General features: G+C 31.7%; 26 protein-coding genes and 2 long non-coding RNA genes across 38 annotated transcripts; 11 read left to right on the forward strand and 17 right to left on the reverse strand.

Annotated features, from left to right (window-relative positions):
* The first annotated feature begins 2,381 nt into the window (after positions 1-2,381).
* Positions 2,382-4,569, forward strand: LOC111414299 (sodium-coupled monocarboxylate transporter 2-like). The gene is made up of 8 exons (XM_071200128.1): positions 2,382-2,594; positions 2,643-2,923; positions 2,970-3,189; positions 3,245-3,385; positions 3,509-3,727; positions 3,785-4,055; positions 4,106-4,266; positions 4,313-4,569. The coding sequence occupies exons 1-8, from the start codon at positions 2,422-2,424 to the stop codon at positions 4,548-4,550; spliced, it is 1,704 nt and encodes a 567-aa protein (XP_071056229.1). The 5' UTR covers positions 2,382-2,421; the 3' UTR covers positions 4,551-4,569.
* A 1,917-nt stretch (positions 4,570-6,486) lies between these two features.
* Positions 6,487-9,155, forward strand: LOC111414298 (sodium-coupled monocarboxylate transporter 2-like). The gene is made up of 8 exons (XM_023045604.2): positions 6,487-6,687; positions 6,736-7,016; positions 7,062-7,281; positions 7,351-7,491; positions 7,554-7,772; positions 7,825-8,095; positions 8,146-8,306; positions 8,354-9,155. The coding sequence occupies exons 1-8, from the start codon at positions 6,521-6,523 to the stop codon at positions 8,589-8,591; spliced, it is 1,698 nt and encodes a 565-aa protein (XP_022901372.1). The 5' UTR covers positions 6,487-6,520; the 3' UTR covers positions 8,592-9,155.
* On the reverse strand, positions 8,605-10,711 carry LOC139431878 (probable serine/threonine-protein kinase kinX). The gene is made up of 2 exons (XM_071200117.1): positions 10,642-10,711; positions 8,605-10,585 (listed from the first exon to the last, which is right to left on the reverse strand). Exons 1-2 carry the CDS (start codon positions 10,690-10,692, stop codon positions 9,302-9,304), a joined length of 1,335 nt encoding a protein of 444 aa, XP_071056218.1. The 5' UTR covers positions 10,693-10,711; the 3' UTR covers positions 8,605-9,301.
* An 806-nt stretch (positions 10,712-11,517) lies between these two features.
* On the reverse strand, positions 11,518-14,793 carry LOC111414306 (cationic amino acid transporter 2-like). The gene is made up of 12 exons (XM_023045613.2): positions 14,417-14,793; positions 14,237-14,365; positions 14,028-14,183; positions 13,864-13,968; positions 13,066-13,218; positions 12,888-13,012; positions 12,602-12,699; positions 12,408-12,547; positions 12,111-12,359; positions 11,897-12,054; positions 11,734-11,842; positions 11,518-11,669 (listed from the first exon to the last, which is right to left on the reverse strand). Exons 1-12 carry the CDS (start codon positions 14,649-14,651, stop codon positions 11,614-11,616), a joined length of 1,713 nt encoding a protein of 570 aa, XP_022901381.2. The 5' UTR covers positions 14,652-14,793; the 3' UTR covers positions 11,518-11,613.
* Positions 14,794-14,857: 64 nt separating this feature from the next.
* On the reverse strand, positions 14,858-18,666 carry LOC111414297 (cationic amino acid transporter 2-like). Its single transcript, XM_071200120.1, has 8 exons — positions 17,485-18,666; positions 17,150-17,434; positions 16,712-17,097; positions 16,417-16,654; positions 16,264-16,366; positions 15,395-15,561; positions 15,179-15,342; positions 14,858-15,130 (listed from the first exon to the last, which is right to left on the reverse strand). Exons 1-8 carry the CDS (start codon positions 17,705-17,707, stop codon positions 14,912-14,914), a joined length of 1,785 nt encoding a protein of 594 aa, XP_071056221.1. The 5' UTR covers positions 17,708-18,666; the 3' UTR covers positions 14,858-14,911.
* A 2,080-nt stretch (positions 18,667-20,746) lies between these two features.
* On the reverse strand, positions 20,747-25,617 carry LOC111414305 (high affinity cationic amino acid transporter 1-like). The gene is made up of 9 exons (XM_023045612.2): positions 25,508-25,617; positions 24,868-25,100; positions 24,524-24,808; positions 24,086-24,471; positions 23,791-24,028; positions 23,626-23,728; positions 21,298-21,461; positions 21,081-21,244; positions 20,747-21,023 (listed from the first exon to the last, which is right to left on the reverse strand). Exons 2-9 carry the CDS (start codon positions 25,088-25,090, stop codon positions 20,805-20,807), a joined length of 1,782 nt encoding a protein of 593 aa, XP_022901380.2. The 5' UTR covers positions 25,091-25,100; positions 25,508-25,617; the 3' UTR covers positions 20,747-20,804.
* A 6,278-nt stretch (positions 25,618-31,895) lies between these two features.
* LOC139432592 (CD63 antigen-like) lies at positions 31,896-36,223 on the reverse strand. Its single transcript, XM_071201244.1, has 5 exons — positions 36,107-36,223; positions 32,672-32,851; positions 32,450-32,620; positions 32,143-32,391; positions 31,896-32,091 (listed from the first exon to the last, which is right to left on the reverse strand). The coding sequence occupies exons 1-5, from the start codon at positions 36,161-36,163 to the stop codon at positions 32,005-32,007; spliced, it is 744 nt and encodes a 247-aa protein (XP_071057345.1). The 5' UTR covers positions 36,164-36,223; the 3' UTR covers positions 31,896-32,004.
* A 535-nt stretch (positions 36,224-36,758) lies between these two features.
* LOC111414308 (23 kDa integral membrane protein-like) lies at positions 36,759-37,894 on the reverse strand. The gene is made up of 5 exons (XM_023045619.2): positions 37,657-37,894; positions 37,429-37,599; positions 37,202-37,372; positions 36,900-37,142; positions 36,759-36,839 (listed from the first exon to the last, which is right to left on the reverse strand). The coding sequence occupies exons 1-5, from the start codon at positions 37,717-37,719 to the stop codon at positions 36,783-36,785; spliced, it is 705 nt and encodes a 234-aa protein (XP_022901387.1). The 5' UTR covers positions 37,720-37,894; the 3' UTR covers positions 36,759-36,782.
* Positions 37,895-40,509: 2,615 nt separating this feature from the next.
* Positions 40,510-93,819, reverse strand: LOC111414307 (Rho GTPase activating protein at 100F). Of its 5 annotated transcripts, none has more exons than XM_023045616.2 (19): positions 93,564-93,819; positions 93,289-93,471; positions 86,026-86,137; positions 79,292-79,321; positions 63,221-63,334; positions 63,083-63,166; positions 62,318-62,575; positions 61,276-62,252; positions 61,088-61,213; positions 60,089-60,192; positions 59,487-59,629; positions 59,303-59,432; positions 58,935-59,081; positions 58,651-58,866; positions 58,214-58,599; positions 57,741-58,154; positions 57,460-57,685; positions 56,810-57,027; positions 40,510-53,555 (listed from the first exon to the last, which is right to left on the reverse strand). In XM_023045616.2, the coding sequence occupies exons 3-19, from the start codon at positions 86,110-86,112 to the stop codon at positions 52,605-52,607; spliced, it is 4,611 nt and encodes a 1,536-aa protein (XP_022901384.2). In that variant the 5' UTR covers positions 86,113-86,137; positions 93,289-93,471; positions 93,564-93,819; the 3' UTR covers positions 40,510-52,604. The 5 variants fall into 5 exon arrangements, with proteins under 5 accessions (XP_022901384.2, XP_022901382.2, XP_022901383.2 ...); XM_023045614.2 differs by having other exon boundaries at positions 59,487-59,665; XM_023045618.2 differs by having other exon boundaries at positions 53,303-53,555; positions 56,810-57,031; positions 59,487-59,665.
* Positions 93,820-97,539: 3,720 nt separating this feature from the next.
* LOC111414312 (uncharacterized) lies at positions 97,540-98,468 on the forward strand. The gene is made up of 3 exons (XM_023045624.2): positions 97,540-97,644; positions 97,729-97,908; positions 98,010-98,468. The coding sequence occupies exons 1-3, from the start codon at positions 97,599-97,601 to the stop codon at positions 98,249-98,251; spliced, it is 468 nt and encodes a 155-aa protein (XP_022901392.1). The 5' UTR covers positions 97,540-97,598; the 3' UTR covers positions 98,252-98,468.
* A 1,440-nt stretch (positions 98,469-99,908) lies between these two features.
* LOC139431903 (uncharacterized) lies at positions 99,909-103,302 on the forward strand. Its single transcript, XR_011641937.1, has 3 exons — positions 99,909-100,627; positions 102,559-102,601; positions 103,207-103,302. It is a non-coding gene; the product is annotated as an uncharacterized lncRNA (long non-coding RNA).
* LOC111421871 (uncharacterized) lies at positions 102,876-104,414 on the reverse strand. Of its 2 annotated transcripts, none has more exons than XR_002707248.2 (3): positions 103,961-104,414; positions 103,678-103,893; positions 102,876-103,528 (listed from the first exon to the last, which is right to left on the reverse strand). It is a non-coding gene; the product is annotated as an uncharacterized lncRNA (long non-coding RNA). The 2 variants fall into 2 exon arrangements; XR_002707247.2 differs by having other exon boundaries at positions 102,877-103,525.
* A 4,144-nt stretch (positions 104,415-108,558) lies between these two features.
* LOC111417248 (uncharacterized) lies at positions 108,559-109,524 on the reverse strand. Its single transcript, XM_023049470.2, has 2 exons — positions 109,446-109,524; positions 108,559-109,366 (listed from the first exon to the last, which is right to left on the reverse strand). Exons 1-2 carry the CDS (start codon positions 109,460-109,462, stop codon positions 108,817-108,819), a joined length of 567 nt encoding a protein of 188 aa, XP_022905238.2. The 5' UTR covers positions 109,463-109,524; the 3' UTR covers positions 108,559-108,816.
* Positions 109,525-109,885: 361 nt separating this feature from the next.
* On the forward strand, positions 109,886-110,495 carry LOC111417254 (Cytochrome c oxidase subunit 5A). The gene has a single exon (XM_023049476.2). The coding sequence runs from the start codon at positions 109,965-109,967 to the stop codon at positions 110,421-110,423; it is 459 nt and encodes a 152-aa protein (XP_022905244.1). The 5' UTR covers positions 109,886-109,964; the 3' UTR covers positions 110,424-110,495.
* A 359-nt stretch (positions 110,496-110,854) lies between these two features.
* LOC111417253 (Tetraspanin 29Fa) lies at positions 110,855-112,417 on the reverse strand. Its single transcript, XM_023049475.2, has 5 exons — positions 112,130-112,417; positions 111,652-111,840; positions 111,417-111,593; positions 111,110-111,361; positions 110,855-111,042 (listed from the first exon to the last, which is right to left on the reverse strand). The coding sequence occupies exons 1-5, from the start codon at positions 112,199-112,201 to the stop codon at positions 110,977-110,979; spliced, it is 756 nt and encodes a 251-aa protein (XP_022905243.2). The 5' UTR covers positions 112,202-112,417; the 3' UTR covers positions 110,855-110,976.
* A 9,025-nt stretch (positions 112,418-121,442) lies between these two features.
* Positions 121,443-128,242, forward strand: LOC111417251 (SEC61 translocon subunit alpha). Its single transcript, XM_023049472.2, has 5 exons — positions 121,443-121,600; positions 121,778-121,845; positions 126,476-126,541; positions 126,608-126,818; positions 126,874-128,242. The coding sequence occupies exons 1-5, from the start codon at positions 121,594-121,596 to the stop codon at positions 127,950-127,952; spliced, it is 1,431 nt and encodes a 476-aa protein (XP_022905240.1). The 5' UTR covers positions 121,443-121,593; the 3' UTR covers positions 127,953-128,242.
* Positions 128,243-136,709: 8,467 nt separating this feature from the next.
* Positions 136,710-171,162, reverse strand: LOC111417252 (Mitogen-activated protein kinase phosphatase 3). Its single transcript, XM_023049473.2, has 5 exons — positions 170,501-171,162; positions 138,136-138,378; positions 137,974-138,080; positions 137,781-137,916; positions 136,710-137,295 (listed from the first exon to the last, which is right to left on the reverse strand). The coding sequence occupies exons 1-5, from the start codon at positions 170,871-170,873 to the stop codon at positions 136,796-136,798; spliced, it is 1,359 nt and encodes a 452-aa protein (XP_022905241.1). The 5' UTR covers positions 170,874-171,162; the 3' UTR covers positions 136,710-136,795.
* Positions 171,163-171,210: 48 nt separating this feature from the next.
* LOC111417255 (kelch like ECH associated protein 1) lies at positions 171,211-194,830 on the forward strand. 4 transcript variants are annotated; one of them, XM_071200165.1, is made up of 7 exons: positions 171,211-171,233; positions 185,206-185,374; positions 189,957-190,235; positions 190,332-190,481; positions 190,580-191,050; positions 193,779-193,990; positions 194,051-194,830. In XM_071200165.1, exons 2-7 carry the CDS (start codon positions 185,213-185,215, stop codon positions 194,676-194,678), a joined length of 1,902 nt encoding a protein of 633 aa, XP_071056266.1. In that variant the 5' UTR covers positions 171,211-171,233; positions 185,206-185,212; the 3' UTR covers positions 194,679-194,830. The 4 variants fall into 4 exon arrangements, with proteins under 4 accessions (XP_071056266.1, XP_022905247.1, XP_022905245.1 ...); XM_023049479.2 differs by lacking the exon at positions 171,211-171,233 and adding an exon at positions 177,137-177,303; XM_023049477.2 differs by lacking the exon at positions 171,211-171,233 and adding an exon at positions 178,115-178,346.
* Positions 175,992-176,974, reverse strand: LOC111417250 (vacuolar protein sorting 24). Its single transcript, XM_023049471.2, has 4 exons — positions 176,869-176,974; positions 176,749-176,809; positions 176,511-176,690; positions 175,992-176,449 (listed from the first exon to the last, which is right to left on the reverse strand). The coding sequence occupies exons 1-4, from the start codon at positions 176,911-176,913 to the stop codon at positions 176,085-176,087; spliced, it is 651 nt and encodes a 216-aa protein (XP_022905239.1). The 5' UTR covers positions 176,914-176,974; the 3' UTR covers positions 175,992-176,084.
* Positions 194,831-195,163: 333 nt separating the features above from the next.
* Positions 195,164-195,643, reverse strand: LOC111417256 (protein anon-73B1). The gene is made up of 2 exons (XM_023049480.2): positions 195,414-195,643; positions 195,164-195,346 (listed from the first exon to the last, which is right to left on the reverse strand). Exons 1-2 carry the CDS (start codon positions 195,564-195,566, stop codon positions 195,245-195,247), a joined length of 255 nt encoding a protein of 84 aa, XP_022905248.1. The 5' UTR covers positions 195,567-195,643; the 3' UTR covers positions 195,164-195,244.
* Positions 195,644-196,055: 412 nt separating this feature from the next.
* LOC111417247 (dnaJ homolog subfamily C member 16 l(3)80Fg) lies at positions 196,056-202,683 on the forward strand. Its single transcript, XM_023049469.2, has 9 exons — positions 196,056-196,315; positions 196,374-196,622; positions 196,676-197,137; positions 197,191-197,377; positions 197,441-197,651; positions 201,457-201,650; positions 201,713-202,125; positions 202,181-202,382; positions 202,450-202,683. The coding sequence occupies exons 1-9, from the start codon at positions 196,149-196,151 to the stop codon at positions 202,666-202,668; spliced, it is 2,304 nt and encodes a 767-aa protein (XP_022905237.1). The 5' UTR covers positions 196,056-196,148; the 3' UTR covers positions 202,669-202,683.
* A 6,070-nt stretch (positions 202,684-208,753) lies between these two features.
* On the forward strand, positions 208,754-213,478 carry LOC111421362 (uncharacterized). Its single transcript, XM_023054505.2, has 7 exons — positions 208,754-208,883; positions 208,934-209,117; positions 209,177-209,346; positions 209,397-209,569; positions 209,621-209,746; positions 209,801-210,280; positions 213,276-213,478. Exons 1-7 carry the CDS (start codon positions 208,836-208,838, stop codon positions 213,400-213,402), a joined length of 1,308 nt encoding a protein of 435 aa, XP_022910273.1. The 5' UTR covers positions 208,754-208,835; the 3' UTR covers positions 213,403-213,478.
* Positions 213,479-213,772: 294 nt separating this feature from the next.
* Positions 213,773-226,113, reverse strand: LOC111421361 (ATP-binding cassette sub-family F member 3). Its single transcript, XM_023054504.2, has 9 exons — positions 225,953-226,113; positions 225,741-225,849; positions 225,505-225,679; positions 225,233-225,453; positions 218,903-219,550; positions 218,495-218,843; positions 218,253-218,433; positions 214,072-214,292; positions 213,773-214,011 (listed from the first exon to the last, which is right to left on the reverse strand). The coding sequence occupies exons 1-9, from the start codon at positions 226,023-226,025 to the stop codon at positions 213,853-213,855; spliced, it is 2,136 nt and encodes a 711-aa protein (XP_022910272.1). The 5' UTR covers positions 226,026-226,113; the 3' UTR covers positions 213,773-213,852.
* Positions 226,114-229,547: 3,434 nt separating this feature from the next.
* On the reverse strand, positions 229,548-231,226 carry LOC111420380 (Guanine nucleotide-binding protein subunit alpha cta). The gene is made up of 2 exons (XM_023053354.2): positions 230,571-231,226; positions 229,548-230,511 (listed from the first exon to the last, which is right to left on the reverse strand). Exons 1-2 carry the CDS (start codon positions 231,057-231,059, stop codon positions 229,885-229,887), a joined length of 1,116 nt encoding a protein of 371 aa, XP_022909122.1. The 5' UTR covers positions 231,060-231,226; the 3' UTR covers positions 229,548-229,884.
* A 4,498-nt stretch (positions 231,227-235,724) lies between these two features.
* Positions 235,725-257,452, forward strand: LOC111420377 (inositol-trisphosphate 3-kinase-like protein). 2 transcript variants are annotated; one of them, XM_023053351.2, is made up of 6 exons: positions 235,725-236,088; positions 237,703-237,786; positions 250,410-250,598; positions 256,285-256,563; positions 256,621-257,196; positions 257,258-257,452. In XM_023053351.2, exons 1-6 carry the CDS (start codon positions 236,017-236,019, stop codon positions 257,336-257,338), a joined length of 1,281 nt encoding a protein of 426 aa, XP_022909119.2. In that variant the 5' UTR covers positions 235,725-236,016; the 3' UTR covers positions 257,339-257,452. The 2 variants fall into 2 exon arrangements, with proteins under 2 accessions (XP_022909119.2, XP_022909120.2); XM_023053352.2 differs by lacking the exons at positions 235,725-236,088; positions 237,703-237,786 and adding an exon at positions 249,529-249,789.
* A 445-nt stretch (positions 257,453-257,897) lies between these two features.
* Positions 257,898-270,189, forward strand: LOC111429246 (uncharacterized). Its single transcript, XM_023065109.2, has 7 exons — positions 257,898-258,088; positions 258,183-258,292; positions 258,348-258,617; positions 258,692-258,768; positions 263,263-264,339; positions 269,575-269,780; positions 269,839-270,189. Exons 1-7 carry the CDS (start codon positions 257,915-257,917, stop codon positions 270,187-270,189), a joined length of 2,265 nt encoding a protein of 754 aa, XP_022920877.1. The 5' UTR covers positions 257,898-257,914.
* A 351-nt stretch (positions 270,190-270,540) lies between these two features.
* On the reverse strand, positions 270,541-274,168 carry LOC111429248 (tyrosine decarboxylase-like). Of its 2 annotated transcripts, none has more exons than XM_023065111.2 (2): positions 273,854-274,168; positions 270,541-271,845 (listed from the first exon to the last, which is right to left on the reverse strand). In XM_023065111.2, exons 1-2 carry the CDS (start codon positions 274,166-274,168, stop codon positions 270,568-270,570), a joined length of 1,593 nt encoding a protein of 530 aa, XP_022920879.1. In that variant the 3' UTR covers positions 270,541-270,567. The 2 variants fall into 2 exon arrangements, 1 of the variants encoding a protein (XP_022920879.1); XR_011641950.1 differs by lacking the exon at positions 273,854-274,168 and adding an exon at positions 273,246-273,329 and having other exon boundaries at positions 271,784-271,845.
* Positions 274,169-278,907: 4,739 nt separating this feature from the next.
* LOC111429256 (aromatic-L-amino-acid decarboxylase-like) lies at positions 278,908-281,115 on the reverse strand. The gene is made up of 2 exons (XM_023065125.2): positions 280,718-281,115; positions 278,908-280,630 (listed from the first exon to the last, which is right to left on the reverse strand). Exons 1-2 carry the CDS (start codon positions 281,030-281,032, stop codon positions 279,176-279,178), a joined length of 1,770 nt encoding a protein of 589 aa, XP_022920893.1. The 5' UTR covers positions 281,033-281,115; the 3' UTR covers positions 278,908-279,175.
* Positions 281,116-288,358: the final 7,243 nt, after the last annotated feature.

Here is a 288,358-nt window from a genome sequence, read left to right on the forward strand (position 1 = left end):
TCAGAACTGTTTTTTTCAGGAAGGACCACAACGTTTAGTGGAACTGGAGTAGTGGAATATGCATGTAAATCATTCAATTGGAAAGAAGTCTGCATATCGACTGGTAAAGGTTAACAAATTTAAAGTTCGCAGACGATACAGTTTTGTTCTTCCACAATCTTAAGGAGAATGGTGCGTGATCTCCTTCATGTATGTGCTAGTAGAAATGACGAAGAACTAGCAGAAAACCACATATACCATGGGCAGAAAATAAAGATTTCGAAAGGCTATCAGACATGAATTGTAAAAAAGAATAAATGTCGCATGCCAATCTGAAGGATCTTCAAAAGTAACTTGCCACTGTCTAAACCGCTAAACATTTGATCAACGGGTATTACCAATGATGACCTACAGTGCTGAAACGTTGACCCTGACGACAACAACTTCTAAAAAACTTCAAATAATAAAGAAAATTGAAGAAGTCATTTCGATTTGGCGATTTCTGACCGAATGATAAACAGGGACCAAGAAATAATGACCTGAGTTACTGATCTCATTATGCGAATTGCAAAATACAAATGGAATTGGGTAGAGCATTTGGCCAGTTTGAGGGATGGAAGTTGGACAAAGAGAAGTAAAGGAAGACCAGCCTCACGCAGGACTGACGATCTCAAAACAATAACGAAAAATTGGAAACAATGGCCGCGCGATAGAGAGAAGTGGGCAAAAATGATTATAAACATTATAATTTAAATATACAGCATATAACAATTACTAAAATTGTACATACCGTTCAATGTATTAATAGTAATTATATAATTTTGCACTGCCTTTACCTTAGAAGAAATCACATCTTATAATATTTAATCAAGCAAAATTATTAGATTCATCCCGTTAGTTACTTATCAACTATTTCTCTGTTCGATGAACCCCGATTTTTTAGCTAAAAAAAGATGCTCAGATAAACATGTGTTTTTTTTATTTAAAATTGTAAAATAAACAATTTGTGAAAAATGATCCTATTATACATATTTAACTTATGCGAGGTTCAGCAGTACTTTCGTGTTCCATAAATTAGTCTTAAACACCCATTTTGGACTTACTCACCCGTCTTCGATTGTCCTTAGTTATGCAGGCAACATAGATCGAGTCACAGTGATTTTCTACTTCATTAGTAAAGCATGATTGCATGATGATGTTAACAGATATGATAGACGACGTTTAACAATATCAAGAATTGATGTTTATAGATAATGGGCATCATACTGAGGGAGTCCAAAACAGTATTGAGGGATGTTTTATTGAAATATGTAAAGAACAATTTCGAATTTGTGAAAAACTGGGATAGATATTCGGGAATGTTGAGAGATCAAAGAGGGCGTTGTTGATTGTTGGGGTAGACGGACTACTCCGGTATCACATACTTGTCCCAATGCGCCTGGAAGTACTACTTTCGCCATATGATCTTGATGTCGTCCCTGTTAGTCAATCCTAGCACCAAGATTCTCTGGCAATTGATTAAAGTGATTGTATTGTTTTCATTAAGCCGTACTGCTCCACATATAAGTCAGAAGCGAAAATTTTGTTCCTCGAAAATCTCTGTAAATAGTTTCATTATCGAGCTTAGAAGGCTTATTCCACCATAGTTCTCAGGATCTTTCTCTATTCATCCTTCTTGAATATTGGTATCCATTGCGTTGGTATACATTTTGTTTGTATTATTTTGTCGGACAACTATCCATATATGCTCCAGCTCGTGAAGTAATGCGCCCCATCGTATTTTAACATCTCATTCTACATCCCATCGTCCCGGTGATTTTTTATTCTTTGTTTGGATATGGACTACAATATGCTTTGTGTTTTCCGCTCGCTAGTGTTTCGGCATCGTTCTCGTTCAGTGCAATTTTTATAAGATTCACATGTTCATTGACTGACTTTTTTCTAATTCTTAGCATATTCAAAATTTTTCTTTGCTTAACATAAAGATCATACCACAACTCTTTCGATGCATTGGATTTTGTTATTGATCTAATTTCTCATGAATTTATAATCCTCGAATATTATCGACTGAGTATAAATAAAATCTTTAAAAACCATGAAACAATAACATTAAAATTTCTAATCGCTATTTTACACGCATAATGTGTCTCTATGGTTTATGTAATTGAACATTTAAGGATTATTTTTTAAAGCAACATTGTTATCCAATATAAATGCAACGTCAAAAAAAATATATTATGCACTGTTGTTAACATTAATGTTTATTTTTGTGTTGAAATATCCTTCCTTAATTTATGTTGTAATTTAATAATAATTCATTAAAGGAAAAACATTTAACCTTGAATAGTAGTTTCAGAATATTCGCGTTGTTTTTGTATGTAGTTTAACACTGTTACTACTTAACAGAAAAGAATAAAGAATAACAACATATATTAAGAAAATATGGATTACACTTTCCAAATAGTAGATTATGTCATGTTGTGTTTAACATTTTTGTTGAGTATCGGAATTGGATTATATTATGCAATTTTTAAAAAACAAAATACCCCAGACGAGTACTTACATGGTGGAAAAACTCTGAACCCGTATGCTGTGGCTTTTTCAATCGTATCGGGGTAATAAACGATTATTTACTAATCAATTTTATTAAGTTATTCTTTTAGTATTTTATCTGGAATTGTTATGACATCCTTACCAACAGACATTTACTATTTCGGTTCTCAATATGGATTTTTACAAACACCAACAACATTAATAATATATTCAATAAGCTATTTTTGGGTTATCCCCGTTTTCCATAAACTTCAAGTAACCAGTATCTATCATTATTTTGAGTTAAGATTTAATTCTAAAGTTAGAAAATTATCATCTTTTATGTTTACGTTACAAGTAATACTTCAAATGCCACTTGTTCTTTATGTAACTGTTTTAGTTATTGCACAAGGTAAGTTACTTAAAATTACAAAACGATTTCAAAACATAATTTTTAGTTTCTAGAGTAAATTTATCCTATGTGACATTAATAATTTGTTTTATTTGTACTACTTACACGATCTTTGGTGGTATTAAAGCAGTAGTTTGGACTGATGCCCTTCAATTTCTCGTTATGTTGGGAGCGATGATTACTGTATTGATTATTGGAACAATTTCTGTAGGAGGAATTGAAAATTTATTTCGAGTACCATACGAAAATGGGCGAATTAAATTCGAGTATGTTGAATTACAAAGTGATGAATTAATAATTAAATAATTTTAATAATTTTAGTTTCGATTATGACATGACTAAAAGAGATACTGTATGGGGAGTTATGTTGGGTTTGACTTTTCAATCTTTATCAATAAGTGGTATTGCTCAAGGAACGATACAAAAAATGTTATCGCTGAAGAATTTTAGTGATATTAAACGGTAGTCTTAAATCTATTTTCCATAATTTTCTACTAAAATGAAAGTATTTGTTCGAACACATTTTTCTAGAAAACAAAATTATAAAACATTATTAAATTTTAAATTAAAGCTATTTGTTTTTAGAGCCTATTTATTTACAATAATTAGTTGGATTTTGTTATTAACAATAGTGACCTTAAATGGACTAATGCTTGTAGCTCGATATGTAATGTGTGATCCTTTAGTCATTAAACAAATTACTAAGCCTGATCAATTAATGCCTTATGCTATCTTGAAGATGTCCAGGACGCTTCCAGGTCTACTAGGGGTTTATGTTGCGGGGATCGTCAGTGGTGGATTAAGGTGTATTAATTAAAACAATTATAGAAAAAATAAAAATTAAATGTGTTGTTGTTTCAGTACATTGTCGGCTAATTTAAATAGTTTATCAGCAACGATTTTTAATGATTTTCTAAGAAATTGCTTACCACAATCTGTAATAAGAAAACATGAAATGTTAATATTAAAACTTATAGTTTTATTAGCAGGAGTTACTTGCACGGTTTTAACATATGCCGTAGAACATTTAGGAAATGTACTCCCGTTGCTTGTTAATCTTTTAGCTCTTACAGGAAGCCCTATTGTTGGATTATTTTTTGCCGGATTATTTTTTCCCAGTGTAAACTCAAAAGTAAATTACAAAATTGTTAAAATAACCAATTTTTAAGTTATTATTTTTAGGGTGCTTTAATCGGAGGAATATCATCGTTCCTAATATTAACTTGGTTAATAATAAGCACATTTTGGTATAAAATAAATAATCGTGTGGAATATCCAACATTACCCATATTTACCACTTCATGTAATGTTTCTGAAATCGCCAATATTTCAAAATCCTCAACGTAAGTTTTTTATTATTATTTCAATTATATCTATTAATACTTGCAGGGATAAAATATTTAATAACGATCCAACTGTGCCAATAATGTACCAAATATCTCATTATTATTACCACCCAATTGGAGCTATCTCAGTGGTTATAATCAGCGTTTTAATAAGTTACTTAACCAAGAAGAAAAATCATTATGTTAAAGATGATTATTTAAGTCCGTTAGTACTCTATTTTAGAAAGAAAATAAGTTATTCAAAGTATAGGAGTGTAGAGCTTCGTGATATAAATTCATAAGAAATTCTTTTTAATAAAAATATTTAAAATTACAATATTAACTTCTTTTTTTAATTTTTAAATGTAACAATTTGTACTTCCTGATAGAGTAATTCAGCAATGAAATCGGTATAAGCGCTAAAACAAAAAAATTTATGATAATTAATCCAGCGAACGATAACAGACCTGAAATGAGGAAGATGGGTTCATTAATCTTCAACGAAGGAGACTCCAGCGGAGAGCTTAATAGGAGAAGTGCGAAAACTTACCAGAATATGGTTGACACTTTTTAAGGGCTGCTTTAATTGTCGGAACTGTTTTAGTTGTTTCAGGAAGGACCACAACGTTTAGTGGTACTGGACTACTGGAATATGCATGTAAATCATTCGATTGAAAAGAAAGAAACCTACAGATGGACTAGTAAAAGTTAACAAATTTAAAATTTGTAGACGATATAGTTTTGTTCTCCGACAATCTTAAGGAGAATGGTGCGTAATCTCAAAAAGTATTCGATTCATCTCGTCAGTTACTTTCTCAATTCGATGAGTCCCAGATTTTAGCTAGAAGTTTCTAGATATTGTAGCATATCATATTTAATTCCAGCTATGCAATTAAAATATAATTTAAAAAAATAATAGGGGCTAATGCAGGACTTTACAACTATGTCGCCGATAGAAAAAAAACAAACACCAGCCTTTAACGATCAGTTTAAAAACATTACTTCAACAGCAAGTGCAACCTTTAGATTAATTTCATGGATAATTGAAAAATCGATGTAAAGGTTTTTATTAAAAAATTTAATTGTGACTATTAATCTTAAAATTTTCATTTTTAATACAGATATATTATTATTAATCCAATTTTTCTAAGACAGGATGTATTTTGTAAAAATAAAACTTTAATTTTATTTATTTCCATTTATTTCACCTTAATATGTTACGATGCGATAAAACTCCAAGATTTTCTTGATGTCGTTCTTTTAAGTTCTCCTTCGTATCAACGGTCCATAATGATGGCCATAATGACCATTGTCGGGAAGTAGTATTTGGGATGATGAACATGTATCAAAAGTCTATGAATCATTAAAAATTATATTATTTATGATAACCTAAAAAATATAAAAAAAAACAAAATACTTACTGATATTAAAAAATAAATCACAATTACTATAAACTCTCTTAACTTCAGCATAGTAGTTAGGTTTAATATCATAAAATGAAATGTTTCAACCATGGTAATTAATGAACAAGAAGGAAAAGTCGTAATTTTTTTATTTCTTTCTACTTCATTAGTAAAGCATGATTGTATGCTCACATATTCACAAAATAACATGAAATAAGTCCACTAAAGTCTACGAAATAACTGCATTTCAAGCGATTGTCGACCTAAATACAATGAATAACTTTATCCAATGCATAAATATGTATTCTTATTTAATTCTCCGCTATCAAAGTTGCCAATTCCAGTTTTGGCCTAGATCATTTATGAGACACAGCTAGAGTTTGGTAAAGTGTCCGACTTTTTTCAGCACTCATCATCATTTAATGACATTTATGTAATTTATTACCAAATAAAATCGTTAAAAACCATGAAGCAACAACATTAAAATTTAAATTTAATCACTATTGGCTAATACGTGTTTAATGTGTCTCTAAGGTTGGTGACATGAGGAAAACTTTTCGTGGATTTACAATTGGCCCGGTTGTAGAATTATTTTTTACAGAAATGTTATTATTCAAAATAAACGCAACGTCAAATTAAAAAATATATTATGGACAATTAAATAGTTATGTATACACTTTTTTAATTTGTAATTAAAAATGTTAAACAAATTTGTAATTATTATGTTTTTGTTTGTTTTGTAATTTAATACAAATTCATTAAAGGAAAAACGTTTAACCTTGAAAAGAACATTTTCTTTGAAATTCCCAGAATATTCGAGTCGTTTTTGTACGTAGTTTAACATTAAACGTACAAAGTTTGAAGAAAATATGGATTTTCAAATAATCGATTATGTTACGTTGTGTTTAACATTTTTGTTGAGTATCGGAATTGGATTATATTATGCAATTTTTAAAAAACAAAATACCCCAGAAGAGTATTTACATGGTGGAAAAACTCTGAACCCGTATGCTGTGGCTTTTTCAATCGTATCTGGGTAACAAACAATTATTTATTAATTAGTTTTATTAAGTTATTCTTTTAGTATTTTATCTGGAATAGTTATGACATCATTACCAACTGATATTTACTATTTCGGTTCTCAATATGGATTTTTACAAACACCAACAACTTTAATAATATATTCAATAAGCTATTTTTGGGTTATCCCCGTTTTCCATAAACTTCAAGTAACCAGTATCTATCATTATTTCGAATTAAGATTTAATTCTAAAGTTAGAAAATTATCATCTTTTATGTTTACGTTTCAAGTTGTACTTCAGATGCCACTCGTTCTTTTTGTAACTGTTTTAGTTGTTGCACAAGGTGAGTTTTTCAAAATTACAAAACAATTAAAAAAATAATTTTTAGTTTCTAGAGTAAATTTATCCCATGTTACATTAATAATTTGTTTTATTTGTACTACATATACAATTTTTGGTGGTATTAAAGCAGTAGTTTGGACGGATGCTCTTCAATTTTGCGTTATGTTTGGAGCGATGATTACTGTTTTGATTATTGGAACAATTTCTGTTGGAGGAATTGAAAATTTATTTCGAATACCATACGAAAATGGGCGAATTAAATTCGAGTATGTTTAATTTGTTATTTAAACTGTTCAAGTGATGAATTAATAATTAAATAATTTTAATAATTTCAGTTTCGACTATGACATGACTAAAAGAGATACTGTATGGGGAGTTATGCTGGGTTTGACTTTCCAATCTTTATCGTTGAGTGGTATCGCTCAAGGAACGATACAAAAAATGTTATCACTGAAGAATTTTAGTGATATTAAAAGGTAAAAGTCTTAAAAATATTACTTACACTATTAAATTTTAAACTAAAACTATTTGTTTTTAGCGCTTATTTATTTACAGCAATTAGTTGGATTTTATTATTAACAATAGCCACCCTAAATGGAATAATGCTCGTAGCTCGATATGTAATGTGTGATCCTTTAACCACTAAACAAATTAGTAAACCTGACCAATTAATGTCTTATGCCATCTTGAACATGTCCACAACACTTCCAGGTTTATTAGGAGTTTTTGTTGCCGGAATTGTCAGTGCTGGATTAAGGTGTGATTAATTAAACAATTCTAGAAAACAAAAATTAAATATGTTGTTTTAGTACATTATCGGCTAATTTAAATAGTTTATCAGCAACTATTTTTAATGATTTTCTAAGAAATTGTTTACCACAATCTATAATAAGAAAACATGAAATGTTAATATTAAAACTTATAGTTTTATTGGCAGGAGTTACTTGCACGGTTTTAACATATGCCGTAGAACATTTAGGAAATATACTCCCGTTGCTTGTTAATCTTTTAGCTCTTACAGGAAGCCCTATTGTTGGATTGTTTTTTGCCGGATTATTTTTTCCCAGTGTAAACTCAAAAGTAAATTACAAAATTGTTAAAATAACCAATTCTTAAGTTATTATTTTTAGGGTGCTTTAATCGGAGGAATATCATCGTTCCTAATATTAGCTTGGTTAATAATAAGCACATTTTGGTATAAAATAAATAATCGTGTTGAATATCCAACGTTACCGATATTTACCACTTCATGTAATGTTTCTGAAATCGCCAATATTTCAATATCCTCAACGTAAGTTTTTTTATTATTATTTCAAATATATCTATTAATACTTGCAGGAATAAAATATTTAATAACGATCCAACTGTGCCAATAATGTACCAAATCTCTCATTATTATTATCACCCAATTGGAGCTATCTCAGTTGTTGTAATCGGTGTTTTAATAAGTTTCATAACCAAGAAGAAAAATCATTATGTAAAAGATGATTATTTAAGTCCGTTAGTACTCTATTTTAGAAAGAAAATAAGTTATTCAAAGTATAAGAGTGTAGAGCTTCGTGATATAAATTCATAAGAACTTCCTTTTAATAAAAATATTTAAAATTACAGGGTTAACCTTTTTTTAACATTCTGAAATATAACAATTTGGACTTCCAGATAGTAGAGCAATGCAGCAATGAAATCGGTCTAAGTGACAATGTCTCAGTAGTTCATAAGCACACGTGAGTCGTTTGCTTGCTTCGAGACTGACTGCTTCGCATACCAATTCATCAGTAATAAAGTATTTATCTTAATTTTCAGCTTGGTACGGTTTTTCCTTTCTTCTTTTTCTTGCAAGGGCTTTCCACTTTATAAAATTTTTCCAAAATACAAGGTGTTTGCATCTTACAAGGTGATGAATTTGATGTTTTTTCCGTCTTGTAAGGAATTTCGACTTTATTTGATTATGCATTAGGTGATTCGACCTTACGAGACGGATCCAACGATTTGGTGGTCTCCACCTTTTAAGATATTTCCTTCTATGTTTTCACTTGATTACATGTACCACTTTCCCGAATACTATAATTGATGGTGAGACGTTGCTTTTAGTTAATCGAATTGAGCATATTTTATGCTCTGTAACTCACGGTTGATAGACTCCCGTTATTGAAATTTTGAACAATGTTAATTAATTGTCTTTTGTTAATTTAACAATATTAAATGATTTTAAACATAGATTCTATTTTTTTATTAAATTATACAATTTCATAACAAACTATTCCCATTTTATCCCTCTTTTTTTTTCTAATAGCATACGCCACACCCATTGCCTTTTCCCCCGCTTTTGCTACTCGAATAACCGCCATAGCCATAGTCGTAGCCATAGTAGCCAAAAGAGCCAAAAGAGCCAAGTAACCCAAGGAGGCCAGAGTAGTAAGACCCATAATCATAATCATAATCTTTGCTACCTTTTCTTTTCATACTACAACGTGATTTTTTTCCCTTCTTCTTCTTTTTCTTCTTACAAGGACTTTCTACCTTATAAGATTTTTCCAAAATACAAGGTGATTTTCCTTCAGTCGTTTGCATCTTACAAGGTGATGCCGTTGATGTTGTTACCGTCTTGTAAGGAACTTCGACTTTATAAGGTTGCTGAATATTATTATGATTATGTATTTCTACCTTATAAGGTGATTCGATTTTACGAGACGGATCCAACGTTTTGGTGGTCTCCACCTTATAAGGTGTTTCCATCTGTGTTTTCACTTGATTATGTATTTCCACCTTATAAGGTTTTTCCACAACACAAGTTGGTTTTCCATCAATTATTTGCATATTACATGGTGATACCGTTGATATTGTTTCCGTCTTGTAAGGACCTTCGACTTTATAAGGTACCTGAATATGATTGTTTATTTGTACCTTATAAGGTGGTTCGGCCTTAGGAGGCGGATCCCACGTATTGGTGGTCCCCACTTTATAAGGTATTTCGACCTTGTAAGGTGTTTCGACCTTATAAGGTATTTCGACATTATAAGGTGTTTCCATATGTGTTTTTACTTGATTATGTATTTCCACCTTATAAGGATTTTCTAAAATACAAGGTATATTTCCTTGAGGTGTTTGCATCTTACAAGGTGATGCTGGTGGTATTGTTTCCGTCTTGTAAGGTACTTCGACCCTATAAGGTCCCTGAATATGATTTTGGATGTGTACCTTATAAGGTGATTGGGCCTTAGGAGATGGATCCCACGTATTTGTGTTCCTCACCTTATAAGGTATTTCCGTATTCATAGATTTGTCGATCTTATAAGGTATTTCGACATTATAAGGTGGTGTTTGCAACTCTGTTTTCACTTGATTATGTATGTCCACATTATAAGGTCTTTGGACGATGGTAGGAGTTTCCGTTTCTAAACTGAGACCTCCATTTTGTTGAATAATAGTTTGAGATCCGAATGGTACATGGTTATGTTTAGGATCATAACCATTGTAATGATAGTGATGATGCTGCTGAGGACTATTGCCATTAGAAGGGCGTTGACAATTACAATCATCGAGAGGCACACTAGTACATGTATTAAATACCTAAGAATAACAACAAAATGAGATACTTTAGGTGAATCAAATCATAAATTACTTACTAATACTATAAGGTAAATTAATATTTTTATAAAGTTACATAATTTCAACATGATTGTTACGTTTTATGAAATGAAATGGTGGATTTTAATTCAGGTTCTTAATTTATTAGAAAGGAAAATCGTAAAATTTTTATACTTTCCAATTATTGCTAAATTATGATTGATGTATGCATACACATAAAAATGATTAATTTTTATCCATGCATTCTAGGTTACATGAAATCCGTTCTTATTTTTCACAAATATCTTAATACTGATTTTATATTGTAATGTTTTTTTATTAATTTAACGATCATTACTAATAATCACTTTACTTTTGAAAAATTTTACGATGTAATTATCGAAATCGATTTTGATCTACGTGACTGTCATCAGCAAAATATAAAAAGAAAAACTTACTATTCTAGTTGCGATTTTCATTAAAGCCTTACCAAGCACTTTCTATTAGAAAGTATCGTCAATAATTAGATCTATGAATTTAATATTGTAGGGACCATGGCCACTTATGACCAGATCAGCTTTAAGTTTTTCCTCAATCAATGCAATCTTGTTTTTAAACTATCTTATATAAAAAGTGTTGACGCAATCTGATTCTTCCTCAGTGCTCTAAATGTGATAGTCACGAAATTCAGGTAAGTTTCCGTAATGGTCGCAATGGCTGTATCATACACTAGTGTAGCCTATATTCTACAAATACATATTACTCAGATTAACCCCATCTTCTAGTGGAACACACGTTTTAACAAACGAGGCTTTGATGAACTGGGTAAGAGGCGGGTTATGCTTGAGATGTGTGGTGAGTGTTTTTCCAAGTCTCACTGGCCCACAGGAATTGTGACGCCATTATACAAATTAATTATCAACAAAGAAACGAAATTTTGGAGAAATGATGATAGTTTAATAAGAAAATTGTTACAATAAAAAATTTATTTTGCATAAGAAGAAAACCAAGAACAACGATGATCTCACGATTTAATTTGAAATTGCTTTACTATGCCATATTCCATAAGAAAAATAGATGATTGTACCTAAAATTTAATATATACAAAACAATATCATGCAAATCCTCATATTAAGTTATTATTTACTTACCAATACCCATCCAAACAAAATATCTTAACCAAGTTGAAATATCTAAAAGTACCATTAAATATATATTCATCATAATGCTTAAACCTGGCAACCAAGGTATTAAAGGAACCTAAAAAATAATAATATTAAAATAGATAATAAGTTTTGCGGTCAAGAAAAATACCCCAAATACTGGATCAATTCCTTTTGGTTGTTTTGAAATTATCCACAAAGATATAAATATTATTAAAGATAAAATAATTACAGATATCACAAAAGGAGTTGAGAAATACTCATGATTTAATTTAGATAATATGACAGCCAGAATAAAAGTGGTAATCACTAAAAACTTTGTGTTATTATTCAAGTTTAAATTAAAATATTTTTTAAGCTAATACAAAATGTACACAACCCAAACGAAACTATACGAAAAGTTAATTTATTCGGCGTTTGAAAGCGTATTCCTAAAACTTGAGTACAAATTTGATAACACGATAATTTTCGTTTTGAAATAACATCATTATTTTCTAACGTCGGCTCATAACGAAGAATAATAACACAAATAGCAACTACGGAATAAGAAACCAACGTAGCTATAGCCATTAACGTGAAAAGATCTCCTAATTCAAAAAGAGTAGCAAATAAACCTGCAAATTGAAGGGTGAAAAAATGTTAATTATTTAGAACGAAGAAACCTGTTATAAATCCAGCAATTAATGTTCCAGTGAAAGGTGTACGAAATTTTGGGTGAACTTCACCTAAAAATGAAAAAAGTAATCCATCGCAAGCCATGGAATAAATTATTCTTGGTAAAGGAAACATAGATCCAATTAAACTAAAAGTAAAAAATTTGATTGATAATTTAATAAATTATCTTAATTAATTTTACGCTGAGAGTAATCCGCATATAGCTCCTATGCTTACAAGATACTTCGAAATTGTCCATCCTATTTTATCGTAAATATATGGTAATGGGGCAAAACGATCCTAAAAATTGCAATTAACAAAACAGTTAAATAATAGAAAAGTTAATCTTTTTTTTTTAAATATTAGTGTTGTTAATGTAGTTTTTTAATATAGTATTGTTAATAGAAAAAGAAAACTGCAAGAGAAAGTCTGAAACTTTCACAAATGTTACGAAATTATTATCAATTAGACAAGTTTTTTATTCCTACTTGTTCGTAATACGGAAGAATCATAGTTAAAATCGTTGATACACCAAAATAAGCCATAAAAATTATTAATAATGATACTATTATGGCAATTGGAATTGATTTTCGGGGGAATCTTGCTTCTTCGCCTAAAATTTGATAAAAAAGAATAAATAATTAGTCATAAAGTATTTTTTTAAACCAGCTGTGGCAATTGAGTCAAATCCAATGAATCCATAAAAACATGTTGGTGCTCCTTTTAAAACTCCCGATATCCCATATGGAAGAAATCCACCTACTCCGTATTTTACATCAGGGACTTTTTCTTGGGGAATTTCCCAATTATCAGAATTAACTAAAAAAACAAATCACAAGAACAGAAACTTAAATAAAGTATCGTTTAAGTTTTACGCACAGAATTTATAATTTCTGATGTATTTTTAAAATAAATGTCTATAAAAAAAATATGAAAAGTTGCGCAAAGGAACAAAGCAAAACTTTGTGTCAAGACGTGTCTAGAAATCGCTGCTTTTGACAACCTTCTATATAGCTTTTTTGATCTCTGAGATGGTTTCGGAATCATTTTCATAAACTTTGTTATCAACATTGTCTCAGAAAAATAAGAAAATTTCTAAATTTGTGGTTTCACAGTACCTCAAACCAAACATATGCTCTCCAAAGTGGTTCATTTTTCTTATTACGTCGTTTACCGCACTTCTCACGTTGATTCAACCATTCTCTGTTATAATCGTACCTACTCTATCAATTCTAACGATTATAAAAATTGTATAGCAACTAGTAGAGCAAAAATGTAGATCCATTCTTAATACTTGGACACTTCCTTAATAGACAAAACTTTGAAACCAAAAATCAATTTGCGGTTACAAATTAAATATGATTGAAATTCCCAAAATTATTAAACATTTACTCTTATTATTATTGTTACTCATTGGTTATATTATTAATTAAAATATATTAATAAGAAAACAAATAAAATTACCTTTCCATAATCCTGAAATTATAACAAATAAAACGACGATTATATTTAAACCAGTAAATATGTTGTTTGCCATAAAAGATTCCTTGGCACCAAGAGCCAAAGATACTGAAAACAAAAATAACATTTTAAAACATTTCTTAATAAAAAAATTTAAGATACTTTACATGAAAATAAACATGTTATAGCAAAAGAAAATAAATCCGGATACTTAGAAAGTGATTGTAGATTAATAGGCATGTGATGTTCAAAAAAATTAGACATAACGTGATGAAATAAAGCGTCTAAATATGTAAATAAACCTTTTACAACACTTGCTGAACCTACAAAAATAAAACAAAATAAAGAAATCTTAAACCATCATTTTTTATATAACCTATGATATATTCTAATATTAAATTCCACCCAAGTAAAAATCCAATTAATTCCCCCATACAAACATAACTATATTCATAAACTGATCCAGCTCTGGGCATCCGAACTCCAACTTCAGCAAAACATAAACCTAAAAATATATTTTAAAATTTCAAAATAAATTTAAATAAATAAATATTACCTGCAAATATAGAAGCAATAGCTGCGATAAGAAATGAAATAACAACAGCTGGACCAGCGTATTTTTTAGCAACTTCCCCAGCTAAAACATAAACTCCAACACCTAAAGTACTTCCAACTCCCAACACTGTTAAATCAAAAGTACTAAGCATTTTTGATAGTTTTGTAGATTCTTGATTTGAATGGGATTTTTTACGAAAAATTACTCGTAGGAATTTATTAAAATTTTCTTTCATTTTATTTAATTCTTTTGAGAAATTGTATAAAGAACAAATGATTCTTGTCTAACGTTTCGACTAAAACTAAACGTTGAACTCGACCGGAATTTAGAGCAATTTAATCAATCGAATTGGATATTAAATTGACTGGCTTAAATTTGTGGTCGTCGCAGTTTAATTAATGGCTCAATGCCAAAATATCAAACTAAAAAATAAAATATAAATAAAAGATTTAAAATAATTTATTTTTTATTTTCGTATCACAACAAAGAAATTAATTATAATCTGGTAACATCAACACCATTCTCTATTATAAGTTCTAAATTTGTGTTATTACTTTTTCGTTCTTTACTATGCCATATACCATATCCAAAATAAATTAAAAGCCCAATTCCTAACCAAGCTGCTATTCGAAGGAATGTTTGAAGTTTAGGCATAGACATTAACAATATGTTAACAAAAATACTTGCAAACGGGATTAATGGAACAAACGGAACCTATAAAAAAAATATTCGGTGATTTTTTAATGCAATAATTTAACTTACCTTAAATGAAAGATTAATATCTTGCTCTGGTTGACGAGCAACAACCACAACTGTTGATAATAATAAAATTATTAATAGTACGAAAATTGTTAAGAAATATGGTTGTTCCACTGATAAAAAAATTGGAAATTTTAAACCAACAGCAATTGCAATTGAAAGTAAACCTAAAAAGATATTATTAAATTCGAATTAAATAAAGAGTTTTTCTTTACATACAAAAAATCATAATTGCCCAATTTTTAATGGAATTCGTCAATTTATTGGGATATTTATTTCCATTCAAATTAAAAGCAATTTTGAAAGCATAAAATCCAGCATGGAAAACTGATTCATTATGCTCAATACATACATTTTGTGATTTATCGTTGTTGATTGGTGTATATCTAAAGAAATGATTTTAAATTTGTTATTACTTATTTAGTTAATATCAACTTTAACATTATTATAAATTTATTTTATTCCAGATAGAATGTAGATAAATGATAACAATTTAAAAAGGGCTTCAATTTTGCAAAAAAAGTCGATAGTAATGGTTGGCTTGAAGGTTTAAAAAAAAATCTGCTGTGAGGCAGAGTTGTTAACAAAATGGCAAAACTCAAAGAAACTAAGAAAGCAACTTTCAAGCATGGTTACTGGTATTAGAAAATGAAATGAGTCTTCAAAAAATAAACATTATAGTGTCGATAATAATTGTTTAGCTCATAACGACATTCCTAAGTTAAAGCTTGATACGTTTTTAGTTTAGCTAATTTTGTATCTTCCTGCAAATATAATAAGTAACTTATAACCACTTGATCATGGCTTTAAAGTAAATGTAAAAATGGTTTCTAATTATTTCAAGAAGGCGGGATTTTAAAAATGCCACGTTGATGAAGAAATTGATATTGATGAGTTACATGAAGATCTTGAACAATGGAAACTATGGAATTATATGGGATTTTATAAATTTTGACCACATGTTGATCTCACTAAAGTGTCTGAGGAGATCAAAGAGAGTGAAGACATGAAAAATACACTGGAACTATCAGAATTTTAGAATCTATAAATTGCAATAAATGATTAGATAACAAGAAATGAAACAGTACCTTAACATTAAGACACAAATAGATACAATTGTGTAAGCAATCAATGTCCCTATAGATAGCATCTCAACTAACTGATTAATATCAAAAATTGTGGCCATAATTCCTGAAAATATTTCAATAATAATTTTTATATTTAACGCATTTTTTACTTACCAGCAAATAAACCAGTTGCAATAGTGGCAATAACGGGAGTTTTAGTTCTTTTGCTAATATACGATAACTGTTTAAATAACAATCCATCTTTAGCCATTGAATACAAGATACGAGGTAAAGTAAACAAATTACCAACTAAAGTTGATGTCATAGCTATAATAGCACCCACTGAAGATATCCATTTAATAGCGGGCCATTTAGCGTAATCAAATGCAGCAGGAAATGGAGCTTTTTCATCCTAAAAAATAATCATATAAAAATATTCGAAACTTACACCTAATTTTTCTTTATTTACTTGTTCGTAATAAGGGCACATTAACGTTAAAACGGTGGATACACCAAAATATGCCAAAAAGCTTATAAATAGGCACAAAAGAATAGCAAGTGGGATCATTTTTTGTGGATTTCTAGCTTCATCTGCTGTCGTTGCGATAGCGTCAAATCCAACGAAAGCAAAGAAGCATTGAGCAGCACCAGTTAAAATTCCTTGAAAACCAAAAGGAGCAAAGCCTCCTTCCCCACCTGTTACATCTAGAGGAATATTTTCTTTTGAAATACTCCAAAAATCAAAATTAATAACAGCAGCTCCAAATCCAATAACAATTGAAACAACTATTAAAGTTAATACCGTTAAAATACTATTTAACATCGACGATTCTTTTGCCCCGTTAGACATAACAACTTAAAAAAAAATTGATGCTTAAATAATAATTAAATCAAGAATTATTATTACCTATTAGAATAATCATCATGGCTAAAGAAAAAAAATCGGGATAACTCGATAAAAATTCAATATTAATAGGCATCGCATCACGAAACGCTGTACTAATAGTATTATTTGTTAAAGCATCTATGTAATCGCTTAATCCTCTTGCTAATCCAGCAGTTCCTATTACATACTCAAGAACTAAATTCCAACCGATTATAAAAGCTAGAAGTTCACCTACTGTAACGTAAGTATAAATGTAAGCCGAACCAGCTTTCGGAACTCTACACGCAAATTCGGCGTAACATAAACCTAAAAATATGTATTAAAAATTTTATAAAATGAGTAGAACAAATTTATACCTGCTAAAGCCGAAGCCACAGCGGCAATGAGAAAAGATATACAAACGGCGGGTCCTGCGTGTAATTTAGCCACCGATCCAGCTAAGACGTAAGTTCCCAATCCTAAAGTAACACCAAGTCCGAGAAATGTTAGATCCCATAATCCCAAAACACGATTTAATTCGCTTGTTTCTTCTAAATCTATTGGCTTTTTCCGGAATAATACCCTAATTATTTTGCTCATAATTTCTTTTTGCTAAAATGATTAATTTTATTTTGAATACGCTTGTAGTATTAAGATACCGTCTCTATGAATGGTATTCAGCGAAAACTTTATTAGAATGAACGAAGTGTGAATAACACCACGATTTTTATAGTAAAAAATTTTTATTTTGCATAATTTAATTCACTTCTAATGTGAAATGACTTTTGTTGAAAAATGACCGTGAAAACATTTCTTGGAACATAGTCATTTTGTTTTGTATATTTAAAGATATTTAAAATATATCATTTTACCTTCAAAACTTTTCACAATTTCTTCTTATTCAATGTAAGATTAATAAGTTAAATTGCTTCATCAATTAATTTCACAATAATCAGGTAGTTTATTTTTTCATTGGATGGGGGTTTTTACAAAGTTGTTGTGAGGATTACAAGTTTCTGATTCGATAACTAGAATGAGTCAACTTGTGTAAAAAACATCGGTTATATCCTTAGTCCGGTATTCGTTAATCTACAATTCGTAGTCTAACAACTTAACGTAACTTTTTTTGGAATTATTCAATCTACATATACAGGATGTCTCAGCGAGACCGGTCATTAGACGTTTCTAGGGTTCTAGCCAAAATAAAAATTTGAGAATTCAGACTCAAGTATTATCAATTACGATCTCTTCGACTAAAATATTTTCAGATTTCTTGCACTTCCGGTTATACCGGAAGTCGCCACCTACTTTATTTTTTTAAATGGAACACCCTGTATATTTTTACATATTTGGATTTGTCTGTTTTCAAGGTTTATAAATAACTTTACTTTTTGCAATTTGATTCGGCCGTTCTCGAGTCATTCGAAGTTTTCTAGAAAAATCTGCTCCAGCAGACATTTGTTCAAAAAATCAGAGAACACTCGATTTTTGGGATATCAATTTAGGATTCAGAACATGCTTAAGCAACATGATGGAGTATATTTTGGTGCCGAGAACGGCTCTATAGAACGTTTGGTAACTTTACTATGGCACGTTAACTTTTCAAAATTTGGAAGTACCATAACTTCATTTTTTTAAATGGCACCCCTCATATTTTATTACTTAGTCGTCTTCGGTGTCTCATTCTACATCTTTTATATCCCATATGTCCCATACCTAACATTAATAGTTTGGGAGATAATTAGGGTTTTTTGAAAAATGCACACATATCATATGGATATTTAGCCTAGTGTGCCATGGAAAACAAGCCTTCTCAATGAGTTCTTGTCAAAGACTCATTTGTTTACGTCACTTGATGCATGTGAGCTAATAATTATCTGTTAGGTCCCTTAATATTAGTACTGAAAAGAGTTAAAATCGATAACAATAACGAAAGTAATATTTACACAAATCAAGAAATTCTTATATATGGGACATATGGGATATAAAAGATGTAAAATGAGACGCCGAAGACGACTAAGTAATAAAATATGGGGGGTGCCATTTAAAAAAATGAAGTTATGGTGCTTCGAAATTTCGAAAAGTTAACGTCTCATAGTAAAGTGAACAAACGATCTAGACAGCCGTTCTCGGCACCAAAACATACTCCATAATATTGTTTAAGCATGTTCTGAATCTTAAATTGATATCTCAAAAAACCAGTGTTCTATGATTTTTTGAACAAATGTCCGCTGGAGCAGATTTTTCTAGAAAACTTCGAATGACTCGAGAACGGCCGAATCAAATTGCAAAAAGTAAAGTTATTTATAAACCTTGAAAACAGACAAATCCAAATATGTAAAAATATACAGGGTGTTCCATTTAAAAAAATAAAGTAGGTGGCTACTTCCGGTATAACCGGAAGTGCTAGAAATCTGAAAATATTTTAGACGAAGAGAATTTAATTGATAATACTTAAGTCTGAATTCTCAAATTTTTATTTTGGCCAGAACCTCAGAAACGTCTAATGACCGGTCTCGCTGAGACACCCTGTATTTGAAAGGACAGTGGCGGAGGTTTCGATAACTTATTAAACTTGTAATAAGCAAATATACTATTTATTTCCTTTTTTGTACTACAACGTTTAACGTTTATGACTTTTTCATAAACTTTTGAATAAACATTCACTTTATTCCTTTATCTTTGCTACAACGTTCCGAATTCCGTGCTCTACCAACAAGATGTAAACCCACGATTTCATCTAATCTTCACACTTTCAAACTTTTCTCGATATTTATGCATCGGAAAGCAAATATGTAAAAGAGCAATGTTGTGAAGAACAAAGTTTGCTACAACTTTTATACTAAAACTTTTTTTTTAAACGTTCCGAATCCGGTGCTCTACCAACAAGATGTAAAACCACGATTTCATCTAATTTTTATCTTTTCAAACTTATATGGATATTTATGCATCTGAGAGCAGAAGTGTAAAAGAGCAAGATTATTAAGAATAAAGTTTGCTACAACTTTTATACTAAAACTTTTTGACAAAAATGTACAGAATCCCGTGTTTAGTAAAACTAAATTATTTTTTTCTTGATGTGGGTTAGATTTTCGGGTGTCCATACAAGTGTCATTCTGTGGATTGTGCAAGGTATTTTATGATTTCCATAGAAGAAACTATGGCGAATCGAATGACGTATAGATCTTGATAATTAAATACATCATTTACGAGTTATAACCACCTAAAGAAGATAATTTTTGTGTTATTTTCGCAATATTTTGTGTTTTAGTGGAATTGAAGCAGCATTTTGAATTGGGCATTTCCGCCAAGGATTAAGCTTTCCAACGATATATATATTCGTCAAAATCGGTTATTATAATCAAAATACTATACATCTAAAATCCTGCCCGATTGGGGTTAGAAGAGTTAGGGCCAGTCTGAATTCTACTACTACATTACTATCTAGATATTGTAGAACTATTGATGATTGTAGAAATATTGATGATTGTAGAAATATTGATGATTGTGAAATCATCGAATCAAATCAGTTAACAGACTACGATATGTTTACTTGAAATTTAGATCAATTTAATCAATCAAATTGGATATTAAATTCACCTAGCCTATAAAATAAAATAAAAATATTAAAAATGCAAATTTAAAACTTAAATAAATTAATTTATTTTTCATTTTCGTATCACAACAAAAAAATTAATTATAATCTCGTAACATCAACACCGTTTGCAGTTGTAACTTGCTGATTCCTTTTAATACTTTCTCGTTCTTTACTGTGCCATATACCATATCCAAAATAAATTAAAAGACCAATTCCTAACCACGCGGCTATTCGAACGAATGTTTGAAGTTTAGACATAGACATTAATAGTATGTTAATGAAAATACTTGTAAATGGGATTAATGGAACTAAAGGAACCTTTAACAAAAAAATACTTCGGTGATTTAAGCTTTAAAGAAACACTTTTTAAGTTACCTTAAATGAAAGTTCAATTTCTTGTTCTGGTTGACGAGCAACTACTACAACTGTTGCTAATAACAAAATTAATAATATAACGAAAATAGCTAAAAAGTGTGGATGACTTATTGATGTAAACATTGGAAATTTCATGCAAACACAAATTGCAATTGAAAGTAAACCTAAAAGAAGAATTATTAAATTATAATTAAACAAAGAATTATTTGTTACGTACAAAAAATTATAATGGACCAATTTTTAAAAGAATTTGTTAATTTATTGGGATATTTATTTCCATTTAAATTAAAAGCAATTTTAAAAGCGTGAAATCCCGCATGGAAAGCTGATTTATGTTCCATACATCCATTTTGTGGTATTTCATTGTTGATTGGTGTATATCTAAAAATTCAAAAGAATTTATTATTACTATTATTTACTATATCTTGTACGATAGTCCCGATAGTCGAGAAGATGACGTTAAGAGGAAGTCTTAAATTGCATAGAATAACTTTTTGAAAATGATGGCAGATAGAGTACTTTACTGAAGTATAATTAAGAAAAAAAGCTTATTGGTAACACAAATAGAAGATGTTGTTGTATTGAAAGAATTCGATATTCCAACTTGATATTGGCTAATTGAGCGTATTGAAAAACTGATATTGAATAGTGATTATATTCTTAGAATGCCATAAATAAAAATTAAATCAATCATATTTAAAAGAGCTATCAAACTGTGAAGTTTATTATAAATTGGCGAATAAATTGTTGTGAACATTATTTATGTAATATTTTACGTCTTTGAGCATCTATTTCGTAGATTCGGCTTATAGGTGATTATATTGTCATATTTCAGACAATGGTCTCAAAGAGTATTTAAGGGATATGTTAAGAGAGAGTTTTGCACAACTAATGTCACAACGTTTTACGGCTTAAAAATAAAATTAATTTCGAAGTTGTTACTTTAAAAATTAACATACGAGATGTAAGATAACTCCATTTTAAAAAGAAATTTGTGATATTTATATTGAAAGCAACTTAATAAAAATGCGTGGTGAAAGTGTTGTTTTCTATATAATGAAAAACATTGCAATTATATATGTAAATATAACGCTCGATTACCAACGGCTTCATGCAATAAAACGATTTCATAATATGTGAAATTTATGCATTCATGTGCACTTTTACACCTGTTTTTTCACTTATTTTATTTACGATAACAGGTTTATGCTGTCTTAAACTGTAATAAAGCTTGTGGTGAGCTAGGTCGGCCTCAGGCCTTGTTCTGTACGTTGTTAAACCTGATTCTAGAAAGGGTCATCGAACAACGTAATATCTGGCGTACGCGGGCGATGTGGACTTGTTACGCAGAGGACAAATGGAACTGGGAATTGATTCAGGAGATGGCACTGAAATCGACGACGAGAATAAGACAAACTGTATGGTCATGTGTAGAGGAAAGGCTGGGATACTCGTTTGAACACGTGGCATCGTTTAAATATCTGGGATCCCTCTTAACAAATAACAATAAGAATGGGCTGGTTGAATATCGAGGAAAGAATCAAAGCTGGAAACAGAGCATAGTTTATCCTCCAGCACAAATATTGCATAGAAATACAATGAAGCATAATTATAGCACACTCTTCCTTACAATGATTATGTACGTCTGCGAGACATGGTACGAACTAAGAAGGACGAACGACTACTGGACACGAAGGAGAGAAAATTTTTAAGGCGAATTTATGGCCCCATTCGGTATGGTGATTTTGGCAGATGCGCAAAAATGAAGTATACCAATAATATGATGAGCCACTCCTTACAACCGAAATAAGCAAGGTCAGACTTAAATGGCTTGACCATATGGAGAGGATGTCGGAGGAGAGGGCGATGAGAAGAGCATACACACAGAAACGCGAGGCTCGACGATTTCCCTGATGATCGCGCAGACGATGACTGGACGACGTGAAAGCTGACCTGAGACTTACAGGGAGGACTAGAGAGGCGTGGTAAGGAAGGCCGTAACTCTTTGGGGTAAACTGTAACAATATTACTTTGCACCTAGATACTACTGCAGTGCAGTAAGAAAGCCTATTTCATCCAGCCAGCGCATTTTGTACTATGCAGGTGTAATATCACCTTGTACTTATGTACATAATAATATGAAGTAATTAGTTAATATATGTTACAAAGCCAAACACACTAAGTTATTTTTAAAACAAATTCTAAATTTGCACATTTAACCTTTTCACCTAGTAAAACTGAGAAAACAAAGTCTGCATTATTCTATTTGAGTGAAATGATGAAGAAAAGATCTGCAAGTAGATGATGTTTAACCAAACCCAACCCAGGTTAGATGAAACTGGCTTACAAACAAAGCTGATGGTTATCCAATCTGCACTCTTAACACGTTCACGGACGTGAATTCGTTGCATTCATTTTCATAATGATGCAGAATGACATGAAACTTTTACTTTTACTTTTTAAGCGAACGTGTTAAGTTTCGGAGTTGATATTGTAGAATGTGTAAATTTACTATTAAATCGCCAATAAAAAAATGTAACTGTACCTTAGCATTAAGACACAAAGAGATACAATTGTATAAGCAATCAACGTTCCTATCGAAAGCATCTCAACTAATTGATTTATATCAAAAATAGTAGCCATAATTCCTAAAAGATTTTGATACAATAATTTTCATATTAAGCGTATTTTCTTATAATAATTTACTTACCAGCAAATAAACCAGTTGCAATAGTAGCTATGACGGGAGTTTTGGTTCTTTCGCTAATATACGATAATTGTTTGAACAACAATCCATCTTTAGCCATAGAATACAAAATACGAGGTAATGTAAATAAATTAGCAACTAAAGTTGATGCCATAGCTATAATAGCACCTACCGAAGCTACCCATTTAATACTGGGCCACTTAGCGTAATCAAAGGCAGCAGGAAATGGAGCTTTATCATCCTAAAAAATAATCACATACAAATATTCAAAACTTACACCTAATTTTTCTTTATTTACTTGTTCGTAATAAGGGCACATTAACGTTAAAACGGTGGATACACCAAAATATGCCAAAAAACTTATAAATAGGCACAAAATAATAGCAAGTGGGATCATTCTTTGTGGATTTCTAGCTTCATCTGCTGTCGTTGCAACAGCGTCGAATCCAACGAAAGCAAAGAAACATTGAGCAGCACCAGTTAAAATTCCTTGTAGACCGAAAGGAGCAAAGCCTCCTTCCCCACCTCTTACATCTGGAGGAATATTTTCTTTTGAAATACTCCAAAAATCAAAATTAATAACAGCAGCTCCAAATCCAACAACAATTAATACAACTATTATATTTAACACTGTTAAAATACTATTTAACATCGACGATTCTTTTGCCCCGTTAGACATAACAACTTAAAAAAAAATTGATGCTTAAATAATAATTAAGTAAAGAATTATTATTACCTATTAGAATAATCATCATGGCTAAAGAAAAAAAATCGGGATAACTCGATAAAAATTCAACATCAATAGGCATCGCATCACGAAACGCTGTACTAATAGTATTATTTGTTAAAGCATCTATGTAGTCGCTTAATCCTCTTGCTAATCCAGCAGTTCCGATTACATACTCAAGAACTAAATTCCAACCGATTATATACGCTATAAATTCCCCCATTGTAACGTAACTATAAATGTAAGCTGAACCTGCTTTTGGAACTCTACACGCAAATTCGGCATAACACAAACCTACAAATAAAAAATAAGAAAAGTTTCTTTTGGAAAATGTAACATAGGTATAAAATTACCTGCTAAAGCCGAAGCAACAGCCGCAATGAAAAAAGAAATACAAACAGCGGGTCCTGCGTGTATTTTAGCCACCGATCCGGCTAAGACGTAAGTTCCCAGTCCTAAAGTAACTCCAAGTCCGAGAAATGTTAAATCCCATAGTCCCAAAACCCGTTTTAACTCACTTTTTTCTTTTAAATCAATTGGTTTTTTTCGAAATAATGCTTTAATTATTTTGTTCATATTTTTTTTACTGGAAAGATTAATTTTAATTATAATCAAAATTTACTAAAACGTAATTATTTAAAAACAGGTAACACAGAATATGTTAAAACTTTCCGACTGTAAATAACCTAATTTAATGTTGCATCATTGATACTTAAAACACTGGTAATATTAAGAAACTCTCTCTCTACGTACGACTCACAACGAAATGTTTATAAAAATAAACAAAGTGTGAATGTCGTCACGATTCTTATAGTAAAACGTTTTTTACGGTGTGTCATTTCCAATTCATTTCTAATTATAAACTTTGTAAATCCGTTTTTAAATTATATGCGTAAACGTGCGATGAAAAGTGACCGTGAAATTTAATCGATTCTTGGAGAAGACTCATTTTTGTTTTGTATATTTAAATATATTTAAAATATTTCAACTTACCTCCGTTATTTAAATCCTTCGTTTTCTTTATTTTTTTTATAAAGAAGATTCAAAAATTAGCACAGTATCAATCTCACCACGAGCATAACCGCTTTAAGCCGGTGCCGAACGACTTTCTACTCGCATCACGAACAGGTAGTTTATATTTTCGTTCTTGAGGTGATGGTAAAATTCGTATTGGCACCGATGGACTTCGATGTATGGTGGGAAAGAAATTTTTAAAACGTTGTGGGGATTACCAGTTTCCGTTTCAAAAACCATTATGAGTCAATTTATCTCAAACAAAATCATTATAGACTTTTTTTAATCTCGATCAGATAAATTTTCATGTTGTCTAGATTGTTAACTACTTAAGTTTATTTGATGCTGATATTTATAAAAAAATTAATTGCCAATTTAAATCAATTTTATTTAATCTAATTTTATACCAGGAATGAAATCTCAAGTACTTAAAATAGCGAATGATGTTATTTTTTTGAAAATTGTGTAAATTATATAAATAACAAAATTAATTAATTTGATTTAGTTAATTTCTTACAATTTTTTGCTTATGTAAAAATATGTAGAGCGCTTGAAATGTTGGTGTTTCATGGTTGTTTTTTATTCCAAGGAAACATGTTAATCCAGTTTTTCAATTTCAAGTTCAGCATCATTTCAGTTCTGCTAAAGGTGTAAATAAAATATCTTACAGAATATTAATGCGTTCTAGAAATGCGCGAGAGCTTTCGAAAGTTGTGACCATGATTCAACGTTGAACGAAACGGTAATAATATCTATAGTAAAATTCACGAATCTAATTGCCCGAGATTAACTTAAATAGGTTAGGTTGTACCTAAATGTTTGATATATTCGGTCAGGTTATAAACGTAAATATCAGTTCAGGTAATATATCTAAAGCGATTTGCACAACTTTTCACGTTCTTTAAACGATTTGTCTCAATAACACGATCAGCGGATGGTACACATTGATAAGGTATATCCCAGGAGTTATCGGAGTTGTATATCCCATTACCAAGAATGTATTTATTCTCCTGAAAAAAAGCTACATCATCTGAAGAATAGGGTGATTTATACACAACGTTATTGTAGGAATAGAAAGAATCTTCGTTGATGTTAATGATTCTCTCAATGTTAGATTACAAGTTGCTATCGGTCTCTCTGGAAACTGTTAGTATCAAGATACTTTAAGAACATCTTGCCAATAACATTTGCCTTTACTCGGTTAATAGCTCAAGTTTCCATGCACTTTTCAGTTTTATATAACCCCGTTAACTTTGGATAAGCTGAATTTTGGGAGTTTTAGTTGGCAGTCCATAGCATTGATCATCATCTTAAAAATCAACTACAAATATTAGAAACATGTCAGGTCTCCATGTATTCCTATAGCGAGTAATACGCCTCATTTATTAAAAAAACCTTAACCTCCTTTTTAAAACTTTCATATTTAGTAGCTTCTTTAATGCGGGTAGGAATGCTTGAAAATAAATAATTTATTATTTCTCGTTTCATACTCATGACCAGGAAGCGAAAAGCGGTGTAGGTGACTACGCACAAAACATCGCTTTAAAAATGAAAATACTAAGAAAAATTAAAATCTCCCCTGTACGAAAATAGGATTGACAAGACTTCATTGGTTAGCGACCGTATATGGCCCAAATGAGACTGTTATATGCCAAAATTGAGAGAACAAGGGCATAATATGCACTCAAGACACCACTGATATCCAAAGAGCCTTTTAACTTTAGAAGTGCAAGATATGCAGAATTTAACTTTTTCGAAACGTAGTCAATATGGTCGTTAAAGACTTATTATCAATTGTTGTACCCAAAAATTTGGCAGTGGTTTCCAATTTAATATCACTAAATTTAAATCAAAAGCTCTACGCTGCTGAAATCGAACACAAATTGTTTTGTTTAAATTCATGATTAATCGATTGCTGTCACACCACTTTACAAAAGCATTAACCGTATCCGTAGATAATATCTAAACTGATTCCGGAGTATCCGCGTCCAGCGCAATGGTATCATCAGCATACATTACAATATGCACATCATTCAACGAAAAAGGCAAATCATTAATGAAAAGTAGAAAAATCCTAATATGGACCTTTGGGGAATACCCAACTCAACAGATTCCCAGTTTGAAGCGATATTAGACAAACCACCCGCATTCTACGTCCTATGAGAAATGAGTATATGGTTATTAACGATTAAATTAAATTTATTCAGATAAGTTAAAGGACATCTTCAATAACTAATTCAAAAATCTTAGAAAAGACACTATTTATAGATATAGACCAATAGTTGCTAATATCAGTGCCCCTTCTTATGAACTGCAATGACTTTACTATTTTTAAGACAAGTAGGAAATATTCCATTGAGAACGCTAAAATTAAAAATTTCTGACAAAGGGCTCGTAATCTCATAACGCATATATAATTGCAATAACACAATTGCAAAAATTGTAATAACACATGTTAAAAACAACTGTAATGTACACTATATTTACTATTAATATAGAGTTCACTTAATAGAGTAGTTTTTATTGTTCTCTAAAGGGTGTCATTAATTAAGTTTCTTTGTTACTCATGTTAGTGAACTTATATAATATATAAAACATTAAATTTTACACTACGACATGTACTTTGATTTCGAAATACTTTGTAGGCATCGCACAATTTTGTTCGGGATTCTTCGTCGGTACCACGTGATCAGCATGTGAACTTCCGGAAGATTTTATATACGAGTTCCTTGTGAAGATTGGTAAGTATGTGCAACTATGCAACTATAGATGCAGTTTTCATGGTAAATCAGTGGAAACTTTCAAATGGATTACGTATATACAGGATGTTCAGATATTGGCGGATAATCTACACGTAGCGACATTCTTCGTTCGATTCTAAAGCGAAAATCTTAATTGTAAAATGTTGTACCATACTTCTTCATGAAGTTCTCAACGGTTAGATAATTTGTCCATAAATAATAATCATTAATATTCAATATCTGTTGATAAATAAGCTGTAATTTAGAATAAAAAGAATTTTGAAAACTAGTTTTTTTGTTAAAGTTATTTTCTTTAGCTTTAAAGTTGGTTTTTAATATTTTTTCAGTATCATATCTTCATGAAAAACACATTTGGCAACATATTAGAACAACATTTTAACATTAAGATTTTCGATTCAGAGTCAGCCGTAGAATGTCGTTACATGTAGATTATCCCTCAATTTCTGAACATCCTGTATAATAGTTTATTTATATTACAAGTAAAAATAAAAACAAATATTTTATAATTTTGATTTTTATTACAAACGTAAAACTTCCCTAAAAATACTCTACTTCCTATTAAAAATTAACAGTAATAAGTGAAAGATACACACTATTTAGTGACATTTCGTCAATTAATAGAGCAAATTTAGAGCGAATCTATTATAATTTAAAGTGCTAATTTGACACGAATTAGATTAGAAATGTATCTAATTAGAGTCACGACAACATCTAATTAGATTACATATAATACACTGTTATAGAGTAACGATTTTACACTATTTAATGAACACCATCTTCTCACTATTCAGTGTAAAATTTTAATCCATTCACCTGCACTATATGCAGGCAAAAAAACTGCAAAAAAAAACAACTGTAGATATATTGGACCGATCTAGAACATGATTAGAGTTGTTTTAGAGCTGATTTTTACTCTGTATTTTTTTCTGTGCACCATGGCCAACGCTACCAGTATTTTTCAGGATCATAATAGCAAGTAGCACCTCAGACTCCGAAATTGGACAAAAGAAGGATGACAAAACTCGGGGTCCTAGAGTCGATTCCCCCATCTCAGACCCGATCTTCTTTGAACTATACGCTTGGGTTCATTCGCAAAGAAACCAAAAAAGTCATTTACAACTTGATTAGTGTCGTTTACCACAATATCAACAAGAACAACACTATCACCCACAGTCGCTGCGCGCCCCAGGCGAGCATTAACAAATTTCCACAATTCTTTAGAACTACTGTTCGAGTTAGCCACCCTATTTTTTACATACTTTTATTTAGTTTGCTTAACAAGTTATTTGTAGTTCTTCTTTTCACACACCTTACACATACCTTGTTATACCCACTTCACATACCTTTCCATTATTACTGGAGATGGAGTTACGTGAACAAGCCAAAAAGTATTGTTTAATTCATTTCTGCTCTGCTTAATTTTTGGCGTGACCCAGCCCTTACAGGCCATACCACACACTGTAGCCCTGACATACTTATACGCACAGCGCAAATTATAATACAGTATCATAACTTATCAATGAACATTTGGAAATTATCGTCTACATACACACGATTAAGAGCACATGACCAATTTATCCCAACAAGGTGAGTTCTCAAATCATTCAAAGCACGATAGGAAAGTATACGACTTTGAAGTAACTTAATTGATTTGTTTTCGTGTTCATACACTGAACTGAATATAACCGCGAGATGATCCGCAATATGAGCATTAAACAAAGTTGCATTCATTTGTCAATACTTTGGACAACAAATTAAAATATTCAAAAAAATAAATTAAACTAATAAAAGAAATTTGCAATTGGTGAATGTCCAAAGAATGAGTACAGCGTTGAAAGGGTTGCAACAGGAGATTGACTGACATGTTCCAATAAAGATGCTTGTTATAAAGTAACTCGATCCAAATTTTTCGAGATCAGTAACTCTAATCGAGATTGGGTAACTCGATTCAAGATTGCCGGCAGAAGACTCGGAGACACTCTTCATTTTCTTCGTTTATGAGCTGCTATGTTTAGTCTCCGATTCGATGATACTCTTATTTTTTTTTTCGTTTTTAGCTGCTAGCTTAGGTGACCAGTTAAAACGCCAAAAGATACTCCTTGTTCCTTCAACCCCATGACAGGAGAAGTTGTGTTTCTCTATGTAGGATCACAAATGTGTGCCATTACAATTGAATTGGTATCCATCCCGTGTTAAATTTCATTTTCAGCGACACTATCGGGCAACTGTTTTGAAAAATTGAACAGGTAGCGCACATTTAAAGTAATAATTCAATTCATTATTTCTAAAATGGCACTACCTCCTTCATTAAACAGGCTAGTCGCAATAAAAGCAGAAATTTCGACTATTTTCAAGCCAGAATATAGGTGTTTTGGGGTCAATCTCCAAACCGTCGAGTTGAAGCTTTCGTTAGCATTCTGGGTGTGACCTCCCAAATATCTGACTAGCAAATTATCTTGCGATAGACTTTTATAAATCGCCAGTACATGTTTTTGTACATTTGGATGAAGTGATAAAGGATGTTTCACTAAATACTCCGAGCCAATTACTTTAGCTTTTTGCCACTCACACCAACTTTCAGCTCTTAACGGCCAGTGTGATGAATGTGTGATAATAAGTGGCTGTTATCGGTGTATTCATATTCTCTGCACTGTCTATGTTTCTGCGAATAGGCCATGATATGAAGTCAGTTTTCTTATTATAGCATCTGTCAATTTTCTTTTCCTCCAAGATTGTGTATTTTTCTTATGTTTGAGAGTCGAGAGCACATTCTCTTTTCATCATGTCCAATACATTTATTTTTAGTTACTTGTAGAAATTATATTTTTAAGAATGAAAGAAAGAAACCCTTTTTTAAAGAATTAGCGAAGAATGGCTTCAAGGAAAAAAGCTATTAGGTAAAGCTACTTTGAGCATGTTGCAGTGTTGACAAGTGACGAGTTTTGAAGGCTGTGATGTCATTCAAACAAAACCTTAATTAGATTTTATATAGCCATTACTTTGTCTATCATCACATATTAACTTGAAAGTTGTGTAGCATATGACGTTATAAGGTCATTTGTATATTTAAAATATAACATTTTTATTTTGGATTTAGTTTGATTGTAAGAAAAACACAACCACACGAACCAATCAAACAACAACAATAAAATATGCAACAACAAAATTCTAAGTATTTTAAAATGCACATAAATCAGTTTCACTAATAAATTTACATGATTATTTCATTTCTATAATTCTTGCAAACAACCTGTTGAGTGCAAGATGACACTTCAGGATATACATAAAATATATAATGTGTGACATAATACATTTTTTTGCATTCGTGTGTTCAAACACTAAATAATGTAAGATTTATTTAAATTTGATTGGGTTTCTTCTCAACTTTGGTTGCTTTGAAATAATACAAAAATAGAAGAAAATAAAAAAGACTTTTTATTATTTTGTTCCCACTTCAACCATCTTACCTTCTTCTTACTTCAATGTCTATACTAAAATAAAACTTATTATTATTTTAATCATCTAAAACAAAAAATATATCATTAATTTGTCCAAAAATATATTTAAAAACATATTATATAAATGTATTAAAAACATTTAAAAAGTTGAATAAAAACTTTTACTTATTATTGGTACGAAAAAAAAGAGTCTTAAACAATTAGAATTGTCAATAAAATGATTAATGTAAGAATTCGATTATTTTCGAAAAAAGATTTAATAATCATCCGAAGTTTGACTTCGCACTTCTTCTTCAACGTGCAGTTTACGTGCTAATATAAAACCAACTACAGCCGTAAAAATCTAAAAATACGATTTAATTTTTATTAATACCAAATTGAAATTAATCCGTACTGAAACAGCCCATAAAATCATTCCAGCAATCATTAACTCCTCGGAATTTAAACGAAAACTGGCGCTAAATATTTCAAAACAGCCATCGCCGGTTAATTCAACTGGAATTCCACTCGTTTCACTAACATTTTGCATACATATGTATCTCGTTTCGGGATGATTCAAAATTATACTATAACAACAACTTAATGGAACATTACCTCGGTGTTTTATCCAATCTTCATAACCATCAACACCACAACATTTATTCTAGAAAGAAAGATTTGTTTATAATAATATTAAAAAAAACAGTTTATTTTTATATTACCCTAACTTGCAGAGTATCCCAACACGCTTTATCACGCGGCTCAATATCATAATATTCTAACATCCGGTACATTTCATCGCGAAGATTTAACCACAATTGTTCTCGAAAAATATAGGATAACGTTGTACTTACAGCGAGGGTTACACTCAAAACTATTAGGGATGATGAAAACTATAATTGCATTTTTTTAATGAAAAGAATTAAATCAATGGTAAATATTACAATTAAAATTGATATTCGAGACTCCATTGCTATTCCATAAACACCAATCACACAAATAATAGCTAAAAGTATTCCAGCTGAAATCAAAACCGCCGACATTGGAGATTTGTAAGTTGGTTTTGCTGTACAACCAACTCCCAATGCAACACCACCGAGAACAATCAAAAGTAACGCTGCTATCTATTATCAAACAAATAAGTGTTTTTAATATTTTATTGAATTTGTATGTTGTCGTAAATTGAGAATTAAAAGTAAAAGGGAACAATAAAAAAGTACAACGTTTATACAGCTAAGAAACACAAATGTATGGAAAGAGTTAAAATGAGACAACACATTCTGTTAATAAATAGCTTAATCAAAAACATTATATTTAGCCCAGATAACTGTTAAAGCTTCCTTCAATTATGAAATAGATTTGATGATTTCTTTAAATTGGATTCCAAATAATTGGAAAGAATTATGAGGATCTAGATGTTCATTGAAGGTTAGTAAACTATGTTTCTTATTGCACAAATAGCCAGCAATCTTTCACCAAATCAGACTGTATCAAATGCAAAGGAAAAACATTCCCATTTTACAAACGGTCATTAATAGAACAATAAATGTGGTTGGGTTGGACGCAGAATTGACCTTAGTTGTAAATTGATGGCTTCTCTCCAGACTTATTTATATGTATCTGTTGATTTTTGATCTACCCTTTGATACGATAAACATGGATTGAACATAACCTGCAATAAATAAAAAGAAAGAGAATTGGAGGAGAACTGGACGAGAGATCACAAAGATGTCGCATTAATTCATAAAAAAGAACACTTTTGCTGATATAAATCCACTTCAACGAGTCATAAACTCAAGGAATTCATCGCTTTGTTCGGAACTGCTTCTCAATTGCCACCAAAGTTCTTGACAGAAGTTTCAAATATTGCTAAAATATCAATATTAATTTAATTTCTGACAACATGTAGTGTACCCTTTTTTGTAAATAAGATGATTTGCGTTTTATTAGAATTAATCAGTACAAACACAATGCTAATTAACCAACATTAATGTTGGTTTTTATGAACATCTAGTTGTTGTATCTGTACAACTACTTTACTGCACACTTCCGATAACTTAGTAGCTTGTAGTGACAGAAAGCTATAATAGCTACAAGCTACAACAAAATCTTGATTTAATATGTTGGTAAAGTTGAAGATAACTTAGATCGTTGACCTTCCGTCCACAAGAGATTTAAAGATATCATCAGTTACATCAAACAGTGTTCAATAATAACTCTCTGATATACAAATTAAGACCTTGTATGTCTAAGCACTATACTAGAATCATATATTTCAGAAAGATACTTCACAGTCAAGCAGGAAGAAGTTTACACAGATCTAAGTGAGATCAAAGCTGAAGTACCACAAGGGAGCGTATTAGATCCGGTCTTGTACCTTTTATATACTTTGTTAGAACAAGACTGTGTTGCCACGTTTGCAGATAACACAGCCATTTTAGCGTAAATAAAATACATTCATTGGCCAAAGAATGGTGAATAAATTTAACAATAAGCCTACGGTAACTTTATAAATGAAAGAATAGAAAATTAGCGAGTCATAATAAATGGCGCCCATGTTCCTTATGTAACATCAGCAAAGTACGCGAAAATGCGATGGATAGTCTAAAGAAAGCTGGTTTAGATATAAAAAATTGTATTGATTGGTTGGAAGAAATTCTACATTAACCATTAACAATAAACCATTAATCAACAAACAAATACTGTGACTAGTATGGCTATATAGGTACTAACTCTGGGACTGTGCCAAAATTACAAATAGAAACATCATTCAGAGATTCCAAAACAAAGTATTGAGAAACATCGTCAATGCTTCATGGTGCATACGCAGCAGCAACCTCTATCACGACCTGGTTATGGAAACTATAATTGAAATAATTAAGAAGACAGCAGCAAGTCATGAATAGAGACTGCATAGCCATGTGAACATTGAGGCAATCTAGTTTTCGATAACACTCGATTAAAGAGAATACTCAAAAGGACAAAACTATTTGAATTAGTGTAAATGTGTAACAGTCGGTAGCAAGGCCATCCCAAGCAAGTCTCATAACAGATCACTAAATGTAGCATACAACGCCCCAACATACCAGCTAGTTTAACAAATCGGAAAATCGTCGATTCCGTTGCTATGAAATGTAACAAGTTCCTAACCTAGAAACTCTGCTCCACTGAGAATGCCATCCCAAAGAACAATAATAGAAGAAACGCCGACAAGACAACATAAACTAAGCCTTTGCACTCAACACAAACTAACCGATCTTAATAAAACACAATGATTCCTATTAGTAACGTCTTTAAATAAATCTGTTGACAGCGTGCAGCGCAAAGATAGGCGACACCGACGCTTCATCCCAAACAATCACCGTGAGTCAAATATCAATGGCAAATCTTGATATGGAATCTTCGTTTATGGAGCGGTTTTCGTTTTCTAAAAGTACCGCCGCTAAGACGGGTACACAAAGTAGATATTGCATATTAGTATAATACATTAATTGTTAGACAAAATAAGAGGATGCCATTGGGTAGGCTCTTAGAGTTACATGTGACCAGATTAAATGTTCAGTAATTAATCTACAAACTTTAAAATCTAGAACTACTCTTCGGTTGATTGATATGAGGAGTCGGCCGGAAACCAACTCATGTATTTTTTGTTCATAGTCTCTTTGATAGGAGGCTGATAGGAAAATATGTATAGAGATTGTTAGATAGATACAATTTGGATTATCTGCCCTGCATCTCCAAAGTTTGTTTTTGCTATTTAAGTGTTCTATCAGCATTTTTGAGACCTTGTTATCGAATAAACAACTATTTCTGAAATTCTGTATCTGTTTCTCACTTGCATATAACACGCCTTTTCACTCGTATCATCTTCAATTTGTACATTGGCAGCACGTGCTTTGCAAACAAGTATATCATGTTTAACTAAAACTGTCTTACATCTTGCTCCAGATCTAAACGGTCACTATTTATATGTTCTAATCAGTTCTAATAGTCACGTAATGCCAACCTAACGGTGATATTTCATTTAAAGTATCCAAAAACCATTATTGCCACCAACTCAATACATCAATCTACAATACAGTTGCTAATTTATAAGAAAATTAGAAGGAAAGTTTGGAAATCTTGTAAACACCATTTGTTAGTTAAAGTAAGAAACGGATATTACTACATCACAATTAAGGTATGATAAACCTTATGCTTACTTACTTTAACTCTAACTGACTTGTCAAAATGGTTGCATATACACAAATTTGTCTCAGTCATTGTAGATACTGAATTAAAATTAAATTATTGTTCTCTTTTACATTTACAGGATACTTTTTGTACGCATTCATGAATCTATAATAACATTAAGACCATTAAAAATATTTATAACTTACCATATTAAACGTATTTAATCCGTTTAACGTTCTAAATAAACAAATGTTTGATGGCATAAATATTTAAAATTGTAATTGATTACTTGTAATCTTTTTAAATAATTTTAAAAATTTTAAATGACGCTGCCAAAAAAAATGAATTGTCATTTTATTTGATTGATGTTTCATATTTGAGGCATGGGGACCCTCCAAGTTTGATAATATTCTTAATCAATTAATAACATATACATATTCATATGTTATCTGATTCGTGAATATATCATTTATTTAAATATAATTGAACATCTTCAAAGGCATCTGCAGTAATATTAACAATAACCCAAGTATTATTTATAGCTTGTTTAGGTTGTGTTGGATTTTATAGATTACCCAAAAAGATTGGACCAAGAATGCGTATAAAGTTCAAGAAAGATATTATTTACTACACGGAAATACGGGCAGTAACATATTGTGCGAAGCGTTTCAAAACGATAATAAATTCCTGCACGATTCCGGTTTTTTTCATGAAATCTTTAAACTTGTTGAATTAGAAAGAAATGTTATATTTTATTACGCATTCGTTTTAACAGCAATTAAAGTATTTTGCTAAAACAATAGTGTTTTATATTCGCTATGAGAATTTGAAATAAAAATCTTTATTTATTGGTTATCTGGTTTATTTTATTGTTAAGTTTATTCATTCTGCATCTTTTACATAAAAAGCTATACAACATCCAATTGCTATTGAAATTATCTAAAATGATGAAATTTATTATTAAAAAAACTTAAAAGGGCTTAATAAATTTCTTTTTACCTTTAAACAACACATTATAAGTCCTGTAGCAATAATAAAAACACTAGCCTTTTCAACACTGCGGTGATACGTATAAAAACAACCACTTTCGTGTAAATATGTCCGATTATTAGGCGCGTTTTGACACAAATCATTTTCTTTAGCTATTTCATTAGGATTCGTTAGTTCATAACAACAAGATACAGGAACTGGTAATCCTTTCTTTTGCCAATCATCATAACCATCGATACCACAACATTTATGCTATAGAAATGATTAAAAAAATGATTAATTTTTATTATAAGTTAAAAAAAGCTTTTTACTCGTTTATGCAATGAGTCCCAAAGTCTTCTATACTTCTCACTAGAAGCATAATCAGCGATTCCTTTATCCAGATGTTCCCTCACGGTCGGATCTGAATGCAATTTCAGACAAATAGCTACAACTACAGCCCCGATATCTAAAAGAGCTGATAACAACACACCCACAGAAAACTAAAAAGAAATAAATTGTAAGAAGACAGTAAGTTTGATTTTTTAAGAAAACTTACAAGCATTAAAAGTAGAAATGAATCACGGATTGAACCGCAACATCCCAATATAACAATAACAATTAATATCGATCCGGACACAATGACGATAATCGAAGCGGTGTAATCTTGCCAATCAAAGCCTACAGCTATGGTATAAGAACCAATTACAATTAAAACAACTCCAAAAACCTAAAAAGAAGTGATTGAGAATTTTGTTCTATAAATTGAAGAGTAATCTGTTTTTACCACGTTTACAATATTTAAAACGCACAATATAAGTTTTAATAAGTTTGCAGTTTTGGGACCCATTTTTTGATTGATTTGACTTTTTCTTTTCTGTCAATATCAGTCAATGTACAGTTTGCATCAACAATACTGTTGATCAATGACACGGAATAATTACAGATTTCACTGTTACTTTTTTAAATTTAAATGTAATATCTGTCGCTGGCATTAATCTCATATTTTGTAAATTATAAGTTAACATAGAGTTAGAACCAAATTGGAATTAGCACAAACTAACTGGATAATTCAATATTTTTAATGCATATTGGAAGTTAAACAACTCACAAACCTTGTAATTGCAATAAATTCGTTCAGATACTTTTATTCACTGTTGATAAATTTATTTTCTAAAGCATTCCACTTCTTCCTGAGAATACAAATTAACGTTTTATACGCTTTGTTATAAAAATCTCTGATTCTTTCCCACTTTCAATATCAACTAATCTACAATTCCACTATCATAAAATAAAGCTTCTACTTTGTCATAAAAGTAACTTTCTACAGCTAACTTTTCTTTTCGTGCTTTCCTATCATCTCTAGACAGAGACTTATTGCATCGCCACTGTAGATTAGATGTTCGTTCAGTTTCTCACTGTATAATTGCAGTATCATATAATGAAAAGACTAAATATTACTACTATGAAAGACTACACAGTAATCGAGAGATAAAAACGACTTATAGAAGACTAAATAGTGCTTGCGGACGACTACCAATTGTTTGCAAAAGACCGTATACTGCTCGCAGAAGTCTAGATATTGTTGACAGAAGACTGGACACTATCAATCAAGGAGTAGGTCTTTCTTTGAGAAGACTAGTCACTACTGGCAGAATATTAAATGCTACTGGTAGCATACTAAATACTGCTAATGGGATACTAGGTTATCTTTATAGAAGAGTAGATGCCGCTCCCAGAAGACTGTCTGTAGAAGATTAAATATTGCAATAACAATATTTATAATATTATATTTATTACTTCTTTGCCCCAAAGAAATAAAGCCCCAATACCAGACATGAAGTGAAATCACAGGCAACCAAAGCTGCAGTAATATCTGGTTCCTTACAGAACATCACATGGCGCAACAAACACATGACAGTAAAAAGCAAAGTAAGGGTCTATAAAACCTGTGTAAAACCACTGAGACCACCAAACAAGTCATGAGAGCTACTGAGATGAGAACTCTAAGAACGGTTACAGGTTTAACCCTGCGTGACAGAGTAAGAAGTGAGAGAATCCGCAAGATATGTGAAGTACAGGATGTGGTCAGATGAACAAAATCGAGGAGAAGATACTGGAGGGATCATGTTGAAACGATGGATGATGAAATATTGGCGAAGAAAATCCAAACGCAGCAACCAGACACCAGGCGACTCCCCGGAAGGCCACATAAACTCTGGCATGAGAGTTAGACGTCGCCATCACAAGATAATCCATAGGAACGGGAGAGAGAAATGGAAAAAATAAGAAGAGAGAAGAAAAAACTAGTCCTTAATGTAATAAGAAGACTTCTTTGTCAATAACAATATCTAATGAATTCATTGGTTCTAAAATTCCACTATGTTCTTCTGACTTCAAAAAGAGAAACTATTGCGAATCAAACGGGCATTTCCACTTAACTATATCGTATTGACCAAGATTTAAGCTTTTGAATGAGACATTCGTCATCAAAATCGGTTGAGTGACAAAATTTAATCAGATCCAAATTTGTGCATGATTATGTTGACACATTGTATGATTTCACAAGTTGTTGAATTTTCAAAATATCGGAAAATTAGTATCACATGTATAGCTTTGTTGAAAGATCTCGTTTTTTAGTTAGCACAAAAGATAGAACAGAAGTAGTGTGAAATCAAAAATAGTACTATCCATACCATCCACCTCCATTAAATGTGACCACGTGCAAAGTATTTTTGGTATGCTGCAATTTCACTTAGAGCTTCACAGTTTCAATCGAGGTTCTGTTAATTGCTGCCGTTATCATAAAGAATGACTGCTTTTTGTTGCATAATCTTCTCTTTGTCATCAATACACAATTATGGATTCATCTAAGATTAAGTTCTCTTCTAATTCAAGCAAATCAAGAAATGTAATACTGTAAACTGCTAGTTTTGATTTGTACCTATAATAATAATAATACATGGTAGATACATTATTATTTGGTGATATGAACCTTAATCCTTTGCTTTTTCATCTCTCGCTTCCTCCATTTTCTCTAAGTGTAGTCTGTGGTATTTTTTTTATATCACATGTTCTTAAATTCTCTTCCTTTATCTCCAGTAAGCAATGATCCAAACCACAGCGCAGATCTAACTTCCAATAACTTTGTCATCAGTCTCAGCACTTCAGAACAGTAACAGTTAGTAGGAAATGAATCATAAATGAAATTTGTAGCTGGAGCAGTTCAAAACTTGTGATAAATGTTTTTGGTGTAACAACTAAGATCTAGGGACTAGAACCAAAATAAAAACGCAAGTTAAAACCCAAGTTTTTGATCTCTACTCTCTTCACATTCAATATTACAGAAACAGTAGTTCTCCATAACAATTCCAGAACGGTCTCGGGCTGTTGGGAGATACAAATAATTTGTAAAGCGAAATTAGTAGCAATACAATTTTTGTAGAGTTATGAGAATTGTTGTAGGCAAAGTTTTTTACAATTACCTAATGATGACATTGACTTTAAGAAAATAGTGGAATTTGGAGTTCATTTTGTGCAACTAATGATATAATATTAATTAGAATAGGATATTTGAAGATTGAACCCCAAAGGTAAATAAATAATAAACTTAAAAAATAAATAAAAAAAGTCATTAATGTACGAGGTATAACTGAAATTTTTTTATTCGTTTACCTTGTTTTTTTAAAGTACATAATAGGAGGGTGTAGCCGACATTTTTTGACAAGCTATCGTAAATACTGATAATTCATTGATCCATTTTATTTTATTATTTTCATTCTTCATCAGAGAATTAGTTTCAACATCTATAGTTTTTCCGGAAAGGCCTCAACGGGAGGATTTCGCTTAAAACTACAACATACATTTTTTTGTGGTTATCTATTTATTTTTTGTAACCTAAAGCCAAAGATTAAAAACGCACTATCCAATAATAAGATTTATAATTTTTTATAGCGAAATTCCCGCCCAAGCCCGTACAAATAACAATTTTTTACGTTTTTTTTTTCATATTTTTTTAATTTAATTAGTCCTTAATTCATGTTTGTAAAATCTACTTAAATACAGGGTGAAATTGATCTGTGTCTTTTATGTGAGTGATGATTCTTAAAAAATAATCCGAAGAAAACGAAAAAATGACGTAAAACATATTAGCGATTTTTACATTATTTTTTTTAATAATAATTATTGTTACACAAAAATTATTTACTATTTTTTTTTTAATAAATAGTTTTGTAGCGCTCGAATGTACACTCCCACACTTTCTAAATACATATTATTACTTTTTTTTTAATTTCACGTAGGAAAGTATAAATAGATTGATATGTGCACACATTCTAGCTAAAATAATAAATAGACACTCTCAAAAATTAATAAGAAAAATTTTATTCTGAAATTAGGCCGGGATATTAATAAATAAAGAAATCATTCCATCTATTTATATTAATTAAAAGAAATCAATAAATAAAGTTCACGAAGTTGTTCCACAAATACATATTATTTTTCTTTTTTTTTTTTATTTTATTTTTTATAATGTTTTTATTTCGTTCGTGGTGCGAAGATATAATTCCGAAAAATCGATAACAGTCTAAAAAATTTAACTATGATAATACCATATTTTTCTCTCATCTTTCTCTCGATATCTACAAATTGACAAAACAGAAAATTGACTAGTTCGCAAGTGATTCTCTATTTTTTTTATAAATAACGACTCGCTCTTTCTTTCTCTCATTTTGCTTCCTCATGTTTCAACGTTTAATCAGCCCGTTTATTTATTATTATTCTTGCTTTTTTTTATTAATTATTATTAATTTCTTTTCTCCCTTTTCATCAATAATATCAATCGCCCTATCTATCTAAACATAGACGCAATAATATCAATGATAATACCGATAAATCGTACATATGTTTCGTAATATACAATACTTAGCCACAGAAATCTTTCTAAATCGTACGATATTTATTTTAATATATAATATATATATTTATTAGGCGTTCCTAGTTCTTTTTTAATTATAAATTATTATTTTATAATTATTAAATGATACAGTATTATGAAAGAAATCGTCGGTTTACAGTCTGTTTCATATTTAATGATTAAAAATAATAATTAAAAAAATGATTACAATAAAATAATATTAATTTAGGTGTTAATCTAACGTGATTTTTTTTTGTTCAAGATTTATTTCGTTTAAATTTACAACTCACAAATATTGCTACCAAAGCTTTTTTTATTTCTTCAAATTTCACCATTATTTTGAAAGCAATCGTACGGCGTTTTTTAAAGATTTTTACGAATAATTCAATAATTATATTAATTTTATGCGAGTTAAGAGACATTCGTGTTTATGTTTTGCAATATTCAGAATGTTTTATTTATCAGATTCAGAAAAATTTAATAAAGAAACATAAATTATTGGCACCATTTCTATTTTTTCTTTCAATAATTATACAGGGCGATTTAGTTTTCTTATGGATCTTAGTATTCGATAAAAAAATTTTCGGAATTTTAAAGATTTTGAGTGTCTTACAAAAAAATATAAACTCACCATTCTCTTCTACATCTCACATTATTTATTTAGATCAAGAGGTTGAACTCTTTATTAAAAACATATAGTAGTCAGCTTGCGAAAAAACTCCTGAAAATAGATGCCATAATAAAAAATAGACTACCAAAGATTGCAAACCAGCACATAGTCGTCTGCATCACAAGAAATGCCGGCAGAACAGAATTGGTAAAACAATGCTCATTGCCTTCCGCAAAGAAGAAGAAGAAAGTATAGAAAGTTACAAATACTTTAGTGACAGCAAAATTAACACTCATGTTACACAACGCTTCTAACATAAGGAAGGAGGTTTTAAGAAATATAATAGGGAAACAATCCTGGTACTGCAGCATTTTCATAGGGACCTTAACCTACAAAATATTGATAAGAAAATATCTAATTTTGCTAGCAGCCTTGAAGAATGGTTATTCCAATATAGAATCCTCGTGGCAATCCAGCTCCTTGACAATTCCAAATTCGAAGACTTAAGAGAATCGAAAGATAAGCTAATTCGAAGAGATGGAAAATAGTGTACAATGTCTAGTACCTACTTCATTTGTTATATACTATTAACACTCCAAAATTGGAACATGAGTCAATGGCAAGTTGATAATATATACTCATCAAAACCAACAATGAAACCACATAAGCTAACGTGACAAAATTACGAGAGTTCACTTCATCCTGTTCTTTTCCATATCAGATAACATTTATGTCTTAAAATTATACATTTACTTGGATCTAGAATCCATCTCGTGTAGTTGAGGTTCCACGTTCCAATATCTTGACTTCGGATGTTTTATTCTGGTTTTCTTGCCACTCTTAGGATGTTATAGTCAAATGTGATGCGAGATCTCCATCTTTTCGTTTGTCCTTATAATCTCATTTCAAATACATACTTTAAGTTTGTGTAAAGGTCTGAATTGCTCATTATCGACTTTCTCTACCATTGCTTGTGTATTAGTTCTTACCTGTCAATTCTGTTTCTGATTCTATCTCTTCTAGTCCCACCGACCACTTTCTCTAGTACTTCATTTCAGATGCCCTTATTTTTGTTGTAACCTTATCCACCATTGCCTATGATTCTAATCCATACAGTACCTTAAGTATATTGAAGTGATCTTGTCTATTGATTCATTATTTATTTTATTTAGTAAATTTGATTTGCTTTATTAATTCTCTGTCTGACATCTTCCCCAATTCTTCGCTCTTTGTTTCTAAGAATTCAATTTGGTTTACAAACTCCATCATTTCTATGAATGTTGAACTTCATCACTTTTTGTTTTAGATTTCTTTTCCAGATATTTTCATTATTCTGAAGTTGACGAGCTATGTTTACTTTTTAAATCTTTTGATATGATATTCATGTATATTATGAAAAGCAAAGTACTAGTAGGGTAAAGCTTAGTCATAACATTTAACTGTAAAAACGATAACCTCATGTGAATCACATGGTCACAATTTGCAAAAAAATCATTGCCTGAATTCAATATGTAAAATTTTTTCTGGATTTTTCTTTTTTATCTACATCTTTTTATACTGCTCTATTTCTTTGGGTGACAAACCAAGTACTTGTGTCAAATCAAGTACTTATTAGTTGTTTTACTTATCTATTGGTTTTCTAGTTTGTCAAATTGTTATGATTTCTCGGCGAAATCTGAGTGCAGACAACAAACCTTTTTTAGAATTGACGATTTTGATTTCGGGAACGACATTCAATGAGTCGATAATCTTCAGTATCTCACTGATTCCAACTCATAAGTGCTTGTTTTAGGATCGAAAACTAACCAAAAAATTAACACTTTTATTATTATTACTATATGCGCATAAGGATATACCATTTTCTCGATTAGTTTGATAAATATTGATAACAAAACGATTTATGTTCCTGTAAGCAAGTATAGAGTACATCATCCAAGGTCAATTCAAGGTCATTCCCAAGTCCGGACAGATATTTACTTCACATATATATTTTGAAAAATACAATTTTACCAAGTCTGTTTTTACGATCATCGTCCACAACAACTATATGGTATGACTTCTTTGGACTTCTTGGTTTAGTTATAATTGTTGTTAACCTTCTTGATAAATCATCTTGATGACATAATGTTTGTTGTTTAATAGAACGGGGTACAGATGAAACTTCTGCTTATAAGAAGAGGTAGATTCGTATGTAGTATTAACAAATATCGTGTAATCTCCATTTATCTCCACTTCATTCGGTGTCCTTTTGTAGAAATTGCTTTCTTTTTCAATTATCTTGCTGTAATAAAGTTACGCTACTATAAGTGTGAAGCACAATGGTGTAAATACCAACGATTGAGCTAACAAATGGCCAAAAATAGCTTGAAAAAAGCATAGATAGACCACAATCATTGCGAGAGACAGAATGTGTTAGTAACAAATGCTGGTCTAGGGAGGCTAGTTTTGAAATAATAGCATTTGAAATAAAATATCCAACACTAATTCATTTTTTTTTAAATATTGCATTCATCTTTAAATGAAGCCACAAAAACTGGGGTTGTACGAAATTACGCCCATCTAGTTTATTCTAAGCCGCTCAAGTTGGAAACAATATCTTCACTCAAAACCCATCAAGCATGGAACCAAGATACCGAAACGACCCAAACAGAGGTTAATATCTATTACTTGATTAAATCTGCCAGAAGAAGCTATACTGAAGAACAAATCTATACTATCTTAGAAAAAAGGATAAAAGTTTCCATAGGTATCCAAGGATTTTCTGAGAATTTTCCATGAGAACATGAAATATCTGATAATTTAGAAGATAAATCCTGGGATGTTCAGGAATATTTATGGATTTGGGTTTCAAACAGAATTTCAAAAGATGTTCAAAAAATGTATATGGATTTCCAAATATAATTAGAGAATTTCAAAAGGAGTTTCTAGAAGACCACGAGAATTTGTCACGATTTCTATGAATATCTGGGAATTTCCAGTTATATTTGTAGATACCCAGAAAATGTTTTCGATGATTTTTGAAGTTGTTAAAATATCTTTTAAAGATGCTAAATAGATTGGTAGATATTCATGTTTTTAAAAGATTTTATAAATATATAATCGGAAGATTTTGTAACGATTTTTAAATATTTACATAGACACTCAGAAAATTCAGACAATTTCAATGGACTTTCAGGAATATCCTGGAATTTCTGAGTATATGCAAAATATTTGAAAGATTTTCAGAAAATTTATAAGAATATACAGAGATTACTAGAATATCCAAGCCTCACAAAGAAATATTTAAGGAATGCAAAATATTTATAGAGGATTTCTATAGGATTATTATCAATTCTTGTGTAATACTATGCAAGAATGTAAGAACTTCAACTTGAAAACAAAGAGATAGTTTAAAAATGGAAGAGGATGTCCACAAGAAATTGTGCTCTATAATGAAATATTGGATGATAAAATCAAAAGTGAGTTATTACAGCTGATAGAAAGTCGGAGATGTTGTAGAAGAAGGTATTTGAAGAAGAACTTTGTTGTAAACGCTTTCATTTTATTCATTGCTTTTGGCAGAGAATGATAAGTAACTATTTTTCCTCTTGCAGAAAAATTGATCGCTATAAACAAATAAGCAAGTACAATTAAGTTTTACAAATTCATGGGATTTAAATTAAAAAAGTAAGGAAACTGATAGTTATCTTAAACTCCTACTTCAAGACTACTCAAGACAAAATGATGCAGCCAGAGTAAAAAACATGAACTAAAATCTTATCTTATCTATCATTTGTAAATAGTTTATGAGCCGTTTACAAGAACCTCAATTTTGTGCAAATTGTGTTGGGGTAAAATAGAATAAATTTATAACCTAATTTTATCATTTACTTAATCTTAGATTAGATTATCCAGATTAAGAATTTAATTTATAAATATTATATTCAAACACTAAAAAATTGTACCAAATACATTTCCATCGATTATTAAAACCATACAACAAGAAAAACTAACAAAACACCTTGTTAATTATCAAAACATTTTTATGGAGTGAACAAATTTTTTGTTGTATCATGAAATACTGAGCATTTTCAATTAATACATTATTGAGTTAGGAGATTTTCGATTTTTTTACTATTTGTATTATTTATTTCTTGGCACCGTTTTTCCTTTTCATTTCAAAATTCATACTGAATATTACAAACAATTCGAAACAAATTTATCTTTATTTTTTCTTTATGCGTATGATAATGTCATGACGATTCTTTGTGTTTTATGTTAACGTTGAATACGGATTATTTACAAAGTGACATCTAAAATCGTAGAAAAATTCCAACGATCTAAAAAAGAAAATTAACTTCGTTTCACATTTAACTCTTCGAAATTCGAAATTCAAGTAATTCTCGAATCGAATTTGAAGGTGAAAATTAAAAACACCATTTAAAGATGATTAAAGATGACATGTTTAGATCCTAAAAAATGTTTTTTTTTTAATGTTTATGTAAATGTTATGTATACATGTATAAATACTTTTTTTTATTTACGTTTATATTTTAATTATAATTAGATCTCCGATTTGTATTGAGTGTTATTCTTTTTTAACTTTATAGGCTAAGATCACATCGTAATGATGATGTTTTTGATGGATTTTCTCTCAATTCTCGTTTTTTTTTTAATTTTCTAGCGCGATGATAGACAATGACGCGTTTTATTTATACATCTAGGTACAAAGGATACACGAGATTACAAGTTAATTTTTTTGTAATTTTTCAATTTTTTTTCTTTGTTTTGGCAGTGAAATTTCCTCACAAAGACCATTATCGTCGTAATTTCCATCGTTTCATTCAAAATTGTGCCTACTTAAGATATTAAATTTTTTTATTTTTATTATCAAGGGCGTATTTGTCACTTTCCTTTCGGTTATTAATTATTTTATTAATTATTATTAGTTTTCCTTTTCTTTTCTCTCTTTATTAATACTAAAAATTGTAAATACAGTTTTACGATTTTTATCAACTTAATACAAGTAGTTGTGCTTCATATTTCTTTCGTAATAGTATTTCGTATTTAGTAAATTACTAAATATATATTATTATATAAATCTAGTCATTTTTTGTTAAATTATTCATTAATTTATATTCATATAAATCGCTTCTTTTTTCAATTGTCTCGTAATATTAATTAATTACGAATTATTTAAGTCGTTTCTTTTTTTTTCAAAGTGGGATTAGAATTGTGCTTGCCCTTAACAATTATTAGGTCATTCAATATGTTTTTTTGGTTTATTTCCATATAATTCATCTACGAAATCATAATAAGAGGAAGATTTTTTGTAATAAAGAAATCATTTTTAATTTAATTAATTTAAAATTAAAAAGCGAAGCTCTTTTACAAATAAACACGCTCCTATTTTCTAAATTTAAATAAAATTTTGACATTTTAATCATAACAATAAAATTATTACATATACAGGTATCCCATGGATGTTCTAGAGATTTAATATTTTCACAATGATATACGGCAAAAAGAAACCATTTTTATTCTTAGAGTCGTTTGGTATCACCATTTTTGAGGAATATATAAAATTTATTTAATAATTATATTATTCAAAATGTTTTCTGGGTTTTCTAATTAAACATATTATTTTAGTCTTATCTAAATTTGATTAAATTAGTGGTCAATTAGTCTTTCAGAAAAATATTGTTAAAAATAACATTAAAAAATGTCCAATTTACATTAATTTACAACAAAGCTTACAAAGTTAACAAAATCACAATTAACAGAAGTCTGTGTATAGACGCAACCCCTACACAACAATCGAATATCATAATAAGCACCGTATAATGTCCAGTACATTTTACAAAATAATCAAACATTTTCAAATCATTAGCGTAAGCATAACTTCACAGTTTCGATGTCTAGGCATGTTTATTTTAAATCCAGTGTGGCTTGCTCTAAAGGAATGTAAGCATATTTTATTGATTTTTTTGATTTCATGTCTTATTCTCCTTTTTCTTAGTGGAATTTCTAGTTAGCTTTTAGAAAGTAGTTGAGATATTTTCTTGATTAATTTTCTTAATTATGCTAACTCTAAATTCATTGTCATGGATTTGCTTCTGTATAATGTTTAATCTCCTTGAGTCAAGAATAGGTTTCCATCAAGAAGATATTCGAGATGCAGTGTGATGCGATGTGGAAGAAACTACATGTATTCACCTTAAAATCTGTTCTTTGGTGTTATTTATACTGTGTAGTGTAAGTCTTTCAGGCATTTATGGCAAAACCCTTTCGGCCAATTAAAAATCACTGATTATTCACTGTGTATGTCATCATACCACAGCAATCACAGGCTAATTCCTCTCCTTGTATTTCTCTTGCCTTGTTAATATCTTCATATTTTTAAAGCAGCAGAAATTCTTAAACACTATTTCTTGAATACGAGCTGTTTATTGCGAACATCAGATTCTTAAGTAATTTCACAGGAGGCGTTTCTTATTTCTAAGGTGCAACATAAATTTTATACTATGTGTGTGGTACTATGTGTACTATAAGTGTATTATTGAACTTGAACCAAGTTAGCGTCTCTCAAGCTGCTATCCTAGCATAGCTAACACAGCAAACAAAAAGATTTGCAAGGTAACCTGACGACCATAAAGTGTCACAAAGAATAGCTAAGCATTTATGGATCTGATAATTGTAGAAATGCTGCTATATTTATGGGTGACAGATCTAGCCATATTTATTGGTGAAAGATTTCACCAATGTCAATAAATATAGTTTAAAGTCGAAAACGTATTTTCTGACAACATTTACATCTAAAGAGTTACGAAATAGTCAAATCTGCGGTTGTTTTTGTAACCTGTTTATAACGAATATTTGAACAAACCCTTCGAAATCTACATCAATATTAAGTTTTGCAGCATATTTTATCATGGATTACTTTAAAAGGTTGAAAGTGATGCTAGGATTTAAAATGGTTTTATAGTATCACGAATAAACTATCGTTAGATGCTGCCTGAATGTCTATAGTTATGCCACTTGTGATTCTTATAAATACAATCCTTGAACCAATTAAGGATGGTAAGTAGAAATGAAAACGAAGTTAGATGATTGTTAGATCTAAGATTTAAGACAAAATATCTAACACCTGATGAGGTAGATGTGGGAAAATGAGAAATCTTAGATTTTTTATACAAACCCAGTAACATTTTTTATCGCAAATAGTGATCAAAAAAAAAAGTCAATGGATTTGAATCTAATAATTATGAACTAAATGAGGTAGAGAAAGCCACATTAAATGAAATATAATTTTAATCAAATTGAAGAAAATTAGAGGATTAATGAACACACAAAAGCATATTAAATCATTACCGTTTTAAAAAAGTGATGTTCTTGCCCGAAAATATACTTCTACCATTAAAACTAGAAAGAAGGAAAAAGTTCTATTTAAAATAATAAAATTATTACAAGAATATCACTTAAAAAAAAGTTAGGTGAACAAAAGAGCTATAGATATCTCCTATCCATGTACGAATAATTACAAACCCTAAAAACCAAAACCTTTTTGCCAAAAAGTGTCAATAACTAATGCTTTTTAAATATATTCTTTCTTATCTTATCTTCTTATCTTTCTTTTCAATTTATCAGCTACAACACCAAGTGCGCCATGTAGGGAAATTCTGATATTTGATTGAACCTAAAGACAGCCTATAATCATACTACAATCAAATGTTTGAAAGATAACACCGGATATAAGCATATTTAGACTCAGATAGATAAGCAATAACAGTTGTTTACAGCTCCTAAACATGTCAAAAAATGATTGAGTCTTTTTATTTATATTCGTATCAGATATTATTGCTGAATCCAGGCAGTAATTCTATAATCTATCAGGCTATGTACTCCAGAAAAAGCAGTGAACGTGATTGTCTTCGATCTATTTTCATAAATCCTTCACCTTTGTTGTTCTGCGTCAATATGAGCCTGTTTATTTCATCGTGTAGCCTCTTTTTGTATAATTTCCATAAACGTGTTTCCTTATACAGTGCTATTATTCAGTGCTACCAACTTGTTCATACTTATTACTTTCTCTGAGTCCAGCTTCTTCTTCATTTACACATTTCTTTGATTTTTTTCATTCAAATATGTTCTTGCTAGAAATTGTCTTTTCTTAAGGGATGCTGTCTGATCACATGATGTCTACTCACATCGTCCTCTTCGAAGAATGTTAGCCTGTCGTGGTTAACCTTGGTAATCCGATTGGCTGTAGATTTGGGATATAGGCAACTTATTCAGAATAATATCGTTGATTAAAATCTTTCCTCATCTATTTCCACGAAACATTTCCTCAATATTTGGCTTTCTCGTATTCCAACTATGGGATATAATAGCATCTTTCCACTTTTCTCCAAATATTTACTATTAATTTTTGTCTTTATGTCCTGATCTCGAGGTTTTGCCAAAATCCAACCAGAATCTAATCATAATCTTTAACATCTGAAATAAGTTGACTCTAAAAATGTCTTGGTCCAAATAGTTTACCTTTTAAGCTCAAAGTCATGTCTGAGAAACTGACTACATCTTTAGTTTAATCGTTCTATAGAATTATTATCAATCTGTACAATGAAATTAATTTATTTGGACCTGAGAGAAGCGGGTTTGGTGAATTTTGTATGTTATAGCAGTTTCAAATCACTTCTCCGAGTCATCTAAGTATTGTTAATGTTCATTTGAATATCGTTATTATCAAATTTGTTAATCCATCTGCGATTTGCGTATTTGGACGATCTGTGCTGTGTCACAGCGGTCATGTTAATATTTAACACTTTTTAGTTACTATAGCGAACATTTTTTTAGTAATTTTACGTCGAGATCGCGTGATAGGAACGGTAGCAACTTTCCCCGGTTCGAAAGCAGTAAGTCAAGTTACTGCTTTTAGCTACCTACTTTTAGAGCAATTATGACAGGAGGAGATCTCAATTGGATCTCAAGTAGATCTTACCAAATCTAGAGCAGTAAATCGAAGACGATATTATAACCAAAAGACTTTAAATGGAGATAATTACTATATTAATTGATTATTTTAAATACCGTCCTCAGGATCTTTTTGATTTCAAACGGCTACTTGGTAATCAATGTGATTATCAGGTAGTCCTTTAAAAAGTTAGTGAAGGTAGTGGGGATTATATACAATTAGACTTTTATTCATTAAAATAAACGTCTAATGAGGTCTGATACTTTAGTTAAATTTATTGTTGTAGATCAATCCGTTATAAACATCTTCGAGGAATTACTAAAAATAAAAATTCTCCAATTTGTATGGTTTTTCTGATAGACCAAGAGACATTGTACCTTTAAATTAAACATACATTCAACCTCAATACGATTTCTTAACTTCACCTTATGCTGCTTTCGATTATATCTTTTAATACGTCATGACGAAAAACATCAAGATCCAGTCTTAGATTTTTAAAGTGCAAGTTAAGGTGTTCATTAAGTTGATATTTCACTTCTTAGGTGGAACTCCTATTCTTTTCGTACTCCTTTAGCGTTAAAATCAAATGTTCAAAATCATATGTTTAGGACATTTTGAAAAGTAAGTTAATGTTTGGACCTAAAATAATGATTTAATATTTATCTTAAATTGTAAAAATAAAAATAAAAATATTCAAGTAGTTATTCTCTAATTTATCAAAAATTATTAAATAAACAATTTAATTCCTTTAATAGTGAGTTTTCGTCCTATATCAATTTGCAAAATATCAAATCAACAGTTGCAATAATTATCCAAAGATATCTATAACAACTTACAAACATACATTCTATACCTGTATTTTGCTTAAAAAATGTATCCCCAAAGAAAATTTGATAATAATTTTCAAAATAAAAAAATAATTTTAATTTCTAAATAACAATAACCACAATTCATTTAATAAATATATAACAACAATTCTATTCATCTAGAATATGTAATATAATAATAATCATATAATATATATTTTTTATTTTTCTGTTAATATTTATGTATATATATAATTTTTGTCTTCGAGTTTGATTTCTAATAAAGCAGACATATACAATAATCTCCATATATGTATATAAATTCTATTACATTTAAATTTTTCCTCGATAAATACCTCGTGTGTGTGTATAATGTATGTGTTTTTTTATTTAATTCTTTTTTATTAGAGACGATTTACTAATTTTTTCTTGTAAATAAGTTACTAACCGCTCAGTCGCTTTGTTCCCCGTCTCCTTCAACATCTTTTTCCCCTACTTCCCTTGTATTACTGTCCTCCGTTTCTATGCTACTCGTTGGTGTCGGTGTATCTTCAACTGCCAAAAGATTCCCCGGTTGTTGACTAGGACTAGTTTCTTGCAACATAGTCGTCGTCGTTTTGACACCGTATTTATTTAAATCGCTTAAATACGATGATTTTTCCGGGTATTTCCATCCGATTGTGTTATATCGAGATTGTTGATCACTTCCCGTATCATAAGACGACGTCGATGATTTTGAATTAAGCGTTGCGTATTTTTGTTGTTCTGTTACGAAGACATCGGAAAACGGAAATTGTTGTTTTTGATGATAATGATCACCACCACCTGGTGTATACTGAAGATAAGCCCCGGTTAAAAACGGATTAGTGCTAGCATAAGTAGTCGGTTGTTGCGTTGTGTAACTATACAAATTATTAGCGGTGGTGCTAATATTAGAAATGGTCGAATGAAGACCAGTGAGGGTAGTGAAAGTTGGTGCTGTCGTAGCCATCGTAACAGCTAATCCTGCAGAACTCGCCTGCATCGCTGGACTTCCCGATCTGGAAGCTGCCGCAAGAATCGAAGGTGAAGCGCGACTTAAACTGGATATCGATGGGGAATTTTTTGGCGAGCATTTAACGGAGGAAGAGGAGGGCGACGGTCGAATGGCCGGGGAAGCACCGCGACTTGGCGGAAGGCAGTGCTGCTGCTGCTGCTTCACCGAGTCAGAACCGGATTGACTGTCCCCGCTACTACTGCTTGGGGATCCTGGCGATGAGACAATCACCTGGCGTGGCCGAAGAACGGACGAGACCGACGCCGCTGCCACCGACGACGACGATGTTCCCACCACTCCCGACACCGCTGGGCCGACCCGAGGCGAAAGCGGACGGTAAGGACCTCTGCTTACTGATGATGGGCCCTAAACAAATCATATATTATGTATAATGTCTACAAAATTACTAAATAAATAATGCAATAATAATAGAGCTAAACTCATAACTTTCTAATATTATTTCTTATAGCAGCAGCCATGAAACCTTTTCAACTCTTATTTCCAACCTTTATGAAGGTATCCATAAAGTGTACTAAGAATTTGGACAATCTACAAATTAAAAGACACTCTACTCTGCATTATTAGAGATACAGAGGAAAGAATACAAGCCATCTTTTCCAAAAGTGATACAGAACACCAAAATAGTAGGTTGTTTCATAGAATGTTGATCAAGATTAGCAAAATCTAGGAAGAATTCTTACGATTACACTTAAAAATGTCGAGTTCCATATCCAACCAGATTAAAACAAAATGGCCTTACAAATCAACCAATTATTAGTGCTTAGAACAAAAGAATAGTTGTTTTAACAGTAGAACTACTAGTGGTGATTAATAGATCTAAACTGGGGACCAAAAGAAAAAATTGAATTCGATGTTCAAATGGAGTTATGAAGTGAATATACGGTACCGTATGCTGAGAGCACCTCCTAACCTCTCCTACTCAATTCTGAACAACCCTGTGGGAGGCTGCGGTAATCAATCCCAATGGGAGACAGGTCCAGGACTGACAAGAACCAAGAAAGAAGGAGAAGAAATGGCCCAAAAACCCAATCTGATAAAAAAGTATGGTTACCTAACATAAAGTTTCGGAGTAGACGAGACGATTCACGACGGAAATGTAAACGAAAGAGGATTATGAGAAAGGTATATGGAATGTAAGAATACTAAACAAATCGCAAGCTCAAACCGAGTAGTCCTTGCTGGATGAAATAAAAAAGTATAAGTTAGCAATAACGGCAATACAGGAATCCCGATGGCTGGGTGATGGAATCGGAGATATTAACGCTTAAGCCGGATATATATTTGTCTGACGTGTCGTGTTGTGACGCGTCAGAACGGTATCGGTTGAATACATTTACTATGGTGAGATTTATATTTTTGTGTCGCAATGTGTTGTGGTGCCTTGTGTTGTGTCGCATCCTGATGTCCGTCAAAGCAGTGAAGTGGAAAGTGACGCATAACGACAGATCAGACAAGTGTACACCTGTCTTATGACTCGTCAGATTTGCATTTCTTCTTTCTTTCAATATTATGTATTTAATTACATTTAACATTATCGGCATCGCTCTCAAGCTCTTTAACCAGGCCGTGAAATTCTCCTTTAGCCTCTCTTTTTCTGTTCACTGGATGAACCCAATATCTTCTCTCTTTTTCTTTTTTTAGAAGAGTTGCCAGTACCATAAAATGAATATCTTTTTCATAATTTGAATCAGAAGATTCATGGGAAAACATTATAAACCCACGTATGAACTCTCTGAGTGCTACGATTGTATTGATTCAAAATATCGCCAGAGTGCGTCAGAATACAACATATAAATGTGAACACTAACCATTACGTCAGAGCGCATCACGACACAACACGTCAGACAAATATAAATCCGGCTTTACACTGTGCTATACAGAAACAAGTAGACCCGAAGGAATTGAGAATGGCGTTCATAGTGGACAACAGAATAAGATCAACACCTAAGCCTTTCAACACATAAGTGAAAGAATGTTCAAACTGAGAAACCAGTCGCGTAGCTGTAACATCGTAATCAACTAGAAATCGACTCATCCCCAAAAAATGACACCAAGATAATAATCGAGGATATGAACGCAACGTGGAAACTAACAAAAAAGAAACTGAAGGAATAACTTGTGCTGATGGAGGAAACAGAAAGACGAAAATGAAGGAGTCTGTAATAGCAGCAAAAACACGAAGAAACCTTCAGTGGACTCCCAATTACAACACCACGTATTGTTGAAATAAAGGATGTCATTTAGGCTCTCGCAATGGATGGCGCCAGGGATTAACAACATATACTCGATAGTTATAAAAAACAGAATTTTTGGTCAATAGGCTATATGACCTAATCCAAAGAATGTATGAGGATATGATAAGAGTGTAATATGTCTATAATATGTCCTATTTACCAGAAGGGTGAAAAATTATAAGAGATACAAAATATTTACATTCATACTGAACCAGCGACTACAGGAGTATACAGAAAAAATAATAGGGGACGAGGAATTCGGAAAGAAAAATCCACCATAGATCAATTATTCACGACTAAGTAAATACTGCAGACCGCATCCGGTGTGAGTTGACCAATCATGATCGTAAGACTGATACGAAAAACATTAAGTAATACACAAGCTTGTACACATACAAGAACAGCTGACAAAAGTTTTCAATATTACACAAGGACTAAAAGAAGGGGATGAGCTGGCACCAACATTATTTAATATGGCACGAGAACATGCCATACGAAACATGAAAATAGGAAGATCGAATCTACTGACAAACAAATCAGTACAGCTGGTGGCCTATGCGGACAACATCTTAGGCCATAGGGATACAGAACAAACTTATAGATGAATGAAGGACGTGGTTAAGCCGGTGGAGCCGAGAACAAATATAGAAAAAGCGAATATAATGATGCAGACTAGGCCAGGCAGAGTCGTGGGTGGTTACACGGAAGTGGTCTCACAATTCGTATATCTTGGAATGAAGCTAGCGATGGATGGCAGCCAGGCTGCAGAAATACGTAGAAGAATACTGCTACCCAACAAAGCTTACAATGAAATAGCCTATACAATAAAGTCTAAGGATATATATAGGAACATAAAGACCATGACGCTAACTCAGAAACTGCCAAACAGCATAGACGTCTTCGAAAGATAGATATTGAGAAGGATTGTAGGCCAATGCTCTCAGAGTACATAAAGATCCAGAAATATCAATTGAAGTGCTGGATAGACCAAATAACCAGATCATTTTGGCGTATGTTCATGCCGATGCCGGTTTGATCTATAACTTACCTACAATAGTTTTAATACTGAACTTTATGATTATAAAATTGAAGAGATGCTAAGAATTTTTAATAAACATTCCAACTTTCATATTGGCTGACAGCCAATTACGTCTAATTTAGTATTTAAATTGTAATAGTGAAATCATGTTCGTTGTTAAGATTTAAATACACTTTTAGATAGGCTGTGCTAAAACAATATGTAAATCATTCAATAATTCGTTCACTAGGTTCTTTTTGATCACACAAAATCTGAACGTAATTAGCATAATCAAAGCAAAATTATACTAAATCCTACTTTTTAACGCGAAAAGTTTTGTAACTTACTAGTGTCTGCTGTAATAGGACCTGTGGCGCAGGGCCTCGTTGGCCCAATGCTGCTGAGCGAGGAGGAGGAACTAACGGACCCGCTAAGGCCCGAGACTGCTCGCGCTGCTGCTGCTGCTGAACCTGATGTTGCTGATGGGGCACCCCCGGTTGCATGCTGCCCACTTGCGACGCACTGCGACTGTCTCCACGCGGCCCTAGTGGCTTGGCGCGACGACCTATCTGAAAAGTACGACCTCTCAATACCAAAACGACAAGAACAAAAATCGAGTTAAGAAAATTTCCGGAATTTTAAGAAGAAATTAAACAAAACACAATAAATTAAAATCGTAAAAAAACGCATAGAAGAAGGATTTTGTGTAAATTTGTATGATGATGAACATGATAACGGAAAGAAGAAGAAGATGAAAGGACTTTTAAGGGATATTTTTGCTTGCCTAACTAAGAAATGAACGACTTGTGTTATTCGCCTCTTTCTAACACTAAGGTTTTCTTTAAATATTTTTTTAGTACTCTACCCGTGCATGCCAAATAAATAATAAAAAAATTAACGTATCAAGCAGAAGAGCATGCAGATGCGTATCTTTTCATTTGGGAATTACTATCAGTAATGAATACGTACGTTATCCGGTCGGTAAACGAAACAGTACCTGAGTGATGCTTTGGAACTGGCCAAATCTGAAGCAAATACTTGAGAACGCTTATCGGTTGTGTATAATCCAAATCACTCTTCAAACCCGACGTGATAGCATCCATCGCAGAATGTAACATTAAAGGAGGAGCTAAAGCAGTTGCCAAATTTTGAGCCGACATCTTATTACGATCTGATGCTGATACAACCAAAGCCAAATGGTCCATAAGAAAAATTAATGTCGCCTTTAAATTAAGAAAAATTTATTAAAAAGTTATTGATTAAAAATTATTTACATACTCTATTTATTCTTGGTAAACAATCCAAAATTGAAAACATTAATTTAGCGTTTCCTTCTGGATCATCTGGCAAACAAACTCCTAAAGCATCCACCATCATTTGATACAAACACTTTGTAAAAAGTGGTTCTGGAAGTTCTCTTAAATAATCCTTTAAAACTCCCGTTATAACATTAATATCCGGAACATTATCCGGAGTTAAATCAACCGATCTACTATTTCTTTCGAATGCTTCTCGAAGTATTCTCTTTTTCGTTGCTGATCCGCATAATCGATACAAACCAATTATATCCAAGCCTCGCCTTTCAACTTCTTCAACACATCTTCTTACTATAATAGGAATTTGTTGACCTGCAGAAACTAATCCGGTTGGAACTCCTCCAGGAACACCACCGGTTTTATTTTCACGACTAACCTTTAAATCAAAAAAAAAATGTTGATTGATCAACATATATTTAATGTTTTAATATTTACCACAGATTCTAAATCAACTCCAAATAACGGTGTAGTTCTTGATAATGTTAAATTGGATAGACCTCGTCTTTTGTACAAACTCTGTGAGTCAGTGTGTCGAAGTCTCAAATATAAAGTTCCCCTAGGTTCGATTTTCAATGCTAACTGATGCAAAGGACCCGATTTCAATAAAGAAGGTAAATGTACGGATCCTTTATAACATAACTTGTGCCTATACTGAGGATCCCACGAGTATATCAACAAATCCAATTCGCGGTTATTTACTAGGTCAAGTTCGAAACTTTCATCCCAATCAAAAATTAAATCCCCAGTACGAACCACTGTTCGTGCTTTATGGACTCGATCGCATTCAAGAACACAATATAAATCGCGAAGACCAGTAGAACCTATATAAAAATAAAAATGTTTGAAGAAAACTTTAAAAATAATGAACTAACCTGGTATTGTTGGAGCTCCACCACTTGGCGTAACAGGAGTTGTAGCTGTTGAAGTCCCAGTTGAAGCTCTTAATCCTCGACCAGCGAGAAGATGAACCCATAACATACCACTAACTGGTTCTTCAAGCACCGAAGATGTTAATTGTCCACCTGGTCCTAAAGTTAAACTTGATAACCCACCTCCACCAGTTTTATCAACTTTGTATTTGAGGAACTCTAAAAAAAAACATTTTTATGATGAATTTGAAAAAATTAATAATAAAAATATTAAAATAATCTCCAACCAGCAGGATTTATATCCAATTGTCTTTGACCTCTCGGCAAAGTTCCACTTGGTGTTGGAACTGGACTTGGAGCGCCAGTCCGAACGGAATCTAATTCCAAAAGTTGCCGCATTCTTCTCATTGATGGCGATCTCGATGAAGCCAAAGCTAAATAAGATAAAATATTAATTGGAAAAGTTAGATAAAAGTATGAATTAATTTGGATAACAGTTGGATTGATAACAGTTGATTTTTTATGGTATGAAATGGAAATGACCACAGTGCACTTTGCAAAGTCCAAAAGAATATAAGAAAAGAGACAACAGCAAAAAGCAATTATAACAATTATAATAAATTTAGAATATAATAAATTCTTTATTGGTGTCTACCTGATGTCGACCCAGTGATATGTTGAGATGATAAAGACCTCGCAGGAACCTGTTGATGAGTCCTTGTAAAATGTCTATCCAAAGTAGATGTCGCCCCAGTTCTATACGAACTATAATATCCACCATCACTCTAAAAAAATCACAAATATTTGTTTCTGAAAACCATTTTTCTTTCCTCACTTACATCTTTAAGTGCAGCATGAATATTTTCTGCGCTATAAGTAAATCTTGCCGCTCTCTGTTGATTAAGAACGTCCCTAGAGGCCCTGATTTGTTCGTAAATAGCGGAAGTTGAAGGTGTTCGGCTCAGCCATTGTCTGTATTCATCTGAAGTGAAGATAGTAGGTGACGAAGGTACCCGTCCTTCGGATTATATGAAAGAAACGAAGACGCAAAAGTCGATGCAAAAAACAGAAAAAAAAAAAAGAACCAGAACAAAACGAAGAAGAATGAAACGAATGGAAATGAAAAACAAAAGTTATTTTAATAAAAGCTAAAGCTAAAGCCCCTAAGAGGAAAAGCGCAAGCCGTAATCAACTCCAAAAACCGATTAAATTGGAAACTGGCTAAAGCTAGTGCCGGTTATGTGAAAATGTGTTTATGGCTGTGTTATTTATAATAAATATTTTTTACAACAGTGTGGTGGTGGTGGTGATGGAGGCGTTTTTGTATTATTTTTTCTTTTTTAGTGTAAATGGTTTTGATCTTTTTTTTTGGTATTATCTTTTCTTTTGGGTGTACTTATCGGTTTAGAGAGGAAATGCAGGAAACGTCACGCGAAGATACCTCTTTGCCTTATCGAAGGCATCTCAGGTGCCGATAAATTCCCATCTGCATCATCTTGCAGAAGACCCATTGTTCTATCACCAAAACGTTTCGTCATACCAAGTCTGAAAAAAATTAGAGAATAATTATTTTAACCTTCTACTTCGTGATTTTCTAAAATACACTCGTTATCCGTCAATGAAAGTGTTTTACTTCTTTCCTAGTTTCTTTTCAAGTTTCCGTGAGTTTTTAAAGTATTTCTTAAAGAAGTTTTTCTCGACAAGAGTAAAATATTTCTAGAAAGTAGTTTTTCATTCTGGTATAAGTTCGATTTTTGCTATTAGATTTCGGGTGCATTCATATGTTCATATTAACTAGTAGTATTAGCAAAATTTAAAAATATATCGTGAAATTGGTACAACGCTTAAAGATGTCAACTTATAAAGTTGAAATTGCTGTATCATTGAACACGATGTAACTGTGTTGAAGAAAGTGATCCCACAGAATTCTTGTATCATATAGTCCTTATTAGAAAACTCAAATAATCAGATAAAAGTTTACTTATATTCAAAGAACCAGAACACAACATCAAAAAGGCGTTTGCAAATAGTCTGCAAAAATTTCTAGAATTGCCATTTGATATGAATGGGGAGCCAAGATTTTTTTCCACATTGGTCGCAGACATAACTGATTGCTTGTAGCAAAAAGGAATGCAATAGTAAGTGTATATCGAAACTTAATAAGACTATGTAGAAGTAGAAAACTAGTAGCAAAAACCGGTTCGATTCGTTGACGGTCTACCCTTGTGCGATTCAATTATCATAAAGTAAACTAACCTAATGTCAATTGTAATAGAAAATATTAACAATTTCATTATTTAACAATTCAACCTATGCATTTAAATCAGTAGTAAAGTCTTGCAAATAACGTTTCTAAGATCGTTCATTTACTATACGGTTGTAACAAAAATTGTTCAAATCTACGTCCATGTATATAAGTTTTTTATAAACATCAACTTACCTTGAAGTGCCTCTTGTATCCCTTGGCAAAGAATTAAATTTGGTGCTTAAATCAGTCGATGTCATCGAGTTATTCCTACCTAATGTTGGTATGGTACTATGTGGAACAGGTGCCGCTGTTTGATTTCTATCGCCAAAAAAAAATAAAAACATAAACCTTAACACCTCAAAGAAAAACCTGTTTATTACCTATAATAGTAATAACTACTTGATCTAGGTCCAACAGTCGCTTCAGTATCGCTAGAATAATCCAAACTGCTTCTATTTCGTCTTGTTAACGTCGAAGGAGCACCATATTTCGATTGAGACATTTGACTGGATATCGCCGAAGATGGATCCACAACGTATCTTTGGTTATATCTACTAAGTGTAGAACCAGATTTTAAACTGGATCTTAACAGGCTATGACGTCCGGCTTGGGTGATGCTCGTATAATCACCGGAGTATTCAGTGTGCGGAAGGTGTTGATCCGAACCGGATCTCGGCATAATCCTCCTAGACCCGGTACCGGAATGTTGGATGTAATAATGTGAGGAAGGACTTTGTTGCGAGGATATTCTGGAAGGAAGCGGTTGCCCACCGGCAGACATTCGACGATTTGGTGGCAAACCAAATGAATGCACTTTTTCTGCAAGACTTTCCAAAGTGTTTGGGTAATTTTTTTCGTACGGTTGAAAATGTTGGATATTCGATTTCGGTTGCTCAGTAATAACTGGAGGTGGAGGTTGGTAACCCCAGGTGTTACTCGAATCAGGCGGTCTGGAGTTGTAGTATAAATCGAGTCCGTTTGAGGTATCTTGCGATGAAGAACCACCTCGACTTGAATCCATCGTTGATGATGGCCCAAGACCTAATCCCAAACCAAGTCTCGACCTGGATTCACTCATTTCACGACCATCCCCAGTGTGTCTTTGCCGCATTGAATCTTTTCCATGATCAACTTCATCAGCTTCATCATCGCGAAGATCTCGTTTTATTACAACAACAGGTGGAGGTTTATGTTCCGCTCTTGGTTGGACACTCGGCGATCCTTGACCACCTTTACCACCTTTACGTTGCCGAGTAGCCAAAACAAGTCTTCTTGGAATCGACATTATTATTACCACGTCATCTAAACTCATTCGAGTTACATCTACGAGATTTACAGCTAAAATTTCATCTCCAACCTAAATAAAAATAAATTAAAATAATTTAAATAAATTGAAAGAATAAAAGTTAAATTTAGGCTTACTTTAAGACATCCACTGTTATAAACTGCTGATTCTAAAGCAATTCTGGATATAAAAACACCATCACTTCGATCGATTCCATTTCCTTCTCTTATGTATAATCCGAGAGTTTGTCCTGGTCTTTTAACAATCTCAACAAATTGTACAGTGTGTTTTGCATCTTGCATCGCAGTGAATCTTTTTGCCGCATCTGTTGCCGATCTTCCTAAATGCCTCGAATCCAAAATCCTTACTATCATCTCACCACGTCTTTCCACGTGCTATAAATAATTTTAAAAAAAATTTGTCTGTAAAATCTGTAACACTAATTAAAATAGTTCAATAGAATCGTATTCGATAGAATAGTTTTTGTTCGCTTTGCGTTGAAACCATTAATTAGTACCTTAATAAAGGAAAAGATAGAGAGAAAGGGGGAAACTGGCTGGTAACTAAAATTTCCAACTAATGCCGTTATAGCACTGTTCGTGGTGGTTGTTTTTCCGGTAAAGTTAGAGGGGAAACGGTATCCCGGTAATTGAACGGACGCTCAACGGAGGGTATTAATAACTATACGTCTTTTCCAGTGTCTTCGCCAACTTTTCCGGTCAAGTGATAAAGTTTTCTTACCAAATAAACCGAAAAAGCTAAGTCTTGTATACGAAACAAGATTCGCGTAATATCTCCGGCGCATCCACCACTTTTTAATAACGGTTTTATTTCGTTAAAATGAAATTAATTAGTGATGATAGTAATTTTATAGTAATTGAGTGGTAATAATAATAATTTACCTCCAAGGCGGCCGCCGTGGACGCATCATGATCGTTTTCTACAGTCTCTATCTGCTTAAAAATTTCCGAGCTAATTCCAGACACCTTTAAAAAAAATATTTTAAAAATATGCTCAAAAATGTAATAAATATTTTTTACCTTACGAAAATCGCCTTGTATAACCATTGGCGGTGGATGATTATTTCTTGTTTGTTGTCCAGCCGGAACTCGCATCGGCGAAGCTGTGAGATCCAAAGCTTCTCTTCCATTATCCTGAAACGAAATAGACGAAACGTTAATTGTTTATTTATTTACCACAATAATCGAATTCAGTTTCGCGTAAAGTGATAACTACTCTGCCAACGTTGAGTTTTCATTAGGGAACTTTTCAATTTAATCCCCAACATCCTTAACGAAAAACGACAAATGAACGTTTTTGCACCCTTCACCATGTCATTAAAACTTTTTAATTAAGTTTTACTGTTTTACGTTAACAATTTAAAACCATAAAATTTATATGATAAGTTAAAACGGGAACATTATTCAAAGTGTCTAATATTAAACAAACAAAAACGTTTTGAAAAATCTCTTATAGTTTTTAAGAAATATGTTTGTGTTCAACGAATAATTTAAAAATCTGCATAAAATTTATTCCGTTGAATGTGAAATGGAACTTCTGGTTCTCCTTTTCTTGTTTCATGTCTACGTTTTACGTGATTATGAATCAAACAATTTATCAAGATCAATTTTTAATTTATATAATGATGTTTTAGTATTTACATGGAGAGTAAAATTATAATAAATATAACTTGAAATATATAAATATAACTTGAAACTTGCAACGTCGAACCAATCGCAAACCCTAAAATGCAACCCAAATCTTCTTCCAGTTGTTTTCGATCTATTGGTCTATTGAATGCTGAATCGTAGCCGAAGTGTGTCTTGTGATGTGAATTTTCAGCTATTCTTTTATCTTTTGGATGGTCTTCCCAGTGTTCGAACCTGCTGGTTTGTCTCTCATACTATACGTTGTAATGTACTTTCATTCATTCTCTTCTTCTTTATCTCCTCATCTAACCACATCTAGTAAACCACATTGCTCTATGATATCTACATTTCTTATGCGGTCAACTATAGTCTTACCCATGATAGTTTTCAACCTTTTCATTTCGGCAACTCTTAGTATATTCTTGGTTTTGCTCCTATCTTCACGTGTCTCTATTCCGTGTGTCATAACGGGCCTTAAGCAAGTTTTATAAATTCTTATCTTGCTGTGCATTCGCAACAGATATAAAACGGTTTGTTACATTGTATTGACTATTTTTAGCTGTTTGATAACAAATAATGCGTCTGATGTTAACTGTACATTGTTCTGCAGAGAAAGGTTCCTCTATAGTTTTCCGGGTAGGTCTTTTGTCCCTTTTTGAAAATAAATATTGTGTTTAAGTGCCAACATTTTGGTAGTTAACCATCAAATTTCTATTGAGTTCTTCTCGCTCGTTAAGTATATTTTTTAATTTCCTCCGCTCTTCTTCCAGCTCTTCTTCACTGATTATTATTTTCTCCGTTGTTTCATATTTTTATTCTTTTTTGATTCTTCAGTACTATATAGTTAGGTATTGGAAATAGCTCTCATATCTTTCTGGCGAGATGCTTTTTGGGTCATGTAACTGAATAATTTACTCCACTGATCTCTTTTAATAGCTTATATTCTTGAGTTACCTTATTCCTAGTCTCCACATATGCAGTACGTTGGTCTTCTGTTGGTGGGCTTTTGTAAGTTAGATAGCTTTTCCTTTTTATGCCTGCTAGTTCTCTTACTTTTTCATAGAACGACGGTTTGTGGGCTTATGTTTGTTCTTTTATTGCCAGAAACATTCTACTTCATATTTGTCTGTTATATTAGTATTCTGCAAATTATGTGTTAACCTGCTCTTGTACAGTTTGCGTGTAGCTACTTATCACAAGTTATCACTTACAGTGATTCCATGTTGTGTTTTTCTTTATATATTATTTAGTTAAATAAATAAATAAAATAAACATGAATATTTTGTCAATATAAACATAAGAACTTTATTTACGTTCTATGAAAAGAACGTTCTAAAAATGTTAATGAGATTATTGTGGTGATCCGATACCTTCAGTCAAAGTGTTTCCTGCTAAAACGATGAATTTGATATATCGGATTATTATTCAAAACTTAAACGATTGATGAACAAATTACAATCTAAATTTATGCAGAATTTCGTACCTGAGCTAGATCTAAATTATGCTAAATCGATGGTTGTACTAGCGGCGACACTCGTGCAAACAATCCATACGAGGAATACATATTAGGTTCGTCTAAATACGCAAAGTTCATTCATGCAGAATATCAAACAACTTTTGCAAATTTAAACCATGATTGATGAACTAAAAAATCACAATAAAAATAACTTTGGATACAGTTTTTATTTCCATTATTTGTTTACAAATTTGTCTCACTTGAAAAATGTTGAGTAAACAGAAGTGTCAAAAGTTACAAATTTAGAGTCGAATGTCATATTGTTGATCAAATGGAATGAACAATATCATTACACTGAGACCCAGCAAGAGAAAATATAAAATCGTAAATCGCAGACCATCAAAAATCTGTCACTTGGCTGTTAGATGCAATAATAGAGATTATGTTGATATATTAAAAACATTAGGGTACGTGTAATAACACTATAATTGCTGCAGCTAGGGCATATGCAGAAACATTTCTAAATCGTTTGCATTCTAATGCAAAAACTGGAGTACTAAACCCATATGTACTCAGACAGATATCCTAAATACGCATAACCTACATGAATGAAAAGATAAAAACCCCATTTAAATGCAAAAGGACACACTAAAGACAATAGTAAATAAACATTTGAGATGAATTATTAAACAACAATGTCGTGGACTCGCACATTCTACATGGCCGATTTATTTCGAACTTGTATCTTCAATTTTTAAGTGACAATTTACCATTTCCATTATTCAGTGATGTTTCATGTAGTAATCTGATTAAAGTGTTGGTTCCAACATGAGAGAGCACCAGCATATTATAATTATTGACGAGAAATAAATTTCCCAGAAAAATGGATTGAACCAACCATAAACCAATTGCGAATCTTGAAGATGTCTTAACTGGTATTCACGCTGCCAGATTGACGAAAATATGTTACAGAGTGTGTGTATCTCTAATAAATCGGCCAAATGTTTGTCTAGAAGTAGAAAGTAACGTGTTTGAAACCGGTTTATAATAAAAAAGTAATTGTTTCATGTTATAATGATTCATTTGGTAAAAATGAATAATAAAGGTAAATTTTTTTAAACCACACTGAGTCGTCATAATTTTTTAGTTGATTTAATAAAAAATAGTACCAAAACAAGACGACGTTACCATTGCATAAGAATCATTGCATCATTGCAAAACCTAATAAAAAGAAAACTTTTAAAAATTTGTAATACAATTATCCTGTACTGACAAATAGATAAATGAAATTTAAATTGGTGATAAATTTAAATTAATATTTTAAATAATAGAGACTAATATAATGTTAATTGGAGATCTCAATAATAAACAAAGGCATTGGGGATGACTGTGTAGCGTTATCCTGATGTGATTTCCGACATGATTAAAATCCCGACATGATATCCGACGTGACATCCGACGTGGTATCTAACATGACGCCTATACGATATGATGAACAAAAATTAAGATTATTTGACGTGACATTATTGGACATTAAGATATGGAGAGTGGCGATCCAAACAATCTACATTTCAAGATGTTAATCTATGTATTGTTATTGTTGGCAAATCAAATCAAATTTAAATCTTATTAGATTCATGTTATCAGAATCAACAAAGTTACAAGAAATTCCTCATTACATGACTTGGCTTTTGTGAGACTATTTGTGAGGTATCTAGAACTAATCGCCAATTTAACTTGCTGGATTTATACAACGTGACACCCAAGGTTATTAAGTATCATTAAGAAGAGCTGGGATGTCGGAATAAAACAAATACTTTATTTTCTTAATAAAAAATCGCAAAGTTCTTGCTTTCGGAAAATGATATTTTAACAGAGATGACCAACAATTTTTTTCGTTTAATACCTTATCTGCTTTTTTAGATCACGCATTAAATCACTCAATTCTAGTAAAATTAAGTTCTGAGAAACTGATAACTGTTCGAAATTCAAACAATGTTCTCAGTTGTTGAAATAAATCCCTAAACTTAATTTCGAAGTTTCATCAGGTGGAACTGAACTGGATATAACTAGGATAGGATTTCGCCGAATTTCCTTGTCGATGCGCTTCATGTTAACCAGACAAAAATAGCTGTTAGTTGTGTGGCGTGTAGGTGGTCAGCAACTACAGCAACCACAGCAACTACAGCAACTCTAAAAGCGAGAAACTTACTTTAACTTTTGTAGGTTAACGTTGTTTAATGACTCTGTTTAAATTTTCAAAACATGTAAGTTGATTTTGTAGTAAAATCTAATCAATAAATATAAAAAATATTATATCCTGCTTCCCCTCATATCTACTCACAAGTATGACTTATTAACTTCGTAGATATTTTTTAATTTTTTCATTTTTATACCATACTAGATTAATTTAGAGTCCGGGGATTGAAGTAATTAATCTTATTAATTAAGTCTGAGCAAAGTTACGGTTGACGAGTCTCACCCATCATCTCGTAACGCTAGATGTTACACGCCTAAATTCCAGAAATAAATTCTTTTCATAACAGCAATAATAAAAGTTCCAATATAAATGAGAAATCCGACGATGAAGAATTTGAATAATGAATTCTATATTTCATTAGAAAATGATAGTGAAATAACACCGATACGGCGATATAAAATAATATCGTGAAATACCTTGAATGAATCCTCTATAACTTTACATGAACACTTTGCTGATAAGAAAGCGATTGGACAAAAAATATTTTTAGCCTGATTCCAACAAAATTTTCTACACCGCATTCGTTGTCATTAAACTGGAGTTCAAAGACATTACAAAATCACCCTTTAGTAAATTTGATATCCTCCTATACAATTTAAGCATACACATATTGACATGGTAAGGCCTCTTACATCGTCACTTTGTTGCACTTTCGTACTTACGGTAATCGATCGCTTTGCAAGATGGCCAGAAGTTTATCCACTTAAAGATAGTACAGCCGTTAACAGAGTGGTTGAACTCTTACCTAATATATAACCGTGGAAGATAATACTTATCACACCTTAATAAGTAAAACACAACGGAACAATAAGTAATATTGATCATCGTAATATTGAATAATTAAATTAATTTCGTGGTAAGGAAGTGGTTTGTGCAACCCTCCTTTACGAGAAACTCAACAGCAATAAAGATAACCTGCGTACTCGCTGTGTCTATGTTTCGCCTAATGTTAATGTTGCTTTAACTACAATTACTACCGAATAAAAGGGCAGAGTTGGTCGTTACCGTAACGAGTTCTTAACTTGTGGTGACTTTAACTTGAACAAAATAGCTTGCAATGCCGATTATGTGCACCCTTTTAGTCTGGGAGTTCAATTAATCTAATTGTTATAAAAAAAACCTACGAGAATTCGATAGATTTGGTGCGTTTCATAACGTTGATATTAATCTCTGTAATACACTCGCAATATATCCCTGAATTAAAAGTTCCTAAAAGATCCTAATTTTCACATTTTCATATTTTTCTCGATATTTATGCATCTGAGAGAAAAAGTAAAGAAGAGCAATATTGTTAAGAATAAAATTTGCTACAACTTTCGTATTAAAAGTTTTTTTGTAATATGTTTTGAATCTAATTCGCAACCATCAATATTACGTAAAACCACAAAATCATCTAATTTTCACATTTTCATATTTTTTTTGATATTTATGCTTCTGAGAGCAAAAGTGAAAAAGAGCAATATCGTTAAGAATAAAATTTGCTACAACTTTCGTACTAAAAGTTTTTTTATAATATGTTCTGAATCCAGTTCGCAACCATCAATAAAATATATAATCACGTAATCATCAAATTTTTACATTGTCATATTTTTCTCGATATTTATGCAAAAGTAAAAAAGAGCAATATTGTTAAGACTAAAATTTACTACAACTTTTATACTAACAGTTTTTTTCTAATATTAAAAACATAGCCGGTATAGCTGCAAGTGTGAAGATTTCGTAGTTTGTGAAAAGATCATGCTCTAAAGGCCTTTAAAGTCCAGCTAACGCAGAAATTGAAGCCAGCTAACCATGAACAACGCCATGCCTTCATTAACTTGGTGTTAGTAATATAACATAAAACACCTTTTACAAGAAAACCATTCTGAATGACGAGAACGGCTCGTTTAATGCTTTATGGCTTAACAAACAAACTTGCCGTTTAGGCGGAAATGTAAAGGCTTTAGTTAAGACAGTTAATAACGCTTCTAAAAACACGTACAGCGAACTAGAACACAATTCTAGTGTGGACAATAACGATCCATCGCAAAATCATTATTAGTAAGTAAAATGAAATTATTAGCATCCAAATGGATATACTATTAGAAGTTCCAAATGAAGAATTCATAAATCAGTTCAGAATTTGTGAACAACAATTCTTTTTTCTTGATGATGTTTCAGATTTAACAATAAATTAATGGTGTTAAGAGACACTTTTGTTCCATTTCGATTACTGAAAGCTTTAAAAATTCATGAAGCTTGCTTCAGGTGCCCATAGTCATCATTTTGATCAACACCATATGAAGTTAAATGTAAAAAGAGAACAAACAAACATGTTTTAATATTATTTGTTGACTTGGTTTTATTTGAGTAGATTTTAAGATTTTTGAATATAAATATTTTATAATTTATACAAACCATCGTTAATTTCATTCACGCTCTTCAACTCAATGGGTTTGTGGAATGGGTCTTTTTCGCGCAAACTCGTGCCGTTTTAATTGACTTTTGCAATGGCACCTGCATGAATGAAGCACGCGAACGTAAAACGACGTTTTTTTCCACCCTTACACACTTATGCGCCACAAGCGACCGATCGGCCTCCAAGATAAAAAAAAAGTACCGGAATGACCCCTGCATGAATAATTTCCCTCGACGTTGACCGTAAAGTACCTATATCAATGTAGACTCAGTTCTTAAAGATTTAAGTTTAAATTAAAAAGAAAGAATTGTTGAGAGGAATGATGATTTTATTATAAGTTTTTAGTTAAAAAGGGATTCTTTAGTGAAGTGGTTTAAAAGAGATTCTTCAGTTAGTGGTTTTGTTGGACGAAACAATGTAATAAGAGTTTTTTTTGTGTGTGGCTTTTTTTCTTTACTCGGTTGGCTTTTATGTCCGGAAAAATATTTAAAAGTTAATTCAAGAGAGAAATATGCTCAGGGGATGCTTGAGAGGAACCTTTTTTTATTCGTCCCGGTTGTGGATCGTCGAAGATCCATTAGGTCGACGAAATATTCATTAAATATTCACCGATATCGATTTATTAAAGCGCTCAAAGGGTCGAGTCTTCCAAAAAATAATTTAAAAAAATTGATTAAAACGTAAATAAGTAAATTTTGAAATTTTATACAAAAATGATGTAGAAAAATCATTATGTAATTAATTCATAATTATTATTAATGTAATCAAATTTATTTATGAGTGTATAAAAGCTAAAAAAAGCTTCATTAAAAATCTATTTGAATCAAATCAATACTTTCATTATTTTACCATTCTTTTTTTCTAAAAGGACATAAAAACCGACCTATATATATGTATTGAATTTAGGACACCAACGTATTTAATGTGTCACCAACAAATGATATTTACCGCAAATTATAACAACCACTAATTTACGGTACTTACTCCATGAATGCGTAATGGGGAAATGCCATTACCTCATGCATTATGAAGTAACTTTCACTGAAATTAGTGATGTTTAATCCGAAATAGGGTCAATTCCATCAATCTTCCCGTTTCAATCAAATTTAATAGTCATAGTTTTTAATTTAATGAGATATTAAGTGATTCAAATTTTCTAAACTCAAAATAATGAATTATAAAGACGATAATTTTGAAAATGTTCGATTTTGTTAATTAAATTTAAAAAAATTTAATACTTTACTACTTAGAACATCATCAGGCGCCAAAATCGAAACCTGACAAACTCACCACCACCACCCCCCGTCAGAAAAACCCAACACACCAAACCAAAAAAGCGAAGCTCTCCCTTTTTGAACTTATTTTTAATTAAAAACCACTGGCACAAAACTCAAAATAAAAACACTAATTCTCGATGTTTTTACCTTTTTGCTGAAGAAACAACCGCGGCCATTTTTGTCACACATGAACCGAAAAAACGATGATGAGAAGCACCACCGTCGGTCTCTTAGAGATGGTGCTTTGACACCGCAAGGCGCAACTTACACGACCGGCCGCGATATTGATCGTTGGCGCGCCGACCCGGTGACGTCACCTCGTAGTGGACGACGACGCTCGGCGGCGTCGGCGTCGTCGACCGCCGTTCGTAAACGCGATTGGACGACGCCGTTCGGCGCGAACTTCGGATCCTCGATTCATCACTGATTTCTAGGTCCCCTCTCGCGTCCGAATACGCGTCGCACATGCGATCTAAAAACGAGGGGCCGGTTTACTACACTGCCAAGGCCTACACTACACTAGCTGCTGGAGTTCGATCGTAAAGTATACCGTAAAATGAGAGGGGTTTTGGGGGGTGGTAAAGGGCGGAAGGTGGTCGACATTGGGAATAAAAAGAAGAGAAGGATGGATGAAAAGATGTTTTCTGTATGGTTTTAGTAAAAGGGTGAAAAAAATTTGATTTTATCACGACTTAAACATTCAGAACGAAGCTTTTGCAATATGAAATTCTATATTGGAAAATTTTTCGTAAAATAAATCTTGATAAAAAGTATATGATGATCATAACAGCATCATTTTTGAGTGAGAAAAGAAATCATTTCACAATGTTAATGAAATTTTGGCGACCAATAAGTATTTTTGCACCCATGAAAATTTTAGTTGTCTACTAATTCAGGTGATGACCATACCACGATCGTATGTTAGCTCAAAAAGCTTGGAAAGATAAAAAGGAGTATGTTAAACTCAATTCAAAATCCATAACCAACAATTATATAAACAGTTTTGAGATAATTTTAACCACGTTTATAGTTGATGGACTAAAGATATACCTAAACAAGACGCATATCGAATAAAATAACCTTCATGCAACAATCGAGATGAAAAGACCGCGTAAATGATGACTAATAAGGTTGCTAAAGGCTTCAAATCGTGAACTATTTTCAAAATAATAATAATTCACTTTATTGCCCAACAAAGATCAATTACAGGACAATATTACAAGAAATAACCCATGCTATAAAACAAATATAATACACATAATCACTCCTACACTATTATTGTTAGTTAGTTTACACATCCTCTGCACCGGAGAGTTGGCTACAACATTGGATCTGCAATTCCTCAGATAAAACTCATTGGTACTGTTCACAATCCAATTCAGCTTGCACTAACTTCTGCAAAAACTTGATACACTGATCACATCTTCTCACGTCTAGTGCAGAAAAGTTGTGACGTTGTAGCAGGAATACGTAATCCCTTCCACGATCCGGGTATGATCCGTCCAAGCGTAGAGACAAATATTTGAGAAATTTCCTCTGAATTCTTTCCAATATAAGTCTTTAACACACATATTGTGACGACCAAATTACAGAGCCATATTCCAATTTGGACAATACAAAGCTCAAAAACAGGGACTTTTACACACCGATGTTATAAAAGGCACGCGAGGAGCGCAAAACGAAACCAAGCATCCTCGCTGCAGAAGATGCAATATTTTCAATGTGTGATACAAAAGACAATTTTTCATCGGTCAAAAGTAACTCCCAAATCATTGATTGTAGATAGTTTCTCAAGAAGAACACCTTCTATATAATAAGTGGGATCAACATTTTGCTAAATATATAATAATAATCTTTATCGACAACCCACATCAGCAAAAAAGTCAGCATTCAATTAAATTTAATGTCTTATCCTTCAAAATTTGCATTTTATTTCAAGCCATTCTAGATGTCCTAGGTCATACTAGTTTATCCTACGTATGTTAGGATTAACTAGTTCAGCGTAAGATAAATTACTATATCAATTATTTCAATTAAAACTAGAACTAATAGTAGCACTATCATTAGAACTAACACTAGACCTAGAACTAGAAACTTTCGGGTTAAACCGTGCGTCTTTTGAAAAAGTGTTTGATGTTTCGGATGCCATGTTGCAACCTTCTTCAAAAACGAAGAAGAACTTAGAACTTGTTATTGAACAACTTCGAAGAACTTCGAACGAGTTTCTGAAGAAGGTAGCAACATGGCATCCAAAACGTCAAACACTTAGTGCTTAGGGCTTAGGGCTTAGTGCTAGTCTAGTGTTAGTTCTAGTGATAGTGCTACTATTAGTTCCAGGGCACTGCTTGGCTATTATTATGTTTTAATGATCTGTATGGCTTTGTGCATTAAGTGATCTTCCTTGTGCTCTTTGGCCCTCACTTTTTCCCTCTACAACAAAGTTTTTTATCTATCTAGTTTGCCTCGCTAAGTGTCCAAAGCAGCTAAACTATGATCTATGAATCAGCTTCATCAACCTATCTTTTATATTCAATTCATTCAATATTGAAACGATTATTGTCCATGACACTCTGAGACTCATCTGAAAAGCGTACGATGTGTACGTCGCAGCATCTTGGTATTTCTAGTAATAGCTATAGGTATCTTTCCAAATTTTGGTTAGTTTTACAGTGACTGCTCTAGGCATAGCTATGCGTCTTTTTATTTCTTTACAGCAGTAACCGGTGTTAGGTAAAAGAGCATCTAAGTACACAAATTGATCAGTTACCTCATAATTCGCAACGATAATAGGAATTATTGTTGTTTCTGAGATGCCGATGTATTATCATTACCTTAGTTTGAGTGGGCCAAATTGGTATATGTACACTTTGCAAAACCTTATCCTGTTGCAAATGTATGTTTTATTGCTGGAGTTCCTGACGATATTTCAATATATAAATTTACTTCTGTTTCTAGTAAAATTGTTAGGGTATATGCACATGCAAAAGCTGGACTTTCAATAAAAGAGGAGAATGGATTTGAAAGAATATTTTGAGGCGAATCTGGGGACCGGTTTACGAGGGGAGAATATGGAGAATGAGTTACAACAAAGAGATTCATAGTTTGTATGATGAGCTACATATAAGTAGATTCCACTTTCTGGGTGTGAGGTGTTGGAAGTGGAGAGCTAGGGATAGGTAGGAATGAAGGAACCTGATAAAGGAAACCAAGCTCAGATATCGGGCTGTTGCGCCATAGAAGAAGAAGATATGCATAAGACGTTGCCAGTCATCACTCCGTTTCTGCCAATTCCAGATAATGTCATACTTTGTATATCAAGCAATTAAGAGTGTAAATAGAATTAAAGTCTGTTGAAACGCTTACATGAAATATTGACTAAGTCCCTACAGTACATTGTTGAAAACAACATTAAATCCGTGGCAGTATGCTAGATCCTGAAGTCATTGTGAAGATAACAAATCACACCAGCTCATTTCTAAAAATCGATTCGATTACGTAATTTTGCCAGTTTACAAATGCATCAATTTTTTATTGAAAAGTTCTCTGACTTGAGAAATGTCGTAAAATATGAGTTTTACTTGACACAGGAAGACGTATGCTCTATATGTGAATTATTGAATGCAAAAATCAAGTCCACTACTCCCTACAAGATAGCAAAAAGGGTAGCTGTAATGGAAGTACCTACTGGTGCAAAAGAGTTGACCAAAAAGTTTTATAGCAAAATTGCAGAAGCAACAGAAGAACTAAACAAGCAACAGAATTTGTCACTAATTTTTATGACAGTGAAGGAAATATTTTATCTCAAAAAATTGTTTTCAACATTTATGATGTAGGCCCTGAAAACTCCATCTTCTGTACATATATAGAAGGAAACGCAAACAAAACTCCTTATGTCTTCAACCAATGATGATTGAACTTGATAAAATAGATATCATACTCTAAGGAGATTTCTCTTGACATTAATTATGACAAGCCGATTCATGGGATACTTCAATATTTTTCTTTGCTGAATCTAATCCGCAAAGGAATTTTACGATATAATACGAAATTCGAAAATACGCGAGCCTTACTTCCAAATAAAATAACTGCAAAATGAATAAATCAAATATTTTAAAGGCTGGTAGCCTCAGTATTTCAAAAAATCCCACAAAAAGTGAAAATAAAAGCTGAAACTTCACCATTAGCAAATACCGTCATTTGGTCTATAAAAGTACTCTTAATGGATGTGTACAGGGAAATCATAAATGTTTAGTATCTTCAGATTAAGCAAGAAGGATAATGTTGCGACATTTTCACACAGACAAAGTTGCTGTAAATGACGATGATCCATCGTTCCATACCAGAGCAACATTGGCAATTCTACAAAGACGTGTCCCAAAACTAATGAAAATTAGATTGATTTTCGAAATAGTACGTTTTGTTATTATTTCAACTTTCTTCCAATAAAAAGTTTCTCAAATAACGTATTATTCTTGAAGTTGTTAACATTGTCGGGATAACATTTCACGACTTTCGAAACTTTCATAACAAATACGTTCAAGTATCAATTTAAAATTTTGGGAGAACGTTGCTTTCATTGAGGTTTACATTGGATATGTCCTTTTGCGGTGAAATATATTTATTCATTATTCATAGTTCAAAGCTTTTTGGAATGATATCCTTTTTCCAATCAGTTATTCAAATATAAAGAGATGCTAACTTTAGTCAAAGTCAATGACACCCCTCTATTACTATGTATGAAGAACAGTTAATGCCAAGTTTTGACAGATGTCATTTCCGGAGGCAACTAATTGTAAGTAGGGGACGTGCTGTTAAGCTGTTTGGTAGCGGGAATGTTTGGACAAAGTGATCCAAATTTCGAAACGTTGTAATTTATGCAGGATGGAGCACTTCCCCCTTGAACCAATAGTGTTTGAAGTCCATATTCTCTTGATCTAAACCTTTGTAACTCGTAATATCTACCGCTACAGTTTTTTAATAAGTCTACATTTGTACATATACTTTAATAATACAAAGTACTTTTGACAGCTCATCATAATCGAATTAATTGAGTTTAAAGGTCAAACTGTATTCTAACTTCTTACAACCTTACCCTGATTTATCGAATTATGAGAGTTATTGTTGCCGCACACTATAAGTATTATAATAATCTGAAAAGATGGAAAAATGGCTATAATTCTTGCTCAACAGTTTGGAAAATTTTTGCGAGATTAAAGCTACTTTAATGCCTCCATTTTTCCTTCCCACATGTTGCTGTAAACTACGATATGTCACATAAGTCGTTTAAAAATACTTCTTGCGAACCTCTTCATGCGACAGCTTCATTTCAAATTGTGTAATAAATTGTATACAGTTAAGCATATGCAGATTTATTTGTATTACTTGTACCAAAAAAATTATAAAAACTGAGCAACAATGAAAAGAAAGTAAAATCTAGATGGATAGTGTCTATTTTGTTATGGAAAAATTTCACCTCTAAAGATAAATATCAAATCTATATTGTAAAGAGAAATAAGATAGGAATAAGAAGTGGAATAGAAAACGTGAACTTAACGACCGACTACTACTTTTCCTAAGACTTTTGTATCCTTTCCTGCAAATTTCTGCAATGAGATTTTTTAAATTGTTAAACTTTTCTGATATAAGTTCTTAATAGCTGTGTTACAAACACAATCTTAAAATTTACGATCTTTGGCTCTATTATGCTTACCTTTCTGTTTTATGTGTTGCATTATTTGTACTCAAATCAAGATAAAAGCAACAAATAAACTTGTACAATCTCAATTATTGCATTAATTATAATCATATTATTTTCTTATCCTTTTCTTATTTTGCTAATTAAAAATAGAGAATCAAAAATGTGATCGCAAACGCTTCCGTAAAGTCCAAAAAATTACAAATAAAATTCACATTTAAATATTATTGCGTTTTCCATCACATTTTTACGAATGTCCGTGCAGATTTCACCGCATATTTACTACTAACTTAAACTTTAAATCAAAGCCATCGTCTCAACAAAATCTATAACATTATATAGTTAGCATAAAAATGTATCGGAATTGAGAAATACTGAAATAGCTAATTGCCAACTTTGAAATTTAAAAAAAAGTATAAAAAGTATATTTTAGACTCTCTAGAATGAGAATGCATTGGCAGAAAAAATTTGCGAAAATTTTTCTGTCTGAAAACTTCATTTTTGTGATGCACCTACTAAGTAGTCAAAAATTCCAAGCAACGGTAACCTTTTTGTGTTTCCTTTTTACTCGATATCAACCCAACCTAACTCAATCCAAACCAACCCATGTTATTAGATATATAGTTTACATGATTATGGTAAAGAAAAGTACCCAGCTGTATATATCTAGGTATTTGAACCTTACTGTTAAAATATGTTAAAATGCATAAAAAGTTATGTAGTAACAGAAATGAAAGTTACAACGATATGTTATGGTCTATGGCACCAAAAACGGTTCATAGTGGCAAGAAAGTGTTTAGCATTGTGGCTGATATTGTTGCTTATAATTTTAATAATGATCTTAAGTAATGCAAGTACAAAAATTACCAATTGAAAAATCGTGCTTTGAGTTTTGCTACATTGCTCACGATAAGCGGTCCATAATTGATGAGGCTAAAGAAGCTCGTAGAAGCATATTGTCAGACAGATTAGCTGCAGAAGCAAAAAATAAAATTCAGGAAGCACAAATGTACGGTGTAGGAATCACTGATTAAGGTTTCTAAAGCTGTATGTTTTACAACCATTTTTATGTATGCTTTTTATCAATAAATATGATATTTCTTGTAAAATCGGCTCCATTTCGTCAAAAATGAATATTTCTTAAAAATCCTACGTAGTTTCCCAGTTTTTGAGTTTTGAAAAGTAATCGTACTCGAAATTTGATTATTTGACTTCCGGTTTAAGAGAAATTCTGCACACAAATTGACTCTGCACGATTTGCTAGATTGCTTTTAATAACTGTTAATAAAAAAGCTGCTTATTAAAACCCCACTTTTCATTCCAAAAAATCTTAAAGTTATCTTTATTTTGGAGTCCCCTAGGTGACATATCCCCTTAATAAGAGGTAATGTCTTTTTATTATAAAAAAAATTGCAGTAAAAATTCCAATTTACGAGTTATGTGGAAATATTGAATATGATGATGGTGTATGCGTTTACTGAAGTGTGTTTACATTTTTAAAATAAATATATTGAGTGCTTGAAAACAATCTACCTAAAACAAATTTATTTAAAACCCTTAAACATCCGGCATTTTATGAATTTCATCAAAAGTTTATTAAAATCGCCAAGGAGGTTCTTCCCATAATTAAATTGCATTCTCTCAGTAAGAATATTAAATCAACTTGAACTGGCTAGAAATTGCTGACAACAAGATTTTGTATACAAATTAATTATGTTATTTTATAAGATTCCGTCGCATCCACCAATTTTTTGAACAATCAAGAGATCTTCTTTTGTAATGTATTTCAAGATGCACTTTAATTATTAAATTACCCACCGCATCCTATTTATATTAAATCTGTAACCCCACCAAAACATTTTCACCACTTTCTGAAGAATGAAAAAAATTTAAATAGATTTGAGCTTTCTTTGCTGTATTATTAGTTAAATTAAAATAACCACAAAGATAACCCAACCGGAAACAAATCTCTCAATTCTTTCCCTTTATTTGTGAATAATTAAAACAAGAAAACGTTTCTACTTCAAAATAATCTCAAATAGAACAAAAACACAGCTGCTGAACTGAAAATAATACCGAGAACCTTTTTTAAAGTTCAGTAATCACAACTGAAGCTTTACAAAAAAATATCTGGCGCAACCCTTTATTTAAAGATAATAAAAAGAAATTTGAATATAATTAAAAAAAAATTATAATAAATATAAATCGTTATAAACATTAATCATAAGCAATAACCACATCAATTTTTATAAATATCTTAAAAAACAGTTAATAATAAGCTACAAAGCTTTATAAGCAAGATAATAAAAATAAATTGTGAAAAATAAGAAACACGAATGAAAATTAGCAAATAAAAATACACATCGGCCGACTTACATGAATTACAGTATTGTTCCCTCGAAATAACTGTAAAAAAATCATTGATTTAATTAAAAAAATTGTTTAGTACGCTGATTATTTTTAAATACAAAAAAAATTATTTGTAGTTACACCATTCAATTAAATATAAAAAAGCGTTTCTCCGTATAAAGCAATTTCCTCATTCCCCTTTACACAACCCTCGTTTTCTTTCCTATCTAAAGGCCCATCAAACAATTCCCACTGTAATTAACTATTTTCCACGTGCGCTCTCTATTCCTTTCATTTCGTTCGAGCTACTTCAATTTAACCACGTAAACTTATTAGAAACCACAACAAAATGGTTTACGAAAAAAGTTAACTTAAAACTAACTTTAAACTTACTAATTTGAATACACTAACATTTTAGTGTTTAAATAGAATAACTTTAAAATACCGTCCAAAATAACTCGGATTTCTTGGTAAAGTCGAAAATTTCCTCCGCCTTCAGGTACTTTAAGTAAACTCCAAGATAGATGCACACACAAAAAGGCATAGACGAGAAACGTTTGCTTTGAAGTGCTCGCTTATTATTTCCTTAACTCCAAACTCATTCCCTATGGTTAATATCGAGTTCTAAGATGGTGCGGGAAGCAAGCAAGAAAGCCGGAATTAATTAACGTTGGAAATAACGCAATTATCATCTCAAACAACCGCCACATTCGTAAACGTTAAAGGCAAAAAGGGGCTAAATAAGATGAAATGTATTCAATCAAAAAATGTAGAACGTCGGATTATATATAAAAGAGATTGTAAATTTTTGAGTTAATTACAGAACTTTTTTTTAAACTGATTCAAGTTAGGAGTTTCAAAGAGGACTTGACAATTAATGGAGATAGAAATAGTGGAGTCTATTATAAACAGTACAGTGCGATTTTCCAATTCATTAATGAAGCCCATAAAAATCCTCTTAAAATGCTCGACAATATTTTTAGGAGATTAATTCTTCAAGTGTGTTCAAATTGCAAACCTTTGTGAATGTGGACACCAAAAGTTAAATTTCACTTGAAATTATATTTATATTGTTAAATTAGTATGTAACCCGACCATTTTCTTGTGATAACACAATAATGCAACCGAAAATGATTTCAGTATTAAAATCTTACTGCTACATAAACTAACTGGAGTGAGGTACACTCAACTTTTTTACTTTTTTAATGGTACCAACATAATTTTTAAAATTTACATTGCCATTTACCGACAGAAATATCTCTTATAAATAACATTGTATGTTTACCTATTAAGTTTATGAGAGTTAAAAATATAAACGAAACTACACACTACACAGAGAAACTGCACAACCTAATGGAAAATCGAAGGAAAACGCAGAAGTGTACAACGGAATACAAAAGTACTAATCGCATTGTCAAAAAGAAAAAACGAGCCAACCTAAGAGCATACCAAAACAAAACAAATTCTAGAAACTATAGAAAACAACAAGAGTAGGATAATACAAAGATCAAATCTAACAAAATGAAAATATAACCAGAGAAAGAATACGAATTGTAAAAGAAATCTAAACATTCAGTGAAAAGCCATACTTTTCTGCCATACCAAAACCGGAAACTGTGACTAGAAAGGTTCTAAAACTCGGATTGGAGAACCTTCCCGAAATATCGATATGCTGAAGGAAAGATACTCGAAGCATGGAAGAATGCCGAGGTCATACTTATACATAAGAAGGGAGACAACACAAATATTAAAAATTATAGATCTATAAGTTTATTATCCCATCTCTACAAATTACTAACTAGAATTATAACGAATCGTCTTACAGTAAAACTAGATTCACATCAACCAGGGGAGCAGGCCGGTTATCGAAAAGGTTTCAGTACTGAAAAAACCACAGATTATAATGTTCCTTTACACTTAGCATTCATCGATTATCATAAAGTTTTTGATAGCATTGGTCACTTCGGGTAGCACTAAAAGATGCTAGAATAGATTAGCGATACACCGCCATCATCAAAAATATCCATGAATAAGCGACCTTTCACATCAAAACAGATGAGGATACAAAAACAGAGAAAAATCCTTTTGGTAAAGGCATTCGGCAGGGTGACATCAAATTGTTCATTTTGGCATTGGGAAATGTATTTAAACAATTGGTTTAGGAAAATATGAGTCTAAATGTGGACGGTGGGACTGGTCAGTTCAGACATAAAGGAACTAGGAAACATGTTAAAAGATCTAAACTCTAAACGAACACTGAAAGAAAATTGGTCTAAAAATGAACCTGCATAAAACCAAAATAATGAGCAACACACAAAATAATGTTCCCAGCCATTACATATATCTTGGTGTATGTATCTAGGTGTATGATAGGTGCATACTGCCAGGGACTATATACGGATTTGTAACCATGGCCTTGCCAAGAAAAACTGCAGAACAACTTAGTGTAACCCAAAGAGCAATGGAACGAGCCATGGTGAGAGTCACTGTAAGAGAGAAGATTCGAAATAGCGAGATTCGCAGATGAACACAAATGACAGATGTTATAATTCGAGTTATAGCGAGGCTTAAGTAGCAATGGATCGCGCATATGACAAAACAAAACACAAAAAAATGGATACAAAGAATAACCTTTTGAAGATCACGACAAAACTAGAAGAGGTGGATCGATGATATGAAGGGTGTGGCAGAAAAGAATGGATAAGAACAGCAAAAGACAGAAATAAATGGAAATATTTGGAAGAGGCCTATGTCCAGTAGTGGATAAATACAGGCTGAGGAAGAAGAAGAAGAAGTTTATGAGATTTTTTTGGACCTATATTTTTTGAATAGATACTTTTACGCTTTACACGTTAAACGAAAGTATATTTAATAACAATATCAACTGGTAATCTTTAAAGTTAACCTAAAATAATTAAGAATCCACATTGACATTATTGTTAGTATTAAATTCAAATAAACGTTCTAGGTTTTGTGTAAGATTAAAAAAGCAACAAATTTATTATAGTAATTTAAAATTTCCTCACAATATTAATGGTGAAACCCGCTATTTTATATCCCGGTCAGTTATCCTTCATTAAAGATTCACAACATTTTTAACGTCCATCGATAGACGATTGAATTTTAAATTTTAAAAAGCTCTGCTATTTCAAAATACAGTTAGTTGAATCCGATAAAGAATACAAATTTTCAAAACACAGCTAATCAGGATAAAGTGCCATTACTGATATCGCAATTTGATTAAAATTTTTTGTTCGAATATTTATTATAATGATCAAAGCTTATATAAAATTTTCTCATTTTATCTCAAGTTAATTTGCGAGTTTGTATTGAAATGAAACAAATACTTTTTGTACTCACTGATTAAGAATGTTATACTTCTTAGGATTAGTTTTGACATTTGAAAATTATTAATTGGGTTGGTCTAGTATTTGTACGTAAAAAAAGCATTTTGAAAATATTAAATTTCCATTGAATTGGGTGAAATTGACCCTTTGGAAATTATTGTTTTTGTAGTAAAGTACAATTTAGAACAACACGAAAGACAAGGAAATGTGTCAACTATATGGGAGATCTCAGCTCGACTATCCGATGAAATCGGAAAAATTAAAAAAGACCACTGGAAAATGTAGTAGAAAATAATAGAAAAAGCCAAATAGGAATAGTAATAGAAGCAATACGAGCACCATTAGAGACATATTAATGGAAAAACTACAAAAATTTTCATGATTCAACAACAAAATTCATTACAGTATCATGTGTAAAGAAGAAATTCAGTAAGATATAAGCAAAAAAATGTAATGCCACGAAGTCTATCATAGAATATGCAAAAAGTAACTGACTCATAGGAAGTAGTCTGAAAATTAGGAGAATGTTACATGACAAAAAGAATGGAAACGAATTACTTGGGATGAATTAGACTATAGTTTTGGAAATTGCCAATTTAGGGAGAAGATTAGGTTAACTTATGTTAATCATTATTGTCCCAGTTAATTTATACAAAAGATTATATGAAATTTACGCATTACCGATTTTTGTCATAATATTAATTGCGGCAGTTGGAGTGTAACTAAATAATTGCGAGGTATTCGCAGCTGAATGTTCAAGTAATTTAGACTTAATCTTAGTTCGCTAGATATGTGTTAAAAAATATACATTAATATTTTCCAAAAGATTTTTCTGTAGCATTTGATATATTTGTAAGTAATAATAAAGCAAATTGTTAGCTAACCTCGTATTTGCCTTGTTAAAGTCTTGATCAAAGTAACAGTGGGTTAGCACAGTAGTTATTGACAAATGAAATACTTCTTTATTTTTTTTTTCATATCTGTTGATATTCAGATGTATATCATATCACGATCACATCGAACTTCCCCACTATTATTAGTAAATTTAAGACGACCAAAAATTGGAGTTGCTAACTACTTGCGTGACATCCAACAATCATGAAAATCTTGCATTTTATTTGCGGCACCAAAATCGTTACCCCAATGAAGTGTACACTTCTTGAAAATTTACAAATTTCCATTGTTTTAGATGTAATTGTTGAACTCCGATCTCATTTTTGTTGACATATGCTATATATCTGTTAGCTTCTTCAGATATAATTGTATGTGTAAATAGAATTTTCGATGTTGAATCATCCCTCTTAAATTTTAAATCACCAAAGTCTTTTTCATTAACACTGACTTCCAATATTGATAAAAACTGTTGTTCTATCAACTGTTTACACCAAGAAGCCATTTTTACGCGATGCATTTGCGTAAACATTGATAGCAAAAGGATGTTGGCAAATATATTTGTTCAATGTTGAAAACAGTGATTCCCAAACTGTTAGCCTGCGCCTCAGGGTCAAATAGGCACATAGAGATGCATAGACCCTTCGTGACAAATTTGGAACGAAAAAATCAGCTTATATAGAAAATCTCAAAGTATGGAAAAAAAGTTAATGAAGATGCAGGCAAAGATGTTTTTTTTTACAGCAATTTTTGACGTCATATGAACTAGATTCTTCTAAAAATATAAAAACCATGCTTGAGGGGCTCTTTTCACAGCAAATTATTTCACTTGATAAATATTTTGAAAAAAAATTTCGATGCTTGGATTCAAGATCCATTTAATATTATCGAGTTATCTTGTGATAACAGTTTGAAAGCAAAATGTGGCCGCATAGAATTGGAAGAATTTTAGGTCTTAATGAATATCCCCATCTATGTTTATTGGTGTGAAGCTGTGTTTTGGACGGTATCAAAAAGCAAGCATAGAGCAAAAATCAATTGTGCAAATATTTAAAAACATTCCGATGCTGCATTAAATATTGAGGGTGCGTCATGGAAGAGTGATCTCCTTGTCGCTCCATTAAGTGTTGGTGATGCTACTAATCGCAGTACTCTTTGCAATTAGCCTTGAAATATTGAGATATTAAACGTTACACAATCTATGAGTTCCAATTATGACGAAATTGTCAATTTTGTATAGCTTTGCAATTATAAAGCTTCTTAATTTAAAACTGATCCTATCCGCATAGGACACAAATGTTATTTTCAAAAAGCAAATCATTGAAATTAAGGATGAGGTTCGAGATTTAAAGCAATACTCTCGTAGAAGCAACCTCGAGTTGCAGGGCATCTCAGTGAAGGGGAATAAGAACAACGTTCTAGGTACGTATTAATCGTGTCCGTTATGGAACTAGAACAGACTTTATTTCTACACCTCGAGCTATCGTGGTTCGTTTTTGCAATCATTTTGCCAGGGATCTTCTGGCTTCTGCCAAGCTAGTAGCATTTCGGTTTGCCAAATCCACCTCCTAGGATGATCTTAATCTCTGACCGATATGTCATGAAGAGAGATAATGTGGTTCGTTTTTGCAATCGTGTTGTCACTGATATTCTTACTATTCATTAGCTAAACAAACGTTTTATTTCTCTTGTCCTCTCTATTGAAGGCATCTTTAAACGTTACTTCATTCAAAAAGCAACTCACGCCTGAGAACAATTTTTTTTTTTGAGCATCGTAAGGTGAGCTACCAAGAAGAAAGGTTACAAGTTCATTTGAAAGTGTGATTGTACAGTTTATATACGCCATGACTAGGAAAGAGTGGGAATCACTAGTCTAAACATTTTAATGTAAATTTCAGTTTACATATTAATTTTTTTTGAAAATTGTGTATATTTCTTTTGAGATTATTTATATACTTTTTATATTTCATTCAAAATTATTACGTAAATCGATTTAATTTAAATTTTCTTAATTTAAATTCTCAATTCATACATAGTAGTAGTACCAAGTAGGTAATATTTATATCAGAACATTGCATTTCTCTAAAGTACATAGTATGTGTAGTTTATCGTGGGCGGAATGGTATTATGAATGCGACCGTGTCACGTGATCAAAGCGCCCACTCGATATGGTGGTTAACGTGTCGCGTGGAATGCACCACCCACGTTAAAACGCGTTTAAACCAACGTGTCTATTTGTTACGTGTAAAGAGGATTAAAGTTTAAAACAAAAAAAATACGTACAAAAATCTTTTACAAAATAAAAAAATAACACTTTTTTGGATTTTTGTAGATAATCCTATTATTTAGTGTTGAGTGAAAAAGGGTTAATTATTATTGTTTGTTATTACTACGCATCAATATGAATTGCAGATTTTATTGGGATCATATGAATGGAAAATTTCATGATTTTCGTTTTCTTGGTATCAATAGACCATTTTCATGACTTTATTTCTTCGCATGAATGGAAGATTTTTTTCTTACCTTTCTGCTACGACCGCAGCACAGCATATTGCGCGTACGCGATCGCCCGGACGTGATCTTGGTTCTAGCCAACTTCCGCCACTGCATACCAAATCAGCGCTCGGATATCATCCTAAAATAGAACAACAAAAAAAGAAGAATTGAAATTTTTTTGCTACAAAAATTATCATTTACAATCAAGAATTGTACAAAAAGTTTTCCATAAAGATAAAGTTTGTTCATCCTAACATCAATGCAGTGAATGATACTAACAAATAAAGTAAATATTTTTGTTCGACATCGACATAACAGTATGATATCGTTAAGAAGTGAAATATATTTCGTGTTCATTAAAACTAATAAATTAGTTCATAAAAAGGCACCCAACAAATATCGACTAATTTTTGTGCTTGAGAAAGGATAAGATTCATTTTCTTATTATTTAGAACATTTTCTGGCCTTGACAATCATTATTTTTGAATCCGTTGAGACGTTTTTATTTGACCACGATATTTTGGACACATCGGATTTAATATTTTTATGATTTTCAAATATTTTTCAAACTTGTTTTAAGTCGTTTATTGATCCTGAATTCTCCTTAAGGTCTTTATTATCCGAGAGAGAGAAAGATTGAGATTATATGGAAGTTACGAGACACAAGGGATGTAATATTAACCTATAAACGTTATAATAACCTATATTAACCTATAACTTTTGCAGTGCTGAGAACTAATAATACTCGAACTGATAACGTTGCTTTGCAAAATTTACATATTTTTCAAATGTGAAGATGTCCCGTTACTCTTCAGTTGTAGCCACATATTTAAACTCAAGTTTTTTCGGTTACTAAAATGCAGAAAAGACGTTGCCAAACATGGAAACATTATGTATGTACAGACCTGGAGAGACAAACAAAGGTTCAAAGTAGTACTGCTATAGCCGGCTTTCTTGGAACCATAATATCTCCATAAGTTATAACTCTCCATGTCTTCAACGATTCTTGCGCTGGAGAAAATAGAAATCTTAATCTAACAAGATTTCTCGTTACATTGACTATGATAGACCAATTTTCAGTTATTCATCAATATTTTCCGTTACGTGGTCATAGTTTTGTTATTACCTTGTTATTGTAAGCTGAGCCGAATCTAGTTCTAAAAGAATGTGAAACCAATACGAAACTCCAAAGTACAAAAATCAAAAATTTCAAAGACTGATAACCTCAGCATTAATGAAACGTTTGATTCCAAGACGATAAACGTTGGGTTACTATCCCGCTCTATCTAATTTTTGATTGGACATGGACAAACATGTCATCAAACATGCACATCCATTAAACCCAAGTCTCGGTTTGTAACACCCAACCCTACCCAACCCAAAGATAAACTTCTTCCATTTTGCACCACACAGACGAATTTTGTTCTTAATGACTTATGCATAGTTCGCAAAATTCAAAATTGCTCTTCAAGTATAAGGAAGTCGTCACGGTTTTTTAATAAAGTATATCACGTAGAAGATATAAGGACAAATATACTTCTTTTATATAAAACGAGATGGTCTGTTTTAAAACTACTTGAATATTCGTATGAATACATTGCCAAATTATATAAAGATCATGCTAGGAATCCAGAATATGTCGCAGATACAAGAACGAAAGCTATGTGCGACAGAATCGCAATCAAACTACTTTGTTGTCATGGTCATAATAGCAAAGTACATTTCAAAAATAGAGTTTGTCGTTAATACTTTTCAAAGTGCTCTTGATGCTAAAAAGAAACATAGAAAGTATTAAAGGAAAACAATTCTTTAGAAACACAGAAAACAGAACGAAGCTTATTTTGCAACCTTGTATAAAAAAATTGTTGAAATATTTAATAAAATATAACAATAAGTCAAATTCAAATACAAAGATTTACGAACCATATTTAGATGCTATTATATCTTCAATAACAAGCTGGTTTGAACAAAAAAGCTTGCTGCACCCACATGCTTTAACAATCAACATAATTGTTTAGCTATCAAATATATTGATTGTTAAAAAATTCCAATTTGCCGAACAATTTTATTCTATAAAAAAACCTTTATGCAGAAACTGACAATTGGTTACAATATTGGTAAAATACACAAATTACAACAGATTTAACATTCAACAACACTTAGAGTTAAGCTCAATCATTACTGTTTTGTGTTTTGCTCCAACAATTTGTTCCGTTAAAAGACGAACACTTTGAGGAAAGTGAGAACGTAGCTTAGGTCTACAATTACAGTTACTTAATGAACTGTGTATGTTAAGTGTCTACCAGATAAAGTGAAGGACAGTGGTCAATTTTGCAATGATTTCTTAGATATTTCCGCACAGACTCAAAAGAAATTATGTTTAGCTTTTTCTCTTTCATAACTTTATTTTACTTATATTTCAGGATGTCAAATAAGCCGCAAGATCATTTACATGTCTTGTGATAATTTCACATCAGTCTGAAAAAAAAACATTTCTGGATGGATGCGATATCTAAGACTATTCAGTAAAAGAAAATGTTGGTATATGTATATCTTCTTAGACATTCTTAGACCTTTGAGGTCTTTTTATATCATGGACGGTGAAATAATTTGGAAATATTGTATCTTCGACCGGACAGAAAGTAGAGAGGTTCAACTCATGCAATAATCAACTATAAGGATGCACAAGTTATCCTTGGTAATAAGATTTGAAATGTGGATCTGACCAACTGTGTAAGAGTATGATATGCAAAAAGTTTAATCAACATCACTACAAAATCAGAAATATCTTAGCTTATGGGTGTATTAGATAGGCTACTAACGTTCTGGGTACATTTGGTGATTTTGTAGATATCGCGGTTTTTCCTATAGACTATAGGCCTAGATGATTTTTTTTGAACAACGTGAAATCTAAAATCTCGAGACCCAAAACGTTATCATTACTAAAATACACCTTTAAGGTTAACACAGAAAATATTCCACTTCTTATATAATCACAAGGAAACATCTGAAAAGAAATGTAAACGGTTTTAGCACGCACTTTATTTCACGTGTATCGACTTGTGCTTTCATATAACCGTAGGAGAATGGAAACGTTTTTATTAAATGTTATGATTTTATAACTAGATTGTTCCAAAAGCTATATATGGACAAAACATTGTGAGGTTTCTCGTTTCTTTTGCAACAACGTATTTATACGACGCTGGGTTTTCGGCTATAGCTGTAATAAAAACCGAATACAGCTCAAAATTCGATATGGAGTGTGAAATGAGAGCAACGTTAATGCTTAATAATTTTTTAAAATAGGTCATTTTCAGATATAATAGCTAGTTACGCTAAATATTTATCTCTGTGTCGAAAAATATTCAACGCCTTTGTAATGTCAGTCACCACAGAGTGACTTTTGTTAACTTTTTCAAGTATTTAGCATAGCCTTTCTCTCTCTCTTTAATTACAAATACGTATTGCCTTGCTTTCGCCTTTAAATATTTTTAGTAAGAAAGCATTACTAACTTACTTACGTCAAAAGTGATAACAGTAATCGTTAAATCAACAAAGATTTATTATTAATACCACATTTGTATGTTAACGTCATATATTATCAGTTATAATACTTCCCATAATCGCGCAATATATATTCATAATAATACGATAAGAGTGAAATATGAACATTTTTACGAAGTTTTTTTTAACAGTTTACTAACACTTTAACTTCGTCATAAATTAACAAGAGTGGTGTACACTCAACTTTCTAGAACTTTCATAAGACACTGATAATATGTACAACATTTTTACTTATTTTTCTAATTGTTTCTTCAAGTTTCACAAAGAAATGAAAGAAATTTTGCACCCTTTAATTAAATTTTTATTTTTACGAAAATTTATTGGTGTAGTATTTTTTCTTTAGTTCCTTTCTTCTTGTTAATTTAATACCACTAAAAGTGTGTATAGAATTAATGGTAAGTACGTTATGATTTATAAAGTATGGTTAGCCGAATATCGTCCCATTTAATTTTTTTGTCAGGATTTATGTGTGTGCGCTACATAAAGTATTCCATCAAATTTTATGGATTGCGGCTCCGCTCATTTGTACTCTTTATTAACTGGGTAGTACACACCACCTAAACTGAGGTTATATATTTCATATAGAGACATTTAGGTACGACATCTTTGATTATATAGTATGTCGCTGTAAGCTAAGATATTAATGAATAAATTGTAAGTTTATTAACTATAATCTAGTAGATTTGTATCCATACCTTATGGTATAAGGTTTTATTTCGAAGATCCAACAACATAACAATTTTTCTTAACAAGAATTACAGTTTTAAGAACAAAGTAACATATGTATATATTAATGTATAGATTCTGTAAGGAAGTATACGAATTTATCAAGAACGATTTTTGAATTAAAGAATTAATTATAACGAATTAATGATAATATGAAGAAACAATTCTGGAAATGATACCAACAGGGTTATTAGAAAACAACTCTTTTTACCTTGGATCCTACTAATACGTTTTTGTGAAACTGAGTCTCATTCAAAACTAGACTTCAATATTAATGTTTGGATTGGTATCTTTGATACGTGTATGTGCCCATAAATTAGTGCTATTCACCCATCCCGATAAGGCATAGAGTATCTGATGTTTATCTTCATTCGAGCTACAAATAGAACCATCCAAGACTTAGACATTATCATTACAACACAGCTGACAGAGATGATCTCAAGAAGAAAACCACTCATATGTAGCCGATCTTGTGATCGCCCATCCACAACCCAATTACCAACTGTGTCTTTCACACTCACTCTTTGATATCGATCGTTGGTTATCCAAACAGTTGATATTTGGTCAGTATGATAGTTTCACCGCTCTGTCTGCCGTGTTTTATTCAAAATTTTCACGAGTTCTTAGTCTCTGATTAAATCATACATTGAGCTTCCACTTCATACTGATCGTATTCTTTTGACTTCATCACTCAAACATCCGTTATCAAAAAAATCATGCTTAGGAGTTCTTATTTCCGACACGGCGAGAAAATAGGTACTGGAAGAAGACCAAGAAATTATTTTGGAATTAATAACCATCGAATAGATATTTGCACTAAAATATAGCAATTATGTATTGATATACAGCGGATGGCTGAAGAACGCAAGAACGCAACTCATTATCGGAATGTTAATACATGAACGACTATTTCATTTCATTAATGTATATTTGCACAAGACTTCAGTAAACCAAAGAAAGAAATAAAGAATTGTTTCAATCAGTCCCAGAACCTAACAGAAAGCATTCCGAAACAACACCAACCATCAGCACGATCTGATGAATTTTAATGACAGGATGATGTTCTCGGCAGAGTGAAACAACGATAGAACGATAAGTCATCAACCAAAACGGAGAGTTGCTGCTACATGTATGCATCTTTCACAGTCTACGAAGAAATAATACCTACTTTCGCCACAAGATCAACACAAATTCACTTTCTCAAATAGCACGGGGCCAAAAAGCTATTATTGACTACCTAATAATAAACTCAAATACATGAGATGGGTTAATGTCAGAGCGTTTTTATCAACAGACAAATGAAGTGATCATAAAATGATATTGGGAAAAGTGCACATGATATTACAAAATAAGCAAGAAACAAGAGAATTAAATAAAGAAAATGCAAATTAGGATCCTTTGACAATGAGAGCAAAAGGCCGCTCTATCAGGACAGACTACGAAATTTAGGGTAAAAATAAATGACAACAGAACCTTTCTCCAAGCGAAATATACATGAATCAGCAGAGGAATCTATAGAGAAAAGAAAAATCAAAACACGCGGAACCAACTCGAAACCGTGGTTCTGTGAGGAAGCATCTAGTAATGGAAAAAAGAAGAACCCACTTAACACACAGAACTAGCCAATCGGAAGATGACCACATAAATTATGTGACTACTAAAACCAGAGCGATGACAACAAACAGCTAAATGCCTAGGATGATTAGCATTTTTGGTCCAAACAGTTCCAATTTATTGTCCACTTTTCAACAAGGAATATATGTTATTTTTTCTTTCTTTCTCTTTTTCACCATATTTGTTAAAAGCACCTGATATGTTAATCAAGATTTTTGATCACAGCTTTATATATGACCAAAAAAGTTATAAATGAAGGAAGAAAATATTCGAAAAATGAATAAATTTAAAATCATTTTCCATCAGGTCATTTTAAAATGATAAAACGAATTCATTCGAAAAGTATTTAAAACAAGATTATTCTTAATTCAAACTTTATTTCAGTTGTAACCCATTTTTACAAGTCCCAGAAAGTTATCGATCCGTTTTTGCCCTAGATATACTCTAGAAATGGAACACTACAAGTAGATACTTGGCCTAACATAAAAAACAAATTAAAAAAAATTCTTCGAACACATTTTAACCTATTTAGACAAAATAATGAAAATTATTGATTCGTTACGATTTGATATTAAAGGTTGTCGAGTTTCTTGAATAAGGGATAAAGTGTGGGAGAATGGCGTGTTGAGAAACAGTAGTGTTGAGATTGTAGGACGTGTGTATACGTGACCGTGTCAAAAATGCCGGTACACTTATCGTTTTCAATCTAGGTGGAAACCGCGCGAAATCCTTTACTTCACAGGAAGAAAACGTTGAAAATAAGAGAGAAAAAAGCCTAACCTGAAGAGGGGTTAAAGGGGGCATGAAGCCCTGACAACCCTGCCGGGTAAATTTGTTTTAAATTACCTACACAACATGCGAAAGAGGAATGTGCTTTTCAAGTGATTAAAAACGAATTTACCGCAAGCTATTTGTCACAAGTTCCCGGTACCTCACTCAAACCCGGAACTAATTGTTAAAGTACAATAAAGTTTTGATTTTTTTTTTCTTGAATGAACTTAATTTCAGTCTTTCCTCAAAATTAATTTAATATATTTTGAGTTTAAATATCAAATTGTCAATTAAAGCATCACATTGACAGATAAACGTCAACTTGACAGATGAAATTTTAAATAAATTTGTTGTAAATCGATATCATTCTTGGAAAATATTGAAATTAACTACATTATTCGTATTTGAGTTATAGGTCAACCATGATGACGTAATTCATATGCGTTTTCTTAATATTCGTCTTAAAATACTTTAATAATCATTTTTCATGGATCAAATTTTATTCTAAAACTAAAATAATTTTTATCACAAATACAATCATCAAGTTAGAGATATAATTGAAAATTTTTAATTACCAAAAAAAGCACCTTTTTGAAACAATTACTATAAACTTACCTAAAAAACATCATCACCTGTAACCAAACTCGATGATCTTGATTCGTTTTCCACGTAGAAAACTCCTAAACATTTTATCGTCGTAAAATTAGCAATCGCGCCTCGCGAGAAAGCTCAATCGATACTAGTGTCTGCCCGGTCGCGACCCGAGCTTTAGAGCTTTAGCCGCTTTTCCTCTCTCCTCTTCCGGAATGATGTCCGAAAAAAATAATAGAAAAACGATAACACGTATTTATTTAAATGAAAGAAAATAATAATGTTGATTGTATTGTTACCGAATTTATTTCGATGGTCGTTTTCCCGAAGTGCCTCCGCCGGTTCGGGGTATAGGGCACAACGGGAATCGATCGGATGACGGCCCCATTTCACACCACCGAAAAAGATAACACGAAAAAGCAATTATAAAGAAATTTAAACCGGGCCGAGGCGAAAATGGAAACGAGAGCTTTATGTCGTAAAAAAACTTCCTTTTAATCTTGGATTCGATTCGGACGGTGTTTTGAAATTTAGAACGATTCGCGGACTAAAGCACTAAAAAAAGCGCGGCTCCCTCCCTGTCTTGGTCCGAGCTTTCGCGAGCTTCCGCGACCAACAACGCCATCTACAATGCATTTTTACAAGTAAATAACATGCAAAATAATATTATATTAAAAAATATTAAAGATATGATAAAGATTAAAACAAATAATGATATTAGATTTTAAAAAATTACGAATTTTTAAGAATAATTATAAGCGCCATCTCTAATTTAGGATCTACACTAAATACATTTCGAATTCTCTAATATACCGGAAATTTCATAATACTCGCAATATATGAATGCAGTAATCATAAGCTTTGTTCGTTGGGACTGCACTACTTGCACTCACTTGCACTATGCAGTTTAGTGCAGATGTTGTGTGTTCGTTGGGGGATAGTGCAGTTTAGTGCAGTTGCACTCATACTGTTCGTTGGGCCAGGTGCAGTGCAATTTAGTGCAGTCGGTGCAAGTTAGTGCAGATTTTGTTGCACCTGCTTTCGATTAACTTCAATAAGTGCAGTGTAACTAAAATGGCGGAATATTTGAAAACGTGTTTTGTAATAATTAACATTGATATTAAATATTAAGAAATAAAACCTTATAATAATTAATATTTGTTGTATTAGAGAACACAGTATATTCAATCCCAGTAGAGGCAGTAGAAAACTACCCCTACTTTTTTGGAATAATTTAAAAACTACCCTGTCGATTTTGGCGGCATTAAATACACTTATAGTACGTTTAAAAATATTATGTGTTTTTTCTCATTTAGGGGTGGCTATGGTTAACTACCCTCACCACCCCAAATTTTTTTTTGCAAGTACTGCTTATCAATTTTGGTGCAATTTAGCATGTGATTTCTTTATACGTTAAGTAGTACTTTTGAAAGAACTAATAAGGGTTAGTAGTTTGGTATAGAAAATATATTTCGCTAATAATTGAAAAAAATAAAAAATAATAATAATAATTGATGAATACTAAAAAAACGCTACTAAAAAAACATTCTGCGATAATTTCATTTTCCACGAGTATTTCGCTGACAATCTCCTGTTCGTCCATTTCAAATATTGTACACTTTTTTTATAAAAATCTGTTCGTTGAGACCACGGTTTATACACTTTTCTGACCTGCACTAAGTTGACATGACATTGCACTGACTTACACTTCATTGCACTATGACGTCATACGAGTGCCATGTCGTGCAGAGTAGTGCAGTCCCAACGAACAAAGCTATAGTTACGAAACTACTGTGCACTTGCACTGTCTCACATAAAATGTAAGATAACTTAATAGTACAGGCACAGGGTAGTTTTGCAAATGAAAAGTTTTACTTGGAAAAATGTGACATACTTATGTTATCCGAATGTTCTGGGTCTAGTGTTCTACTTTTCGTTCAATAAAAATATAACACAATCTAACGCTGAACAACAATTAAAACTAGAACTAACACTAGACCTAGATCTAGAAACATTCGGGTTTAGCCGCACGCCTCTCAAGACGGCTAAACCAGAATGATTCTAATTCTAGGTCTTGTGTTAGTTCTAGTGATAGTGCTGGTGCAAAACTAGAACTAACACTAGACCTAGCACTAGAAACATTCGGGTTTAGCCATGCGTCTTCAGACATACTGTATAAGATAGACAGATAAATTAATGATGGGGAGAGAGAAGTTTTGGGTGGGATGTCGGAAAAAAAAGGTTAAATAAACGACGGAACATGGAGAGAACAAGGATTGTTGGAGGATGTACAAGGTATTGGTGATGGGGTTGGCGAGGGAAACTCCAGGGTATATAGTGAGGAAAGAGGTTAAGGTGGATGCAGTAAAGGTGGAAGCTGGGAAAAGAGCAGCGAAGTACGAGGAAATGATAGAAGGAAGACCGCATTGCAGGATCTTGGGAAAGTGCTGGAGGGAAATCAAGGTGAGGAGGTTGATATATGGGCAGGGAGATAGGGAAGGATATTCTGGAGAATAGTATATTCACTAACTGGGATCGACAACAGAAAAGTGGAGAGAACTGAGGGACAGGGACATACAGAGGCAGAAGAGAAGGTCACAAATACGGGAAGGGAGATGTAATGTAAGGTACGGGGAGATAGTGACAGAGGAAGTGCTAAAGTATCTGTTGATGGAAGGGGATGAGGAAGGAAAGATATTGGTGGCCAGATTCCGCTATGGCAATGAGAAGAGAGGGAACAGGTACTGGGCGGACGATGTGGAGAAGTGGTGTAGGCTGTGTGGAGAGAATTGGGAGACGCTGGAATACATGCTGAGAGGGTGTAGTGGTTACTCCCAAACATTTGCAGGTTGATGTACAGGGTGTCCAAATTTCCATGGGTTTGCAGGGTGTCTCAGTTATTATGAAACATAGAAAGTTGCGGCTTTCGCGAACCTGAGCTACTTTTTTGTGAAACTTACAATGGCGCAAACCAAATTTTTATAGCCCTCTTCGTTTTTGATATACAGTGTTTGAAATTTACGATTTTCAGACACCTCCTGTAATCTGGGTGTCCAAATTTCGATAGGTTTGCAGGGTATCTCAGTTATTATGAAAAATAGAAAGTTGCGGCTTTCGCGAACCTGAGTTACTTTACGGGTTCTAATAGATCTTTTCACGTAGAATCTAATGGTGCACGTAGATTTTTTTCTAGTCATCACGGTTTTTGAGTTATAAAGAACTGAGTATTTTAGAAGTTGAGTATTCAGTATTTGAGTTGTGTTTATAACTCAAAAACCGTGATGACTAGAAAAATTCTACGTGCACCATTGGATTCCACGTGAAAAATCTATTAGAATGCGTTTTTACTTTCTTACTAAGTTTCCGGATAGCTGAGATACAGGAGGTGTCTGAAAATCGTAAATTTCAAACACTCCCTCTATAATAAAAACGAAGAGGGCTATGAAAATTTGGTTTCCGCCATTGTAAGTTTCACAAAAAAGTAGCTCAGGTTCGCGAAAGTCGCAACTTTCTATCTTTCATAATAACTGAGATACCCTGCAAACCCATCGAAATTTGGACATCCTGTACGAGTAATGGTGGACGATAGGATTGTTATTTCTGGAGAAAGAGGATGAATTGAGAGGAAAGAAACAGAAAACTGAGTTTTCGATGGGTTGACTTGTATATGCCTAAACAAAATTTAACATAGCCAGGAATTGACTGATTTGCCTCTTTTTGAATGGATTTGAGTTGGTCACACTTGGATACTTTTGTTCATGTTGATACCATGATTTTCTATTTTTAATCTTATTCTTTGATTTAGTTTCGACAAACATTCAGCAATGAATGCGATTGGCAGTTTCCCATAAGTTAAGATTTCGGTTAATAGGTGTTAATGTTTGTATACAATACTTTTGAGCTAGTCATTGCTGCTCTTGTGAAATTGAGGCATGAGTTCCATGCATCGATTCGGTGGGGTAAGGCTTAGACGTCTCTTGTAAATCAATCATGATAATGTAGAGTAGCTTCCCGAAAATGAAAATTTAAGGAAATTTATTTTGACTAGATAGGTATCTTTAATATAATCGTGGATTTATACCTCTAAAATAGTAGAATAGAATATTACGAAAATAGTTGATTGAAAACAACATAAATATTTAAATATTAAATATATGTATACGACTAATTTTCTTCATATTTATCGATGAAAAGGAGTGCCTTACAATAAGACCTCTATATCGGCTTCGATTTATCTTATCATTCCTCAAACTTACAGAGTATATAAATGCTATAGGAAAGATGTAAATTATAATTTTGATTAATAAGCAGTTCTGATACGTCGTATTATAAAAATGTTCAAAAAAATCATCACAATCTGTCTGTGTTTAATCATTTTTGGTAAGAAAAGTTTCTTTTCTTTATACGTATTCTTTCTTAAGCTTATCATTTTTTTAAATCCTAATATATTTATTTTTATTAAAGACTTCACTCGAGCAATTGTTAAAACATGTTACCATTGTAACAGTATCGACGATCCGGAAAAGTGCAATCCATTGAATACATCAAGTATAAAACCAACGGAATGTAGTTCGTTGGAATACCCAAAAAATAACAATGAAGCCAACGAAAAGTTCGTTTGTGTTGACTACTTCTTTAAAAATGGTATGAAACTGAAAAAAATTATGCAGATTTTATAGCAATATATGTAATGTTTCGTAACAATAATATGAATATATAAAATATTAATAATAGATTTATTGTAGATACTACAACACCACAGAATATAGTTTCTGTTACTTCAAGAACGTGTCTAAAAGTGGCCAACAACGACAATAAACCGTGCGATGAAGTAAACAAAGATTTAATGAGCAAATACGCGACCCTTATTAAATGTAATTCATGTGAAACTGATAACTGTAATGCGAACAAGTATTCATCCGGAATTTTACACAAAGCTTCTACAATTTTGATTGGAGTTCTTATGTTCTTCGTTTCTTTACAATAAGTTGTAAAAAAATGACAATCAAAATATCAATGAAAATCATTTGATATTTTTGGTTATAATTAGTTTTGCTTTATATTAACATATTGATAAAACATTAAAACTTAAAAAAATATTTTCAATATTAATATAAAGATTCTTTATTTTGATTGATGTTTATTACATCAACAATTTGTGACCACGTATTTGTATATTTTTAAAGAATAAAAAGCAATATGAACATCTAATTTCATTGAAACACCCAAACACACCAGATAATGCGTTACTAAGTAAATTAGGTAGTAGAAAATGTTTTCAAGGAATAAATTACTTCAAAATTAAGGAAATCAGTAAAAATCAAATGCAACAGTTTAAATTTTTTTCAAGAAGTCGCGCACAAAATCATCAGCAAAATTAACACCCCTACCAATAAGAAATTTTAACGTGTTAATCGGTCAAACCGGTCTTTAGTTATAGCGAATTTAATCAAAATTAATTTTTTCTAATTGGGGACCAGACTTCCAGTTGGTAGATACCAAGGTCTATAGAACATAAGGTTACCCAATATCGATTCTCCTCCTCTGAGAGGCAAGGTGGGTCAGTGACGTAGCTGGTTCTATGAACAACATAACACGATGCGATGTGTGTTCTATAAACCTTGGCTAACCATATGTATAAAATCGGCAACTGTATATGTTGGGTTGCATCACGTACTGTTTATTCTCAAAAAGAGAATAAATGTAGATAAGTGACATAGAGTCATAATAAGAAAAGAGACGATCAATTAGCCCCGACCTCAAAGGACGTCACCTATATATATATATATATATATACACTGTATCTAAATGACATCAAAGAAATAGCATCTGAAAAAGTTTTCTTCATCTCTCATTATCCGAGGAATAAAATGCTTTCACTTTGCTCAAGGGTTTAATGTTTAAGGGTCGATAGCTAACAATTAATACATAAAGTTCATTGATGTTACTTAGATACAATCGTTACTATTTAAAATTCTCCTTAGAAAGAATCTTAAAAACGCACCAAAATGAAGTAGGACTAAGAAACATTTTACTGAAGGAAATAATAACAATCTTTAAATGTGGAAATGTCTTTTAGTGTATCTTCTTTAGTGATTTGATGGCGTGAATTGGCTCACGCATCTATTAAAGAAAAAAAAATTAAATAAATTAAAAGTTATGTAAAGCAAACGCTAGGGCCTCCGTCCCTAACCGTGGGATCAACTATTGAAACAAATTATGAAAGAAATAAATAAATATAATCTATTTAAATAAATTAAAGAAAAAATACAATATTTAAGGCATATATTGGAACATAGACGCTACAATACTGATTATTATAAATTATCTTATCGCATATACTCTAATAACGACTACTTACATAAACTAATTTAGGTACTAAAATAAAAATAAAAAATTCTTATTAGCGGTAATGGTGAGGAAAACGAGAATAAATAAAGAAAACTTTGCGTAAATCTAGCTTAAACTATGGGCACAAACGAGACAAGACTGAAAGCTATTGTCACGGAAAATCCGATATATACCATTGACATGTTTTTCCAATTTAATGTTTGAATTCAATTTGTATTATATCACAATGTAATTATTGTTAAATTAACGCACTCTATGCTTTTTTGTAAAATGGAGAAATAAAATACTATTATTAAAATATTAAAAATATTATTCCTTGTGGAAAATATATTGAATACTTCCATATCTTGAGCTAGTGTACCATATGTACATATGAATAGAACATTCGTGCAAAATTATTTAATATTAAAATAGTATTATTTAAGTGTTTGCCGAACCTATCCTTTGATATCGACTCCTTCCGCTGACAGAATGAGAGTCATTCGGCTTGCGCATACTACATATCAATCCTATTATTCCACGTGGAAAATAATCATGATGCAGATATACCCACTTCATAGGCATGCTGGAGGGTTTGTAAGCCTCGCTAACGACAATGCCTCCATGAAAGTACTAACTCTCATTGAGATCAGAGCATCATGGTTATTTTCCACGTGGAATAATAGGATTGATATGTAGTATGCGCAAGCTGAATGACTCTCATTCTATCAGCGGGGGAGTCCATATCAAAGGATAGGTTAGGCAAACACTTAAATAATACTATTTTAATATCAAATTATTTTGCATGATTATTCTATTTACATATACATATGGAAAACTAGCAGCTTCAGATATGGAAGTGTTCAATATGCTTTACACATAATTATTCAGCCAGACGCAAGCTTTCGTTTGAGATATAGAACATTAAAATCGGTCAAACCGTTCTTTAGTTATAGCGAATTTAATCAAAATTATTTTTTTTCTAACTAGGGGCCAGACTTCCAGTCGATAGATACGTGGAGTCATTTAAATGGTAGGTTAGGCAAACACTCAAATAATAGTATTTTAATATCAAATTATTTTGCACGAATATTTTAGTTATACGTATATATGCAATTTTTAGTATAATTCCTCGTGGAAAATATATTGAATAATTCTATATCTTGAGCCAGTGTACCATATGTACATATAAATAGAAAATTCGTGCAAAATAACTTAATATTAAAATAGTATTATTTAAGTGTTTGCCGAACCTATCCTTTGATATCGACTCTTTCCGCTGACAGAATGAGAGCATTGAGGTCTTATATACAGCGTGTCCCGTATCTTCCGCATCAGAGCATTATACGGTTGTAGGATACATTATTCTGAAGCGATCTTTCTAATAAAATTTTTTTGAAATGTTTATAATAACCGCACGGGAACTGTTTAAAGGAACTGTTTTTCGTCCAATCAGCAGATCGCAAATCAGACTCAGCTAATCGGTGCCACCCTCGGCCGGTTCGCTACGCCGATGATAACTCGTTTCCCACGTGTACTCACCAATAGATTCGTCATGGAAAGAGAAATAAACTTTTTCGATGAATCAAAGTCGTCCGTTATTGGTCGTCGTTAAACAGTTCCCGTGCGGTTATTATAAACATTTCGAAAAAATTTTATTAGAAAGATCGCTTCAGAATAATGTATTCTACAACCGTATAATACTCTGATGCGGAAGATACGGGACACGCTGTATAATCTAGAGTGCGTATGCTATTGTCCCCACCACGCCTAAAATGAAGCCAGAAAGGTCGCCATGTTAGATGTACCAACTTAGCGGGAAATTCGAAAATCTGATATACTTATGCAAGAATTTACATTATTATAAACTGGAAAGACAGAAAATAATAACCAAAACAAAACATTAATTTTTTATTTATAAATAATTATTAATTATATGATATTTTAAAAGAACTTAATAATTGTTAGCCATAACCCTTATAATTAACATAAACTAAGAAGAAAATATTTAAAGCAATACTGATTGATCGCGTTAACCTTTGCCTATAAATAATTGTTAGTTTATTTAAAAAAAACTTTACTTCAATTGAAGACCTCGGTACAAGAAGGGGGTAGCTCCATTTATCAAGACAAGGAGTTGTCCCCTTCTTACACCAAGGTCTTTAATTGTTAATTCCAAGTCAAGTAATCAGAAACATTTTATGGACTGTTGTAAATAATCGTCCAACCTACCAAATTATAAAAAAACATATGTGAAACGAAAAGAATTCGAAAACTATCAACAAAAAACAAATTTTAATAAAAATAACAATACGTTTATGAGAATTGTGAGGTTATAATTGTAGGTACAATAGAGACTTGAAACTATAGCTAAGTTCAAGTCGGTGCATCCAACATGTCTGACTTTCTGATTACCCCCACCACCACCACATACGCTCTCTAGATTATATATATAAGACCTCAATGAATGAGAGTCATTCGGCTTGGGCATACAGCATATCAATCCTATTATTCCACCTGGAAAATAACCATGATGCAACTATACCCACTTCATAGGCATGCTGGAGGGTTTGTAAGCCTCGCTAACGACAATGCCTCCATGAAAGTACAAACTCTCATTGAGATCAGAGCATCATGGTTATTTTCCACGTGGAATAATAGCATTGATATGTAGTATGCGCAAGCTGAATGACTCTCATTCTATCAGCGGGGGAGTCCATATCAAAGGATAGGTTAGGCAAACACTTAAATAATACTATTTTAATATCAAATTATTTTGCATGATTATTCTATTTACATATACATATGGAAAACTAGCAGCTTCAGATATGGAAGTGTTCAATATGCTTTACACATAATTATTCAGCCAGACGCAAGCTTTCGTTTGAGATATAGAACATTGAAATCGGTCAAACCGTTCTTTAGTTATAGCGAATTTAATCAAAATTTTTTTTTTCTAACTAGGGGCCAGACTTCCAGTCGGTAGATACGTGGAGTCATTTAAATGGTAGATTAGGCAAACACTTAAATAATAGTATTTTAATATCAAATTATTTTGCACGAATATTTTAGTTATACGTATATATGCAATTTTTATTATAATTCCTCGTGGAAAATATATTGAATACTTCTATATCTTCAGCCAGTGTACCATATGTACATATAAATAGAAAATTCGTGCAAAATAATTGAATATTAAAATAGTATTATTTAAGTGTTTGCCGAACCTATCCTTTGATATCGACTTCTTCCGCTGACAGAATGAAAGTCATTCGGCTTGGGCATACAGCATATCAAACCTATTATTCCACGTGGAAAATAACCATGATGCAACTATACCCACTTCATAGGCATGCTGGAGGGTTTGGAAGCCTCACTAACGACAATGCCTCCATGAAAGTACTACCTCTCATTGAGATCAGAGCATCATGGTTATTTTCCACGTGGAATAATAGGATTGATATGTAGTATGCGCAAGCTGAATGACTCTCATTCTATCAGCTGAGGGAGTCCATATCAAAGGATAGGTTAGGCAAACACTTAAATAATACTATTTTAATATCAAATTATTTTGCATGATTATTCTATGTATATGTATATATGGAAAACTAGCAGCTTCAGATATGGAAATAGCCAACGTTCCACATTGGAGCACCAGACTCATCCGCGAGTCCATCGAAATAAAGAAGAACGGTACCTTCAACAAGAGAGATGACGCCCTACACTTGTCAGCCACTTGGAAAACGGTCCTACACCGTCCCCGATTCGGAGCAGCCTTCCTGAGGGAGAGGATTTTGGGCAGACCATAGAGTTTGGGGCACCTGCTTGATTTTTCCCGAGGGATCAAGATTTACTTGATCTCGGGGCCTATTGGAAATGCCTCTATTATCGATTTGGTAGTTTTTTTCCAGGTAAGTTGTATGGTTTTTTGCTGCTAACAAAAATTAAAAGTCGTATAAACGATGAAAATATTTTATTTCGGTGCTATCTTCGAAGATTTCGAACGATTATCGTTCTTCTTCAGGCAGGACTAAGGAACATTCAGATATAACAAAAACACAGATAAAAAACATATATAATTACCGTCGGTGTAGGAGCATCGAGAGTGAAGAGAGTATTGTTTCAGAGTATTTCTTCAAAAAGATTCCGTTTACGAAAAATTCAAATGTAAAAAAACTTGAAGAGTAAATTGAAAAATCCAAAAAATTAAAATGGCGTTTTTCTATTCATCGTAAATCTCGTTTTTCAGAGTGTTTAAAAATAAATGTTAAAAATTAACGACAAAACAAATTACCAAACCTGTAGAGAAAGAACCATAATAACTAAATATAAGAAATCAAAAAAGGAAGACAATTTTTAAACTTACAATTAACACGTTAAAATTTCCTTTAAAATTAAATAACTTGAGTCAACATGATGAGGGATGAAATTGGACTGAAGGTCATAAGGAACGTTCGCCAGATGATAAAGGTGAAAGAGTGAGGGAAAACGAGTGGGAATAAAAACGTCAACATAAAATCTTTCCATACTAAATTAATTCTTCGCATCATTAAAAATCTGAAACATAAAATTAAAATAAAAAATCGTATTGTTACCATGGGAGACAAAAATGCAGGCCTCGTTGAGTTGGATAAAGAGTCATACATAAAAAAGACATTAACTTTTTTCAAAGAAAATAACATTTTAAAAATTAAGAATAATTTTATCTTTGTTTGTTTATTTATTTATTTATCTTTATCTCTCTAGCTCGACCTCTAGCTCTTCCAGGGATGCGTTCTTCTTCCGAAAGGTTTTCTTCTTAGAAGAAACAACATATGCTTGTATAAAGCTAGATCTGCACGATACGCGAACTGGTTCGCTACTTCATTGAAGTATCTCTAGCCAAGTACCCCTACCTCAAGTACCTCTATCTCTATCTCAAGTACCTCTATCACTACCTCAAGTATCTCTATCTGAAGTACCTCTACCTCAAGTACTATAATAAATGTTTCAATATTTTATTTAGGATGGACTTTAATGAAAATCCTCTACTCTCCGCTCAAGCTCGACCTTTGAATATATTTTGTTTCCGTGCCTTTTAACCCCTTGTCTAATTACTATATTATTTCAAAATATTAATAAAAGATACAGCTTGTTTACAATTAAAGACCAATAATTTTAGGTTTAATAACTAGTTTTAAATAATAATTAAAGATATTTAAAGCAAATAAACTAAAATAAACTCCGCCCGCCTTTACCAACTTTTTCCGTAGAAACTGGTGGAAACAACCTGTCAGTTATCTCGGGATTTCCCCAAGTACTTAACTTGAAACCAGATAGAACAACTCTTAAAATTGTTCAAAGTATTGAAAAAATTTCTCTAAAAATTAATATTATTTTTTAATGAAAATAAACTGGTAGAAACAACCGGTTTTTACGGAAAACGTATAATGTTTTCATACAATAAAATTTTATTTATTAATTAAAAAAGGAATACTAAACAATTTTTATTTTTAGTACAAGAAAATATAAGAGGGGGAGTATAAATCAAAAATAGTGCTGCCATCTCTTAATCATATCCATTATTATTATAAAATCCACCAGCGCCCGCATAGCGGACAAATCCAAAAATAACACTTTACGCGTTACCAATTTTTACGTAGCGGTTAGCAGTCTGGTATAAAATAGTCAATGGTATTGCAATACTCAAATCGCGTATTGCAATATCAATACTGTGATATTGGTTGCATACTTGAAGTGATGACGTCTTGTACAATAATTAATTAACACACTGTATGTCGACCGCTGCTCAATTAAGAAATCTGAAAGAATGTCTAAATATTTTGGCTACAATTAGACACCCAAACAATTCCATCCACAATATTCGCAATAAGATCTGTACCGCGTGGTTTATTTGAAATGACATATCAGCTTATATCTCAAAAACAAAAACTCGAATCGAAAAAAGTTTCAAGTAAACATTTTTTGGTGAGAAGGGGGACACATTGTACACATGAACAGAATTTTTTTCAGGGTTGCCTAAAGGCCCTTCTGACGTCATTTTTATTTTTTCTAATGGCACATACTTTTTTCTTTCAAAGTCTTAAACAACTTGACAAACTGATAACTAAGGAATGTTACGTAAGGTTAGTTTTGTTTACAAACATTAATTATAGCGTGAAGTTTTCTTTAGTAATTAGTAATGCCAATCATAGCGTGAAGTTTTCTTTTGAAATGCCAATTAAACCGTGAAGGAATGTTACTTAAGGTTAGTTCTGTTTACAAACATTAATTATAGCGTGAAGTTTTCTTTAGTAATTAGTAATGCCAATTATAGCGTGAAGTTTTCTTTTGAAATGCCAATTACACCGTGAAGGAATGTTACGTAAGGTTAGTTTTGTTTACAAACATTAATTATAACGTGAAGTTTTCTTTTGAAATGCCAATTAAACCGTGAAGAAATGTTAGGTAAGGTTAGTTCTGTTTACAAACATTAATTATAGCGTGAAGTTTTCTTTAGTAATTAGTAATGCCAATCATAGCGTGAAGTTTTCTTTTGAAATGCCAATTAAACCGTGAAGGAATGTTACGTAAGGTTAGTTTTGTTTACAAACATTAATTATAGCGTGAAGTTTTCTTTAGTAATTAGTAATGCCAATCATAGCGTGAAGTTTTCTTTTGAACTGTCAATTAAACCGTGAAGGAATGTTACCTTAGGTTAGTTCTGTTTACAAACATTAATTAATGTTTGTACATACGTTCACAGGATATTCCAGACATGTTTCAGACACATTTGTAGCGAAATGTTTCAAATGAAATGTTTCTGCTACATATTTTAATGATATTTCATAAATATATATATAAATATATAAATTTCGTTGTGAAGATATCAATAAAATCAAAAATAAAATAACTTGTTTCAAAATGTAATTCAAAAATATTAATTAATAAAAAAAACGATTTAATTAATCGTAAAATAATATTAAAATTTTTCTTAACTTTTGAAATCGTCTTAGAAAATTGATTAAAAAAATTTTTTTTAATGTTTATAAATCGAGTAAATCCTGTTCTAAACCTTGTTTGAATGTGCGCTAACTTGCACGTGGGATAAAAATTTCAAGCGAAAAAATCATTGTGATCAAAGCAAAAATGGAGCACTTCTCTACTCCACAGAAAATTCAGATGGTGTTAGCTTACGGTGAAAGTCGTGAAAATTTCGCTGAGGCCCATCGTATTTAAGTTCGAAAATTTCCTGGGGAAAGAGCGTCTTGTCCTAATACTTTATATCGAATAGTTACAAAATTTCTGGAATGTGGTAACGTTGAGGAAAAAAGACGACCACGTGCAAGATCGGTTACGAATGAACAGAATCGAATAGCTGTTTTAGCAGCTCTAGATGTTAATCCTCATGTAAGTTGCCGTCAATTGTCAAAAGATTCAGGCATTTCGTTAACGAGTGTACATCGGATTTTGAAACTTAAGTTTCATCCGTATCATGTCTCTCTACACCAACAATTACATGGCGATGATTTCGAAAATCGTGTGCAATTTTGTACTTGGGCTATGGAAAAATTAAGATTGAATGAAAATTGTTTCTTCAATGTACTATTTTCCGACGAATCCTCTTTCACCAATCACGACCAAGTAAATCGTCATAACATGCACTACTGGTCACATGAAAATCCTCGTTGACTAAGACAAGTTGATCATCAAAAACCTTGGTCAGTTAATGTCTGGTGCGGCAATAAAATAATTGGACCTGTTTTTTATTGATGGCAATTTGAATGGCAGAAAGTATCGGAATTTTTTGTTGAACGATTTAGCGGTTTTGTTGGAAGACCTTACACTGGAGCGAAGACTTGCGCTATGGTATCAGCATGATGGATGTCCATCTCATTATGCTCTAGCCACAAAAGAAGTTTTAGACTAAATGTTTCCTGAAAAATGGATAGGACGTAATGGACCGTTGAATTGGCCAGCTAGATCACCCGACTTAACTTCTCCCGATTTCTTTCTTTGGGGTTACCTCAAAGAGAAAGTTTACAACCAGGTTCCAACAACACCAAACGATATGAAAAACCGTATCAGAGCAGCTTGCGAATCAATAACTGAAGAAATGCTTGGGAATGTGCAAAGAACGTTTTCAATGAGAATTCAGAAATGTTTAGAAGTGGATGGTCATCATTTTGAGCATTTAATCGATTTATACAGGGTAACTTTATAAATTTTAATCAATGTTCTAAGGTGATTTCAAAAATGAAGAAGAATTTTAGTACTATTTTACGATTAATTAAATCGTTTTTTAATTAATTAAATTTTTTTAATTACATTTGGAAAAATGTTGTTTTATTTTTCTTTTTGTAAATATCTTCATAACGCAGAATGTAAGAAAAAAATATTTTATGTAAAAAGTACTTACTTAGTTTGTCAAGTTGTTCAAGACGTTGAAAGAAAAAAGTACATGTGCGATTTGAAAAAATGAAAATGACGTCAGAAGGGCCTTTAGGCAACCCTGAAAAAAAAATCTGCTCATGTGTACCCTGTGCCCCCCTTTTGACCAAAAAAAGTTTACTAGAAACTTTTTTCGATTCGAGTTTTGGTTTTCATTCATTTTAAATGAAACACCCGTATATAAAAACCAAAATTGAACAAATTTGCGAAAGAGACAAACGTTTAGTAGGAAATTTAATGAAAAAAATCATTTAGACGCCCTAGACACGTGTGTATAAAGGACGACCTAAGTCACAATATACCAACTATTAAAGTATTAAACATAATTATGTTAATTAATTATTATTGTTAATTATTATTTTATTTATATGTAAACATATTATGTAATTACAAATATGTTCAAAATTATAGAATTGTCACCTACTACCGGTTTGATAGCTTAAATAAAGATATTTAATAATAATATCATTTTATTAATAACTTTCATAGAAAATATATTTCAAATCAACCCTAAAAGTTAAAAAATCACGAATATTAAGATAATCATAAAATAAGATATTTATTTTTATATATAATAGACTTATAATAATAATAATACTTAAAATAAAAACTTTTAAATTCCAATATAAACGATTCATTCCCAATTGTGCACATTCCATTAAATTTTAACAAGTATAATTTAATGCATAACATGTATTGTAACATGACATGAATCACTTTTATAAAAAACTTGTTCTTTTAAAAAATAGTCAAATTTTAATGGAAATGTTACAGTGAAAATCTCATAATCAATTAACCTCGTGAATCATCTGAATCGTTGTCTAATAAAGTTTTCAATCTTTTCATAAACACTTCCTGAGATATTTTCTTTTGTTTAAAACCTTTCTTATTATTCCCTAAAACCTGCTTAGCTTTCATGTGCCTCTTTTTAACACGATGTTGAGCTATAACACTTCCACTTTCATGAAAACTAATCATACGTCTAAATTTCTTCCCGCTCGTATACTGTGGACTATTATTTACAATCTTTGGTTCTTCAAATATCGTCTCCAACGAAGCCGTTTTCTTTTTCGCCACCCCTTTACCTTCTAAATAAATCTTAGCCAGTTCTTGTTCTGTATTTGTAGTTTTCCACTGACTTTTCACGACCGTCTTAATTTCAATTTTCGGAATTGGGATACTTTTATTTATAATCCTCGTAGATCGGCGTATTTTCACTTGATCCATTTCAAGCGATTTTGATGAGGATTCTTCCGAAACCGAACTCGATGCCTGACTTTGTTGTTGTTCATTGAGAACGAGTTGATCTAACCCATCGTTTAACTCCATGACGTCGGAATCGCTGGGAAGATAACCAAATTATGTGAAATGTATTTATTTAAATTATATTTTTGACGATAAGATTCGAATCTTTTATCTACCTTACGAATAAAATCATTTCGGTAAATTTTTTTTTAGTTGACAGTACAACAAATGGCCCGCCATGTCTTTATTTCTTTATTTTATTATTGTATAGATGGCACCACAATCATTTATGTCATCAGATTAATATCTTTTTGTATATCTTAAATATATAACTAAATTAATTTACAAGACATTGAGGGAAAATTAAGTTTTTCATGTAGTTTTCAAAAATATATTAAAGATCAATAAATAAAGTTCAGTTTCTGTACGTACATTATAAAACACATAACCTCAATCGATTATTTAAAAAGAATGAATCTAAGTGTATACCAGCTTACTTTATTTATGATTTATATTTTAATTAGGAAAATTTAAATGTAACAACAAATAATTTTTCAATTAATTTGTATTTTTGTTAATTTTTGAATAACCCACCAAAACCACTATTCTGCGCATGCGCAAATCTTACCTTTATATCATCTCGTTGTGTAACACCACATTATAATCATCTCTACACGTATTTTCCAAAAAGAAACATGTTTCGTACGGCATTAATTCGTGCTACGTCTTCTTTAAGATCAGTAAATGGTCAAAAACCGGCCGTTTCCTTAATTTCAAGTCGGTTTATGTCGAAAGAAAGTACTGAAACCGACGATCAATTGGATGCAAGGTATGAATCCTATTTTAATCGTAAAGATTTGGATGGATGGGAAATTCGTAAAGGAATGAACGATATTTGCGGTATGGATTTGGTCCCCGAGCCGAAAATCATCATTGCCGCCTTGAAAGCTTGCAGAAGGGTTAACGATTACGCCCTTGCGATTAGATTTATCGAAGCTGTTAAGGATAAATGTGGAGGAAAAGTAAACGAAATTTATCCATACATCGTACAGGAAATTCAACCAACTTTAACAGAACTTGGTTTGGAAACCCCAGAACAATTAGGTTTTGATAAACCTGAGTTAGCATTGGAAAGCACCGATGAAATGCATTAGGTTGAAGTATAGACTAATTTGTATAGTTGGTTAAATAATAAATGTATTGATTAAATAAATTAATTGTATGTGTTCTTTGTTTTAATAAAAAATGTTTTTTTTTTACGTTTTGGTATATAAATTAAGAAAATATGTGTTTTTGAAAGAACATAACCTTAATGGAGGTTATGTTTTGTACTATTATGGAAAATGTAGATGGCGCTAAAATAAATTTTACACCCAAAAAAATAATTTGATTCAAACTTAAATTGGAATTAATATGTTTTTGAAGCTTTTTGTTTAAAACGATATAAATAAACATGAATATAAATAAATTTAAATATAAAAATCATCTGTAACAAATTCTCTAATAGATGGCGCTATAATAATATCTGTCAAATCAAAATATTTTTTTTTAGGTTATTTTTAATTTTCAACTAAGAAAAACGAAATTATAAGAATTTTTATTTATTGAGTAACACTTTAAGTAAAAATAGGACTAGCGATTTATAAAACGAATCATATAAGATACACTTATTTCTTTTACTTTCAATTACCAGTTTTGAAGACCGCTTTACATGTTATCGTAGTTATATTTAAGTTGCCTGGATAAATGGCAAGCAAAGATAATTCCAATCAGCTATATCAATAAAAAAATAACGTTTAAATTGATTTATGTTTCATTTAAGGGTCGAAATAGGATTTACCTGCACGAAAGCAAACCCAATTCCAACTGCTCCAATTGTTTTTGCATGATCCCTTATAAAATCACCAAATCCTTCTAAACATCCATGAGTATAAAGCATATCATCAGCTTCACCTATTCTACAAGTAATTTCATCAACAGCTCCAGGTTTATTATCACAACAAGAGATCGGAATTGGAACTTCGATTATTGTTTTATTGAAATTCTGGTTTTGACTCCAATCTCCAGGTTCATTTACTCCACAACATTTAAACTGCAATATTAATTAATTAATATTATATAATAATAGAATTTTCAATTTTGTTTACAGTTCTCTGCATAAAATCCCAAATAGTATTAAGATTTTCCATATTTTCACCTCCATAACTAAGCAAAGAATCGTTTAATTTTTGTTCTAAATACGAATGGGTGGAGTTTCTTAAAGCATAACCAGCAATTCCAGCAGCTAATTGTAAAACGAAAACCAAAATCATCAAAGTGGAAAACTAAAACAATTTAATAAGGATTAATTTAATATTATTGTTATAAATGAAGTTAACTTACGGTGATTATCATACAATAATTTTCTTTAATAGCCCCACAACAACCAAAGAAAGCGATTAAAAAGATTATTACACCGATTGCTATTAGTAGATTTGGGGCGGAAAAGAATTGATTGTCTAAAAACAATTCATATTGATGATAATAAGCTTTTACACTGACTCCAACCGAAATTAAAATTATTCCAATTACCTAAAACAGAATAAATACAAGAATGAAATTAAGAAAAGAAGTTCATTATTAAATATTATTTGATTTAGGACAATGATGAGAAAACAACAAGACAAAAAGATATCTCTTTAAAAAAAAAATAATAAAATTAAAAAAATCTTATCAGTTATAAACATGTTATTTCAGTTCCTTGAATCATTTCATTCCACTATCTGATAAAAAAACAATAAAAATCCTTAAAATAAATAATAATTTACATGGAAAATTTATACTTTTCAAGTTAACAAAATAAAAACGTTTTTCTACTTACAAAAAATATCAAATTAAACGAAAACAACAAATATTTAACGCATTTTCCACTCCAAGGTAAAGACTCATTCATTTTTAAAACACTATTTCACTATTTTCTAATAAAAACCTTTATATTTTAACTTTTTCGTGATTTTTGAAAAACGTTCCGTTAAATTCTGAAGCAGCTTTATGAGTAAACCGTACAAAGTAAAGATATAGAGTTGAGTGATAAAATGATAACGAAACGCGACAAAACCCAAGTAAAATTTTGTATACGTCAGCTCATCGAGGGACATAAAAGTGTATTATGTACTTGGAAAACCGGTGTCGCGAGTTTTTGAGAACTTGAGACACTTAATTTATTACGAAATATTGCGTTCGGTTCGATTTTCTATCCAACACATCGGCGTTTAAATTTAATACGTTATGTAAAGGTTTTTAATCACGTTAATGTTTCTTTACTTAAATAATTTTTAAAAATTAACGATTATTAAGTTTGCCTTTTTTTTATTCTCTAGCTTAAAATAGATAAAATAAATTGGAAAACGTGCTTAAACCGGTTTTGTTTTTTATAAAGGAGAACTTTCGAGTGAAAGTAAACCTTTCTATATCAGTATTTATTTCTTTTTTGGGATTGGGATTAAAGATGTGACCTTAAATGTAAGCAACCTTGAACGAATGTAAGACGGAAATAGAAAACAATTATGTTTTATTAAGTTTTGTTTTTATATTTAGTCGCAGTTATTAATGATTAATGTAAGATTTCGTAAAAATATGATCATAAAACAATTAGAGTGGATTTAAATTAGATTTTTAATCGCTTTTAAAACAAATTATGCTCAATAGATGGCACTGTAAAAGCTAGTATTTGAATATATTTGCTAAAAACGGATTCATTCTATGTATTTCTAAACCCACTAAGATTTATGGTGTGTCTGAGTCATGCTAAGATCACTATTTCATTAGATTTTTTCTTTTGGAATAACTGACCACTTTCCTTGCATTCTCAGCATTTCTTTGGATATTGAATTGCAATCAAGATACGATGGATTTGATCAGACACTCTCTTGCATTTATTATGAAAAGTTACGGAACTTAATTATAAATTCTAATTAGAAGTATAATGATGCTTTGGATATTGAAATAATTTTGCAGATTATATCAATTTATTAAAAAGCTCATTTACTTTTTATAGAATAAGCATTACCAGTTTTAATGAACTTTAGCCATAGCAAAACAGGATACAATTTTACGACGTCGATATCTGTCGAAGTGTGACATTACAGTAAGTAAAATAACATAATTTTTCGTTCTTTAGATTTATTTTGCATTTTACTTCTACTAATTCAGAATCATTAGTAAAATAGGAGTTGACCGTGTCGTTTGAACACCTTGGAGGTGTAACAATTTGTATATCCAATACGTTTTGTACTGGAGAAAAATGTGATTGAGATATGTAATTTGTTTTGCGTTGATACAATGCTGAAGTTGTCTGATGATGCCCCTTAACTATGATCTGCTTAAATATAGTCTGGGCTAAGAGCGCAGAGAGAAGGAATGATAGATAAAGCAAAGTTGGTGTCTTCATCAGCTTTTGTGTCTTCCAGTGCTTGCAGCAATGCCTTGTCTGCATCAGCAATAGCTGAACGATTTTTTAGCGTCCTTGTTTTCTTATCAAGGGGTTGACATAGAGGTGGATCCATAGAGGTTCTAAGTTGCTTTTCGTAGCACGATTATCATAGCATGACAGTAAAAATAACATTTTATCGAAGTAAACATATTTGCGCCTCTGATTGCCTGGCCTGATTTCGTATTTTTTTGTGCGTTCAAGTCCCTACGAAAACAAGTCTGCAGGTTATTCCAATGATTATGAACCTCGTTACCTGAAATTATAAAACCACACCGTAATTGATAATATAAATACCTATATCCTTTTACAGATATTTGGCAACTGGATCTAGCTTTTAAACTTTGTCAATCCAATATCTTATTAGATCATCAACAATACGAAATATTGTAAAATTCAGGAACACCTACTTCAGAAACTTCCAGCAACGGTTTCCGTTTAATGTTTACGTCCGAGTATTCTTTCATACTTTTTCATATAACGCTGACCTCTTCTCCACTTCTTCAATAAGGTTTTCGCTCAATTTTTTCGAAATCAGCGACATTGTAGGATGAGAAAGATAGGTCATAATACAAATCAGCTACCTACTGAAAAGTGGCCGCGTTTGCGCCTGCACATAGAAACTAGCTGTTTAAGCGCAAAGTTTATATATTAAAGGTTGTCTAAGTTCTTATGCTGCAATACTTTGATTTTAGTTTGTGGGCGAGGGGCAAGAGCAGGAGTGTTTCGTGACGTAAGCGATCACGGATTGCGCACGCAACCTCATGGCCATGTGGTGCTCCATACCTTTGTTTAATTTGAATTGCTTGGCGGTATTATTTTCCACATGTGACGTAATGCGCAGTATGATTGCGTACGAACCTAGACAACCTCTTATATATAAACCTTGGTTTAAGCGGTCGGCCGATAGTTGGCAAACTACGAAGTTGAAAAGGAATCAGGTTGCCCATTAAACTTAACAGTCTGCCCATTTCAAATCGTTTGAGTGTACGCACTTAAAAGGCTGTAGTGTGCGGAGTATCTAACACGATAAAAGCTTTAAGCATAACATAAGCTTACATTCTGAAAAATTATTCTGGAAACCGACTACTGAAAGTGATGTTATTGACATTATTGGATCTTTAAAGAATAGTTCATCTAGAGACGTACATAACCTATTAGCAACTATAATAAAAAAATTAAAAGATGTCTCTGCTCCATTATCAATTTTAATAAATGACTGCTCAGTGATGCTTTCCACATGTTCTAAAAAAATCCGTTATTGTTCCTATACATGAAACAGTTTGTGCTAAAAGGCTAACAAATTATAGGTCCATCTCACTGACATCATAAATGTGGAAAATCGACTAGCCAGCTATGGGAGGAGAACAATCCATGCCTGACGAAACTGTCCTCCAATTATGGGTGGACGGATCTCGTAGGGAAACTGGCTCTGGTGCATCGGTTTATTCCGATGTAAGCAATAAGCTTCATGACATGGTGGACAAACTGGCAAGGAAAGCTGCAGGCGAACCTCCTGGATCGCCAGAACCATTCGTTGCCCCAACAATAAGAAGCTCTATTAAAGACATAGAGCTTCAATAAGAGAAAACACGTAAGAAGTTTCTAAACTACTGGGACAGGACACCAGGATGTCGCCAAGCCAAGGAGGCTCTGATGTACCCTGACCCTAAACGAACAGATTTATTTATGAAGCTGTCCAGGAAGAACGTACGTTTGATCATAGGTCTAATCATTGGACACTCGCATCTACAGAAGCACTTACTGAACATGGGAATAAGTGACACCGACATCTGCAGAGGATGCGGTGAGGAGGAAGAATCGGGGTGGTTACCTATTTTTGGAGATATCCAGATTCGCATGAGAGGAATCAGGGCAGCACAACCAGGAATAATTCTAGCCTTTGCCTTCAAGGTAAAATAGCTGGAAGGACCACCCTAATGTTGTCCAAAAGAGGGAAGTAAGTACAAGGGATCTGCTGAGGTCAAAGTGCTGCGGGCGGTTCAGCCTGCCTTCCCGCGAATCCAGAATACAGAATTAACTGTTCACCAAGAAAGTCAGTGATGCTTTGGATGCTTCTATTTCCATTATAGGAATATTTTTGGATTTGGCAAAGGCATTTGATACTGTAGATCATAATATACTGGTTGCTAAACTGGATTTGTATGGTGTTAGAGGGATGTGTCTCGATCTTGTCCGTTCTTTTTTATTTAATAAAACTCAGATTATTGCTATAAATCAACAACACAGTGATAGTCGCAATGTTTCGTGCGGACTGCCGCAGAGATCAATCCTCGGTCCTCTGCTTTGAGTCACATACAGTTATACATAGTATAACAAACAGTTTCTAAGTAACCTTTTTAGTAGTAAAGACGTTAAAACTATATTAACCACTAAGACAGAAGGGCATAAATGTATTATACGACGACGTCTTAAAAATATCACCAAGTAAGTATCAGAGAAAACATACTTTGAATGTAAACATATACCGAAAAGAAGATAAATGAAGGAAATGCCCTGCTATTAGTTCTGCGCCTAACGTTAAAATAATCGATTATTAATTTTATTATTTGTTGGAACAGTTTATAAATGAAATGTGTGAAGTTGTTTGAAAATTACTGATCACAAGAGTTTTAACATGGTTATTGACAAAATCTTGCAACAATATCTGTTTTTAATTCAACACTGTTGCTATTTCATTGTTTGCTATTTCACAACTTGATTTAAAACTATCAACAAAACCATTTTTAGGCAAAGTTTTTTCTGAAATAAAATTGGCTTGGATTTTCATTAAGAATGTTTCCACTATAATAACATATTAATTCATGCATTTCATGATAACAAGCTGTACTCTAAAAATTACCTAAAAATGAAAAAAGGTGATCCTTTATAGAAATGTAGACAAACTTCACCCTCGCTAATAAATAACACTTCAAAATATGACGGTTGTGAAGTTAGCCATAGATTCTAGCCATAGATTTAAAAATCGAAAAATGATCGATTTTTGCAACTCGAAACGCAAATTAAAATTCATATTTGAGTTTAGCGGTCTTAGAATAACTCGTATACAAAAATTTACGGGGGGGTGTTTTCATTTAAGGGAGTAAAAAAATCCCAAAGTTGTGAACATCGCGTGCGCGCGTATACTATTCGACCAAAATCGAAAAATGACTAATTTCTGCAACTCGAAACGCAAATTAAAATTCATATTTGTGTTTAGCGGTCTTAGAATAACCCGTATACAAAAATTTACGGGGGGGTGTTTTCATTTAAGGGAGTAAAAAAATCCCAAAGTTGTGAACATTGCGTGCGCGCGTATACTGTTCGACCAAAATCGAAAAATGACTAATTTCTGCAACTCGAAACGCAAATTAAAATTCATATTTGAGTTTAGCGGTCTTAGAATAACTCGTATACAAAAATTTACGGGGGGGTGTTTTCATTTAAGGGAGTAAAAAAATCCCAAAGTTGTGAACATTGCGTGCGCGCGTATACTGTTCGACCAAAATCGAAAAATGACTAATTTCTGCAACTCGAAACGCAAATTAAAATTCATATTTGAGTTTAGCGATCTTAGAACAACCCCTATACAAAAATTTATGGGGGGGTAATTGTAATTAACGTTTTTAAAACATATGCTTCGTTTTTGATTTTTTCTATTAATTCATCCTTAGAGTTGACTTGTGTAAACATAGGGTGTATGTTAGGTGTATGTTCTTTCATGTGGCCCCACACATAAAAATCAAGGGGCGTCAAATCAAGACTCCTTGCAGGCTATGGAATTAGATCTCCTCTCCCAATCCAACCATTAGGAAACATTTCATTTAATGAATTTTCAACATTTTGGGAATAGTGTGCAAGGCATTCATCTGGAAAGCCACATTACATCTGTTTTCTAAAGGTACATGGTCAAGCAGGCCTATTAAATTGTTATGTAAAAATTCATTGTATGCTGCGCTAGTTAAACCATCCGGCAAAAAATAAGGACCAATTAAATTATTTCCAATGAGCCTCATCCACAAGTTTACGCAAAATTTTCTTTGATTGTTCATTTCCCTTGTTAGATGCGGATTTTGAATACGGTGAAAATGATTTAAGAATACAGTTCATTAATGGATGTCCGAGAATTGTTAAGAAAAACTAGTAACTTCCCAACGAAAAGAGTACAACATATACTATCAAAACAAATTTTTTACTTTGGTCGATGCATCAGACTTTGATATTATTGCTCTCAGTGAAACTTGGGTCAAGAAGAGCGTCCTAGACTACGAGATCTTTCCAGACAGGTATGACGTTTTTAGATGTGATCGATCTTTCCATAAGGGTGGAGAGATGTTACTGGCTGTTAATTCCGGAGTTGCTACTTCGAATATCATGATTGCCTCCTGTCCTATTGAATCAATTGACTTGAAAGCTGTACGGATTGACTTTAAAAAGACGAAATCGGCCTTTAACATTGTTGTCTGCTATTTCCCACCTGTTACACCTGGAGGAATGTATGTATAGTTACACCTTCGATTACATTGAATCAATGTTGGATATGTCTTTGGATACCATAGTCATGGGTGATTTTAATATTGAAGTAATAATGACTTTCTGCAATTAAATAATGTAATGAATATCATTGATAGAACTCTTGATTTGATACTTGCTTCCTCAAACTTGAGTTTCAAATTAAACAGTGAGACTTTACATTGGTATGAGAAGATAATTACCAATCGGCATTACTACTTACTATTTCGGTAACGGTGCCTACACATTTGATAGCTCGAGATGTTATCTTATCTGCCTGACATGTACGAGGTACTGCTTAACATCGACTGGACTCATCTATTTACGTTATCATCGGTTGAACAATACTGTAATGTTTTTTATGAAGCATTATACAACGGCCTGGACGCTCACGTACTTAAATCTGAGGGCAAGCATGCAAGCTCGAAATATCCTGTATTGCATTCAATTAACCTAATAAGAATGCTTAGATTAAAAAAACACCACCATAAATTGTATAGAAAAACTCATTGCAGATATCATCGCACAAGTTTATGTCAAATCTCTGAGGGACATAAGAAAAGAACCAAAAAACGTTTGGCGTTTTGTTAATATAAGCAGAAACAATATAAGATCTCCAGGCTCTCTTAAGTGTGTCCGATTTGCCAACAGTAGTTAACTTATTTGTCGATCATTTTGAGGCTATGTACTGTCCTGCATCATTTGGTAACCTACTGGTAACGATCACGCTGTTTATGATACTAATTCTGTCACCTTTGGTATCTCCGAAGTCAGTTACGACGAAATGGTTGAATCTTTCAAAAAATTCAAGACAAAGGCTACAATTGGCCCAGATGAGATTCCTACATTTTTAGTCAACGATTGCGCCCCTACACTCTCACATCCGTTCTTACATATTTTCAACCTAATAATCAAAAACTCTGAATTTCCAAGCGCGCAGGCGATGTTCAGAACTTTGTGATTTTTTTACTCCCTTAGATGAAAACACCCCCCCGTAAATATTTGTATACGGGTTGTTCTAAGACCGCTAAACACAAATATGAATTTTAATTTGCGTTTCGAGATGCAGAAATTAGTCATTTTTCGATTTTGGTCGAACAGTATACGCGCGCACGCAATGTTCACAACTTTGGGATTTTTTTTCTCCCTTAAATGAAAACACCCCCCCGTAAATTTTTGTATACGGGTTGTTCTAAGACCGCTAAACACAAATATGAATTTTAATTTGCGTTTCGAGTTGCAGAAATTAGTCATTTTTCGATTTTGGTCGAACAGTATACGCGCTCACGCAATGTTCACAACTTTGGGATTTTTTTTCTCCCTTAAATGAAAACACCCCCCCGTAAATTTTTGTATACGGGTTGTTCTAAGACCGCTAAACTCAAATATGAATTTTAATTTGCGTTTCGAGTTGCAGAAATTAGTCATTTTTCGATTTTGGTCGAACAGTATACGCGCGCACGCAATGTTCACAACTTTGGGATTTTTTTTCTCCCTTAAATGAAAACACCCCCCCGTAAATTTTTGTATACGGGTTGTTCTAAGACCGCTAAACACAAATATGAATTTTAATTTGCGTTTCGAGTTGCAGAAATTAGTCATTTTTCGATTTTGGTCAAACAGTATACGCGCGCACGCAATGTTCACAACTTTGGGATTTTTTTTCTCCCTTAAATGAAAACACCCCCCCGTAAATTTTTGTATACGGGTTGTTCTAAGACCGCTAAACACAAATATGAATTTTAATTTGCGTTTCGAGTTGCAGAAATTAGTCATTTTTCGATTTTGGTCAAACAGTATACGCGCGCACGCAATGTTCACAACTTTGGGATTTTTTTTCTCCCTTAAATGAAAACACCCCCCCGTAAATTTTTGTATACGGGTTGTTCTAAGACCGCTAAACACAAATATGAATTGTAATTTGCGTTTCGAGTTGCAGAAATTAGTCATTTTTCGATTTTGGTCGAACAGTATACGCGCGCACGCAATGTTCACAACTTTGGGATTTTTTTTCTCCCTTAAATGAAAACACCCCCCCGTAAATTTTTGTATACGGGTTGTTCTAAGACCGCTAAACACAAATATGAATTTTAATTTGCGTTTCGAGTTGCAGAAATTAGTCATTTTTCGATTTTGGTCGAACAGTATACGCGCGCACGCAATGTTCACAACTTTGGGATTTTTTTTCTCCCTTAAATGAAAACACCCCCCCGTAAATTTTTGTATACGGGTTGTTCTAAGACCGCTAAACACAAATATGAATTTTAATTTGCGTTTCGAGTTGCAGAAATTAGTCATTTTTCGATTTTGGTCGAACAGTATACGCGCGCACGCAATGTTCACAACTTTGGGATTTTTTTACTCCCTTAAATGAAAACACCCCCCCGTAAATTTTTGTATACGGGTTATTCTAAGAGTGCTAAACTCAAATATGAATTTTAATTTGCGTTTCGAGTTGCAAAAATCGGTCATTTTTCGATTTTTAAATCTATGGCTAGAATCTATGGCTAACTTCACAACCGTCAAAATATGGTGTATAAAATAGACCCACATTGTTCTTATTATTTTAATGAAATTATTAATGAGTTACTATTTCCATTGTCTTGATGGTGTGTAATGAAGAAGCCTGTTGAACATATCAAAATTTATAATTATAAAACTTATATTAATAAAATTTAGAGATAAAATAAATTTAAGACTCAATATTTTGCTGGATCATCTAAAACAATCTAAAATAAGATAACCAAAGTTGAGGTTATGTCTGACGTTTTATATGTCAATATATAAAGCAATAATTATTACTTTACATTTGGAATTAAATTATTGTAATCTATTACTGTATTTCAAAAATTTGCACCGAAATATTTATGTTAAATTATCTGCCTATATTATAAATTTAAAGTCCCCGCTTATCAAATAATGTTAATTTCTTCCAATAGATGTCGGTAATTTATTAATTGAAATGTCCAAAAAGTATCTTTGAATAAATTCTTTTTAATTAATAAAAATTATCATTAAAATCATAAAATTTTGTTATAAAAATAATAATGATTCGTTGAAAAAGAGATTTGAAAAATAATTATTGATTTTATGTAAAAAAATCTGTTCGATTTTCATTCACAGTATCTGTACAGTGTGTATCGTAGCGAGTCAACGCCAACATCATCGATCACGTGACCAACACGAATGCTACGTGTACGAGGTATAGGCCAAATCTACACCAGAAAGTACCGTAAACCAGCCGTCAGAAGTTCTCATTTGACGTGACACGTTAGGAACGAGTGTTTACGCGTTTATCTGTGATCCTATTCCTCATTTAAAACGGCCGACGAGACCCAGAAACAATGGGCAGTAAGTATTCTTCTGATTTTCTAACATTTAACCTAAAAATTGAGTACGTTTCTGTCAAGAATTTTCAAAAAACCATGAACATTAAACCCGCCACGCTGGGCAATTTTCTTTATTAATACACCTTAATAGTTTATCGTGACCCGTTTTTAAATAATACCTTTTCTTAATTTGTTCCAGTTAAATTTCTTGAGGTTATAAAACCTTTTTGTAGCATTCTACCTGAAATTGCAAAACCTGAAAGAAAGGTGAGTTAGAATTTTTTTTCTTAGTGGTTTTATTATCTTATCTTTTGAAATTTCGTTTTCTTTTTAAGCATATGTTAGATTTTCTTAATGTATCTTATTTAAAAAATATATTTTTCATTGATGATTTTATCTAACAGATGGATTTTTGAAAAGAGTACATGTGGCACTTTATCTTTTTACTTTCCCTTATATACTAAATGTATTTTAAAGATATGATAATGTATAATTAAAATAAAATTATTGTTTAAGCCAAATACATCAAGATTTAAAATCAGAAATGAAAAATATATGAATATAGACATTATTTGTACATCAACTAACATTTGAAATGAACATGAACTAATAATGTTGTATAATCTTTTTGCTAGTTAATAACATAATTTTTAATACATTTGTATTTAGATTTAAGGTGCTTAAGGTTATAATACAACAATTACTTATGTTTATGTATATTTAATGATTCTTTTTATAGATTTTAGTAAATAGTTTAAATTTAATTCCTTTGTACAAAGAAAATGTATTGAATTAGGATTTAAAAAAATATGAATCATAAAACAAATCCAAATCAATCTCCATTTATGAAAGTATGCAATTCTTATGCTGGATAAGATGTAAATTTGATGGAATCTGTACCAAGTCGTAATTTCTCCGCACATTCAAACCTTAATGCGACCATTCGAGAACTGTATCTCCATAATATTTGCTTGCAAATCCTAATCTTCTGAACTTCATACCAAAGGAGTTTGATGTTTTAATATATTTTGAAATATAGCAACAGTATTTTTCTATTTTGTTTGCAGAGGTTTAAACTCTCAGCATTTCTCTGAATACATTAAGGAGATAATAAGCTTTGAAGATTGCAATAACATCCTGAGCCATTGTTTCTAAAAAAGATGATTCTAGAAGATTCTATAAGATCTATTGTAACTTACGCCCTCCAAAAGTTTAGGACAATAGTTTCATTGTTATCAAAAAGGTTCTGTTTTGACATGATCCAAGAAGTACATCTCAACGGATTGTTATGGCTTGCTAACTTCCATATATTCCTTAAATTCTTAGTCCTGGGATAACCACAATATTTTTGTGATGTATGACAAACGCGACTATTTATTTCAATGATTGTTGGTTTCAATCTTCATTAACCTGAAGATTCTCAAGCTGGATCAGTTTTTTTTGCTTCTTGCCAAGATTTCTTTTTGTTTTCTTTTGGGCACAAACGATTGTTTAAATTGTATGACTATTAGACCAAAAATCTTTATGAAATTAGATACTCCATGAACGTATAAAGCTGTGAACCTTAAACAGAGGCAATCAAAAACCACATCTATTTATATTTGCGCCCTAATTATCTCTGATTGGAAATCGGCATCAACAAGGTTTTGCAAAATTCGCAGTGCAAAAACAGCGTTTAGGCGATACGTTGGGCTAAATACAGCTGAGCTTTATTTTTCAATTTACCGTCAATAAACAAGATATCGTTTAACGACTTGCCAACGTCAGATCTGAAAGGGCCACACACCAAAAGACATAAACCACTTTGAGTTTGTTCAAATAAAACAAATTATTTGATTTAAGACATAATAGTGAGGCATTTTAGGAGTTATACAAGAAGTTGAACCTTTTTTATTTTGAGCACCGTCAGAAACAAGAACCTACCAAAAAAATCTAGCTGGTCCAGTAAATGGTCCACAAGTAGTCGCGATTGCATCAGAATTTGGTGGCAGATTCTGTAAAGCTGTTGGATGGTAGCACTTTTAGTTAAAACCAGCAAAGCACAAAAAATAATTCTCTTTCTCGAGGATATATTTGCCCCTCTTATCCAAAAAAAGAATCAGTTCCGTTTATCAGTATTGCATTGATCTGTATTATTACAAGATCTACATCGACGGCTATCAATTGACACCGACACAAAGGTAACCACAACCGTTATTACCATTACAGCGTCTTGAGGAAGGATCATTAAATTGACAAGATATGATAATCGACAAAAATCTTTCCCCTAGAATCTAAAGTTTATTACTTGAACAACTTAAGTTCGATCAAAAATATCTTCTATCATGGTGTGTATCTGATTCAACGACACTACATCGATTCTGGAATGCTTCAGAAGCTTGTATACTTAAGCTAACTTGGGTTTACACAAGAATTCAAAGCTGATTTCTGATTAAGATCTAAAACATCAAGCACAAACTTGATGTTTTAGATCTTAAGATCTTTTAAATTCTTAAGGTTTTGATTTTTAAAATTGACAACAACAGCTAGTGGTCAATCTAGTACATTGTTTCAATTAGCTCGAGTCCTGTCAACAGATGTACAAGTTATTGCTAGATATTGTAGCCTATAGGGTTGGATTTCTACATGAAGTCGAGTTTCCTCAAGAATTTCAGTATGTTCTAAGATTGAAATCTTTCAATTGGATCTTCAGTAGACTCAAAAACCCAGTATAACGCAAGTCTCCTGTTCTTTTGAGTTCTGAAACTTTTGTTTTAGTTGTAGAATCGCTAAAATATTTGCTTGTGCTGTTTGAAATTAATTTGACACTTCATTCACTTGAATGCAGAACTTTTGCGTATAATTAAAGAATCCCAAAATCGAAACCATATAATATGTGGTGAATATCATGGTCTCTATCTGATTCTACGACAACTTGATTTACTCAAAATTCTGGAATGTTTCAGAAGCTTGTATACTTAAGCTAACTTTTATTTACGCAAGAATTTAAAGTTGAATTCTGAAATATTGGGAGCACAAACATGATGTTTTAGATGTTGAGATCTGTTAAATTCTTAAGGTTTTGATTTCAAAATTGACAGCAACAGCTAGTGGTCAATCTAGTATATTGTGTCAATTAGTTCGAGTCCTGTCAACAGACGTACAAGTTATTGCTAGGTATTGTAGTCTATAGGGTTGGATTTTTACATGAATTCGAGTTTCCTCGAGAATAGCAGAGTTTTTGAAGATTAGAATCTTTCAAATAAAACTTCGGTTGACTCAAAAACCCAGTATAACGCAAGTCTTCTGTTCTTCTGAAACTTCTGTTTTAGTTTTAGAATCGCTGAAATATTTGCTTGTGTTGTTTGGAATTAATTTGACAATTCACTCACTTGAGTGCAGAACTTTTGTATATGATTAAAAAATTTTAAAATCGGAATTGATTAATTAGCATTTCTTTTTTCATTATTTTTCTTGATAATGATTCAAGAACATTAATTATTATTGGTTTGAATCTTCATCAACCTGAAGATTCTCAATTGCTGGAAATTGTAGTCTATAGGGTTGGATTTCTACATGAATTCGAATTTCCTCGAGAATTTCAGTGTGTTCGAAGATTGGAATCATTCAAATAAAACGTCAGTTGACTCAAAACCTCAGTCTAATGCAAATCTTCTGCTCTTTTGAGTTCTGAAACTTCTATTTTAGGTTTAGAAGCGCTGAAATATTTACTTGTGTTGTTTGGAATTAATTTGACAGTTTATCCACTTGAATGCAGAATTTTTGTGTATAATTAAACAATTCCAAAATCGAAATTGATGAATTAGTTGCATGCCGTGGCAAAATATGATATATGATGCATATCATATCAACTTTTCACTTAATATAGTTTCAAAAGTATACTGATGCCTCAACAAATGCGTGGCTTAAGTGAAGTGGCTTGCGGCAGTTGCTTACCTATGACTGCATAGATATAATCCAAGTTTGATTTTTTTGTGTACCAGAGTTCTGATATAAATAATTTTTCATTGAAGGTTTTTGCGTTTACTTTTCGTATAATATAAATTCAATAAAAAGCAATACTTTTTCTGGTCCTTTTCAATTTATTGTCTAACCGGTTTCGGCTTACGCCATCATCAGAGACATTAGAAACACATGACATTTAACGTGAGTTTTAATGTGTTCATATTTATAATTTTATATTGTATACCTTTGTGAAGCCATTTACATGAACAACTAAATGGAAAATAAGTTGCTAAAATCTAATCTATATTTCTAATGTCTCTGATGATGGCGTAAGCCGAAACCGGTTAGACAATAAATTGAAAAAGACCAGAAAAAGTATTGCTTTTGGATCAAACATGGATCAAACTCCCTTATCTAATTTACTTTTCGTGTGTTTTCTTTTCTCTAAAATCTCGTTGTATTTAAATAATAATGACTTAAATACAAGAACAGTATGGTTTAGGAACAAATTCTCTGCAAGTAGATTTGGGAAAAGTTATCAAGCACAGAATCACTTTGTTCATTCCCCAATTATTTCACGAAGTGTATCATTATTATAGTATCATATAAGAACAATTACAGCTGTAGATATCTTCGCTGGGATTTGTAAAGTTAAGTAAGGACTTTTGAACTAATTCCGAGTGAAATCATTTTTTCAAACCTGATTCCTTGCGGTAAATCACCCAACAAAGACATGAATAAAGCTTTAATCATTTCTGGGAAACAGGTTGAATTGAAATACTTATCTTAGGATTTATTCTTGGATTCGATTTCCAGCTTGTCCACTCAATATTTCTTATAAATACGAGGTAAAACATGTCGCGATCAAGATTTTTAACATCTGTAAAAAATAACTTAGATTTTAATTAAAGTTTTTCAATTTATAAATTTGTCCTATTTAAATTTGTTACAGATTCAATTCAGAGAGAAAGTACTATGGACTGCTATAACTCTATTTATTTTCCTTGTGTGTTGTCAGGTAAATAATTTATTAATAAATTTATACAAAAAACTTTTATATTAATTAAAATTTTTTAAAATTTAGATTCCATTATTTGGAATAATGAGTTCAGATTCAGCAGATCCTTTCTATTGGATTCGTGTTATCTTGGCATCAAACAGAGGTACTCTTATGGAACTCGGAATATCGCCAATCGTTACATCCGGACTTATCATGCAACTTTTAGCAGGGGCAAAAATTATTGAAGTTGGAGATAGTCCTAGAGATAGAGCGTTGTTTAATGGAGCTCAAAAATGTAAGTTCCAACTAATTGGTATTCCATTAAAAATTAATTTAAATCTTTTTAACAGTATTTGGAATGGTAATTACTGTTGGTCAAGCGATTGTTTATGTAATGACTGGAATGTATGGAGATCCAGCTGAAATTGGAGCGGGAGTTTGTTTGTTAATCATAATCCAGTTATTTGTAGCTGGGTTAATTGTACTTCTTCTCGATGAACTCCTTCAAAAAGGTTATGGATTAGGTTCTGGTATTTCTCTATTTATCGCAACAAACATTTGCGAAACGATCATTTGGAAAGCATTCAGTCCAGCTACTGTTAACACCGGACGTGGAACTGAATTCGAAGGAGCCGTAATCGCTTTATTCCATTTATTAACAACACGTCAGGACAAAGTTAGAGCTTTAAGAGAAGCTTTTTACCGTCAAAACTTACCTAATTTGATGAATTTGTTAGCGACGGTTTTAGTATTTGCTATAGTAATATACTTCCAAGGTTTCCGTGTTGATTTACCAATCAAAAGTGCGAAATATCGCGGTCAATATTCGAGTTATCCCATCAAATTATTTTATACATCGAATATTCCGATTATTTTACAATCGGCTTTAGTATCAAATTTGTATGTTATCTCACAAATGTTGGCGTTAAAATTCCAAGGAAACTTTTTGATTAATTTATTGGGAGTTTGGGCTGATGTTAGTGGAGGTGGACCGGCTAGAGCGTATCCTATAGGTGGTTTATGTTACTATTTAAGTCCACCGGAAAGCGTTGGTCACATTCTTGAAGATCCAGTACATGCGGTACTTTATATTATTTTCATGTTGGGTTCGTGTGCTTTCTTTTCAAAGACGTGGATTGAAGTTTCTGGGAGTTCAGCGAAAGATGTTGCTAAACAGTTAAAAGAACAACAAATGGTTATGAGAGGACATAGAGATAATTCAATGATTCACGAATTGAATCGTTATATCCCAACAGCCGCCGCTTTCGGTGGGTTATGTATTGGAGCCTTATCGGTGATGGCTGATTTCTTAGGAGCTATTGGTTCAGGAACGGGTATTTTATTAGCCGTAACAATTATTTATCAATATTTTGAGATCTTTGTTAAAGAGCAGAATGAAATGGGCAGTATGGGAGCGTTACTGTTTTAAAATTAAATTATTTAATTAAGTTAAACTTTTTTTTCGTATTGATAAATTCGAAATAATGACATGGGATATATTAAAAAAAATGAAAAACATAATAAAATAATATGTAAAAAGAGGGTGTTTTCCTCTCTTTGTGTGACGTGTCGTGATTTGTGCGAAGAAAGAGGGACCGTTTTTTCTACTAAATAATAACTAAAATAAGTAAATTTAATTAAAAAAAAAAGAGAAAGTTCATTGTACATTTACATTTATTAGTGAAATTGTAACGTTTTCAAATATAAGTTAAAAACATATTTATATATTCAATTCGAAACGATTCAAATTTAGTTTGACGTTTTGGATTTTTCTTTTTCTTAATCCTGTTTATTATTTTTTTATCAACGTTTGTTATGATTTCTTTTTATGTATCGCCCTCATTTTTGTCATTTTTTATTTCATACTTCGTTAAATAAAAAATTAATTAAATACTGTGTTTTATTGCAACGTTATTTATTAACCGCTTTTTACAATATAAATTTTAAGATATTAAAAAAAATTTACAAAGAAAAATGTTGAACAAAATAAATTGAAGTCATTTTTTTAATCTCAAACTTTATAACGTCATTTCCTGGTTACTTCTAAGAGTGTAGATATGGTTTATATCTTCAATGAAAGCTCAAAGTGTACACTTTAAGACGATGCAACATGACCTATATGTTTATTATATAATTTCGAAGGAACCCGAGCTTAAAACGTGATGTAAAATTCAATTAGTTGCGCTTTCTAAGCGTCAAATTTTAAAACACCATTTCTGCCATATTTCGAACTAAGAAACGATTTATATATTTAATGAAAGTTTAAAATGATGTAACATAACCCATATGTTAGTAATACAATTTCAGAGATATTCAAATTACAAAAAACAATTTTGAACAAAATAAATTGATATCATTTTTTTAATCTCAAACTTTATAACGTCAGTTCCGGGTTACTTCTAAGAGTGTAGATATGGCTTATATCTTAAATAAAAGCTAAAAACGTGCACTTTAAAAAGATGCTATGTTTATTATACAATTTCGGAAGAACCCGAGTTTAAAACTTTATAAATTCAGTTAATTGCGCTTTATAAACGTCAAACTTTAAAATACCATTTCTTTCATACTTCTAAGAAATAAGAAACGATTTACATCTTTAAAGAAACTTTAAAGTATCCTCTTTAAAGTAATGTAACATAACCTGTATGTTAGTAATACAATTGCAGAGATTTTCAAATTATAAGAGATGTTGACAAATAAAATAAGTTGATATCATTTTTTAATCTCAAACTTTATAAAGTCGTTTCCGGGTTGTTTCTAACAGTGAAGAAATGGTTTATATCTTAAATAAAAGCTAAAAACGTGTACTTTAAGAAGATGTAACATATGCTATATGTTTATTATATAATCTCGGAGGAACCCAAGTTTAAAACTATATGTAAAATTCAGTTAATGGTGCTTTTTAAACGTCAAACTTTAAAACACCATTTCGACCATATATCTAGGAACTAAGAAAGGATTTGTATCTTTAATGAAAGCTTAAAATGTCCTCCTTAAGATGATGTAACATAACCCATATGTTAGTAATACAATTTCAGAGATATTCAAATTACAAAAAAAAATGTTGAACAAAATTAATTGATATCATTTTTTTAATCTCAAACTTTATAACGTCACTTCCGGGTTACTTCTAAGAGTGTAAATATGATTTATATCTTAAATAAAAGCTAAAAACGTGTACTTTAAGAAGATGTAACATATGCTATATGTTTATTATATAATCTCGGAGGAACCCCAGTTTAAAACTTTGTAAAATTCAGTTAATTGCGCTTTTTAAACGTCAAACTTTAAAATACCATTTCTGCCATGTCTCTAGGAACTAAGAAACGTTTTATATCTTTAATGAAAGTTTAAAATATCCTATTTAAAATGATGTAACATAATCTGTATGTTAGTAATACAATTTCAAAGATTTTCAAATTATAAGAGATGTTGACAAACAAAATAAGTTGATGTCATTTTTTAATCTCAAACTTTACAAAGTCACTTCCGGTTTGTTTCTAACAGTGTAAAAATGGTTTATATCTTAAATAAAAGCTAAAAACGTGCACTTTAAGAAGATGTAACACAAGCTATACGTTTATTATATGATTTCGGAAGAACCCCAGTTTAAAACTTTGTAAAATTCAGTTAATTGCGCTTTTTAAACGTCAAAGTTTAAAATACCATTTTTTCCATGTCTCTAGGAACTAAGAAACGTTTTATATCTTTAATGAAAGTTTAAAATATCCTATTTAAAATGATGTAACATAACCCATATGTTAGTAATACAATTTCGAAGATTTTTAAATTATAAGAGATGTTGACAAATAAAATAAGTTGATGTCATTTTTTAATCTCAAACTTTATAAAGTCACTTCCGGTTTGTTTCTAACAGTGTAAAAATGATTTATATCTTAAATAAAAGCTAAAAACGTGCACTTTAAAAAGATGTAACATAAGCTATATGTTTATTATATAATTTCGGAAGAACCCCAGTTTAAAACTTTGTAAAATTCAGTTAATTGCGCTTTTTAAACGTCAAAGTTTAAAATACCATTTCTGCCATGTCTCTAGGAACTAAGAAACGTTCTATACCTTTTATGAAAGTTTAAAATATCCTCTTTAAAATGATGTAACATAACCTGTATGTTAGTAATACAATTTCAGAGATTTTCACATTATAAGAGATGTTGACAAACAAAATAAGTTGATGTCATTTTTTAATCTCAAACTTTATAAAGTCACTTCCGGTTTGTTTCTAACAGTGTAGAAATGGTTTATATCTTAAATAAAAGCTCAAAGCGTGCACTTTAAGAAGATGCAACATAAACTATATGTTTATTATATAATTACGGAAAAACCCAAGTTTAAAACTATGTAAAATTCAGTTAATTGCGTTTTTTAAACGTCAAACTTAAAAATACCATTTCTGCCATGTCTGTAGGAACTAAGAAACGTTTTATATCTTTAATGAAACTTTAAAGTATCCTCTTTAAAATGATGTAACATAACATGTATGTTAGTAATACAATTTCAGAGATTTTCAAATTATAAGAGATGTTGACAAATAAAATAAGTTGATGTCATTTTTTAATCTCAAACTTTATAAAGTCACTTCCGGTTTGCTTCTAACAGTGTAGAAATGATATATATCTTAAATAAAAGCTCAAAGCGTGCACTTTAAGAAGATGCAACATAAACTATATGTTTATTATATAATTACGGAAAAACCCAAGTTTAAAACTATGTAAAATTCAGTTAATTGCGTTTTTTAAACGTCAAACTTAAAAATACCATTTCTGCCATGTCTCTAGGAACTAAGAAACGTTTTATATCTTTAATGAAACTTTAAAGTATCCTCTTTAAAATGATGTAACATAACATGTATGTTAGTAATACAATTTCAGAGATTTTCAAATTATAAGAGATGTTGACAAATAAAATAAGTTGATGTCATTTTTTAATCTCAAACTTTATAAAGTCACTTCCGGTTTGTTTCTAACAGTGTAGAAATGATATATATCTTAAATAAAAGGTCAAAGCGTGCACTTTAAGAAGATGCAACATAAACTATATGTTTATTATATAATTTCGAAGGAATCCAAGTTTAAAACTTAAACTTCAGTTAATTGCGCATTTTAAACGTCGAACTTTAAAATACCATTTCTTTCATACCTCTAAGAACTAAGAAATGATTTACATCTTTAACGAAAGCTTATTAGGGTTATATCTAAGAGAAACCGTCTATATCTCAAATGAGAGATCAAGATGTTTTCTTTAAGTAGATACAACATACCCTATACGTTTATAATACAATTTCGAAGGTGCATAATCTGTCTGAATCAAATAAGACGTGAGTGAGGTTATTGCTAAAAGATCGTTCTTCTTTGAACTTGCAAAACTAGCGTGTTTATAAACTCGACCACAGTTGAAAGCAGTGCATTCGGGCATTATATTGCTGAGAAATGGTTTAGTGGTGAAACTTCAGATTCGGAACAGCGAAGAATCTAGTAAAGATGAAGTTAAAAACACAACTACGCATTCCACAAATGAATTGGTTGCTTCAAACGAAATGCTATGGCAAATTACACCACCACGTCAACCTAAAACTCATAAGACGTCTAAAATATTTTGTTCCCCTCGAGATGCTTTCGAATATCTCAAGACGTTAAAAGCTAGACGTGTTAGTAGTCTACAGAAAAATATATGACGGCATAAATAGAGTTATTATTATTATTATTGCTGCCGGGCTGAGGAGAGCGGCCCCTCTAGTTACCGCGACCTATAAGATCTATTGTAACTTTAGCCCTCCAAAGGTTTAGGGCAAATGTAGGTCCTTAATGAACCTTAGTATTGTCCTGAGGTCTTGAACCTTTATGTCGGTAGTTAACAGGGGAGTTTTACCGAAGACGTTGTGCCTTAGACGGCCTCTGGCGACGCAATTGCACAGTATATGTTCAGCAGTTTCTGACTCGTCGTTGCATAGTCGACAAGTTTGATCCTCAGCTTGTCCAATGTGGAAGAGGTGGTATTTTAGGGGCACATGGCCGGTCAGGTAGCCTGAGAGCGTTCTTAAATCCCCTTTGCTGAGGCATAAAACCTCTTTGGTTTTGTTTTGCGACGGAGTTATCATACTCTTCGCTTGTCTGTGACCTGGAAATTCTTTCCAGAGTAAGGCTATCTTTGAAGCCTCCCAGTTGTTGATTGTTTGTTTTAGGTGGCTTTTTTGTAGTCCACATCCAGGTTGGGGTCCAACGAAGGGCGTGTTTGTATAAATAGACTTGGTTGAGCTTTATGCATTTTTGGGTTTGGTGCTGCATGTCGGTGTTGAAAGAAATTGGGATGTGCCAATAAGGGAACTATTCTCGGGAAAAGCCTATTATTTGTACAAGGTTGGAATGGCAGTTAAAAAATTTGAATGTATCAATATTTCTGCGTTTTGACGACAAAAGAACCTAAGATGAAAGACTCAAAGAAGATAAACTTGCAATGATTTCTAATATTTGGAATTTATTTTTACAGCAAATCTGGCAATCGATAATTTTTTTACTATCATGCCACTTTGCCAATATTTATTGAAGAAACAAATTACAGTTATTACTCTTTGCAACGTACCACTTGAAATGAAGGAAGGAGAAAGTAGTTTGTTCTAAATTTGCATTTTATGATTTTTTGTTGTTTTCATCTGTAGTTCCGTTAAGTTTCAATGTATCCAGGTTTTACATCAGTTATTTGAAGCTGAAATTTGATTAAAACTGGATCAACTATAGACAAAGAAACACAAAAATTAATTTCTAACGAAAGTTTACGATTACATTACATTTAGCTGAAAATAATTTGGCTTTTAGAGGATTTTCTGATAAATTATTTACCTCAAATAATGGGAAATATCTAGGGCTCGTACAATTACTGGCAAGGTTTGACCCTGCCATGAAGGAGCATGTAAAATTAGCAGTGAAAGGTGAGATGGCTGACCATTATTATGAAAAAATATACAAAATGAGTTGATAGAATTAATGGCATCGCAAGTTAAATCCAGAATATTATGCCATGTAAAGAATTCAAAGCATTTTGTAGTAACAGCTGACGGTACTCCTGATATAAGCCATAAAGAGCAAGTTTCCCTAACATTAATAATAATTGCATTTCAGTGCAGGTCCCACAGAAGCTATTTTACAAATATTGAGTGCTCACAATCTCAATATTAGCGATTGCAGGAAACAGGGTTATGACAATGGCTGCAACATGAAAGAAAGACTTTAACTTTATAATTTCCCTTGTAACATGGCACAGTGTTCTTTTTCAAATGAATGTTGTGAGCAAAGCAAGTCAAAAAGCCAATATCGACTTCGTTCATAGTACAGAAATGCATAAAAACTGTAGTTCATATTTGGAAAATTACTGACAAATAGAACATTCAACTCTAAATCGGATATTACTGGAGACTTACTGTGACGAAATCTGGAGTCTGCAACATTACCTGAAAGACCCCTACCGAAGTTTTGAATTTGATCAAAAAGCACTCACTATGAGAGTTGTTTCCTAACACCTGGATAACTCTGACTATTCTGCTAACAATACCAGTCACAGTTGCAATTGGAGAATGCAGTTTTTCCAAATTAAAATTAATAAAGACCTACTTGTGATCAACAATATCGCAAACACGACGAAACTAGTCTCGCTGTGTTATCTATCTATCTAGAAAACCATCGCTTTGTCATAAAGGGGCCGCGATAATGTTTTTTAGGTCGTGCATCTTAGGATTAAAAGAATAGATGTTATAAAAACCATTGAAACACATTCAAAATATTTATTATTTAAAAATTACAATAATCGATATATTCATATAAAATAACACCAAATAATAATCTTGTTACTATTTAATTACAAAGATAATTATTATCAAAACAAAAAAAAATTAATAAAAATTAATTTAGCGTAGCGAATCCCCTTTTTATTTATTTTCGGAGTTTCGCGGCAAAAATGGAAGAAGAATTTCATTTTTTACATATTTAGACATACGAATATATGTTGTATATACAGATAACATTTATTAAATTTACTATAACAAGTGTTAAAAGGTATATATATAGATCTCTGTTTTTTTTTGTAATTATTTTTTGTTGCTCTTATTGCAAAAAACCGGAATGTCTTACGTTTTTTTTTTAATTATAATATTTAGAAAAGTTTTTATCAAGTTACAAAATATGTTTTTTTTTTGTTTTTCGATTACAAACGCAAAGCCGTTCGATATAACTCTGTTTGTTATAAACTTCCTCTTTTAATTTTTTTTCATTTACGTAATAATAACAGTTATTTCTGTACTCAATTTCCACTTTAAATTTTAATAATGGCAATTTTTTTTCTGTTTTTAATTAAACCACGATTTTAATTTTAATTAATCATCGTTTTACCATCTTTTTGTCCAGTAAAGAATTCAAAATTTAAACTTAAAAGTCTTTTTTAATGAAATTATGGCAAGATGATTTATTTTTTAAAAGTTAGAATTCATTAGCAACTAAATTTATGGCACTTAATTATAAATCTATATATTTGTTTAAATTTAACAATTACTTAAAGGAAAAATCATTATTAGTTACAATTTATTAATTACATACAGAATAAGTTTTTATTTTGGTATGCGAGTTGTAATTTATTTATTAAAAGTTGTAAAAATGTAGTTATTTCAAACATCAACTGTTAAAATTTATATTTGACAGTTATTTTATTTATTAAAAAAACTTAAAATCAAAGATTTGTGCTAAAAATGATTTTATAAATAGTGCCAAAGCAACATAAATTAAAGGTGAATCGAGAGCGAAGCTTTTTTAAAGATTTTTTTTTATGTAGCGCTGCCTCAAAACAGTCTTTTTATAACAAAATCAACAAAAAATTTAAATAACGACTTTTTATAAGTAGTTATAATACTGAATTTTTTTAATAATTAATCGAATGTGTAGGTGAATTTTTTCATCTAAAAGTTTTTAAAGTAAACTTTAATAATTGACATTAAATGTTGACAATAAATATTTTAAATATCTGGAGGTGTTTTTATTGATAAAAATAAAGTAAAGATCAAACCATATTAATGTAAAGATTATTTTGTGTTATCACTTTATAAAATACATTGTAACATAATATGAAAAACATATTTGTGGCAGCAACTAAACATTTTTTGTATTTTTTGATAACATATTTGAAAGAGTGGCGCTGTTTATTATAAGGTGCATACATTATTCTGAAAGAATCAGTTTGGAGGTGTTCATATATGAGTGGTTATTATTTCAAGTTCCAACAAAGGCATCAAATAACAATATGTGATGATATCAATTTGACATTGAGTATAAAATTAAATTAAAATCAATAATAATCAGCTTGTAATTACCAAAAGTAACTAAAAATAGCCTTTAACTATAACTAAATTGAATTATCTAGAACCCAAACAGGATAGAAACACTTTAAAATTGAAAAAAAAACTAATACTTGTGACAAATGAGATAATAATCGAATTAAAAACAACAAATTATACTAAAATTGATAATAATTAGGATAAAATCTAACCAAGTAAACATATTGTAACATTAATTTAGCACATAGCTATTAAAATAAAACTAGTTCATAAAGCAGAATTAGCAAAGTAACAGAATAGAATATTTCAATTTATGATAGGAATGGAGTTAATCATGGTGCAACCTCAAACTTTTTAATATTTAAGGTTCATGGTGATAAATCAAATAATAATCGACTTGAAATGAGAAATTAACATACAAATTTGTTTTAACCAAGATAACATAATCATCAGCAATATGATTTCTAAATTACAGCCCTCCAGATATTCAAACATTACCTTGAAAAATATTTTAATTATAAAATACAATAAATTATGAAATTTTACGAATAAACATATAAAAATATACAACTTTTGTCAATATAACGTCAACTATTAACACATTTACTTTACTTCTTTTAAATATTAACTTAAATGCCATGTTACAGTCTGCACAATATTAAAATAATACCCACATATAAACAAAAAAATCACTGGTCAAAAAAATCTAGTTATTCTATTAATAATTATTTATGATATTTAATTAATTTTTTCTACATCTTTTCATATAAACAATCTTGGAAAAAATATAACCAAAAAAATAAAAATAATAATAATAAAAAGATAGAAAAAGTCATAAAAAATTCCACCGTCTTACCCACGGAGGGATTACAATAACACGCCCTCAAATATCTTCTTTAAAAAATATTTTAGAAGTGCCACTGTGACCCCCCCTGAATGTCTCATTCACCCGGTGTATTTGACGACGACCATCGATCGAATTCAATCCCCGAATCGGGGCTAACTCCTAAATGGGCCATCGGACTTAAGAAATCTCCGGAAACCCCCGTCGTCGAACGACACTTACAATCGTCTGTGTGACCACACTGTGGACAAGATCTCCTCGGATCGCCGCCACCAACACCTCCGACGCCACCCCCGCCGATTTGCGGACGATAATATCGACCCCGATGATGATGATCGTGTTGTCGTAATTGTTCAATTAACGCTACCGGACTTTCGGAAGACTCGTGCAATTTTAATTGTTGCTCGTAATTGTGCAACTGTCGTAAAAAGTGGAAGTTTGGGGCGATGTTTGATTTTCGGGAACGAACTAAATTGAAAGCGTCGTTTAAATTTAACTGGCACTTGTACATTAAGTAAGCAACTGTTATTGTTACTGATCGTGAAATTCCTGCTAAACAGTGAACTAATACTCCTTTCTTTTTTGAACGAGCTTCGTCTGAAAAACAAACAAAAATAAATTATAACTAAATTTTATTTTACAATAAACTACGTTATATTTTCATTTAAATAAATTCGGTTTAATAAAAGTTTGCCGCATAACAATTTTATCATTAATAGAAACATCGTTTGGTGAGAGTAACGGTTTTCCTTTTTGGTGAATGGGGGTTGGGTTTGACGAGAATTGAGAAGGGTAGGCGGGGGCGTTTTAGGAACGCGGCATGACCCAGATCTCCCTCATTCATGGCTGCTGAATGAAATCGCTCGCTGGGCCGAGGTTATCTGCGTAGGCGGCTGCACTAGAAGGTGGAGGAAAAAGGGGGGTGTTGGCGGACTCCTATTGATTTTAGCGTGGGCGGTCGAGACCGAAAGGGATATGCGGGGGATAAATTTTGAATCGCCCACGCTCTCTCTCTCATCTCTTCGATTTCCAGAATTAGATAAGTTTCTAAATTTATAAAAATAATATTCAATTTATCTTACCAATAAATTCTATCGCTTTGGGAAAATGACTCTCGAGATTCTGCGACCAATGGTCTTCTATTGGGATTTGTAGGTAACTAATATTACCATCGTCTTCAAAAACATTTCGTAAATTCGGTGTTACATTTAAAACGTACTAAAAAAATATTTAAAATAATTTTATTTAATAAAAATTGTGAAAAAAAAAACCTACCTGTATACTGTGCCTTGCTAATGCTTGACTATCTTCACTATTAGCGGCGTTACCTAAGAAAAGGTATGGTAAAATTTCAACCGGGAAATCCCGATCATCTTCCAAACCTATAATGTTGCAATAAACTAAATAAATTAACCCAAAAATTATTTTCTAATTTACCTAAAGAACTATCGCATCTATCGTCTGTATCTGAACTTTCAGTTGAACTATTTGCCATTGAAGAAAGACTATCACAACTCCTATGAGGTCTATGTTGGGGTTGCGATGAAATCCTTAACGATTGTAGTCCCAAAAGCGGTATATCTGGGGCTTCTTCCGTTGGTAAACCGCTCGGATTTTGAAGCATTTCGCTGCAACTATCGCACCATTCCGGAAAAGCCGCTTTAAAACGCGAAAATCCATCTGAAAATAAAAAAAAAATATTGCATTTTCTTCAACGCAAATAAAACTCTCTTCATATATGCGGTTAATATTAGGTTATAATATTAGGTTGTTTTTATAATTCAAAATCAGGTGGTAACGTGAGAGTTTTGAATTAACTCAATTTCGTGGATGTGAAAGATTTCAGTGTAGGATATTAATAATAGAAGGGATGCATCAAAATTGATTAGTGCGAAGCTTTGCAAACTTGAGCTTTAAGAGAACTAGAGTTTTAAAAAGTTAAGTTTATGTAAACTCTAAAAACTTAGTCATAAGTCTAAAAATAAAAAACTTTCTCTTTATATACTTTATATATGCAAGATGATAAATAAAAAATGTGTCATCGAATCTTTATTTCAAGTAATTAATTTTCAGGAATTTAGAAGTAGTATCTCAAGACGCTTCCAACATTCTTACTTAAATTAATGTTGAATGAGTTTATTGGCATTGAATGTGTTTGATAGCAAATAAACCAATAGAAGTATGATGCAAAATATTACCAAAATTGAAAAGCGACAACACTAGGGATGTACATATACTATTTAATTTTTAAATGCTGGTTGAAGTCTCTTTACAGCACATATAAAGTGTTTTAAAATCCAACACCATATCGAGGTTCTTAAACTCATTAATGAAGTATGAGTAGCTAAAGGCACCAACGAACTCTTAAAAACAACTCTGCTCCAAACTAGTTCTTGTGCAGAAATAAGTTGGTGATCATCATATATATGCTTGAAGACATCAGATAGACTACGGGTATAGACTAGGTATGGCAGAATATTTAACAAAGGTGTACACACTGTAAAAACATCCAAATTATAACCTCTATATAGTAGTCTACAACCGGAAAAAACCATAGCCAGACTGCCTAGGAAACTGTTGAGTTGTAAACCTGATCCATTAATCACTCCTACTTTTGATACAAAAATACAATTAATTCTAATCAAATCATGAAAATGATATGGGCTATAAATCCTGCTGAAACACTGCCCAAGATAAAAATAATTAAAAAAAAAAAAAGAATTTAATGCGAATCTTACAAATCCCCAGTCTCTGCATCTCCTCGTGCAACATAAATGTGCAATTACGCCTTAGCTTTAGTTATCTTTTTCCAGATATAGTCCTAATTCCTGCATAAACATATTTATACTGTATGACATTACTGATTTGACCAACAATGAGCCCCATATGATATGTAAATGATAAACCTAAACTGTCCTATTTATAAATTCAATAAAAATTTATGCCAGAGATTGAGGTTGAGGAGAAACCAACCTTTTGAAAAAAGCATAGAGATGTGACTGAGATATTCTGCTAAAATATAAATAATGAGAAATCTAAATAATGTTCGAATCTAAGAATGCAAGCCCCAAATATGCCATTTGCTTACATGTTTTAAACACGGGTCGTATGATGTAATATCACTACATTTCAGATTCGCCAGAATTGGGATTGTGTTCAGAATATAATATAATACCCACAATCTCTATTTATCTACTTTTAGAATATGAGGAATCGCTTTATTTCTACAATAATCCAAAATCTAATAAAGTTCAATGGTGTAATCTTACATCCCACCTAATTTACGTTGAGATCTGCGCAAGTAAATCATGACAGCTTTCTTCAGCACTTTTAACAACGTAAGATTACTAACATTATTACATACACTTCCTTTCAGAATGAAAGTGACAACTTCCCGTTACACGAGTCAGCTTTTGTTAGACGAATAATGATAATATAATCAATATAGAGTTATAGTATCTCAAATTTAAGAGCATTATGGGCACTACACGATTTTTATTATTATTTGTGATCGACTCTATTAAATGTAATTTAATTTTAGTCAAGTTATCTTAATGGTCATAAAACTCGAGGTAAATTTCTTATTATGCAATAAAGCACCATAATACCAAACAATATCATCTCGGGATGCAAAGACGATTAAAAAATTCTAAAAATACACACTTTGAAATGACAAGTTCATAAACTAGGTGGATTTTAAATGGAACAGTAATTTAATCCATCCCAAAAAACTTTAATACGAATGAAATTTAATCCCTCTTAAAAAAGGCGAAGTAATACCCGATAAAATTTAGCTCTTTATTGAAATCCTTGTAATGATTCATTAAAGTTTCAGTTAAATATGACTAAATTTTTATAGATGAAAGGATGTAAAACAAAGAACGATTTTAAAGGTTATGATGAGTGTGTTCGATTCATTGGGAGTTCATGCTTTTCCGGAAATAAATCGTAAAACAAGAAATGTGGAATGTAGTCAAGGAGCTTATCTTTTTTCAGAAATGGATTAATCTTTATGTAAGCCTCTAAAAATTTAGATATAACAAGAGTATATAATAAGGATATGAATCAAAATTGAGAATATGTCGAAAGTAATTATAATTGGTGGCATTTAATATAAAAGACTTTCTCTTTACATCACACTTAAAAGGTAATGTTGGTTGAGTACTAATATTAGTTGGAGAGGTAATGTTTTAATGACTTTACTGTAGAGTAAGTAAAGTAAGTAGTTATTACAGAGTAATTACAATACCATGACGTGCAAACCCCACTAAACCAACTATATTCGTCATCAGAGCATTGATATCGTGGGCGAATAAGTATACCATAATAATAAGTACATCATTCATAAATCAAGAACATGAGAGGGACTTTCATGATGATTTTCTCTTCCATTGAGAGTATATCATTCAATTTTGAACATCGTATTTGCGCAGCTTTTCCAGAATATAATTTAACATGTCTATTAAAATAATAATATAATTTTTAAGTTTCAGCTTTGTTCATATCCAACAAAGCTGCAACAGTGGATTATCTCTGCAGATTACCATCAATTTATGTAGACATCTATACAGTAACTACAATAATATTTGAATATTTTGGACAAAGTTTTTTGTTTATCAAAAACATTGTTGCTAATATTAAAGTTTTTTAGGTTTAAGTCGACGTCTTCTAATTCATAAGTGCTGAACAATATTTTATATTACGAGTCAAAGGCTTTCTCAGAGTCGATGAAAATCAAGTATAGAGTACTCTGCCATTCTGCACTTTGCTCAATAATAACGCGAACTGTATTGATAAGATCAACGCAACTTCAGTGTTTACGCAAACCTGATTGCTCCTTAATTAAACGCTTTTTCACGGAGACCTTAACTCGATTTAGGATTATGCTCGGGAATACTTTTCTTGGCATAGACGAAAGAGTGATGCCTCGCCAGTTGTTACAAATGGTGTAGTTTCCAGCCTCTAGCAAACTTCAAGACAACCTTTCTTCTGTCCATATCTTCTTAAGTAACGGGTGTAATAATCCAACAGTACTCTATGTTTCAGTACTTCAGGTGCAATGTTATCTATACCTGGTGCTTTTCCAGTACTGATCTGCTTGAGGGTTGTTTTTTTTTTCATTACGACTTGATGCCTTTATGCTAAATCCAGCATCACTGCCTCTTTTTCTTATTGTCTATTCGGAGTAATGTTCTTTCCCCCTCTTGAGCTGGATTAATTAGCTTATTTAATCCCTTCCTAGACAGAATTTTTATCATGCTATATAATTCCTTTGCATCAGCTCTTATTGCAGCAAGTTCTGTTCGTCTATCCACTTCTTCTTATCACTTCTCTCACTTTTCTTTACTAGATGGTCGGTGGCCATATACTCTGCCTAATTTGGCAAATCATACTCATTTACATAACTGTTTCCAGTATTCAAACGTTAACCTAACTAATAACTAATGATATGTATAAGATTTATATAAGATTAACGATAATATGTCTGTATCTGAACATCACATGAAGATACCAACCAATAATCCATCCTAATATCCAAATTTGTGTACATAGCCTCTGATACAAAGAAAATTGCGTTAGATTTAGAACTATACTAGATTATATTTATCAAAAACTGTATGAAAACATCAAACAAACTTTTAATCTAATGTTATTTCTTTCCAGTTAGTTTTTGTAGTTGGTTTCTAAATAAAAATTTCATCACGATGATTAACTGTAAACATTCCACAACGATGATTGTACAATTTTCTCACTTAAACCTCAATAATATCTTCAATGTAACCTGATTTCTCAAACGTAACACACACAATAGGTATGACGCGGCCCCTCTCTCTTCTAAGTATGTAGTATTAACACAGTGTATATCCTTTTCGTGAGTCAACGACACCCGATGTGAGTGTACCGGTGAGTGTTTCATTCATAAAGAAGAGAACCGTGTAAGCGAAATAACTTGATGAACAATGATTTATGAATACACCGTGCTTGAAAACAATCGTCATTGTCTTATATTTTTCATGGGATTCTTAATTTTGAACATAACAAACATAATCGTTGTTGAATAATTTTATATGAAATCGATAAAATATTTAGATTACTTTTTTTGAGAAAAGTTATTAGAATAAACCGAACTAACCTCAAACATTTTTTAGAAATAAGATAAGAAAATTTCTGCGAAAAACGTTAAATTAGTTTAACAAATTAATTTCTTTATAAGAGTTTTATGAATGTAAAATGTATGGTTAATGAGAATAAAACCCTTTTTCTTCATTACACTTAAAGCCTTAACAGGTCTCTTATGCTAGCAACCCTCCATTAAAAAAGAGTTAATGCAGAAAAGCACCATCCGTGTCTTTTAATAACGAAGCTAATCTTCGTGTGTAAAGTAAGCTTTTATACACTTCTCAACGAAAAAGAACTCTTTATCTAATCAAAAAAATGTAATGTAAAAAAAAGTAATGTTTTGTTACTTAAAAAGTACTTATAAAACTTAATTCAGATTTTTTTTAAATTTATTATATTCGTTTAAAAGTATCCATTCATTTATAGAATCGACATTTAAAACAATCGAACGGAGAAAGGGTATTATATTGAAATGACGTATAATCGCGTGGGCGATGACAATTTCGGTATTCACGGTAGAGGGCGGCCGTGAATGAAACGGTTCCCGGACTGAATGGAATCCGAACGACGTGAAGTTTCCAAATAGGCGGCGTGGGTGTCGAGAGATCGCGTAGGCGGTGGTGGCGGCAGCGACCACACGGAATGCGTGCAAGCGGCAACCGGCGTTGTCGCTTCTCACGCTACGGGTCGTCACCAGGCGGCTCTACCATCGCTATAACCTTCCCCCCTTTTTCGCCTCACTTTAACGGAAATCGACGTAACATTTCCGTTTTTGGAAAAGAAATGTTTTACCAATCTATTTTCCTATACCTATGACCTTTTTTTGTTTTAAATTTTTCAATTTAATTAATGAACAGATCGACATCACTATACAGGGTGATATACTTATGAGTAATCATGCCAGAATTTACTAATCAAGAGTATGCATCATTTTTGTTTGTGGTTTCTGCAATGGAAGTGCCTCAGTAGCTGCCGCAGAATATCAGCGAAGATTTCCAAATTGTAGGCAGCATTTTGGTATTGCGCGAAATCATTGAGGAGGTCCACGTGTTTGTCACAATGTACAGACAGAGGAAGCCCTTGTTGACATGGATACTGATGAACCTTCGATAAGCACAAGAAGAGTGTCCAGAAGACTTTCTCATTATTTTGTGTATTGAACTTTCAGCTGGTGCAAAATTTACAACGAATGAGGGTTCAATTTTGTGAATGGTTCTTACAACAGCATAGGCAAAATCTAAATTTTTTAATTTAATTCTTTGGTCTGACGAAGCAACTTTTACAAGAGATTAGTGGTGGAACGGATATCCCGCAACTATCCGGTATCCGGCCATTTTTTAAAATCCGGCCGGATACTGGATAGTTACCTAATATCCGGCTTTGGCCGGATTCCATTCACAGGAATTAGCATCTCTTTTAGGTGTTGGACAGTGCAGATAATAATCAAGTTCAACCCGAATAGGACTTTTTTCATTGAATACATTTTATATATTTATCATTAGCAACCTCACTGTAACAATCCCAATACGATACACAAAATCTCTTGTTGCAGTTTCGTCTAGTTTTCTTCTCTTCGCTTGTAATTCATTACTAACAAAACTGTCGCTGTTATCACTTTCGATTAATAATTAAAGTATCATCTTTTTAGAGTGGCTGTGTTAGTTAAATCAGCATCAAAAAAAATCATTTTGTATCTTGGATCCAAATAAGTTGACATATCTTATCAGCTTTCTTATTAATTTCATTTTTATTCAAACATCGCAATAATGTGGCAATTTGGGTATCACTTCAGAAATGCATCAGAAATTATAACAATAATGGCCGCATAGATATGCCGGATAAATGGATATCCGGCCGAAGGTGATGCCGAATATCCGGCTTTTCGTAAAATCACTATCCGTTTCATCACTACAAGAGATGGTGTCATAGTCACGTGTCACTCGGTAAAGAATCCGCACAGCATTAGGGACAGGGATTCGCAGCAACGGTTTAGTATAAATACTTGGGGTACTATCTTGTCTAACATATTGCGACCTGTATTCATCGATCAAATATTAAATTCAAATGGCTATCTAGATCTATTGGAAAACATAGTGGAAAATATCATGGATGATATTCCGTTGGCACACCTGGGAGACATTTGGTACCAACATAATGGTGCACGCACATCCACAAACAGCAAGAAGAGTTGTTGTCTGGTTAAATGACCATTTTAATGCAAGGCGGATGTAGCATGGCCTCGAAGATCACCAGACCTCAACCAACTAGATCTTTTTGTGGAGTACATTAAAAAATTTACTATATTGTAGAAATTACCACCATTCAACAACTACAAGAGAATATTTATTATTATTTTTTTGTTTAAAATTCTATTGTCTATCAGAATCCAAAATATTGCACACGAGTTATGAATCACCCTGTAGAAGTGATATTTGTATTCATATCTACCTATTAAAAAAATTTAATGAATTAAATTTTATCTTGTTTCGGACGTTTATCGATCTGTATTTTTTAATTTAATTGTTTTTATGGAGTATGTACCATTTTCAGAGAGATCTAAAATGATTACAATTTATTTTATAACGATGGCAATTCTCTGTTTTTATTTCAGTATTTTAAAAATGCAATATGAAATATTCGAAAATATTTTCAGTCATTCAAAGAATATGCGATAAATTTATAAATTTTATAAAATGTAAAGGTAAATCCGATATAAATCTCTCCAAACTATCATTTCGATATATTAATAGTTAAACGATTACACGGTCTCTCGGTAAGGTTTGTGCAATACTCCACGTTGTGACTCGTATGACGTAATATGTCACAGAACGAGTATAATTTGACCATAACTCAACTGATCGACTCAAATATAAACATGTTGCTACGTCACGCTAATCAAGGTCATATAGCTATTCAAATCTTTCCAACATATACAGAGTAAAACAACAATCTGGAAAAGCCTAATTTGCTTCTAAATAGGTCGCACAAAATTTGGGATATGGAAACACTAACTTGACATTCACAATGTTGTCTGATTTACCGTCTTCCTGTATTAATGAGTCAATTTGAATTTTTAAATGCACGCTGTATATTATTGCATTATTGGAATCTACCCTTCAATTTATAATTCCACGATATGTAATACTTGCGATTTGATGTATTTAAGCGGTCTTAAATAAATAAAATTTTTAAAAAGGGAGAAGTGGGAATGGAGGGAGACAGAGCTGGAGGAGGTAAGAGAACTTACGTGCCTGAGATTTGCAGTTAGAAAGACAAGTAGATTATTGGGGCAGATATGGAGCTGGGTGCAAAAAATATTTGTGCAGGCGGAATATAATGTTTGATGAATTTGTCAGGAGTGTGATAATGTATGGAGCAGAAATATTGGGGTGGAAGGAGCACAAAGGAGAGATATTGGAGGTGGGTCTTGGGATTGAGCAGAGAGACTCCGGGATATATAGCGAGAGAGGAGTTGAAGCTGGAGAAGATGAGGGTGGAAGCAGACAGAAAGTCGGTAAAGTACGAGGATGGACTGGAGCAGCGTTCTAATATGCTTTGATATTGACATTAATACATTATTAACTAAAACTGTCAATAGTTAGACGTATTTTGAAAAGTTCTGCAAAGTACATTGTTTCTTTAAGATAGTTCTTATAAGAAATTACTGTTCTCATGATGATGGGATTCAGCGATAGGATAACATCTTATAATGAAGTAACAAACTTGTTCTACGATACATGCCCAAATTGTTCTGCTATCAATAAAGCGATGCACATAGCGGTACTTCATACTGAAAGTTAGTTACAACTCAAATTTATTAATTACACAATAGAACAAATTGTAATTCGGAATGGTTACTTCCAAACATTACAAGAGAGAATCAAGAAACGAAAGACTACAACGATGAAAGAAGGCAAGCATTAGAAGAAGTTAGAGAAGCAATAAATACTCAAAAAAAAAATAACAAAGCACCAGGCTTAGGGAACTAACAAGGGAAGTGTCACAACTGTGTCTCACCGATTTCGATGCAATTTGGTACAGTCATAGAATGGGCCAAAATAAGGTTCGCACATTTTTTTATACGTGCGGTAAAAGCCCCTGGGGCGAGTTATAGGGGTTGAAAGTTTGGAGAAAAAGTACGTTTTCACTTATATTTTGAAAACGAAAAGTGCTATCAAAATTTGGTAAATTGTAACTGATATTCATTTTAAAAGAGCTTTCTTTTGATGTGTCACACATATAGCAGAGGGTTAAAAAGGGCGAACTACCCCTATTTTTTTGGAATTATTTAAAAACCACCCTATCGATTTTGGCGGCATTAAGTATACTTCTAGTGCGTTCAAAAATATTAGTTAAGGGTTTTTTCCCATTCGCCCTAGATCAACCCCAGCGAAGTTACGGGGGTTAACATGTAAGCACTTTTCGTAAGAATGATGTGATAAAATTGTCAGGTATTTTGAAAATACTTTAAACAAAACCGTAAATTAGTCGCACAATAAAATGTTTAGTGTAAAATAAGGCATAATACACCATATAGGGGTTGTTGGGGTTATCCACCCCCTTAAAAATTAATTCTATCCCGGGCGTTATTTGTCGATTACGGCGAAATTTGGTACTGTGTTTGTTTTATATTTGAAGTAAAAATTTTTGAAAATGGTTATAAGGGTTACAAATTAGGGGTAGTTTTTTGTTTATACCTCGAAGATGAAAACTGCCATCGTAACTGTGGTATTGTTTTTTAAAAATCTATCTATCGATGTTCCACGAGGTAAACTACCCTCATTTTCTTTAAATAATAAATATAAAACTACTAGATAAATAAGATATTTTATTTATTTATGAGTTAAAAAGCAACTGACAAAAAAAATAGTTCAATATACCAAAGAAGTTTATTCTACATTACTAATTGACGTTTTTTATGTATTATATTAATTTTCAATATTAAATTTATTTTTATTCTACGTAGTGTTGGCAAAAATGAAAGTCGTGGAAAAAATGTTTTAAACATAAGGATTTTTTACACCATGCACATGTTATGACCGCTATATCCCCACAGATATCACACGTTGGCTTCTCACTCGAAAAGCAAACTTCCACGGGATTTTCAAAATGGTCTGGTCTCTCCTCTATATAGCCACTTGCAAACCATGCGTATTTAAAAACATTTATAAACCGAGGGGAAGCCAACTGGTTATGCGTCAACGATTGCAATTTTAATATGTTATCCCTCTGATGTAAATTGACATCATACTGGTAAAGAATAATCTGATCAGAGAATCTTCTAATAAAATTTTTCCATATTCTGAAACCAAATACATCTAGGGGCTGTATTTGACCTGTTGTCCCTGCAGGTATAGATAAATGTTTAAAATTAGTACCTGATGGAGTTATTTCACTAATAACTTCAGGACAATGGCCACTCCAAGAATCTAATAATAATAATGATTTAGAACCAGTATTTGGAAAATATACATTTTGGAGCCAATTTTTCATGTGTTCTGAAGTTAACTTTCCAGATTTTGATGCCAAAACGTATATATTGTCTGCTTTAAACATTGTATTTGCTACCCTCGGTCCAAAGCTGCCAGAGGGTTCTTTTAAAACAATAAAAAGTGGAGAAAGAAGTTTCCCATCAGCAGATATTACGGGTTGAATTGTGTAACTGTGCGTTGTAGATGACACCGACTGGACCACACTTTCTACGGTTTTAACTCCTAAATCGCTTAATGTTCTTCCCGAATGGAATTCCAAGTTAAAACCGCTCTGATCCGAATTGTAGGTGTTTTCAGGTCCATATATTTGGATTTGTAGCTTTGCCTCTTTAACGAAATCTTTTGCTAAAGTTTTTACTCGATCAACATTTCCAATTTGTTTTTGGGATAGAAATTTTGTTATTTTTCGGCTTACTAACCGATTTGCTTTCTTAAAACGTTGCACCCAGCTATGAGATGCTTTGAACAGTTGAGGAGATAAATTCTTTTCATTTCTAGCTTGTATAGCCCATCTGCGTATATCAATATCATGTAGTGGCAATTTATTATCTACGGCGGCTCTCGCTTGATTAATTACAAATTCGGTAATTTCTGCTAATTTTTCTTTGTATGTCCCTCTTTCTTCAATATATTTAGACCATCTGTGCAATTGGGTCTTTGACGTCACTTTTCGGTATTTGTTTTTTACGGTTTCTAGTTTCAAATAACCTTTCTTCCCACTTGTCCAGTAATTTACCGCCTCTAATTTGTACTCGTAGTCGATGTCATCCTTCAATGGACAATGAGCATCAGTATCTTCTACAAACCTGTCAGTTGTATCCTGGTCTTCAATAATTTGCTGACCGTCATTGATGCCATTGGATGAATCGAAAATTAATACAGTTTCGTCTTCAATTTGCATATTGTAGTCTTCCATACTTTCCATTAAAATACGCTGTATATTTTCTTTTAAACTAACTTCTGCTTCATTTACAGGAGTCTGGGGAATATTCATAACAGTAAAAACTGTCATTAGCAAATTTAAAACGTTTATTGGGTTTATTGTAACCATTGCTTCTGTCAGTTGCTCTGAAACTAAAATCTACCCACTGGGCACACGTTCTTTTATACTAGAAAAAACTATTTTGAGAAATGACCTTTAGCAAGCGGCACTAAAAAAACAAATATTGTGCCAAAATTTTTTTGGTAGGTGTATTTTTGGCAACATTATGTAGAATAAAAATAAACTAATAAACTATATAAAACAAACACAGTACCAAATTTCGCCGTAATCAACAAGTAATGCCCGGGATAGAATTAATTTTTAAGGGGGTGGTTAACCCCAACCACCCCTAAATGGTGTATTATGCCTTATTTTACATTAAACATTTTATTGTGCGACTAATTTACGGTTTTGTTAAAGTATTTTCAAAATACCTGACAATTTTATCACATCATTCTTACGAAAAGTGGTTACATGTTAACCCCCGTAACTTCGCTGGGGATGATCTAGAGCGAATGGGAAAAAACCCTTAACTAATATTTTTGAACGTGCTGGAAGTATACTTAATGCCGCCAAAATCGATAGGGTGGTTTTTAAATAATTCCAAAAAAATAGGGGTAGTTCGCCCTTCTTAACCCTCTGGTATATGTGTGATACATCAAAAGAAAGCTCTTTTAAAATGAATATCAGTTACAATTTACCAAATTTTGATAGCACTTTTCATTTTTAAAATATAAGTGAAAACGTACTTTTTCTCCAAACTTTCAACCCCTATAACTCGCCCCAGGGGCTTTTACCGCACGTATAAAAAAATGTACGAACCTTATTTTGGCCCATTCTATGACTGTACCAAATTGCATCGAAATCGGTGAGACACAGTTGTGACACTTCCCTTGTAAGTCGTATAAGCTGAATTGATTAGTGAATATCAGACAGGGTTAATCGTAGCAAATACACTATGACATATGACTCTATAGACCGAAATAAACTATTCCAAATATTGGATGCATTTGGTAATGTTGACAATGGATTAATGGACTAACACTATTAACATATCCAGAGAACTGAAATAGGGAGACGGGTTGACGCCTACCTCATTCAATTTAACCTTAGAATATGTAATAAGGCAAATGAACATCGGAAAAATTGATAAGAGCTTGATAAGAGGAAGCCGAACCCACACGCATTACTGTCGCCAATAGCATCGAGGCGGTACAGCAATTTGTATACTTGGCAACGAAACTGATCTTGATAAAACGGAAGACATAGATATTCTTATTGCTAGAAGGATTATCCTTGCAAACAGAGGTTACTTTGCACTCTCCCACACACTAAAATCAAAAGATGTCCATCGTAGCAATAAACTTAGAGTATATGAGTCAGTTCAAAATTATTATATGTTACAGACAGCACATAAAATAAGCTAAACTATACTTATATGAGAGGAAAATATTAAGAAGAATATTGGAACCGATAAAGGAAAATCATACATGAAGAGTACAGCGTTTTTCGTGTTACTCATTATGACAAAAGGCAAAACAGCAGTGTTAATCCAAAACCTAAGGCATTTCGTGTAATATCCACATGTTCTGAGGTGAAATTGCAAAATATTCTAAACCACACTTGTTCGCGTTTATGCCACTATCTGCAAGAAGTTTTTGAAAGACTCAGAAAAGAAGAACGATCTCATTTAGAACTGATTTATTAATGGGGCTGTAATGGATCATACCAAATCTTCCCTCCGATATTGTAGGCTCATAAAAATCTGGTTTATTCATGAAACAAAGCATGTAAAAAAAGATGAAATCATATATGTAGAAAATCGAATAAAAGTTTTGCAATAAGGTACCTTTAAAAGCAAGATCTGATCTTAAAGTTGTGTGATGGTGCAAAAAACCGTAAAAGCTCACACAAAACTGTGTAAATACATGATATAAGCTATTTTTTAATCTTGACTGTATGAAATAAGAATTCAGATAACGCAAGAATTAACTGAACATGACTTCAATCGTAGATTAGAATTTAGTGAGGCAGGTAATGATGGACAAAATTGCAAATGACGGGAATTTCGTTAACAAGACATATTTTGCCGATGAAGTAACCTTCACATGGTGTAGGAACGTAAATCGACATAATGTCAAGTATTGGAATAATGTAAATCAGTACGTTATAATTTAGATGAACTGTATTAAAGGTCACAAATAAACGCGTAAATAAGATCTAAATAGTGATAACACACTATATAATATTAAAAAGCAATTAATTAAATCTTCTGAATGTTTTGAAATTAAAACTTAAATAATATCTCGATAAGTTATATATTACAATTATTTTGTAAAACTCCTTTAGAATTGATGTAAACTACTTTAAATTATCTCCTTATGTTTAATTCATCCATTTTTTCTAAATAAAATTTATAGGATAAATTTAAATTATTTTTAAAACGTTTTTTTAAAACATTCAATCCTTACTTACTTTACTGCTATTTATGTTATAAAAATAACAAAAATATCAGATAAGTAAGCTAGATTAACACACACCATATTTTGTCAACTAACAAATCAACGAAATCATTATTATCTTATTCAAAAACATCTTTATCTCGTTTTTAATTTAAGCATGCGAGATAAAATTTTTCCTTGGACAATAAACTTCCGGCTTTATTGAGTAAATAGCCGTCTTTTTAATGGTCTTGATTTCACATTGTTAATTATATTTAAGTTTCCACTACTATTATCAATTCTGATGGTAGTTATTTTGTAATGAGTATTTTATAGTTCAAAATAGAATAATTGTCTTTATATTCTGGTAGTATAACTTAATTTAATCGAAAATATAATTTCCTGTTACAAAAATATATAATTTATGACAAAATAAAGATTTATTAATTAATTTTTGTGTATTTCAAACTTTTCGCTTTCACAGTAAAGTAAATCATCATACTTATTGTTAGTAAATGTGCAATGTTGTTAACGATGACATGTTTAAGCCACAAATAACCTACTTTCATGCGATCTTTTATGAAGATTGATGTTATGACAACATTTTTCGGGAAATACGGGTTTACCGGGAATTAAACCAATATAAATACTTTTTTAACTCAACATCCCCGCCTACCAATTCCACCAATAAGACCAAACGGAAAAACACAAGTTTAGCAAATATTTGGAATTACCAAGAGAAGAGTTATTCAACCAGAAATAGTAATCAATGTTTCGCCATTTCGAAGAATTATAATTTATGTTTAGTTCCTATATTCTAAACATAACATCAAGTATTATCATAATATTAGTTTTAAACGTAACTAAAGAACATTTTAAAAAGTTATAAACTATAGAAATAGAAATAAGCAGCACAATAAATTTTCTTGGCCTTGAGATATACAGAAACTATACCAACACTTTAAAATGCAAACGATTTCATTCATATAATCGTAAACAACATAAAGAACCTGCTTTTAATTTTTGTTTTAACTGGTTAAATAATATATGCTTTAAACAAGAAATGTACTTCTTGTCAACAAGCTATATGAAAACTTTATAAGATATTTATGATAAAATTTAACTAAATCAACCTAAATATTATCATTAAATTACATTACTCATTCATTCAAACATTTACGTAAAAAATTCCTTCTTCAAATAAATTCAATATGAATTATGTAATACGTCATTCGAATTATGTAATATTTATAATAATAAGTCGATATCAAACTTCTTTATTAAAAAATTATAAGAAAATATTTTAGAAACGGTGAAACAGTTAGTAATTTGCAACGAATTGAATAAAATAATTGGTTTTAGTTTAGTTTCTGCATTTTTAGCCAAATTGTGTTTTTCTTTATAAATTTTAAACAAGCTACTATTATATTATTACTCAACAGAGTTTACCACAGTTGTAATCATTCAATTCATATTACTATGGAAATTGAAAGAAACCTAACGTCATATTGCTTATAAATATTTCTTCCTATTAGGATTCCTGTTCTCCTAAAAGTACTGCGAAAAACTGTTTTCTTTAATTTTCAAGTACTAGATGGGGTTAGAGCAGTTACAATTTTTAGATATTGGTCAATAAACCATGGAAATATTTCATGGTTTGGACAATAAATTTCAATTACTTTGCACGTTGTGGATAAAACTCCTTACCGGCAAAGCGTAACGATGCATATCACCGGCAAAAGAGTTTGAAACTGTTGAATAATAATAAATGGAACATCACTGGCACAATATTTGCCAAATAAAACACATCATAGATGGAAAATATACATTTTTAACTGTTACAGGATAAATATTCCACCACTTACAGAACAGAAATTACAAGTGGTCGATTATAAGAAAAAAAAGCCCAAAAAAAGAATATTTACTTTTATCAACACACAGAATGGACCAAAACAAAGCAATTGCAATTCAAAGAAGGATTCATCAGAGATAAGTTGAATAAATTTTTTGGAAAAAGAACTTTCAAGAGACGCTGAACTATCTTGTATGGAATAAATGCGGAAGGTAATATTATAACTCGATTTGAATTTATAAGCAGCATAATTTAATCGATAATCATTGAATGGATGGCGGAAAAGGGAATTGAACCGAAAAGACCATTAGGTGAAATATTCAGAAATTACGAATATGTCATAAATTCACGAAAAAAAAAAGGGAAAAGCTTGAGTGGTTTGCACTAGAAAGAATGGCGATTCTACCAAGGTTATTTTTTATATATAATATTAAATAATTACACATTTTCAAAGATCAAATAATTAAACTTAAATGTTTGTAATAATACTAAAATTTTATTTCAATAATATTATATCTAACTACACGAATAACACGTTTTGTAGCAATTTATATAACATTATGAAGCTACCGATCATTTTTATAGTATTTCGTTTAATGCGTTTCAACTTTTTTTGCACGTCAACATTTCCCTCGTTCCTATTTTCGTTGGATCTCCATCGACACAAAGAGAATTATTCATAATAAACGTAAAATACACAAAATTATTTTGGTAATTAAATCTGTTAGCAATCCATTATCACAATTACGACTAATGGAAGGTAATACTTGCCAATATAACTATTGTTACACGGTTGTTCAACACATGAGTCGAGTCTTTTGCCGATATTTTCTACAATTCGAACTTATTAAGGTCTTGGAAGCTCTTAGAGCGGTGAGCTTACTCGGTGATTGTATACGCACACAACACTTATGGTTGTTATACGTATGGTTGGTGTATTTGCGGAAATTTTCTACAGTTCAAAGCGATTACGTTCTTGGACGTTCTGAGAGTTATCAATTTTGACTGGATCTCCTGTGGTACATTTTATGGCCATTTCCATTAAACATAGGTGTAACTATCTCAGCATTCCACAAACAAATTTGATTAATAGAAAATTCAGACTGTTTTCAAGCGTGGTAGCAAGTTTACCTGAAATTATAGGCTTATTCCAATTTTTATCATTTTTATCAAAAATAAGACAGACCCCAGACTCCAACAGCGCAGTGTTTTTCCCGCATTGGCCTATTACTTGAACTAACTTTCTCGAATACACCAACTACATTTCAAATACTTTAGTTGACAACTGATTCTGTAAACACTGTCTCCAGCAAAGCATTGGATAATAATCTTCTCTTATTAGAAAAAATAGAACGGGTTGCTTTACTGAATAGGATTGCTCACAGAAGACGTACGTATGAACGTATGGAGACAATCAAAAGATTTTTTGTAATATTTCTAATCTTAAAGATTGTTCTGCTCAGCAGCAATAAAGTCTCATTGAATCTGTGTTGGCTCATTACTACCAGTCTAATTTTGTTTCTATAAATTATAAATAAATATATCATTCACAAAGAAAATATGCCTGCTATATTTTACTTTATAAAGCAAGAATTTTTGCTGAAATTCATATCAATTATGAATCTGCAACTAATCTTCGGCAGCAAGCTTTCTTTTAAAGACTTTGCCAATTTAATAATCAGTAAGTCGTTTCGAATCCTTACCCTCATGGCAAAGATAACTCCTGACATGAGTGATCCTATTTATGGTGTTCGCTCATTCATTCCATAGTGTGTCATCAGATTGGGGCAAGTACAAGACAGATTTTTTTTGTTAGACCAACGACGTTATGCTTTTAAGCAAAGTTATTCATAACATCTACGACCACACTTCGTTTACATCTCCGCTCAACTTTCATGTCACGTCTTATACTAATACTTATTCCTGCTTTTAAAACATTTAGAATACAACCAAAATTACTTATCTTTTCATTTGTATCTATATTTCACTGTATTCATATTTTTAATTAGTTGTCTAGTTTTATGATTTATTTTAACCGTTACAGCTTTTTCCAAAACCTTAACAGAATCCCCAAATTAAGATATTCTTGGAATAGTTCGGCACTAATAGATTTGAGTGCTTGCCTTTCTTGGGAGTGTGAAGACTTGGTAGGGAAAAATTCTGTAAGAATCAGGTACATTATTAAAATGTTGTTTCAAGACACCTGAACGAAACTATACTGCAGGTAATCAACTATTGGGTCATTGCAGTTTCCAAACTAGTTCTAAAGATGAGTATTATCTGCTAATATAACTGTATCTAGTAGTAGCTTTAATTGGCCAAAGCTTTTGCCTACCAACAAAATATGCTTTCTGCATTATCGGTCGCGAAGTATCTACATTTTAATTTCATGTTAGTTTATAATTGAAAATATAAGGTATTTTATATATAAAAATACATATATTAAAAATGTAAATATTATTCATTTTAGTAGAATCTATAATTCGAAGTAATCCATTCGTATTCAAATGTTTTTCTGGTAAAATATTCGCATATATTCATATTCATATTCAAATCAAATTTTGTGGTGATTCAGTATTCGTATTTGAATATTGTTTTCTGATGCATATCTATATTTTCGATAATTTTCTGTTAAAGCCATAAATTTATTTAAAAAGTCGAGTTAAACCATCCCAGATTATTTTCTTTATTGATATTGTTGATTTTATCAAAGAAGTTTTAATGTTATCATGATAATGTCAATTAATACAAGAAAATACGAATAATTTTAGAATTTAAGTATACACATATGCAGATATTTTAGTGCTAGAACGTTTTGAGTGGTGTATAAACGGAATACTATGTGTATTGTTGGAGAATAGAGAGAGATTATTTTAGAATGACAACAGAAACGCGGAAGTCGGGACGGTTTGAATCTATCAAAACCAGACGCGACACGAGCATTGTACTCGATTTACGCAACTCTAACGGAGATAATCTTATAAATAGAATCAAAACTGATTTCTTACTTATATAAAATAGTACTTTAGAGAGAGTTCTTTAGATGTTTTTCAAGTCCCATACTTATACGCACGGCTGCATGTCGAAACAGGATATCCTTTTTATGCAGCAATTATTATGTAGAAGCCGAACACAATAGCCAACAACTTCCTATATTACTATTGTAACGTTTCTCTTTTCTAACTTTTTATTCTCTCTCCTTAATTTATTTCCTTAAATTTATTTTCTATTTTTTGCAAAAATACTTTTACTCTATCTTCGTTCTCAGTATTATTTTAAACACTAATTGATATTCATGGTCATTCCCGGCTGGAAACCGGTGTTTCTTGCTAAATTAATAAAGTGGAATTGGGGTTGGTGGGTTACACGTGTGAGGTTGAAACTGGGTAAGATCCCCGGTTGGGGTACAGGTGCAATGAGGTCGCCGGGTCAGAGAGGGCGTTCCAGCCCCTGCACCCTGGACCTACTTTCACCGCTGCACGTCGTTGCTAGGATACATACTCCAAGGGAAATCGGGGGAGATTCCCAGGATCCTGGGGAAAGTACTTTTTTATTTCTTTGACCTGTTGAAGTTAAAAGTTAAATAATTAATAAATAGTATCGTCCAAATCGAAAAATTCATTTTTTATAAGTAATAGGTGACGTACTAGAGATTTCATTGTTATTAATTTTTAAAAATAGCGGAAAATATAACGGTTACATTTTTTTGTAATAAAATATCGTAATGGACTTTCAATTATATTATCTCTTAATTATTATTATAAGGTCAAATAGAAACTTTTTTTTATATTATTTTTAATATGTCACACTATTTTAGTGTAGCCCTTACAAAGTTTTTCGTTGGCTACAAAAACCTACGTTGAATGAATCAACGTACAAAGTCATTCGAACATTTGGAGCAAAATCTTACTAATTACAAATATCAATATTTAATGGTTTAAGCAAATTTATGTAACTGTAACTTTCTGCACAAAGCATAAATAGCTCACTGGACCTATGTGGCAATAATCAGACCCATGGTCGCCTATGTTTCATTACTTTGATGGCCAAGAACAAATCACAAGACAGCGCAACAACAGCTGACACAAATCCATCGGCTTGCATATCTTAATATAACGAGTACAATGAGATCTTATTCGTCGGCTGCTTGAAGCCCTACTCGATCTCACACCACTTCTTGCACATACAAAAAGAGGTAGTTTTGAGTTCCTTATTACTGAAGACACACTCTTCAAAGAAGAGACAAAAACACAGAAACATACACTACAACAACATCCGTTTCCAGGGAAGCCCCTGCCGATACTCTCCGTAACCTCCTTTCCCGACCAGGACAAACGCAAGACAACAAGAATTTAACACTCCTCTCCACACACACACCCAACACGAGCGATATAAAACCATACAACCACTGCCGATCCCGGGTCTTCCCACCAGGAACCACGAAATTGTACCACAGCCCAATTCCGTGGGCAATTCAAGTGGTGCTGGGTTGAATTGGGTCCCTCTGCCAGTTCGATCCCAGGGCGTTTATAGCTCTTAGGAGACTTCAGTGACAGCAGAGGTAAGAAATTGAATCCCCTCAATCAAGGGTTGCACGAGGATATCGCCAAGACCACCGTGACCCGCCAACATTCCACCCCAATGACCCAGCAATGTGGGCCAAAGAACACTAACAATTATCGCTCGTCACCATTCATCTCAAGTCTCATAGATACATAAACAACACTAATTTCATTAACTTCTCTTTTCTTTTTCTGGTCTCCAGTTTCCGCACAACTGAAGACCCTAACAGGTAAGTCACGCGTACCAACCTCAAAGGATATCTCGAAATTCTCAGGAACCTATGCCTAAATTACTTGATTATAGTTTGACCAGCGATTATAATTTCGACCATCCATACAAGGTCATGTTTAGAAACAGGGAAGTATGGACATAGGGTGCGTCTCAACTCAAAAAAGGAGCCCTGGCCTGACACACCGATACTTCAGAGACGGTTAGATCCGGAGTAGATCCGGTCATTGTGTTGCAAAGACACAGACATTGTGGGTAATGAAAACACAAGCTGGCCAAAGAGACAGGTAGCAAGGACGCCCTTGATTGGACCCAACCCGGCTGTAGTCTACAAAAAAGTCGCTTAAAACAGGTTATTAACACATGGGAAGACTCAAAGGTAGCCTTGCGTTGGAAAGAACTTCCAGGAAATAGACAGGCGAAGACTACCATCTCTTCAACATTGGACAAGCTGAGGTTCAAACTTGTCGACTATGCAACGACAAGTCAGAGACTGCTGAAATTGCTGCTGAATATTCTGTATGACTACGTCGCCTAAGACATAAAATTTTCGGTAATGTCATTAAGGAACAAGACTTCGGAACAATACTAAGGTTCAGCAAGCACCTAGATCTGCCCTAAACCTTTAGAGGGCATAAACTATGACCTATATAAAATCTCAAGCTGCTCCCCCCAGCCCGACAGTAACAAAACAAAACCTTCTGCACTCGATTGCGTTTTATATGTAATGTAATATATTGGTCTGCATTAAAGCACCTTGGCCGGAAATAACGTTGGCTAGAATCTGTCGCAATCAATAAAAGTATTTATTAACATTTATTTGTATACAATGATCACCATATTCGCTGCCTAACATTTCATTTAAAACCATTTATACAATTTTAGTAGAAAATACATAATAGATTATAAAACAACTATTTTTTATAAGTTTTAATTTAAAAACTTTTTGTTGTAATCCAATTTGTAGTCACCCTTCGTTTAACATTAAAGACACCAATTGTGTTGTAATTGGTGGTGATAAGCCTACGGGCGCCTCTCTGCAATAATTCTTTGTCCGCCTCACTCAGAAAAAGGGTGAAAGGTTAACTAACGTCATACATTCTAACGATCCAACAAAAAACGCGCATGCAGCCGGCAACGTCTCTCTCTCTCTCTCTTTCCTTCTTTTTTTGTCCATTTTTCTTTCTTAATAAAGTTTTTATAGTAAAATAAATACATAAGTCACCGTCTATTTATATCGCCCGTCATGTTTTTGCAATTTTAACGAATCGAGAGAGAGAGTTTTACGTAATAATAATAATAACTCGGCTAACTCTCAAATCCGGCGTGCGTCGGAAACGCGCTACTTTCGACGTGTATTTCCAGGATATCCCGAAACAATCCGTTTTTCCACGAAAACGAGGTCGTTTAGTGGACGTGGTGGGGAAAATGTAAACGATTTCGATTTTTTTGTATATCTCAATCGGTAAACATTTTTTTTTTCCTATAAACTTTAACCGATCGCGAACGTAGGACTATAATTGGATCGCTTCGAAAACGAACACTTTCGAGAAGTTTTTGACATCAATTTCAAAACGTTACGACCAACTAAAATTTCCGTTCATCACTTTTATTGTAATCGATTTTTTTTTTTCAAAGTTAAGGTTTTTTTTTTTTGACAAAAGCGTTTCATGTCAGTTTTAACCTTGAAAATGTTCGACAATGTACACTTTTTCGAGTTTGGGAAAGGGAACCGTGGGCGTCGATTTGAAGGTTGTCTCTTTTCGCCCACGCATCGGAACGTCATCGCCCACGCTTTTTCCTCTCCCGGAGTGTTACAATCAAAACCGAATACGTGGGCAGAACGTTTCATTTCTGTAAACTTTTCTTTATCAAATTCCACTCCATTAAATTCTTTTTCTTTTTAACAACCAACAATTTTTCTACAGAAGTTTTACAAAAAATCTCTCAACAATAAAAGTTTATACACTAAGATATCATTATTTTAATTCTGCATATAAGTCCAATCAGAATTAACGTATTTAGCAATGTTTGAAGAAAAATGACATGATATTTGGAGTAAAACTATATTTTCTGTGCTATATCAGTTTGACGAACAAACAAAGTGGGTATATTATTCTTATAATAAAACTTTACTATTCGGATAAAAAAGCATGACGACCCGTTACGACCCGAGGTTATGAGTTCAACATCTTGTAGCTAAAGGCGCTACAGTTTCTCATCTAGCGGAATTGTTCATAGCATTGCTGTCGTTTATTTCTTTAAAATCGATTTTTACTCACGGCAATACACAGAGTGTTCAAAAAGTCCCGTACTTTTTTTAGACATTAATTGATGTTGGCATTGTCTTTTTTTATTTATTCTGACATCGTACAAACGACTGGTTTCAAGAAACCATATATATACTATCTTCTATATCGCTGACTCCCTATCTAAGCAATGAGTGGCGAGCGTTTCCATCAAAAGAAGACGGAATGATATATGTTTTGTCTTTGTCGTACCCCGGTGTCGTGAAAGCGCTAGCGCGAATCGTAAATTTTAAAGAGTATGAAGTGTTTCGCGCGTATTTTATGCAGCTTTAAAATGCAATTATTATTATAGATGGTTTACTTTAACTATAAATTATCACTGATGCATCAAATAAATTAGAGTATATGTACTTTTGTGTGAAATTGAGGTTAAATATTGCATTAAATATCAACTTTATGTAGATTGTTCATTAAAAAAAATATATAATTTTTAACATAATTTGTGGGCTCACGCTATTTAAAGAAGTTGTTACATTAATGAAAGATATAAAATATATACTTACTATTTAAAGTACATAACATTCTATCTTAAAATTTTCATTATTAATAATTAGCTGCTTGTTTGTTTATGTTTGCGCCATGTACTTACCAGACTTGTGGGTTACACCAATTATTTTTGATTAGATTACAAAAGGGTAACAAAATAAAAGACGATTATTTGTTGATTTATAAACATCAAGGTCATCAGCTGCTATTAATTTTTAATTCACCGTCCAATAAGATAAAAGCGTACTCATCACGTGTTCACACATGTCTCTTGAGTCGACGGGGGTACTACAAAGACAGATATATATATATCTGCACTCTAGTGTTTACACTCTTTTGCTGCCTTAGTCAGCGATATAGAAGATAGTATATATATGCAAGAAACAAACTGTCTACAATGTCGTCAAACGTTACTGCTGAGCGTCCTCAGATAGAGATCCGTTGTTGCATCCCACGCAACCCAGAGCAACTTTCGATCAGGAAAATGGCATGAAAGCTTAGCGTCAGTACAGGTAACACTTGGAACATCGTCAGAAGAATGCTAATGCTTCGAAGCTGCAAGATCGGTCGTCTCCACTTCCTCAACGACACAATGAAGCTGATCGTTTGATTTGCTTGATCGTTAGTGTTTCCGATAAACGAAATCAGAAGTTCTCTTTACACTTCTGTGATGGTTTAGGTTCAACCCAATGGATTACTTTGTCAATAAAAGCGCTGAAAATGGCTCCGGTACGCGCCTGGGACGAAATTACGGTAGAAATATGTGCGCTATGTGTTGTTTTATTAAATTCTGCAGTAGCCTGTTAAAATATCCAAAAAAGTAACGTTTATAAAGTAATAAACATAGTTATTAAGTTAACATTATTTTTTATTAAATTTGTTTACTCTCACACATGGTATTATTAAAGAAATGGTTTTACTCTGAACTCATTAAAATTTCTTATCCAAATTCGTTTAATCACATTTGACAGGATCAATGACAGCTCAAGCCTAAGGGGCCCTCGGGTGCTCCACTAATATTTTATCCTCTATAAAAATACAAATATACAGAAAAACAAACTACAAATACACATCCCTAATATATTTTTATACGGGGCGAGTCTGAAAGAATGTTATGAACTGTCTAAGAAGTTTAGTTAGTTTATGACATAAATGTTTGTGTAGTTTCGTGACCAAGAAGTATTAGCCTTAACCTACTTATGTGTTTCAACTTATCTTTAAAAATGCCTTGATATTAAGGTTGAGTCGTTTTCATAATGTACTGTAATGACGCCCTTCAACTGAAATAATCATAACTTTAAGCAAACCAACCCGTTGAATCCCAAAATCTCTGCTTTAATTATTTATGTACTATGTATTAATATTATTGTATATCTACAAATACTTTTTCTACACACTGGGTTTTGGAAAAACTCTTTAAAAATAAATAATTTAGAAAATCTTAGAGGAAATTTGGAACAGGAAATTAAGAACAACAAAAAGCGAAATAGGAACAAATATTATCATAGATAAGTGCTAATATCTATGTTTAATGTATTAATCACGATGATAACAAAACTCTACTATATCAATAAGTTATCAAACAGTTCCTGTTACTATTCGGCAATATTTGAACAGTAAAATAAACATATTTTATGACTCGTTATATAAAATTATGTAACACTCAATATTTACTAATTTTTATACTTATATAAAGCGTCAACCTGACATGAAGTTCAATTAGATAGCACTATTAATGTCAATATTGCTACTGTTAGCAAAAGAAATTTATCCAAATTTACTTCTACTTTAAGCAGTATATATCTTCAAAGAGATTTATAAAGTATATGAGTTAAATTGTCATATATTGGTGTCTACAGCATAGACGAAACCTTGATGATTCAATCTCCTCTTATTACTTTAGAAGTATGTTCAACACCATCTAACAAGAATGAGATAATAAAATATGTAGTGGGGGAATGGGAAGAACGCTTCCATCGAGGTTGCGTTTAAATTGGATGGAATTTTATATGTAAAATTAATTTTAAAATTTATTTGCTTAAATATTTTTAAGATGTAAAACTTTTCGAATTTAATAACAATGTATATTTATTAAAATTGCAAAGAAAAACAGATTTTATTTGCAGTTCGTTAAGTGCCTTTTAATATGTAGCCTCCGGCAGCTATACAAACACTGCATTTTTGTTCTAAATTGGATAACGTAATAGGCCATGTCCATATAATCAATCGAATTTACTTTCACTAAATTGGTTCACTAAATTTAAAAAAAAACACATTAAATTTGATGCGACATAGATTTTACTTGAACAATATCAATGAATTTGAAATAGATGGAGCTTTATCAAAATTTACCTGCTCCTGATTGGAATTAATGATGAGAGCTTTGGAAACTTCAATAAGTTAAGAGGAAAATGAAGTTTTACCGCTACACAACCACGTTTGTTCTGCATTACTTGAAATTTGTCCATTAACATTTGGGGAATGAAAGAGCTTTGGAAACTTCAATAAGTTAAGAGGAAAATGAAGTTTTACCGCTACACAACCACGTTTGTTCTGCATTACTTGAAATTTGTCCATTAACATTTGGGGAATGAAAGACTACCAGCAACGAAACAATTTACAAGATAGATACTCACTGGAAAGTCGAGATTGCCGTGACTGTTACTTAAGTGCGTTTAAGAAGGCAGTACAAAAATCCCTTGCAAGAACTGTTCTTGACAGAAGAAGTCATGGAAGAACGATAAGTTCAGAGTAGGAGGTGATTGACCTTGGGCAATGGGCTTCCTTTTACTTTTATGTCTTCTATTGGCAAGTTGAGTTTCTTCGACAACGTTTGGCAATAACAGTGAAGTTTGTATTAGTTGAAATAATGTAACGTAGAGGTAAAGCCACGACCAGGCAGCCACTTATAGTGAATAATGTATTTCATTCACCTTAAAATTGACTACACTTTTAAAAACTGTGATCAAATTAAAATAATTACTAGTCCTCTTAGCTTTACATCAATGCTATACGCAAAAAAACGATAATCTCCACACACCTTTGTAGAATAAATTTCTTAATTTCGGCAGAGAAAGATTCGGCGACTTCTTAATCGGGCCAAGATAGCGGGTTAATCAGAACAATAGATATTGGCAATGAACGACTAAAAGAGAAGCACAAGAATTTACAAAATATTCATTAAGGAAGCCTAACTTAAGCAGCCTATTGGCACTTTTATAACCTTGCTACGTTATCTATTCTGCCAGCAATCGAGAGATAGCATCGTTTCTGCTGAAAACACCTAAAAACCTTCTGAATTTGATCATTATGCCATACATTAGCTGTATATAATTTGCAGTAAGTAAAAGTCCAAAACTATTCAGGAAAAAGAGATCTTACGTTGTATCCTTCTTGATATAGAAGGCGTGTTTAACAAAGTAGCATCACAATCCCTAGCATGGACTTATCAAAGGGTGGAAACAACTATAGTGGATTAGATCAGCAATATGCTTGATGATAAACTCCTTTCTTGTTTCACGGAGGCACGTTAAGCTTCGGGATAACTAAAATTGAGTAATTGTGACAAAAAGTTGTCGAGTCTAAGCAACCATCTTATTTGCGCGGTAAGTGAAATATCTAATAATGTACAGTGTAAATTTCGAAATGTGCGATTATTTCCAATATGATTGCATCTCCGGTGCACTACTTTCCATGAAAAATCGTTATTACATCAAATGTAAAAGATATGTCAGATTCTCCCTATTGACTCCATTGACATATTAGACGGCTAAACAACAGTTTTAACTTTCAAGAATTTTCAGAAACTGCTTACATTACTCCAAAGACGTTGTACGCCGTCTGGTTATGACAGTTTCGTGGATTATCGAAAGTGCTAGTAAGTCTAGCAGCTCATCTACAATACACAAGAAGTAATTTCATAACGCATCTTTCATTATATGCCATAAATTATGGAAGATCGCTAACAGATAAGAATGCACAACTCCAGATTCATTGGTGACATTGATTAAAATAACCATTTTGTGAGATCTCGGATCACTTAATCGGGTGATATCAATTTTATTTTTGTAATAAATGTAATGTTTTGCCTAATATTACAGCGCCGCTAATCTTTTCTCTCGTAACGGATGAAGAAATATTTGATATACATTGCAGTATTAAAATAGCTGTTATTGAGGTGGAGAAAATTAGGACCAGAATCTTGAGATTATATTGCAAATTCTGCAATTGCTGTGCACAATTGGCAATGTGCTCCAAGCAGCAATAACAGTTTCGATGCGGAATGTACGTGGTAATGTTTCACGTTCGTAATGTTTTCTTTTAGTCTCATTAATGCAAATATACGTTCATTTCTGAACACCGTGATATTATGGTGATATTACATTAAACTTTTGACATACGACATGATACATTACCACTAAAATAACCTTCATTTTTTCCGTTGATAAAGGTATCATGTAACAAAATTGTGACATAAAATCCTTATCCACTGCGCATACATGTTATGTGCGACATGACCCGTTTAGCATCTAAAAAATACCACGACATAACGGAAATAAAAGATATTTTTTAGCTGAGGATTAAATTTTTACTACAAATATATTGTGCGTAAATTTACCTAATCATTCAAAAATTTTTCTATCGAACCGTTTTACTTTCTCACAAATACATTGAAATGAGTTATTTTTAGAAATGTTATTGGTCTATCAGTTCCATGAAGACATAAAGGAAAAAATCATTAAATTCAACTATATTTTTAAAGAGAAAAACATTTTTAAAATAATATTTTCTGTTGAGAGTAAAGAGGTTGTTTTTTTTAGATGGTAATTTTAAAATAATTTTAAAAGCAGAAATGGAACACAGCGATTACCTGAACAAGAAGAACACACGTGCACATCCGTGCAAAAGTAGGCGAGACTTTAAGTGTACCTGTCACGAACGTAAACAACGGTCTGCACGGTGCTAATGACCTTGTAAAGGCTGTTGCTTGTGTGTTTGTTGAACGCCTACCATATACAACAAGAGTAGGCACACACTGTTAAGACATTTTTAAATAATAACATGATTTCATTTCCACATCCGACTCTTAAACGTTACTTAAAAAGGAAAAACTCGTTAAATCACCACTTTCGTTTTATTTTTTTTCTTTTTGTTTGAAAAAATTTTAAATTCTTTTGAAAAAAAATTTTCTTTTTAGATTTTTAATATTTCCGGTTTATATTTTAACGAAATCTCCTTCGGTTTAAAACTGAAAATAGTCCAGTGACTAATACGCCGGGATTCTAGTTCGTTTGGAGATTTTTCGTTTTTTTTATGCTCTTGAAGCCTTCTTCTCATAATCGTTGGTGTATAAACAAACTGGGAACTAAAATAGATGTTGAATTAAACAATTTTTCGGCTAGTGGGATATTAAAGATTTAAGATGAAAGAAAAAAAAATAGAATTTGAAATAAGATTGTTAAAATTGTTGTTGATGAATTTATTAATTTTATCGATTAATTGCGTGTAAGATTATACTTTCTAATTATTTCTCGTGAAAAATGTGTTTATAAATCATTTATGATTTAGGTGATAAACAATTCATTAAAATGGTTTATCAACAAGGCTCACAATAGAAATAAAAACCATTAGAATGTTTAGTTTGAGGATTATTCTCACAAAAAAAATCCACTTAAAGATTAGATTAATTTCTATCGATCATATCCTGTTGATTAATTATTTAAAAAAATCATCACCTTATCTCATTCGTTTTATAATAAGTACTCCCCCTGTCCCGTAATAAGTGTCCGAGTTTTAATGTAAATTTAAGACCCAAAATAAGTGTCCATTTTAAAATAAAAACATGTTTTTTTAAATCTATGAATGAAAATATATTTTCTACCAACAACATTTCTTACATAATAATAACTTTACATTAATAAAACAACATATGCTTACATATAAAGATGGATCCACACGATGTGCGAACTGGTTCGCGACTTCAAAACAAAATGCGCATGAACTACAACAATCACATATCAAATCTGATATCGAAGTTAGTGAATTCTCTGAGGGTGAAAGAAGTAAACCAGGGGAAAAAGAAATTTGTAGTGATAACAGTGATAGGGGCATTTAGGCTTGTTTTGGTTGAAGTGTTCTGTAGTTCAGAACAGTTCTGATTCTTTCTGCGCATATTGCATATTAAATGTATGCGCAGAAAGGTTCAGAACTATTTAGAACTACAGAAGTCTTGAACCAAAACAGGCCTATTAGTGACAAAGAAAATGAGTCCTCAGAAAGTGAGTCAGAAAACAGTTTGAATGTACGCAATAGAAGACGTGGTTGAGTGTTTTTTTCAAGTTCTGAAAGTAAAACTGAGAGTGTAGAACAAACAAGTCAAAATTAAATTGCCGTAGACGGAACCAAGTGGGAGAGAACTGGAGAAGGGTCAGCTTCTGGGAGATTACTCATGCACAAAATATTCAAAGACATATCGAGTGCCACAAGACCAAAAGAAGTATCATGAAATTTAAAGTAATTAGCGCATTTTCCCCACTTATTGACAGTCATATGTTGCAACGAATCAGAAGTCTTACAGAAGCAAAAATGGATGCATTCCATGGAGAATTGTATACACGGGGAGCCTGCGAAGCGAAAAATTTGAAACTCATATTTGTAGTAGGCCAAGCTTCTTTTCCAGCACAATGAGTCAAAAACGACAAACATTTAGCTGGCATAAATGCTTGAATTTTATACAAGGAAACAACATATGAGAAGATATCCAGAAAAGATTTTATGTTTTAATTAGCAGATGAACTTGCCGCTGTCAATAAAAAATCACTAATAAAACAAAAGGCATCTGGGACCCAAGGTACATCAAAGAACTTACTTTATCGCTAACCGGCAGCAAAACCATACTTTATGCTATCTATTTGCGGCAGTAAAGTGACACTTTGTGCTACTGTCTTGTAAACTGTGCATCTAAATGCACAAAATCATTCTTTCCTTCCACTATACTACCAACCTTTGATACATAGTCTAACTTTACCGAGATATATTAACAAAACAAATCGTTTGTCACATGTCATATAATATTGGTAAGTTACAATACCTTCATATCGTTAAATTTTGCGGTTGGCGATAAAATGTTGTATGCAACACGTCAGCAAAGTGTCTTTATCGCATCACTTTGGTGACTTGGTACATAAATAACTATTATTCACGGAAATGATGTCATATAGGGTACTGTAATAATAAGACTACCACCATTTGCAATCTTTATAAGAAATATCGTATGAATGCGTATTTTTACGCATTTTCGTTTTGACTAGTTTTGGTAGAAATAGCTACGTCTCAACTGTTGGTAATTCTAGTGTTATGCCCGGTTGACATTATTCTAGCAGTATTCCAGTCCAGAGAAAGCAGTGTAAACCAGTGCTGGAATTCCACTGGAATAATGTAAACCGGCACTGAAATGCATGCTAATAACTTCATTGTAGTTCTCATCAAAGTGCAGTTTAGCGTTGTCTTGTTGAATAAAAATAGATGTACGGCTATTAGCTTCAAAATGCAGGCAGAAGTTTATCCACTATCATATTTCTGTATTCACTTTTGGTCACAGATTTTACGCTATGATCTCAGGTACCCTTAACCTATTAACTGCCAACTTTTTTATTTTTTTGACTTCTGACAAGAAAAGTTATAAAAATGATCAAAATGTTGTGTAACAATATAATTATACAAATTATCTTTTTATTAACTTTCTTTATTAGAACTAAAGTCCCAAATGGAGATTGTGGCAGGTTGGTTTGGGTTGGGTTAACACAGTCTGCTATAAACAATATTGACTAGCAGATATAAAATGCAACTAATATACTTTTCGCGCCAAGTGAGGTACTTTAAAATCTAAAATGCCCAAATGGGGATCGTGGCAGCTAATGGGTTAATACGGCGCTGACCAAGACCACTCCTCTAAAACACATGTTGTATACATATTTTTTAATCACTTTTATTTATTAAAAGTACAATAATACGCACGCTTTTTTTAATTTTTATAAGTGTAGTATAAATCAGCCAAAGAAAGGCCTTCAACCACTTTGACTATCTAAATTATTGTAGTATTATGTTCAACTCCTTTTTTTAGGCAAAGCGCGTTGAAATCATTTTTAGCCGTGAATTAAGGTGTAACTAATCGTATTTAATAGCCTGTCTCAATTTTTGCCTAGAGCCTTAGTTGCCGTTAATCCGGCACTGACTTGTAGCGATGTTATCAGAATCAAGCATTGCCAAGCAGTATTTCAAAAGCTGAAATTTGTAAGGAATTTGTAAAGATTGCGATCTATAAGGAATGGTTTTACTGCGTTGAGGTGAAGCTTAATCAATCCAGACTTAATACTTCGGCGAATTGTGCTTCTCGACATTCCAATAGCATGTGCCAGTGATCGAATATTTCTGCGACGATGAATCTTTTCTATATCTGCGGTTTTTCGAACTTTTCCAGATTTCCGCGAATTTACATTTTGCACATACTGACCCTTCACGTAAGGATTGCTGTCTCCTATGCCAAATTCGACTTTGTCTTCTTTGACACAGAATATCGAGCGGCGCATCACTAGTAAATAATGGTACACACTTTGGCATTTCTTGCGTTAGATTAAGCCATTTGTTTTGTGTTGCAATATTGGTATGTAATAAGTAAGACGACACAAGATTTGTAAGTAAATAATCAACGTGAAGTTGGCGCATTAAAATTTTTTGACAACATACAAATGTCAATTTTGACGTAAGTGACAAATATGTAACTGATATTTCGCGAAATCGGATACTTATTTTAGGACAAGAGGGAATTATCATCTAAAAATAAAATAAAATAAGCGATAAAACGATCATTTTGAATCGAAACAATTAATATAAGAGAGCTCATTCAAAAAAGCAACTTTCATTCACAGATACCGAATACATTCATAATAACCAGGCATTTACAACGGTAATACTAAAAATAACAAGGTAAACGTCTCGTTTTTTTAGAATGAGAAAGAGAGAGGGAAAATAAAATTATTTTTCGAACGCAGAAACGATAATAACCTAATACTAATAAAATCAAACGTCGGGAAATTGGCAATGATAAAGATAAATTTAGTTTCCGTCATCAATAAGCAATCGTTTCCGGTTGATTAAAAAAGAAAATAATGGAACATAACCTCAAAAATTTATGATTTTGAGGTTATAACGCAGAAAATATTTGTATACCTAAGATTTTGAATGAGTTTGAAAGAAACGTTTAAAACAATGCGCTTTAAATTGAAAGTTAATTAAACGTTTGCGTTATTAATAATAAAACTTTTACTAACCTTTTAAATAAACAACACGGCATCCATCTTGAGTTAACCTCCGTAACAAAACACTAACGACTGAATCTGTATATTGTTGATAATCGTCATTGTATAAAACAAAAAGATTTTCTTTGTACGTGCTGCATATTTTGTTTTTCAATTCGCGACTTTTAATAGTTGATACCAGATCAATTTTGCCAGTAGCTAATCGTCTCAACATAATCGAAGGTATCGAAAAGTTAACGGCGTCCCTGATATGCGATTCTCCATACTCGTTGGAACTGCGACAATCGAGTATGACGAGAAATTTTTGGTCGATTTCCCGTAGCTGCAGCAGAAGCCATTCGCTGGTCACGCAGCAGTCTACATCCACGTCCGCGGTCATCGGCATCTTTTTTTTAATCGTAAAAAATTTTTTTTTACAATCACTTCTTCGAGATAACCATGAACTTAACCTCACTTTTTTGTTGTTGTCACAGTGGTCAAAAATAAAAATGAATTTAAAAAACGTAAAAAAAGGGCGTCCGAGCGTCTTGACGGCGCGAGGAGATCTAGTCGATTGAAAACTGAAACGAAATGACAAACTGGTGGCGGGTAGACCGCGTCGAGCGAGGGCGTTCTTGATACACCCATCCCTTTTTAAAAACGTCGCGATATAATCACGTGGTACGCGTTTTAACCAATCAACAAACGATTACGTCATTTCATTGATGAGAACAGGACTGTAGCCGAACGGAACGAAACGAAAACGGTGAGTGAGTTTTAAGAGACGTTTCCTTTTCTAACAATTCACTTTTTAATATATACAATATAAAAAAACATTTAAAATTTATTTATATAAATATAGTATAAAAAATCAAGTTTAGTCATGCTTTTAAAAAAGGATATGAGTCATTTTTGGAAGTCCAAAAAAAATTTATTCGATATTTAATAAATTAATTATTGATTAATTTGTTCATTAATGCAAATTAATTGATGTAACACACCGCAATGGTGAATTAAAACGTGACGTGGTTTAAAAACGATGATTTGATTCGTCGATTGATTCAAGGAATCAATGAGATGATTTTAATGAATGAACTGAGTGATGTAATGTTTAATTGACGTCTAAATATGATTTCGATGGATTTTTTTTTGAGCTAATTGAATTAATTATTTGAATTAATTTATAATTTTAATAAATTTTTAAATACATATAATTTTTTTTTATTCAAACTCACTATTTATATATAATTTATATTTTTTAAGTTATTGATTTAAATAAACAATTTATTTTAAATTTAACTTGACAACTACAAATACCAGCGCCATCTAAACGTAGAATGAAAATTTATTATTGTAAAAAATGGTTTAATTATAAAAATCGTTGTTAATTTATTTAAAAATTTATTAATATATATTAGTAGTGCCGCGATTATTATTTCTTTTATATATTATTATTTTTAAATTCAGAGGAGCATTTTAAATGTCACCAAATGACCTTGAATGATTTTTCTTATTTTTGACAGCGTTTTAAATTTATAGGTTAGGTTACCAACATCGGAATCCTTGTTTATAGATATACAGAGATTTTCATCAAATGGATATAATTTTGGCTTATGTACAAGAAAAACTGAAAGATAAGGTGTACATGGAGTAGCTGGAAATGTTTATTCAGCAAGGAGAATAAAAGAGGGTGTGTAAGTTACTGCAACTACTTTACGGTTTGAACGTACATTATAAAAAACGGAAGTGTTCGTACCCTAGCAGATCTATGTGTTTACGTATTTGGTGAAAAAGATGATCAAATCTAATAAATAATAAATCTAATATTTACAGTTAGTCACAAAAGTCTACATATACCACCTAAAATAGCGTACCGCAATAAAGACCATTAAATTCATCTTTGTATTACATCTAAAACTACTTGTGTTTATTGACGACCATACCACATAAAATAAAACTAAATCAAGTGCTCCATAGACAGAGCAAAAAATTGAATACTCACAAATAAACCAAAACGTCACAAAAGTCAACATTCAGTTAGGCATTTGATCAAAAGAGCTTACACAGACATTTCTAATTAATATTTAAGTTATTTTATGTTTAAAAAGATTATGTTATAGTTTCTAGTTAATTTAAAATAATATGGAAAGAAAAGAAATATCGGTTGAAGTTCGCCATTTAATAATAAAGTTAAGAAATGAATGAAAATCATATGGTGAAATAGCTAAAACTGTTGGCAAAAGTCGAGCAAGAATCCAAACAATTATAAAAAATGGTTGTGCTTAGATTCTTTGTCATCATCATATTTTCTTCTCTCTTCTTTTTTTCTCCTATTATTTGTGTTTATTTTACAATATTCCTTGTCTTTATTTAACAAATCTTGTGTGTAATTCAACTTATTATTATAAATCTTCACGAGGTGAAGTCAGTTAGGTCAATCACAAGGTGAAAGTTTATAATAATAAGTTGGATTACACACAATATTTGTTAAATAAAGACAAGAAATATTGTAAAATAAACACAAATAATAGGAGAAAAAGAAAAGTAAAATTATTATGGTTTTTTAAAAACGTAAATCGCAATAACGTGGTTTCCTGAAAATGGCAATATAAGCCGAAAAAGAAACCAAAAAATAAAATTATTTCATCGTTAAGTACGACTGTCATTTATATTAATATTCCTTAATTATAAGTGTATTAAATAAACCACGCATCGGTCGTCTACGAAGGCTCTCGTGACGAAGTAGAACATTCTTCTTGCCGTATTGTTTGCGCTCTGGGTTGTCACGAATCAATGACGTGGCTTCACATTTCTCTTTGAAAGCTTTAAGTACCCTGAATTAAGTCTTTTGGAGAATTTTATAGTTTTAGGTTCAACTCATTTCAGAATTTTGATAGGTATTTTTAAAATTGGTTAAACAAGATAAGTAACTTTACAAATTTATTCAAATCTTCATCTAAAATCATTGACCCCTCAGAAAACAGCTATGTTCATCTTCACCAAAATGAAGCATATTTCACTTATCGTAAATAAACTTGGAGTTTATGTTATGGGAAGTGTTTTGTTTAGGAATTAAGAGATAATTTAGTTATTGCACAATGGGTGTATAATGTTTGTGTGAGGTCGTTATAGCTAAGATATTATTTTTTTGTTCCTTTATATTTAGTGAATTTCCCAGGAACATATCTACCATGTAAATCGAGGGTTAGGTGTAGTGGTGGAACGGATATCCGGCCTATCCGGCAATTTTTTAAAATCCGGTCAGATACCGGATAGTTACCAAATATCCGGCATTGGCCGGATATTAAAAACCCATTACTTACTACTCCACCATTCACAGGAATTAATATCTCTTTTAGGTGTTGGAGTCTTTTCAAATCAAGTGTCAAATCTCTTGTTGCATTCATCATCACATTCATTACTAACAGAACTGTCTGTTATCACTTTCGATTATTATTTAAAGTATCCTCGTTTTAATGCAAAAAGCCGTTTTGAAAAATCACTTTCAGTACTTGAGAAATAAATTTTTGAAATAAACGACAATTTTTTCGAATTTTGCAATTTCCGTCGAATTGCAATTTTAATAATTCGTATAAAATCGATTTTTTGGAATATGAGTATGAAAATTTCCTAAAGTGTTAATAAAAGTGTCCTTTTTCCAATGAACTAACACGTTTTGAAAAATAACTTTTAGTTTTTGAGAAAACAATATTTGAAGTTTTGATAAAATTTTTGATGTTGCAATTTTGATCGATAAGTTTCAAAATTCGCTATAAAATTCATTTCTTGAAGGATCCTTGTGGAAATATCACCAATTATTAATTAAAGTATCCTCTTTTTAATGCAAAAAGCCGTTTTGAAACATCACTTTTAGTACTTGAGAAATAAATTTTTGAAATAATCGACAATTTTTTCGAATTTTGCAATTTCCACCGATTAAATTTTAATAATTCGTATAAAATCGATTTTTTGGAATATGAGTGTGAAAATTTCCCAAAATGTTAATAAAAGTGTCCTTTTTCCAATGACCTAACACGTTTTGAAAAATAACTATTCGTTTTTGAGAAAATATTTTTTTTTTTTTATAAAATTTTCGTATTTTGCAATTTTCGCCGATTAAGTTTTAAAAATTCGTATAAAATCCAGTTCTTTTAATATGAGTATGAAAATATCCCAAAGTGTTAATAAAAGTGTCTTCTTTCCAATGAACCAACCCATTTTGAAAAATAACTTTTAGTTTTTGGGAAAATAATATTTAAAGTTTTGATAAAATTGTCAATGTTACAATATTCATCGATAACTTTCAAAATTCGCTATAAAATTAATTATTGAAGGATCCTTGTGGAAATGTCACCAATTATTAATTAAAGTATTCTTTTTTTAATGCCAAAGGCCGTTTTGAAAAATCACTTTTAGTACTTGAGAAATAAATTTTTGAAATAATCGCCAATTTTTTCGAATTTTGCAATTTTCGCCGATTAATCTTTAATAATTCGTATAAAATCGATTTTTTGGAATATAGGTATGAAAATTTCTCAAAATAATAATAAAAGTGTCCTCTTTCCAATGAACCAACACGTTTTGAAAAATAACTATTAGTTTTTGAAAAAACAATATTTGAAGTTTTGATAAAATCTTCGATGTTGCAATTTTCATCAAAAAATTCGCTATAAAATTCATTTCTTGAAGGTTCCTTGTAGAAATATCACCAATTATTAATTAAAATATTCTCTTTTTAATGCAACAAGCCGTTTTGAAAAATCGCTTTTAGTTTTAGGGAAATAAATTTTTGAAATGATCGACAATTTGGGCTTAATTTCCTTTAGGTTATAATTAGAGGTTATCACAAATATAATATTTCATTATAAATATTATTATATCATTATAAATATAATATTTCATTTCAACTATAAAAACCATATTACCAAGCTTGATTAATTCTCATATTCTACTTTAAAGTTGCTTTATAACAATTACTATATGCTCCAACAACATAAATATTGACAATGATATGTCGCATTCAAAATACAAGTCTTCATTTTATATTTGGTGAAATATGATAGAATTTCGCATACATATGGGGTGGTTGATTATGTTGTGACGTACTACGTCAATCTCCTCCTTATTTTCATAATAAAATCACTTTTCGAATTGATATACAAAACATATCATTATCAAAACATCATTTAAATATTTTTAAACATTTGTATATTAACGTCCTTTTGCGTTAAATTTTGGTTCTTTAAAATTATTTTTATACAATTTTAAATTGTTTTTAATATTATTTATTGAAACATTTATTAAAACTTTTTCCATAATTTATTAAATATTTATCTACAACTTTAAGTAAACTAACTTTTCGTAATGCAACATTGACATGATTCATTATAAATTAGACCTTATGTGCATACTTAACAAATTATTACAGCAGAAATTAATCACGTTAATTATTAATAATAATAATACTTAAAAAATAAGTTAAGAAATGTTTAAAAAAGCCATTTGCATCAAAAAAACTTTTCACATCATATCTCAAATACACAATATAAATCACACTTTAACAAAGGCAAAGTGAATTGTATAGCTTTCATAAACATTTTAAAGGCTTTTATATTTTTTATGATTTCAAAGCAGCTAATCGTGATTGCATTTCAACCAATTCTTCTTCATCTTCAGCTTCAACAACGACAGGTTTCTCTTTTTCAGCTCCTTCTTCAGGTGGAACCGGAGCTTCCCCAAGTTTACCTTCAGTAATTTCAAATAAAACTTTATCAATTTCAGATTGCGCCGCCTCTTCCATTTCTTCGGTGTCTTCCATATTTTCGAATGTTTCATCTAACATTTCTTCTATTATTCCAGCTTTCATCATTTCTTTTGACATTTCTTGCATTGTGTGTGCAACTTCCGGCATTCTAACTAATTGTTGCATCGCTTGCATCACTTCCGTTGATTTCGATAATGACCCCGCAACGCGTAAAGTAGCTAAGACAATATTTTTTTTAATTAATTTTTAATTTGAAGTGTGAATTTATTCTATAATTACCTAATTGACCTTTCATTTGTAGTTGAACTGAATTTATGTGAGCTTTTGATGTATAAATTTTAGTGATGGCTTTTCTGGCTCGTAAAACTTCTTTTGCCAATATTAAAGCGGTATCTTTATCATTTTTTTTTGCGGCTTCTTTTAACGATCGCTTAACTTTGTCTTCCTCTCTTTGAATTGCTGAAGAATAAATACAAAGTTTTTATTTTTTAATAAATAAATTAGGTTTAGAACAAACCTCTAATTTGCCTATCAAGTTGATAACCTTCTTTCCTCAATTTATGCGTCCATTCGTTAACCTAAAATTTGATTTATTACATTTAAATCTACCCGCTAATAACTGTTATCATAATCAAACCAAATCTTTTGGATTTCTTTCAGGCGATTTTCCAAAAAGACCCATTTTTTTAAAGTTTAGGTTCTGATTTGACAGATGATCTCATTTCTAAAATAATAGATTTTAAAATCATCGTAGTTATTTTTATAAAATCGTGATTTTGATAAAGATGGATGATAGCTTATATGTGTTATTAGATAAGGATGGGAAATAAAAAGTTGATATCTCCATGTTTTATTAAATCGTTGGTTGTCAAGTCAAGATGACAAGAAGTTAGGTGCATCCATCTGTTGGGTACGATTCAAAACTTCGAAATTGGGCCCCGTAGAAAAATGACAGTTAAACGGTTTTAAATTAAAATTAAATAGATTTCGAACAATATGCGTCAGTCGTGTTAGTGATAAGTGATAAGACAACGAATTGTTGATACGTGCATTTTTTGGAAGTTAAGTGCAGGTAAGAAATGAGAAAAAAAATTCGATTTTAATGACATAACCTCAAACGTGTTTTCATCGCTTCAACGATTACAAGTAAAATTGTTATAAAAAAAATGCTTTACATGATTTTGCATGTTCTGAGAGATTAATAAACGGCTTACGATAAAAAGGTATCACAGGGATTAAATCGAGATTTATCCGGAACAAATTTCTTAAATTTTTTTTTAAATTTATTTATTCAGATAAGATATAGGTTACAACAATGTTGAAAATATTAAAAAAAACTGTTTTTATAATGTTAAAAAGATATATACGAAGTCAAATTATATCATTAAGTTAGCATCATTTTCCATAAAAATGTTTATATCCGTTATAAATTGTTAAAATCGAGTTGATATTTAATTGCAAAATATGCATCGTCACTTTCGTCCCTATTATTAATGTTTTTAATACTAATGTTTTGTCACGTGACGGCTCCCGTTATCAATGTTATCAGTATTGTCGTAGTTTTCGCATTTCAATCTTTGATCTTTGAAATGAATGCAACAAAATCATCATTAAAAACGTGACCGAGACTAATGAACAATTAAATTTTATAACAATAAATTTTTTTAATCAACTTGAACACACCTAACATTGTTCACTTTATTAATCAACATTTTTAATTTTGAATTAATTTTTTTATTGCACCTTATATTCGGGTTATCGTAACGGCAGTATGGGGACAATGATAATTGGAGTACACTTTATACTTTGTTGAGGATACTTTTTTTGGGAGGAGTAATAGGAGGGGGTTTTACGATTTAGCAATGTATGATGATATTTGAGAAGTTAAACGATAAGCCTAGTACCTGGTGTCAGCGTAGTTAGTTATCTACTTTTGTTAGGGAAGCATTAACACTACAATAAATTTGGTAAGGGGTGTGGTGCTTTCAAATCTTGAAAAAGAAATTTTTTCACTTAGTTAATCGGTTGTAAAAATCATAATAACATGAAATTCCCAAATTGGAAGTGTGATAATTATTCTGATGAAGAAAGTTTTTCTGATGATGAAGATTTAAGGTAAGTAACTTTAATTATTGATAATTTTTTGTTAACTCCTTATTTCCACGTCAATTTTACAAAGTTTTCTTCTCATAGTGATGAGATTTTAAAGTATTATTGAGTGCAGATAAGTTAGGGCGTATTCTTGCATTTATCTCGCCGGTGATTATCAGAACTGGTAACAAATTTTCTCATTTCGACCAACAGCTTCGTTTGAATACCATTCTTTTTTGTAAACTCACAATTAATTAATATACAACCCTATTATTAATATTCACGCAGCAATGTAACTGAAAGAAGCATGACGTTGTGATATGCTTATTACGAGTAACGGTCTAATTTCCAAGATATAATTCCAAAATAAACTGTAGCAGCAAAATGTCACGTAGCAACATGCCAACTCACCAGTCATCCTGACTTGGATGACCAAACAAGATTAATACATTAATGCAAGACTCTTGGTACACCTGTTCCTAAAAGTAGTAGGGTTTGTCAGTTGCAGGATCTGTGGCCAATTAGAATTTTACCGGTATTTTCTAAAGTTATAGAAAAGTTTTCTTAAATTAAACTTTAGTTAAGCTCCAACGGGTCTAAGATTATGAAAGCCGATTTATATCACTCAAAGGTGTCTTCTTAACGCTATCCGCAATTCAGATTGATGTCTTATTCCGAGGTCTTGAAAAGTGGAGCATTCAGAGGGTTACCAGTTTAAGTTATGAACTAGCACCGAGTACCGTAACAACACATAACACATATAGCGATTTTGCTAAAGCTTATGATGGTTTCTTAGTAAGCTGGAATCCTTTATTCTATCTTACCAGTCTTTAAACTTTCCATTATGATGGTTTTGATAAGCTCGGCACGAATACGACAGTGTTTAATAAGATTTATATTTAATAAGAGGTAGAGGTAATCCGCAATGCACCTGTAATATATAACATTAATGACCCAACCACAGTCCTACTGACAAAACTGCTCACTACTTGAAAAGCCGACGATGTGGACTTCACTTGGGATAGATTTCCACTCCTAATAAGATAAGATTTAGATCGCTAAAACGAGATCTATGTAAAAAACTTTGTAAAAGGCCAGATATGATACCGTCCAGTCCTTGGGTATAATATGGTGAGAAGCTTTTAATACTCTATCATATTTTCTCGTTTTAGCAGTTCTCTTTAATCAAAGGTAGGTTTGTAACTTTGCAAGTCTTGGATAAAACTCAACTCAAATACTATACCCACGATGATGGTTTCGAAAATTTTTGATAGAGCAGTTTCTTGTGGTTAGAGTGGCGTAGTAGCTTTCGACCACCAGCGGAGTTAAGTTCAATGTCGATGTAAACAAGCCCCGACAGTCTTCATGAAATCATTGGACAAAGCTGTAATTTAGTTTCAAACTTCTTGAGGTTCATTAACCCGAATTGTAGGATTTATTAAAAGCTCGCCTTTGTTGACCATATGGGTTTATATTTATATTCATACTGTACATTTTTACAAAGACAACGAATGTATTTTTTTGTATTAATAAAAATTTATTTTAACCACACGTACTCTCTTATTGATTATTTATAAAATAACATGTTTTTCGACTATTAATGCATATATTAGACACAACCCTAATAAGCCATTAATACAGGTCTTTTATATCGAAGATGTTTCAAGTTAAGGCAATTTTTAACCAATTAGCAACGTTAACGAAATAGCTATTAAATCAAAATTAAAAGAATTCTTGTAACTTTTGTAATCTGACGAGGAAAAGTACATTAACTTGAAAAATAAATAAAATATACTTTGCCTATGTATGATTTTCTTTATTTTGTTTCTTCCTAGATTATATTTTTTTTTATCTCAGCGTGTTATGATTCATTTGCTTATAGCTATCTTGTAGGAGTTTTTGAGGAGCAATGATTGTATACTAATATCCTCTTTTTGAACACCTGCTGATTAATTCTATTGCATAATCTTTAAAATAAGCACATGCATAATCTGTCTTGTTTTAAATATTATTTTGTTGTTTATTTTTTGCAACTTCTTACTGTTTGTGGTATTCTCCCTCTTTAAATGTCTCCTTTGAATTCTCATGTAGATCATTGTTATGTTTTTGCAATATCTATTAAAAGATTCCTAATCAACTAAGAATCTTTATTTCTGGTAATGTACACCAAACGTCTTCTCTGTTACTCGTCTTGGTTCCGTATGGTCCATGATATAATCTGCGGCGTTGCTTCTACCTAACGAAATGTTGGAAGGTTGTTTTGGTACAACGTGACACGTTCTGCTTTCTACCTCCTGCTATATTGCAGGACTGCTCTTCTATATTGTTGTAGTTCAAAATCATACTTGAATGTCATTAGATTTATTTAAATTTGACTTTGTATTTTTGTACATTGCCAACATCTTCTTGATCAGTAAGCTACAGTATATGCTGGGAGTAATTGAACTATACTTATTATTATTTATTTATATATATTTATATTAACTATATTATGACTATGGTAATGCGTAGTACTTCACAGATGGAGAAGTATGTGTTGTTGTGGTCAGTCTGAAATTTCGTCCGTTCTTCCTGTTGATTCCCTTTGGAAAGGGGCAGACGTTTCGCCAACATCTCACCTGGCATCTTCAATGCGTTGTCGTAGTCTCCTGTCGGCAGAAGTCTGCCACTGGATCGACCACAACAACACATTATAACTATATTTATACTATACATACATTTCTAATGTTTGCAATTTTCTCCGAATAATGCATCCTGCTGACGATACAAACATTGGTGTTACCATGACCTATTCACTCCGAAACGTAATCTCCAACCTAATCTGCAGTAAATTCTAAATTCAAGTATCCTTTTTATAGCCGGGTTAGGATATCGATTTTAACAGTAATCGTGGCGCTAACCATAACTGTAAAGAACTTTAAGTACTTACGACAACCCGTATAAGGAAGGTTATTAAAGTGGTTAAGTTTTAAGATATAGCTAATAAAATAAATTAAAGTGTTTAATTTTGTAGTGGCACTAATGTGTTTCATAATGTTTCATATACATAAAATATTTCTTAAAATATTCAGAGATCGTACAAATTACTACTAATTGAATATGTTTTGAATCAAATTGTTCAACTTATGTTAGTGTTTAATAGTGCTATAAATGATTTAGAATGAAACAAAGCTTTCTTTCTAGGTTAATAACTGTCTACTACAGTTCTAGTATTAGCAAATTTCTATGGTTTCACCTAAGACAGATATAGGAACAACTATAATTGCTCAATCTACGATCTAAAAATTAGCTTTATTAACTGTTTACGTGTTAAGAGTGGCGTATGGTTTATGTTTTTACGTTTAGTGATGACAATAGTTTTATAAATAATACAAATTTTAAACTTGATATTTTGAATACAGTACATTTAGGTAGCTACACACTTGAGTATTAGTTCTAATAGTCACTAATGCGTAATCCATGGTTAGCTCGTCGATGAACTTGGCACTGATGCTCAAATCTTTTATTTCATCTTTCATGTAAAATTCTTAGCTACTTATTGATCCTTTTCTAAACTAGATAGATATACTCTTTCTTAGGGATATCTAAATCGTTACAGTACACTCCGGTTATAACGCACTCGTTTATAACTAGAAAATGTTTCTGTATAACCTAATATTAATAAATTTGCTTATAACGAATCAAGTATTATAGAAACAGCTTCGGTTATAACGAACTCCGGTTATAATTCAGGAATTATACTGTTTTTGAGTTAATTTCAGCAATACATACCTTTTTGTAGTACTTGTATGATAGACTTGGTTTTAACAGCGACACCATCGAACACTTTTTACTACTTTGAATTTGGTATTCACAAAATTTTGCAATTTCTTATTTCAACTAAACATAGCATTGTATTAACGGGTTGCTGTTAATACGAGTATTATTACATTTTTCGCAGGATAAGGTCATCTTAAAAACTTAACCGTTTCAAAACACTTGTTATGACAAGTTACGTATAACATGATCGTGATTCTGGTTAGAGATGAAATTTGTTATATTTCTACGTTATGGAAGTAAGATGGTGTTAACAGCAAAATTCCAGATTTCCCTTTACAGTGAAATCTCTCAATATTTTCTACAAATTTTGTCACGTATAATTTGTTTTTGTATTGTTCCTGACATTAATTAAAAATTATCATGTTCTACTCTACTTGCAAATTTAATTAAGGATAATATTTATATACGTTGTTTAATATGATGCTAAAACTTGAAGTCAACAAACAAATATTACAAATTGCTTGGTCATTTTATAAAATTGAAGTTGTCTGTATGGTTGGTTAGTCATTTACACAATGCGTGATAAAATTATGAAACGAATGGAATTAAACGATTTTTTACAGTTATTATTTAGCGCAAAAAATAATGCGTCAATGCATTATTTACTTCCAGTAACTAATATCTCATTTGAAAAATATCACACATATTATACATATAAATCATACATAATTATTAATTATGATTGTAATAAATTTTTTTAAATACCTTTTTTTAAATACACTTTGTCAATTGGAAAAGAGATTTCTAGAACTAAATTCTGCGTTGTCATAGTTGCGATAATGGTAAAATATTTAAGATAATTAAATTTAAATGATACTTTTAAAGTTATTTTTCATGGAATTTTCAAAGATTCAGGTTTATTTAATGACGGAAAGATATTATTAAGATTTTATTGCTTCCTATTATATTTAGCAGTTGATTCTTACTATTTTTAACGCAACGAGTTTTTTTATGCACATTATGTACTGATAATGTTTTACTGGCTAAATTCGCACAATCATCGAATTCTCAGTGTATATACTCATAACCGGACATGAAGTATCCAAACTGCATTGCTTAATTTAAATACACTATCAAAATTTGTATTACCATTTCATTTTATCACTTCATTACCAATAGTACATAAATCTAACGATACTTTCGATTAATCTTAAGTATTTTTTGTGGAAATGGAATTAAATTTTATTTTAGAAAATTGAATTAATTTTATTACATTTATAGGTGTTTTTTTTTAATAGTATATAAAAAAATGTACAGGTTCTGTCACGACGAGCTGAGTCTATATGTATATGGTAAACTACTGGCACTATTTTTGTGAAAATTTGCATGCAGGGTTTATCCAAGGAGTTCCTTTCAGCAAAAATATTCCGTTTATTCCAGAAATGGACCCTTACTTCGTTATTTTTGTTAAATTTTCGCAAAGCATTCGAAATTTGATTGTTAAGCTTACGAAAAGATGGGAAATCACTAGGTGAAATTAGTAAAATTGTAAAAAAGCGCGTTCGTCAGTGCAGTAATATGACAACACCACGAATTAAAAGCGATAATAAGGGAATAATGGGGCAAAATAGATCCTGTTGTTACCCCAAAATTGGTGGCGTCAATGCCGAGAAGATTAGAAGCAGTTATCAAGAGTAAGGACTATCCCGCTAATTGTTAAGAATTATTATGTGGTTTTTAAAATTTTTGTGAGGTTGTACGGAGACATGTTGTGCGTAGAATTTACACTTTCTTTTTGTATTTATTTTTGTATAAATCCCAAAAGCGTTCAATTTGGAAATAAACCTAACAAGTTTTTCTTTAAATTTTTTTTGTAGAAGTTTTTAAATTTAATTTGTACGGAGACTTTATTGAGGCAGTGTATAAACTCAGTTCGTTATGACAGACCCTGTACATGGCTTAAAATAAATTTGAAAATAGATTTTGAAATATTTCAATTTACGAAGAAACGATAATAAAAGGAGATAAATTTAATGATTTATATTGCTAACAAATGTGTAATAAACAAATCAAAATAACGCAAATACCCTATTTAAAAAAAAATAATAAAATAAAACGTTTCAAAGTACATAATAACAATAAAACACCAAATTACAATCAACATGACTCGACAAAGTTTCTTTTTTTTAGATAGGAGAAAAAAAACGAGTTTTACGTAACATTATTAATTGAATTATTGTTCAAACTAATCCGGTAATTTGAAAAACGATTTTTTTGTACGTTTTATCTAAATGATATTTCGGCGAAACCATAACCAACCTTACTTTGGTTGATAATCAACGCTAATATCTTAAATAAATAATCAATTTTTTGTGTGACGTTGACAAAACGGTTTTAGCCACAATTTTTTTTTGTTGTTAATTTTTTATATTAAGTTTTTATTTTTTATTTTAAGGTCGATATTAAACATAGTTTTGAAATAATAAAAAACAAAATCATTTTGCGTTATCAATCGTGACTATGCATTTTATTCACGAAACCTGTTATCCGAAATGATATACAAAGAGATACCGAGAAACAACACTGCAAAGCTAGTGTTCGTGTTTAATTAATATCGTATGCATGAAGTAATATTTAGCCGATTTACATCAATTTCTTTGTTTTGTAAATTTAAAAGTGATTGAAAATAAACGTTACGATTACATTTTTTTGCAGCGTTGATAAAAATTTATCAAAAGTCCACTTTTTTTTGTATAGTATGTGGTGTACTCGTACACAGTATACACAGTGTAGTTTTTGAATGTGAAGTGATTTTGGTAGTCGAAATTAAAACTTGAAGTAGTTGATGCGATTAAAATGAGAAATAGGTACTTATTAAACTTAATTCATAAGTAATTTTCAATTGTATAATAAAAAGAATTTTAACATTTAAATAATTATCGCTTGAATTGAGTTTTACTATCGGTTTTTGCGTCACTAAATTCGATTAATAATAAAATCTCGCTTATTTCGATTAATTGTGTCTCGGGAAGTGAATTAAAAACGATTACAAAAATTCTTATCGATTTTAAGCGGTTTTAATAGAACAAAATCCTAGCTAAACAAAATCAATTTTTCATTCCAGTTTAAATATGGACATTGAGGAAGATTTTCCTTACATCACAAACGATTCTACGTCCACTTGTTCGGCGTCCAGTCCAAGAAAAGGAAATAGTAAATCAAGCGGTGGCTGTAACTCGGAAATTGGGGACATGAGTTTTAGTATGTTCGAGTATATCAAAGATGCGATGAGGGTAAGTTTAAAATAAAAAGTTTCCGAGTAAATATAAAATAAAGAATCGTTTCATCTCTACTCATGGTACGTGCTTGGTTCCGATGACCTTCGTTTGAGATTATGCCATGAAGTGACTTGCAAATATGTTAAAATGAGATTATCAGTAACGATTTTTTGCGTTTGACAATTTTAAAATGTTTTAAATAAAATGGTTATGTGAGAAATGTCGCGTAGATATTATTGTTCGTAAAAAAATAACTTAATTGATACAATTAATTACAAATTAGTTATTGAAACTATAACAATCAATCTAATTTTAAATTTGTTCAAAAAAATTGGTAACAATTTAAGAATTATTGGTTGTCAGGAAATAATGCAGGGGATTTTGCATTGCTGTGCAAGTCAGTGTTGATAATCGTACGGTGATTTATAGAAGAAACATTATTATTGTTTTTATCGATATTCTAGGAATTTAAAAAAAAATTACTCAATGCAATTCAAAATAAAATAAAATCAATGAGTTTAGAGTTCTTATTTAAACTTTATTATTTCTAAATTCCGTAATATTTTCTTATCAACGTAAAGATAGGCAACTCAATATACGTCTTATTTAATTTTCTAATACATTTTTTAAATTTTCCTTTATTACAAAACTTATTTTAGTCTCTCAATGACGTTTAAGTAAAAAAATCTCAATAAACATAAACGGTTTATCCGTTCGCTGAAAGCAATGGTAAAAAATTGAGCCTGAAAAATTTGTGATTGTGATTACTTGATAACACTTTTCAACAATTTCCCCGGGAATCGGTGTTGAATTATGTACATTTTACATTTATATAAATTACATATCGGGTAGGTGGACCAACCAACTCTTAACGAACATTAGTACCTTGCTCGGTGTAAAGCCATTCAGATCCTTTGGGGGAGATAAACTGAGAGCCAAAAGTGCAGTACATTCCCAGGCTGTAAGCTTGCTTAATTCGAAGTATCTGGCAGTATACTCTTGCCACGACCCCTTCCGGCGTTTTTGATCCATTTGTGAACAATCAAATATCTGCCAGAGAATTTTCATTTCTGATCCAGGACTGCCGTTCAGCCAGTACAATCTGGTATCGAGCATTAATCACTGATAGTGATCCCGTTAAATCTGACGTCATTGATAGCACAATATCAGTACTTATATTGTCTTCCGCAGCCCATTGTTACGACATATTGTAACAGTTTTGAGCATGTTGCTTAAATCTGTAGATTGTAGTTCTAGCCACTCGATATACACATGCAAAGGAGATAGGTCAAGCAGAACATCAATTGCTAGAGTTGGCGTTGTGCTTATCTCACCAGAGATTGCCAATCCAGCTACTCGTTGAATTATGTTATCTCTATTCAGTGTGAAGACAGGAACCGGGGGTGGCGAGGTCTTCCCTCTGTAGTTTTAGTTATGGATATTTCCTTGTCTTCTTTGTGGTTTTTCTTACTTGAGCGAATTAGGTAAAATATAGCCCCAACAATAATTAAGCACACAAGTGATTCACGATTGAAGAGTCGTGAACGATGGCAATTGATTCTTTGAGTTATTTAGTAGAGCATACTAGATGCCGCCTAATTTGATATTCTCGATCTCCTAATGAGACAGTTCTTGATACGTGTTCGTTAAATTGGTGTGGTTCAAGCGGAAGAGTCGATTACGAATATTGGTACCATGTGCTTCCATGCGTTCTTGCTATTGTTATATCCTCTTTCCTCCCTCCACATTGAATTATCTTGTGTTCTATGTTAATAGTAACTGTTGTCAGTGTAGACGGGGTGTTTCTTAAGACAATTTGGTTAAATTTATTTCTATTGTATTGATGTCGTAATAAACAATACTCGCAAGACTTTCCATTGTTGATATGTTTACTACTGGTTTTACAGAGATAACGTTCTACTTTAACCTTTAACCAAACATCTATCAATCTGTTTATGGACGTATGTTGTTTTCAACAACGTGTGTCTTGTTGATAATTTGTAGAACTGGGAAAAACTTGTATTTGGTGTTTTTGCGATACGCTTTGCATTTTTCGAATTATTGTAAAATGATAGGTTACATTTTCGCAAAGATTTTTACCGTGAACAATTGATTGATCTATCATATCATATCATTGAGGTTGTTCGCTCTTCAGTTTGTTTCAAGAGCTAATATCGTATAATGTTCTTAATAGCTTGTCTTAAGTAACAACCGTGATTTAAGAATGACTTGATTTTTCCTTATGGTTTAAGTATTTTGTATATTTTTTCGATTACGTTGAACATCTTTCTGAGTTTTGGTTAGTTTTCTATGGTATAGTTGTATCTCATAGCGTCTTCAGTATCCAAGGTTCCAGATATTGCCTTCATGATCGAACCAACGAAACTTAAGGCTCATAATTTGTTGCGAATTTGTGGAAGCAGTTGCTTTAAACCGATGTTCATTAGGAATCTTTTGGTTTCCATTGTTCATAGCATTCCTTGGTGCTTTTGGCGATTATGGTTATCTTCCTTGTCATGGATCCAGTTCATCCTTTGTAGGAAATGACTTTCTTCAAAACCTGTTAAATATTGACAAAATTGGTGAAATCTACATTCGTAGTAATTCTCATTATATTTTCGATCTAGCAGTTGATTGTAATTCTGTCTAAAGTACTTCTTATTTCTAGGATAAGTCTATATAGTTAGTCATCATATAGGATGAATTGAGGTTAAGTTAAATTTTGTCACAGTATATATAACAGACAGTACTCTCACTCGGTTTGGCGGGAAGATATGCGCAGCCCTCATTACGCAGGCGAGCGGCCATTACGCTGGTTTAAATCTTGCTAATCGCCAGTGTGTCTGTGAGGTTTGTTTTTGTGCAGAGCCGTAACGACAAGTGTAAAGATTAAAATAAAATATCAAATATTATAAATAATGACGTTATTACTTATATAATATATAACTCAATAACTAATGTTTTTATCAGTTCATAAATTTAATTGCGAATAACTTTTTTAATTTAATATTTTCGACGTTTTAAATATTTTTAATGCGGACCTGTTGTGTTTTATGCCAGAATAATGGCTTCGAGGTCATTGAAAATCAATTCGCCACATCAAACGTGCCGCCACTGAGTGAGAGTACTGTCTGTTATATATACTGTGATTTTGTACTAATAATATCCCTAATCATAACTAATGATAGTGGTGGTCCAGAGCTATCTAACCATATTTGCTTATACTGTTAATACATTATAGATATGAATAACATGAACGAAAAATATTTTCTGTTTGTTGATAAAATTACGTGCAAATTGGTTATTTTCGACATTAAATGTTCTTATGCGAAGTATCATGAGTTAAATTAATCTCCTATCTGCAATTAGCAAACTTTATTTAAAAAATATTTTGCAAACAATTTGATTACACCATTTTTATCTTGCAGTGCGTAAATTCCGATTTTAGTAGATATTCGTGGCCTAAATTCTTAACATAAATGGGTTTCTTATCTTCAATGTGGCCGTGAATGAATGCGATTTTTTACAGTCCAATTAAATAAATCACATCTTTTAATATATGTTTTCAAGAAGCCAAATAGCCAATTATTCATGTTAATCATAGAGTAAGTAAAGCTAAGATTGAAAATTTTGCAGAGAGAGGTTAGTTAACATGTCTTCATTTCAGCTATCCTGCTCGTGCTAACGTGTGTGGTGTTCCATCTGTTGGATGTTCTTCCTAATGGTTTTAATTCTAATATTATATATATAATATTATAATATTATATACCCTGTGATCTACTTTTCTAAGATAGTTCGCAACGTTTTCATTTCAGTTACTCTTAGCATACTCTTAGTTTTGCTTGTATCTCCAGGAAAACACAAGAAGGATCAATTATGTTACTATAATTAAATATAGGCAACACCAAAGCATTATAAAGTTGCACTCTCTATTTCTGGGTCAAGATCTCAAGAAGAGACTGTTTGTTTTTCTAAAATACCATTCAATATCAAATTTTTTAGTTTTTTTTTGTATCACCAAGGTGTTTATAAAATTAATATTGCTTTTCTTTTTTTTTTCTTACGTTTATGTTTTTTCTACCGGACAAAAAAATTACTTTAGTTAGAAGTAGACAAGATTTGTGATGGCTCTTTCTGTCCTACCATTTCTTTTATTCTATATACCTATATAAGACGAAGATGACCATCAATTAATGTCATAATCGGATTTTGTAGAAAGTGTCGTCTTCTTCCGGTTATTGTAGCATTGTTGAACTTGTAGATAACCATACCACTAATACCAGCAATTGTTAATAATGAATGAAAGATCACCATTGGCCAAATCTCCAGTCACTGAGAACATTATACATGCAACCCTAGGTGATATATCACATTAAGATTTATGTTGGAGGAAAACTGGCGGAACTGGAAAGCCCCGAAAGACGTGTAAAAGTGCGCATAGAATTCATAAAAATGATTTTTGGTTTCCAACGTGCAAAGTGGTTCTTTACTTGTTTAAGATGATCACATTTATCATTAAATCAATCATTTATCATTAAATCAACTTAAATATCCTTAAGGTTATTCATTAATCTGATGTTTTTATGATTTTTTTCAGGCGATGGACATGATGCGTGGCCATCAAATGTTAACAGATGTAATTTTAGAAGTAGGAACAGAATTATTTCACGTTCATCGAGTAGTTTTAGCGGCAGCTAGTCCTTATTTTAAAGCAATGTTCACGGGAGGTTTAAAAGAATCGGAAATGAAACGGGTGAAACTCCAAGGGGTTTCGCCGACGGCAATGAACCGACTGATACATTTTATGTACACCGGAAGGATACGAGTAACGGAAAACACTGTGTGTCAACTTTTACCTGCCGCGACGATGTTTCAGGTAACGTTATTCATTAATGTTCCTCAAAAAAAATTAAAAGGAACTCTATCGACGGTCTTGTAACATTAAAAAATGATTTGCAGAATTTTGCTTCAGGTTACGAACGTGATTCAAGCATGCTGTGATTTTTTGGAACAACAATTGGATCCTAGTAATGCTATTGGCATTGCTAATTTTGCAGAACAACATGGTTGTAATGATTTATGTAGGAAAGCCAATCAGTATATTGAAAGAAATTTTAGTCAGGTAATTTTTTAGTATAAGTTTAATTGAAAAAAGTGTTGTTATTGATTTACTAGATTCAAATAATGTTTTTTATACCAAATTAAATTTTTCTTTTATAGATATGTCACGAAGAAGAATTTTTACAATTAAGCGCCTTTCAATTAGTAAATTTGATCAAAAAAGACGAATTGAACGTACAAGAAGAAAAAGAAGTATACAACGCAGTTTTAAAATGGGTAAAATACGACGAGGATACCAGACACGTAAAAATGGAGAACATATTATGCGCAGTTCGATGTCAGTTTTTAACGCCAAAGTTCCTTAACGATCAAATTGCGAAATGCGATGTTTTAAAAAAAACACCAGCATGTAGATTGTATTTATCAAAAATATTTCAAGATCTAACGTTGCATAAACGAACGGCCGTTAAACAACGTACCCCAAACACGCCTAGAATAATTTATGTAGCAGGGGGTTATTTTCGACAATCATTAAATGTTTTAGAAGGTTATAATGTTGATGATAAAACGTGGCATCAATTGGATAATTTAACCGTACCTAGATCTGGATTAGGAGGAGCTTTTTTGAAGGTATTTTTTTTATGTCATGATGAAGCTAAAGATAAATTTATATTAATAATAATTTGTATCCAGAAGATTACAATGTTACAAAAAATAATATTATCCATAACTAATTTAAATCCTACCCCTTTCTCTGTCTCCCTACGTATCCTCCCCCATCCATTTCCTTCCCTCCGTCCTCTCCCTCAACACCTGTCGTCAATCCATCACCTCCTCCCTCAACGCACTACACTCCACCAACAGATGGTGTAGAGCCTCCCAGCCTGCACCTCATCTTCCATCCAATATCTTTTGGCCCTTTCTTCATTCGCACACCTAAACCTTGCCTTTTCTCCTCCTCATGTTCATATTTTGGATTTTACCTGCTTTCCCTTATTGTCATCCTTTTCTCTTGCATTCCCATATCCCTGTCTCCCTGATCTCCAGTTGTTTCCACATCTCAATCCTCTCTTTTCCTTTCCCGTTTACTTCTTCCATTGAATACCCCACACTCCTGTAGTATTCCTCCCTTTCTGGCTGCCTATAACGCCTCTTACTTACTTCAATCTGTCTCTGAAGCATTTCCCCAAGATTTTACAATGCCCTTTACCGTCCACCTTCTCCTCAAAACGCACCGCTCGCTTCCCCGCCTCCACCCTCACCTTATCTATCTTCATTTCTTCCCTAACTAAATATCCTAGAGTCTCCCTAGCCAACCCCAACACCCACCTCCAGTACCTGGTCTGCACATCTTCTAAGAGCCCTTGCTCTTTCCATCCCCATATCTCCACCCCATACATGAATCTCCTTTTTCCCACATCTTTCCCAAAAATCCTGTCACCCCATCCTCAAACCTGTCCCATAACCTTATTCGCCCTCGCAGCCAACGTTCTTCTTCTTGTCTATCGCTCCCCTTCCCTTTCTAAACCCTGCCTAATCATCTGGCAGGAGCTCCCTGTCCTCTATCCCTTTTTCCAGCCTTGCAAGCAGTATTCGCGTATCTATCTTGCTTCGCGTATCTCATGTACGTCGTATTCAGTGAACTAATACCCCTTTAATTTTCCACTGTATTTTTGCTTCCCTTTTTGTACAAGGGACCTATTGGCGGAAGGAGCGCTGTCCTCCACCCCTTCGGAAACTCTTCTCCCTTCCCCACAACCTCTCCCTCACTTCTACCGTTGCCTTCACCGATGCCTTGTTTTGGACCCCATCTTCTCCGGTGCCTTTTCTTCTTGAATCCCCCCAATACTGTCTCCACCCCCTCTTCTGTTATCTCATCTTTCCCTTGCCTTTCCTTACTCCCCTCCAGTAACCCCATAAAGTATTCCCTCTAGTTCGTCATAGGTATCTCAGTGGTAACTTCCTCTCTCCTCTTTGTTATCTTATTTATGTGTCTTCAGACATCCCCATCCCGTCTCACCAGCCTAATCTCGTCCACCTATCTCTCCCTCAGTTCCTTCTTCTTCTTCCTGCATATTTCTTTATACCCCTTTCTTACTTTCCTATATTGATCCGCCCCTCTCCGCCACTGTCTCAATTTTCTTCTTGCCTCCCTGCTTTTCCCATCGCATGCACTCCTTTAATATTGCTTCTTTGACTACCTTCACCAAATCCTCTATCTCTCTCACCATTTCTCTCCTCTGTTGCCAATCTTGCAGCTTTCACCTAAAATGCTTTATCCCTCTTTCCGACTAGATTGCTTTCATGTGTTTTCTTTCCTGCTGTAAGCACCCAGCCCTCCTCGCTCCCCTTATCTCGACCTCCAGCGGTTGGTGATCCAATAATCCAATTCAACCGACTCCTCCACCCTAAATCCTTCCACCCACTCCCACATCTCTTGATCCACCACCACATAATCAATTACTGATGCCCTTGCCCCTATATAAGTGTATTCCCACTCTTCACCTTCCTCCTTATTCCCATTCAGTATCTCCCGTCCCCTCTCCGCCGCCCACCTAACAACTCCCTTCCTTCTCCGTTTTGTACCTTATCCTTCGACCGTCGTGCCCCCTCTAACGCCCAGAGCTCCTCCCGTCACCCCTCTTCCCCCACTCTTGCATTGATGTCCCCTCCAATAATCAGGTAACTCTCCGTCCCCTCCCCTGCCATTTCCCCCCATTGCTTTTACGGCCTCCTTCATTGATCTACTGTAGACCGTGATTATCTGTATCGTCTGGCCCCCCAATTTGATCTGTCTCTTTACTATCCCCCTATTCCTCCACACCTTCGTCCTTTTGGTCTCCTCCTCCAGCTCCTTTGCAATTCCTGTTATTATTCCTCCACTGACCCTGCCCTTTTTACTCCTCTTTTCCGCAAACACGCAGTCCTATCTATACAGCTGCGACATTTTCCCCTGTATTTTCTCCCACCCTCTTTCGTCCACCCATGTCTCCATCATATCTATTACCTCAAATCCCTTCAAATATTCCCAGAATTACCCTTCTTAATTTATCATTCTCGCCACATTCCAGAAAACCATTTTCACCCCCTCCCCCTACTCTAGCTTTTTGATAAGATCCTCACAGTCGGTAATCCGCTCCATTCCTTTAGACCCTCTCTCCATGTTCCCATAATTAATACTTCTCTTCGCCAACTCCACCGCTATCTGGTATTCCCCACAGTTTCTATCTGTTATTTCGCGTCTGTCATCCTTCCCCCTGGCTCTGCAGTTGGCACATACCGCCTCTCTTTCCCTATTCCCACAGTTTTTAAACTAGTAGCCCCTTTCCGCACAGTTAAAAATAAATATATTTTTTAGGGCAATTTTTATGCTGTCGGTGGAAGAAACAATACTCCAGGCACAAATGACGATTCCGATTGGGTTGATAGATACAATCCAATTAAAGATACTTGGAGACCTTGTAGTCCTATGTCTGCACCAAGAAATCGAGTTGGAGTTGCTGTTATGGATGGGCTTTTATATGCCGTCGGAGGTAGTGAAGGATTAAAATATCATAACAGTGTTGAATGGTAAGGAAATTTTAAAATTGATTTGTTTTTGAGTCGAAATTCATCAAAAACACTTTTTAGTTACGATCCAGAAAATGATCGATGGACAAATGTAAAACCAATGCATACAAAGCGTTTAGCACCTGGAGTAACAGTAGTAAATCGATTACTTTACGCAATCGGTGGTTTTGATGGTAAAAATCGTTTAAATTCAGCTGAATGTTATCATCCTGAAAACGATGAGTGGTCATTAATAGCCCCAATGCATACCGCGCGAAGTGGAGCAGGAGTAGCTGCAATAAACCAATTCATTTACGTTATTGGTGGATTTGATGGGACCAGACAAAGAAATTCTGTGGAACGATATGACACGGAACGCGATGTTTGGGAATTTGTAACCTCAATGAAAATATCTCGGAGCGCTTTGAGTGTAACAGTGCTTGATTGCAAAATTTATGCGATTGGTGGATATGATGGACAAAACTTTTTGGATAACGTGGAGGTTTATGACCCCGCTCGTGATGTTTGGGAGGATGGGGTACCATTAACGTCAGGAAGATCAGGACATGCGAGTGCCGTTTGTTATCAAAGTCCTGGTTTACAAACGTGTGATATTTCACCAAGACCGAGTTGTTCCGATCATTTTAGTCCAAGATCGAATAGTTCGTCACATTTCTCAAGTCCGAGATCGAATTATTCGATTACGTAACGTACAAAGAGTTTTTTTAATATTACAATTTTTATTTTAAATGTGATATTTAGTGACGTTTCGTTCTATTTAGGTTAAGTGTAAATATTCAGTATATTTTTTTTACTAATTATTTATTTGTATGTTCTCTCTAGAATCTATTTATTGTTGTAGTCTTTTATAATTTTTTTTTGTTGTATGTAGCTACATAAATATGTGTATATGTTACTTATTTAAACAAAAATTAGATGTAATTATTGACGAAACAAAATCATAAAGCATTCCCTTTTTTCTCTTTTGAAAATTATTTTTGTTAGATTTACACGATGTTTATCATTATGTAAAATCCTTTGTATTATTTACAATACATTTTGCTATTGACATTTTTCCTTTATTAGTTATTTTAACCATCCCAATATTATATTCTGGATTATTATATTTAAATGAAGGTAAATTTTATTTAAACAAAACTTCAAGGTTATGAATTGAATTACAACAATTTCAAATCAATTTAAGTGTTTAATAAAAATGTTATAAATTATATAAACGACGAAAACTTAAATTAAACATTGAATTATTTTTAATATTTAACGCCTCTTCTTTTTTTCTTGTTTCCTGAGTCTATGATGAGGTCTCCTTGGGGTGTGATGGGGAGTGCTTTGTTCAGAGCTTTCATCATCGCTTTCACCCTATATAATATAACAATATAAATATTAATTGATTATGGTTTATATCAACACATATTTGAGTATTTACCCTCACAGACCAATTCACAGACTCCTCAACAGAATCAGGTAAAATTACACAAGCTAACAAGCAGATAATTTGAAAAATTGCTCCCAAATATAACCCATATTTAACCAAACTAGCTGTTGTATCTTCAACGTTAATATTTATAGCAGCATTCATCGCTTTTTAAGGATTTAACCAGATTTAATTCTTGCAGCTTCTTGTTGTAAAAGATGTAAAGCAAGAATCGATTAAACCTAGTTATTTTTGATTTGGTACTAAAGCAAAGTTGGGTGTACATTTAAATCTGCAATTATTCAATTAATTATAAACAAAATTACATATTCATTTTAATAATAATTATTTAAAACAATCTTTATTTTAAATCATTTTTAAAACATAATTGAAGAAAAAAAGGAAATTAAATTTGGTTATTAATCTTATGTTGGTATCACTTTAAAATATTGAACAATTTGTTTGTTAATCATAAACAAGAAGTGTCATTTTAAAATATATTTTTTGAAGATTAAAAAATTAAATTTTTAAAATAAAAAAAGTATTTTGAACTAAATCACTATCATAACGTATTTATTTTAAAAATCAGCTGTTTGTCCTGGTCTTTTTTGAGGGGATAAAAATAGTTGTCATCTCGTCTCTCTGCGAATGATCAATAAATTTCGAACGAAAAATTCATCCGGAACAAGTGGATATTAGAAAAAACGTATAGAAAAATCTCGACGCTTTTATGTACGGGAAGTGACAATGATATGGTTGCGCCAAGTGTGGCCCATTTTAGCCTTATTCTTCCTCTTCCTGGAGGGACAAACGACCTCAACTCGAACAGGTGATCCATACAAAATATTGGGCGTTAAACGTGCTGCGACTAGTCAAGATATTCGAAAAGCTTACAAAAGATTAGCCAAAGAATGGTAAATTAAGATTTATTCGTTTTGAGGTTAAGTTTATTATTTAACTTTGATTTTAAAGGCATCCGGATAAATCAGGACATCCCGACGCTGAAAATAAATTTGTTGAAATTAAACAAGCTTATGAATTACTCTCAGACCCTGATCGACGTTTTAAATATGATCAAAATGGGATTACCGATGAAGATTTTAATTATCAACATGATAATATAAGATATAATTTTGGTTATGATGATTTTTTTGGTGACGGAAGGTTTTATGCACCTAATAATGATATAACTTTTTTTCATAAACTTACTATAACTACAAGGTATACTTATTTATAATATTTGAAATAGTGCAATATTAATTTTTTTTTTTTAGACATTTTGATAAAATAATTTTCCCAAGAAGCAGTAAAACCCCTTATTTCATATTCTTTTATACGGACTGGTGTTTTTCTTGTATGCAAGCTGCACCTTATATGCGAAAATTAGTAGATTATGTTGAACCTTATGGCATTAATTTTGTTACAATTCAAGCTGATAAAGAACCTAAACTAAAAAGACGTTTAAATGTTCACACTTTGCCTTGTTTAGTACTACTTTTAGATGGAAACATCTATGTTTATAAAGAAACAATTACTAGTTTACAAAGAATAATCGATTTCCTTCGAAGAAAACTGCCATATAAATTAGTACCATCCATAGATGAAACAGATGTTGAAGATTTTTTAAATGGTTGGACAGATAATCGAGTTAGAGCTTTAGTTTTTGAACCAAGGAGTTTAATTAGATTAAGATATTTAATTACAGCTTTTCACTTTAGAGATAGAGTAGCATTTGGGTGAGTTAATTTTTTTAAATATGGATTAAATTTAAATTTTTTTAACTTTATAGATTTGTTGAATCTGAAGAGTTACGTGTTAAATATCAAATACCAAGTGATATGGACGCTGTTTTAATGTTTAATGAAAATTCATCACGACCAGTTGCTAGTATTACCATGAAAGATATACCTACCACTACTTTACATCATATTATTACTTCAAATCAATTTTTAGCTTTACCAAGATTATCATCACAGGTATATATATTATATTATATATAATATTATGATTAGTTCAAAAACTTATAATATTGTTTTTAGGAAGTGTTGGATTCACTTTGTCCATGTGAATGGAATAAACCCAGAAAAAAGCTTTGTGTTGTTTTGGTGACTTCAACATCAAGTAATCATGATGTTCACAGGGAAACTTTTAGACTTTACGCACAAAATGCTCCTTATAGTATTGATAAAGTTCGATTTGCTTATATTTATCATGATAAACAAATTGAGTTTGTTAATGCTTTAATACCAGGTAATTTAATATTATGAACATTTTTGAACTGAACTGAACTGAATATGCAATGCAATGCTAGGGTAAACACAGTAAAATTTGATGTTTTACTCACAAGTGGCTTTCACTGTATTAATGTCTCAATAGGAAAACTATTGGTGATGAAATGACAAATATTTCAACATTATTAAATTCATTTATTATACAGTGTACGCCAAAAAGTGAGTGACACTTTGTTTTTATTAGTTCAATTGCAGCTATTTTTCTGATTTTTTATTTATATGGAATGTTCATCTCGATCTTTTAATCTAATATATATTCAAGATGGTCGCTACTTCCGGTCCACCGGAATCGGCACAAAATCGTTTTTCACAAAATTTTATTAGTCGTTTTAATCGTTACTGTATAACTTTATACAGGTGGTCGAAAATTAAATTAAATCCCATATGTTATTAGTCCATTAAATAGAAAATTTAATAGGCTGCCTAACTTTGACGTCACAGAGATGGGCGGAGCTTATACCGATTCCAAACAATTCCGTTGCTAACGATAAATCGCCATAAAAATGTCATTTATTGTTAATTTATTTTATTTTAACACTAATTGAAAAATTGCATATGACGATTTACCGTTAGGAACACAGTTAGCAACGAAAATGTTTGGAGTCAGTATAAGCTCCGCCCATCTCTGTGACGTCAAGGCTTAGGTTGTCTATTCTCTACAATTTAATTAGAAACGTGTCGTATCTACAGGATGTTCCGGTGACTCGGGGCATAAAATTAACCTCATATACTAGAGCAAAAATGATGACGATTCGTGAAAAAAAATTATTATAAAAGTCTTCAAATGGCCAAGATATAGGCCATCAAAGTTCAGAAATTTTAACACATTTTTCTAAATATTTTCAATACCATTTATGGTAGAGCGTTGAAATTTGGTACAGGGTAAACAAATATCAAGCAAAATCATTGAACCAATTTTGACTTTGATCAGGCGGCGCGGCGGTAACCATGCTATACAGGTCTCCCTAAAATTTGTTTGCTCAGAACTTTTTTGTTCGCTCGTAACCCTACATTTATTTTTGTACTTTTTAATAGAAAATTTATTTTAGAAACTATTATCACTCTTTGAAAATGTTCAGCTTTGATTTCAATCGTAACAAACAAAAAAAAGGAAACATATTCCGCAAGATCTGAGTTGGCGATGACAATTGAAAAACGAACTGAGCTAATAACCATTATTTGCATAAATTTCTAAGTGCAGACTTAGTTAAATCCAGTGTTAATTTATTTTAGTTGAATAAAAGAATGTAATTTCTAAAACAATAAATTTAATTTTCACGGTAACAACAAACAAGAACATAACAAAAATTCTAACAAAAATATTAACAAGAACAATAAAATTATAAACAAATAGTAATAAATAAAAAAGAACAAAAAAATACTAAAGCAGATGCAGAGGCATCAATGCACGCCTGATATCGCCGTCTTAAATTAAAGCGCACTCTGCGGAGAACATTGATCTCAGTTCGAAGTTGATCAAATGAATCAACAATTTGCAACCTCAGTTGATCAACTGAAGTTATTTCAACGCAGTAAATTAGCGATTTAACGCGTCCCCATAAATAAAAATCTATAGGTGTAAGATCCGGCGATCGGGGGGGCCAACTTATCGGTGCACCTATGCAAGAAAACGGGTCCAATAATTACATCGCCCACAATGGCAGCCCAAACGTTAAGAGAAAATCTCCATTGTGATTTCCAAGTTTTCTTAAATCTTGGATTTTCGTCCGCCCAACTATGTAAATTTCTCAAATTGATCACTTGTCTTAAAACTGATCATCAATTTGGATTTTGTGCTGCATTATTTGGCAATATTGCAGTCGCAGTGGATAATTAGTTTGCATATTTTCAAAAGTGATATTAAACGATTTCTCATCATAACATTGCACTGTTTGCCAAATTTTATCTTTCTAAGATAAACCATATTGAAAATATTTAAGAAAATGTTTAAAAATTTATTTACTTTGATGGCCTATGTTATCTTAGCCATTTATGGGTTTAGATCAAAAATTTTTACACGAATCGTCATCATTTCCACTCTAGTATTTGTGATTAAAATTAGGCCACGACTTACAGAAATAGTCTGTATACTCCAAAAAATATCTCCACCTCTAGTTTTTCTCTGACTTCTTGATTTCTAACTGCAATTCGTCTTGTTACATTTTTTTATTCTTAGAAATTTCAAATTCGTTGTTTGGATCTTGCTTTTGTTCCTTTCTGTTATATGTTTTGCTTTATGTACGAGGTATGTCCGGTTACTAAGGTACATTTGTGAATTACAGACAGACTAGTTCATTTATAGAAATCAAATATACACAAAGTAAAAGCGTGAACTCTTAGTTATTTCTCAACATAATCGCCGCCAATGTTAAGGCACTAATCCCAGCGAGGTACAAGCTTCTATATACCTAGTTCATAAAAGGTTCGAACCAAATTTTGAAAATACTGCCTTACTTCATTTTGAAATTCGTCGTCGTTTTCAAACCTTTTACCCGTCAAATAAACTTTGAATGGAACAAACAAATGAAAATCAGAAGAAACCAGGTCTGGACTATGGGAGGATGGACAAAAACTTCGCAGTTGTATTTAACAAGCCAGGCCTTCTTCTGATTTAATAATAATACATTATTTATTGATATTCAATTTAAGTTTTTTCAGCGAAAAAAGAATATAAAGGAAATGAAGGAGCACCACAGAGGTGTTCGTTCGTTAACTTATCTTCGTTTCTCTCGAATTACTTGGTGAAGTTTTTCAAGAATTCAACAATAAATATCGCTGTTGATAGTTGTTTTTAACCTTCAAGTATGTTTCGATCGAAACAAACGTTGTGCAGCTATCACTACACATGTTGTACAACCTAAGGCATTAACAATAGCCATATGTATACGCATCTAAAATATGTGCCGCGCAAACGTACCTTTTAGTACTACTCGCAACTTCTCTTTTTCGAATAAACCTTTTCGTTAGCGGAAACTATGTTACTAAATAGTGATTAAATAGTCTAAACTATGAAACTAAATAGTCTCTTCATGCCGCATTCTTTTAGTACTTGATTCCATGTTGTGATATTTCGCTGAAAATCATTTTTATACCCTGTAATTATCACAATATCATAAATACAGAGTCTGAAAAACCTATAGTTCCTAAATTTCTATAACCTAGCCTGTTAGACTATTGCTTGTTCTTTTGCGAAATTCCCTTATTATGAATGATACATCATTAACACTGTAAATAGGAATGGACTCATATCTCCTTCTTGATTAAAGTTTTCTTTGGTTATACAGTTTTCCGATTGTGCATTTCGCTTTATTAAATTAATATATTGTTTTATAAATGCTCTGGATAACTTTTATCATTTTGTCTTGCAGTGCATTTGAAGTGCAGATTCTATCATTAATCTTAATCGATGCTCTATCACATGTTCGTATACTTTCAGAATTGTACTTATAATTTTTACACTTTTGTCCCCTTTCTTATAAATTAGGCATTTTTCCCAATTTTTATATATTTCTTGTTACATTTTGAGCGTTGGTCCTCTCCTATTTCTGTACCTTCCAATAATTCCTAGAAATACTCTTCTTTTCACTTGTCTTCTCTACTTTCCACCTGGTCATCACTTCTCTCTTCATTTGAATTTTCTACTCCAGTCTACTTTTGTATTTCTCAGCTGTTTCTCTATTTTTAAGTTTATATATAAATTTTATAATTTCAACCTCTATGGTAATCTAACATATTAATTAAATTCCTTTTATTTTTCTTTTTAGAGGGTAAATTAGTAGAACCTCTTCTAAGAATCGTAATATTATGGCGTAGAGACACTCAACATGTAAAATATGAATGGGCCGATGAAAAATGGGAATATGAAGAAAATATGAATGATACAACACAAAAATTAGAAAACACGATAAGCCGATTATTACGTTCAACGGAAGCTTTAACTTACGAAGCGTTTGTAAAAGTAACTTTATTTCAATTTATTTTTACTTTTATATTATAATATATAAATTACAATTTTTTAAGGAATTATTTGATGAACACGCAAAAGGAATCGTTGGTAGAGTTTTCTCAAAAATTCGCACCATTTGGTTATCAATATACGATGGATTAAGCAAAGAACAAATCCTCCCAGCTTTATCCGTTTTGGGAACAGTCGCTTTTATTGTTATAATTGGTTTCGTTATGACGTATTTTGTGCGGATCGAAGAAGAAAAAATAAACGCCACCAAAAGTTCAGTAACAAACAATAACGTATCAAATGGATCAATTTCCGTTTATCAACCGGAACTGAAAATTCATGAACTTCGATCAGAAAAATATCACGGCTTGGTGAGGCTTTTAAAACCGGGATGTCGTACGATTTTACTCATCTTAGATATGCAATCGAGACAACAATTAATTCCACCCTTTCATAAAGCTGTTTGGCCATACAGGAAGTAAGTAATATTAAATAATTTAATTTAAAATTTCTCATTATACGTTCTTTTTAAGAAATAAAACATTAATGTTTGCTTATATGTATATCGAACGAGGAATAAGTTGGTTTAAAGAACTTTTGGAACTATCAATAATGGATACAAGAGAATTAAAAATACAAAATCCTAGAAATTGTGTTGGAACTGTTTTAGCTTTAAATGGCCACAGAAAATATTTTTGTATGTTTCATGCAAAACACACAGAATTAAATCATGGTGTAAGATTATTATTATTAATTATCATTATTGAATTATAAAAACAAAATCAATTTTTATTTTTTGTAGTTACGAAAAAAATTGAAGTTATATTCGATTCAAAAAAAGGATTTAGAAACAGCTGCTTTTATTGCTTTTGATGAATCATCATCATCAGATTCAGATAAAGAAGATGTGCTATTGGAAGGTGATCTTTTAGATGGATTACCAATTTGGCTCGATAAATTATTTGAAGGAACGACGCAACGTTTTCGCATTAATTACTGGCCTGAGTTTCCAAATAAATAAAAAAAATAACTCATTTTTACGAGTTTTTGGTCAGATTTAGATAATTTTAATTAATTGAATTTTAATCTAAATCGAAAAAAAAAAAAAGGAAACTGTAATTGTTAGTAAATTTACATTTCGTAGGAACAATCAAGTATTATGAAAAAATAAAAGGGAAAAAAGAATGAAACAATTTTCGAAGCGATCTTTATACTGTTATAGGGTATAGGAAAATTTATTACTACTATTTAATGAGATAGATAGGGTAACTACGAATGAAGTAGCCTTTATTCAAATAATTAATTATAAATAAATTAGAGACGCCACTTAAACAATTAAAAAATAGTGCATTTTTTAATTGAGACAAGTCACTAAGATAAAAAAAAACTATTTGTAACAAGTTTATCTAGTCAAACTCGAAACGTTCATAAATATAACTACTAAAGAAAAAAAGCTAGCTAATATTAAAGTTTAAAGCTTAGTTATATAGTTTAATTTTTTTATATTGTGTTTCTTGTACAAGATGGCGCATTTTATTAAATACAAGATCGTTTTTTCACTTTTAAACAAAATGTTAGTTGAATTAACACAGATTTAATCTTGTATAATTAGATGCCAATCACATAATTTATTAATTAATTATAGATATGGCGTAAATATTTATTTTATGCGTAAAAAATAATAACATTTTCAGTAGGTAGTTGTGAATAGAGATGCAATGGATGTAATCATAATACAGTTGCCATTAAATTTAAATATGTTAATATAATTGGGCTAAATTTATCATGACATTTTAATATTCAAACGCTTGATTTGGTCCTTTTAAGATTTAAAGTCAAACTTAAAGTTTGTTTGTTTTATAATTAGTTTTTGCTTTTATTTTAATGTTTAAATTGCAACTTATAATTTCTTATAATAGACAAATAATATTTTTATGGTATGGAATAGCAAATTTTAAAGGTATTAAATCTAATTTTAATCAAAGCTAAAGGTGTGTCCAAACATAGAGCGTCAAGTACATGGTAGCAACCAAAGAATGTTTTGTTCTATGTTTGGACACACCTTAAGAAGAATGTAATTCTACAATATGTTAAGATAATGCGTTTTAGGTTTATTTATTATAAAACTTAATACGTGAAAGTTCTTTGAGTTCACTTAGTATTTAACTAACAATTTTACTATCAGTCACAAGAAGATAAAATGCAATTTTTATTGAGATGAAAAAAAGGAATGAAAAACTACAATATGTGTAATTTTCAAATTTTAATGTTGTTATGAATGGTGGCATGAAATTTTCCATAGGAAATAGTGGACGATATTGAGGTACTTAACTTATCCAGGAATCATTATTGGTTACAGATTCAGGGCACCATGTAAGTATGTCACAAGTAATCCTAGCATAAAATCATAAGTTGCTGAAAAAGAGCTTACTCATAATAGTAGCTAGATTTTATGGAAAATAAATTAAAATAGTATTTTAAAATGTCTTCCAACTCTGGACCACCATAATAATGAAGGGCTTATCTGGTAGGGCACGATTAGTAAATCTGAAACCTTATACACTGAATTTCCTAAATCGTTATTGTTGTCAGGATTGCATTTAAGCTTTTATTATTGTTTTAGGTGAACCTCTATTACACGTATGTTTTCAACAAATTATTATTTGTTAGATCGATATAAGCTGACCAAATTGTACCTCTACAAGTTTTGACAAGCACTCTGAAAAGTTACAGTTTGCAATGAATTTTCATTTTTTTGGTAAGAACACTAAAAGGAATCACAAAGATGATACTGTGGATGTTCATTAGTAGCAATTTTGTGAAAAAGTGGCTTTCATATTGCATAATTTTTACAATGTTTTATCACCACAACAATCACTGAAACTTACTTTTCCGTTTTTATTTTTTTGTGTTTCCTGCACTATTCATCGATTCAACAAAAACTACTATATTTGCTAATAGTTGCTACTAATATTGTTTGCCTGAAAGGTTTTTGATATTGCCATAAATCTGCAACTTTTTACCAATACAGCAAAACTCATTCTTAATAAGCTGAAAACAAAAATGATTTTAGGGTTGACTTCGTATTCTTTTATATCCTTATGGACATGTTTATCCCACTTCTTCAGTTAAAAGCTTCCAATTACGAGTTCAGAGCAGATTCAATTTTTTTTGATAGTATTTGATCAGAACAGTCCTCGGTTTTATTGTTTCTTAAAAATTCATAAACTATAGCTACAAATATGCACCACACATCAGTTCCGATTTTATTAAAAATTAGAACAAAATAGATGTTTTTTGACATTTATCTAAACTGGAGACCAATTGGACAACCCAACTGGAAGAACATGTTGAGTAATAGAAGTAGTTTCAACATGGCTTAATGAAACAGTTTGTGAAATCATTTGTGAATCAAAACTTATACCAAAAATGAGTTGCAAATTGTCACTGAGACTTCATGTTTTGAACTCACACCTGGAAGCTTTTGAACAGAATAAACGGATGGAAGTAGTTTCCATTAAAATTAGTATAAGTATTTAGACAACAAAATCCCACTTTTAACTTTAAAATGAATGTTTTTTCTCATGATTACATTTTATTTAACGTGATTTCACTAATCATTTTATGGTTTTTAATAGTAGATATTGTTAATATTTTTGTGGTAACTTTTCCAATAGCTTAACAACAAGCTAGGTTGTTAAAAAACGAATAGCTTTAACACCTTAATACGTAAATAACAATTAAGACTTGAAATTATAAATTATGGATTTGTGTTTTTAAATTTTGTTCAACTAAATATTCGATATCATGTTAGGAACTAGAAATGAAACGCCCGAACTTGTCGGATGCTTGATTTGTATCCCAATATTCATTGCATCTCTAGTTGTGAATAAATCGCAATTGAAATAAGAAACCTAATCTTGTTTCAATTGCGATTAATTCAAATGTTTATGTGATTTTCGTTCTATTTTATAATTAATTGTTATTAAGAACTGTATTTATTATACACAAATAAATTATAAAAACATTATTAAATTGATACCGTTAACGATTTTGAAGTCTTGAATCTTTATATAAAAAATTATATTTCTTGTCCTCATCTGTTAAGGCGTGCCGCGCGCAAGTTTGGACATACTAAAAAATGTTTGCGCAATATATACGAGAAACGCCCTTACTAAAAAACGGCAGAAATGCTGATGCCTTCAAAAACTTGTACTCCTAAGTATTAAAATTCACCTGTTAATTAGAAAGGTATATATTTTTTTTTGAAGGGGGTGATGAAGAGAGACAAGATTAGGAATGATGACATAAGGAAAAAAAGAGTTAAATGTATAATTAAGAAGTTAAATGTAAGATTTCATAGAAAAGATGTATCTCAGTTAGTGGGGACATCTACAAAGAATGCAGGATACTAGACGGGTGATACTATGGTTGGCAAAAAAGGGAAGACAGGGTAGTGGAAAGTGAAGAAGACCGCCAGACTCTTTGTAGAGGAATGTTGACTTGCTAGGCTCGGAACTTAAGGATACTCTGCTACGAGAAATGTTCCTCGCCTGCAATAGACAACTTTCCAGACTTTGATGTAAATAACTAGTATTTACAGACTATTTGAAATCAATATCATTACCTTACATTGAAAACATTTCTAATCTCAACAATCTTACTCACCATACTAATTAAAAAAAAAGTGCTTTTCTCTTGAACAAGAGTCAATGTTTTTATATATTTGAAAACAATATATCTGTACCTTAGAGGTAAAGGATTATATCTCCATTATTTAAGGTTTTTTAGAAAACAGGGTTTAAAGCTTTATAATGCTCTTATAATAAGTTTTATAATAGTTAACTCGATATTGACAAAAACTGGAGTTATGATCCTTTACCCCTTAGGTACAGATATACAAACTAAAATGTTCCAACCTTATAGAAATCGGTGAAACTTATAAATATTAAATCACATGGTACAATTTCTATATACAGCTGTCTCAAATTCGTTATCCATAAATGATGATTGACAGGCAGAAACAAAACTGGCCTATCCTAACATTTCTTAACGCTATAATTGAGGTTTCAAAAGAAAACTGACCTATCATAACATTCCTTCGCGCTATAATTGGGGTTTCAAAAGAAAACTGACCTATCCTAACATTCCGTCGCACTATATTTGGAGTTTCAAAAGAAAAATGACCTATCCTAACATTCCTCTGGGGGATGATTGACATTTAAAAAAGAAAACTAACCTTACATAATTATTTTGTCAGAGTTGATTGACATTTCTAAAGAAAACTAACCTAACTACTATGTTAAAACACGTGCGATAAGCACAACGCCAACTCTAGCAATGGATGTTCTGCTTGGCCTATCTCTAATGGTTCTGCATATAGAGAAAGTGGCTAGAACTACCATTTACAGGTTTAAGCAATATGTCCACTACTGCTCCAACATGTCCTACTAATGGGTAGGTGATTACTACCTGAACGGCAATCCAGGATCGAAAACGAAAATTCTCTGGTTCAAGCAGATATTTGCATGCTGTCATTCTATATATACATACTATATATAAATTATGCATCCATATCTTTTTAACCCCCTGTACAAACACTACCATTTTCTGAATAGTTACTTTAATTTAGAAAGTTTTCAAATAAATATTAAATTTTCTGTTGGATGAATGGTTTAGCCATAAAAAAATATTTTCTAAATTCCTACAAGTGCGAATGAGTGATGGCTGGGTATAATTAATTTTAAAAACAAAAACAGTTTGTCGCTTAAACTTGACGGTAGTATTCGTATTTTTCGTTTTGCGTTTTATCTTTAACTACTAAACTAAGCAATTTTGTATATAGATAAATTGAGTTAAATCATCATATTTTTGGTTAAGGTACTTGTGGTTTTCCGTTGTACACGTCATTTCCGGACACTTGTATATAAAATGTTTTTTTTGCCGAAATACGATTCCGTCTTGTTTCATTGAAGTTGTTATGCAGCTTTCTACTGAAGGGAGTGTACAGTATATGAAAAGAATGCGTATAGTAAGTAGTATTAATGGAGGTACTAATAGACAATGATCATTTTTTATTGGAATGCAGAAAATCCACAATGGATTTGTGGAACTTTCTTAACCCTTCCTCTGTAAACCTGGGTATTTCCTGTCCGCACTACAACTGTTTAGGCAAATAATTTCTTCATTTGCATAAAAAAATATGTATGGAAAAATAAATTTTTCGATAGTTTTATGAACGATTTATCAAGTTGAGGTTTCGAACATTGTCATGAATTGTTTATAAAATTTTTTGAGTGCATTAACAGGATGAAAAAACGGCCGGACCCGAAAGACCCACCTTTACAGACGGAAGCTAACGGTGCTAAAAAACCGTTTACAGACGAAGGGTTAAAAAGGAACTTCCACGATTGCTGAAACACCTAAGCATCAATGTACAACAGAACATGGCAGGTTGCAATATGATGACTACACAAAATATTATTTGTTATTATTGTAATTTTCTATTTACGCAGTAGTAAATTTACACACGACTTGGTAGCAAGATTTGGTAACATCTAATATTTATTTACTGTTGTTTTGTTACCATGTACACACATGTTGTTACCATATCTTTTTTTAATAACTATAACTTTTGATTCATTAAGCTACTATACTTGTTTATCGTTCATATTTACAACACTTATTATTCTTTGATATTAGATCAGGATTACAGTTATGCCTATAAAGAGGATAGGGCATTTAGCTTAGAAGAATAGCAGTTCATAATAGAAGAATAGAAGATCAGAGTGTAATAAGGGAAACAAGATTTTGTTTGGTTTTGTTGGTTTCTAGCTCATACCTACCGACAGAATTGTTAACATATTTCTTCAATACTAAAAATAATTGGCTATAAATCATGAAGAAAACTTTAGTTACCATGACAGCTAAAATGGCACGTTCTCATTTAAAAAAAACTTCGTTTGTCTCCCTTGATATAGAAATAACTGCTTAATTCTTTTCGAATTTAAAATTAAAAAAAGTGTGTCAAATTAAATCAATATCGTTGTTATGGAAATGGAACTAAAATAAAACCAAACTCAATACTGACAGTTCAAGACATTTAAGCATTGAGCCCACATCTACCTCTATGAAATAAATGAAAAGATAACAAAAAAAATGTAAAGACTTCAAAATAAAATAGAAAGAATGCAACGGAAAGCTTTGCAAGTTCAAGTTGAGCTTGAAATACAAGCTGTAAGTTTTCACTCCAATTAGATTCTTTCCGTTTAGATCTTTTTTTATAGGTAACTTGTCCTGGTGTATATCTTTGTCCAAATGGGAAAGTTTCTTTACAACTTTACATGTTGGATTCTTGTATACAAACTGGTTGCGCCTCGCCAGCTTTTCCAATCTTATTCAATGAAAAATTAATTTTTTTCAAAATGTTTTATGAAACTCAACGCTTAAACGATTTATTAAAATTATTAAGTAACCCAAAAAAACTAAATAAAACTAAAAACTCATTATATTATTTGTTTTTTGTCTAGATAAAGAATGTTTATACATTGAACTTATACAATGGCAAAATACCGATGAAGGAATCGTTTTATCAACATTTCAAACAAATTTAAGCGAATTATTGTACCCTTCAACGTTTGAAAATTCAAAAGCTGGAATTGATATCGATCTTTTAATGGAACCTGAGCGATCGTTTCCGGTAAAAATTAATTTATTTTAGATGACATTTTTAAATAAATTTTTTTAAAGGGTGTTATCGCGCCAAAAATCGAAGTTAGTACAAAAACGATCATCGAAGACGTAGTTTTAGACTCTTTAAATCCTTCCGTGGTAAATCCTAAAGTTATCCAATCAAAATTTTATCAAAATCATAAAAATTCGGTTCATTTAAAACGAGTTTGTCATTCCACTGGATATCACAGGTAATAAAAAAAAGAATTTGTATCAAATAAAAATAAAATAATTCTTTATAGGTATAAAAAGTGTTTACCAAGAAATCGAAATCAAAAACCACCGTTTATAGTACGTAAAGTCGATGATAATCTTTTAGGGAGAAAACCAAGTGGTTTATCACCCAATTTTAATAATAAATGTAATTGGTACGGGTAAAATTTAATTACAAGAATACATTAATTTAAATTTTTTGTTTTAAGCTTTTCTACTAAATTTCAATCAAATTATAATCAATTTATTGACCAGCGAGAAAAACTACCAAAAATCAATGAATACAAACAAAAAATTACTCCGAAAAAACATTGTACTTGCAAACCATCGCGCGACGGATGCTGCGCTGTTTGTGTAAAGTACGAAAATTATTTTCAAGATGATTCCGACCTAGAAGAATATCCAACTTTAAATCCATCGAATATAAAACAAACGTGTAGAAAGCAAAAAATGCCGCAAAGGAATTGCAATTGCGAAGAAATTGCTACGTCGCAAACATCTAAAGTGATTCGTTGTACTTCTCCTACTGCAAAAGATAAAGAACGTGGTTCAAAGTGTCCTTTTGAGAGATGTTCTTGTAACACTCAAACTTGTAATAGTTTGGCAACAAAGTTGCATCGTCGGCTAAATCAAACGTTGGAATGTATAGAAGGTAGTGAAGTTTTTAGTGATCCGCAATCATCTTATTCGTAAGTAATTATTAAAGATTATTATAAGATTATTATTATTATTATTATTTTAAGGTAAAATTTATATTTTTTGATAAAAAATGTAATCGATTACACTAATTGAAGGTCTAACTCTTTTTATACACTTTTTGACAATTTTAGATATTAATGAAAACATCTAGATAGCTTAGGAAAATGTTAGAAAGTTTCCCAAGATTATTAGAATTATTGAAATTTCTCTGAAAAGCTCGCAGAAAACGTTTAGACACTTTTTGCCAACTTTGGATATTTATAAAAATATCTGGATAACTTACGACATCCTTATCTAATTTTTGATATATTTGAGTAAAGAGTAATAAGGATTCATGTAACTTAGGACTACATTTTCTACGCTTAAAGCTATTTTTATTCTTATAAATGTAAAATTACCTTTTAAATTGGTCTTATCTCGGACTGATGTGTTTTTGCGATGTTTGGGTTGGTTCCTTCTCGGTAAAAAGTTCTTGGAATTTCTAATTCTCTTCAGACTGGTGAACATGCCGTAATTTCTTATCTATAAGTGCAACCTGTGACGATTAAATGTTGCAGAACTGGGCGTGGAACTGGCGATTTTGAAAAGATCGTGATACAACATGCTTAGTGAATTGATCAAAAATACCACAAAATAACTATTCGTCCTATTTAATCTTGGTACTGGCCGAATTAAACCGATATTAACAAGTTTCGCATCTATATTTCGAAGTATTCTTGGCCTTTCATATTCGTGCTGAGCAATTGATGCATCATAATTTTCTTTCAGGATCTAAATTCTCTTCAGTTTTTATAACTAAGTGTTAAGGTTGACAACATGGATATTCCTTAACAGAGTAGACTGGAAATAGCTAAATTTGCCTTTGTTTTGTGTCTACTTGTGGCTGTTTTACTTGTTGCTAATGTATCAACAAGGGTGGTGTTTCAAAATGAGACTGTTAGAGCAACATTACCTCATCTGGCATTTTTTCCTGTTGGACTTTTAATTGAGTATAACCATCATAGAGATTCATGCTAGCTAATAACGGTGAATTTATATCCCACTTTGTAGAGGTAGGTACTAGGTTTTCAATTGTATCAATATCCAAAAACAAGAATTTAAATTAAGTTTTAAAAATGATGGCTGCTATACCTATATGCGAGTTTTTAACTGCTTTCAGTCACAGTGTAGACAAGGGTGTTGAAATGGTTGGTAAATGGACCTCGGAGGTAGACCAGACTGCCGGTCGCTGATCTGTACTAAAACTCTGAAAAACGCCCACACATTCCTGTTGTGTCCCTCAGTCAATGTAGTGCGTGCGTACATTAAGATGTACATATGTCATATAGAAAACAGAGGAGTGTAAAGGCTAGTTGTTTCTAATGAATGAAAACTGGAACATATCGATTAAGGCATGGTAACCCCAACAGAAGCGTTCCTCATCTCATAAAAAATCATTGTTACGAAAACCAGAGGTCAACAAACCGGAAAGTAAACCTACGAGTGAGAACATAGATATCAGAACACTGTATACACTTAACACACTTGAATAAGTTCGATATCACAGCATTACAAGAAATAAAATGGAAGGGGCAGTACAATAGGGGAAAGAAGCTATAGAATCTTCTATAGCTACTGATGAGATACAGAGACGTGCTTTGGGAGTTGGCTCGTAGTTAAGAACACAATAAAACGCACTGTTACCGGCTTCGAAGCAATAAAAGCTAAGACTCTAGAAATTACGAGTAAAGGGAAGGTTTTTCAACTACATACGAACTGATAAAGGACACGTTCTATGAGGAGCTGGAAAGAACACACAAAGAATGCCCATAATAGGGGATCTGAATGTAAGAGAGTTGGAATTTAGATCAACCACGGGAAAGTACAGTCTGCGCCAAGAGAGCAATGCCAATGGAATAAGGCTCATAAATTTGTCAGCATCGCTGGCTATGACTATCTCAAGCACCTGCTTCCAAAGGAAAGATAGTCACTTGGATATCACCTGACGTTCCAACACAAAATCAAATAAACCACATAATAGATATAAAACACGCAACATAATGCGCAATAATAATAACTTCGACACTGCTAATTGCTTCAATGAAAGCACGAATGAGAGTCTTAGTGAACTTAAGTAACTGATGATTAAATGAGGAAACCGCAGGAAAATTTGCTATAAGTGTGGTCAACACATCCACAAAATCTGAAGCTTTAAAGACCTCACGAATTATGTACGTAATTGAATAGTTGAGAATAATAAATCGAAAGAGCGCTTTTTAAACATTGTCCATATTTGAAAGCCCAAAGTGTGTTCTTTTTAAATTGATAGTCTGAAGTTTTATAATTTTGAGGTGTATTTGGTACACTTGGCGACGTTCTTTATTTATTGCCGTTCTTGATATCAACATATTGATAAAACCCGCTTTTAGATTAAGAAAAGTCGTAATAATGGTGTATGTAATATTCCGTTATATCTAAAAATAACGAAGATATCGACAAGTAGGTTGAAAAACAAAAGTAAAAGTTTGTTGTTATCCTTTAACATCGCTACAAAGCTACATTATCCATTAATATTGTTTTACTGTCTTACAGTACTCCCGTCCAACTGTATATTAAATTTGATTGTAGATCCAGAATTAGTTAATTTTCTGCATCATCGATAAAACATTGCATCTGATGAAATCATTGTAAAAAACCTCCTTCATTTCAGCTACTAATATGTGATGTACTAAAATTAAGAAGACTTTGTTGTCCACTTCTTTATGATGAAAAGTTGCTTCATTTAGTGTTCAATAGACCCTCTTTTCAGATTCTATAATAGATTCACTTTATATACAAATTGTGAAGATTAAATGAAAAACTTACAGAAAATGTAATCTTTTTAACGCCTTCACTTATTTTTATAATAACGTTTTTTATTTTAAATAATAACCTCCAACTTAATACATTTTTATTCACCTTTATATATAAATTAAAAATTTCAATTCAACTTTATTTCTGTTTCAGTCCACCTGGTTCGGATGTAGAATATAATTGTCCAAATCCATGTTACACTGATCACTATAAAGATTTTTACAAGAAAGCAAAATCGAGGATAAATTATGAAAGATATATAACTCCTTGTTGTATTTAGAAGAAACGCAAAGGAAACAAGATTTTAGTAAAACAGGAAATTAAAACTAGTTTTTTTAAATATTATCTTTTAATTATATTTAATTCATTTAATAATTTAAAGATCATTATAATAGTCGGTTAAATTTTCGTTATCACAAAAATTCATGCCCACTCATACATTTTTTTATATAATATATACACGTTTAAAAAACGCAAGTAGTTAACTTTTTTGTGGTTTTTCCGCGCAATTCCCATTCCTTATTACCCCCCTTATTTTTAACAGTGGTTTCAGATTATTTTTCTTTCCAGGAGCCTTTTTTATAAAGTTACTATTTCTTGTTATTTCCGTAACAAATTGTTGATTTACAAAAAATTAATTAAGAAGGGGGGGCAAAAAATAATTGGCAGGCACATTATTGGGTTTTATCTTACTTAACCAACCGAATTATTTCCTTTTATTAATTATTACCTATTTACTTGCGGCAGCTTCTAATTCTTGCTCAACAATCCTTCTATACTCATCAAAACCACCCTCAACGCTTCTTACTGATTGATTCCCACACACCCACAGTTCTTTACATACGACCCGAATTAAACGTTCATCGTGAGATACCAAAATTACACCTCCCTAAAAAGTAAATAGGAGTATAAATTAATAAATATAAAATAATTAAAAACAAAATCTTACGTTGTATTTATTTATTGCCTTTCCTAATGCTTCTATAGTTTCAATATCCAAGTGATTAGTCGGTTCATCAAGTACTAAAAAGTTTGGATAACCCATACACATAACGGCAAAAGCAACACGCGATTTTTGACCTCCCGATAAACTTCCGATTGTTTGAAGAGCTAAATCTCCAGAAACACCAAAACCACCCAATTGGCGGCGATATTCTTCAATTGGTTTACCTTAATAGAATAATTAAATATTTATCTTAATACATAAAAAAGGAAGCATATACAAGTTACAAGTTATACACAAAGATAATTGAAAAAAGGTTAAGAAGAGTAGTGGAAAATAAGCTAGAAGGTGAACAAGCAGCATACAGAGCAAGCAAACAAACGAACGATAGCATACATATAATCCAAAATATCATTGAATACAAAATAGAGATGGGCAATGACCTATACCTAATATTCTTACACCTAAAAGTAGCTTTTGGCATGGTTAGTAGTATTATATGGAAGTGTCTAGAACAACTAATGGTACCACAAAAACTAACAAAAATAAATGAAAACCTATACAAGAAAGTCAAGGGCATAGTACAAATGGAGAGAGAAACATCAAAAACTTTTGAAATGAGCAAGGGAATAAAACAAGGCGATAACCTAACCTTCTTGTTATTTATAATATTAATGGACAGAGTGATAAAAAATATAAGAACAAATAAATATCAAACAGTAATAGGCTCTAAAAGTTTGGAACCAGTAAAAATAGATAATTTACTATATTATGATGATGATAAAGTGCTGATAGCAGAGAACCATAAAAAGGTAAGGAAGTTGGTTGAAATATGGACAGAAGAAATTGAAAAGAGGGCCTTGAATTGAACGTAAATAAAAGTAAACTCGTAATAATAAATAAAAAAGAAATAAGAAATAACCCCAAAGAAATAGTTATTATGGAACAAAAGGTAGAAGAATCATCATATGAGTACTTGAGTAGTATAATATCATAAGATAGAAGGATAGAGTTAGACAGAAATGCAAGAATAACGAAAACAAACAACGTATATCATACTCAAAATAGAACAATTTTTGGGAAGAAGGAGATAGCTAAAAAGATAAAATTGAAAGTGTACAGGGTGGTTCAAATTGGATATCCGAATAGGCTAACTCGAAAACTATAAGAGTTAGAAAAAAAGTAGCTTACAAACCTCAAAGCGCTATCGTAAAACCAACAAGTACAATTATCTTGGTTATTATTATAGGTGGAGTGTTATAACTAAGACATTAGTTATTATGGACACTTTTTTAGAGAGAATTTCATGACGTAGTCAAAAAAAATTTTTCGGTTTTAGATTTTGAGATATCATGACAATTTTCGTTTTTTCAAATGGAAACAACCACTAATTATTCGCTTATTAAATTCATTATTCTTTTTTGATTACAAAAATATAGGGTTTGACAGGTCTATTTCTTATTGTTTTAGAATAAAGCTAAAAATAAACTTTTTTTAGTGTCGTCAAAGAAATTAAATTTACAGTTTCCTGTAAATTATAACTAAAAATTAAAGAAAACATATTTCTGATATTTGAAACAAATACAGTTGTTGAACTATTTAATTTATATTTGTTTTACACAAAAATTGGAATAGATTGCATTATTTCATATTTTTTTATTAATATTTAATATTATTATTAAATGACTCAATAAATTATTGATAGATGGCGCTCATATATTTTTTTTTTTTTTGCAAAGTACCGCGGTTCATGAAGAGTGTTTTCGAGCGGCGGTTTGACCATGGTTTGACAGCTTGTCACTGCATCTCACCATTTATTTACAAAAATATTGCCGTCTTGTTACCTTTGGAGTTGCAAAAATGGCAGTACGAAGGACTTTCGACTCTTCAGAGTACCACGAGAAAAAAAGAAAGGAAATTTTGCGTAATGTTTTGGTTTGTAGTTTTAAATTTCCCGCTTGACTTTCGAGCCAAAATGGCGTCAAACCGCGGTACTTTGTAAATCTAGGGACTTTCTTTTTTTTTTTACTTTATTTTTTTTTAATTTCAAATAAACATACCGACATTTGTTTGTATTCAAAAATTTTCTGAAGTGTTAAATTAAAAATCATATTGTTTAAGATGGATTACGAAAAGTTTAACATGTTAGAATGTTACATATTAGAAAATAAAGTAAATTTTATATACATTTTTAGTAAAATAACTTTTAGTTAAAGTACCATAATGTTCAGGAAACTGTAAATTTAATATCTTTGATGACACTAAAAAAAGTTTATTCTAAAACATGGTGTGGGTATCAATATAGGCAAAACAAAACCGTCGTATTTTTAAAGAGAACAATTCGCTAAATGTCGCTGAAGTCTTGAAAACACGCACACATATACGTATATGTATATATTTGACATTTGAATTTGACTTTGCAAATAATAAGAAATAATAATAACTAACTTTCAAGCTTAGCAATTAATTTAACTTTTAGAATGAAGCGGTGTATTAACAGGACTCGCACCTGTGCCGTTTTTTGATGTATGGACACAACCTGTGACACAACAAAAGAAAGAGAATCTGTGTAAGGAGTGGATTTTAAAATGTGGAAATTCAAAACTTACAGATCTTTCACTGGATATAATCTATAGATCGGACCGTGTTTGTTATAGGCATTTCCAAAGCAGTGATAGAGCAACAAATGCATACTTAAAACCTGCCAGTGTACCAACTCTACATTTGCCATTAAATTGTATGTATTTTAGTCAGTGTTGTTAAATACCCGGGTATTTATTTTCAAGGGATAATACTCTGGATGTATACCCGGGGGTATTTACCCAAGATGGGTATTTAGAAGTATTTATAAAATTTGATTTAAATTGAGTTGATGGCAGTTTTGCAAGTACTTCAAGAATGCAGAGTCGATTATCTATACACCAAACTTATTTATAACATTTACAAGATAAGGAAATATGTATTATATTCCTCGTCTTCAACGTCTTATTTCATCATCTTCCTCTACATTTTTTTCAGAAACTGTTAAATTTTTAGTTGTATCACACAAAAGACATTGAAATACATATTATTATTAGTAATTCAATGTCTTTTCTGAAAAAAAAATGGAATTCTAAAAAAATTTAGAATACAATAAATACCCGCTAAAAGTTTCCCTTAGCGGAGAACACCTCAACAGATGGCGCTTATGGCAGTTCAGTTGTAATTCAGTTTTATGTCGTTAAGTGGCAAATCTATAACTACATTACTATCCCTTATCTATGTTCTAAAACAATAAGAAATAGACCTATCTAACCCCATATTTTTGTAATCAGAAAAAAATAACGAATTTAATAAGCGAATAATCAGCGATTGTTTCCATTTAAAAAACGAAAGTTGTCATAATATTTCAAAATCTAAAACCGAAATTTTTTTTGACACGTCATCAAATTCTCTGTAAAAAATTGTCCATATAATGTCTTAGTTATAATACTCCACCTATAATAATAACCAAGATAATTGCACTTGCTTGTTTTAGGATATTTTCAATTTTGGCCTCTAGGGCTATAAACAAAAGACGACAGCGCTTTGAGATTTTTGGCATTAGTAGTTTCTCGAAAAACGAGATCATGACATGTAAGCTACTTTTTTTCTAACTCTATAGTTTCCGAGATAGCCTATTCGGACATCGAATTTGAACCACCCTGCAGAACTGTAACACAACGTCAGTACAGTCCAGTACAACTGTAACAATCATGGACACTCCAAGATAAACAAGACGGAAAGATCACAGCAATGGAAACGAAATTTGTACAGAAAATAGTGGGGAAGATGAAATGGGATAGGATATGGAATGAAGAAATAAGACTGGGAATAGATCAAGAGGAGATAATCAGCAAAATAGAGAGAAAGCAACTAAACTGGTACGCCCACATAATTAGATGGAACATAACACAATGGTAAAAAAAGATATTTGAAGCGAAGACTAAGGATAACAGGAAGAGGAGAAGACCTAGGAAGAACTGGGAGGAAAGAATAGCAGAAGTTGGGAAGAAGAGAGGGAAGACTCTAAAAGATAAAAAGAATTAGCCAGGAACTGGAGGGAGTGGAAGAAGTGGATGGAGGAATAGGAAAAGATTTATCTGACGCCATCAGACATAAGGATTAGGAGATACCTTAATAAAAAAAGTAATTAATTATTTACTAACCTGGATACGTTTGTTGTAATAATTGAACAGAATTAACACTCATATCAAGTTGATCTACATGATGTTGACTAAAATAACCAAACTTTAAATTCCTGTGCGAATGCCTCATACCAACCGTCGGAGCTAAAATTCCCATTATAATTTTTAAAAGAGTCGTTTTTCCCGCACCGTTATCACCAACCTAACAAAATAAAAAAAAATCATAATCTAAGGATAAGTAACATTTAATAACAAGATCTTACTATACAAATTCTCGAATCGAAGTTCGCCCCAATATTAACGTTCGTAAAAATAGGTTTTGACGATTCATACCAAAAACTGACATCGTTTAATTGTAAAATTGGAGGCGATAAAGGTTCGGTGTCGGGGAATTTTAAAATGACTTCGGTTTCTTTTTCGATTGGTTTTAATTCAGGCAATTTCTCCAACATCTTAATTTTTGATTGGACGGAAGACGCTCGATTAGCGTTGTATCGAAAACGATCTATAAATTCTTGAACATGAGCCCTATGTTGTTGTTGTGCTTCATATTCACGTTGTTGGTTCTTGTGTTTTTCCGTTTTTGTTTTTAAAAATTGGTCGTAATTACCTCTAAAATTAATTAAATCAATACAATTATACGTTAGGGATCATAACAAAAAAAATTTTACCTATAAGCTTCGATTCTTTGTGAATGTAAATAAAGAATATCTGTTGGAACGGTATCCAAGAAATTTCTATCGTGAGAAACAACTAGTAAAGTAGTTGGCCAATTTTGCAAATAATTTTCCAACCAAATAATCGCTTTAATATCCAACATGTTTGTGGGTTCATCCAAAAGTAATAAATCCGGCCGGGAAAATAAAGCTCTAGCTAAAGCTAATCTCATCCTCCAACCACCAGAAAATGTTCTTGTTGCTCGTATTTGCATCTGTTTATCAAAACCTAACCCATTTAAAATAACGGAAGCTTTTGCAGGTGCTTTATCCGCTTCAATATTTTGTAATTGCGCGTAAACTTCAGTTAATTCAGTGGAAAGTTCCGGATCGCTTGAACCGGAATTAATGGCAGCGCTTAGCTCTTTTTCACGTTTTATTAACGTTTCTCTAACGATATCACATTCTAAAACACTGTTTATAGCAAGAGTGTCATCTCCAGTGACTTCTTGTTCCACATGTAAAACCGAAATGTGGGAAGGAATTTTTAATTGTCCCCCTGAAATCATTCTCAAAAGTGTTGTTTTTCCCAATCCGTTTCGACCTACTAAACCATATCTTCTACCAAATGCTAAAGTTACATCAGCACCTAATAATAAAACTCTAAAAAAAATTGTATAAAAATTATATTAAAGGAGTTATAATACAAGTGTTACACGTAACTGGTTCGTAAGAACTTTTTTAGGTTCAACTATTCGTAGAGGTTTAAAATTTTGGTAGTAGGGGTTAATCATCCGAAACTTTCGACCTAAAATACTTTCAAGATGGCCACAAGTAGACCACAACTTTTTTTTAAATGGAATGCTACAGTTTTTATTTGTTGTATATACTTTAATACAACAAATGACAATCTATTTGACAACATCTAAAGAGTAATCGTGCCAATTTAGAGCTTTTTTGAATGAACGTTGGCTGAGATATGAGGATTTAAAGAGCATAGTATAATTTGCAAAAAAAAAAGTTTAAAATCAAAATAACTCGAAAACGAAAAATGCTAGGTACCAATAACTTTTATCAAAGTCAACTTATTTTTTTGCATATAATTAAAAGGTGTAATAAAAACTGTAGCATTCCATTTAAAATAACGAAGTTGTGGCTTACCGGAAGAGGCGGCCATCTTGAAACTATTTTAGATCGAAAGTTTCGAATGAAAAACCAATGCTACCAAAATTTCAAACCTCTACGAATAGTAGAACCTAAAAAAGTTTTAACGAACCAGTTACGTGAGACACCCTATATAGTAAAACCTCGATATAACGGATTAATATGGGGAAGAGACCTAGACCCTGGTCTATACCATATCAAGTTCAAATCTTCTGAATCTTAAGCGGCCCTTACACGATCAATAGTATTGACAATACAACCATCAATCCTCGTGATAACCAGTCTCAATATTTCACTACCTTATACGATCAATATTATTGTCAATACTTTTGTCAATAAGTTACCTTTTTACCACGAACAGGCTAAATCTACGTAGTTTTATTCCGTTATTTGTCGGTTTTTCCCTTCCAAATATGGATAGTCGTACAAAAGCATGCGTAGCTATTATTTAAGCGCTTGGAACTACTCGTCGAGTGAAACGCAAACACTGGATGAAAGAATGGTTGAAGAAGACAGATGAATATTCTCATCTAGTACTGTTGAAAGAAATCATCGCAGAGGCTGATTTCTGATGGTTGATGATTTCAAGAACTACTTTCGAATGGATGAAAATACCTTTAACAAACTGTTACAGAAGGTTGAACCATTTTGGAAAAAACAGGATAGCAATATGCGAGAAAGTACAAGTGTTAATGAAAGATTAGCCTTAACCTTGAGGTACTTGGCCACAGGAAGAAATTTTGAAGACTTGAAGTTTTCTGTCATAATGTCCCCAGCAACTATCAGCAAAGCTGTAATAGAAACCTGTGAATCCTTTATATATGTCCTACAAGACATGAAATGGATGAACCAACAGTATCTCCATCGTGTTGAACATCAACGTCAGTTAATGGGTCGGTCATTTTCACCACTTCTTCAGAAGCGCGCGGCTTGAACTGAACTGAGTGTAATGTATAAAATAAGAATTAAACCTGTTTTCAAATCATCTGGGTTAAAATAACAAAGTATGCTTTTTTCAGTGTGTTGATAGACATGTTTTGTTATTGTTACAATTAAATAAAAGTATTTAATTTTGAATATTGAATTTATTACACTGAGTATTGATAGAAATATTGGCGTCAACCCTACACGGTCAATAGTATTGTCAATATCCCCTCCAATTTTCAGTATTGATGTCCGAAAATCAGAAAATCCGGATTTTTATCAATACGCCATCAATATTTAGCGTCAATAAAATTTTTCACCTTACACGATCAATATTATTGTCAATATGCTGAGGTATTGTCAATATTATTGATCGTGTAAGGGCGGCTAAACTCAAAATGGCATTAAACAAAACCAATTTGGCGACTGTCATAATCAAATTGGCATTAATCAAAATCAAAATGACATTAATCAATTATAAATTGCCATTGTTTATTAATAAACTGTCTACAAAAAGCCTTATATTAAGAAAAAGGAACCAGTAAACTTAAAACGACAAATTTGTGCCGTTTACAATACGAATTGCGACTGGAGCAATTTAGCTGAAATTTTTGGTGTTGCAAAAAGAACAGTTCAAATGGGTAAAAAATCAAGAAGAAGGAAAACCAAGAAACATCACCGTTTCTTTGAACGTAAAGTTGAAGAAATTCCAAAAATCACACTTAGGCAGTTGCAAGAATCATTACGAAATGAGTTTCAGTTTAAAGAGCCTTTACCTCAAACCCGTTTATCACAACAATTATCTAAATATCAAAATATTTTTAAAATAAAATAATTCTATATAAATATAAAGTTTGTTGGTAAACTAACATCTTCACACATTAAATAATAATAACAGAATTATTTATAAATATTTGAAATTGCGCCTTTAAAAACATTTTTTATAATTGAAGTAACATTTTTTGTTAATAATTCATTTATGTTTCTTTTATTACAAATATATAATTTGATCTCAAATTTTTTAATTTTAATACTCTGTACGATGGCGGCGCCTGGTGGCAACTATTCGTAATACGAAACGACTGCCCCTTCTCGTAGTGATGAATACCGAGTGGATGAGCTCGTATCAGCGTGTGATGTGCCCATACCGAAAATTGTGCGAAATGTTTTTATGTTTATTATATTAGTTGAACAGAAACCTTTATGGATATGCCTCAAATGTCATATCAACTATGCATACAGTAGAACGACCTTATATCAGACTGTACTTATAAACAAGTGTTGCATACAATGCAAGAAATTGGAAAGGAAGAATATAAATTGGTTTTAGAATTGGGTGATGGAAATATTTTTATCAGCGTGATTGTTGATATGATGCATTATCTGGAGTAGGAAGTATTATTCTGTTACACCTCAAATCTCACCTTATCTCACATCGTGGATTAAAAAAGGCTTAAACTAAGCATCCAAGTTTTAAATAATTTTACGTTTTAATAATTTATAATTGGAGAAAGAACAAGTAAAATTTTATTCATTGCTTGCAGAAATAAATATTGTCATATAAAACTTCAAGAGATCAGCAATGTGCTAAAAATTGGACAGAAATACCCATTGCAATGGAGTCCGAGATCATATTGGAAGGATTTAAAATAAGTATAGAAATGCACAAACTAAAATATGTAACCATAATTGGCGATGGAGACACTTGCTTGTTGGTTATGGTGCAAATGTCGTTCTAAAAAAAGTTGAATGCACTAATCATTTGCTAAGGAATTATTGGACCAAATTGAAAGACATAGCTAATAAAAGAATAACATCCAAAAACAAGGTGGCTCCCAGATATACGCAACATATTAAAAAGAATAAACAAATATATTGAAACACTCAAAGTAAGTATTAAATCAGGGATAAATTATCATAGAAAACAAGATCTCCCCCTACAAGACCATGTTTTTGGATAACATGATAGGCTTCCTATTTTTGTCTGGTTAGGCTTATTGCATATCAATTGGAAACGTATCAATTTTGCATTGAAAAATTCATATGAGGTGAGGTGTAATGCTGCTGCAGTAGCCTATATAGTGTTGGTGCAAATTATTAACAATAGTAGAGAACACCACCCTACTAAATAATATATGTTGAACGAACGCCCAAAAGAAAATTGGTGGCAGCTACAAAACATTGTCAGTATCCCATAATAAAAAAGCGGAGAAAAATGTTAACCGTCGAAAAAGATCATGGTTTTACTGAAGATGAAGAAGAACTGATAGAGTGCGCTGAAGAAGAAAAGACAAAATTTTTAGAGTCACTTGTTAGAACAACAGCAGGAATAACTTAAATTGAAAAGCAAATTAAAAAGCAGTATAGAAATGAATTTTTGATTCAAATTCAAAAGAACTTATTAACTGCTTAAAATTTTGGACGTGTTTGTAAAATGTGTAAATCAACAAATCCCAACAAAAAAATTGTATTTACAACAATTTACAAAATCTAAAATGACCAACTGGGGTAAGGATCTTGAAGCAATAATTGCTATGCAAGAGTTTGAGCAACAATTCAATAAAAAAGTGGGAAGCTACAGTATTTCTATGTGCCAGGATCATCCGTATTTAGGTGCTTCACCAGATGACATAATAAATAGTAAAGATATAGTTGTGGTAAAATGTCCTTACACAGCAAGAAATTGACACAACAAATCGCAGTACAATAGAACAAAATTAAGTATTTAAAATATGGCGGAAGTAACATACATTTGAGTAGAAATCACAATTATTGCTACCAAGTTTAAGGTCAACTTGCCATAACGATGGCAAAATTGTGCCACTTTATTGTGTGGACACCTTATGGCCTATTTGTAGAAGAAATAGAATTTGAAGAGAAATTTTGGGATATTGCTGTTGCCAAATTAATTATAAAGTCAATTGTATGATAAATACGTATTTCTAATACTTTTTCATTTGTCTATTGTTTGGTTAAATTAATTATGTTGTTTGTAGTGTGACCAAAAAATATAATTTAATAACTTTTTGATTTTCTTCCGATTTCGCTCTATTGTTTATATTGATAAAATTGTGTATCTATTGATATTATTAAAATTGTTATGTTTTTTACTGTTTTAAATAATTTATCACATCATTAGTTTATATTGTGTGTTATAATAATATGTATATATAAATAATATGTATATAATACCTGTATATAACGCAGTGTGTTAATTAATTATCGTACCCGACGTCATCATTGCAAGTATGCAACCAATATCACAGTATTTATTTTATAATACGATATTTGCGTATTGTAATACCAATACTGTGATATTGGTTGCATACTTGCAATGATAACGTCGGGTACGATAATTAATTAACACACTGTAGATTTTTAAATGTAAGTATGAAGCAAACATAGACATAATTATATGAATTTCGCGTAATTCGTTAAAATCCCGTCTTGCCAGTAATATAAGTCTTCTTTTTGATTAGTTTGAATTTATATCAATGGTTCCGATGAAATGAGTGACATCTTTTGGTGTTTGATAAAACTATATGCTTTGTTTTATTATATGGATGTAATCCTCTCTTAAATTTGGGAGGGGGGCATTTAAAAGAAAAAAGGAGAGGAAATGAGTTTATTGCTTAAGGAGAGCTTAAGATAGCTTATATTCAGTGGTTCTAGTCATTGATAATGTTCCTTGGCATTGTGGTGTTGAACAAGAATTTCTTCATCATAAACTTGTAAGGCTAAGACTTACAGTCCAATGCTAAACCCAATTGAATCTGCTTGGTCAATTTTGAAAGCGGGTGTAAAGGCGAAGTTGGTTGGCAAATGCAATTACAAATATTTGGAAGGAAATGACCAAGAAAATTTGTCTCAGAGTACAGAATTCGAAAATTAGAAAATATAATTGGGAGCAATATTCCAAAAATTAATGTAACTGTTACAGGTTTATAGCCAGAATTCAAAAGCACCTCTATTTTAAACATGGAAGATATCACCTTTTAACTTTAGTATATTGTTTATTACCAAGTATAAAACCATGTATTTAAAATGTTAATCACGAATTAAAGATTGTTTTGTTAAATTATTGAATGCTAATTTGATGTTGATTAATGCCAAATTGGTTTTGTTTAATGCCATTTTGAATTTGATTAGTACCAATTTGAACTTGAATAGGTATAGTGGTAGTTCTATGAGTTAAAAATATTTTGTTGATTCTAATAACTCTCATTATATCGAGGTTTTACTGTAATAATATTTTACCTATCTCCATAAGCAATATCAAAATTCTCAATTCTAATATCTTGAGTTTTATTGTTCCCTTTAGCTTCTAATTTATATTCTTTTTTACTTGTAACTTGTGAGGCTGTAGCCGATTCTAATTTAGGAGCATTATTACCCACCCTAGGAGTTTCTTTTTGGCGTTTTTCTGCTTTTTCTTGTAATTTAGCTTGGGCTTTCTCTAATTTTTTCGCATCAACTTTCTAAAAAAAAAATGAATACGCCCATAATATACTTTCTAATAAATAACTAACCAAACTATCATCTCTTTGCATAACCCATATACTTTTCATATCATCCACGGTACTCTCTAAATTTGCAGCCATGGATCCTAAATGAACTGGAGCATGTAAAACTTTGGCTAAACCGTTGGTATTTTGAGTGTTTTTAGTTGGTCGTAACATATTTAATAATTTATCGCATATACACCTAAATAAATAAGCAATTAATTATTTAATTGAATCAAACCATAATTTAATTTATCAATTACCTTATTTCTTTTTCTGTTTTTTCCGCAGCAATTTCGTGTAAAACTTCGCCGACCGCCTCGTAAATTTCATCGCTATCTTGAAAATCATCTGCCCCGTTTTCGAGTACATCTAGTTAAAATATAGTAGAAAATTCGTGATAAAAATCGTTAACATGTGTCCCGTTCGTAAACCAAAACGTATTTATTTTCCTTTTATAATTATTAAAGCTTACCTTGTACATATTGTTTTAAATCATCATCAATTAACGGAAATTCAGTTTTAATAAAATCACTACATTGCATCATTATGTTGCCTTCGTCGTTAGATATTTTTCAATCATAAATTTTATCTCTTGCACGGTGTTTTAGGTTAGATTTGGAAGGCAATTGACAATTTCACAATTGACGTTTACAAAAGATATTCAAGACGAAGTGTTACCAACTGATATTATTTATAAATAAAAAGTTACTAAAATAAACTAATTGATTTTGATTTGTAAAAATTTAATGAAAAAAATCCATATTGGACGTGATATAGGAGCGAAAATTCATGAATTACTATTTAAATTTACTAATTCTACCGATGTATGTCTAATCTCTCTTTGTAGTGATATTGGTTCCTGAAAACAATGCAAACTCCACTCTCGAGCTTCTCTGCTCAATTCATTTTGCTCAAATTTTGTTCAAACTGTTCAAATTTTGTATAAATATGTTGATACTGTTATACGTGAATTTGTCCCTTTAACACTGCAGTAGTCGCGCCTCCGGTTATTAGAAGAGTTGGCGCATGTCATCTCTAAGATTCTTTTCTATTCAAAGCATACAAAAGTATTAACTGGTTAGTCCAGACAGACCTAAGGAGTCGTGCAAAATATCTAATCCATCTTAATTACATGAAGTATGCTAGAAGATCTGAAAGCAATACAACAAGCAAAGCATTTCTACCGACATCTTCAAGCAACAATAGACAAGATAAACTATAGGGACAAGGTAATAATAACTGAGACCTGAATGCCCGAATTGGCAATCTCTATACAATGAATAAAATAAAAATACAACGAATAAATAATAAACGAGATGCTAGTAGAAACGAGCTAAGAATTAACAACAAATTTTTTTCACACAAGGAGCAACACAAATATACTTTCAACAACAGTAGAGGCCAACGGTCAATAATAGACTATATAATATCAAACAGGTCAATACTTTTCTCGCAAATAATCGATGTGAGAGCACTAACATCAGCCAACATAGGAATATATCACAATGTCGTATTATGCAAGATGTGTTCTGCAAAACCTCACAAAACACTGGTTCTGCCAAGAAGTTAAGCACTTAGACCACCACCTGCATGGCGCCCAAAGAAGGATTTGGAAGATACTCCGAAATCGTAAAAAACACTTAACGAGTTTATCCAAACCAATATAGTTTCACAAGCAGAATGACAGAAATATTTAAAAAAAACTATACTCCTCAGAAAGACTTATACACATTGATGAACCAGTAAATACCAACACCCTTATTCAGATAGAAGATGTTAAAGAAAAGCTCGGCAAACTCAAAAATAGAAAATCTCCTGGAACAGATAAAATACCCAACGAATTGCTCAAGGATGGTGGAAAAGTCTTATTAGAAAAATTAACCTATCTATATTCAACAGAGCTGCAAAACTCTGAAATACCAAATGAATGGCACAAAAGGAGCAAAAAGCTAACCCTGAAAACTATCGTGGCATAACACTGTTGAACACTTCTATGAAGCTATTTACAAATATACTAAAAAAATAAGCTACAAATGCCGACAACAGCAAGGCTTTAGGAAAGCCAGATCGATAACTGATGCCGTCGTTATCATGAAGCAAATATAAGAGAAGTCAGTTATGTTGTGAACTTGACCAAAGCTTTCGATAGAGTGCAATTGGGTCATGTATTAAATCTGTTAAAACAAAGAGGGGCACCAGCTGACATAAACATAATACATGTATAAAATAAAAAATATTGATTACACAAGAAAGGTGAAAGCTGGAGACGAATTGACTGAGGATATTTCCACTCCAGGAGGAACCAAGCAGGATGACAGTCTCAGTCCTTATTCAATCTGCTAATGGACAATATTATAGAAGAAGTGAGAACTATGCATCTTGGAAAAGATTTGTTTGGTCTGCTATGCCGTCGATGCTGCGATAATAGCTAACTCAGAAGACGACCTACAAAAACAACTTTACAAGTTTTACCAAATGAGAACTGAACATGCCTCTACTGACAAAAACAAGTGCATGGTGATAGCAAAGGAGCCAATAATTCCCAGCTACAATGATCCTGTTAAAGACCTAAGATCAGGTGCCTTAAGAAACATTGTTTGGTATAACAAATACATGAAAATCGACAGCAAAGTTAAGATATATGCATCAATATATGCAAGACATGCATCCGCCCGATAATGTTCTACAGGATCCAAGTCCGCGAGGATACAAATAAAATCAAGAGCTTACTAAGAACAGCTGAGATGAAAACATTAAGATCCATATTGGTAATAACAATAATGAATAGAATCAAGAACGACGACGTCAGGGAAATCTAGGAGATATAGGATATCGTCAGATGGGACAGACAATGGAAAAGAGCGTGACATGATCCGTAAACAAAATGCCAAATAATGAATTGCTTGATATACAACCCCCTAGGCACCATACCACCAAAAAGATGACGCGATAGTTAGCAATCTAAGTCTCAGGACGTAACAAAGGCAAAACCAGACAAACTAAACAGACCATAATATGGTTATGTTATAAACTTTAAAACAACACATGTGATTCTCCAATGCTTGTCGGTTCTATAGGTGTCCAAGATTACTTCGCTTTGACATTCTATTTATAACACCTACTCCTAGAACAATGCCTGTCAAAACTCTGCTTTATTGAGAATGGCAAGATCTGTAAATTATGTTAACATAGATCTGTTTCAGCATTCTTTCTATGCATTTAAAAAATTGCTCTGTTGCAGTTGGTGTGTAATATAATATAATAAATATAAAATTTTAAAAGTATATATTTGGTAATATCAACAACAGATACAAAAATAATGACGCGCACTTAAATGTCAATAGACGATTAAATATTTACAAAAAGAAAAAGTGGGGTACATTCTAAAAAACGTCTATTGTATGCTTTGTTCTTGTCAAGGCACTTATAGTTTGTATATTATCGTTAAACAATTAAAAAAATTAAAAATTTCATTCTTTTGAAAACCATTTCAGGAAGGCGAATAATATTTCTTTTCTGTACAATTTACAAATTTTATATACAACTTTTTACATAAAAAGAAATGCATGTTTTTCGTCACCACGAAAATGCAAATAGTTTTCCTCAATTAATTACTAAAATATCCTAAAAAAATTATAATTAAAAAACGTAAAGTTTACATTGGCGCCGTTTTCTTTCTTGTTTGTATGTAAGTAATCATCATATTATAATTTTTTTTTTAACTGAATACATATACATAACTTCTTAGACTACACGATAAATATCACATGAAAATACAGACTCGACGATAGTAATAGAGACTTTATAAATTAAATTATTGGCACAGCGATCGCACGACGACGTTTAATTAAAAAAAAAAAAAAATGAGAAACAAAACCTAGATTTCGGAGTTCTCAATAATCGACAATATTCAATTAAAAAGTTTATATAAAAATTTACTGTATAATATTAATGTGCATTTATCTAAAATTAAAAGGCACAACTTCCATTTTCAATTGAAGTTTTCAGGAGATTAACCTCGATTCAAGTTTTTTTGTTAAATATTTTTTAAGATCAATATCACTTTTAAATTTTTATTTGAGATTATGTAACTGTCATTATTTAATTGTAAATTAAAAGATGTTTTTTTGTGGTAAAAATCGAAAAAATTAAATTACATAATTTAATTTTGCAAATATAATTCATACAGCTCCACCAGCAGATGCTTTACCTATTTTAAATGAATTATAATAAAAAAATTTAAAAAATAATTTTTCTTAAAAAATATTTGGTTAAAAAAAAATTTGAGGTTAGATTACTTGTCAAATGTCAAATTCAAAAAAAATTTTGAGGTTATATAACTGTCATTATTGAGAAAATTATCAATAAAAAATATTTAACAAGTTTAAAACCTTGTAAAATACATTACTGTAACATAAGTATATCCAAATTTCTATTTAAAATAGTGTCCTTAACCGAATTAAACACTACTTTAATATTTTCCGTATCTACGGCAGTGGTAAAGTGATGGTAAAGAGATTTCTTCGGTTCTCGTTTAACGCCCGTAAACATAGCCAATATAAACGTTTGCACCTCTTGTATCGAATGCGAATTACCGGAAAATTGCGGAAAATACCAACGGATATCCGTCTCGGGATTCGCGACTTTTTTCACCAACAGATCGTATTTATTTAGAAAGAGAATTATTGAAACGGACGTGAAAATTTGATTGTTGATGATGGTGTCGAAAATGTTTTTCGACTCTTCGAGCCTATTCGTTTTCCGATCTTCGTGAATTACCTGATCGAATTCCGATGATGAAACAAGAAAAAGTATTGACGTTACCGAATCGAAACATTGAAACCATTTTTGCCGTTGCGATCGTTGACCACCAACATCAACGAAAAGAAAGGGAACATTATTTATGGGTATTTCCACTTCCGTTATTCCTTTCGTCGCTTTTCTACAATGAAGAATATCTTTGTGCGTTGGTATGTAATCGATTCGAGCTATCCTGTCGAGATTGTTTAGGAAATATTCTACGGAATCACTCTGAAATATACAAAAACATTATTAGAAATGAAAATATGATGTTTTTTTTCATAACCTACCAATTGAAACTCCCTTCTTCTTTCATAAGCCCTCTTAATCCCCACATCCTTCCATAATCTTGATAAATCGGGTGTATACCTTCCAAAAACTGTATAATCAATAACTGTATGATTATTAAACTGAAGCAACTTAGCCCCAATGTCTGTGTTTCTTGAGTCAGCCCAAGGTATCCCCAACTTATCCCTAGCATCCACTAGCACCTTCATCCCCTTTAAAACGTTTTGATAAATCACTTCTCGATATTCCTTCATTTGCTCGTCTTCAAATTTAATCCCATGGATGATTCTCATTTGCTTAAGAAAGGTGGACTTCCCGCTTTCGCCTGCACCCAAAAGGAGTAATTTAACTTGCCTCTTCATCACTTGTTTGTCCCGTTTGATACGTTTGTCGATGTCGCGGCTCCTGCGCATCTGTTCGATCTCTTCGGGGCTGTATTTGAACTGGAGGCAGCAGGAGCAGCTCGAGGCGGACCATGGCACGCTCGACATTTTAGCCGCTCGCGGTTTTTCGGGCCACTTTTCCGGTCCCTTTTGGTTGCCCGTTACATTTCCTTTGGGCGTGTCGCCGTTCCAAGGCGTTTTCCAACGATTTTCTTCACCAATTTCCCTTCGTTATTCACTTCTCCATTTGACATTATTAGACACACTACATGATTGCGCACGCGCCACAACACTCACCTCATTATTATTTTTCTTCGTCAACGTTTTTATTGTTTAGATATAATCACCGGACGTCGTTTCATTACTTCTATTAAACGGTGCGGTTTTACAGTTGCGCTTTGTTAGATTAAATTAAATTGAATAAATTAATTAATTTAAATAATAAAAAAAAATTCGTAAATGAAGTTGTGAGATCTATTGGGAGGAGTCGCTTTGATGTTAGTGGTTGTACCAATCGTTAAAAAGAAATGTCCCTATTTTTATTTCTTTTTTAAATCTTTATTTTTAAATAACTAATATTATTAACAAAACTTTTATTTTTATCCAATTTAACAATATTAAATCAAATCAATAACAATTTATGTTGTTTTTCGTCAGGAAATAACACTATGCTTCTAACAATATGAAATATGAAGTTAGCTACATGTTCTTAAAAAATAGTGACCCACTCTCAATTTCACGCCTATTCAAATAGCATTAATAAATTAAACTTTAAAAAGCACACGATAATTTCAAAATATAGATACATTTGAGCTTCACGAAAGCTGTTTTGAGTTCTTGATTGAATCTAACCCTATAATTGAAATATTAGTTTTAATATCTTTCAATTGTGTTATACATCACTTGACTAAGCGACATTTTATCGTTTTTAGAGATTTTCATGCTGTCTGGTAGGTAAAGGTGTAACTTATCTTAGAAAAAATGCAGAATACCGAAAGACCTAAAATACTGTTTGTTTTAAAGGATAGAGCTAAGCGCCAATCACGTTATACGATTTCAAGTCCGTTTTGCATCATACGTCTAAGAACCGACTTAGATACACCAAGAAATTCTACAATAGAAAAAAATAGATGAACCTACAATTTCAGGCCAGTGTCGTTTTCTACATATTAGTATAAAATTAAAAGTTATCTTTTATTTTATATAGAATTTAAGTCTAACTAGTTTCGGCCCTTGGCCATCTTCAGAGATTCTACAAATAGATTAACATTTCTCATCTTATCCATTTTACAAACGATAGCGCTAGTTAGCATAAGATATCACTATGTTGCATATTTTTATTGCATTAAAACTAGAACTAACACTAGACCTAGAACTAGAAACGTTCAAGTCGTGAAAAAAACTTTCAGTTGTCAATGTCAACTGTAATTTTATTATTATATTTGTAATCTTCATAAAATAACCTTTAAAGTGAGTCCAAACTTGACACATTTATCTCAAAAAACCAAAAAGTTCGAACTTTTAATTTTGACATATTTGTCAACTTCATAAAAATCCTTTAAAATAAATCCGACATATTTAATTTTAATATTAATGGAAATACAATCACTTCCGGTTTGAAACGTCAACGTTAATTTAGACATATTTGTCATCTTCATTAAAAACCCTTTAAAATGAGTCCAAAGATGACGCACTTATCTCAAAAAACAAAAAAGTTAGAATAAAAAAGATTAAACCCGAAGTTAGCAACAATGAAGACAGCAATTTAATTTTTAAATATTAATATCAACCTTAATTTTTAATTTTTTTTTATTATATTTTTGTTTTTGTGTCAAATATTAAGACATTTTATAAAAATTAAGAATATGTCAAAATGACATTGACATTTCAAACTGGAAGTTCTTATATCTCTCATTTTAAAGGATTTTTCACGACGATTACAAATATGTCAAAATTGACGTTGACATTTTTAACCGGAAGTTAACCATAACTTCATTAATATTGAAGATAAATACGTCGTGTTAGTACTCATTTTAAAGGATTTTTAATGAAGATTACAAATATGTCAACATTGAAATTGACATTTTAAACCTGAAATTCTTTATCATATAACTGAAGTTAATTTAGTGTTAGTCACTTTTCCGCACTTTCTTTTTATTTTTAACGTGTTTTTTGGGTCACTTCACATTGATTAAAAAAAATCGTTGATTTTTAAGCCACATGATGATTCAACATATCACGAAATTAACAAGAAACACGAATTTTTGCTCAACTAGTGAATATTTTTAATGAAGAGCATCCGGATACCAACCATTATAAAAATAACGCATCGGAAGATATCTTTGTAAGAAAATATTGTTCTAGAACTTAAATGATGTACAAAAGTATCATCCACGTATCGCAGCCATAACTGGTTTTGAAAGCCGTTTATTCAAACACTTTCATATACAAATTGGTGATAACGGCAATCCCATGGCTACTCTCTCATATTGTTAATAAAACTTTCCTTTCTAGATTAAGTAACACTTTAACTACCCTTTTAAGTAGTTAACTAGAAAATGCCTGCTAGAAATTTCCAAGATTTCTGACTTGTCAAGCCACTATATTTTATATGTCTTGAGATTATGTATCAAAAGAATTTGAAGTCCATAGACTCGCCATAGTATGTACTAATGTTATGTAAAAAAGCAAAAAAGTTGGATGTAGGTAATTCGAGCTATTAATTTCTGTTGAAATTAGAAAATTGGTGATAAAACATCGAAAAGAATAGAAATCTTAGGGCGAAATTGCCAAAATTATAAATCTAAGGCGAGCAAAGTTTATACAGGCCGGCCAAAGAAATATTCTAGAAGAGATATTAGCTCTATATTAAAAGAAATGAACTAAAACCTTAGAGTTAGCGCACCAAAATACGAGGTAATGGATTTTTCAGCAGGACACCACGAAGAAAACCGCTTATTTCAGAAAAGAATCGCTGGGTTCGACTAGAATTTACTTAATATCATGTCGACAAGGGAATGGATTTCTGGTCCAGGGTTTTGTTTACTAAGGAGTCGAACTACAACCTTTTTGGAAGTGATGGTCGAGCAAAAGTTTGAAGGAAACGAAACATACTAACAACAAATAAACATACTAACTGCAAAGCACGGCGGAGGTAGTGTCATGATTTAGGAAGCGATAGCAGCATCTGGTGTAGTTAAACTGAATTTCATTGATGGAATCATGGATCGGTATAAATATAAAAGTATTTGGAACAAAATTTGAAGCCATCAGTGGAAAGGTTGGCCCTCGAGGATCGCTGGATATTCGAACAAGACAATGACCCCAAGTATATCGCAAACCTTATCAAACATTGGTTGTTATATGATGCACCTAGGCAATTGAATACACCTCCTCAGAGTCCGGATTTAAATCCAATCGAGCATGTTTGGGGCCTTTTGCAACGTAAGATGCAAAATCACAGATGCGAAAACACTGAAATCTGCGTTAGTCGAATCTTGGACTGAAATAACAGCAGAGGAGATAACAAACTTAGTTGCTTCAATGAATTCACGACGCTTGCTTGCTGTTATAGAAGTTCAAGGAGTGCCAACGAAATATTGAGTTTTAAAAACTGTCGTTACATGGACTTAATAATTTATTTTTAGTAAAAACTACTGTGTATGTAAACTTTTATCTTATTAATTTTTGTATTATTTGTTGAATTTTTAGTACATAGCTGTTAAACGAGTTGTTTTCTTCTGGTTTGTGAATAAGTAATTAATCACGCTGTAATACTAATTTTCTGCTATCTTATTACGCTGTACAAAAACCTCATAATCAATGCTGTATGTAGACTTTTGGCCGCCATTATATTATGTTGATTGTTATTATTGTTGATTGTTAGAGGGTTGTATTAAAGATAGAGTTTATTAGGATGTACGAAAAACATCTATCATGTGTACTTGATATAAGTTTAATTACATGTTTTGGTTATTTCATTGTAAATAAAATTCAATGTTTTTTCTTCAGGCTTAATTTTGTCGATATAGGCAACCAAAGCAACTAAAAATAGGCGCCATCTAAACTTTGATCATGAAGTTGGTTGGGATTTCCAATTTTATTTTTAAAATTTAATGTAATCAAAGGAAATCCAAATGTGTTTTCGCCTACCTATATTTTCCTGTATGTATTTTCTCTATTTTAGTATTAACTTAATAATTTTTCCAAATTTTAATTGTGATAAGGTATATATAGGATCATTAAAAACAAGAGCTTCATACAAAAGACAAGCTTATGTTTAGTTTAATTAAATCTGTTTACGCCATTTTAAGTTTTTTTATGGTTCGCAATTAACAACATATAAATACCATCAATTAACTGATAAATTAAAAATATCCGAATGCCACATTTTTAGTTTGACATTGTATAAAAGTTGGATGGTTTCTTTTTATAACAATTGAAACCTTATTAAAAATCATAGATGTCGCTGTAGTAGTGAAGTTTTTTAAACCCTAACCTAACTTAACCTAAAAAAAAAGTTTAAACAAAGAACTTAAAAATTAACATAAAGTAACCAAAACAATTCTTAAAATTTGTTAAACATATGTTAATTTTTTCTATTGTAATCCTTTAAAAAAGAATTTCAAGAAAACTTTAAGCGACTACCATTTGGGATCAGTTTACGTCAATTAATTGAAATGTGATCGAAAGATAGGCGGATACCACTCACACAGATACGGAGACACTAAAATCGAATCCGACGACAATGATGAATAAAATTCTCTATGTATTAGATAGAGACGGTAGAATGTCAAGTTGAGAGAACCTTATGGAAGGCAGACACACAGTTGTATACAATTTTGTAGACTTGTAGCACTTATGGGACATTCCTTCCAAGCGTTCTTTGAACATAGTTTTATCAACAATTCCGTTTAAATGCAATGTTCGAATCAATATGAAACGTAACTGTTTTCATTTAATATCGCGTTCGCGTTAAATTCTCTTAATAAATTAGTGTTAAAAGTTAATTTGGAAGAATTTTCAGAATACATTTTGAAATTGTTTATTGAAGAGTTTTTGGAACATGACTGATTCGTTTTCAACCAATTTCCCACCACAAACATATTCATCATCATACTTTTTAAATTTAACGGAGGTAAGTATTCATTTTTTCGATGTTAGGTTATGTTAATCATTAACCGATTTATGGTTCACAGAAGAAATTGGTTTTAATTGTTTATATGCACATTTTTTAATAAAATCATTACAGCTTATGAACCTTGAACATGTCAACAATGAACTGAAAAAGTAAATTTTTAATGTGTTTTAATGTTATCTTAAAAATGTGTGCTATGAAAATGGTCTTTTTTGGGTTAGAAGAAATATTTCACTAAAACAAAAAAAAAACTATTAAAAATATTTAAAGTATTCTCAAGGCGTAAATGCAAGTTAAATAATCTGTTTTACTTTATTATCTTTTATGTATTATATACACACAAGATTAGTGTATGTTTTAGTTCAAACTCAAATAAATGTTTACAATCATAAAAAGCCAACAGAAACTGTTCAAGAAGTTTTTAATCGAAAATGTAAACGCAAAAAAGAAAAGCATTTTTAAAAATGTTGGTGATTAATTTGTTTTTAGAATTGAAATGTTGATATTTATAAATTTAAATATCATTAACCTATTGATTTTAAAGCATTAAAATATTTATAAAAATCTTTAAAACTCAAGAAGAATAAGATAAATAGTGAAGATTTGCAAATAAATCTTTTTTAATAGAGCCTGATACAATTTCTTGTTTACCTTGAGCACATAAACATTGTGTTTTTCATTCATTCAAATAATCTTTTTTACAACTTCATTATTAAAGTAATGTCATATTTTTCTTAAAATGTTTTAATGAATTCAACATCAATTTACAGTAAAAGCTGGATATAATGGACTACTGTTTGAATGAATAAATTTAATGCATACAAATTCGGACAGTTATCTGAAGCTATTAAGCCTAACACTAGCACTAGAACTAACACTAGACCTAGAACTAGAAACATTCGGCTTTAGCTGTTTTAAGAGATATACAGCTAAACCTGAATGTTTCTAGTTCTAGGTCTAGTGTTAGTTCTAGTTTTAGTTCAAGAAAAATATACAACAATGTAACGCTGAATAACAACTAAAACTAGAATTATCACTAGCATTACAACTAACACTAGTCCTAGAACTAGAAACATTCGGGTTAAGCTGTCTTAAGAGATGTACAGCTAAACCTGAATGTTTCTAGTTCTAGGTCTAGTGCTAGTTCTACTTATAGTTCAATAAAAATATACAACAATCTAACGCTGAATAACAATTAAAATTAGAACTAACACTAGACCAAGAACTAGAAACATTCGGGTTTAGCCGCACGTCTCTCAAGACGGCTAACTAATATTATACCTAGAACTAGAAACTTTTGGATTTAGCTGTGCATCTGAAGAAAAAAAAATTTTGTCCGTTATATCCGAATTTCTTTCTAACGAGATCCCTTTTATCGAGGTTTTACTGTATTTACATATTCAAATGGTTCCGGTTATAAAATAGAACATGAGTAACGAATAGTATTAAGCGTCTGGGTGGGCTTAATACGTTTTACTCAGAGTTAATAGGAACGTAATTATTGATTCATTCAGATTTGATGATTAATAAAGAAAATTGCGGATAAATCATGATTGATTATATCTTATTTTTACTTTGACTTTTAATAATAAATCAGATTAACTTTGTTTTCAGGATGAAAAGAAACAGCATGCGACGAAGAGAAAGTTAAAATTTTCAAAAGGCGAACCTTCTTTATTGGATTGTTTCATAAGAACGGTAAGTTCAAAACGAAATAATTATAAAAAAAATGCGGTTTTCGTTTCGACATATTTAATAGATATTTTCTAAGAAAAGTTTTAAACCTCAATCATACTTTGAAATTAATACTATTAATACTTAAAAGCTTTCCTATTTTATTTTTGTACTGCGTTTCGTAAGACATAAAAACGTTTTTTCTACCTATTTATTTTAACGACCTTTATATTTATAGTACATTGTTATTTGTACGTTGTCCCGCTTTTATATTGACTTTAATTAACTAAAAACAAGCACAGTAGGTGGCACAAATTCTATTATTAAAAACATTGTATTCAATTCATTAAGAAATAAATTAAATTTTGCATTCAAAAATGAATGAATATAATTCTTAGAAATGATATCTTATTTTGGAATACATTAATATATGTTGATTTAAAAATATTATATAATATAACATAATATTAAGAATTATTTCTAAGAATTAATAAATTAAATGTTGAATGAATTTTATCTTTTCTTGGGATACATGGAAAATTGATTTCAAAACTATTTCTCAAAATTTCCAAAATTGATAACTTAAGTATACTATAAACATTAATTAATTAATTAATTAATATAACTTGATACAAAATGTAGCTTAAGTTTCATTGATTCAATATTTTTGCTTCTTGTAGCTCAAAAAATCATTTTATTTCGTGGTCCATTTTCTTCTTCCTCTTTATTGAAGACTATGCCTTGTTTTTCTGCTTCCTTGGGGCTCTTGGGATGCTGAAATCCAGCATTTGTGCCACCTTTTCGACGGTCGTCCTTTTATTCTTGGCGCATTTCGTCCAAATCGCACCACATCAAGCACCTTCAGTTCCTGCCGTATTGCTGCGCTTCTTATCTGATCTTGTAGTGTTACTCCTTTAATCGTCCTTAGCGTTCTCATTTTAGTGGTTGTTAGTTTTTGATGTATCTGCTGGTTTCCGATGCATAAGTCAGTACTGGCCTTACTGTCGTTTTGTTGATGGGGACTTTGCTCTCCTCGGACAGGTAGTTGTTCTGCCATACGATGTCTTTTAGATATCCAGATATTCTAGAGCCTTTGATTTGTGCCCTAACTTCTTGGTGGAAATTTCTGCAGCTAGAGATGTCAACGCCTAGCTACTTACAGTACAAGCTATTTCTAATGAGGCGATTTGTACATCTTATTTGTACTTCAGTGTTTAGGTCTTTCGGCGTAGTTTTGAAACGATATAGATAGATACATTTCTTTATTGTGTTATTAAGAAAAATAATAGCATAAAGTAATTGGATTATTAATGCATATCACAAGTCATGACTCTCAAGCACATTCTCCTTTGCATTCGCAAAGCCTGGGCAGCGTGAGCAGAATGAACCTAACATAGAAATATATTTATTTAACTTCATGACCAAGCTCAGCACATGAATTTCCCATGTTAGCTTGAAATCAAATATCACTCCCAGATATTTAACCAGCTGAGTGAGATTTGGTGGACTGGAAGAGATTCTTGGACGCGTTCACCGCAAAATTGTTATATTCAAACCAAGACAGGAGATAGTTGCAGCTTTACGGCCTAGGTAAATAATAGCGATGAGGCCGAATACGGGGCTTGTGAAGCTTGTGGGAGTTGCTTTAAGACGATGAACAGCATGAGGATTAAAGAGGAGCAAAGGTGTAGCGTAAAATTGGGGTGCACTGGAAAAATTTCCAGCTAGAAGTGATTTTGCGAAGTAGCTGATAATGTTTGCATAATAGTTTAGAAAGAAATAATTGTATCTATTTGGTGCTGTTTAATGAATATCAGTTTAACGATATTTCGAAGCTTTTATCGGTCGCGAGATTTAGGAGAATTGGTATTTGAGACATAAGTGTCAATTATATAGTTGTGGATTGTAATAGGTTTGTGAATTTGGCCGCTTTAGTGATTACCGTTTTTTGGTGATTCTTACACATCACTGTAATATAACATCATAAACGCTTTTTTTTATACCGAATAGCAGATTATTTTTGCGTGTACAAGGTTTTTCCATTGTAGAATCATAAATAGTTGATTGCGAAAATTAAAGTTGAATCATGTTTTTCCATAAAGGTTTTTATGTTAATTCTAGTATGCATCATTTTTCAGTGAAGTTGTCATTTTTTTGAATGCACATAATTGGCAAACTATAGAGAAGTTTTATGGTTATAATAAATTTTTATTTTTTTATTATCTCTTTTACGTCTTGTATTGGAATATGTATACATTTCCCATGTATACTCATTTACCGTAATATATACGTTTTGACAGACACTTATCTGGATGTTTTGGAATCAAATGCATGTTTCATCAGGAAATATAGTTTATTATTATTCTAAACACATATTGCGGTAATACAGAATGTTTGCAAAATGTTTATGTTCGACGTATGCGTATATAATCTACTTATACACACGTATGCAAATTTAATATTTATTTAATATATAATTCATTCAAAGTTTCTGACTAAAATGACGAATAATTCGCATTCGAAAAAGAATAATGAAATAAATTTAGAACTTTAGGGACGATGACATCAAAACTGGTTCAAAATCGTTTATTTATCGAACGGATGCAGTACATAAAAAAAAATAAAAATGATAATGCGCTTGTACTTTTGTGTGCGAGTTTCTCTGTCTGTATTCGTTATAAAAGAGTAGTACCTCTTTGAAATATACACATAAATTCACGCACACCAAGCAACTGTTGCGTTCGTCGAGGAGTAAACGGCGCGGTTTTACAAACGGAGGTCACCGTTGACGTCAATGACGGTGACCACGTGATATGCTTTTCAAAAGCGACTCTCTCACACACAAAGTTGGAAAGTTAATAAGCGGTAGATGGAATTTCTTCAATCGATTCTGATTGAATAAAGACATATCCATCTGATTAGAAATTGTAATTGGCGAGTTTTTTTTGCCATTAATAAAAGAAAACGGTTAGGTATTTGATTCAATTTGTTTCGATTCAATGCAAAAATTTGATTTTTTTCGTGTCAAATTGAGGAAGGAATGTGTTTACTTTTATTTATTGTGTAGTTGTTTATAAATATTAATAAATTGAACTTTAAATTATTGGTAATATCACAAAGGTCTCTATATGATAAGTAGAGCGTGCAGGATGTCGAATTGATATAAAAATCAATATAATTAAGATTTGTCTTTAAACTTTCTCGATTGAGAAATTCTTGTTTTGAGAGAATGTTAACGATTAGTGTCTAGACAAAGTAGATTATTCTAGATTTTTTCGAATTAAACGGTTTAAAGAAAGTTTAAGTTAAATTAGGCTTTCAGATAAAATGTTTAAAAATTATCTGTATTTGACATAATCTCATTTAAAAGGCAAAATTAGCAAAATTGAAATTGTTGTCTTGAGATTTATGTGCCACCGACAACCTCTTACGAAGGTTAACAGGATTTAAAATTTTGCAACACACTAAAATGAGAGACATTTCTTTGTATGATATCTATCTATCTGTGTGTTGTTGCCATTCAGTAGAAGTTAACAAATTCTTACAATTATCCTAGAACCCTCTTTGCAATACTTCGAATTTACTCAGCTGTGAACAGAAGTTTTTCAAAAATTTTTAGAACTCTGATACGAAGCAGCTTTAAGTAAAGAATAGACATTTATTTTTTCTAAATGTCTGATATTAATATGTCATGGAATAAGAGTAAAGCAGTATGCTTAAGACTTTATGAATAAATGAATTTATTTGAAATACGCTAAGTTATTTATGTTCGAAGTTATGCTCTCTTGATATAAGAGCTTTATACTTAATTTGTAGCATATCTTTGGATAAGCATTCTGTTGCAATCAATTGAAAGATCAAATTGTTTTTAAGTATACCGACTACTAAAAAATCTTCCTCAGTCTCTTCTCTGATCGATTGTTCCAGGCTCTAGGAGTTATAACTAGAATCCTGCATGTTAGGGATCATCTAGTTTGCGGATTGATACCTTACAACTTCTTTATACTTCTATACACATATTGTAGTATTTACATTAATGGAGCATATGTTCGGGTTACATCAACCATTCTACAAACATTCCAAGGGCTAAAGGAAAAAGTGTTGCTTAGAAATGAATCGTTGATTTCAAACCTTCATCTACGTATTTCATTACTTGTATGGTCTTTCAGTCTTAGGGTAGCCACAAAGGTGTCTTCAATGTCTCAGCATCTCATTGATAAGTAACACAAAGAATTGTTAACAAGTGGCACGTTGTGGTTATTTACAAAGTTACTAGTTAAGAATTCTGTGATTACTTACAAAGTGCTTCTGCTTAGTCTTACAAATGATTGCACTCCTTCGGCAGAGTAGTATCTTAAAAGGTGCTTGGACTGTCAACAGTGCTACATCAATAGTACAATGATCAATTCGATAGAATAATACTAGGCATTTTCGTCAAACATATAACACAGATAAAGTCATTTCTTTGCATAATATTAAAACATTTGTGTTTGTATCAAAATGAAATTGTCTATCCAAGAAAATGATGAATTTCTGCTTTTTATTTCTAAATCTAGAAACATGCCGAAAAATATTAATGTAATGTGTAATATTTGGATACCATGTCACAAACTTCTACAGAAACATGTTTAATGTGATGAATATCATCAAAACCTTTTCATCAACTTATTAATTCGTTTGGCTGACTTATTCTTACTTATACGAAGATTTACTTAACACCATTTTGAACATATTGAAAATTTGCCTTGTTTATATGACTACTTGCGTCAAATGAATGAACACATTTTGTATGTTGTAATAACTTATATGATATGTTTACCTTCTCAACTACTCATTTATTGTCCATACCGCAATTAATCATTGCTACATTCTATTTCAAAACAGTAATCTGTTTGTAATCTGATAGCTAACTTAAAATTTACCGTCATTAATAAAACTTCCGAAAATTCGTAATTGAAAATATATGTCTTGAGGTGGTTACCCAACGTTTTTATTAATAACTCATCTTTTAATCTTCAACCCGAGCAGTTTTCATGTCTTGGGTGTCCAATTATTGAGCACAAATGATAATAAGTAGTATTTATAGATTTTTTGTCCCTTCTACCGAATTTTCTTTCCTTTTGATGCCTAAACCACAACATTCTAAATCCACACACTTCTTGCTTGATGCATACATGTTTTCTCACTTCATCGGTTTATGGATTAGCATCCAGAGTTTCTTTGAAGATTTTGAAACCACTATCAACTTTTGTATACAACTCCAAATCGTTCTTAAGATATTAGAAACATTTCAAAACCTGCACCACTCTCAAGAAAGCAGCGGAGTTTTCAAAATTTTTCGTGTATTTGTCATCATGGTACACAATCATAAATGAATAACTCACTAAATATATGAACAATAAAATGAGAGGAATTATAAAAAAATATCTCTGTACATTAACATTTTCATAGAATTTATTTCTCTGTCATCGACATTTTCTGCGAAGTTGTTTAATTGCCATCGGCTAAAAACGTACGACTTACCAATTATGCCACCGGACGTGAAAGTATCTCTATGCGTACTAGCTACGCTCCATAATCCATATCGAGATGGTTACGTAAATTAATTATTCATAATAAAACCATGAAAGGAATTCAACTACTTATGTATTTGGAGAATAGTTTTGAGACATTGTACGTAGATATTATTCATTGCATACATTGATGTAAAATGTCTTCCATCAAAACAGAGCCAATCATTTGAAAACGTTATATTTAAGTAATGGAAGCGTTTGAAACATTTAACATTAAATAATGACATAAATCATTGTTGAGGCTGAAAACTCCATATTTATTTTAATTGAATAAAACATGTACTTCCTAATCGATTTTATTATAATTGATATTTATTTGAATTTTAAATATAAAAAGTTGTATTTTGTCCCATAAATCATATATTCAAAAGCACATAAATATCAACAATTTAATTTCCTCGCAAAACATCCGTACAAAACAATTTCACTTAAAAAGTAATAAACAAATTTAACATTTTTCTTTTAGTATTCTAAGTATGAACTCGAATTAAATTAATAATTAATTTAATTATTATTAATTATAACATTATGATTATTAAATTTTTCTAAAAAAAAATCGAAACTTTGTTAATTTTTATTTAAAATAACCGCAAAAATATCAGATTAATGATAAAATAACAAAATACGTCAATTGCGGTTTTTAACACAAAAATGGATCAATATTAAAAATTACTAACAGGGAAAACATGGTGATGATTAAATTTGTTTCTAACGAATTCGATTTCGAGAAAAAACATTCAAATACCTACTCACGCCCCGTTTTCGATTTGGTCATCAAAGTGCTGTCAATTTGGTATTTTAATAAGTAAAACAATAACACGTACAACTATTTTCCCATTCAACTTAAAACGATGACGCATCAACGTCGATTCGGGAAATCTTACGCTCGAAAATACGGATGTATACATGAAGCGATGTTTTTCCTTTTCATTCACGTAAATTTAAAAATGTACGGATCTCTTTCGAATATCCGTAAAGTTTTTATTGAAAAAAAAATAGATTTCTTCTAAAAAGAAACTAAAAGAAATAACATTAAAAAAAATTAAAGGATTTGTTTATATTACTTATTAATATCTTATATTGACGCAAAAGGAGTGAAATAAACGATAATAATGTACAAATATAAAATACAGTTTTATTTTTGGACGGTTCCGTGACGTCCTTTGAGTTCTCTGATTGTTTAAATTTTGTAACATTAAGAGACGAAAGATACATCGCGCTGACCGATGCAGATTTGTTATTTGTTGTCAGTTTTGTTTATTCACTTATAAACTACGTGCTATTAATTACCATTGTTTTATTTTTGAAATGGATTATTGGCAATACCCATGAGTTACGAGATCAAAGTCGTTCGCATAAGAAAAAAAAAATGTCGTAAACATATAAATCTTCCTTATTTTTGTAACAATTAACTGTCAGGATTGGGAATATTAAACAATTTTTTTAAGAAAAAATATTGAAATTAATTTCTGTATGTCAATTAAAGTTTAATTAAGATTTAATTAGAGTCTGGGAACTCAACAAGAGTTATTAGAAAGTTTTAATTGAAATGAAATTGAAAAACTAGCCAATTTTAAACTATTTAAACATTCTAGACTACATCGAATAGTTTTAGGTAACATCTCTGAACGGTTCTACGATGGTATTAGTTATTATTATTTAAAATTTTGATGCAAGAATTTCATTTTTTAGAACGCAGTGAAATCTTGACTTTTTTTCTCAAGGGAAAAGTGTGCCATTTAAAGCTCTGAATAGCGCCCCAAATTCCAATGCCTTAATTTAGATATAATTTGCTTTTTAAACCAGTATATTGGTGTTGCTAGAAAAGATTTCCTTATTATTGTACGTACGTGGTCTTCGCTTAAATTCAACATCTATAAACAAATCATCGAAGTTGTATCGTATCTTTCGGACTCTATAAGCACTACAGAAATGGCGTTTTGGCAAAAACATTGCTGATCTTAGTTCACATTCCAATTCATTTTTTGTTTCTATTTTGTCTTACAAGTTTCAAAACTAACATTTACGGTATGTAACATTTACTGTTTCTCAAAATATTTCTGCGGAGATGATAATGATATCAGAAATATGTTGTTTGAACAGCTAACAGTTTTCTTTCTATTTTGATATCTTCTCATGAGTATAATAAACCCATTATTTGTGCAAGGTTGTATCAAACAGGACGCAGATAGTTTTCCCTATCTCTGCACATACAATTTTTGTCTTGTCTTTCCTCTGTTTGACCAGAATGATATAAAATTAATGAACTGTTGACAATTATTGCTACCTAAAAATATTGTTCCTTTTTCTTCTCCACAATAAATAAATTATAACCCATTTGTTGTCTATAAGTCTGTAAGCGAATCAAACAACACGAAGTATTTTGCTAAGTACTTGTGAGTTTGGTTAATCTTGCCTTGATAACTGCTTAATCTGATTTTAGTCTTTGGTTTTGGATAGGGGTTCATAATATGTCCTTCTCCAAAGCAATTGTAACATCCCATTGAACTAAAATGACTACTTTAATTTGTGCATGATGATTTAGGCTTTAATATATCCTTAAATAAATCATAGGAATTGAAGTAATTCTTTACCATTACTATTCCAGCTGATAATAATTGATGACTGTCTTTATAAATATCTGCTTAAATTAAGCAGTTCTTATTAAATATATTCTTGCATAAACTTGATTAATCAAAAAAGTCTATAACATAATTGATTCCAACTAATTTTTTAAAGGTTTCGATGTTATTTATTTAGCCATGATTTGCTAATTGCCAGTTTGTTACCGTGAAGGTTAGAAAGAGTTTGAGTTAAATCTAACATAATTAATAATTCTGCGTATTGATCTCACGCCTTTCGGAGATTGACGTATTAATTGTTGCTACATGCTATTTCAAAACCACATTCAATAACAAAAAAATTGCAGACATCTTCTGTGGTTGTTCGAAACGTTGTTTTCTTGAAAATTTTCGAAATCTTTTGCGCAATAGTCTTTTGACATTTTGTAGATATGAGTAACGATAAACGTAAGATTCTTCTTCTTGAATTTAACTTAATCTTCTAACTTAATAAACATTTTTTTTTGCGGTTCGTTTCGCTTCTCAGCCGCTGCTTTTCATCTCACAACTAATTTGTAAGCGATTTATAGAAAGTAAGTGTATTTCGCAAACAATTCGTTTGCTTGTCTAAATATGATATTAACATCGAAAAATTAACAAAGATATGGGGTATGATTTCCATGGAGGACAAAGAAAAATTTGGAATATGCTAAGAAACAAAAATTGCACTGAATTAGTGGGAAGAACAGTTTTGTAAACTCTACACTGGTGACAGGAACACTAGCAAGAGACCAGAGCATACTACCGAAACAATACATCAACCACATATCCACAGAAGAAATAAAACAACCACCAAATAAAAATATAGAAAATGTGCTGGGGTTGGTGAGATATCAAAAGAGATGCAAAACATACGAAAATACGCACTACTCAACGAGCTGAACACCAATTGGACAAGAAGAAGAACAGAGAAAGGAGTGACAAGCAGAGTACCCATACAAACTGGCATAAGACAAAAACAGCAACAAAAGGCAGCATGAAAATCTCGACGTCAAAAATAAAATCTCTAACAATAGCAAATTGCAAATTAACAGTATACAAAAAGCCTACAGAGTAGATGGTTGAGTTTTAAATATCTTGGGATTAATGTTACGAGCAGCAGGAACCTTGAAGAAGTATATGGTTACAGCTATAACAACGGAAGAAGCCTTGATATCAGGTTACGTGAGGGACTTAATGCGGCAAAACAAGTAATAAGACCTTTGTAAGATCTGTTGTAACATATACGATAGGGACAAGAGCAGAAAATGGTACCACAATTCTCAGAATAACGGGCATAAATGTAATGACGATATTAGAGAGACTTGCGGTATCCAGGATATTGTAGGATGTGCCCGTAAAAGAGGACGGAAATGGAGACATCATGTTGATAGTATTGAAACCTCAAGTCTAGCAAGGATAGTCAAAGATAGACTTCCAACAGCAACCAGATCCCTTGAACGATCTCCTATGCGATGGTATGAAAGCTGGAGTTTAATTTCCTAATAATTAAGAAGCAAATGACGTTTTAAGACCACCATATTTGCGAATATTTGTAACCTTTCCTTAATGCTATCTAGTTATTCAAATCTTTACAGATAATTTACGTGCCTAACTACGTTGCATTTTGCAGCGACATCTGTTAAAAGCTATTATCATTAAAACCCCATTTAAGTTTACTTCTAATCAGATGATCAACCATTGCGAATCTAAACGTGAAAATGTGTGATATTACGGAAAAATTGATCGGTTTTTCTATTTTATAAAATACGAATCATCGTGGTTATCGAAATATTGTGAATAACAAGGTTGGTTAAGTTAGAAAAGATTTAATTTGTCATATTTTTTTAGTTTTTAAGTTGTCGTCAGTGTTGCAACCATTTTACCAAGAGACAAATTATTTGTACTCGTATAATGGTAAAAACCCTTTCGTTGGTTTTCCAATTAATCTATTTTTTTGAGACATAAGCTATAAAGAACTGTTAAATTATTAACAAGGCTTTTGAAAACCTACCTTCATACAATTTTGGTTCTGCAAAATTTGTCCATTCACTTTAAAAGAATTATTAATCGATTAGCTTCGACTGTTCCTGATTGCCGTTTGACCGTCTTCGATTGCAAATATAGAATTCGAGATTGAGCATACATTACAAAATAAAATGGTTCAAAAAATAGTACACTATTTTTAAACACTAGTGTAGTGTGTCATTTCCGGCCAAATTTCATTAAAGCAGTTAATTGTGGTTTTAAGTTATCATGTTAGGAATTAGGTGATGAACTTTTTTACGTTATAAAGGAATATTTGAGGTTAGGTTATACCAAATTATAACGTTCTAGGAAGGCTAACTTATTTTATATAAATTTTAATTATCGCCGATTTCACTTTTGTTAAAAGTATGAAAAATTTTGAATATGAATTGACAATGAATTAGTCAAAGTGTCCTAAGTTATCAACTTTGAAAACTTACTATTTAAGGAAAATGTGGACCAATAATGTTACTTAATGTTACTTATAAATTTTGCTTTACAGTTAATATAGATAAATATTGTCATATTTTTTTTGAATCAGACTTGCACTTGTGTTGCAGGTGCAACCCTACAGTTGGATTCCGTATGTCCAATTTGATTTTAATACTAGCTTGTATATTAGCAACTTGTTTTTTAGTGATAATGTTGATTTTCTGCCAATAAGCCAATATAGGTGTCTAAATTTGATCTCAAGTTCTTCAAGTTTTTTCTTGACGTGAGCTTTCTGGCTCCAGCCATTGCATTCAAATTGCATTGCCATTTGTGTACTGGGACATAGTTTACTTTCTTATAAGTAAAGTTTATGTATGTCGATTTATTTTTTTTGTGTTTAATTTAGTAGCCATTGTTTGGTCCAGTTTTCTATCGAATTTCACACCAATTGTAACTTATTTGCTGCAACTACTTCATTTTCTGCAACAGCCAAGATCGCTGTATCATCTGCGAATGTAGCTGTTAAAGTTTCTGGTATCAGAGGAAGGTCGAAGGTGTAGAGTAAGTACAGTGTTGAGCCAAGCACACTTCCTTGACCAACAGACTTTGTCGAAAGCTTGTGCAACATCCAAAAATACGGCGGACCAGCATTTATTTTCTTCCATTGTTATTTCGATAGTATTCGTTATTTTATGCACTTAGTTTTTGAAATTTAAAATTTAAAAGTAATTTATCGATTTAAGTCTTTTAGTATAGAAGCAATGTTATGTTTGAATAACTCTATCATGTAATTAAAAAATAAGCTTTTAAAGTTATTTATTATCTTTCAAAAAAATATAAAATCAAACTATTTAAATCTATTAAAATAAAAAATATTATAAACAACTGATGTTGTCATGAATATCGTTAAAATTACTTAATTCGTGTTAATCTTTGCTAAAACGTCAATCAAAAAAAAACCATCTTCTCTCCAAAATACGTATATACTACCAATTTACGTACGTAGTATTTTTTAAGGTTTGTAAATCTTTTATTTCCCACTTTTCCTTCTAGCAACTGAACTTCTCGCGTGTGTGTGTCATTGACGCGAGCACGTCGCTCCTCAAAAGCACATCTACCGATACGAAACACTCGTAGTCGATTCGAAACCAACTAACGAGAAGCAGTTTCCAAAATCTTCAAAAAAAAGGGAACATTAATAAAATTTTAAATTGTTAATAATAATTTACTTTTGGACATTTTTGAAATTAAATCAAGTGTTTTGGTCGTGTAATATGTGTGTTAGTCAATCGGTTATGGTGCCGGCAATTGTGGAATACGTAGCCGCAAAAGGAAAAGAAAGTTATACTGGATTTATATCCGAATTAGTTTGTGTTAAATGTACCACATCATCTGTAAGTTTTCATCTTATTCTTTTTATAATTGAAAGTTAGATTTAAACTTTTAAATTAAAAATTAATTTGAATAGATAGATACAAAAACAGATGTAATTTAAAACAAGTTATTTAAATTTAAAATAATGAGGAAGAATTCAGGACATGGAATATTTTTAATTTTTTTCCTTTTTAATTAATTTTCGAGTTTTTTACGTCAGGTTATTTTCCTAAATATTAAGAGGTTACTAATTAGAAACATTTTACATTAAACGATTATTCTTTTTTTTCTTTTTTAAATGGCACTTAAATATGAATAAAAAACTTTAAAGGCTCCTTTATGTTTTTCACCTAAAATCAATCGAATTTGTTAATAACAATTATAAATTAACAATGGTGACAACAGTAATCATCGGTTATGTGGGACGAGGTCGCTAAATTCACGATAATTACTCTAAATTGTACGCATAACTAAACACGACAACGCTTTCACATCCAACAAATTTTAATTGAGTTGTATTGTTAAATCTCTTCTCTTTGTTTTATGCGATTTCTGCGAAAAAAAAAATAATACAATTGACAATGACCTTTTTGTTTAAAATGTTGAAAATAATTGTATTCTTTGTATTTTGTTATTCCAGCCTCATGAAGATATTGACGTCGTGGATTTGCTAAAAACTACGCAAAACACGAAAAGTGATTCGGCGAAAACCGCTTTTAAATTGTGGAAGAAAAATCAATGCAGCAACAATAACAACAAAAAAGGATCTAGTCATAACAATAGCAAAAAATTGGATGAAGAAATGTCGATGTTACAATTTTTGGCAATCGTAAGTTTTATTTTCATTTCATCATTTTTATTTCTTAATTTAAGTTAATGAGATAAAAAAAAAACGCAAAAATGTGATAAAAATGTTATTTAATTTTAATTTATTGATCGTTCATTTGATTTAAGAGACAGTTATTTTTGTTGCAATTTCCATATTTTCCGGTTAATTTCAGGAAGTCAAAGGTTAGAAAACTACAATGATTAGGTACAATTTTTTTTTATATATTTTAGTGTAATGACTTTAATTATCATTTAAAATAATTACCATTACAATAATAGAAAGGTCCAAAAACAAGGTAATTTAAAAATTTTTTTTTGCAAATTATTGCTTTAAGTAATGACTATTTTTTATTCTAATCAATTTTTTTAATTTTTATTTAAATATTTGTGAATCTCTTAACACTTTTTAATTAAAAAAAGCAATCTGTTACATCATAAAATCAAAAGTTGTGTTATAATATTTATTTATAAACAAGTAATTTTGCATTTATTTATTTATTTATTTTTTGTTGATTCTTAATTGTTGTTTTTTCGAGATTGAATTAGCATACAAAAAATGGGTAATTTTATTGTTGGGTTAGGGTTTTGTTTTGTCAATTTAAAAACTAAAAATATCTCCGTATTTTTTCTCAATTAAGTCTGTTTTATTTCTTGGTTTTTTATTATAAATGAAAACACTTTTAAATTTTTTGTCACCGTCATAGTTTATTTTATCCAATTCGATTACAACCTTTATCTCTTTTAAGTAGTCCTGAATATAAATAAGGAAAGCGATTTTACTTCTATATTAAGTGTATTGCCATGTTGTAGAAGCATTTATTTACATCTTGAAAAGCAACCAAGAGTACGTCATGATTTATATATATTTTGCCTTAATGGTATATGTTTTGAAAATTGAAGCTAGAAAACCAGTTTAAGATATTTGAGTTTGAGTTGGGTAAAGGAGCAAAAGTGTTCGAAATAGTAGATATCGTCCCCATAGTCTTTAGAAGATGCATCTCTGCATCCAGTAACTAACATACCTCACTTAATATATTTGACGCTTAACACATTAACAGCACATGACATAAACTATATGGATTTGTCATAAGTTAGTTATAAATAACGCATATCGGGTAACGTGAAATATGGCTCGTTTTTATGTGGTTTTAGTTGTTTTTGTCTTTTTTGACATTAAATTAGTTACACGTGTCCACTAATAAAAAGTAACTATAAAATGACGAATCATTTTCAAATACTAGTAATAATCGTGGAGATGCAAAATATAAGTCACGCAATTTACTAGTGCTTTGCGCTTTATTTTGCCATTTTGACATCATAGTCTTCTAGAAGAATTTATGACGAAATTTTTATTTAACATCTTTTATGAATTCTGTTGTGTGATAATCTCAAACTTCTAAATTTCGAAATAAATGATGAAATCTTAGTTTATGTTACTGAAGCTGTTTTATATAAACCTTTTTTAGAACAGCTATACTGGGTATGCTAAACTTGTGTACAAGTTCTGAAATTACATGTTTACAGTAAACAACTTTTATGTTATTAAATATGCATAACTTGTTATGGTGAAAGTCAAATATTAAAAACGTAAAAATGGCGGTAAACAATGTCAATAGTGTAATTATACAGTTAAACAAACGCAATTATTAATTAAAGTCTGGTTCAATGATACTCAATCACGTAATAATCCTACAGAAATATATCATTAATTTTAATTAATTCTTTTTTCATTCTTATTATTCGTTATTTCCCAAGAATAATAATAGAACTTGATTTCTATCTATTTCATTATTGATGAGAGATTTAATTTTGCAGTTATGTAATACGATTAAAAATATTTTGATCATCCAAACTTTTCCTTTCTTCTTTTTCCTTTATTTTTTGAATTCTGATTATCTGGTTGACGGTGATTTGAAAGCACGTTTGGAAGTTTTTATTACTCCCATTTGTAATATTACTTCATTACCATTGTTTTCCAATAAATTACTTGAATCAATGATTCCAGAAATAACCCAAATCACTTTATGGCTATTTTGAGTTAAAATATCAATTTGACTCATTGATTAGACTCATTTCATAATTTGCTGCGATATTTATATGAATAATAACTATCAAATAACTATTCAAATTCCATTTCTTACAGAGTATTTGATGCACTCATTTATTGTTTCTAATAATTCTGATCAGTTAATTCTTGATCATCAATACTTCGCGACGGATGCATTGTACTAGTATACCGTATTCTAAGGAAGTTCCTAAAAACGGGCTCCAAAACTAACAAGGAAATACTTGAACCATAATTATTAAATTCGATAATTAATATTTGTTTTGCACTTGAGAGTCCTTTTAAAAAGATAACCAGCCATTATTACTAATTTGATTTTCTTTAATAACCTAGATCACCTTCCTAGAGATTAACTTATATTTACACATCTGACACAAGTGATAACGTTACATTCAATGAGACTACGTTACATCTAGTATTAATACATAGCATACTGATGCGTGTGCTAAATATAAAATAACCACCAATAAATTACAAAGACAATAAACAGAAATTAAACGCAAAAAAAATATTTGTTTTATGTGGTCATTCAGGTTCAAAGTCATCCAGGTTACTGTTATAGATAGAAGTGTAATTGATTTTAGACTCAAGTTCGACAGGTTATTTATAAAATTACAAAATAACAGTAAATAAGGAAATTAGATTCAAAACATATCAATCATTATTAACTTTTTATGTAATCTTCGTTCAATAAGAATTTGGAAGGAGGAGTGTAAAGGTTTCGGAAGATTAAGGTTGTAAGGGTAAAGTTTTAAATTAGGTTGAGTTAGGCACTTTTTAAGACCTGATAAAAAATAGACTAATATTCAACTTACCAGTTATGTTTCCCAAGAAAATATATAAAAACAATAATACTCCGAAGATACGTAATAAGTGGGACCGGTATATATAACTTAAATCGAAAATTACATAAGTCGAGTATTGCCAGGTTTGAGGAAAAATTAGTGTAATTACAACTTACAACACAATGTGAACACATCTATTTATAAACATATTTATAGAATCTTATGAAACAACAAAAAAATAATAAACTAGATATTGATAGCAATTCAAATTTGACGATTTTGTTAAATCGGAGATGTAGTTTGGTGATATAGTTCGTTTTCTTCCCTCGTAGAATTTCTTGATAACAAACATTGCCGACATTGTGGCCTCTTCGTTATAACTTGTTTCTTCTAAAATCGTTATGCCAGTTTCTTTGGAATTATATTCTTCGGCCAATTTTAGTTGGCACTTTTTTCGGTTGTATTCAATATCACCTTCTTTGTAATAAGTTCTTTCTTACTAGTTGTTCTTTCTAATCAGCTTGTCAAGAGTAAGTTCCTCATCTTGTGAGTCCAAGAAATATCTTTACTATCAACTTCAAAATCTATTCCCTAAACATCAACGAAGGTATTAGTTTACAATCGTTAGCAGCTTGGTTTCCACCAATTATAGTTATTAACCGATCTGGAATAGTTATGACTCCTGAAAATATTCTTTATGGCATGAATTATAATGAATATATATTAATCATTATTTATATTAAATGGTATCTGTGTGTAAATATCTGCACCAGATCCTTTGCTTGGTCTATATATATCATCAGTGATCTGCCTCTTAACCTTTTGAATTTAAGCATACGGCGTAGTTCTTCTAGAATTAATGCATTAGTGTGATAGATAGTCCAAGGTATTCTCAATATTCTTCGGAAACATATCATTTCAAAAGCTGCAATCATTTTGTTTTAGTTCCTTTGCGGATACTGCGATCTTTCCAGATTTTAGCCAGTTTGCCCAAAGTCTTCCATGCCATTCCGATTCTTTTCTTTATTGTTTGTTCTGAGCCGCTCCTATTTGTTATTTTCATGCCCAAATAGATCATCTTATCCTTAACATCTATGTCATGGATTAGATACAATGGTCAAGATACTATACCCGCCTGGTCTATAATCATCAAGTGGTTTTTAAATCTATTCAGTCGCAGTCCGTACTCATCATCCTTTCCTGTTTAGTAATATTTTGCCTGCGTGATTTATTAGAGCAATAGTTGTATAGTTAATCATTACATGTTATTGTAAACAAATTAAATAAGTTATTTAAGAGAAACGTTAAGAAATGGCAAAATAAGTTATGAAGAAAAGATGAATTTAAGTAAAATGACTTTTATTTGTGTTAAACACCAACATGATATTCTCTATGCAGTGAATTTCGCTTAAAATGCAATATACAAAAATATATTTCCATAGAAACTAGGCCATATTTACTTGCTTTGTCCCACATAAAATGCAACACGTCTGAATGTTTCTAGTTCTAGGTCTAATGTTAGTTCTAGTGACAGCCGTCATGAGAGACGTGCGGCTAAACCCGAATGTTTCTAGTTCTAAGTCTAGTGTTCTTATCATAAGGACGTCACCTTTTTCCAAGCAAAATTTTTCCTTTGCAAAACTACCCAATTCCCGTACTATTGAGCTATGCTGCATTTTATGTGGGACAGCACAACTGCATAGTAGTTTCGTAATTATGGTTATTGCATTCATATATTGCGAGTTATATGAAATTCCCGGTATGTATATCTTGTAACTGACAGAAAAATTACATTTTCAAAATTACATTTCAATCTTTAGAGACGTTTTTTTACAAGGAATTTTGTTAACAGTTCGTTTTGATACCTTAATAAAAAAATTAGATAATTATTGCCTCATTCTCACTTAGAAACAAGTTAAATATGGCATTTTGATTTATATTAAACGTCAAAATGACATTTTAAATTGACTTTTTTAAAAACGTCAACATGACATTTAAAACGTCAAAATGATATTTGAATCTTTATAATCGATATTTTAAGTGTTCGTATAATTAAATATGGTTTTATTATTTATGTTTTATTTTACATTTCATTTTATTGCAGTTGTAATTTATTTGAATGTTAAGTTGACCTTAAACTTAACCTTATATGTAAAATTTTTAAATAAATCGAAAAAAACACTAAAAATAACGTTTAAAATAATTCAAAAGATACAAAAGGTATTTGTAACACTACTCATAAACAATTAAACTCTATCACCCGTACGTGCCTATAATATCACGACATTTTTTAAGTTTTTAACAGTTTTTGAATAAATAGCTTTCTAACAATAGGTTTATAGTGTGTTTTCATAAACGTTGTTATATAATACTACAATTTTATTTTACTACTTCTTTAGAATTTTTTTTACTACTCCTTTCAATTTCTTTTTTATTATTTTTTTAATTCCTTTTATTACTTCTTTTATATTTTTTTTACAATTTTTTTTTGTTATCATCTTTTTTCCAACTTTTTACGACATAAATTCGGTCGAAAGGTTACCAGAGCGTATTTATTATTGACCGATTGACGTAGGTACAACTGCAACTTTCTCGTCGAAATTGACGTCCGTCCCGTTTCGTACCGTTTTCAATCGGTCGTTTCACATTTTTTCTACCACGTTCGAAAAGATTTTATTCTGGTCGCACAAACGATTGACCTTACTAATTTTTTTTATCTTCTACCTTAATCGAAACTTCCGCAAAAACCTTTTAATCACGTACAAAATACAATGAAAACAAAAAGAACTTCCTGAATATTTCTTTTTGTACTATTCAAATTTTTCTCTTTTTTTTAGAACGCCTTAGATTTAAGCGCACCCGCCAGTGATGTCTTATTAAAATCGAGAAATAGCAGTTGGTTCCAACTAAGCGGTCATCCGGATAGTTTAGCCCCAGCGGGACCTGGAACTGTTTGGAAGAAACGCAGCGGAGATCCGAGTGACACAGAAAGATACGTTTATGAAGAATTAAGCAAAGATCCGAGCCTGAGGGATATAGCACCAAGATATTTCCGCGAAGTTGAATATAAAGGAGAGAGATTTATTGAGTTGCAAGATTTATTAAGCGGATTTCAAGTAAGAAATACAACATAAAATTGTTATAATTATCATACTAATACATTTTCTTTCCAGGACCCTTATGTAATCGACATAAAAATGGGTACAAGAACATTCTTAGAATGTGAAGTTGAAAAAACCAACGCTCGCAACGATTTATATAAAAAAATGATAGCAATTGACCCAAATGGTCCATCCAAAGAAGAACACCAATTAAAAGCAGTTACGAAATTACGTTACATGCAATTTCGTGAGAATCAATCGTCAACGAGAAGTCACGGATTTCGTATTGACGCGATGAAATGTCGCGGATCACCCCCAGTAACTAATTTAAAGACTATTAAATCACCCGAAGATATTGCAAGGACGATGGATACGTTTCTCGGTGGCAAAAGTGAAGTGAAACGACGACTTTTAGATCGATTGAGAGAGATTCGAATGAAAATTGAACAATCAGATTATTTTAAACGTCACGAAGTTATTGGTAGTAGTTTATTTATGATTTATGATGATCATAAAATCGGGGCTTGGTTAATTGATTTTGCGAAAACGAATAAATTGGATGAAGGGAAAACGGTTGATCATAGAACACCGTGGAAACTTGGAAATCGCGAAGAAGGATTATTATATGGATTTGATCACTTAATAAATGTAAGATTAATTAATTAATTTATAATAAAACGATTATTTTAATTGCTTTTTTTTGTTATAGATTATCGAAAATGTTCAATGCTTGGAAAATAAGAACAATGGAACCATGTCGAAACCTTTAACGGTTTCAGTTACTTCTTGAACTCGCTTAATTAAGAAAATTGTATACAAAAAGAATCCCTCTCCCTCTGTTGGAAGCAGAAATGAGAATTTGATTAAATTAACAACTTTTTTGAAGAAAGAATTTTGAGTGTTTGGTCCGGATCGAAGATGTGCGCTTGATTTTTTTTAAAGACAAGAGTTTTGGTTTTTTTGACTGATACGGAAAACAGTTTGAGCATCCTATCTAGTCATTCCCCCCTGATAAGTCTTAATCTAGGTACTTAAGTATTTAATTAGAATTAAGAAGCGTATTATTAATATTGTATTTTTTGTATAATAAAACATTTCATTTTATTCGTATTTCTTTTAATTAATTAAATTAAGGTTAATTATTTTTTTAATGTCAAAAGAAAATGTCGGTAAAACAGGTAGTGGGAATTTCAAAAAGGATTATTTATAAATTGAAATTAAAATCGCGATAATAACACAAAAACATTGGTATTTTATTAATTAATAATAACAAGAAAATGAGATATTAAATAAGATTTAAACGAAATTAAAAAGTTATTGAAAAAAAGTTGTTGATGTGAAATGGACCAAACAATCTAAAAACAACATGGCGGCGTCATCTCTTTACGAGGACGATACTTCTGATTCAAATTTATCCCAGGATGGAATACAAAGTTCCTTCGATAGTCTGGATTTGCAAGACAGCGAAAGAGATTTCAATGTTCACACAACCGGCGCGCAAAAAAATCTCAATCTGATTCATAAGTTGAACTTGAGGCAGGTAAGTTCGGTTCTAACCTCAAAAGTGGCGATTTAAACTTTCGTAAACGTAAACAAATTATTTAAATTGAAATTGTTGTGATGATTTTGTGTAGATTTACGGTCGTGTTACTAGAAATCCTAGAGCGAAAACGGAAAAATTAGTATCAGAGATCCATTCTCAATGTAAATTCCAACTTAGTAAGCTCATAGAGCCCGAAGCTTTGTAAGTTTTTTTATTTTATTACAATAATTTTAAGTTGTTTGATTTTTTTTTGTAGAAATCATATTTTTATGGGATTTACATTATGCGGTCAGTATGTTGTTAGTTTTATGGAGAAATACGTAGAGGGTAGATTAATTCTTCTTCCCGATCCTGAATACGAATTATATATATGGAGGTTTGTACCTGGGAAAAGGTTAAGACTGGTTGCAAAATACCCTATTTTTAAATTGTTACAAGGACAATGTGTACTCAGAGAAATCGTATTTATGCAGTTCCCAACTGATCCATTTCGATTAATTTGTTATGGATCTGGATCTTATAGTATGTATGTAATATTAACAACAAAAAAGATGATTCTTAGTTAAAGAAAATCGAATTATAGGTTATTATATTTTTTAGGATTGATACAACAATGGCTTTTTTAACAATTTTAACATTACCTAGTCCAGATAATTGCAAATATTGTAAATTAAATAGTAAGTAGACAACCAAATACAGTTTCACTATAACTATTTATATACTCAGTGGCATAAAAAAAGCATCACCTAAAATGATAACCAGTTTCAAACTGCAATAACTTTTGAACGTATTGATTGATTTGAATAAGGTTTTTTTTTTATTTGAAAGGTCTACCCTTTGCCTTCACCATTTTGGCGCTCTTCAATTTCGACAATTGTGAATACACTCATACCTCTATATACAGCTCTTCTTTATACAGTTATTTGCTATAACGGCGTTTTTAATTTATGCGAAGGTTTCGATTTACGGGCAAACTTCGGTAAATCTCCTATTTCGCGTGAATCGTCAGAACTCGTAGCAGTCACACGTAGGTGCGTTTCAGTTGCCTCTTGGACAATAAAGTACAATCCTATAGTAACTTTAAAGTAGGTGGAATTGTTTATTTGAATCTTTGTTTTTGGTTATTAAGTGTATATTTATGTTATAACTTGTAGGTAAGTACTGCTTCTTGATTAATTGATCTTTGATGTAAGTCTTGGGCTTTATTCGAATAAACCTTTTTATTAAATTTTTATAAAAATATTGTTATGCACTAAATTGGTGTGAATCCATTTTGTAGAGAACATGAGTACCAGTGGAATAAAAAAAAGAAACCAAAAAGCTATCTCCTTACAAACAAAACTTGAAGTACTTCATATACTATCGATATTTGTAACGCTTTTAGACTTCCCAAATCTATAGTTCCAACAATTCGAAAGGATAAAGAAAAAAATAAACTACGTTCACATTCTGCTGCTCAAGTGTGTCTAAATTAACATATAAGTGATAAACTGGAACAGTTATTGATGATGTGGATTGAAGACAACAATTAACGAAAAATGGTAATGCGTCAAATGAATATACAGGTAGCCCTCGGTTTACGCTGACTAAATTTACGCTGTTTCACAATTACGCCGCTACAATTTGCTGTGTGAATCCCCGATGTCTCGATTGGTCTTTTCCCCTATACTGGACAAACACGCCTTAATGTCTGTAGTACTTAAAACTTGCCTCCATCGAGTGTTACTACAATTATGAAAAATATAGATAAAATTAAACACTCTGCTCAACAGTCTACAGCACTAAATGTTAAACATGTAAGTTATAGGAGAGGTAAAATTTATGTTATGGGTTCAAACAAATATTCCATTTACTCAAGCTGCTACAACAGAAAAAACAAAATCAATTTTTAATAATCTTAAGGAAACAGATGGAGGTGAGGAAACATTTTTGGGAAGCAAGGGTTGGTTTATGAGGTTTAAATCCCGAACTGTCATAGTGTGAAATTATAGGGTGAAGTGCAGAAGGCAATTATTCTCTAAAGTTAATCTTCAACGTTGATGAGATAGGTCTTTATTAGAAGATTATTAGAATTACCACCAATAACTTTTTTTTCTGGTGAAGAGCTGCTCCAGGTTTTAAAGTTGCGAAAGATAAAATAACTCTTGCTGGGAGCGAATGTTTCAGGAACTTTGAAACTTAAACCGATGTTAGTGTACCATTAAGAGGCACCACGTGCTTTAAAGGGTCACAATAAAGACATGATACATGATAGTTTACTGGAAATGGAACACAAGCTGTTGCTATTTTGACATATTGGTATACAAATTATTTTTGCAAAAATAAATTAACACCCAAGGCACTTCTATTGGACAATGCTAAAGGATATCCTCAAAACTTGGTCGAAAATATAACACCATTGGCTGTCACAGTTGTTTGATCAGGGGGTTATTGAAACCTTTAAGGCATACCATCTCCGCAATACTTACTTGGAAATAGTGAGAGTTTTGAACACTTCAGATAAAACAGTCAAAAAACTATTGGCGGTCTTTCGGTATTTTAAAATGCATTAATAATGTAAAGTCGTCTTGGGATGAAGTGTTTATATGTAGTTTAGCGTCAACTTCTGCCAACATTAATGCACGATTTTGAAGAAGTACCATAACATCTTGTGTTATCATGATTGCAGGTGATTTGGGAGTGAAAATTGTTACTGCTCAAGATGTCACAGAACATTTAGAGGTCTAAGATCAACCACTCTCAAATGAAGACCTAGAAGAATTATACAAAGAATTGTATCGTGAACAGTTAGAGGATGAAGATAACGAAGAACCAAAAAAATTCCGAAATTCCAAAAGTGATTAAAACGGCCGATCTAAAGGGTATCCTTTCAACTAGGAAAAGTTTGAGTGATGAACTCAAATGTGTTAATGTAAAAAGAGGCATTATCGCATCCATTCGACCATATATTCTCAATGAAAGAAACCAAAAGTAAAAGCAATGAACGCTGGATACTTTCTTCCAAAAAATATAAGACATCAAAAATTAAAAAAAAAAATTCAAAAAGCGGCATTACTTGCACTACGTTAAGATAAAATGTGAAGCAGCTAGCGCAGATACCGATGCAGCCCTGGCGTAACCAAACGCGTTGATGGTAATTATTGAAAGAGGGAAACAGCCCTATATTGGAAGAGGATGCCTGATAGAACTTCTCTTTCTAAGAACGAAAAAGCTGCATAAGGATTTAAAGCATCTAACGACCGATTGACGTTGCTACTTGGTGCAAATGCAGCTGGAGATTTTAAACTGAAACCATTTTTAATATATAAGTCCGAAAATCCAAGGGCTTTAAAAGGAATAAATATGAGTAGATTACCCGTTATTTGTAAGTCTAATAAAAAACTGGGATGACAAAATTCCTATTCCAGGATTGGTTCAATAATCACTTTTGTTGTGACGAAAAATAATACCTGCGGAAATCTAATTTGGACATCGCATTAATTTATCACAACTAGCTGAAGATGTGAAAATTGAATATCTACTTAAAAATACACAGCCCTGATTCAGCCAATGGATCAGGGAGTAATAGCGACATTCAAGGCCCGTTATTTGTGTAAAACTTTTCGAAAACTTATAAAAGAAACTAATAGAAAAAAAGTAATATTAAAGATGCTGTGGACAATATTGGCAAATCGAGCTTAGAAAAAAATTTTACCAGATTGTGTTACTCCTGCAACTAGCAACAGTAGTTCTGAACTCATTCTTCCAGAAACCAGACAAAACATATTAATTCATTTTGTGGATCCTTGTTATCAATATGTATAAATATGAAAAAGTCATAGTCAAGCATATTAAGTTTGGCAAAAGAAGTTGGTTCTCAGGACTTAGATGAAGATGATATCGTCAATTTGTTGGATGCTGATCGTCAACCACTTTCAAACGATGAGATAATTGAATTAGCTGAGAACGAAATGGTGGAAGAGGAAGAAACAGTTGAGTATTTAACAATCCGACAATTAACTTTAAAAGATTTATCCAGTGCACTTACGCATGTGGTGTTAACTCAGTTATAAGTTGCTACCAAGAGTTGAAAAAAGAAAAGGAGAACGATGCAAAACAACAAACCTTAGAAAAAATGTTCAATGTTGGTCTTCAAACGACAATGGAAACCGAGGTTGATCCCTCATCCTTCGATGCATACTTCGAATCAGGTTTTGAATTTCATTTTTGGGGAGTCTGGTTCTACTCTTCTATTCGCAGATCATCTAGCGTTTGTATAGCGGCACCACGTCCTCTAACTCGTCTTCCTAGCATATCCCATATGTGTACTATGGGGTTTAAATTATGGCTACGTGTAGGTCATTCCATTCTGCTGATATCCAAATCATCCAGGTATTGGAAACTCTCTCGCGACCATGTGGAGAGTACAAGCCGAATCTCAAACTCGTCTGAGAACAGTACGTTTCTCCACTCCGCATTGGTCCACTGAACATGATCTCGTTCAAATCTCCTACTTGCTGTATGTGCAATCACGTTCCCCCGACGTACTTGCTCCAGATGATTTCTTATCTCAACTGTTGTGGTATGTCGATTTCGTAACACAGTCGTTACCATATATTGATCATCACGGGGGTATGTGGTGCGTTTTGTTCCTAACCCATGTCGTCTGATGAAGGTGCCAGACTGGCGAATTCTTTGAATGGCGCGACAAACCGTACTCTGTATCGCGTCAAAAACACGAGTGATGCGTCTATCTTCCACCAAAGCCACTGCCTGAGCAATTTCTGCAAGAATTAAAGGCATATTTCTTGTCTAGTTGTGTCAGTCAATGACGTTAATGACACAAAACGTCAGTGAAATGTTTTTGTCCATTTTCATGGCTTGCTTTAATTTCTGATGGCACTCCGAAGAAGCTGCATTAACTTGAACAAAAAACAGAAGTGATCAGAAGTGAACAGACGAGACTAGTAGTAAAATTAATTTCTTTTGTCATTATCGTTATTCACCATTGCCGAAATGGAAGAGTGCCAAAATGGCAAAGAAATATTGGCAAAGGGTAGACCTTTCAAATAAAAAAAACCTTATTCAAATCGAGCAATACCTTCAAAAGTTATAGCAGTTTGAGTTCATTTTAGGTAATGCGTTTTGTATGCCACTGAGTGTATTTGGATAAAAAATAACTTTCTTTTTAGATAAATTTGAACAAGGATGGTGTCTTCGCCATGGTTTTATGATGCATTACTCCTTCTCATTAAACCAATCCTATACTCAAGGACATTCTCCGTTTGACCCACACATTTCCCTCGCGTATCCAGACCATTTTGTGATAAATACAGGTGCGAACATTCACATATTAAATGTGCAATGTGCCGAACCACCAAAACCTAATTTTATTCCGCCCGTATTGGAAAAAGAATGCGATAAAAACCCCACGAATACATTCGCTGATAATGCAAGTGAAGCTTCCGAAATTAGTATAGATAATTTTAGTACAAACAGTACGATTGATGCTATATTAGAAGATTTCAATGAGTATGATATAGAAAGTTCTGAATGTAATCGACCTTTTCATGAATTAAACATTAGTTGTGAACCGTTAAATGTGACAGGTAAGAGTTATCATAACACGTTGGTGCAAAATAATATAGTTGATGTGCGCGTAAAACGATTTCAAAGTTCGAATATAAAAAATGAAAAACCTAAAGTTATTGATAAAAAAGTTGCGGAAAAAGCGTACGAGTTTACCGAGGAAAATGAAAAGTGTGAAAAGTTAAGTTCGTTTCGAAAGAAGCGATTAGCCGATAAAAAATACGAATTTTCTGAAGATAACTCTGAAAATATTGTACCGTTCAACTCATTACGTCGAGAACGCCGATTTTTTAAATCAACAGATTTGAATAACGGGTTATTTCTTAGTCCCCGATCCCCAGGTTTACGATCTCCTATTCTTTCCCCAAATTCTCGTCATGGACAGTTCCGTAGTTCCCCCCATTACTCAAAATCTCCAATCAGCCCAAGAGACTCGGCCAGGAAATTTTACGTTTATTCACCCAGTTTGGACAGCGATTGTTCCGATTCCGACTCCAGGTTGATTTTAAGACAACCTGGAATTTATATGGATAGTCGTATTCCACAACATTCATCAGGTTTATTAATTGTAGACAGTAATCGTAAAGATGATTTTGCAAGATTTATTAAGAAAGCTGTTCGAAGATACACAAGCGTTGATTATTTTGAAAATAGTTCTTTGGTATCCGGACAAAGTAAAGGTAAATTAAAATTTATTTTTATGATACAATTCATCTCCAAATAGACAGAGTGGTAGATATCATCATCTCTGATTTCCTTGAAATTTTAATATGTGAAACTATTATGATATATACTTAAAGTTGAGTATGTAGTGCCATTTTCCATCATTACATTTTTCAAAATTTTTAAATAATCATTATTTCCATCAATTATTATGATTACATTGATGAATCTTTTTTTAGTTTGAAGGGTTTTGTTGGTACATGGTTATAAGTCAATTAATATAAACTATGGCTTCATCTACCTAGGGAAACCTACCTAAAAGCGATTGGTTGCAGGGGATTAAATAAATCCGAATAATTAGTTGCCCATCTTTTCATTTACCAGAGAAATATAGAGATTATAAATCTCAATTATTGTAGTTTTGGGTAAGTATAGATAAAACACGTTCCTTTATGGATTCTGCTTATATGTGATTATAAGCAGATGAATATAATTAATTTTGGAGGACAATATTACAAAGTCTATTAATTTTAAGTAGCACTTTAACTTTTTATTTATTTAAATATTTGTAATTTTCTTTCATATTGAAAATTTATAATAGCTAAAGCATATTAAACTGCTTTAATACTAAATAAACTGAATGAAACAATCAATAAATAAAAATAAAAAATTAATTAGATATTGTTAAAAAGTTTGGCAATTTGCGAACAAAGTTCATATTCAAATTATACTTGATCATGAGGAATGGCGTATATAGTTCTGAAACTAGATAAGTATTGTGAAAGTGGAGTTCCAAATATGCTTTGACTATGAAAAGGAATGTGGGATGGTATTCTTGTTCATTATATCAAACGATGCTAAATTATAACACAAAAACCCTAGGAATTATCTAGTTCTACCAAGTCCACGTTTCGCTCTATCTTTCCCTGAATTATAAGTTGCAACAATTGGTATTTTTCATTTCTTAACACATGTCCAAGGTAAGCTGTCTTCCTCGTCTTCACTATGTAAAGATCCTTGTTCAACCTTTTCAGCACTTCCTCGTTGCTCTGTCAGTATGATTGTTATATGATTCATACTGACAGTCTTCAAAGTCCAAGTTTTCCTTTGTATAGCAGAGTTGACCATGCATAACACTTTGCGTGAGTCTCAGCCCTATACATCATTCATCGCACAGTACTTCCCGATCTCCCACAAGAACCCAAAAAGCTTGTCATGTCGCAACCGGTCGACCGCCTTTTGCAAAATCAACGAAGCAGATATGCAGATCTCTTTGTTGGTTATAACATTTTTGTGGGAGGACTTGCAGACTAAACCGAGTCAGAATGAACAATTAAACCAAAATAAAATTCAATACACACAAAAAGAAGGCACCTATTACGATAAAAAGTCTGCATTTATCGTTGAAATGCAAATGGCACGCCAGGGAGTTGTGTTCAATCCCGAAATTTCTGAAAAATTTCAAATTCCTATAATAAAATAGCTAAAAGATGAATCTGTTCAGGATATGTTTGGAAAAGAATGTGATGCAATAACTATCTAGAAGACAATAAATAACATAAAATTTAGATTGAAGAAAAAGAATGAATTTGATTGGCTTTTTGGTGGGTCCTCTTCTAGGATTTCAAAAGCTTTGTGTCTAAAAATGTTGTATTGTTGTGTATGATTTCACATTTAACCACATTGTTGGAATTTTTGAAATTTTACTCTGTAAACTTATTTTAAATTTGAGAATCTGTTATAGCTGTCGACAACAACAGTACTAGTTACCATATCCTATGTTGATACTCAACATATCTATTGTTAGTATGAATTACTGTGTTATGTGTTCTGGCCGGTATGCTAACTAATGAGCTTTCCCATATATTTATATCATGTCTAAAACACTGTTTTATGATTGAGATAACGAGGAGTAACTGAATTATTCACTCACAGCGCCGTAATGCATTGATTCCTGCAAATCCTCCTCTGTGAACATCAAACCACGTGGTACAAACTTCTAATACAAAGTTAGATATAAGAGTTACACAATAGCAGGATGTGTAGAAGTAAAGTTTAAGTGACAGAAACAAGCAGGAATCACATTTCACCTTTTTCATTATTTAGCAAATCATCAGAAAAATTCAAGATTTTGCTGTAATGTTACTCTCAGCACAATGAGTATAATTTTTATAATGTTGGCTGATACAGACTCCGATCGGAGTCGTTCGGTTCATGCCATCGACTTGCTAAACAAAGCCAGGCATATTTCTCGCATAGGCATATTAGACGATCGTGTTGTTTGCTTGGTTTGTATGAATGAAATGTTGTGGATTAGTGATTAAATTTCAGACTGTATTTAAGTAATTAGTGTTGATTTTATTATTATTGTAAAAATTAAGGGATTATTTTTGTGTGTAAAAATGAAGGCAGTGCCGTCTAGGTCAAAACAACTACATGTACAAAATAAACAAAGACTATGACATTCCTGATGTCGAATTAGATTTTATCAACTGAATCGGGTTTAATTCCTACTGATTTATCTTCGGAATCTGATGAAAAATAGCATCCAAATATTAAGCCACAAATAGTAGAACATTGTTTTTGATAAATAATCAGATAATTCTTTCTCCTCTAATAATATGAGAAAATGGCTAAAAAAAATTAGTAAAAACCGATTTCTTTTAATACTAAGATGTCTTTATTTTTCTTCTCAATCAGAAGATGATATTACACCTCGTGACGTATTGCGTAAAATAAGACTTGTTATTTAGACAGTACATCAAAAACAAACACCATAAATATGACATTAAACTACACAACAGTGTAGATAAATTGCATGATGCAGAAATAAGTGGAACGGGGCACGCTTCTAAAGTTGTAATGAAGTTGATGAAAGATATGTTAATTTAAGATCATGCATAAATACTATAATAGTTACCAATTAGCAAAAACACTTTTAGAAAACGAAATTTATTCTACTGGAACATTAATTTTCTGTAAATCTTCGTGGGAATATAAAATAACAGAAAACTTAAAATGGAGAAAACATATCATTATTCAAAGGGTGTGTCCAAGTAGGAAAATGGAAGGACAAGCATTTGTTGCACTGAGAAATAAGAGAGGTCAAGAGATATCAAAACTAATATAACAGATACATGTCTGGTATTGATCATCAAGATCAGATGCAAGCGTAATACCCATTTGAACGAAAGACCATTGGTTGGTATAAAAAATTATTTATTGCAACTCATTATGGTCGTACTACATATATATTTGGCCCACAATATACTTTTTGAATACACGTCATTGCTGAGCAATCTATTTCTCGAGTCAAAAATCATTATATCAGTTATGATGAATACCATGTTATTGAATGAATACCATGTTCATTGTATTCAAAATATGTTTCTAATGTGCTTATTCTTAAAAAGAATCGTTCGTTATTGCTGCTTTACTTATTTTGTTTTAAGGGGGTCTTCATAATATAATAATTCGGGAATATAGATTCGGATCATGTTCCTGCCACACACTAGGCTACACTATCGATACAAACTCGATTTTCGGTCTACAACTACGAGAACATATTTTAATATTACAGTAAAGTGCCGATTATCCGTGAACCATTTAACCGGGGTTCGAATTAACCGTGGTTGTGATGTTTAAAAATAAATTTGTTCTACACGTAAAAAATGTATGGACGGCAAAGGTCTCCATCAAAAAGCAGTATTGCTTCTTGATGATGCGCCATTTCATCCGTCAATTGAAGCGTTGTCAGCTAAGAACGGGAATATCATAGTTTTGTATCTTCCGCCAAATGTGATCGTCCTAATTCAACCCATAGATCAGGGCGTAATTGAAACAATGAAGAGGTTGTAGAGAAAAAAATTAATGATGGATCTGGTCGCAAAAGACAACAATGCTCCATTGGAAATCAATTACGCTTCGAGATGCTGTATACAACATATCGTATGCCTGGGAAAATGTGAAAGCTACCACAATTGAAAAATGTTTTAACAATATTTTATGCCATGAATCAGCTGAAGGACATGAAATTGATAGTGATGAACCTTTAGATGTGTTTCAGTCGTAAAAAAATGTTCAGGGCTGTGAGGAACTGGATGATGAAAATATTCTGGAATGGCTAAATATTGACTGGAATATTTTGAACTGTGAACATATCCACGACGATGATCTGGTCGATGGTGTTACCAAACCATTCTCTAAACCGAGTTCACTCCAAGAATGTAGTGACGATGACAACTTAGATCCACAATCTAAAGCCAGCTGCAAGAAAGCACTAGGGTGCTGACACTTTTTAAATTTTATGGAACAGCAAGATGATATTAACATTCGTTCTCGAATGCAAAAGTGTCATTTCGCTATCTTGTATCAAAAATAACTAGTTTATTATTATTATTTACTTTAGAAGGTTATTTTACACCAGTTTATTTCTTTCATTATACAATTCTGTAACCTTTTGTTAGAACAAAAATTGAACATTCGTATTTTAATAATTTTAAAACCGTCAGGTTGTATTATCCGTGGTTTTCGATTATCCGGTTTCTATTTTCAAAAAGTTACAACATGACACGAACAATACAATAAAGATTGAATACTCACCTACAATTTAGCCACATCGATATCACTTTGGAAGTGGATACAGCATGCGTTGTTGTTTTTCCTGACTACAATTTCGTAGGCTTTTCCTGACATTCTCACAAATATTGAAATATAATTCTAATATTCTCTTTTTCGGACTTAATGTATCGCGGAGATCTTTAGGTAGATTCTAATACTTTTTGTATACTACCAATAGGAGGAAATAAAAGCGTGCAAGAGTTGCTTATCTCACATGATTCATATCTTGGATATTTGTGAATTTTGGCCAAACATTCTTATTGGAATCGTCATCATTTTCGCTGTATTAGAAGTGATTAAAATTATATTGTGGTAGGTTTGTTATACTACAATGAGGAAAAAAATGAAATTATCATTAATAAAATAGTAAATTTACTTCTTTCACCTAATACAAAATTTTTATTGAAGACTTACAATGTTTTTCTTCAATATTTAAGGAGCAATTTTAGCACCGTACATATTTCAACTTAATAAATAAAATTTCAATACTCATTGAGTACTTCTTAGTTTCACATATTATAATTCCAGGAAAATAAAAAATGATGATTTTTTGTTTTTACTGTCTGCTTGGATATGAATTGGACTAATTTATATTTCTAATTGAATTAATATTTTTTTATTATTTAAAACAGATGATTTTAATATGCCGATAGAAATTCCATTATTAGTTCAAAATTTCTCTGAATTGCAATACGATTCAGTACCTGAAACCCAACTGATAATAACTCAACGAACCTTCGACTGCGAACAATTTGTTCAAAGAAGAGCCCAAAAACTCTGTTCGGATCGTCATTTACAATTTCTATATTGCGAGGATTACGACGTTAAATTATTACACGTAAATAATTTTATTGGATTGTGATTAAATTCTAATGATTAATGTATTTTTTTTGTAGATTTGTCCAATTGATGGACATATTGTTTGCCAGGCTGTGATAAAAATAAGTGCCCTACGTACCAACGTAGCCTATTCAAAACCGGAAATGTTCATTTCGATCGTTATGTTCACGTGGAACGTGGCCACGGATGCTTTCGAAGTAATCGAACCTCCGGATCAATACAAAATGCAGCCGTTAGTTGAAAACAACGGCGAGATTATTCCGCCCGTTGCGATACCGCCGAATAATTGTCGAAAAGTGCTCGTTATGGACATGCTTGTCGATGATGACACTAAGAAATCGCTCAGGGATTATACGAATTGTTATGAAATTTTAATGGAGCCAGACGATTATGATGATATTTGGTAAAGAGATAATAGAAAATGTAATTTAATTGTGTGAATCTTTTGCAATTTGGTTTTTGTAAATTAATTTATTTTAGATATTTTAGTAGTATTGGTAATAAATAAGTGTTTACCAATAACATATCATAAAATACAAATGTGATAAAAAAAAGATGAAATAATGAGATGAGGCGGAATTAAATCCGAGAAAATAGTCAGTATTACGTTTATTAGTTTTTAAGTTGTAAAAAGCATGTACAAACCAGTTTACGCAAATTCAAAAGAAAAAATTCGTAGGTGTATTTAAATAGGTTTAATCAACTTTTACGTTCATCTTAAGACTGTACCATTTCCAATAATATAATTTACTTTAAATGAGAGAAAATGTTTCATCTAAGAATCCCTAAGATTCCATCTCCTCATCATCTGGTACCAAAATTGGAGTAGCACCATCGTATAAACTACCTTTCCTTAACGATTTTTTATAAATATCCCAACTTACGCTGCGAGTAAAAGAAAATCTTTTCGCTTTTGATTCGGATAATGACGTTAACGGAATATCTAACGAACTCATTACTTCATCAGCGAATTTTTTAATAACACTCCAAGCGTAATCCATATCTTTATTTTTAGCACGTTCAGAAACTACGCAAAATCTCAAAACGAATTTACCTCTAACACATGAAGGAATCATATGAAGATGTCCCGACAAATTTATCTTCGCTAAAAGATTCCGATTTATCGCATCCGGTGCGATTAATCTCAAACAAACCAAGCCCAATACAACATCGTTCATCACTTCAAATCTTTTGTCATTTCTTACCAAAGAAGCGAAATACGTAGCTAATTTAATATGGTTCCTAATATAATTTTGTAAACCGGATATTCCATATTTTCTCATAACAAACCATAACTTTAATGATCGAAATCGTCTACTTAAAGAGATTCCCCAATGTCGATAATCAATCGCTTGGTTTGAATTCGCATGTTGTAAATAAAGGGGGTCCACAATTAAAGCTGTCGTTAATTTTAAACGATTTTTAACCCAAAGTACCGAACAATCAAAATTAACCAGTAAAAACTTGTTCGGGTTTGCATTAAAAGAATCCGCGTATTCAATTCCGGACATTAAATATTTTAATTCGGGGCAAATAAAAGCACTTCCGGCGTATGCTGCATCTACGTGTAACCATGTACAAGATTGCGTTACGCAAAGCCTTCCTAACTCTTCTATATTATCAAAAGCACAACTTCCGGTCGATCCTAATGTTGCAGAAACAAAAAACGGAGTTAATCCGTTCGCTTCATCTTCTTCGATCGCATTTTGTAGGGCTTCACCACGTAAGCTTCCATTTTCATCCGGTTCTAATTCTCGTAATTTTACTAAGAGGATTTTTGCAGCTTTTTCGACGCAAGAATGTGCTTCTTTTGAACAATACGCTATTAATTTTGGTAAAAAAATACTATCATCTAATTGGGTATTTTCTTTTTTTAAATAATTTATAGCTGCATTTCTTGCTGCTAACATTGTTACTAAAACGCATTCACTAGCTGATGATTCAATCACACCACCACCTTTACTATTTGGTTGCGATGTTATAAAATTTGATGGAAGTCCAATTGCTTTTCCATACCAATCGAGTACTATTGTTTCTAATTCTGTACAAGCTGGACTGGCAGCCTAAAAAGAAATATGATTTTGGAGTACATTGGTATTATTTTTTGATATTTTTTTTTAAATAGTGTTTTTACAGGAAGTAGTTTTATATTATAACGGGGGTGGTGAAAATTTGGTTGGGTCTGGTAGGTTTTTCAAGGTCAGATTTTGATGATATATGTATATTTATAGTTGTAAAGCATCAAATTTGTTTTAGGAAATGGAAAACTACCGAATACCAAAATATGATAATTTAAGCCAACAGTCTTTATGGCAATGTCGTTTGTTTAAAGGAAAATTTAAAATTAATTTTTGTTCATCTTTATATCAAAAAAAAGTATCAAGATGTAATTCCCCTTGTCCAACACTGGTGATCGAAGAAAGACTATTAGAGCTTATTGAAGCTAGATATTAAGAACTATAAACTTGTATCCGCCTTCAATGGCAAAATATATAGTCATGATAAATCAATGTAATGGAACTAGGACGGTGTTCGTCGACGGCAGTTGGAATTTATGCTAGAAATGCTTATCATGGACGTGCAGACACAAAAGTCAAGATGGATGCTCCATATTTTAGTGGGAAATAATATTTGCTACATAGCACGAAATGCTACACAGTAGTGTGTGGTCTGTCGCCAGACATGAACGCAATCGTGACGTGGATCTAGACTAACTAAAAGATTGTGTCCTCTAATGGTGACAAGTCTAACAGCCAGAAATATTCTACATCAGATGTTGAATTATTACACATTGATTTTGAACTAATTAAAAGCTTCCACAAAATCTTGTATGAAACGGTCTCAAATTATTGATGTTGTACTATATTTATATTTACTCTTGGAAAAGTTAATACAACCTGTCTGGATGGAGCTGCTTAAAAGAGCAGTTGGCGGAACAGGATTTATCTATCTAATATTGAAGATTCTTTTTTAAGATAGTCAGCCTGGCATAAGTAGAATTTGGGCAACAAATAACTATTAGTCAATTGCATAACAAAGTGTTGCTTGAATAGGAAGTGAGTATAATAAGGGTATATCTTTTCTGCCAGAGCCTAAATTTTTGTAATTAATATTTTATAGGGCACTTTCACTGCATGTACAAAACTGAGAAAAATGCAATTGTTATTTATTATATTTAGTACAAGTAAGTGACTTTATAGTTGCAACAAGAAACATCATATAAACATAGAGCAAAACCATACAGAAAAACATTAATTTTGGTGTCCTGGTCTTTAATTTTGTAAGTAAAACGTCCTATTCTCGTTTTTTAAGTAAATAATTGATCTTAATTGAACTTTATAAAATAAAAGCTAAGATTCTAAATTTAGTTCAAAGAATTATTAATATTTACCAAAATTTTGATAATAAAATGTCGGAAACAAATGTAATTGAATGTGGTTTGAAATCTGCAAAAATTATTTACCTTTATTGAACCCTGTTACACCCTCTAGTATAAGCTAGACTTAGTCTAACCACTAAAGTAACACAACCAAGAATGTCACTATATTCCTTACCTAGAAAACGACATCGACTAACAAGGAACATAAAAGCTTTTGTTCTCGATAGATGGAGACACCTTATTTAGCGACAGAATGAATGAATCTTTTTAAAAATCGCATTTATTATCCTAAAATATAATCTAATAACTGTTAAATACATCTTTCAAAACTCATGTGTTGTTATATTTAACATCATCATAAAATTTTGTAATTCTATTGTGTTTATAATATATGTAGATAATATTGTAAACTCGGTTATTATAAAATGTAAACAATTTTAGAAACCACAAACGATTTTAACTTCTTCCTATGACTCTAATTTATTAATCTTTATAAACACGATTTAAATCGGCGTTTTGATTATTTCTATTAAATGCTTTCGGTTTAATGTTTTAATATGTCTTATCAACATATGTTTACCTCAGCAACCAAATTTTTACCACCCACTAATTTTAAAATAAACTTTTTGATATTGCAAGTACTCTGTGAAGAAAGCTTTTTTTTATAGTTGTGCGAAAAAATAATTATTTACCCAAGAAAATCCAATACAACCTATTGCATCCGCTAACATATCACCTAAAATCGATGGAAATGAATTTCCTGATGGGAAATAAGCGTGAAAATGCGGATGTTGCCAATGAGTAATTCCTGGCATGATTTTCGAATCGATATCGGCCTTGATTTGTTCCCAATCTTCCGGGTCGAAAGGTGCCTCGTTTGGTAACAATTTCGTTAAATATCCGGGTTCAACGTTTGACGTAACTCTTTTTTCTTCCAAATCGCCCAAATACTTGCAGATGTAATCAACCATTTGTTTCCCGTAAATACGAAAATCTTCAATATCCATCATAAAATGATTAATTTTTGCAAGTTAAATCTTAAAGAAAATTACTATCAAGGAACTTTGTGTATTTTACAATCATTAAAATTTTTGTGTGATTAATTTCTGTTGGATTTACATGTTGCTTTTTTATGCTTTAATTAATAGCTTCGGAATTGAAGTGAATTAATTGGCTATTCTTTATGTTTTGATTAATGTTATTTGATAAAAAAAATTACCAGGATGTTATTTTTCTTGTATTCAAAATATTTTTATGAACTAAATTAGATGTAAATTAATCATTCTGAAGATCTATATTTATTTATGTTATTTCTTGTAAACCTTGAGACTACTCACTCATTTAGCTCATTTATTAATATGTATAGGTTATTGAAAGAAAAATACTACATTTCTAACATAAAAGAATGTCGATTCTACATCGATGTCCAAGAGTTTATAAATGATGACAACTCTAAGCACTTATTTTGCAAGTGATTATGACAATGTTTTTGAAAAGTGTACGCTAGGGTTCACTCATATTTTATATGTTTTTCATAATTAGAATCTCATTCAACATATTAACAGTATTTCTTTATTTCAAGTGCAAGGTTATATGGAAAAGTTTCAATGTGTACATAAATTGATACACATCCATGATTTTGATCTAATTGTCATATACAAAATTTCATCACCTTGCTAATTGTGTATTTGATTTATCGTGTTTACATACTTTAATTCATTTCGGCTATTTTTAGCATTATTTCTGTCCGAATGTAATACGATAACTCATAAACGCAATCAGCTGCGGTAATGTTTTGGGTATGTGGTATCACAACAAAATCGTAATCAAAGCTTTAAATTGAGTTAATTTTATAAAATGTGGTATAAGCCTTTATTATCATTATAATGGTAATAATGATCTTTAATATCAGCTATCGATGGACTTCAAATGTTGTTAATCTTCAATTAATTCTTTACAATTTCGCAAATAACTTAAGTATTGTGCACAAACTTGTGTTTTACTAAAAAACACTTAGCTTTATTTTTCGATGACCTTTTGGGTATATTTCTGTACTTAACTTTTCTTTATTGTATTAGATTATAATGAACCATTTCCATACTTATCAGCGACCTTGTAGGTGGATGGCTATAACTATGTATTCCAACAACATCGAGATGGGGTTTGCTCTATTATATACTTAGACAAGTATACACTTGCCCAACAAGTGCAAGTGGACGATATTGAAACAAAAAAGAATGCCTTCGGTGCCATCAGTCGAACATACATTGGAAGCCATAAAATGGAATGCTGATAAGTGCAGAAATATGCACTCTATATCTGCAGAGTGAACGTACTTGACATCATGTAAATAAATTAAAAATATTCAATATTGCTAAGTATTTAACATGTTGAGAGGAAGGGAAAGATTGGGTTGGGTTAGGTTGAACTTATAACTTACTCTATAGAGCAGTTATTACGATAGCATATCATCTGTAATCTATGCGAAAGCATATTAATAAGATATGACAGAAATGTATCCCCGATATCTATTTCAAAAAATGTTTGTCCACAGAGAAAAGTTAATGGTCAATTATTTTCATAGCACCTTAAGACTGTGCTTTCCCCATTCTGTAGAACTAATGAAAATGGTAGCGTCTATTACGATTTGTCATTTATTAGCCTTGATGATATGATGGGAAACAGATCGGATAATATTTCTGATAGCCTGGTGTCTAAAGAAACATAAAAGACGAAGTTGTTTAAGATCTTTGCTGTCATGTTGGGGTGTACCAATTCAAAGTCGACATGGATAAATCCATGAGTAATAGTAAGACTATTACTTTCCTAATAAGAGTCTCATCAATTATTTTTCTTGAACTAGTGGAGCTCTACGAATTTTCATTGTTTAATTGTTTTAAGTAATTTGAGCTATATGCAAATGATATTGGCAATTCCAATTATTTTTCATTTTGACTTAATCGTTTACCTTTTTGCAAAAACTATAGTCTAGAATTATCATATATTGTCAGGGCTAACCCCAAAATACGACTTCAGTTATTAATTTTATTTCACGTAAAGAAAAAACAGACTAATGGTTTTAGCCGCAAACGACAGATTCTTGAAAATTGATGTTTTCTCACAGTTGAAAATGGTTTGTGCAGTATAGGACATTGAAAATAACTAATAAGTATCGAAATAACATGAAACTTCAAAGGCACAATCTTGCTACGAATGAATACTCCAACGAAGACATATCTTCATGTATCTGCCGCCGTTTGATTATTTTATATTGTATTACAAATTTTATTTTGTTTGAAAATTCATTAAAAACCCTATCTATTCATATATTTTTGTATATATATTTAAATATAACGGTTTTTATAGAGCTATGGAGATGACGAGGTTTGTACCCGGAAAGCGCAATTTGAAGGAGGCTTTACCTTTCATGTTTAATATAAAGAAAACCGCCGTCGACGCTCATCAAATGCCCACAGAAGCCTATGGTGATCATGCCTTGTCCGAAAGAATTTGTCGTGAATGTCGAAGACAAAACTCATGAAAGACCATCCAAAGAAATTGAAGAGGAAGAATTGCAGGACGAATAAGACACACATGGAAGAGCGAAAACATGTGAAATTTTGTTAGAAAAATAGAAAAGAAGCCTTTTTTGCCAGGATAACCAGCAAAATCGACTGTAAGGCTGAACATTCATGAAAAGAAGTTTTTTTTTGTGCATTTGTTGTGATGAACACAGCCTCTTTTACTACTAGTTTTAAAATCAAGCAAAACGGTTGCTGCTGTTTGATATACATGTATGTATGAATTGGGGACTGCATGCAAAACCGCATGCCACACTTAGGCCTCATTGGGCCCCTTGTGCATCCTCCCATTACATACTCTGGTCACATCAACCAGCCTAAGGATTTGCCAAAGGCTAGGACAGTTCCTAGAGGTGCATTCCTGATGTCATCTGTGGTTGGCCATTCCTCCTGGAAGGTCCTTATTCTGAGGTCGGTCAGAGAGGGGCAATCACACAAGATGTGTTTAACCGTCCCGTCATCCTGTTGACAGGCTCGACAGAAGGAAGTCAGCAAGCTTCATGTTTTGAAGGTACTTATTTACCTTACAGTGTCCCGTGAGGAGACCTGTGGCAGTGCGAAGGGCACTTTTACCGAGCCCTAGGAAAGAACTGGGCTGTTGCGGCTGAAGGATATTTTAACAATTCCTTGGCGAGATGACAGCTTGGGGTACGGTACCACCCGTTTAAAAATTTCATGTCAGAGTCATACCCAGGATTCTTGGATAACATTATTACATGATGAATAACAGCTATGTAATAGTATGTTATTCAACAAGCGTATAATGGCGGCTGTTACCCACGAAGATGAAGTTGCAATTTGAGTGGGTAACATCCATTATACGCAAGTTGAATACTATACTTTATCTACAACTATTTAATTTTGAAAAAAAAAATCAAAAAAAGGAAAAAAAATAAACTTGATAGACATTTCAGACATAACCTCAATATAAGAAAGCTGTCATTTCTGTTATATTTTATTTTTTGATTGGTAGGCCGTGTCAGAACTGTGGAATAATGGCTTCATTATTCAACACTGTCAGTCATGAGTAATGCGTGTCATTACCCGTCAAAAATCAAATGTATAATGAATAGATAATTCAATAGTTGTAGATAAAAGGCTTTACAAAGCAGGTTAGACTGCCTACGTTGTGAACGCTTTATATACCACCTCTACGTATATCCTCTTCAATAAGGTCATTTATTTGTTTTAGGTTGCACTTTTTATATCTGCTCACTTTTAACTTGTCATCTTCTTTTACAATCTTAAGATTTCTTGAAAACGGCCTTGAATTTAAGGGCTACGTCACACGTCAGAATCCAAATTTTGACAACACTTGACATAATGAGAGAGTCAGCTTCAATGATTACACTTAACTTTATGGCCTCTATGGATGAAAGTAGCGCCATAATTTTCTTCAACCAATGAAATTAGTCTAGACTACATAGACTATCGAAAAGCAGATAAAAGGTATGTTATAATTTATAAATTAACAAATTATTCACAAAATTTTCCTACCAAGTTTACACCTTTCATAAAGATAACTTTTAGGATGCGCATTGTTTAGCCCGTTATGTTTTTGGGGTTGCTCTTCCTGCCGAGTCTGGTTTACCTTAGGCGATGCTATGCTTCTTCCTCTTCGTTAAAGTGTGTTCAGTAAAGGTAGTGGGCAGTTACGGTTAATCAGATGAGCTGGTTGGAATTCGAGGTTAATATCAAGATTTACTAAATAAACTTTGGAGTTATAAATCAAGATAAAAAAAAGTTTGCCATTTATTAGCAACAAAAGTTGTTAACTTTAAAATGGTATCAACTCGTTTTGTACACGTTTTGTTGAGTAAAATTGTAAATTAAGAATGTTTTACAGATATGCAAAACTTACATCTTGTCATTAACTTATCCGTGGTAAATTTTATGCGGATAAAATAAATTAAACGTTTAATTTTTCGTATGTTGCAGAAAAATAACAAAGTATTTTTAGACTTCAAATATCTAAACACTCCATTACACGCTACAAACTTTAAATAAATAAACCTTAAAAAAGGCTTAATTAATTATTTAAGTCTATTTGCGATATACTCTTTAAAAAACAAATTTTGCATATGTTTCTTAAAATACCTCACGATGGAATAAAGAAAATATGTTATTTTGTGTTAAAGAAAATAAAAAAAAACGGAAAAACCATCTTAAGAAAATATTTTTTATTTACGCTTGTTTTTTTCAATAATTTTTTATACACATACACATCGCATCGTGACAAACACTTGCAAGGTACTTTACCGAGTACGAGAACAATTACACAATAAATAGTTATGTAGGTACATTTCTTAAATAACTAGGTTTGTAAAAACGGTTAGCAGTGTAGCTTACGATTCTAATAATACTGAGGAAAAACACGTGCAACCAAATTATTGCAGAGAAAGAATATAAACAAAATGATTTATTTACACATTATCACTGAGTTTTTATAGTTTCCTTATTAATTACTTCGTGTGCAAAAACGTCATCGTCAAATTCATCATCGAAACTAAGACCAGCAATTTTTCCATTTAAATTACACGACAATATGGGAGTTTTACAAGAACTGCTTTCTGATCCATTTGAATCACTCGGTGGGCTATCAGTTTCATCGTCTGGTATTAAAATAGGTGTAGCTCCATCGTATAAATTGCTTTTACTCATCGAGCGTTTATAAATTTCTCTCGATACACTTCTTGTGAACGAGAATCTTCTTGATTTTTGCCGGGTAAGTGGCGGTCTGACCACGGCTTCCGGTGTTAACGGTTTCTCTAAAGAACCTATAACATCATCGGCACATTTTCTAATTACATCCCAAGCGTGTTCAACATCACAATCTTTAGCGTGTTCGGCAACGACACAAAATCTTAAAATATATTTTCCTTTCACCATCGATGGGATCATATGCAGTTTTCCCGACGAATTTATTGTCGCTAAAAGAGTTCTATTTACCGCATCCGGTCCGTATAAACGGAAACAAACCAATCCTAACCGGACGTCATTAACCACTTCGAATCTTTTATCGTGTCGGACAAGCGAAGCAAAATATTTTGATAATCTAATGTGGTTTCTTATGTAATTTTGCAAACCAGATATACCATATTTTCTCATTACAAACCACAATTTCAACGACCTAAATCGCCTACTTAAAGGAATACCCCAATGACGATAATCGATCGCTTCATCAGAATTCGCATGTTGCAAATAAAGCGGATCAACAACTAAAGCTCCCGTTAATTTCAACCGGTCTTTAACCCACAGAACTGAACAATCAAAATTAACTAAAAGCCATTTATTTGCGTTTGTGTTAAAAGAATCTGCAAATTCAATTCCGGCCATTAACGGTTTTAATTCGGGGCAGATGAAAGCACTTCCGGCGTAAGCTGCATCAACGTGTAACCAAGTACACGGTTGGTTACGACAAATCGGTCCTATTTCAAGTAAGTTATCGAAAGAACAACTTCCGGTCGAACCTAAAGTTGAAGATACGAAAAACGGTGTTAATCCGATAACTTCATCTTCTCTGATAGCTTTTTTTAAAGAATCGCCGCGTAAACTCCCGTTTTCATCTGGCTCTAAAACGCGTAATTTTACTAAGAGGATTTTTGCAGCTTTTTCAACGCAAGAGTGGGCTTCTTTTGAACAATACGCGACTAGTTTTGGTAAGAAAACGCTATCGTCTAAGTGCGGGTTATTTTTCTTTAAATAATTAATAGCTACGTTTCTTGCGGCTAACATGCTCACTAAAACACATTCGCTTGCAGATGATTGAATGACACCTCCTCCTGTGCTATTTGGAGCTGATGTGATGAAGTTTGATGGAAGACCAATTGCTCTTCCATACCAATCGACGACGATTGTTTCTAATTCTGTACAAGATGGACTGGCAGCCTAAAATTAATACATAAAAGTAAAGGTTAGTTAATTAATTTTAAAAAAAAATTGATTCAAATTAATTTTTTTGATTTAGATATTTACCCAAGAAAATCCAATACATCCAATAGCATCTGATAACATATCACCCAAAATCGAAGGAAATGAATTTCCTGATGGAAAATAAGCGTGGAAATGTGGATGTTGCCAGTGGGTTACTCCAGGCATGATTTTCGTATCAACATCATCCATGATTTGGTCCCAATTTTCTGGTTCGTGCGGAGCTTCGGCCGGTAAGAGATTTCTTAAATATCCGGGTTCAACATTCGGTGTTACTCTCATATCTTTCAAATCCCTTAAATACGTACAGATGTAATCAACCATCTGTTTTCCGCGAACACGAAATTCTTCCACATCCATGATTTATAAAAATAACGCACAAAATTTAAATAAGAATAATTAAGTATAACTTTTTTTAATAAATTAATTTCACACCACTTTCACAAAGTCGCTAAACTGAGAGTTTCGCCGTGTGTTGTAATTTGAATTCTGACGATAATGTTGGGAGTGTTGTAATATATATATGCGCGCGGGCGGAGTTCGGAGTGCCCCCCAAGCGTGTGCCTATGCGGTGGAGAGGCTGGTGCCCGTTCTCGGGAGTCCCGGCGTGCCGATGACGCGTTCTGTTCCGGTTTTTCAAAGGTTTCCTCCCGGCAAACACTGTATCCACCTCTCTTCTTTTGCGTTCTCATTTCTTTGCTCATTTGCATAAACACATTGTTCGCACACTCGTTGCTCGCCTGCCCCTTAAGCTAAAAAACCAACGAAAACCTCTCTAACTAATTCGATTTGTTCGGTTTCAACTACTTTTAAAATGCTTAATCTTATCGATCCAATTTATTTCTTTTCATGAGACATTACAAGATAAAAAAATTTAAATCAAAAGAAAATATTCAGAAAATTAACAAAGCTAAAAGTATCCAACGTACTGATGAAATTACCAAGATGACTTATTACAAAAAAATGCCAAATCTTTAAACTGATGTTTTTGGACACAAAAAATTGTTGTAACTTGAAAACTAAAACTGCAAGGAAATAATGTACTGGAAAAAAATTGTTTATAATGAACCAACACAACATTATCTATAAACGATTTGAACCCAACTATGATTATTACCAACCTAGCGGATTTAAAGTACGAAATATTTGAAATTTAATATGTTTAACAACAACATTTATATCTTGAAAATTAAAAACTATGGATGAGAATAATATTATTAAAAATTGTTGATAATATATTACAAAGATATAATCCATAAACGATTTTTTCTAATTATTTCGTATTTCTAGTAATAGACCACAAAATTAAATTGTGGTTTTCCAAATCTTTAAATTGATGTGTTTGGATACAAAAAGTTGTTATAACTCGAAAACTAAAACTGCAAGGAAATAATGTACTGGAAGAAAATTGTTTATAATGAATCACCACAACATTATCCATAAACGATTTCAACCCAACTATGATTATTACCAACCTAACGGAGTTAAAGTACAAAATATTTGAAATTTAATACGATTAAGAACAACATGGTTTATATCTTGTAAATTAAAAACTGTGGAGGAGAATAATATTATTAAAAATTGTTGATAATATATTACAAAGATATAATCCATAAACGATTTCTTTCTAATTATGTCGTATTCCTAGTAATAAACCACAAAATTTAATTGTGGTTTTACAAATCTTTAAATTGATGTTTATGGATATAAAAAATTGGTATAACTTGAAAACTAAAAGTGCAAGGAAATAATGTACTAGAAGAAAATTGTTTATAATGAACCACCACAAGATTATCCATAAACGATTTAAACCGAACTATGATTATTACCAACCTAACGGATTTAAAGTACCAAGTATTTCAAATTTAATATGTTTAACAACATGGTTTATATCTTGAAAATTAAAAATTATGGATGAGAATAATATTAATATAAATTGTTCGTAATATATCACAAAGACATAATCCATAAATGATTTTTTTCTAATTATTTCGTATTTCTAGTAATAGACCACAAAATTGCCAAATTTTAAAATTGATGTTTTTGGATACAAAAAATTGTTATAACTTGAAAACTAAAATTGCAACGAAATAATGTACTAGAAGAAAATTGTTTATAATAAACCAACACAACATTATCCATAAACGATTTAAACCGAACTATGATTATTACCAACCTAACGGATTTAAAGTACGAAGTATTTCAAATTTAATATGTTTAACAACATGGTTTAAATCTTGAAAATTAAAAATTATGGATGAGAATAATATTAATAAAAATTGTTCCTAATATATCACAAAGACATAATCCATAAATGATTTTTTTCTAATTATTTCGTATTTCTAGTAATAGACCACAAAATTGCCAAATCTTAAAATTGATGTTTTTGGATACAAAAAATTGTTATAACTTGAAAACTAAAATTGCAACGAAATAATGTACTAGAAGAAAATTGTTTATAATAAACCAACACAACATTATCCATAAACGATTTAAACCGAACTATGATTATTACCAACCTAACGGATTTAAAGTACGAAGTATTTCAAATTTAATATGTTTAACAACATGGTTTATATCTTGAAGATTAAAAATTATGGATGAGAACAATATTAATAAAAATTGTTCATAATATATCACAAAGACATAATCCATAAATGATTTTTTTCTCATTATTTCGTATTTCTAGTAATAGACCACAAAATTGCCTAATCTTAAAATTGATGTTTTTGGATACAAAAAATTGTTATAACTTGAAAACTAAAATTGCAACGAAATATGTACTGGAAGAAAATTGTTGATAATGATCCAACACAACATTATCCATAAACGATTTAAACCGAACTATGATTATTACCAACCTAACGGATTTAAAGTACGAAGTATTTCAAATTTAATATGTTTAACAACATGGTTTATATCTTGAAAATTAAAAATTATGGATGAGAATAATATTAATAAAAATTGTTCTTAATATATCATAAAGACATAATCCATAAATGATTTTTTTCTAATTATTTCGTATTTCTAGTAATAGACCACAAAATTGCCAAATCTTAAAATTGATGTTTATGAATACAAAAAATTGTTATAACTTGAAAACTAAAATTGCAACGAAATAATGTACTGGAAGAAAATTGTTGACAATGAACCAACACAACATTATCCATAAACGATTTTAACCGAACTATGATTATTACCAACCTAACGGATTTAAAGTACGAAGTATTTCAAATTTAATATGTTTAACAACATGGTTTATATCTTGAAAATTAAAAATTATGGATGAGAATAATATTAATAAAAATTGTTCATAATATATCACAAAGACATAATCCATAAATGATTTTTTTCTAATTATTTCGTATTTCTAGTAATAGACCACAAAATTACCAAATCTTAAAATTGATGTTTTTGGATACAAAAAATTGTTATAACTTGAAAACTAAAATTGCAACGAAATAATGTACTGGAAGAAAATTGTTGATAATGAACCAACACAACATTATCCATAAACGATTTTAACCGAACTATGATTATTACCAACCTAACGGATTTAAAGTACGAAGTATTTCAAATTTAATATGTTTAACAACATGGTTTATATCTTGAAAATTAAAAATTATGGATGAGAATAATATTAATAAAAATTGTTCCTAATATATCACAAAGACATAATCCATAAACTGTTTTTTTCTAATTATTTCATATTCCTAGTAATAGACCACAAAATTGCCAAATCTTAAAATTGATGTTTTTGGATACAAAAAATTGTTATAACTTGAAAACTAAAATTGCAACGAAATAATGTACTAGAAGAAAATTGTTTATAATAAACCAACACAACATTATCCATAAACGATTTAAACCGAACTATGATTATTACCAACCTAACGGATTTAAAGTACGAAGTATTTCAAATTTAATATGTTTAACAACATGGTTTATATCTTGAAAATTAAAAATTATGGATGAGAATAATATTAATAAAAATTGTTCCTAATATATCACAAAGACATAATCCATAAACTGTTTTTTTCTAATTATTTCATATTCCTAGTAATAGACCACAAAATTGCCAAATCTTAAAATTGATGTTTTTGGATACAAAAAATTGTTATAACTTGAAAACTAAAATTGCAACGAAATAATGTACTGGAAGAAAATTGTTGATAATGAACCAACACAACATTATCCATAAACGATTTTAACCGAACTATGATTATTACCAACCTAACGGATTTAAAGTACGAAGTATTTCAAATTTAATATGTTTAACAACATGGTTTATATCTTGAAAATTAAAAATTATGGATGAGAATAATATTAATATAAATTGTTCGTAATATATCACAAAGACATAATCCATAAATGATTTTTTTCTAATTATTTCGTATTTCTAGTAATAGACCACAAAATTGCCAAATCTTAAAATTGATGTTTTTGGATACAAAAAATTGTTATAACTTGAAAACTAAAATTGCAACGAAATAATGTACTGGAAGAAAATTGTTGATAATGATCCAACATAACATTATCCATAAACGATTTTAACCCAACAATGATTATTACCAATTTAACGGATTTAAAGTACAAAATGTTTAATAAAACCCCGCAACTCAATTTTGTGAAATTTTATATCTAATAAGTGCCTGAGCTGAGTACATACATAATTTTACACGAACATTCTTTGTATAATTTCAAATAGGTTTCTTTGATATTTTGTCGCTTTTCGTAAACACATAAATCATTTTTCACATAAAAATGGAATTAGGATTTTTTTATTTTATTATTGTTAAAAATAACGGGAATTACAGGATAAGAATCCATGTGAAAATACTCCATACCAAAGTTGTTCTATATTTCAAAGTGAACAATACATGAAACAGGGAAAAGTATGAGAATCCTTTAAATACATTTTTTATGAACAATTTGCAGAAATAGTAGAAACAAATGCCAAATTGATTACGTTTTGAAAAAACTATGGTCAAGGTAACTTACAATGTGTGGTTTTGGCGATTTACAAGAATGATATTAGATAAATAATCCTTCCCTTCAACTTTCTCTGAATACTACAATGCATACCTAAAAATGTTTGATATCTATACTGTGATTTCAGTTCTGATATTTACAGCCATTACTATAAATAATGAGTGCTTTTTGGATTATGGATGACAATTCCTAAGAATATAAATCACGTTTTGTCTGCAAATCAAAGAATGGAAGAAAGAAGTAGTGTTGTGAATAGGTACTTTTCTTTTGTAGTACATGATGTACTAATACATTATTTTTTGGTACTAGTAAACTAGTCAACTGTAAATGTAAACAAATGCAGTTACGTGTTATGCCAAAGATATAATTATTATTATTAAAAGAATTCTTAAAATATAATTAATTATGGCATAGTTATAATATATTTAATATATTTACTTTTAAAATTAAAAAAAATATATTTAAACACTCTAAACACTTTTCTTATGTAAAAAAAGAAAATATAACAAGGTACCATTTCTCTAAACAACGCCAGAAGCAGTATTTTTACGATGCAGAGAACACAAACGTCGTTACAGCGTCATTATGTATTGCCTTAGGGATATAGTTACAAATATAACAAAGATAATTGTCAGAAATATTCTTTTTATGTCCAATCATAAAAGTAGAAACTATAATTTAGCAAAATTTTATGTTATTTTAATCTGTTTTGTAGTGATTATAAATCTTTCACGTAGATGATTGGATTTGTATTAAATTCCGAAAACAACAAATTTTTCAGCTTTTATAGTCTGTGCGATAAAAGCCGCCCACAGATGTGTGGTGATGATGATGCTGTTCAAGACCACTTGAAATTATTTTTACCTTTTATTACAGACTGTGAACAGCCTTGATTGTGGTTCAGGTTCATTAGATTCTCGTTCAAAAATTTCTTTCAATGTATCCCTCTTCATCGGACAATTCTTCGGGAACTTTATCTTTATCGAAATAAATAATATCTTAATTTTAAAAAATGTTGTGATAATACAAAAAGACTGTTTTTCCTAATCTACGAAAAATCTTTCAGTATTGGTCCGGTTTAAACCTATTCTACCTATCATTAATGAAAAAAAGAATTAAAAGAAACATGAATTAACCACACCAATTATCACAACAACAATGATCGCAACAACGATTAGAGAAACAATAAGCAGCGTGACGATAATAGACAAAATATACAAGCCAACGAGTCCAAACCGGGTATTTACTGAGATGTACAAAATAGGTTCGCTGACACGAAACGTCTATGTTCTTCCCCGATTTTTTGCGTTCATAAATAATTGTTTCTATTATTATAGCTTTATACGCCATTAAAGTTAGTGTACTTATTTATTTTACATCAATGCATACGTAGCCTTGATTTTATAAACTATATAAATATCATATTAACATAACTGAAGACATAATGCATTAATTAACCAGTCAGTGAAGAAAAAATGATTAATAACACGATTAATTTTAATTCACTTGATAAACGTGTATTACATTGTGCAATAGAAACGTAATGTATTGGCATTTCTAAAGGTGTAATAGTTTTATAATTGACATTCACTAACAGGTAGATTTTTTAGAATACTTCCAAGATGCGGCACCCAACCGTAAAATATCCAATTAGTGGAGTTAATCTTCGATTATCTTGATAATGAGTATAAACCACATACAGATTCTTAAATTATAGCTCGTATGTGCATTGATTAGCAGATACTTCCTAGTATAGTTAAAGTTCCCGTTTTCTGAACTAAGGCGGCAGAAAAATAATGTCAGAACCAGCCAGAACACGTGTAGTTGAACGTCCAAGTCAAGCTGTTGAAACCGATGAAATAGTTGTTGTTGTAAAACAACAACTTTATATAACAGTTATGTTTTGGCTGCAATAATATGCTTCCGCAAAAGAAAGTGGGGTTGCGGCTGGGATAGAAAAGTTTTCAGTACTAAATATTACTTGAATGTATACTTAACACCAACGTAGAACTACTCTTTAACTAGACTTCATCATACTTTTTATGCAAACGAAAACGTAGTTGTATTTAAATATTACATCTTATGACATAGATAATAAGATATCTACAGGAAGTGTTACATGGCGTTGTCACATCTGTTTGATTAAGTGATTTACTTTGTGCACGCGCAACAGATGTTTGAGCTTATAGTTATAGAAAATATATACAATAAACCGAACGTTTGTGTGAATTCTTCAAACCTATTTATTATGGTTTTGATAAATTTACTTCTAACTGTGAAAAAAATAACATGCGAGTTTTCTCGTTCACCGGGAGAATAGAGACAGAAAATGAAATACGTAGTGTTTAAATGGAAAATTTTTACAGATTAGAAAGTAGTGGCTTTAATTTGAGGATTGCAATCCGACTATATTATATCGTATTGTGATTTCCTCTGTGAATGGGATAGCGTACGTCCAAAACATTATTAAACAAAGTTGTGGATAAAAAAAACATCAAAAATAAACCACTACTAATACTTGATAACATAATTTTACCGCCACATATCACACTTAATTTAATAAAAATAGAGTAGGATTTTAGTTTCTGAAAAATAAATCTTTTGAGTTCAACGAAATCAATGTTAAAGAGGGAACCTCTCTTTTTTAACAAGTTGTACTTCAATAGAAAAACAGACATGGTTAACTTTCATCGA

This window comes from Onthophagus taurus, chromosome 1 (assembly GCF_036711975.1).
Source record: "Onthophagus taurus isolate NC chromosome 1, IU_Otau_3.0, whole genome shotgun sequence".
Lineage (NCBI taxonomy): Eukaryota > Metazoa > Arthropoda > Insecta > Coleoptera > Scarabaeidae > Onthophagus > Onthophagus taurus.

Coding starts and splice junctions, on each gene's coding strand:
- LOC111417252 (XM_023049473.2), bottom strand. CDS start 170,873: ATGCCGATGACCGCGGACGTGGATGTAGACTGCTGCGTGACCAGCGAA. Junction 137,917..137,973: donor TAGCAAGGCACAGTATACAG/GTAGGTTTTTTT, acceptor ATATTTTTTTAG/TACGTTTTAAATGTAACACC. Junction 137,296..137,780: donor CAAAGCGATAGAATTTATTG/GTAAGATAAATT, acceptor TTTGTTTTTCAG/ACGAAGCTCGTTCAAAAAAG.
- LOC111421361 (XM_023054504.2), bottom strand. CDS start 226,025: ATGATGCAATGTAGTGATTTTATTAAAACTGAATTTCCGTTAATTGAT. Junction 225,850..225,952: donor TTTAAAACAATATGTACAAG/GTAAGCTTTAAT, acceptor TATTTTAACTAG/ATGTACTCGAAAACGGGGCA. Junction 225,680..225,740: donor AAAACAGAAAAAGAAATAAG/GTAATTGATAAA, acceptor TTATTTATTTAG/GTGTATATGCGATAAATTAT.
- LOC139431878 (XM_071200117.1), bottom strand. CDS start 10,692: ATGTTGAAATTATGTAACTTTATAAAAATATTAATTTACCTTATAGTA. Junction 10,586..10,641: donor TAATTTACCTTATAGTATTA/GTAAGTAATTTA, acceptor TGTTATTCTTAG/GTATTTAATACATGTACTAG.
- LOC111414312 (XM_023045624.2), top strand. CDS start 97,599: ATGTTCAAAAAAATCATCACAATCTGTCTGTGTTTAATCATTTTTG. Junction 97,645..97,728: donor TCTGTGTTTAATCATTTTTG/GTAAGAAAAGTT, acceptor TTTTTATTAAAG/ACTTCACTCGAGCAATTGTT. Junction 97,909..98,009: donor TGACTACTTCTTTAAAAATG/GTATGAAACTGA, acceptor GATTTATTGTAG/ATACTACAACACCACAGAAT.
- LOC111417247 (XM_023049469.2), top strand. CDS start 196,149: ATGATATGGTTGCGCCAAGTGTGGCCCATTTTAGCCTTATTCTTCCTC. Junction 196,316..196,373: donor AAAAGATTAGCCAAAGAATG/GTAAATTAAGAT, acceptor TTGATTTTAAAG/GCATCCGGATAAATCAGGAC. Junction 202,126..202,180: donor GCTGTTTGGCCATACAGGAA/GTAAGTAATATT, acceptor GTTCTTTTTAAG/AAATAAAACATTAATGTTTG.
- LOC111414308 (XM_023045619.2), bottom strand. CDS start 37,719: ATGGGTCCCAAAACTGCAAACTTATTAAAACTTATATTGTGCGTTTTA. Junction 37,373..37,428: donor CATTTCTACTTTTAATGCTT/GTAAGTTTTCTT, acceptor ATTTCTTTTTAG/TTTTCTGTGGGTGTGTTGTT. Junction 36,840..36,899: donor TTATAATGTGTTGTTTAAAG/GTAAAAAGAAAT, acceptor TCATCATTTTAG/ATAATTTCAATAGCAATTGG.
- LOC111414298 (XM_023045604.2), top strand. CDS start 6,521: ATGGATTTTCAAATAATCGATTATGTTACGTTGTGTTTAACATTTTTG. Junction 7,017..7,061: donor TGTTTTAGTTGTTGCACAAG/GTGAGTTTTTCA, acceptor AATAATTTTTAG/TTTCTAGAGTAAATTTATCC. Junction 7,773..7,824: donor ATTGTCAGTGCTGGATTAAG/GTGTGATTAATT, acceptor ATGTTGTTTTAG/TACATTATCGGCTAATTTAA.
- LOC111429246 (XM_023065109.2), top strand. CDS start 257,915: ATGGCGGCGTCATCTCTTTACGAGGACGATACTTCTGATTCAAATTTA. Junction 258,293..258,347: donor CTCATAGAGCCCGAAGCTTT/GTAAGTTTTTTT, acceptor TTTTTTTTGTAG/AAATCATATTTTTATGGGAT. Junction 258,618..258,691: donor GGATCTGGATCTTATAGTAT/GTATGTAATATT, acceptor TATATTTTTTAG/GATTGATACAACAATGGCTT.
- LOC111414307 (XM_023045614.2), bottom strand. CDS start 86,112: ATGCAGTGGCGGAAGTTGGCTAGAACCAAGATCACGTCCGGGCGATCG. Junction 63,167..63,220: donor TACAAGGCGATTTTCGTAAG/GTAAAAAATATT, acceptor TTTTTTTTAAAG/GTGTCTGGAATTAGCTCGGA. Junction 57,686..57,740: donor GTTTACCAAGAATAAATAGA/GTATGTAAATAA, acceptor CTTAATTTAAAG/GCGACATTAATTTTTCTTAT.
- LOC111421362 (XM_023054505.2), top strand. CDS start 208,836: ATGCAACGGAAAGCTTTGCAAGTTCAAGTTGAGCTTGAAATACAAGCT. Junction 208,884..208,933: donor TTGAGCTTGAAATACAAGCT/GTAAGTTTTCAC, acceptor CTTTTTTTATAG/GTAACTTGTCCTGGTGTATA. Junction 210,281..213,275: donor GATCCGCAATCATCTTATTC/GTAAGTAATTAT, acceptor TTTCTGTTTCAG/TCCACCTGGTTCGGATGTAG.
- LOC111417250 (XM_023049471.2), bottom strand. CDS start 176,913: ATGGGTCTTTTTGGAAAATCGCCTGAAAGAAATCCAAAAGATTTG. Junction 176,691..176,748: donor ACTTGATAGGCAAATTAGAG/GTTTGTTCTAAA, acceptor TTTATTCTTCAG/CAATTCAAAGAGAGGAAGAC. Junction 176,450..176,510: donor ACAAATGAAAGGTCAATTAG/GTAATTATAGAA, acceptor ATATTGTCTTAG/CTACTTTACGCGTTGCGGGG.
- LOC111417256 (XM_023049480.2), bottom strand. CDS start 195,566: ATGAATGCTGCTATAAATATTAACGTTGAAGATACAACAGCTAGTTTG. Junction 195,347..195,413: donor CTGTGAATTGGTCTGTGAGG/GTAAATACTCAA, acceptor TATATTATATAG/GGTGAAAGCGATGATGAAAG.
- LOC111429248 (XM_023065111.2), bottom strand. CDS start 274,168: ATGGATATTGAAGATTTTCGTATTTACGGGAAACAAATGGTTGATTAC. Junction 271,846..273,853: donor GTTGTATTGGATTTTCTTGG/GTAAATAATTAT, acceptor ATTTCTTTTTAG/GCTGCCAGTCCAGCTTGTAC.
- LOC111417255 (XM_023049477.2), top strand. CDS start 178,276: ATGAAATTCCCAAATTGGAAGTGTGATAATTATTCTGATGAAGAAAGT. Junction 190,236..190,331: donor CTGCCGCGACGATGTTTCAG/GTAACGTTATTC, acceptor ATTTTGCTTCAG/GTTACGAACGTGATTCAAGC. Junction 190,482..190,579: donor TTGAAAGAAATTTTAGTCAG/GTAATTTTTTAG, acceptor TTTCTTTTATAG/ATATGTCACGAAGAAGAATT.
- LOC111417251 (XM_023049472.2), top strand. Junction 121,846..126,475: donor TTGCAAAACCTGAAAGAAAG/GTGAGTTAGAAT, acceptor AATTTGTTACAG/ATTCAATTCAGAGAGAAAGT. Junction 126,819..126,873: donor GTTTAATGGAGCTCAAAAAT/GTAAGTTCCAAC, acceptor TCTTTTTAACAG/TATTTGGAATGGTAATTACT.
- LOC111417253 (XM_023049475.2), bottom strand. CDS start 112,201: ATGAATGAGTCTTTACCTTGGAGTGGAAAATGCGTTAAATATTTGTTG. Junction 111,362..111,416: donor GGGATTTTATGCAGAGAACT/GTAAACAAAATT, acceptor TTAATATTGCAG/TTTAAATGTTGTGGAGTAAA. Junction 111,043..111,109: donor TTGGGTTTGCTTTCGTGCAG/GTAAATCCTATT, acceptor TTATTGATATAG/CTGATTGGAATTATCTTTGC.
- LOC111414299 (XM_071200128.1), top strand. CDS start 2,422: ATGGATTACACTTTCCAAATAGTAGATTATGTCATGTTGTGTTTAACA. Junction 2,595..2,642: donor GCTTTTTCAATCGTATCGGG/GTAATAAACGAT, acceptor TTATTCTTTTAG/TATTTTATCTGGAATTGTTA. Junction 3,190..3,244: donor AATGGGCGAATTAAATTCGA/GTATGTTGAATT, acceptor TAATAATTTTAG/TTTCGATTATGACATGACTA.
- LOC111417254 (XM_023049476.2), top strand. CDS start 109,965: ATGTTTCGTACGGCATTAATTCGTGCTACGTCTTCTTTAAGATCAGTA.
- LOC139432592 (XM_071201244.1), bottom strand. CDS start 36,163: ATGCCATCAAACATTTGTTTATTTAGAACGTTAAACGGATTAAATACG. Junction 32,852..36,106: donor GATTAAATACGTTTAATATG/GTAAGTTATAAA, acceptor GTTTGATAATAG/ATAGCAGCGTTACTTTTGAT. Junction 32,621..32,671: donor CTCGAATATCAATTTTAATT/GTAATATTTACC, acceptor ATGCAATTATAG/TTTTCATCATCCCTAATAGT.
- LOC111420377 (XM_023053351.2), top strand. CDS start 236,017: ATGACTGATTCGTTTTCAACCAATTTCCCACCACAAACATATTCATCA. Junction 237,787..250,409: donor TGGATTGTTTCATAAGAACG/GTAAGTTCAAAA, acceptor TTGTTATTCCAG/CCTCATGAAGATATTGACGT. Junction 256,564..256,620: donor ATTTATTAAGCGGATTTCAA/GTAAGAAATACA, acceptor TTTTCTTTCCAG/GACCCTTATGTAATCGACAT.
- LOC111414306 (XM_023045613.2), bottom strand. CDS start 14,651: ATGAAAGAAAATTTTAATAAATTCCTACGAGTAATTTTTCGTAAAAAA. Junction 14,184..14,236: donor AATATTAGAATATATCATAG/GTTATATAAAAA, acceptor TTATTTTTGTAG/GTTCAGCAAGTGTTGTAAAA. Junction 11,843..11,896: donor GAATTGATCCAGTATTTGGG/GTATTTTTCTTG, acceptor ATTATTTTTTAG/GTTCCTTTAATACCTTGGTT.
- LOC111420380 (XM_023053354.2), bottom strand. CDS start 231,059: ATGTCGAGCGTGCCATGGTCCGCCTCGAGCTGCTCCTGCTGCCTCCAG. Junction 230,512..230,570: donor GAAGAAGGGAGTTTCAATTG/GTAGGTTATGAA, acceptor TGTATATTTCAG/AGTGATTCCGTAGAATATTT.
- LOC111414305 (XM_023045612.2), bottom strand. CDS start 25,090: ATGAACAAAATAATTAAAGCATTATTTCGAAAAAAACCAATTGATTTA. Junction 21,462..23,625: donor CTTTGTGTCTTAATGCTAAG/GTACAGTTACAT, acceptor TTGAATTTTTAG/ATATACACCAATCAACAATG. Junction 21,245..21,297: donor TTGGTCCATTATAATTTTTT/GTACGTAACAAA, acceptor TTCTTCTTTTAG/GTTTACTTTCAATTGCAATT.
- LOC111429256 (XM_023065125.2), bottom strand. CDS start 281,032: ATGGATGTGGAAGAATTTCGTGTTCGCGGAAAACAGATGGTTGATTAC. Junction 280,631..280,717: donor GATGTATTGGATTTTCTTGG/GTAAATATCTAA, acceptor TATTAATTTTAG/GCTGCCAGTCCATCTTGTAC.
- LOC111414297 (XM_071200120.1), bottom strand. CDS start 17,707: ATGAGCAAAATAATTAGGGTATTATTCCGGAAAAAGCCAATAGATTTA. Junction 16,367..16,416: donor TGCAACTGGTTTATTTGCTG/GTAAGTAAAAAA, acceptor AAATATTTTCAG/GAATTATGGCCACAATTTTT. Junction 15,562..16,263: donor ATTTGTGTCTTAATGTTAAG/GTACTGTTTCAT, acceptor TCATTTCTTTAG/ATATACACCAATCAACAACG.